Source organism: Erinaceus europaeus, chromosome 7 (assembly GCF_950295315.1).
Source record: "Erinaceus europaeus chromosome 7, mEriEur2.1, whole genome shotgun sequence".
Lineage (NCBI taxonomy): Eukaryota > Metazoa > Chordata > Mammalia > Eulipotyphla > Erinaceidae > Erinaceus > Erinaceus europaeus.
In genome coordinates this window covers 107,789,159-108,064,733 of record NC_080168.1, presented here as the reverse complement: position 1 = coordinate 108,064,733, position 275,575 = coordinate 107,789,159, and the positions used below count along the sequence as shown (strand labels likewise).

The 275,575-nt window shown below is 46.0% G+C and overlaps 11 protein-coding genes, 3 long non-coding RNA genes, 2 other non-coding genes and 1 pseudogene across 29 annotated transcripts in view; 13 read left to right on the top strand and 4 right to left on the bottom strand.

The window, feature by feature from the left end:
- Positions 1-13,961, top strand: part of IKZF4 (IKAROS family zinc finger 4) — a 19,816-nt gene extending 5,855 nt beyond the window's left edge. The window contains exons 5-8 of the mRNA XM_060193525.1: positions 1,798-1,965; positions 8,049-8,198; positions 8,547-8,678; positions 10,155-13,961. Of these exons, the coding sequence (XP_060049508.1) occupies positions 1,798-1,965; positions 8,049-8,198; positions 8,547-8,678; positions 10,155-10,915 (1,211 nt within the window). The 3' untranslated portion in view covers positions 10,916-13,961. The remainder of the gene's footprint in view (positions 1-1,797; positions 1,966-8,048; positions 8,199-8,546; positions 8,679-10,154) is intronic.
- A 16,314-nt stretch (positions 13,962-30,275) lies between these two features.
- RPS26 (ribosomal protein S26) lies at positions 30,276-31,870 on the top strand. Its single transcript, XM_007533347.3, has 4 exons — positions 30,276-30,383; positions 30,610-30,787; positions 31,211-31,341; positions 31,777-31,870. Exons 1-4 carry the CDS (start codon positions 30,381-30,383, stop codon positions 31,810-31,812), a joined length of 348 nt encoding a protein of 115 aa, XP_007533409.1. The 5' UTR covers positions 30,276-30,380; the 3' UTR covers positions 31,813-31,870.
- Positions 31,871-64,256: 32,386 nt separating this feature from the next.
- On the top strand, positions 64,257-99,603 carry ERBB3 (erb-b2 receptor tyrosine kinase 3). Of its 3 annotated transcripts, none has more exons than XM_060195172.1 (28): positions 64,257-64,692; positions 69,240-69,391; positions 72,194-72,380; positions 73,866-73,991; positions 75,110-75,175; positions 75,336-75,454; positions 75,568-75,709; positions 79,186-79,299; positions 79,379-79,499; positions 83,539-83,612; positions 83,780-83,870; positions 84,267-84,472; positions 84,643-84,775; positions 84,978-85,068; positions 85,265-85,419; positions 86,121-86,174; positions 87,252-87,393; positions 89,207-89,326; positions 89,452-89,550; positions 89,961-90,146; positions 90,333-90,488; positions 92,304-92,379; positions 93,228-93,374; positions 93,838-93,935; positions 94,394-94,582; positions 94,741-94,812; positions 95,142-95,443; positions 97,986-99,603. In XM_060195172.1, the coding sequence occupies exons 1-28, from the start codon at positions 64,611-64,613 to the stop codon at positions 98,506-98,508; spliced, it is 4,023 nt and encodes a 1,340-aa protein (XP_060051155.1). In that variant the 5' UTR covers positions 64,257-64,610; the 3' UTR covers positions 98,509-99,603. The 3 variants fall into 3 exon arrangements, with proteins under 3 accessions (XP_060051155.1, XP_060051156.1, XP_060051157.1); XM_060195173.1 differs by lacking the exon at positions 64,257-64,692 and adding an exon at positions 65,904-66,406; XM_060195174.1 differs by lacking the exon at positions 64,257-64,692 and adding an exon at positions 67,941-68,679.
- A 1,939-nt stretch (positions 99,604-101,542) lies between these two features.
- PA2G4 (proliferation-associated 2G4) lies at positions 101,543-114,567 on the top strand. The gene is made up of 13 exons (XM_007533345.3): positions 101,543-101,935; positions 104,356-104,484; positions 104,891-104,996; positions 105,091-105,160; positions 105,539-105,631; positions 110,471-110,534; positions 110,771-110,849; positions 111,042-111,120; positions 111,196-111,329; positions 111,775-111,869; positions 111,971-112,098; positions 113,189-113,242; positions 113,462-114,567. The coding sequence occupies exons 1-13, from the start codon at positions 101,848-101,850 to the stop codon at positions 113,525-113,527; spliced, it is 1,185 nt and encodes a 394-aa protein (XP_007533407.1). The 5' UTR covers positions 101,543-101,847; the 3' UTR covers positions 113,528-114,567.
- LOC132539491 (uncharacterized) lies at positions 102,089-104,307 on the top strand. The gene is made up of 2 exons (XR_009550814.1): positions 102,089-103,498; positions 103,776-104,307. It is a non-coding gene; the product is annotated as an uncharacterized LOC132539491 (long non-coding RNA).
- Positions 114,568-124,842: 10,275 nt separating the features above from the next.
- LOC107523076 (uncharacterized) lies at positions 124,843-125,718 on the top strand. Its single transcript, XR_001601725.2, has 3 exons — positions 124,843-125,002; positions 125,348-125,370; positions 125,557-125,718. It is a non-coding gene; the product is annotated as an uncharacterized LOC107523076 (long non-coding RNA).
- A 599-nt stretch (positions 125,719-126,317) lies between these two features.
- Positions 126,318-135,915, top strand: ZC3H10 (zinc finger CCCH-type containing 10). 2 transcript variants are annotated; one of them, XM_016192689.2, is made up of 3 exons: positions 126,318-126,406; positions 127,174-127,237; positions 129,068-135,915. In XM_016192689.2, the coding sequence occupies exon 3, from the start codon at positions 129,123-129,125 to the stop codon at positions 130,434-130,436; it is 1,314 nt and encodes a 437-aa protein (XP_016048175.1). In that variant the 5' UTR covers positions 126,318-126,406; positions 127,174-127,237; positions 129,068-129,122; the 3' UTR covers positions 130,437-135,915. The 2 variants fall into 2 exon arrangements, with proteins under 2 accessions (XP_016048175.1, XP_007533406.1); XM_007533344.3 differs by having other exon boundaries at positions 126,340-126,406; positions 129,071-135,915.
- Positions 135,916-143,481: 7,566 nt separating this feature from the next.
- Positions 143,482-172,533, top strand: ESYT1 (extended synaptotagmin 1). Its single transcript, XM_060195165.1, has 31 exons — positions 143,482-143,990; positions 145,511-145,552; positions 145,938-146,072; positions 146,878-146,951; positions 147,077-147,149; positions 147,282-147,371; positions 147,708-147,763; positions 148,512-148,635; positions 148,723-148,899; positions 149,021-149,103; positions 149,413-149,461; positions 149,595-149,681; positions 149,789-149,881; positions 150,293-150,364; positions 151,805-151,891; positions 154,490-154,639; positions 159,148-159,303; positions 159,425-159,601; positions 159,793-159,875; positions 159,977-160,025; positions 161,206-161,295; positions 161,431-161,526; positions 161,779-161,850; positions 161,946-162,032; positions 168,741-168,881; positions 168,989-169,143; positions 169,231-169,329; positions 169,438-169,569; positions 169,647-169,752; positions 170,993-171,042; positions 171,232-172,533. Exons 1-31 carry the CDS (start codon positions 143,601-143,603, stop codon positions 171,269-171,271), a joined length of 3,315 nt encoding a protein of 1,104 aa, XP_060051148.1. The 5' UTR covers positions 143,482-143,600; the 3' UTR covers positions 171,272-172,533.
- Positions 172,534-180,568: 8,035 nt separating this feature from the next.
- On the top strand, positions 180,569-186,807 carry MYL6B (myosin light chain 6B). The gene is made up of 7 exons (XM_060195162.1): positions 180,569-180,587; positions 181,832-182,060; positions 182,755-182,782; positions 183,011-183,154; positions 183,690-183,863; positions 186,328-186,405; positions 186,537-186,807. The coding sequence occupies exons 2-7, from the start codon at positions 181,878-181,880 to the stop codon at positions 186,563-186,565; spliced, it is 636 nt and encodes a 211-aa protein (XP_060051145.1). The 5' UTR covers positions 180,569-180,587; positions 181,832-181,877; the 3' UTR covers positions 186,566-186,807.
- A 240-nt stretch (positions 186,808-187,047) lies between these two features.
- Positions 187,048-190,225, top strand: MYL6 (myosin light chain 6). 3 transcript variants are annotated; one of them, XM_060195164.1, is made up of 7 exons: positions 187,287-187,310; positions 187,441-187,468; positions 188,285-188,428; positions 188,637-188,810; positions 188,915-188,992; positions 189,298-189,341; positions 190,032-190,225. In XM_060195164.1, the coding sequence occupies exons 1-6, from the start codon at positions 187,302-187,304 to the stop codon at positions 189,324-189,326; spliced, it is 462 nt and encodes a 153-aa protein (XP_060051147.1). In that variant the 5' UTR covers positions 187,287-187,301; the 3' UTR covers positions 189,327-189,341; positions 190,032-190,225. The 3 variants fall into 3 exon arrangements, with proteins under 3 accessions (XP_007533404.1, XP_060051147.1, XP_060051146.1); XM_007533342.3 differs by lacking the exons at positions 187,287-187,310; positions 189,298-189,341 and adding an exon at positions 187,048-187,175; XM_060195163.1 differs by lacking the exon at positions 189,298-189,341.
- Positions 190,226-191,085: 860 nt separating this feature from the next.
- SMARCC2 (SWI/SNF related, matrix associated, actin dependent regulator of chromatin subfamily c member 2) lies at positions 191,086-234,361 on the bottom strand. 8 transcript variants are annotated; one of them, XM_060195158.1, is made up of 30 exons: positions 234,161-234,361; positions 231,843-231,962; positions 231,353-231,438; positions 229,761-229,842; positions 229,567-229,659; positions 226,213-226,282; positions 225,931-226,000; positions 219,148-219,223; positions 218,851-218,982; positions 218,654-218,769; positions 215,701-215,825; positions 212,743-212,802; positions 212,602-212,639; positions 212,211-212,341; positions 211,825-211,896; positions 206,636-206,749; positions 206,014-206,167; positions 205,281-205,373; positions 204,942-205,061; positions 204,778-204,840; positions 204,165-204,423; positions 203,762-203,923; positions 201,412-201,476; positions 201,063-201,198; positions 200,815-200,981; positions 199,499-199,633; positions 194,004-194,385; positions 193,543-193,626; positions 193,204-193,269; positions 191,086-192,406 (listed from the first exon to the last, which is right to left on the bottom strand). In XM_060195158.1, exons 1-30 carry the CDS (start codon positions 234,269-234,271, stop codon positions 192,330-192,332), a joined length of 3,459 nt encoding a protein of 1,152 aa, XP_060051141.1. In that variant the 5' UTR covers positions 234,272-234,361; the 3' UTR covers positions 191,086-192,329. The 8 variants fall into 8 exon arrangements, with proteins under 8 accessions (XP_060051141.1, XP_060051142.1, XP_060051137.1 ...); XM_060195159.1 differs by having other exon boundaries at positions 204,942-205,058; XM_060195154.1 differs by having other exon boundaries at positions 193,204-193,626.
- LOC132539679 (small nucleolar RNA SNORA5) lies at positions 229,937-230,069 on the bottom strand. The gene has a single exon (XR_009551008.1). It is a non-coding gene; the product is annotated as a small nucleolar RNA SNORA5 (small nucleolar RNA).
- Positions 233,246-242,189, top strand: LOC132539490 (uncharacterized). Its single transcript, XR_009550813.1, has 3 exons — positions 233,246-233,508; positions 238,889-238,998; positions 242,069-242,189. It is a non-coding gene; the product is annotated as an uncharacterized LOC132539490 (long non-coding RNA).
- TRNAS-CGA (transfer RNA serine (anticodon CGA)) lies at positions 235,041-235,122 on the top strand. The gene has a single exon. It is a non-coding gene; the product is annotated as a tRNA-Ser (tRNA).
- A 7,338-nt stretch (positions 242,190-249,527) lies between the features above and the next one.
- RNF41 (ring finger protein 41) lies at positions 249,528-273,235 on the bottom strand. Of its 2 annotated transcripts, XM_060195152.1 has the most exons (6): positions 273,020-273,235; positions 264,008-264,120; positions 256,622-256,893; positions 252,202-252,337; positions 251,577-251,680; positions 249,528-250,862 (listed from the first exon to the last, which is right to left on the bottom strand). In XM_060195152.1, the coding sequence occupies exons 2-6, from the start codon at positions 264,095-264,097 to the stop codon at positions 250,511-250,513; spliced, it is 954 nt and encodes a 317-aa protein (XP_060051135.1). In that variant the 5' UTR covers positions 264,098-264,120; positions 273,020-273,235; the 3' UTR covers positions 249,528-250,510. The 2 variants fall into 2 exon arrangements, with proteins under 2 accessions (XP_060051135.1, XP_060051136.1); XM_060195153.1 differs by lacking the exon at positions 264,008-264,120.
- Positions 269,523-269,870, top strand: LOC132539308 (cytochrome c oxidase subunit 7B, mitochondrial-like; annotated as a pseudogene).
- Positions 273,236-273,332: 97 nt separating the features above from the next.
- LOC132539351 (serine/threonine-protein phosphatase 6 regulatory ankyrin repeat subunit C-like) overlaps positions 273,333-275,575 on the bottom strand; it is a 9,835-nt gene continuing 7,592 nt past the window's right edge. The window contains exon 10 of the mRNA XM_060193524.1: positions 273,333-273,352. Within this exon, the coding sequence (XP_060049507.1) occupies positions 273,333-273,352 (20 nt within the window). The remainder of the gene's footprint in view (positions 273,353-275,575) is intronic.

Genomic DNA, 275,575 nt, shown 5'->3' with positions numbered 1-275,575 from the left:
CCCTGGTGCCAGGTACCTCCCATGTGGCACTGAGCTATCCTTTTTTTTGAATTTTTATTTATTTATTTTTTTTGTTGCCCTTGTTTTTTATTGTTGTAGTTATTATTATTGTTGTTATTGATGTCATCATTGTTGGATAAGACAGAGAGAAATGGAGAGACGAGGGGAAGACAGAGAGGGAGAGAGAAAGGTAGAGACACCTGCAGACCTGCCTCACCACTTGTGAAGCGACTCCCCTGCAGGTGGGCTCAAACTGAGATTCTTGAGCTGGTCCTTGCGCTTTGTGCCACATGCACTTAACCCGCTAAGCTACAGCCCCACTCCCCCCGCCCTTTTTTTTTTTTTTTTTTTTAATCAGTGTACTGCTTAGCTCTGGCTTATGGTGGTGCAGGAAAGTGAACCTGGGACCTGGGAGCCTCAGACATGAGAGTCTCTTTGCATAACTATTATGCTATTTACCCCTCTCCCCTTTTTTTTAATTAGATACAATAAAAAGAAATTGACAGTTGATCAGAAATTGAGAGTGCTCCGGTAAAAACAACAACAACAACAAAACACCTGATCTTATAGTGGTCCGGGAAGTGGCATAGTAAATAAAGCATTGGACTCTCAAACATGAAGTCCTGAGTTCAGTCCCCAGCAGTACATGTGCTAGAGTGATGTCTGGTTCTTCTCTCTCTTCTTATCTTTCTCATTAAGAAATAAAAATTTTAAAAGACAGAGAAATTGGGGGGGAGAGGGAGATAGGTAGAAAGAGATACCTGCAGGCCTGCTTCACTATTCCTGAAGCTTCCCCCCTGTAGGTGGGAAGTGGGTTAGGTAGGTGGGAGAAGCCTCAAACCCACCTCATTGAGCACTATAAAGTGTGCACTCAACCCAGTGCACCACTGCCTAGCCTCCACTTTTTTTTTTTTTCCTCCAGGGTTATCACGGCTGGGTGCTGGCACTATGAATTCACTGATCCTTGTGGCTGTTTTTTCCATTTTATTCATTAGGACAGAGAGAAGTTGAGAGAGGAGGGGAAGATAGGGTGAGAGAAAGATAGATACCTGGAGGCCGGCTTCACTGCTCTGAAGTGACTTCCCTGCAGGAGGGGAGCCAGGGCTTGAACTGGGATCCTCACACAGGTCCTTGCGCTTTGTACTATGGAAGCTTAACCCAGTAAGCCACTGCCTGGCCCCTACCCCCATCTTTTTTAACCAGAGAACTGATCAGTTCTGGTTTATGGTGGTGGTGGTTGGGGGGGAGGGGGGATTGAACCTGGGATTTCGGAGCCTCATGCATGAGAATCTCTTTGCATAACCATTATGCTATCTATTCCTGCCTACTTTTTAAAACAAATTATTTATCTATGAATTAATTAGAGATAAAGATAGCACCAGTTGGCACATGTGTTGCCAGGGATTAAATTTAGAACCTCATGCTTGAGGGTCCAAAACTTTATCCACTGTACCACTTCCTGGCCACCCTAGTAAACTGTTCTTCCACCTCTGAAGGTGTCTTTATTTTATTTTAGTAATTTGTTTATTTATTTGTTGAGTGAGTGAGTGAAAGAGAACCAGAGCATGACCTTGGCACACACAGTGCTGGGGATCAAGCCTACAAGTTCATTACTGTCATCACTGCACCACCTCCCGGGTTGCCTGAGAATCTTATAAGCCAGGGTTATGTGTATAACACAGCCCTGCTTCTCAGAAATGTGTTCTGAGCACCTTACCATGGGTGGGCCAGAGGGGAGAGGACTACTTTCATCCTTCAAGGTTCATCATGCCCAGTCTGCTGTCTCTTCTCTCACAGGTGAAAGGCCATTCCACTGTAACCAGTGTGGCGCCTCCTTCACCCAGAAGGGGAACCTGCTTCGCCACATCAAGCTGCATTCAGGGGAGAAGCCCTTCAAATGTCCCTTCTGCAACTATGCCTGTCGAAGGCGGGACGCACTCACAGGCCACCTCCGCACACACTCAGGTCAGTGGCCTGGCTGGTGGGAGAGGAGGGGGCAGAGCCTCAGTGCACCAGTACATGGAGCTCAATGATGTTTCTCATATTTGGAGAGTCATAGTATCTGTCGTTGAGGAGGGCAAAGAATTCACAGAATGGGTAGAACCCAATTTCCTTAACCCCTTCTTGGGGGACAGGGCCCCAGGGGGAATTTGAGGGACTCTCAGATGGGGCACACCAAGGATGTGGCGACACCTGCCACACCCCAGAGCAAAGGGAGCATGGGTGACGTTCTTGACTTTTAACAGTCATCCACCTTGACTTTGACTTTGTTTTAAAGTTCATTCTGATGCCAGAACCATCTGTGCCCCATCACCCACACCTTCCCCCAACTTCTGAGCACCAAAGGAACCCCACCCCTCCCATCTGCCTCAGGCCCCACACCTATCACCATCTTAACCTGCCCCCCAAGCCCCCAAAACCATTCTTCTGCCCTCTCCTTTACTTCCTGCTGGTTCCTGTAAATACCCTGGGGCCTCCCAAACTAGAAAAAAGGGAAAGAAAGGAAAGAAAGAACATGTCATTTATGTCCCTCATCCCAAAAGGCTGTCACTTTTCCAGAGACAAGAGCCAGTCCAGTGTGCTTGAAGGCCAGTGTTTGGAGCAGTTCCAGGGAACTAAACTAACCAGATTTTCTAGCCCAGCCAAGACGGTTGAAATCAATGGCTATCGAAATCAGCTGGACAAATAGCATTTCTGAAACATTTTCTAAGTTTAAAGTTTTGGTGTAGACTTGGGAAGAGGCCAGGAGCTGAGCTGGCAGGAAGGAGGGAGCTTGAGATTGGGAAGAGACAGGAAGAAGGGTAGAGGGGAAAATAATTAGCAGGATCTGTCCTTGGAAATTTTCCTTGCTGCTTTTCTCTCCTCCTAAACCTTCCTGAGCCAGGATTTAAAGGGACAGAGCAATCCCCTCACTACCCTCTACTTTTTTTCTAGCCACCCGCCTTCATCCAGGTTCTTTCACCTTGGAGTTGGGCCCTCTTTCTTTAAGTTTATGAAGAAAGATTGTTGTTGATTCATCTTTTATGATCTTTTATGAAGCATTTACTGTGCACAGTTGATTATTGATAGCTAGCAAACTGAAGCTTAGGAGGTGGGGGCCAGGGGGTGAACAAAGCAGGATAACCAGTCACAGAACTATGATACTGTCTCACTGGAACCACATCAAGCTGCAGTGCCAGAAATCTACTCCTTTTCCTCAGAAAAGGGGCAGCTCCTCCTGTTGGTTCAGAAAAAGTGTAGTCTAGCTCCTAAAGAAAAATTTTGTTCTTGATTTTAACTTTATTTATTTAATGGATAGACACAAAGAGAAATCGAAGGGCCAGGTGGTGGCTCACTTGGTTGAACACACTTATTACCATGTGCAAGGACCCAAGTTCAAGCCTCCTGTCATCCTGTCCCCCCCCCCCATTGTAGGGGAAACTTCATGAGTGGTGAAGCAGTGCTGCAGGTGTCTCTCTTTCTCTATCTCCCCCTTTCCATCTCAGTTTCTCTCCGTCTCTACCCAATAAATAAAGGAAAAATAAATAAATAAATAAATAAATAAATAAATAAATAAATAAATAAAACATTTCTTAAGAGTAAAAAACAGTGAGAGAAATTGATATGGAAGGAGGGATAGAGAGGGAGAGATATTTGCAGGACTATTTTATGGCTTGTGAAGCTTCCCCCTGCAGGTGGGGATTGGGGGTTTGAATCTGGGTCCTTGCACGTGTGCCCAGCTGGGTGTGCCACCTACCGGGCCCCAACTCCTAAAATTGTTAGTAGCAACAGCAGGTTCAGCTGAGTGGATTTCAGGTGTTGTTCCGTAAATTGTTAAGGATGGAAGCAGGCATAGATGTACTGCTGGGCCCCCATCTTTGTAAGATGCTTTCTATTCTAACCCACACTAGAAAGATAAAGGGGTTCCCCTACCGGATGTTAAAGTGCTTCTTCCAGAGTTCTGGGTGGGTGACATTTACTTCATCCCCCCAAAGACTAGTTTTATAGAGCAAGAGTAAAATGGCGATACACCGATCAATGTCGAGGTTAGACATGTGGTGGAGGGAGGTCCTCACTGCTCAGTAATAGCAAGATACATAAAATTAAGCATACAGTACTTTATTCTTCTTTTTCTTTTTTTTTTATTCTTTTTTTTTTATTCTTCTTTTTCTTCCTTTCTCTCTTCCTCTTTTTCTTTCTTCCTTCCTTCCTTTCTTTCTTTCTTTCTTTCTTCTTTGCCTCCAGGGTTATTGCTGGGGCTTGCTGCCAGCAGATAGGACAGAGAGGAGTTGAGAGAGAAGGGGAGGAAGGGAAGTTATAAAGAGAGAGAGAGGGAGTCGGGCTGTAGCTCAGCGGGTTAAGCACAGTGGCGCAAAGCGCAAGGACCAGCATAAGGATCCCGGTTGGAGCCTGCCAGCTCCCCACCTGCAGGGGAGTCGCTTCACAGGCAGTGAAGCAGGTCTGCAGGTGTCTGTCTTTCTCTCCCCCTTTATCTCCTCTTCCTCTCTCCATTTCTCTCTGTCCTACCCAACAACAACAACAATAACAGTAACTACAACAATAAAACAACAAGGGGAACAAAAGGGAATAAATAAATATTTTAAAAATTTTTTTAAAAAGAGAGAGAAAGACACCTGAGGACTTGTTACCACTTGTTAGGCGTCCCCCCTGCAGGTGGGGATCCAGGGACTTGAACACGGGTCCTTGTACCTAGTACTATGTGAGTGTAATTGGGTGCATTGCCACCTAGCCCCCACTTGGCCTTCATTTTCTCCACGTGTCCTCTTGAATATACCATCTCTCAAATGTCATCTACAAAAGAAGTGGCAATCTGACTTTTCCCAACTATTTTTCTTCAGTACAAACAAAATCTTCATGACCTGCTTATTTATTTATTTATTTATTTATTTATTTATTTTATTTAAATGAGAAAGATAGGAGGAGAGAGACAAAAAGCCAGACATCACTCTGGTGGTGCTGCTGAGTATTGAACTCAGAACCCCATGCTTGAGAGTCTAATGCTTTAACCACTGAGCCACCTCCAGGACCACCCTGTTCTTCTTCTTCTTCTTTTTAAAGATTTTATTTAATTATTGATGAGAAAGATAGAAGGAGAGAGAAAGAACCAGACATCACTCTGGTACATGTGCTGCCAGGGATTCAATTTGGGTCCTCCTGCTTGAGAGTCCAATGCTTTACCTACTACACCATCTCCTGGACCACCACCCTGTCCTTTTCTTTTTTTTTTTTTTTTTAGATATTTATTTATTTTCTCTTTTGTTGCCATTGTTGTTATTGAACGTCGTTGTTGTTGGATAGGACAGAGAAAAACGGAGAGAAGAGGAGAAGACAGAGAGGGGGCGAGAAGGATAGACACCTGCAGACCTGCTTCACCGCCTGTGAAGCGACTCCCCTGCAGGTGGGGAGCCAGGGGCTAGAACCAGGATCCATATGCTGGTGCTTGCGCTTTGCACCACGTGTGTTTAACCCGCTGCGCTACCGCCTGACCCCCCCTTTTTTTTAACACAATTACTTGAAAATTGATTTAATGTAATTTTTTAATATTTATTTTTATTTATTCCTTTTTGTTGCCCTTTTTTTTATTGTTGTAGTTATTAATGTTGTTGTTGTTGGATAGGACAGAGAGAAATGGAGAGAGGAAGGGAAGACAGAGAGAGGGAGAGAAAGACAGACACCTGCAGACCTGCTTCACCACTTGTGAAGCGACTTCCCTATAGGTGGAGAGCCGGGGGCTCGAACCAGGATCCTTACACTGGTCCTTGTGCTTTGTGCCACCTGCGCTTAACCTGGTGCACTACTGCCAGACTCCTCATTTCTCAGTTTACATAACAGTCTAGCCCCCCAACTAGGCCCTCCACCATCATGTTCCAGGACCTGAATGCTCCCCCCCACACACACCCCAGAGTCCTTTACTTTGGTGCACTACACCAAATTCAGATCAAGTTTTGCTCTGTATAACTTGTTCTTTATTAAAAAAGAAAAAAAAAGGCATGGGAGTGGACGGTGGTACACCCGGTTAAGCACACATAGTATTAAGTACACAAGGACCCATGCAAGGATCTGGGTTCAAGACCCTGGCTTCCCACTATTGGGAGATGCTTCACAAGCGGTGAAGCAGGTCTATAGGTGTCTATCTTTCTCTCTCCCTATCTCCCCCTCCTCTCTCAACTTCTCTCTGTCCTTTCCAATAAAATGGAAACAATATCCACCAGGAGCAGTGGATTTGTGTGCTGGCACATAGCCTTAGTGATAAGCCTGCAGGCAAAAGAAAAACAATATTTAAAAAGAGGAGGCCAGGGGCAAGTGGTGGTACATTCGGTTGATCACATGTTACCATGCACAAGGACCCAGGTTCAAGTCCCTACTCTCCATTATAGGGGAAGAAGCCACTTTCCAAGTGATGAAGCAGAGTTGCCGGTGTCTCTCTTTCTCTCTCCCTCTCCATCTCATTTTCTCCCTGTCTCTGTTCAGAGCACTGCTCAGCTCTGGCTTATGGTGGTGTGGGGGATTGAACCTGGGGCTTTAGAGCTTCAGGCATGAGAGTCTCTTTCTATAACCATTATTTTATCTACCCCTGCCCAATAAATGTATATTTTAAAAGTTGGTATCCTTTTTTTAAAAGAAAATTTATCCATTCATTTCTGTTGTATAGAGACAGAGAAATTGAGAGGGAGGGAAGGAGGAGCCAAGGGAGACTGACACCCGCAGCCCTGCTTCGCCTCTTGTGAAGCTTCCCCTTGCAGGTGAGGGCCAGGGGCTTGAACCTGGGGCCTAGTGCATTGCAATATGCTGCTGTCCTGCGTGTGCCACCACTCAGCCCCAAAGTTGGTGTTCTCTTGCTTTACTTATTATATTCTTTATTTTCCTACTTTTTTTTTTCTTTGTCTCTTCTCATAATTTCCTTTTTAAAAATTAAATTATTATTATCTTTATTTATTGGAGAGAGATAGCCAGATATCAAGAGGGAAGGAGGAATTAGAGAGAGAGAGAGAGAGACCTGCATACCTGCTTCACCACTCCTGAAGTTTTCCCCATGCAGGTGGGCTCATAATTTCCTTATCAGTGATGTTTTTCTGGGGTTCTAGCTCTCTCTCTCTCTCTCTTTTATTGCCACAGGAGTTATCATTGAGGTTCAGTGCTGGCACTATATTTCTACTACTCCTGGTGGCCAATTTTTTCCTTTTTTTTTTTTCCTTTCTATTTTATTTGATAGAACAGAAAGAAATTGAGAAGGGAAGGGGTGAGAGAGAGAGAGACCTACAGACCTGCTTCACTATTCCACTGCAGGTGGGAAGCAGAGGCTTGAGCCCGGGTCTTTGCACATCATAACATGTGTGCTTAACCAGGTTTTTGACTAATCAGACCTCTCTGGGACTCTCTTGGTATCACAGAATAGAGGGACAAAAAGAAAAAGAAACAGTAAAACCTGGCTAGGTGTGAAGGCAAAAATATAAGAAAAGGTTCATGAAAGCTGCCCTTCTCCACATTAGCAGATCTAAGGGTTCTCTCTCTCTCTCTCTCTCTCTCTCTTTATGCCAGCCCACCGTTTCCCCCAAACCAAAATAGATAGCTCATAAGAAAAAAAAATCCCCTTGTCTGATAAACAGCACTTACACAGTCTGCCACATGGAAAGGTTAAACCACAGGCTAGGCCCCAGACTCTGCGATCCTGGGGTGGGGCCAGCATGTCTATGCTAGGAATAATCCCCCCACCAGGAGTCCTGGGGTCCTTTCTCCATCTGAGCAACAGTTTGGACATCTCAAAGGCTACCAGTAATCTAAAGCTACAAGCCCTGGGTCCCTTCTCCCTTCCCATAGTTGAGCTTCTTCTCTCTTCTCCAAGACTTGGCCATTTGCTTGTGCCTGCAGCTGAAGGCTTGGGGGGGGGGGGGGGGTGGAGGGAAGGTGGTTGGGGAGACAAGCAGAAGAATCCAACTGAGCAGTCTCCCTCTCTCCTCATGCCAGTGTACAGCTGGCCCCTAGATGGGTGTGTTGAGCCAGGCACAGGGAGAAGAAATTCTGATGCCCTTTCTCTCCTCTCTCCAAAGTCTCCTCGCCCACAGTGGGAAAACCCTACAAATGTAACTACTGCGGCCGAAGCTACAAACAGCAGAGCACCCTGGAGGAGCACAAGGAACGGTGCCACAACTACCTGCAGAGTCTCAGCACTGAAGCCCAAACTCTGGCCGGTCAGCCAGGTGCGGCTCTAGGCAGGATTCTGGGGGAGGCTGAGGGCAGGCCCAAAGAAAGTGCAAAGCTAGAGTGATTCGAGCATCTCCCCTTGGTTGGTGCTGCAGGGAGACTCAGAGACGCAGAGGTAGGAGAGAGAGTATAATGGAAGAGAGAGAAGACAAGGAAGTGTAGAATCAGAGGTCAAATGTATAGTTTCCTCCAAACAATCTGAGGTGTTGTTGGGATCAGTTCTAGATGAGGCAAAGCAAACAGAGCCCAATTTCCCAACCATCAGTGGGACCTCCCTTAGCTACTGGCCTGCTGTTTTTCTCTAGTCAAAGGCTGCTACTACCTGTCCCCACCTCCCCCACTAGGTGATGAAATTCGTGACCTGGAGATGGTGCCAGACTCCATGCTGCACTCATCCTCCGAGCGGCCAACGTTCATTGATCGTCTGGCCAACAGCCTCACCAAACGCAAGCGTTCCACCCCCCAGAAGTTCGTGGGTAAGAGTTCAGTTGCAGAGGAGACATGAGCTTTAAGCCACTGCTCTTCTAAATCTGTTGGGTCTGGCAGTTTGGCTGAGGGAAAGAAAGCAATCTGTGGTCTCTGGTGCTCAAAATCTATCTGCAGGGCAGAAGGAGAGTCAGAAGGTAGGATGGGCCATGAGAGGATAGCAAGTCAGTGTAGAGGACTCTTGTGGAAATTGAGAGGAGAGGGTCAGGAACTTAAGCTCTTCCAGATTGTTTTGTTTTCAAGATTTACTAGTGAAGTAGACAGAGTATCACTGGCACACATGATGCTAGGGACCCCAGGGCCTCGTGCTTTTAAATTCACAGCTCTAGTCACTGCACCACCCCTCAGGCCACAACTATCCTAGGTTTGTGTTTGTTTTTGTTTTTATCAGAGCACTGCTCAGCTCTGGTTTATGGTGAAACTTTTAATGCCACAAGCATAAAAGTCTTTTTTTTTTTAAAGATTTTATTTATTAGAAAGATAGGAGAGAGAGAAAGAACCAGACATCACTCTGATACATGTGCTGCCGGGGATTGAACTCAGGATCTCATGCTTGAGAGTTCAATGCTTTATCCACTGTGCCACCCCCCAGACCACAGCGTAAAAGTCTTTTTGCATAACCATTATGCTATCTCCCCAGCCTAACTCCCAGCTTTTAAGAATAGTATCTAGGTGGTCCAGGAGGTGGTGCAGTGGATGAAGTGTTAGGTCCTCAAGCATGAGGTCCTGAGTTCCATCCTGAGTAGCACATGTACCAGAGTGATGTCTGGTTCTTTCTCTCCTCCTATCTTTCTCATTAATAAATAAAATCTCTAAGAAAAAGAAAAAAGAATAGTATTTAGGGGCTAAGAGAGGGACACTTAAGTCAGAGGGAGGAAACAAATGAGTAACAGATGAATCAATGAATGTGAGTTCTTTCCCCACTTGGCCCTAGTCACTAGCTAAGTAAGGACTCTAGGCTTTCCAGAGAGTACTGAATTTTTTAAAAATATTTATTTATTCTCTTTTGTTGCCCTTGTTGTAGTTATTGTTGTTGGTGGTGGTGCCGTCGTTGTTGGATAGGACAGAGAGACATGGAAAGAGGAGGGGAAGACAGAGAGGAAGAGAGAAATATAGATACCTGCAAACCTGCTTCACCGCCTGTGAATCAACTCCCCTGCAGGTGTGGAGCTGGGCGCTCGAACCCGGATCCTTATGGGCCGGTCCTTGTGCTTTGCGCCACGTGCACTTAACACGGTGCACTACCACCTGACTCCCAGAGAGTACTGAAATTTTAAAGACCAGGAGGCCAGGACGGAGAACTTCTTTAAGATTACATCGAGAGTCAGAGTCAGGAAGTGGACCAACCTAACCTCAGGAAAAGTAAATGAGGGATAGTAGATTAAAAAAAAAAAAGAGGAAGCCGTAGCCCTGGGGAACTCAGGAATTCTCCAGACCCAGCCCTGCTGAGATCCTCCTCTCCACAGGTGAGAAGCAGATGCGCTTCAGCCTCTCAGACCTCCCCTACGATGTGAACTCGGGCGGTTATGAGAAGGATGTGGAGTTGGTGGCACACCATGGTCTGGAGCCTAGCTTTGGGGGTTCTCTGGCCTTTGTGGGGGCAGAGCATCTGCGTCCCCTCCGCCTCCCACCTACCAACTGCATTTCAGAACTCACACCCGTCATCAGCTCTGTCTACACACAGATGCAGCCCCTCCCCAGCAGACTAGAGCTCTCAGGATCCCGAGAAGCAGGTGAGGGGCCTGAGGACCTGGCTGACGGAGGTCCCCTTCTCTACCGAGCCCGGGGTCCCCTGACTGACCCCGGGGCCTCTCCCAGCAATGGCTGCCAGGACTCCACAGACACAGAGAGCAACCACGAAGACCGGGTTGGTGGGGTGGTCTCCCTCCCTCAGGGTCCCCCACCCCAGCCTCCTCCCACCATTGTGGTAGGGCGACCCAGTCCCGCCTACGCCAAAGAGGACCCCAAGCCACAGGAGGGGTTGCTGCGGGGCACCCCAGGGCCTTCCAAGGAAGTGCTTCGGGTGGTGGGTGAGAGTGGAGAGCCCGTAAAGGCCTTCAAGTGTGAGCACTGCCGTATCCTCTTCCTGGACCATGTCATGTTCACCATCCACATGGGTTGCCATGGCTTCAGAGACCCTTTTGAGTGCAACATCTGTGGCTACCACAGCCAAGACCGGTACGAATTCTCTTCCCACATAGTCCGGGGGGAGCACAAAGTGGGCTAGTGACCTCCTGTCCTCCCCTCAGTCTGACACTCCACTGCCCTCCCACAGGAACCATGCTCTGTCCCCACCCCATCCCCAGTTGTACTTTGTAGCCCCACTGCTGGCTGGCTACCTGACTGCACACTTGACCCTGACCCTCCTCGGCTCTTTTCCTCCTCTGCCTGACTGATCTACACATTGTGATGAAACAGGTCTCTTTGCTTACGTTTTTCCCTTTGTCCCAGCATACTGAGTTACTTATTAATATGATGAGTTGCTTTTTTTTTTAATCAGTCACTTGCCCTCCCACCCTTCTGCCCACAGTCCCCTTCACGTAAGGCCTCATTCTTCTCTCTGTGATTCTGCTTTCTTCAGCAGCTCCAGGGGCGAGAGGCTTCTCTTAATACTAAGAGACCTTGAGCTTCTTGCTTTAAGTTCTACCTGATCTGACTCTTCCGTTCTCAATGCTAACAGTTCCCTCTGGCCCATCCCAAGCTCTGTGGCATTATATCTCCTCTCTGGGACCCTTCAACCTGGTACTGCATACCTCTTGTGCCCTCTCACTTTAGGCAGCTTGCACTACTCTTGACTGAATGAAGAATTTCCTCATTTAGAAGTAGGAGGGGCTGAAGAAATTCTCCCCAGGAACCATTGGACAGAGGGCCTTCTTGCTGGCTCACTGGTAATCTGAGCCCTCCACCCCCAAAGTCCACACTCGGGATCTCCCTCTAGGTATGATCTCTCCCTTTCCTCAAATGTTCCCGACACTACTCTCCTCTTCGATTTGCCAGTCCACTCAGTGGTGGTCTTCTCTCCTTGGACTGCCCCATTTTTATATCCTCAGGGGCCATCTCTAGGTCTGAAACCCTCTGTCTTGGACACATTGGGAGCCATCGGTGCCTAACTGGAAACCAGGGCATGGGAAGGAGGTGGGTCTGGATTCTTCTCTTTCTCTTCCACCGCTCAAACTTCTAGTAACTCTTCACCCTAGTGACCTTCCTAGCTTCTCGGGGGCTCCGGCGGTCCCCATCCTGTAAGATACTAACTAGTGGGCTGCTGCCTGAATGACTAGGGGTATTTTGACCCCTCAGTCATGCTGCCTTCTTCTTACCCCCTCAGCAGGATCCAGCCTCTCATCCCTAGGCTCCTGGGCCCTGTTCTTAGCAGTAGTGGGGAGGAAAGGGTCTCCTTTTCTCTCTTCTCATTCTTAATAGAACCAAAAATTATCCCAGGATGTGCAAGGGTATGTGCCCCTCACCCCTGATCCACTCTTGTTCTAGCAAGAGTGATATGGGATGCAACTGAACTAGGGGGTCACCCTTTACTCATTCCTTCTACACTCAGCTCCCAGACACAGGGCAGCAGGGGGCATGCTCCTCCTGGCTCCTAGAGACCCCCCTGGCTACTTGGGGCCCCTAGGTTTCCATCCATTCGCAAGAAGGGGGCAGGAGGAGCCTCAGCTCCACTGCAGGTGGAGGGCTCGGTCTACACCAGTCCCCTGACTGAGGCCACAGCGATCCCATCCTCTGCTTCCTTGAGATTCAAACCAAAGGCTGTTTTTCTATATTTAAAGGAATAAACAAAAAGAAAGTAAAAACCAAACACAACACCTCACAAGTTATAACACTTGGTCCTTTTCTCTCTCTCTCTATCCCTCTTTCTTTCTATATATCTTTTCCTTATTGACTCTTTTGCCTCCTACTTTTCTCACTCCCTATCAGGGATAATTGGGGGGGGGATGATAACGGGTTGGCTAAGGACAGACCATGGGTTTAGGGCTCTTAGGAGCTCTTCAGAGAGTCTTACCTTACTCTTACGGGAAGGGAGGAGACCACAGAACAAGCAAACACGCTTCTTCCTCCTGGTTCTCCCCCACTACTTGGTCTCCTCAAGAGAACCAGATTGTCAAGGAGTGGCGCTGGGAGTTGATTGTTCCTCCTTGACAATGTAGCATAATAAGCAGATGCTATCAGGGTTAGAGAATGGGGGAGTCAGCTGAGAGGAGAATAATCTCCAGAGAAGAAGTGCAGCTTCTCAACAGAGGGGAACTGGCTGCTTATTTCAGGATGCCAGTCCACCTGAGATTAACATCAGAGCTTCTCCTTAACTGTTCTGGTTACTGAGCCCCTTCCTGTTAGCCCACCTCCTTCCACCTTTTCTGTGTCTGCTCTGTCTTTAGTGACACCTCATAAGGACTAGTTCCTTCTGGGTATCTGGGGTGCCCCTCCCACCCTACTCCCCAGTCAGCTTTGGCACCTGTAACCTAAAACATGAAAGACTGTGCTCTGAGGCTGAACTCTGAGCCCGTGATAGCAGAGACTGGAAGGCAAGACCAGGTGCTAAGGAGGGAGAGAAGTGCTCTCCTTCTCTCTCCAGACCATCACTGCACTTTAACCAGGGTCTTAGGTACAAAATCCTACTTTCCAGAGCCTTCTAGCTCTGGGACCTCAAACATCCTCATGCTCTCTCCCAGCTCCTTTTGCATTAAAAAAATAAAATAAAATAAAAATACCTGAAACCCACAAGGAGAAAAGAGGTGTTTTCCTTTTATACTGATATTCAGAATCCACACCATACAGAGAAATTTCTAAATAGACACTTTTCCAGATCTTTTTTCTTTTTTTCATGTCATTGTCCAGGCTGCAGAAAGGATTTTATAATACTTCTGGCAGCTTCTTTCCTTGTGTACATAATATATATATAGTATATATATTTTTAATCAGAAGTTATGAAGAACAAAAAAGAAAAAAAAAACACAGAAGCAAGTGCAATACCACCTCTATTCTCTCTTCCGCTCCCAGGGTTTCATTTGTAGCCTATGCTTGGTGTCTCCTTGGAACTTACCCTTTCAGCCCTCATCCTCTGGTATCCTGCCCCCCTCCCCCCTTTTTAAAAAATTTTTTCTCCTCTCAAGGGGCGTTAAGCTAGCTTTTGAGACTTATTGCAAAACATTTTGTATATGTAATATATTGTAAGTAAATATTTGTGTAATGGAGATAAACTACTGTAAGTTTTGTACTGTACTGGCTGAAGGTCTGTTATAAATAAACATGAGTAATTTAACACCCCTGGTTGTTTTTGCTGACTTCCTTTATCTTGTTTTTCTGCTGGGGGGAGGTGGGGAGGGGTGGAGAGAGAGTTCTTAGCATTATATTGTATTGACTACTGAACATTTTGAAAGAAAAACAAGAATGTTGCTACAGAAGAATTTTCAACCTAGATTGTGGAGACATTCTACCATGATCGCTTCCACCGAGCTAGAAAGAAGGGGTAGCAACATAGCTCAGCACTTGATGCAGCAGAGTTCTTAAATTCTTCTTCTCCTTTTTTAAGATTTTTTAAAAAACCCACTAGGGTTATTGCTGGGGTTTGGGGCTGGCACCACAAATCCACCACCACTCCTGGGGCGACACTGCTTCACTTGTGAAGCTTCCCCCTGTAGGTGGGAACTGGAGGTTCAAACCAGGGTCCTTGGGTATGGTAACAAGTGTGCCACCAACCAGCTCCAGTAAATAAATCCTTAGAGGGCCTGGTGCAACTGGTAAAGCACCCATTACCATAAGCAAGGACCTAGGTTTGAAACCCTAGCCTCACCTGCAGGGGGATATTTCCTGGGTGGTGAAGTAGGTCTGCAGGTATCTTTCTATCTCCTTCACCCCCACCCTTTTTTTTTTTTTTTTTGCCTCCAGGGTTATGGCTGGGGCACCGTGCCTGCACTAGGAATCCACTGCTCCTGAGCCATTTTTTAAAAAAATATTGTATTTATTAATTTATTAGATAGATAGAGAAAGAAATTGAGAGGGAAAGGGGAGATAGAGACAGGGAGAAACAGAAAGACACCTGCAATCAGCTGGGGCCCTATTTGGGGAGTCCTGAGATTCCCAGACAGACATGATGGGCCTAGACCTCAAATAATTCCCTCTCTCCATTGTTACCAGTCATCTCTATCAGGAACAACAAAACAGACCCCTTTGTGGGCCCCCACTACCCTCAACTTGGTTCAACAACGGTAGAGAATGTTCCATCTTTCGAAGGGAGGCTGGGCAGCATACTCTATGCTACACCTGCGGAAGATGGGTTGATATTGGGGCAGCTTAGAATGTTCCTACTCATGACCACAGACTGTGAGCTCAAATCTACAGGGATGCAGAGATCACATAGGCTCCTAAGCTGAATATGGGCCCCAGATCACATCAAATCGATGAGGTTTACAGTCAACAATATTTATACCCCTTTCCCATATTTGGGAGCTGCTTTCTTCCCTGATCCAGCTTTCTGGTCCTTTTTCCAGCCATGACATCATCTCCCCAGACAATAACTTGGATCCACCTGCATATCAGATTTCAGGCTCAGAAAAAAAAAAAAAAAACCTAATATAGCCACAGGCCCTTTGGAATATAACTAAAATATGCCTGTTAGCTATCTACAGAACGGAGACCCCCCACCCCCACTCTTCATCTGCACTATTCCAGCCTTTAGGTTCACGATTAGTCAACAACTTGTTTGGCTTTATATGTTAACTCTCTTTTCAGCCACCAGGTTCCAGATGCTAGCATGTTGCCAACCAGACTTCCCTGGACAGACAACCCCACCAATGTGTCCTAGAGCTCCTCTTCCCCAGAGCCCTGCCCCACTAGGGAAAGAGAGAGGCAGGCTGGGAGTATGAATCGACTTGTCAACGCCCATGTTCAGCGGGGAAGCAATTACAGAAGCCAGACCTTCCACCTTCTGCACCCCACAATGACCTTGGGTCCATACTCCCAGAGGGATAAAGAATAGGAAAGCTATCAGGGGAGGGGATGGGATACGGAGTTCTGGTGGTGAGAATTGTTTGGAGTTGTACTGCCTCTTATCCTATGGTTTTGTCAGTGTTTCCTTTTTTTTTTTTTTAATTAAACATTTCTTTTTTTAATATATTTTTTAATTTTTACTTTATTTTTGAGAGAGATGAAGAGAGAGAGAAACACACAGAGAGAGAAACACCAGAGCACTGCTCAGCTCTGGCTTCTGGTGGAGCGGGGGATTGAACCTGGGACTTGGGAGCCTCAGGCATGAGAGTCTGTTTACATAACCATTATGCTGTCTCCCCCACCCAGTGTTTCCTTTTTATAAATAAATTTAAATAAATAAATAAATAAAGAAAGAAAGAAAGAAGGAAAGAAAGAAAGAAAGAAAGAAAGAAAGAAAGAAAGAAAGAAAGAAAGAAAGAGAAAGACACCTGCAACCCTGCTTCACCACTCGTGAAGCTTTTTCCCCCTGCAGGTGAGGAGCTGGGGACTGGAACCTGGATCCTTGCACAGGCCCTTGCACTTCGTACTATGTACCTTTTTTTTTTTCCTTTTGTTGCCCTTGTTTTTATTGTTGTTGTAGTTATTATTGTTGTTGTTATTGATGTCGTCATTGTTAGATAGGACAGAGAGAAATGGAGAGAGGAGGGGAAGACAGAGAGGGGGAGAGAAAGACAGACACCTGCAGACCTGCTTCACCGCCTGTGAAGCGACTCCCCTGCAGGTGGGGAGCCAGGGGCTCGAACCAGGATCCTTAAGCCAGTCCCTGCACTTTGCGTCACATGCACTTAACCTGCTGCGCTACCACCCGACTCCCGTTCTATGTACTCTTAACCAGGTGTGCAACTGCCTGCCCCCCCCAGGTTTCTCTCTTTATCTCTCCTTATTTATTTTCTTTCTTTTTTAAAATAATTTTTTTAAAAAAATATTTATTCCCTTTTGTTGCCTTTGTTGTTTTATTGTTGTAGTTATAATTGTTGTTGATGTCATCGTTGTTGGATAGGACAGAGAGAAATGGAGAGAGGAGGGGAAGACAGAGAGGGCAAGTGAAAGATAGACACCTGCAGACGTGCTTCACAGCCTGTGAAGTGACCCCCCTGCAGGTGGGGAGCCAGGGGCTTGAACCAGGATCCTTATGCCGGTCCTTGCACTTTACACCACCTGCACTTAACCCGCTGCCCTACCACCCAACTCCCATTTTCTTCCTTTTTATTTACTTAGTATAGGATAGAGACAGAGAGAAATTGAGAGGGGCAAGGAGAAAGAGAGGGAGAGACACACACCTACAGCCCTGCTTCACAATTGCAAAGGTTTCCCCCTGCAGGTGGGGATCAGGGGTTTGAACCTGCATCCTTGCATACTGTGATGTGTGCAGTTTATCTGGTGCACCACCTCCTGCCCCCCTCTAACAACTCCACTGTTCATCTGAAGTGCAGATTCATTACACACTTGTTGAGGAGCTACTATGTGCAAACACTATATGGCGAGGGAAATACAAATAACAATAAAATGAACGATTATAATAAAAGGATCTATTACTTTTGGAGCATTTCATAAATGCCAAGCAATGTGCCAAATGTTCACTGAATTATAAAGACAATCTATAAATGAATGATCATTATTACTAGTAAGAAATAAAATCCCAAGAGAGAATAAACAACTTTCCAAGTGTCATCAGTCAATAAGTGTCAGAATCTGGATCTAAACTGAGGGGTGTGTGATTCCAAAGTCTGTGCCCCACCCTTCACACCAGAAAGTGTGACCAGTGGAACTCCCTGGCTATTAAAATTCCAAAGAAAAGTTGTCCGGGAGGTGGCACAGTGGATAAAGCATCGGACTCTCAAGCATGAGGTCCTGAGTTCAATCCCCAGCAGCACATGTACCAGGGTGATGCCTGGTTCTTTCTCTCTCTCTCCTCCTATGTGTCTCATAAATAAATTAAATAAATAAATAAATCCAAAGAAAAACAGCCAGGAGGCGGTGCAGTGGATAAGTGCTGAACTGATGCATGAGGTCTTGAGTTCAGTCACTGGCATCAAATGAGCCTGAATGATGCTCTGGTTTTCCCTTTATCTTAAATAAATAATTCTTGGAGGGAAATCCCAAAGGGGCTAGGAGATAGTTTACCCAATACAGTGACTGCATAAGTTACCATGTACCAGAATTCAAGAGTCAAAGAGCCTCACTGGAGCATTATGCAAAGGAAAAGTTCTGTTTTGTTCTTTAAAGACAAAAGAAAAATGGGGGCAAGGGCGGGGGTAGAGAGAGGAAAGCCACAGGAGCAAAGGTTCCTACAGTATAGTGGCAAACAGGCTGAAATCTGGCTCACGCACATGGCAAAGCAGCATGCTTTGCCAAGTGCGTTATTTTGCCCATCTGCAAAAGGGAAGCTTTAAGAGCAGTGGAGCAGTAGTACTGTGGCTACCAGAGCACTGCTCAGCTCTGGCTTATGGTGCTATGGAGGATTGAACCTGGGACCTTGCAGCCTCAAGCATGAAAACTTGTTTGTATAACCATTAAGTGATCTCCCCCACCCTCACCCACTTTCTAAAAATAATAAAAATCAAAAAAAGTCTGAGAGGTGCTGCAGTGGATAAAGCATTGGACTCTCAAGAAGCATAAGGTCCTGAGTGTTAATGCCAGAATAATGGTTCTCTCTCTCTCTTAAAAGTTTTCTTATTTTTAAATTTTTTTTTTTTTTGCCTCTAGGGTTATTGCTGGGGCTCAGTGCCTGCACTTTTAATCCACCACTCCTGGAGGCCATTTTTCCCCCTTTTGTTGCCCTTGTTGTTGTAGCCTTGTTGTGGTTATTATTGTTGTTGATGTCGTTCGTTGTTGGATAGGACAGAGAGAAATGGAGAGAGGAGGGGAAGACAGAGAGGGGGAGAGAAAGATAGACACCTGCAGACCTGCTTCACCACCTGTGAAGCGACTCCCCTGCAGGTGGGGAGCCGGGGGCTCGAACCGGGATTCTTTTGACAGTCCTTACGCTTTGCAGCACATGCACTTAACCCGATGTGCCACCGCCCAACCCCCAAAAGTTTTTTTTTGTGAGTCAGGTGGTAGCGTGGAGGGTTAGGGACCGGTGTAAGGATCACGATTCAAGCCCCTGGCTCCCCACCTGCAGGGGAGTCGCTTCACAGGTGGTGAAGCAGGTCTGCAGGTGTCTGTCTTTCTCTCCCCCCTCTGTGTTCCCCCCCTCCATTTCTCTCTGTCCTATCCAACACAACGATATCAATAATAACTACAACAATAAAACCAGGGCAACAAAAGGGAATAAATAATAAATAAATAAATAAATAAATAATCAAATAAGTTGTGTTTTTTTTTTAATTTCTGAGAGGAGAGATAGGGAGGTGGGGAGGAAAGGCTTTTAGAGATATATGAAAAAACATAAGAAAATGTGTTTCAGCAACTGCAGAAATGACTGGACTGCCAGAGGCTGGGCTCACATGTCTAAGATTCCTGATTCAATCCATAGGCCCACCTGTATCAGACTGTGCTCTGGCTTCTTTTATTTAGTTACTTTTCTATTAACTTCTTTATTCATTATTTCATTTTATTTTGTTGGGGGGGTAAAGGTTTACAGTACAGTGGATGATACATACGTGTCACCCTTCACCTCCCTGTGATAGGTGTCTAGGCACTTCCTGCTCTGATATGTATGTGTATGTGTATATGTATACGTATATACATGTGTGTATATTATTTTTTTGCCTCCAAGGTTATTGCTGGGGCTCAGTGCCTGCACCATGAATCCACCGCTCCTGGAGGCCACTCCCCCCCCTTTGTTGCCCTTGTTGTTATAGCCTTGTTGTGGTTATTATTGTTGTTTATGTCATTCATGGTTGGATATAACAGAGAGAAATGGAGAGAGGAGGGGAAGACAGAGAGGGCAAGTGAAAGATAGACACCTGCAGATCTGCTTCACCACCTGTGAAGTGACCCCCTGCAGGTAGGGAGGCAGGGGCTTGAACCGGGATCCTTACTCCAGTCCTTGCACTTTGTGAGTAAAAGATATATAGAAAGAGACCAGAGCACTGCTCAGCTCTAGCTGATAGTGGTGCTGGAGACAGAACCTAGGATCTCTGGTGCCTCAGGCATGAAAGTCTTTTTGCAGTGGTCTGGGAGGTGGTGCAGTGGATAAAGCATTGGACTCTCAAGCAGGAGGTCCTGAGTTAACACATACCAGAGTGATGTTTGCCTGTCTGTCTGTCTCTCTCTCTCTCCCTAACACTATTAGTAAATAAAATAATATATATATATTTTTTAAATTTATTTCTTTATTGGGGAATTAATGTTTTACATTCAACAGTATATACAATAGTTTGTACATGCATAACATTCCCCAGTTTCCCATTTAACAATACAACCCCCACTATGTCATTTATCGTCCTTCATGGACCTGTATTCTCCCCACCCACCCACCCCAGAGTCTTTTACTTGGGAGCAATATGCCAATTCCATTTCAGGTTCTACTTGTGTTTTCTTTTCTAATCTTGTTTTTCAACTTCGGCCTGAGAGTGAGATCATCCCATATTCATCCTTCTGTTTCTGACTTATTTCACTCAACATGATTTTTTCAAGGTCCATCCAAGAACGGCTGAAAACGGTGAAGTCACCATTTTTTACAGCTGAGTAGTATTCCATTGTGTATATATACCACAACTTGCTCAGCTACTCATCTGTTGTTGGACACCTGGGTTGCTTCCAGGTTTTGGCTATTACAAATTGTGCTGCCAAGAACATATGTGTACACAGATCTTTTTGGATGGATGTGTTGAGTTCCTTAGGATATATCCCCAGGAGGGGAATTGCAGGGTCATAGGGTAGGTCCATTTCTAGCCTTCGGAGGGTTGTTTACTCTTTCGAAGAACCAACATTTACTTTCATTGATCTTTTGTATGGTTTTCCTATTCTTAATGTTATTTATTTCTGCCCTAACTTTAGAGATTTCTGTCCTTCTGGTTGCTTGAGGGTTCATTTGTTGTTCTTCTTCTAGGTCTTTAAGATGTGCAATCAGGCTGTTTATTTGTGCCTTTTCTTGTTTCCTAATGTGTGCTTGTATAGCTATGAACTTCCCTCTTAGGAATGCTTTAGCTGTGTCCCAAATATTTTGATAGCTTGTGTCTTCATTTTCATTGAAGTCTCAAAACATTTTGATTTCTTCCTTGATTTCCTCTTTGACCCAGAGGTTGTTAAGAAGTGTACTGTTGAGCTTCCACATTTTGGGACTTTTACTAATCTTTTGTTGATTGTTAAGTGTTAGTTTAATTCCACTGTGGTCTGAGAAGATGCTTGGGATGATTTCAGTGCTCTTGAATTGGCTGATGCTGTCTTTGTGGCCTAACATATGGTCTATCCTTGAGAATGACCCATGTGGATTTGAGTAAAATGTGTATTCCAGTTTCTTGGGATGAATGACTCTGAAAATGTCCAATAGTTCTAGTTTATCTATCTCTTCATTTAGCTCCCTTATGTCTTTACTGAGTTTCTTCCTGGATGATCTGTCAAGTTGAGATAGTGGGGTGTTGAAGTCCCCTACTATGATTGTGTTACTGTTAATATATTGCTATAGCTCTTTCAGTAGAAGTTTGATGTATTTAGATGGCTTCTCATTGAGTGCATAGATGTTAATAATTGTTAAGTCCTCTTGATTGACTGATCCTCTGAGCATTAAGTAGTGTCCATTCCTATCTTTTTTAATCTTATCTATTTTAAAGTCTATCATGTCAGATATGAGAATAACTGCTCCTGCCCTTTTTTGTGGGCGATTGGCTTGTATAATAGTTTTCCATCCTTTCACTTTTAAGTCTGTGTTTGTCTTGTTGAGTTAGGTGGGTTTCCTGTAGACAGCATATTGTTGGGTTGTGTTTTCTGATCCATCTTCCTACTCTGTGTCTTTTAATAGGTGAATTCAGGCCATTGACATTTATTGATATCAAAGATTGAAGATATTTTAATGCCATTCTTGTAGAGTTTTAGAGTGTTTTGATATATGTCCTATTTGTGGTGGTCTGGTTGTTTATAGGAGACCTTTCAGAACTTTTTTCAGGGCAGGCTTGGTGATGGTTGCTTCCTTCAACTGTTGCTTGTCTGAGAAGGTTTTGATGCTTCCATCTAGTCTGAATGACAGTCTAGCAGGATATAGTATTCTTGGCTGAAAGCCTTTCTCATTGAGCACTCAATAGATATCTTGCCATTCTCTTCTGGCCTGTAGTGTTTGTATGGAGAAGTCTGCTGCTAATCTTATGGGTTTTCCTTTGTAGGTGACTCTTTGTTTTTTCTCTTGCAGCCTTCAGGATCCTTTCTTTATCCTTATTCCTTTCCATTCTAAGTATGACATGTCTTGGTGTCTTTAGGTCTGGGTTAATTCTGTTTGGGACCCTCTGGGCTTCTTGAATTTTTATATCTTTGATGTTGTCTAGACTAGAGAAGTTTTCAGCTACTATGGCCTGGAAAATGCTTTCTTCCTCTGGTATGCCAATAATGCGTATATTGTTTCTTTTTGAAGTCATCCCATAGGACTCTGTTGTTGTTTTCAGCATCTCTTAATCTCTTTTTGAGATCTCTTACTTCTTTTATAGTTGTCTCTAATTCATCCTCAATCTTGCTAATTCTGTCTTCAGCCTCATAGATTCTATTCTCTCTGCCCTCTACTGTTTTCTGGAGTTCATCTATTTTGTTGCCCTGCTCTGATACTGTTTTAGCTTGTTCAGCTAGTTGCCTTCTTAGCTCAGCAATTTCAGCTTTCAGCTCTCTAATAACCATGAGATAATTAGTATTTTCTTCCATATTCTCATTTGTTGTTCCTGCATTTCTGATTACAATTTTTTCAAATTCTTTACTCACTCCTGTTATTATTTCCTTAGCTAATGTTTGGATGTTGAACTCGTTATTTTGTGCTTCACCCTCTGGAGGACTTTTAGCTAGACTCTTGTCCTGGTTTGATTCTCCAATATTTTTTCTTGTTGTTTTAACCATTTTATATATTATGTTATGAGTTCCCTTTATCAGTACTTTTCAAATTATTGATCACTATTGCCTGGATTGACTTGTGTCTAAGTAAGTTAATTAAATGGTTCACAGTGGTGGAAGTTAACAGTTATTTCAATCCCTGAGTTGGAGCTCAGTGGTTTAAAAGCCTTTCTTTTTTTTTTTTTTCCTTCCCTGTAGGGTATGGGAGCCTGAGGGCTTTTAAACTATCAATAGGCTTCTTAGCTTAATCACTGACTCCTGACCAAGAGATAAAGTAGGGTTTGGCAGAGATAATCCTGTGGTTATGCAAAGAGACTTTCACAGCCCCTCAGCTATGCCACCGATGTATAGGTCTTCTGAGTTTCCTGGTTAGATCTCTGTCCCCTGGTGTCCCTTCCTGTCGCTGCTCCAGATTCTGATGGTAGTAGCAATGAAGACTCAGAGTTGCACTTGGTAAGTCTCTGGGGAGTCCTCTCCTCCCTTAAGCTGTCCCCTTGATGGTGGAGCAGACTGGAGGTGGTGTCTCAACTGATAAACTGCTGAACTGTTAGCAGTCACTTAATCTCTCCTTAGGCCCCTTTTTCCTCTCTGTCTCCAGCCACACGTGTTTGTACTCATGGGTGATTACTGGGTTTCTGTGGTCATTCTAGTCCTGTCTTGTTTCGGTCCAGTTGGTCTCCTTTGGTATTCCTAGTTGATCCGGGAGAGGAGAGGAGAGGAGAGGAGAGGAGAGGAGAGGAGAGGAGAGGAGAGGAGAGGAGAGAAAGCGATCTGGTGCTCGTAGCTCCGCCTCCGGAAGTCGAATCCAATATATATATATATTTTAAAAAGCAGAAGGGGTTGGGCGCTAGCAAAGCAGATTAAGCGCACGTGGCACAAAGCATAAGGACCTGCATAAGGATACCAGTTTCAGCTGCAGGCTCCCCACCTACAAGGGAGTCGCTTCACAAGTGGTGAAGTAGGTCTGCAGGTATCTATCTTTCTCTTCCCCTTTCTGTCTCCCCTCCTCTCTCCATTTCTCTGTCCTATCCTTGTAACAACAACAGCAATGACAACAAAAATAATAGCGACAGGGAGTCGGGCTGTAGCACAGCAGGTTAAGCGCAGGTGGCATAAAGCACAAGGACCGGCATAAGGATCCCGGTTCGAACCCCGGCTCTCCACCTGCAGGGGAGTCGCTTCACAGGCAGTGAAGCAGGTCTGCAGGTGTCTATCTTTCTCTCCTCCTCTCTGTCTTCCCCTCCTCTCTCCATTTCTCTCTGTCTTATCCAACAACAATAATAACTACAACAATAAAACAAGGGCAACAAAAGGGAATAAATAAATAAAATAAATATAAAAAAATAATAATAATAGCGACAACAACAAGGGTAACAACAAGGGCAACAAAATGGGAAAATGGCCTCCAGGAGCAGTGGATTTGTAGTGCAGATATCGAGCCCCAGCAATAACCCTGGAGGCAAAAAAAAAAAAAAGACAGACGAGAACCTCGTGATGTATGAATTATTATGTGGACTGGGAAGTGTTATGCATGTACAAACTATTGTGTTTTGCTGTCAACTGTAAACCATTAATCCCCCAATAAAGAAATTAAGGGGGGAAAACCTCTTTGCATAACCATTATGCTCTCTCCTCAGTTCTCTGGCTTTTTTCTTTTCTGTGTCTCACATGACACTCTGGTATATAATCAAGAAAGAAAGGGAGGACCAGGTGGGGGTGCATCTGGTTGAACACACATGTTACAGTGCAAAAGAAAGAAAGGGAAAGAAAGGGAAAGAAGGGGATGGGGGTTGGGCGATAGTGCGGCAGGTTAAGTGCACATGGCTTGAAGCTCAAGTACCGGAGTAAGGATCCTAGTTCAAGCCCCACCTGCAGGAGAATAGCTTCATAAGCAGTGAAGCAGGTCCACAGGTGTCTGTCTTTCTCTCCCCCTCTGTCTTCCCCTCCTCTCTCCATTTCTCTTTATCCTATCCAACAATGACAACATCAATAACAACAACAATAATAACTACTACAACAATAAAACAAGAGCCATGTGGTCTGGAAGGTGGCGCAGTGGATAAAGCATTGGGCTCTCAAGCATGAGGTCCTGAGTTCAGTCCCCAGCAGCACATGTATCAGAGTGGTGTTTGGCTCTTCTCTCTCATCCTATGTTTCTCATTAATACATAAAATATTTTTTAAAAAACTTAAAAAGACAAGGGCAACAAAGGGGTAAAACAAACAAACAAAAAAAGGCTATCTAAAAAGAAAGAAAGAAAGAAAGGGGATGTGTTTCAGAGACATAGGGAGGTGGTTCAATAGCAAAAACCCTTGGTCCCATCACTAGCACCACATGAAAAGGTTGAATGGTGCTCTAGTCTCTCAATTAAGAAATATTAAATATGGGGGCTGGGCAGTAGTGCACCAGGTTAAGCGCACATGGCTGGCGTGAAGTACAAGGATCCCTGTTCGAGCCCCCGGCTCCCCACCTGCAGGGAGGTCACTTCACAGGTGGTGAAGCAAGTCTGCAGGTGTCTATCTTTCTTTCCTCCTCTGTCGATTTCTCTCTGTCCTATCCAACAATGACAGCAATAACAACAACAATAAACAACAAGGGCAACAAAAGGGAAAAAATAGCCTCCATGATCAGTGGATTCATAGTGCAGGCACTGAGCCCCAGCAATAACCCTGGAGGCAGAAAAAAAAAAGATATAAATCAGAACAAATTGTTTTATAATCAGGAACTTGAAGGTAAGAATATAGCAGATGAAGCTTGGGGTCTCCATTTAGGAAAAAGCTAGTAAGTCTATTTTAGATATATTCCAAATGGCCCATGACTTTACTAATAATTGTCTGAGCCCAACAGCTAACACTCAGACAGGCTAAAGGTATTGTCTGGGGAGATGGTGTCAGAGTTGGAAATTGGACTAGACAGCTGGATCATGGAAAAGAGTAGCTCCCAAATATGGGGAAAGCATATAAATATTGTTAACTGTAAGCCCCATCGATCTGATCTGGGACCCATATTCCGCACAGGAGCCTGTGTGACCTCTGCATCCCTGTAGGTCTGAGCTCGCATTCTGTGGTCATAGCTAGGAACATGCTAGGGTGCTCATTGCAGAGTATGTTGACCCAACCTCCCTTCAAAGAGTGGGGAAGTCTCTACCAGTGTTAACCCACATTGAGGGCAAGGTCCTATAAAGGCCCACAAGAGGGTCCACTATGTTGTTCCTGATAGAGATGACCAGTGATAGTGGAGAGAGAAATCTGTTTGAGGTCTGGGCACATATTTCAACTGTGTATCATAATCAAAACTGTTTTAGTCACTGATGCAAATGTACCTCAGTGCATTTTTTTTGTTTGTTTTAAAAATACATTTTATTTACTTACTGTATATAGGGAAAATTGAGAGGGAAGGGGGAGATAAGAGAGAGAGTTACCTACAGCACTGCCTTACCCCTCATGAAACTTCTTCCCTGCAGGTAGGGATCCAGGGCTTGAACACTGGTCCTTGCACATTGTAACAGTTGTGCTCAACCAGGAGCGCCACTGCCTGGCCCTGATTTGACAGCAGCTGTATGTAAGAGAAAAATCTGAAGAGAAAATCTGAAGAGAAAATCTTGTCATAAGCAAAATTCTGTATTCCCCACAGGATTCATATAGCAAGTACTGAGGGTGGAAGAAAGTCTCATGAGATGGGAGAAATGCGATGACTCAGGTCCTTACATTTCATGTTCTACAGTTTACTTGTATTTTTTTTTTTTGCCTCCAGGGTTATTGCTGGGGCTCGACAAATCCACTGCTCCTGGAGGCCACCTTTTCCCTTTTGTTGCCCTTGTTGACCTCAGTGCATTTGATAGGAGGAAAGAGCATAGCATGGAGGAAGAGCCAGAACACTTAGTGTTACACAAGCTTGAACAATTAAAACCTCTCTGTATCTCATTTTTCTTTTCTTTTTCTTTTTTCTTTCTTTCTTTTTTTTGCCTCCAGGGCTATTGTTGGGGCCCTGTGCCTGCACTATGAATCCACTGCTCCTGGAGGCCATTTTTCCCATTTTGTTGCCCTTGTTGTTTATCATCATTGTTCTTATTGTTGTTATTCTTATTGTTGTTGTTGTTGCTATCATTATTGTTAGATAGGACAGAGAGAAATTAAGAGAGGAGGGGAAGACATAGAGGGGGAGAGAAAGAGAGACACCAGCAGACCTGCTTCATGGCCTGTGAAGCTACCTCCCTGCAGGTGGGGAGCCATGCAGGTGGGGAGCTCAAACTGGGATCCTTATGCCGGTCCTTGTGCTTCGCACCATGGGCACTTAATCCGCTGTGCCACCGCCCAGCCCCTCTCATGTTTCCAACACAAGAATAACTGTCACCTATATCTTATAGGCTTGTTGAGCATTAAATGTATTAATATTTATTAATTTTCTTTCTTTTTTTTAAACTGTCACCAAGGTTATCTATCACTGGGGCTCCTGCTCCTGCTGGCCATTTTTCCATTTATTTATTTATTTATTTATTTACCAGAACACTGTTCAGTTCTGGCTTATGGTGGTGCGGGGGATTGAACCTGGAATGCTGGAGTCTCAGGCATGAGAGTCTGTTTGCATAACCATTATGCTATCTACTCTCCGCTCTTTTAATTTTTATTAGCTAAAAGAAAGAAATTTAGAGAGGATGGGTACATAGAGGGAGAGAAAGATAAGACACACAGCCGTGTGTAGATAGCATAATGGTTAAGCAAAGAGACTCATGCCTGAGGCTCCAACATCCCAGGATCAAGGCCCCACCATCAGCCAGTGACTGACAGAGCACTGGTTTAAAAAAAAAAAAAAAGAGCGCGCGGAGTCGGGAGGTAGCGCAGCATATTAAGCGCATGTGGCGCAAAGTGCAAGGACCGGCAGAAGGATCCCGGTTCAAGCCCCCGGTTCCCCACCTGCAGGGGCGTCGCTTCACAGGCGGTGAAGCAGGTCTGCAGGTGTCTGTCTTTCTCTCCCCTCTCTCTCTGTCTTCCCCTCCTCTCTCCATTTCTCTGTGTCCAACAACTGCAATGGCAACAATAACAACAAGGGCAATAAAATAGGAAAAATGGCCACCAGGAGCAGTGAATTCATACACAGCGCAGGCACTGAGCCCCAGTAATAACCCTTTAGGCAAAAAAAAAAAAAAAAAAGAAGAAGAAGAAAAGAAAGAGGGCCTGGGTGTGGCATACCTGGTTGAGCACGCATGTTACAGTGCACAAGGACCCAGGTTCGAGCCTGAAGTTCCCAACTGCAGGGGGAAAGCTTCACGAGTGGTGAAGCAGGGCTGCAGGTGTCTGTCTCTATCTCCCCCTACCCTCTCCATTTCTGGCTGTCTCAATCCAATAAATTAAGATCATTAAAAGAAAAAAAAGGTAAACACCTCCAGACCTGCTTCACCACTTGTAAAGTGGACCCTCTGCAGGTAGGGAGCTCAGGAAAGCCAGGTCCTTGCACTTTGTAATACGAATGTTTGGTGGTCCGGGAGGTGGCGCAGTGGATAAGGCTTTGGACTCTCAAGCATGAAGTCCCAAGTTCAATCCCCAGCAGCACATGTACCAGAGTGATGTCTGATTCCTTCTATTTCTCCTATCATTTCTCACGAATAAGTAAATAAAATCTTTAAAATATATATGTATGTTTAACCAAGTGTGCCACTGCCTGACACCCATATATTAATATTTATAAAACATTTCAACGGGGCAGGGAAAACAGCATAATGGTTATGCAGAAAGCCTCTCCAGCCTGAGACTCCAAAGTCCCAGGTCCAGTCTTGCACACCAGCAAAGCCCAAGCTGAGCAGTGCTCTAGAAATACTAATAAACAAACAAAAACTACTGTATCTGGCATTGTGATAAGAGGACCCAGGGGTAAAAGCTGAATGAACATGTAGGGAAATAGCTCAGCTGGTAAAGAACAGGACTTGCATGTTTGCAGTTCCTAGAGTTCCCACTTTGCATATACCATAGTGGTGTTCTCTCTCAACTGTATCTCACATAAGGTAAATAAATGATGAATGAGAATTTGCCCTGAGACCGGAAAAACAAGGTCAGTAGAAAGAGCCTCAGACTTGCATGCTTTAAGTTCCCAGTTTCAACCCCAGCACTTGCAAGCACCAGAGAGGTGCTCTGATTTGTATCTCCATCTTATATGAAACCCTCTCTCTCTCTCTCTCCTTTGTAATAAGCAGCAACCAGGAAGTGGCACAGTGGATAAAGTATTGTAAACTCTAAAGCGTGAGATCCTGAGTTCCAGCATCTGATGTCCTAGGATGATGTTCTGGTTCTCTCTCATAAACAAACAAAACTTAATTACTAGTAAATAAATATATATTGCACAAGGACTGGAGTAAGGATCCCGGTTTGAGCCCCGGGCTCCCCACCTGCAGAAGAATCACAAGCAGTCAAGCAGGTCTGCAGGTGTCTTTCTCTCCCTCTCTCCCTTTCTCTCCATCCTATCCAACTACAATGACATCAATAACAACAATAATAACTACAATAATAAGACAACAAAGGCCACAAAAGGGAAATAAATATTTAAAAATTTTAAATAAAAAATTACAACAATAAAAAAACAAGGGCAACAAAAGGGAAAATAAATAAATATAAAAAAATTAAAAATAAAAAGACAGCGGATCAGAAGGTGGTGACCTGGATGAAAATTCTCAAGCCTGAGGTCCTGAGTTTTATAGCCCTGACAGCACATGTACCAGAGTAGTTGCTGGTTCGCTTTCTCTCCTATCTCTTTCAATAAGAAGTAACTAAAATCTTAAAAGAATTAAAAAAATAAAAATAAAAAAAAAGAGGAGAAAGAGGCCCTGCTAAGATTTCCTCTATACTGTAAGATTTCCTCTATACTGGAAATAGGAATTAACGAAACGTTTTGTTTCCACTTTAAGTCTTTGACGTCTCAATCTTTTTTTCCCCTGTGGTTGCCCTTGTTGTTTATTATTGTTGTTATTGGTGTCGTTGTTGTTGGATAGGACAGAGAGAAATGGAGAAAGGAGGGGATGACAGAGGAGGAGAGAAAGATAGACACCTGCAGACCTGCTTCACCGCCTGTGAAGCGACTCCCCTGCAGGTGGGGAGCCGGGGGCTCGAACCGGGATCCTTACGACGGTCCTTGTGCTTTGCGCCACGTGCGCTTAACCACCCGACTGGCGCTGCGACACCGCCCAATCCTAGACTTCTCAATCTTGCACCAAGCATCCGAGGTCAGAGAAATGAGCCTAGGGCGTCCTCCCGCATCATACCGCCCCTTCTGGTTTAACCGCTTGAGACCAGGAGCACGTAGTCTTGTAGACTTCACACTACAACTCCCACCATGCATCAGTTCCCTTCTGGCCTCCTATAGGCTGGAAACGTGAGGTCTTGCGCCGGACAATTTCCGCGCCTAGCTTCGCAAAAAACGAATAATTAAAACGCCCAAAATTACTTCCGGGTTAGGCGTCGCAATGCTTGATGGGAAATAGCAACTTTATGTCCTTCCGCTAACAAATTAAATAGTCCCACGTCACCTGATATCACGGATACATAAACTCGAGAAACACTTTCTCACTCTAGATTGCAGCGGAAACGTTGCGTATTAAAGGCAATTAGTGTAAAACAGGTGACCATTCTTGGCATTTATCTCCTAGGGGGTTCTTCCGGTTGCGCGTAGGGATCCCGGGCTATATAAGGGAACCGGGACGGAACTACTTCCTCTCTCTGGTCCTCACTTCCAAGATGGTGAGTTTGTCGCGTGCTTTGTGTGTGTGTTGAGGGGATCCAGGTGGCATCTGTAGGTGTAGATCCTATAAGTATGGGGGTCTGAGTGTCCATACGTGCGTAACGGGTGGCGTGTGTGTTTGGGGCTCGGACGGGCGGCGGGCGAGAGTGATCGTCGGCTCAGCCGCCGGGGTCGGAGGCCGGCTGCGTCGCGCCCCTGCCCTGACAGAGTTTTCATCCCGTGCAGACCAAGAAAAGAAGGAACAACGGCCGTGCCAAGAAGGGCCGCGGCCACGTGCAGCCTATTCGCTGCACCAACTGCGCCCGATGCGTGCCCAAGGACAAGGCCATTAAGAAGTTTGTCATTCGAAACATAGTGGAAGCCGCCGCCGTCAGGGATATCTCCGAAGCGAGTGTCTTCGACGGTGAGTGACCGACCGGCCTGTCTTCCCCTAAATTGTTGTAGCTGCGCGTGGCGGCATCTCGATGTGGAGACGCTAGACGCCAGAAAGCTCTCTCCTCTCATGAGTACTGTTCAGCTCTGGTCGGCGGTGGTGCGGGGCATCGAACTTGGGATTTGGGAGCCTCGGGGTTACGCTGTCCTTCCCACTCCCGTAGGGGCGTTACTGCACTCGGGAGAGATGGCAGCTAAGCGCGCCCCTGTGCCGGGGGTGAGCCTGGGCCCTCAGCATGCAAGGCCCTCAGCGTGACCACTTTGCTGTCTCCTCCATCCTGGCGGGTTTTTTTTTTTTTCCCAACAAAGGCTTGTTTCGTGGGAAGGCCTCGGTTTTGACTTATTCAAAAGTCGTTTGACTTGCATGCTTCTTGTTTCTTTTCCTATTCCTTAGCTTATGTGCTTCCCAAACTGTATGTGAAGTTGCATTACTGTGTGAGTTGCGCCATTCACAGCAAGGTGGTGAGGAACCGCTCCCGGGAAGCCAGGAAGGACCGCACACCCCCGCCCCGGTTTAGACCCGCAGTGAGTATCGACTGCTTTAGTGGTTTGATGGTTTACAAGGCGGCAATTATAAGGGGAACCGGTCGCAGCAAACCCACCCCCACACTTTTGTCCCGTCCCTGTTGCTTCCCCCCATGCATTTAAGGTGTCCCAGGAAATGTGAGATTATCGTGTGATGGTGAGATCAACAGTGTGAGGATATCTGGGTGGCACGAAAAAAAACCCACCCCGTTGTTTTTAAGTTTCCTGGAGTGATTTCTCACGTTCTGAAATTAAATACACAGAGTCAAAGAGACTCCTCATCGCACAAGTGTTGTAGGGTGGTGCTGTTTTTTTTTTCCCATTTTAACATAGGGCCTGTTTGTGGACTAGGCACGGTGTTAGTAGTACTTAACCACGGTGCTTGAGGAGGGAGTTCTTCATAGTTTTTATTTACTCTTGTCCCTTTGTTTCCAGGGTGCTGCTCCGCGACCTCCACCAAAGCCTATGTAAGAATTGTGACCTGAAGGAAAACAGTGTTGAAAAAATAAAATGGAGATTACACTGTAAATACTTTGTGAGGTGTATTTGTTGCTACAAGGGTGCTCTTGTTATTTGAACAATAGCATTGCTCTTCTCTGGTTTATAGCAGTGTTGGAAATTACCTGAGGCTGGAGGTTGGGCGGTGGCACTGGGTTCCGGAGCAAGGGCCAGCGGTTTGAGCCACGCAGTGCCCCACGTGCAGGGAGCTGCTTCACGGGTGGTGGAGCAGGTCTGTGTCTGTCTTTCTCCCTTTTCTATCTTTCAATTTCTCTCTGTCCTACCTGTGTCCACAGGAGCACTGGATTATAGTGCAGGCACCAAGTGGGGGGGGAGGACGACTGCCTGAGGCATTAAATCTTTGCATAACTATTGTGCTATTATCTACCCTGCCTTTCTAACAACTCTGGTGTGAAGTTTCTTCATAGCCTTGAATCTGACTTGGTTTTATTCAGTTTGCACTAGCTACATGGGATGAGTGGATTAACACATTGGAATGGCAGCTTGTGTCCAGCGAGAGCTCTAAATTGGGGATAGCGTGAGTGAAGCCTGAGCAGTTTTGCTGTGGCCTGCAGCAATTTCATGTTGTTTATGTATAAAGCCTTGAAAATTAGGGGATAAGTAGTGTACGTGGTTGAGGGAACCTTGCAATGTGCAAGGACCTGGACTAAAGGGGGGGAAGCTTTGTGAGGTTGTTTTTTTTGTTTGTTTCCAGGGTTATTGCTGGGGCTCAGTGCCTGCACCACGAATCTACTGCTCCTGGAGACCTTTTGTTGCCCTTGTTTTATCATTATTGTGTTTATTGTTGTTGTTGCCATCCTTGGCTAGGACAGAAATCAAGAGGGGAGAAATAGACATCTACAGGTGGGGAACCAGGGGCTCAAACTGGGGTCTCTGTGCTTTGCGCCACGTGCACTTAACCTGCTGCTCTACTGCCCAACCCTCTTGATTTCTAAGAAAGGGGTGCCAGAAGCCTGGCAGGTGACACATGAGGTCCTGAGATTGATCCCTAGCTTCACATAAAAATAGTGCACTGCTCAGCCAGCTGTGCCTTATGGTGGTGCAAAAGATTGAACCCAGGACCACAGGTATTTTTGTATACCCATTATACTGTCTCCCTGCCCTTGAGAAAAATGGGGCGAAGGGCTAACCTGTATATTCTGTCCGCTTTGTCATGCGTATTCAAGCCCAGCTGCCACCACATTGGAAGCTTCATTGCTGTGTCAACATCTAAGTCAAAATCAAAGTCATGTAAAATGTACGGGGCAGGGTAGATAGCAATGTTCATGCAAAGACTCATGCCTGAGGCTCCAAGGTTTTAGGTTTAACCCTGTCCCACTGTAAACCAGAGCTGAGCAGTGCTCTGATAAAGAAAATGCCACCTCTAAAATCACATCAGATATGGGAAAGATGTATAAATATTATTGACTCCATTTCTCTGTGTTCTATCCAACAAAATCAGCAATGGCGATAATAACCACAGAGGCTACAACAAAAGGGGAAAAAATGGCCTCCAGGAGCAGTGGGTTGATTCATGGTGTAGTCACCAAGCCCAGCAATAACCCTGGAGGGAAGAAAAAAGATACATGGGCTAAGCACGAGGCGTGAAGTGCAAGGACAGGCTCAAGGATGCTGGTTTGAGCCACCCTAGCTCCTCACCTGCAGGGAGGTCACTTCACAGGCAGTGAAGCAGGTCTGCAGGAGTCGATCTTTCCCTCCTCAATTTCTGTGTCTATCCAATAACGATCAACAACTAGGGCAAATGAAGGAAAAAAATAGCCTCCAGGAGCAGTGGATTCCAAGCTCCAGCAGTAACCCTGGAGACAAAAATAATCAGATAAGCAAGGACAGAAGGTTAATGAAAATTTATGTATGGTGGTGGCTCTGGCTTAGATATGTAAGACCCTGTCTATGTTCAGTCTCCCAGCTTCGCGGTAAATGGAACACTATTCTGGTCTTCAGTCTGACCCAGGTGATGGTGCAATGTTGGATTCTTTTTTTTTTCTTTATTGGGGAATTAATGTTTTACATTCAACAGTAAATACAATAGTTTATACATGCATAACATTCCCCAGTTTCCCACATAACAATACAACCCCCACTAGCAATGTTGTATTCTGAAGCCTCAGGTTCCAAGTTCTCCCTGTCTCAGAGTCAAGATGCAGATGGGGAAGATAGTATATAATTATGCAAAAAGACTCATGCTAAAGGCTTCAAGGTCTCAGGTTCAATCACCCATACCACCATAAGCCAGAGCTGAACAGTGCTCTAGGTAAGATCCTTTTTTTTTAATATTCACTTTTTTTCCCTTGTTTTATTATTATTGGTGTTGTTATTGATGTCGGATAGGACAGAGAGGGAGAGAGCAGGGGAAGATGGGGAGAGAAAGATAAACACCTGCAGACCTGCTTCACCACTTAGGAAGTGACTCCCCTGCAGGTGGGGAGCCAGGGTCTAGAACCCTGATCCATACCCGGTTCCTTGCCCTTTACCTGCTGTGCTACAGCCCGGTAAGACATATTTTTAAAAAGTTGATCTCTTGTCTGGGAGGTGACACAGTGATAAAGCTTTGGACTCTTTAAGCGTGAGGTCCTGAGTTCAATCCCCGGCAGCACATGTGCCAGAGTGATGCTGTCCTATCTTCTCAATAAATCTTTTTTTACAAAAAAAGTCGATCTCTGTGTAGAGTATATGATCACACCCTGTGTTGGCACTCTAGCACCACATCAGAATCCTGAGCTCTTCAAGGGATCTTTTTGGATAGTGAATTGGTACTTTGGTATCTCCCTTTTCTACACAGAACAGATATGGAGAGGGCACAGTACCAATTTATTGCTTGTAAAACTTCACCACATGATGCTTCCAAGTGGTGGTCAGGAGCTCACACTTGGATCCTTGTGTGTGTTATACCAGGTGAGCCATCTTCTGCACCTCCCCTGTTTATTAAAACTGCAATTACAAATTAATAACGCCTTGAAAAACACCCCACTTGGGGTGTGGGGGATGAGGAGAACCAGGGCATCTGTTGTGTGATGCTCTGGGCACGGTGTTTGAGTCTTAACACTTGAGGTGGGGAGAGCCCAATGGGATATATAAAAAGACTGGGAATCCAGCGGCACTGCAGTGGGTTAAGCGCACATGGCGTGAAGCACAAGTACCAACTTGAGGATCCCGGTTCGAGCCCCTGCTCCCCACTTGCAGGGGAGTTGCTTCACAGGTGGTGAAGTGAGTCTGCAGGTGTCTTTTTTTTTAGTAATTTATTTCTTTATTGGGGAATTAATGTTTTACATTCAACAGTAAATACAATAGTTTGTACATGCATAACATTCCCCAGATTCCCATTTAACAATACAACCCCCACTATGTCATTCATCATCTTTCATGGACCTGTATTCTCCCCACCCACCCACCCCAGAGTCTTTTACTTTGGTGCAATACTCCAATTCCATTTCAGGTTCGACTTGTGTTTTCTGATCTTGTTTTTCAACTTCTGCCCGAGAGTGAGATCATCCCATATTCATCCTTCTGTTTCTGACTTATTTCACTCAACATGATTTTTTCAAGGTCCATCCAAGATCGGCTGAAAACAGTGAAGTCACCATTTTTTACACCTGAGTAGCATTCCATTGTGTATATATACCACAACTTGCTCAGCCACTCATCTGTTGTTGGACACCTGGGTTGCTTCCCGGTTTTGGCTATTACAAATTGTGCTGCCAAGAACATATGTGTACACAGATCTTTTTGGATGGATGTGTTGGGTTCCTTAGGATATATCCACAGGAGGGGAATGGCAGGGTCATAGGGTAGGTCCATTTCTAGCCTTCTGAGAGTTCTCCAGACTGTTCTCCACAGAGGTTGGATCAATTGACATTCCCACCAGCAGTGCAGGAGGGTTCCTTTGACCCCACACCCTCTCCAGCATTTGCTGCTGTTACCTTTTCTGATGTATGACATTCTCACAGGAGTGAAGTGGTATCTCATTGTTGTCTTGATTTGCATTTCTCTGACAATCAGAGACTTGGAGCATTTTTTCATGTGTTCCTCAGCCTTTTGGATCTCTTCTGTGGTGAATATTCTGTCCAAGTCCTCCCCCCATTTTTGGATGGGGTTATTTGTTGTCTTGTTGTTGAGTCTGGCAAGCTCTTTATATATGTTGGTTATTAAACTCTTATCTGATGTATGGCATGCAAAGATCTTCTCCCATTCTGTGAGGGGTCTCTTGGTTTGGGTAGTGGTTTCTTTGCTGTGAAGAAGCTTTTTAATTTGATGTAGTCCCATAGGTTTATACTTGCCTTAGTCTTCCTTGTAATTGGATTCATTTCATTGAAAATGTCTTTAAAATTTATGCGGAAAAAAGTTCTCCCAATATTTTCCTCTAAGTATTTGATAGTTTCTGGTCTAACATCCAAGTCCTTGATCCACTTGGAATTTACTTTTGTATTTGGTGAAATACAGTGATTCAGTTTCATTCTTCTTTTTTTTTTTTCACCAAGAGTAGAAGAACCTTTCTTTTTTTTTAATTTTTTTTATTTAAGAAAGGATTAATTAACAAAACCATAGGGTAGGAGGGGTACAACTCCACACAATTCCCACCGCCCAATCTCCCTATCTCACCCCCTCCCCAGTAGCTTTCCCACTCTCTATCCCTCTGGGAGCATGGACCCAGGGTCATTGAGGGTTGGAGAAGGTAGAAGGTCTGGCTTCTGTAATTGCTTCCCCACTGAACATGGACGTTGACTGGTCGGTCCATACTCCCAGTCTGCCTCTCTCTTTCCCTAGTAGGGTGGGTCTCTGGGGAAGCGGAGCTCCAGGACACATTGGTGGGGTCTTCAATCCAGGGAAGCCTGGCTAGCATCCTGATGGCATCTGGAACCTGGTAACTGAAAAGAGAGTTAACATACAAAGCCAAACAAATTGTTGAGCAATCATGGACCCAAAGCTTGGAATAGTGGAGAGGAAGTGTTAGGGAGGGTACTCACTGCAAACTCTAGTATACTTCTGCTTTCTTACTTTGGTGCCATACTCCAAACTCAGTCAATTTCTGCTTTGCGTTTCTACTTCTTTTTTTTTTTTTTTTTTTACATGCATAACATTCCTCAGATTCCCATTTAACAATACAACCCCCACTATTTAATTCATCATTTTTCATGGACCTGTATTCTCCCCACCCACCCATCCACCCCCGAGTCTTTTACTTTGGTGTAATATTCCAATTCCATTTCAGGTTCGACTTGTGTTTTCTTTTCTAATCTTGTTTTTCAACTTCTGCCTGAGAGTGAGATCATCCCATATTCATCCTTCTGTTTCTGACTTATTTCACTCAACATGATTTTTTCAAGGTCCATCCAAGATCGGCTGAAAACAGTGAAGTCACCATTTTTTACACCTGAGTAGCATTCCATTGTGTATATATACCACAACTTGCTAAGCCACTCATCTGTTGTTGGACACCTGGGTTGCTTCCCGGTTTTGGCTATTACAAATTGTGCTGCCAAGAACATATGTCTACACAGATCTTTTTGGATGGATGTGTGGGTTCCTTAGGATATATCCCCAGGAGGGGAATTGCAGGGTCATAGGGTAGGTCCATTTCTAGCCTTCTGAGAGTTCTCCAGGCTGTTCTCCACAGAGGTTGGATCAATTGACATTCCCACCAGCAGTGCAGGAGGGTTCCTTTGACCCCACACCCTCTCCAGCATTTGCTGCTGTTACCTTTTCTGATGTGTGACATTCTCACAGGAGTGAAGTGATATCTCATTGTTGTCTTGATTTGCATTTCTCTGACAATCAGAGACTTGGAGCATTTTTTCATGTGTTTCTCGGCCTTTTGGATCTCTTCTGTGGTGAATATTCTGTCCAAGTCCTCCCCCCATTTTTGGATGGGGTTATTTGTTGTCTTGTTGTTGAGTCTGGCAAGCTCTTTATATATGTTGGTTATTAAACTCTTATCTGATGTATGGCATGTAAAGATCTTCTCCCATTCTGTGAGGGGTCTCTTGATTTGGGTAGTGGTTTCTTTTGCTGTGAAGAAGCTTTTTAATTTGATGTAGTCCCATAGGTTTATACTTGCCTTAGTCTTCCTTGTAATTGGATTCGTTTCATTGAAAATGTCTTTAAAATTTATGCGGAAAAAAGTTCTGCCAATATTTTCCTCTAAGTATCTGATAGTTTCTGGTCTAACATCCAAGTCCTTGATCCACTTGGAATTTACTTTTGTATTTGGTGAAATACAGTGATTCAGTTTCATTCTTCTGCATATTTCAACCTATTGTTTCCAACACCATTTGTTGAAGAGACTCTGCTTTCCCCATGTAATAGTCTGGGCCCCTTTGTCAAAGATTAGATGTCCGTACGTGTGGGGCCTCATTTCTGGGCTCTCAATTCTATTCCACTGGTCAGTGTGTCTGTTCATGTTCCAGTACCAAGCAGTTTTGATGACAATGGCCCTATAATACAGTTTGAGATCTGGCAGTGTGATGCCTCCGGTTCTGTTCTTTTTTCTCAAGATTGTTTTGGCAATTCTAGGTCTTTTCTGATAAACATTTGTAGCATTTGTTCTATTCTCCTAAAAAATGTGCTTGGGATCTTGATGGGGATAGCATTAAATTTGTAGATGACTCTGGGTAATATATTCATTTTGATGATGTTAATTCTTCCAACCCATGAACATGGAATATCTTTCCACTTCTTTGTGTCTTTTTCAATTTCTTTGAGTAGTGACTCATAATTTTCAGTATACAAGTCTTTCACTTCTTTGGTTAGGTTTACTCCTAGATATTTTATTGTTTTTGTTGCTATAGTAAAAGGAACTGATTTCTGGATTTCAATTTCTTCTAACTTAGTGTTTGCATAGAGGAATGCCACTGACTTTTGAATGTTAATTTTATAGCCTGACACATTACTGTATTGCCTGATGATTTCCAAAAGCTTCTTGCTGGATTCCTTAGGTTTTTCCATGTATACTATCATGTCATCTGCAAATAAGGAGAGTTTGACTTCTTCTCTTCCAATCTGTATGCCTTTAATTCCTTGCTCCTGCCTGATTGCTATGGCAAGAACTTCCAACACTATGTTGAATAGTAATGGTGATAGTGGGCAGCCCTGTCTAGTACCTGATCTGAGGGGAAATGCTTCCAGTTTTTCACCATTGAGTATGATGTTGGCTGTAGGTCTGCTATCTATAGACTCCACTATCTTCAGGAATTTTCCATCTATTCCCATTTTTTGTAGTGTTTTGATCATAAAGGGATGTTGTATTTTGTCAAAGGCTTTCTCTGCATCTATTGATATGACCATGTGGTTTTTGGTCTTGCTTTTGTTGATGTGGTGGATCACATTGATTGATTTATGTATATTAAACCAACCTGGCATGCCTGGGATAAACCCCACTTGGTCATGATGAACAATCTTTTTGATATACTGCTGTATCCGGTTGGCTAGAATTTTGTTCAATATTTTCACATCTATGTTCATCAGAGATATTGGTCTGTAGTTTTCTTTTTTGGTTGTGTCCCTGTCTGCTTTGGGTATCAGGTTGATGTTGACTTCATAGAAGCTGGCAGGGAGTATTCCAGTGTCTTCAATCTTCTGGAAGACTTTTAAAAGTAGAGGTATTAGTTCTTCTTTGAAGGTTTTGTAGAATTCATTTGTAAAACCATCTGGTCCAGGACTTTTATTTTTGGGGAGATTTTTGATAACTGTTTCAATTTCATTAGCTGTGATGGGCCTGTTCATGTTATCCACTTCCTCTTTACTTAGTTTTGGAAGTTGGTAGGTATCTAGGAAATCATCCATTTCTTCCAGGTTCTCTAGCTTGGTGGCATATAGTTGTTCATAGAAGCCTCGCATGATATGTTGAATTTCTGCAATGTCTGTTGTGATATCTCCTCTTTCATTTACTATCCGATTTATTTGGGTCTTCTCCCTTTTTTGTTTTGTGAGTCTGGCTAAAGGTTTGTCGATTTTGTTTACTCTTTCGAAGAACCAACATTTACTTTCATTGATCTTTTGTATGGTTTTCCTATTCTTAATGTTATTTATTTCTGCCCTAACTTTAGAGATTTCTGTCCTTCTGGTTGCTTGAGGGTTCCTTTGTTGTTCTTCTTCTAGGTCTTTAAGATGTGCAATCAGGCTGTTTATTTGTGCCTTTTCTTGTTTCCTAATATGTGCTTGTATAGCTATGAACTTCCCTCTTAGGAATGCTTTAGCTGTGTCCCAAATATTTTGATAGCTTGTGTCTTCATTTTCATTGAAGTCTCAAAACATTTTGATTTCTTCCTTGATTTCCTCTTTGACCCAGAGGTTGTTAAGAAGTGTACTGTTGAGCTTCCACATTTTGGGACTTTTACTAATCTTTTGTTGATTGTTAAGTGTTAGTTTAATTCCACTGTGGTCTGAGAAGATGCTTGGGATGATTTCAGTGCTCTTGAATTGGCTGATGCTGTCTTTGTGGCCTAACATATGGTCTATCCTTGAGAATGACCCATGTGGATTTGAGTAAAATGTGTATTCCAGTTTCTTGGGATGAATGACTCTGAAAATGTCCAATAGTTCTAGTTTATCTATCTCTTCATTTAGCTCCCTTATGTCTTTACTGAGTTTCTTCCTGGATGATCTGTCAAGTTGAGATAGTGGGGTGTTGAAGTCCCCTACTATGATTGTGTTACTGTTAATATATTGCTATAGCTCTTTCAGTAGAAGTTTGATGTATTTAGATGGCTTCTCATTGGGTGCATAGATATTAATAATTGTTAAGTCCTCTTGATTGACTGATCCTCTGAGCATTAAGTAGTGTCCATTCCTATCTTTTTTAATCTTATCTATTTTAAAGTCTATCATGTCAGATATGAGAATAGCTGTTCCAGCCCTTTTTTGTGGGCCATTGGCTTGTATGATAGTTTTCCATCTTTTCACTTTAAGTCTGTGTTTGTCTTGTTGAGTTAGGTGAGTTTCCTGTAGACAACATATTGTTTTTTTGTTTGTTTGTTTTGTTTTCTTTTTTTTCTTTTTTTATTTAAGAAAGGATTAATTAACAAAACCATAGGGTAGGAGGGGTACAACTCCACACAATTCCCACCGACCAATCTCCATATCCCACCCCCTCCCCTGATAGCCTTCCTATTCTCTATCCCTCTGGGAGCATGGACCCAGGGTCATTGAGGGTTGCAGAAGGTGGAAGGTCTGGCTTCTGTAATTGCTTCCCTGCTGAACATGGGCGTTGACTGGTCGGTCCATACTCCCAGTCTGCCTCTCTCTTTCCCTAGTAGGGTGGGGCTCTGGGGAAGCTGAGCTCCAGGACACATTGGTGGGGTCTTCAATCCAGGGAAGTCTGGCCGGCATCCTGATGGCATCTGGAACCTGGTGACTGAAAAGAGAGTTAACATACAAAGCCAAACAAATTGTTGAGCAATCCTGGACCCAAAGCTTGGAAAAGTGGAGAGGAAGTATTAGGGAGGTACTCACTGCAAACTCTAGTGTACTTCTGCTTTCTTACTTTGGTGCCATACTCCAAACTCAGTCAATTTCTGCTTTGCGTTTCTACTTCTTTTTTTTTTTTTACATGCATAACATTCCCCAGATTCCCATTTAACAATACAACCCCCACTATTTAATTCATCATTTTTCATGGACCTGTATTCTCCCCACCCCAGAGTCTTTTACTTTGGTGTAATACTCCAATTCCATTTCAGGTTCGACTTGTGAGACAACATATTGTTGGGTTGTGTTTTCTGATCCATCTTCCTACTCTGTGTCTTTTAATAGGTGAATTCAGGCCATTGACATTTATTGATAACAAAGATTGAAGATAATTTAACGCCATTCTTGTAGAGTTTTAGTGTTTCGATATATGTCCTATTTGTAGTGGTCTGGTTGTTTATAGGAGACCTTTCAGAACTTTTTTCAGGGCAGGCTTGGGGATGGTTGCTTCCTTCAACTGTTGCTTGTCTGAGAAGGTTTTGATGCTTCCATCTAGTCTGAATGACAGTCTAGCAGGATATAGTATTCTTGGCTGAAAGCCTTTCTCATTGAGCACTCAATAGATATCTTGCCATTCTCTTCTGGCCTGTAGAGTTTGTATAGAGAAGTGTGCTGCTAATCTTTTTTTTTTTTTTTTTTTTTACACCTGCAGTCCTGTTTCACCGCTTGTGAAGCGATTCCCCTGCAGGTGGGGAGCCGGGGGCTCGAACCAGGATCCTTACACTGGTCCTTGTGCTTAGCACCACCTGCGCTTAACCCGCTGTGCTACCGCCCGACTCCCCAATGTGCTGCTAATCTTATGGGTTTTCCTTTGTAGGTGACTCTTTGTTTTTCTCTTGCAGCCTTGAGGATCCTTTCTTTATCCTTATTCCTTTCCATTCTAAGTATGACATGTCTTGGTGTCTTTAGGTCTGGGTTAATTCTGTTTGGGACCCTCTGGGCTTCTTGAATCTTTATGTCTTTGGTGTTGTCTAGACTAGAGAAATTTTTAGCTATTATGGCCTGGAGAATGCTTTCTTCCTCTCCTTCTCTTTCTTCCTCTGGTAAGCCAATAATGTGTATATTGTTTCTTTTGAAGTCATCCCATAGGACTCTGTTGTTGTTTTCAGCATCTCTTTATCTCTTTTTGAGATCTCTTACTTCTTTTTTAGTTGTCTCTAATTCATCCTCAATCTTGCTAATTCTGTCTTCAGCCTCATAGATTCTATTCTCTCTGCCCTCTACTGTTTTCTGGAGTTCATCTATTTTGTTGCCTTGCTCTGATACTGTTTTAGCTTGTTCAGCTAGTTGCCTTCTTAGCTCAGCGATTTCAGCTTTCAGCTCTCTAATAACCATGAGATAATTAGTATTTTCTTCCATATTCTCATTTGTTGTTCCTGCATTTCTGATTACAATTTTTTCAAATTCTTTACTCACTCCTGTTATTATTTCCTTAGCTAATGTTTGGATGTTGAACTCGTTATTTTGTGCTTCACCCTCTGGAGGACTTTTAGCTGGACTCTTGTCCTGGTTTGATTCTCCAATATTTTTTCTTGTTGTTTTAACCATTTTATATATTATATTATGAGTTCCCTTTATCAGTACTCTTCAAATTATTGATCACTATTGCCTGGATTGACTTGTGTCTAAGTAAGTTAATTAAAGGGTTCACAGTGGTGGAAGTTAACAGTTTTTTCAATCCCTGAGTTGGAGCTCAGCCTCTTTTTTTTCCTTCCCTGTAGGCTATGGGAGCCTGAGGGCTTTTAAACTGTCAATAGGCTTCTTAGCTTAATCACTGACTCCTGACCAAGAGATAAAGCAGGGTGTGGCAGAGATAATCCAGTGGTTATGCAAAGAGACTTTCACAGCCCCTCAGCTATGCCACCGAGGTATAGGTCTTCTCCTGAGTTTCCTGGTTAGATCTCTGTCCCCTGGTGTCCCTCCCTGTTGCTGCTCCAGATTCTGAGGGTAGTAGCAATGGAGACTCAGAGCTGCACTTGGTGAGTCTCTGGGAAGTCCTTTCCTCCCTTCAGCTGTCCCCTTGTTGGTCGAGCAGGCTGGAGGTGGTGTCTCCACTGATAAACTGTTGAACTGTTAGCAGTCACTTAATCTCTCTTTAGGCCCTTCTCTCCTCTCTGTCACCAGCCACGCGTGTTTGTACTCACGGGTGATTTACTGGGTTCCTGTGGTCATTCTAGTCCTGTCGTTTCGGTCCGGGTGGTCTCCTTTGGTATTCCTAGTTGATCCGGGAGAGGAGAGGAGAGGAAGCGATCTCTGCAGGTGTCTATCTTTATCTCCCCCTCTCTCCATTTCTCTGTCCTACCCAATAATGACATCAGTAGCAACAACAATAATTACAACAGTAGTCCAGGAGATAAAGCAGATAAAGCGCTTGACTCCAGTGTCCTGAGTTCAATCCCCCGCAGCATATGTACCAGAGTGATATCTGGCTCTTTCCTTTCTCATCAATAAATAAATAATCTTTAAAAAACAACTGTAAAACAACAAAGGCAACAGAATAAATATTAAAAAAAAAAGATGGGCGGAGGGTAGATAGCATAATGGTTATGCAAACAGACTCTCATGCCTGAGGCTCCAAAGTCCCAGGTTCAATCCCCTGCTCCACCATAAGCCAGAGCTGAACAGTGCTCTGGTTTAAAAAAAAAAAAAAAAGTTTTTTTAAAAAAAGGAGTGGGGGGGCTCGGGCAGTGGCGCAGTGGGTTGGGCGCATGTGGCGCAAAGCGCAAGGACCACCGTAAGAATCCCGGTTTGATCCCCCAGCTCCCCACCTGCGGGGGAGTCGCTTCACAGGCGGTGAAGCAGGTCTGCAGGTGTCTGTCTTCCTCTCCCCCTCTGTCTTCCCCTCCTCTCTCCTTTTCTGTCTGTCCTATCCAACAACGACATCAACAACAACAAAACAAGGGCTACAAAATGGAATAAATAAATATTTTAAAACATGTTTAAGAAAATAAGGAATGGGGGCTGCGGTGCCCTTCTGGCAGGGCCCAAGTTCCCCGAGGGTCCTGGCTCCCTCGTGTGTGTCGGGGCGCGGCTGGAGCGCTCTCTGCATGTTCCCGGAGGGTTCTGGCCGCAGCACTTGGGCCTTGCTGATGGGGTTACCCAGCTTTCTCCCGTTTGCCGATGTCCTAGATGTTGTACCTTGCAGGAAAGATCAAGACCCTCCTCCAAGCAACCCTGGGCATCTGCCTAGGGACGAGGAACAAACTCAAGTCTTCAGAGCAGCTTTGGAAACAAAGCAGTCCTGCTTTTGAGAGAATGCCTTTTTAGGATAAAGAATTCTCAAAGATAAGGCCAGGCGGTAGCGCAGCAGGTTAAGCGCACATGGCACAAAGCGCAAGGACAGTTGCAAGGATCCCGGTTCAAGCCCCTGGCTCCCCACCTGCAGGGGAGTCGCTTCACAGGCGGTGAAGCAGGTCTGCAGGTGTCTATCTTTCTCTCCCTCTCTCTGTCTTCCCCTCCTCTCTCCATTTCTACCTGTCCTAGCCAACAACAATGACAGCAATAACAATAATAATAAAAACAACGTTTAAGCAACAAGGGCAACAAAAGGGAAAAAATAGCCTCCAGGAGCAGTGGATTCATAGTGCAGGCACCAAACCCAGCGATAACCCTGGAATAAAAAAAAAAAAAGTCTCAAAGATGCACTAGATTTTTTGCTAGGATCCAGTGAAGACTCTTAAGGATTGAGAAAGGGCCAAGGGTGTATGGGGAAAAAGCAAATACTTGGCAAGGGGTAGATAGCATAATGGTTATGCAAAGAGACTCTTATGCCTGGGGCTCCAAAATCCCAGTTTCAGTCCCCATGGACCACCATAAACTAGAGCTGAGCAGTGCTCTGGTTAAAAAAGAAAAACGGTTAAAAAAAAAAAAGGAGTGGAAGTAGGTGATGGCACGCGTGCTGAGTGTTGCACTGCACAAAGACCTGGGTTCAAGTTCTTCACCCTGTATACAGGGGGAAAACTTCATGAGTTGTGAAGCTTTACTACAGTTGTCTCTGTCTCTCTCCTCCTTTTTTATTCCACAAGACAGAGAGATATAGGAGGGGAGGCGTAGATAGGGAAAGAGAAAGACACCTGCAGACCTGTTTCACTGCTCATGAAGCATGCTTCCTGCAGGTGGGGAGCTGGGACTTGAACCAGATCATTGCGCAGGTCCTTCCCCTTAATACTTTGTGGGCTTAACCAGGTGCACCACTGCCCTGCTCCTCTAAATTCCACAGAACCCAGGGCAGTGGGTAGGGTAGCTTTCCCACTTGCTTCTCCATGGTTTATAGATAACTCATACCTTCGGCTTGCTGCCTTGCTCCTTTCAGACTCCTAGGGTCTATGCCCCCTCTAATCTCATGAGACTGTCATCCTGTTCACCTCTCAGTCAAACCTTTGGCTTTGATTCACTGAAAAAAAAAAAATTGCCTCTGAGGTTATTGCTGGGGCTCAGCGCCTGCACTATGAATCCACTACTCCTGGAGGCTATTTTTTTCCCTATTTGTTGCCCTTGTTGTTTATCATTGTCATTGTTGGATAGGACAGAGAGAAATCGAGAGAAAAGGGGAAGACAGAGAGGGGGAGAAAAAGACAGACACCTGAAGACCTGCTTCACCGCTTGTGAAGTGAGCCCCTGCACTTGGGGAGCCAGGATCCTTTATGCTGCTCCTTGCACTTTGTGCCATGTGCGCTTAACCTGCTGTCATATGGCCCAATACCCCCCACCTTTTTTTTTTTTTTTTTTTGCCAGAGTCCTGATCAGCTCTGGCCTATGGTGGTACAGTTGATTGAGCCTGAAAACATCTTTATGGTCCTTGTACTGCTCATTTTCTTTTCTTTAAAAAATACTGTATTGGGGGGCTGGGGGTGCACTCCATTAAGCACACATATCACCATGTATAAGAATCCAGGTTCGAGTCCCTGCTCCCCATCTGTAGGGAGGACACTTCATAAGAGGTATAGCAGGTCTGCAGGTGTCTTTCTCTAGCTACCCTTCTCTCAATTATATTATTTATTTATAAATCAGATAAAAAGAAATTGAGGGGAGCCGGGCGTTAGAGCAGCAAGTTAAGTGCACATGACGCAAAGCACAAGGACTGGCTTAAGGATCCAGTTCAAGCCCCTGGCTCCCCACCTGCAGGGGAGTCAAATTACAAGCAGTGAAGCAGGTCTGCAGGTGTCTATGTTTCTCTCCCCTTCTCTGTATTCCCTCCTCTCTCCACTTCTCTCTGTCCTAACTAACAATGACAACAACAATAATAACTACATATGGGTCCCTATTCGGGGAGTCCTGAGATTCCTAAACAAACAGGATGGACCTAGACCTCAAATAATTTCCTCTGTCCATTGTTACCAGTCATCTCTATCAGGAACAACAAAACAGACCCCTTTGTGGGCCCCCCCATAGGAACTTGCCCTCAACTTGGATCAACAACGGTAGAGAATGTTCCATCTTTTTTGTTTGTTTGTTTGTTTGTTTTTGTTCTTTTTTTTTTGTTGTTCCATCTTTTGAAGGGAGGCTGGGCAACATACTCTATGCTACACCTGAGGAAGATGGGTTGATATTGGGGCAGCTTGGAATGTTCCTACTCATGACCACAGAATGTGAGCTCAGATCTACAGGGATGCAGAGGTCACATAGGCTCCTAAGGTGAATATGGGCCCCAGATCACATCAAATCGATGGGGTTTACAGTCAACAATATTTATACCCCTTTCCCATATTTGGGAGCTGCTTTCTTCCCTGATCTAGCTTTCTGGTCCTTTTTCCAGCCATGACATCATCTCCCCAGACAATAATTGAATCCACCTGAATATCAGATTTCAGGCTCAGGGAAAAAAACCAAAATACAGGAGTTGGCGATTGAACAGTGGGTTAAGCAGAGGTGGTGCAAAACTCAAGAACCGGCGTAAGGATCCCAGTTCGAGCCCCCGGCTCCCCACCTGCAGGGGAGTCGCTTCACAAGTGGTGAAGCAAATCTGCAGGTATCTGTCTTTCTCTCCCCTTCTGTCTTCCCCTCCTCTCTCCATTTCTCTCTGTCCTATCCAACAACTACAATATCAATAATAACTATAGCAATAAAAAACAAGGGCAACAAAAGGGAATAAATAAATATTAAAAAAAAAAAAACTAGTAGTATAGCCACAGGCCCTTTGGAATATAACTAAAATATGCCTGCTAGCTATCTACAAAGTGGAGGAACCCCCCCAACTCTTCATCTGCACTATTCCAGCCTTTAGGTCCATGATTGTTAAACAATTTACTTGGCTTTGTATGTTAACTCTCTTTTCAGCCACCAGGTTCCAGATGCTAGCATGATGCCAACCAGACTTCCCTGGACAGACAACCCCACCAATGTGTCCTGGAGCTCCTCTTCCCCAGAGCCCTTCCCCACTAGAGAAAGAGAGAGGCAGTCTGGGAGTATGTATTGAACTGTCAACACCCATGTTCAGTGGGGAAGCAATTACAGAAGCCAGATCTTCCACCTTCTGCATCCCACAATGACCTTGGGTCCATACTCCCAGAGGGAGAAAGAATAGGACAGCTGCAAGTCGGGCGGTAGTGCAGCAGGTTAAGTGCAGGTGGCACAAAACGCAAGGACCAGCTTAAAGATCCTGGTTTGAGCCCCCAGCTCCCCACCTGCAGGGGAGTCGCTTCACAGGCAGGGAAGCAGGTCTGCAGGTGTCTACCTTTCTCTCCCCCTCTCTGTCTTCCCCTCCTCTCTCAATTTCTCTCTGTCTTATCCAACAACGACGACATCTATAACAACAGCAATAATAACAAAAAAACAAGGGCAACAGAAGGGAAAATAAATAAATGTAAATTTGTTTTTTAAAAAATAGGAAAGCTATCAGGGGAGGTGATGGGATACCGAGAGCTGGTGGTGTGAATGGTGTGGAATTGTACCCCTCTTATCCTATGGTTTTGTCAATGTTTCCTTTATATAAATTAATAATAATAATAATAACTACAACAATAAAACAACAAGGGCAACAAAAGGGAATAAATAAATAAATAAACATTAAAAAAACTTTCTGGGACTAGGTTGTGGTACACCTGGCTACATGCAAACATTACAGTGTGCAAGGACCCAGGATCAAGCCTTTAGTCCCCACCTGCAGGGTGAAAGCTTCACAAGTGGTAAAGCAGTGTTGCAGGTGTCTCTTTTTTTCTCTCCCTCTCCATCTCCCCGTTCCCTGTTGATTCATGACTTTCGCTATCCAATAAATAAAGATAATTAAAAAATAATTATTTTGTGGTGGAGGTATAGCATAATGGTTATGCAAAGAGACTTTCATGCCTGAGGCCTTTTAAAAAATATTTTTAAATATTTTAAAAATCTTAAAAAAAAAAAAAGCTTGGAGGTTAGCTAGCATAATGGTTATGAAAAAAAACTCATACCTGAGGCTCCAACATCCCAAGTTCAACCTCCCACACCACCACCAGCCATAGCTGAGCAGTGCTTTGGTGAAAGTAAATAAATAAATAAATAATGGTCTCAGAGGTGGCACAGTGGGTAAAAGCATTGGACTCCAAGTATAAGGTCCTGAGTTCGATCCCTGGCAGCACACATACCAGAGTGATGTCTGGCTCTTTTCCGCTCTCTCTTATCTTTTTAATGAATAAATAAAATAATAAAAATAAGTAAATAGCGTGAAGCACAAGGACCAGCATAAGGATCCTGGTTCCAGCCCTCAGCTCCCCACCTGCAGGAGAGTAGCTTCACAAGCAGTAAAGCAGGTTTGCAGCTTTCTCTTCCCTTCTCTGTCTTCCTTTCCTCTCTGGATTTCTCTCTTTGTCCTATCCAACAACAACAAAATGTAAAAAAATGGCCACCAGGAGCAGTGGATTCGTATTGACCCTGGAGCCAAAAAATTTAAAAATAAATAAAACGGGGCTGGACAGTATTGCAGCAGGTTAAGCGCACATGGTGCCAAGCTCAAGGACTGGCTAAGGACCCTGGTTTGAGACCCCAGTTCCCCACCTGCAGGGGGGTGAAGCAGGTCTGCAGGTGTCTGTCTTTCTCTCCCTCTTCTATCTTCCCCTCCTCTCTCCATTTCTCTCTGTCCTATCCAACAACAATGCCAGCAATAACAACAATAATAATAACAATGATAAACAACAAGGGCAACAAAAGGAAAAAAAATAACCTCCAGGAGCAGTGGATTTGTAGTGCAGGTACCGAGCCCCAGCAATAACCCTGAGGCAAAAATAAATAAACAAATAAAATAAAAGCCCCTTTATTTAGGCCTCCATTTTATAGTTGCTTTAATAGTCATATAGAAGCCTGGGAAGTGGTGCAGTGGGTTAAGTACTAGACTCTCAAGTATGATGTCCTGAGTTTGAAGATTGACCCATAACAACTCATGTGTCAGTGATGCTTGGATCCTCTCTAAAAAAAAAGCAGGGAGTCGGGCTGTAGCGCAGCAGGTTAAGCGCAGGTGGCGCAAAGCACAAGGACCGGCATAAGGATCCCGGTTCGAACCCCGGCTCCCCACCTGCAGGGGAGTCGCTTCACAGGCGGTGAAGCAGATCTGCAGGTGTCTACCTTTCTCTCCTCCTCTCTGTCTTCCCCTCCTCTCTCCATTTCTCTCTGTCCTATCCAACAACGACAACAACAATAATAACTACAACAATAAAAAAAAAAGGGCAACAAAAGGGAATAAATAAAATAAATATAAAAAAAGTATATATAACTATAGAAAAAACACATCAACAAAATGCCATATATAGGCCTTGAAAGGGGTGCCGTGTTTATAGTATTGGACTATAATAAAAAAGCATGAGGTCAATCCCTGGCATTGTGTGTGCCAGAGTGGTGCTCTGGTTCTCTCTCATGTTGATAAATAAAGCTGGTGCAAGAGAGACAACATATTGGTTATGTAAAATTATTTTCATGTCTGGGGCTCCAAAGTCCTAGATTCAAACCACCAACCACCTTAAGCCATAACTGAGCAGTGCTTGGGTCTCTCTGTGTAGCTCTTTCATATAGACAAAACATATTAAATATAAATCTAGGGCCAGGTGGTGGTGCACCTAGTTGAGCACACGTTACAGTGCACAAGGACCCCAGTTTGAGGCCCCAGTCCCCACCTGCATGTCCTTGTGCATTGTAACATGTGTGCTCAACCAGATGCACCACCACGCGGCCCCTAAACAGAAATTGTTAAATATATATATTTATTTATTTATTATCAGATAGCGACAGAGAGAAATTGAGAGGGAGGGGGAGATAGAGAGGGAGAGAGACAGACATCTGCAGCTCTGCTTCACCACTCGTGAAGCTTCCCCCTCCAGGTGGGGGCCAGGAGCTTGAATCTAAGTCCTTGCTCACTGTAATGTGAGCACTTAACCAGATGCACCACCGCCTGGCCCCAAGAAATTTTTAAAAAGAAAGAAAAATAAGGGGAGTCAGGCGGTAGCATAGCGGGTTAAGCACACGTGATGCCAAGCACAAGGACCGACATAAGCCCCCCAGCTCCCCACCTGCAGGGGAGTAATTTCACAGGCAGTGAAGCAGGTCTGCAGGTCTTCCCCTTCTCTCTCCATTTCTCTCTATCCTATCTGATGACATCAATAACAACAATAATAACTACAACAACAATAAAAAAGGGCAACAAAAGGAAATAAATAAATTTAAAAAAAAGAAAAACAGACATAGATTTGATTTGATTTTAAAGATTTTGTTTAACAGATGAGTGGCTGAGCAAGTTGTATATATACACAATGGAATACTACTCAGCTGTAAAAAATGGTGACTTCACTGTTTTCAGCTGATCTTGGATGGACCTTGAAAAAATCATGTTGAGTGAAATAAGTCAGAAACAGAAGGATGAATATGGGATGATCTCACTCTCAGGCAGAAGTTGAAAAACAAGATCAGAAAAGAAAACACAAGTAGAATCTGAAATGGAATTGGCGTATTACACCAAAGTAAAAGACTCTGGGGTGGGAATGGGTGGGTGGGGAGAACACAGGTCCATGAAGGATGATAAATGACATAGTGGGGGTTGTATTGTTAAATGGGAAACTAGGGAATGTTATGCATGTACAAACTATTGTATTTACTGTTGAATGTAAAACATTAATTCCCCAATAAAGAAATAAATTTAAAAAAATTTTTTTAAAGATTTTGTTTATTGGGCAGGGATAGATAGCATAATGGTTATACAAAGAGACTTTTGTGTCTGAGGCTCCAAAGTTACAGGTTCAATCTCCCACAGCACGATAAGCCACAGCTGAGCAGTCCTCTGGTCAAATAAATAGACTTAAAAAAAAATTGTGGTCCAGGAGGTGACGCAGCATTGGCCTCTTAAGCATGAGGTCTTGAGATCAATCCCCGGCAGCACATGTGCCAGAGTGATGTCTGGTTCTTTCTCTCTCTCCTATCTTTCTCATTAATAATTTTTTAAAATGTTCTTCTTATTTTATTTATTTATTATTTATTTATTAATGAGAGAGATAGGAAAAAAAAACAGACATCACTCTGTTGTGTGTGCTGCTGGGGATTGAATTCAGGACCTCATGCTTAAGAGTCCAATATTTTATCCACTGATCCACCTCCCAGACCATCAAACATAGATTTTAGATGGATTTATTAAAGATTAAAGTCTAGGGAGTCGGGTGGTAGCATAGCGGGTCAAGCACACATGGTGCAAAGCACAAGGACCATAAAGATCCCAAATCAAGCCCCCCGGTCCCCACCTGCAGGGGGGTCACTTCACAGGCGGTGAAGCAGGTCTGCAGGTGTCTATCTTTCTCTCCCCCTCTGTCTTCCCCTCCTCTCTTCATTTCTCTCTGTCTTATCCAACAACGACATCAATAACAGCAATAATAACTACAACAAGAAAACAGTAAGGGCAACAAAAAAGAATAAATAAGTAAATATTTAAAAAAATTTTAATTAAACATTATGAAACAGCAGAAAACTCGAGCCACAGGGGGACCTGAACTAGAGAACAACAACAAAAAAAAATTGGTCCCAAGATTGGATCATGGTATAAAGATAATCATACATTGTGTATATGTGAGGGGGAAAATTTAGTCAATATTTTCAGGAATTCTAGCAAATAGAGTTTTTTAAGTCAAACAACATTCCTCCTATCCTGGTATTACCTGTATGTTGAGGCAACCAAGCAAGATCATAAAAATGTCTTTTCTCTCTACCCTATTAACCTACTCTGAGAGAACTAGGGAATAGGCATAATAAACCTGAGGGGTCAGAACTCATGAAACACTTGCTCTTTTGGTATGCTTGATGGTTGAAGAATCCATCTCAAATCACTGTCCTCTGTTCCTTTACAGAATTAGAAAGCTTCGGCTGTAGCCTGCCGCTTCACGGAACCAGGCCAGATGAGTTCTGACTTTTGGTTTATGTACACATCTAAGAAAGATGGTAGTGTGATCTGGGAAGTGGCACAGTAGATAAAGGGTTGGATTCTCAAGCATGGGGTCTTGAGTTCAATCCCCAGCAGCACATATACCAGAGTGATGTCTGGTCCTTTCTCTCTCCTCTTATCCCTCTCATTAATAAATAAATAAATAAATAAATATGTTTAAAAGAAAGATAGTGCTTTCAATTTGATTTCTTTTTTTCTTAACTTTTTAAAAAAAGAATTTATTTCTTTATTCATGAGAAAGATGGGAGGAGAGAAAGAACCAGACATCACTCTGCTGGGTGGGATCAAACTCAGGATCTCATGCTTGAGAACCCAATGTGCCACCTCCTGGACCACACAATTTGATTTCTTCCACAAGTTGTAGTCCCTATAAGAATTCCATGGGATTGTGGTCTGGGAGGTGGCACAGTGGCTAAGGCACTAGACTCTTAAGCATGAGGTCCTGAGTTCGATCCCTGGCAGCACATGTACCAGAGTGATGGCTGGTTCTTTCTCTTCTCCTATCTTTCTCATAAATAAATAAATAAATAAACAAACAAACAAATAAATCCATGGGGCGGTCTGGGAGGTGGTGCAGTGATAAAGCTTTGGATTCTCAAGCATGAGTACAATCCCCAGCAGAACATGTGCCAGAGTGATGTCTGGTTATTTCTCTCTCCTCCTATCTTTCTCATAAATAAATAAAATCTTAAAAAAAAAAAAAAAAGAATTCCATGGGTAGTTGGCTCTGTGGCAAAATGAATAGTGCACTGGACTTCTAGTGACAAAAAGAATTCCATGGGAGTCGGGCGGAAGCACAGGGGTTAAGCACAAAGTGGAAGGCCCGCCATAAGGATCCCGGTTGGAGCCCCCGGCTCCCCACCTGCAGGGGAATCGCTTCACAAGCTTCACAAGCGGTGAAGCAGGTCTGCAGGTGTCTTTCTTTTTTTTTTTAATTTTTGTAAGTTTTTAAAATATTTATTTATTCCCTTTTGTTGCCTTTGTTTTATTGTAGTTATTATTGTTGTTATTGATTTCGTCGTTGTTGTTGGATAGGACAGACAGAAATGGAGAGAGGAGGGGAAGACGGGGAGAGAAAGATAGACAACTGCAGATCTGCTTCACCACTTGTGAAGAGCTCCCCTGCATGTGGAGAACCAGGGGCTTGAACCGGGATCCTTAAGCCGGTCCTTGCGCTTTGTGCCACGTGCTCTTAACCCGCTGCGCTACCACCTGACTCCTTTTAATTGATTGATTGATTAATTATTATTAATTATTATTTATTTTAATTAATTAATTATTAAATATTTTTATTTATTTTCCCTTTTGTTGCCCCTGTTGTTTTATTGCTGTAGTTATTGTTATTGGTGTCGTTATTGTTGTCATCGTTGTTGGATAGGACAGAGAGAAATGGAGAGAGGAGGGGAAAACAGAAAGGGGAAGAGAAAGATAGACACCAGAAGACCTGTTTCACCGCCTGTGAAGGGACTCCCCTGTAGGTGGGGAGCCAGCGCCGTGAACCAGGATCCTTATGCCGGTCCTTGCGCTTTGCACCATGTGCGCTTAACCCGCTGTGCTACCACCCGGCTCCCAAGATTTTATTTATTTATGAGAAAGAGGGGGAGAGAGAAAGAACCAGACATCACTCTGGCACATGTGCTGCCGGGGATCGCACTTGGGACTTCATGCTTGAGAGTCCAAAGCCCTATCATTGCGCCACCTCCTGGACCGCAGGTTTCTATCTTTCTCTCCCTGTCTCTGTCTTCCCCTCCTCTCTCCATTTCTCTTTGTTCTATCCAACAACGACGACAATAATAACTACAACAATAAAACAAGGGCAATAAATGGAATAAATAAATATTAAAAATAGAATAAATAAGAATTCCATGGGTGGAGGTTGGGGAGACAGCACAGTGGTCAAGCTAAGAGCCTTTTTTTTAAAAAGAATTTATTTATTCACGAGAAAAATAGGAAAAGAGAAAGAACCAGCCATCACTGTGGTACATGTGCTGCTGGGGATCGAACTCAGGACCTCATGCTTGAGAGTCTATGCTTTAGCCACTGTGTCACCTCCCCGACCACAAAGAGCCTTTCATGCTTGAGGTTCAATCCTCAGCACTACCAGAGCTGAGCAGTGCTCTGGTAATACATAAATTAAATTAAATTGGGAGTCGGGCAGTAGCGCAGTGAGTTAAGCGCAGGTGGCGCAAAGTGCAAGGACTGGCGCAAGGACCCGGGTTTGAGCTCCCGGCTCCCCACCTGCAGGGGAGTCACTTCACAGGCGGTGAAGCAGGTGTGCAGGTGTCTATCTTTCTCTCCCCCCTCTGTCTTCCCCTCCTCTCTCCATTTCTCTCTGTCCTATCCAACAACAATGGCAATAACTACAACAGCAATAAAACAACAAGGGCGACAAAAGGGAATAAATAAATATATATTTTAATTAAATTAAATTCCACCGGTGGTAGACTGGTGGTTGGTGGCTGGGTTTCTGTTTCTCTCTCCATTCCTCTCACATGCCCCTCCCATAGCAGGGATGGGAGGCAGCTGACCTGGTACAGTGGGTGCATTATCTGTGTGAGTCCCTGCTCAAGTTCTGGCACCACATGGGAGCACCATAGATGGTACCAGGAAAACTCAATGGATGGTGGAGTGATGCTGCGGTGTCTATCTTTTCTTATATCCTTTCTCTTTTTGAAATAAAGAATGAAAAACTCAACCCAGTGGGGTAACTGAGCAGTAATAAGACCTGCATGATGTCATAGCTCTCTTGGCATTTGAATAAGGCTCTTGGTTCACTCCCCCCAAGACTCCTGCATCCCAGTCCCCAGGTGTCCTTTAGTCATTATATTTATTTTATTTTATTTTTTAAAGACTTTTTTTTTGCCTCCAGGGTTATTGCTGGGCTCAGTGCCTGCACCATGAATCCACTGCTCCTGGAGGCCATTTCCCCCCCCCCTTTTGTTGCCCTTGTTGTAGTCTTGTTGTGGTTATTATTGTTGTTGTTGTTCGTTGTTGGATAGGACAGAGAAATGGAGAGAGGAGGGGAAGACAGAGAGGGGGAGAGAAAGATAGACACCTGCAGACCTGCTTTACTGCCTGTGAAGCGACTCCCCTACAGGTGGGGAGCCGGGGGCTCCACCTGGGATCCTTCTGCTGGGTCCTTGTGCTTTGTGCCACGTGCGCTTAACCCACTGCGCTACTGCACGACCCCCTATTATATTTACTTATCTATTTGTTTATTTATTATTGGACAGAGACAGAGAGAAATTGAGAAGGGAGGGGAAGATAGAGAGGGAAAGAAACAGAGAGACACCTGCAGCCCTGCTCAACACTTGTGAAGCTTTCCCCCTACAAGTGCAGAACAGGGGCTTGAATCAAGTCACACTGTAATGGGTGCAGTTAATCAGATGCAGCACCGCCTGGCCCCCAGAAGGTGTCCTTTAAGCAGTAATCTCTGGGGGCCAGGCAGTGGCACACCCAGTTAAGTGCACACAGTACTATGCACAAGGACCTGGGTTTGAGTGCCTGCTTCCCACCTGCAGTGGGGATGCTTCACAATTGGTGAAGCACGTCTTCAGGTGTCTGTCTTTCTCTCTCCTTCTCAATCTCCCCCTACTCTCTCAGTTCTTCTGTCCTATCAAATAAAATGGGGACAAAAATGGCACCAGCATTGAGCTTATCAATAGTCCTGGACGCAAACAAAAAATAATAAGCTCCTGGGTGAGGAGACTACAGATCCAAGAAGGATGACAGAGGACCTAGTGGGGGTTGTATTGTTAGATGGAAAACTGGGGAATGTTATGCATGTACAAACTATTGTATTTACTGTCAAATGTAAAACATTAATCCCCCAATAAAGAAATAAAAAATAATAATAAGCTCCTGTTTATTATTATTTATTATTATTATTCCTGTCCAGAAGTTGGCACAGTGGATAAAAATACTAAACACTAAAGCATGTGGTAATGAGTTTGATTTCCAGCAGCACATGTTCCAGGGTGATGTTCTGGCTTGTTTTCTCTCTTCCCTCTCATTAATAAAGGAATAGGGAGTCGGGCAGTAGCGCAGCAGGTTAAATGCATGTAGCGCAAAGCACAGGACCGGCTCACGGATCCCGGTTCTATACCCTGGCTCCCCATCTGCAGAGGAGTCACTTCACAGGCGGTGAAACAGATCTGCAAGTGTCTATATTATTATTATTATTATTATTATTATTACATATTTGTTTATTTTTTGCCCTTTTGTTGCCCTTATTGGTTTTCATTGTTTCTGTAAGTGTCTGTCTTACTCTCCCCTCTCTGTCTTCCCCTCCTCTCTCCATTTCTCTGTCCTATCTAACAATGACGACATTAATAATAACAATAATATGTCTATCTCTTTCTCTCTCTGTCTAATTTTTTAAATTATCTTTATCTTTATTTATTTATTGGATAGCCAGAAATTGAGAAGGGGGAGGTAGAGAGGACACCTGCAGCCTTGCTTCACCACTCTCGAAGCTTTCCTCCTGCAGGTGGGGACAGGGGTTGAAACCCAGGTCCTTGTGTCTTACAATGTGCACTCAACCAGGTACACCACCACCCATCCCCTCTCTTTCCCTATCTATGTCCTCATCCCTTCTCAGTTTATCTGTCTCTATCCAATAAAATAATAATAATAATAATAATAATAATAACTATAACAATAAAAAACAACAAGAGCAACAAAAGGGAAAATAAATAAAAATTTTTAAGAAGTCAATAAATTAAAATATTTTTAAAAACCCAATAGGCTCCTGCAATTAACATATTTTAATAGTTTTAAAATACTGTGTTTGCATATTTATTATTATTGTTATTAATATTATTATTATTGCCTCCAGGGCTATTGCTGGGGCTCGGGGTCGGCACCACAATCCACCGTTCCTGGACACTATTTTTTCCCCTTTTGTGGTTATTATTATTGTTGTTATTATTGATGTCATTGTTGTTGGATAGTACAGAGAGAAATGGAGAGAGGAGGGGAAGACAGAGAGGGGAGAGAAAGATAGACACCTGCAGACCTGCTTCACTGCTTATGAAGCAAACCCCTGCAGGTGGGGAACCGGGGGCTCGAACCGGGATCCTTACGCTGGTCCTTGCACTTCATGCCTTGTGTGCTTAACCCGCTGAGCTACCACCCAACCACCTATCTTTTTTTTTTTTTATAAGATTTTGTTTATTTATTCATGAGAAATGATAGGTGAGAAAGAACCAGACATCACTCTGGTACATGTGTTGCTGGAGACTGAACTCGGACCTCATGCTTGAGAATCCAAAGCCTCTGCGCCACCTCCTGAACCACACTTATTTATTATTTATGAAGGACAGAGATAGAGAGACCAGAACACTGATCATCTCTGTTTTTTTTTTAACATATTTTTATTTATTTTTCCTCCAGGAGCAGTAGATTCATAGTGCAGGCACTGAGCCCCAGGAATTACCCTGGAGGCAAAAATAAAATAAAATAATAAAGTCCTTTGCATAACCATTATGCTGTCTCCTTAGCCCAATAAATGTTTTTGCCTTTTTTTTTTTCCTCTAGCATTATTGCTGGAGCTCGGTGACTACACTACAAATCCACTGCTCCTGGAGGCTATTTTTTTTCCCTTTTGTTGCCCTTGATGTTTATTGCTGTTATTGTTGTTGTTGTTGTTACTGTTGTTGGATAGGACAGAAAGAAATGGAGAGAGATGGGGAAGGCAGAGGGGGAGAGAAAGGTAGACGCTTGCAAACCTGCTTCACCACTTGTGAAGTAACCCCCCACCAGTGGGGAGCCACTGGCTCGAATCAGGATCCTAAGCTGGTCCTTGCTTATCCTGCTGAACTACCACCCAGTCCCCTTAAATGTTTTTTAATATATATTTAATTTACTTACTTTAATGAGAGACAGAGAAAAAGATACAGAGCAGAGTAGGGGACAGAGAAAAACACCAGAGCAATGCTCAGCTCTGATTTATGGTAGTGCTGGGGATTCAACTTGGGACCTCCAAGCCTCAGGGAGGAGATTCATTATCACCCCAATCCCAAATATTTTTAATAAATATATTGTTTTAATTTTTTAATTTCTTTATTGGGGAATTAATGTTTTACATTCAACAGTAAATACAATAGTTTGTACATGCATAACATTCCCTAGTTTCCTATTTAACAATACAACCCCCACTATGTCATTCATCATCCTTCATGGACCTGTGTTCTCCCCACCCACCCACTCCCACCCCAGAATCTTTTACTTTGGTGCGATATGCCAATTACATTTCAGGTTCTACTTGCGTTTTCATTTCTGATCTTGTTTTTCAACTTCTGCCTGAGAGTGAGATCATCCCATATTCATCCTTCTGTTTCTGACTTATTTCACATAACATGAATTTTTCAACGTCCATCCAAGATCGGCTGAAAATGATGAAGTCACCATTTTTTTACAGCTGAGTAGTATTCCATTGTGTATATATACCACAACTTGCTCAGCCACTCATCTGTTGTTGGACACCTGGGTTGCTTCCAGGTTTTGGCTATTACAAATTGTGCTGCCAAGAACATATGTGTACACAGATCTTTTTGGATGGATGTTGGGTTCTTTAGGATATATCCCCAGGAGAGGAATTGCAGGGTCATAGGGTAGGTCCATTTCTAGCCTTCGGAGAGTTCTCCAGACTGTTCTCCACAGAGGTTGGACCAATTTACATTCCCACCAGCAGTGTAGGAGGGTTCCTTTGACCCCACACCCTCTCCAGCATTTGCTGCTGTTACCTTTTCTGATGTATGACATTCTCACAGGAGTGAAGTAGTATCTCATTGTTATCTTGATTTGCATTTCTCTGACAATCAGAGACTTGGAGCATTTTTTCATGTGTTTCTCGGCCTTTTGGATCTCTTCTGTGGTGAATATTCTGTCCAAGTCCTCCCCCCATTTTTGGATGGGGTTATTTGTTGTCTTGTTGTTGAGTCTGGCAAGCTCTTTATATATGTTGGTTATTAAACTCTTATCTGATGTATGGCATGCAAAGATCTTCTCCCATTCTGTGAGGGGTCTCTTGGTTTGGGTAGTGGTTTCTTTTGCTGTGAAGAAGCTTTTTAATTTGATGTAGTCCCATAGGTTTATGCTTGCCTTAGTCTTCTTTGTAATTGGATTCGTTTCATTGAAAATGTCTTTAAAATTTATGCAGAAAAGAGTTCTGCCAATATTTTCCTCTAAATATCTGATAATTTCTGGTCTAACATCCAAGTCCTTGATCCACTTGGAATTTATTTTTGTATTTGGTGAAATACAGTGATTCAGTTTCATTCTTCTGCATGTTTCAACCCATTGTTTCCAACACCATTTGTTGAAGAGACTCTGCTTTCCCCATTTAATAGTCTGGGCACCTTTGTCAAAGATTAGATGTCCATAGATGTGGGGCCTCATTTCTGGGCTCTCAATTCTATTCCACTGGTCAATGTGTCTATTCATGTTCCAGTACCAAGCAGTTTTGATGACAATGGACCTATAATACAGTTTGAAATCTGGGAGTGTGATGCCTCCAGTTCTGTTCTTTTTTCTCAAGATTGTTTTGGCAATTCTAGGTCTTTTCTGGTTCCAGATAAACATTTGTAGCATTTGTTCTATTCTCCTAAAAAATGTACTTGGGATCTTGATGGGGATAGCATTAAATTTCTAGATGGCTCTGGGTAATATATTCATTTTGATAATGTTAATTCTTCCAACCCATGAACATGGAATATCTTTCCACTTCTTTGTGTCTTTTTCAATTTCGTTGAGTAGTGACTCATAATTTTCAGTATACAAGTCTTTCACTTCTTTGGTTAGATTTACTCCTAGATATTTTATTGTTTTTGTTGCTATAGTAAAAGGAATTGATTTCTGGATTTCAATTTAATAATAAATATTTTTTGATGATTTTTAAATTTTAATTTATTTATAAAAAGGAAACACTGATGTGGTCTGGGAGGTGCCGCAGTGGATAAAGCATTGGATTCTCAAACATGAGGTCCAGAGTTCAATCCCCGGTAGCACATGTACCAGAGTGATGTCTGGTTCTTTCTCTCTCTCCTTCAATCTTTATGAATAAATAAATAAAATTTTTTTAATTATTAAAAAAAAGGAAACACTGACAAAACCATAGGATAAGAGCGGTACAACTCCCCACAATTCCTACCACCAGAACCCTGTATCCCATCCCCTCCCTTGATAGCTTTCCTGTTCTTTATCCCTCTGGGAGTATGGACCCAAGGTCATTGTGGGATGCAGAAGGTGGAAGGTCTGGCTTCTGTAATTGCTTCCCCACTGAACATGGGCGTTGACAGGTCGATCCATACTCCCAGCCTGTCTCTCTCTTTCCCTAGTGGGGAAGGGCTCTGGGGAAGAGGAGCTCCAGGACACATTGGTGGGGTTGTCTGTCCAAGGAAGTTTGGTTGGCATCATGCTAGCATCTGGAACCTGGTGGCTGAAAAGAGAGTTAACATATAAAGCCAAACAAGTTGTTGACTAATAAATATTTTTTAAGTTTTTTTTTTCTTTTACCAGAGCACTGATCAGCTTTACCTTATGGTGGTGCCAGGGTTGAACTTGGAACTTCCATGTCTAAGTGAAAAGTTAATAAAAAATTTTTTTTTTTTTTTTGAAAACATATATTCAATGAAACTGGCGTATCACACCAAAGTAAAAGACTCTGGGGTGGGTGGGGAGAATACAGGTCCAAGAAGGATGACAGAGAACCTAGTGGGTATTGTATTGTTATATGGGAAACTGGGGAATGTTATGCATGTACAAACTATTGTATTTCTTGTTGAATGTAAAACATTAATTCCTCAATAAAGAAATTAAAAAAAAGAAAACATATATTCAAGAGGCTGGTGAAACAACTCACTTGGGAAGGCACCTGCTTTTCCAAGCATGCTAACAATTTTCAGGTCTTGATATACCACATGGGTATAATATCATTATTTTAAAGATTTTATCTATTTATTAATGAGAATGATAAGAGAGAGAAAGAACCAGACATCACTCTGGTACATGTGCTGCTGGGGATTGAACTCAGGACCTCGTGCTTGAGAGTCCAATGCTTTATCCACTGTTCCACTTCCTAGACCACACCACATGGGAATACTACAGTAATGGAGGAAGTTTCAGTGTTGTGGTTTCCCTCTCCCCTTCTCTCTACCTGAGGGAGTCAGCCAAAGCAGCGACGCCCCAGAGATAAGGGAGGAAAGGTCCTAGCTCAGTTTATCTAATGGGAATTTGATTTAGTTGATGAAACCCCAGTTTCAGCATGAAAGACCTCTAGTCAAAAGCCTGAGCCAAACACGTGATTCTTTCATCTACCATCATCAAGTGGAAGACCTCCTGCGAGTCACACATATCTAGTTCATTAAAATGGAGAGTGATGTCACCTAATATACGTAATTGGTGAGTTAAGTATAACATTATCAGTTTGAGGAAATGCTAGCAAATGAAGTCATGCTTGTTTGTATAAGTTAATGGTTTTGTAGTAGTTACTAAGTACTATTATGACAGTTATACAAGTGATCAAGGTCAAAGTCCAAGGGCAAAGGTGAGCCTTCAGCAGCACAGAATAGGCCCTCAAGATTGCATATCAATACAGAGCAAACTGAATGCATCTCTAAAACTTAGTATTATTTATAAATATGTACTAGAGAGGAGGAGAACGAGAAAGAACCAGATCATCACTCTGGTACATGTGCTGTAGGGAGTGAACTCAGGGCCTCATGCTTGAGAGTCCAATACTTTATCCACTGTGCCACCTCCTGAAATACTATAATGCATTTTAGCCTGTAGTTTGTTTTTACCAGAGTACTGCAATGCTAAGCTCTGGTTATGGTGCTGCTAAGAACTGAACCTGGGACCTTTGGTGCCTCAAGCTTGAAAGACTTTTTGCATAACCATTATTTAGTCCATAGTCTAGTTTTAAGTTTAGAGTGAGAGAAGAAAAAAAAAAAAAGGAAAAAGAAAAAAAGAAAAAGAAAAAAAAGTTTAGAGTGAAAGGTAAAGTAATAATAACAGAGAGAGGGAAAAAATGGAGGTAGTGTAGTGATTTATAGTGATCATAAAAAAGACTTTCATGGGAGCCGGGTGGTAGCAGCGGGTTAAGCGCACGTGGTGCAAAGTACAAAGACCGGTGGAAGGAACCCGGTTCGAGCCCGGGGCTCCCTACCTGCAGGGGAGTCGCTTCACAGACAGTGAAGCAGTTCTGCAGGTGTCTACCTTTCTTTCCCTCGCTCTGTCTTCCCTCATTTCTCCATTTCTCTCTGTCCTATCCAACAAGTTATAACTACAATAAAAAACAAAAGGGAATAAATAAATAAATATTTTAAAAATCTTTTTTAAAAAGACTTTCATATCTGAGACTGGGAAGTTTCAGGTTCAATCCCAAAGTAGCACTATAAACAGACAGATTACAAAAAAAAAAAAAAAAGCCACATGCTTCCCAGTGCTGTGGGAGGCTGGCTCATGCACACGGTAAAGCAACACACTATCCAAGTGAGCAAACTTTTTTTTTTTTCCAGAGCACTGCACAGCTCTGGTTTATGGTGTTGCTGGAGATTGAGCCTAGGACGCTTGATGCCTCAGGTATGGGAGTCTTTCTGCATAACCATTATGCTGTCTTCCCAGCCCATGAGCAAATATATATATATTTTATCTTTCGTCTGAGGCCTGAATCTTTGGGGAGAGAAATTTCTGCTCTCAGGGTGAGAGCCAGGATGTTCCTTGGGTGGTGGGGTGGCGGTGAGTTTCACTGAGACCGGTTGGACACCAGGGGGCGCCCATCTCTGTCCCGGGGTGGGCAGGGTTGGAGGTGCGCCCGGCCGCCTCTGCACGGATCCTAGAGCTGGGGCCAGGGGTCCGGGCCATTCCTGAGCACCCCCTTCTCCTTCCCAGCACGAGCAGGGGCTTGAGGGCCCCCTCGGGACGTCTGAATGTCCGTGGTGGCGACCGACAGCCCTTCTGCGTCCCTGCAGGGCGGCGGGAAGGCGGCCGCCCCGACGGCGCGGTCGGACTCGGGACAGAAGTGCAGGCAGCTGTTCTCCCAGGCGGCCGTGGGGGGCAGCAGAGGGGACAGCGACAGGTGCGGGAGCCCCTCCCGGGGGTGGAAATGAAAAGGCGGGATTCGGGGTCTGTTCCCAGGCTGGAAGCCACCCCCGCCCCCCAACCAAATCCCCGGGAGAGGCCGGGCCGGCGCCGGGTCTGGAGGAGGAAGCGGCCAGAGACAGTGCAATTTCACGCGGCCTCTGGGGCTCGGGTTCCCGGGCAGGAGAGATGAGTTATGGGATTTTGAGACGTTTCCGGGGAAACTGAGGCGGCCTGAGTGTGAGGCAAGAAACCTCCCCCCTGAAAAAATACACACAGGGAAAGAAAAAAAAAAGTTTCCATCCAGAGAGAAAAATATCCCCCCTCCTCAAGTGACCCAACCGGCTAGGGGAGTTGAATGATTTGGATAATGGGCGAGGCCAACTTTGAGGGGGCCGGGCTTGCGCGCACTCTCCCCACCCTCTTTACCTTTCCCTTCTGGAGGCATTTGGGGGGTGGTTGGGATCTTGTTTTGTCCCTTTAGTTTAGCTCCTGAAGAAAAGTGAGGGTGACACCCGGCGGCGCTCTGCTGGGCCCCGAGGCGTGGGGCGCGGGGAGCTGGGGGCGCGCTCGGGGCTCCGGCCGGAGGGCGCGCGGCCGTGACTCACCCCCTCCCCCTGCGCTCGCTCCTGCGCTCGCTAGCAGACTTCACCCCTCCCTGCCATCCCGCCCCGGACTCTGGCTCGGGCTCCAGTTGCAGTTTGCAAACTCCCCTGCCGCCGCCTCACCCATTCGCTGGCGGCTCAGGTGGCTCCGCTTCGATGTCCTAGTCCAGGGGCCCCCAGGGCCGGGTTCGGCTGGGCGCCTCTCACCTCCCGCTGCAGTCATGAAGGCTTGCGGGGCTCTGCAGGTGCTGGCCTTCTTTCTCAGCTTGGCCCGGGGCTCCGAGGTGGGCAACTCGCAGGCAGGTAAGTGCTGCGGGACCACCGACTGACTCCAAACCCGGGATCCTGAGCCAGGTGCGCAGATGCCCGGGCGGGCTGGGGCAGACGCGCCGCGCAGTGAGACTGGAAGTGCTGGCTGGCTCCCCTCATTCACTGGGGGTACCTGGGCGAAGGTGGTAAGGCGCGGGTACTTGGGCGAGGCTGAACGGCATTCCGGGACCAGCAGGTCGCCTTTCTAATCTCCAACTTACCTCCCTGCATAGGGCTGATACAATTCACACTATGGGAGTTATTGCGTGTGGGGGAACTGGGACCCCCCCCCCATTCTGTACTCATGAGGAGATGATTGGATGTGGAGTACTTGGTATAATGGGGGACCTCAATTTGCCACAACCCCCCCCGCCCCCCTGCCTCCACCTTCACCCCGGGTTTCAACAACCTCCAGTTTCGTTGTTTTGTCGACAGGGCGGAGCTAGGGATGGGTTGGAGGGGGTTGTTGTTTTCTAGTTTTGGAAAAACAGAAGTGGCACCTCCTCTTCCGTGAGTGGGCCTGCCCTGGGGAGGGTTGCGATTAACTAGAGTGCCAAGTCCAGGTGACATCAGGGTGAGGCCACGCAAGAGGCCTCAAAATATCACTTCAAAATAACGAAACTAGCTGGTCTCCTACTTGACCTCCTTTTTAATAGCGCAATCATTCGGATCAATATTTAATGTAATGAGCATCTACTATGTGTAAGACCTTGGGCCAGGAGTTGTAGGGTCGACTGACTTCGTTGTTTTTGTCTTTTCTTTTCCCTAACCTAGAGCCAACAGGGCAGCTTTCCCTCCTTCTGAGCTTCCTGTCCTGGGGAGGCACTCCTAGACACAGCTACCCCCTCAGCCCCATTCTGTTTATTGTCTGACTCTGTCTCTGGGAATCTAGTCAAAAATCAGGTTGTTCTTAGTTCTTCCTACTTCCATTGCCATCCAGACCACCTCTTTGGGGCGTATCTTTCAGCATAGAGACACCTGAGGGGTGCTGGTGTTGCTGGCATGGGAAGAATCCTGCTGATCTCTTCCCCATCTCTGCTCGGGGTTTGGCACAGCCAGGGCCCCTTCTCTAGGGTGGGAGTGGGAGAAACACCTGTGCTTCCCCCACAGTTGCTGGGCCTAAATTTAGACCCTGGGATCTTGAGATCTGAACACTCCCAGCTGGTGAAGGGCGGGGGGGGGGGGGGGGGGGGGGTCCGGAGTTTGAGTAACCAAGAAAAGCAACTGTATAACTCCCAGCCAGACCCCTGGGATCTTCAGCCAGGAACCCAGGAGTCCTGATCCTGGCCACCTTCCCTGGGAGAGATAGGAGGCAGGCTTGCTTGGTCTCTACCCTTTATCTGGATCCCCAGCCTCTGGGCATCCGGCCCTGGCTCTGTCTCATTCCTTCTATAGCTCCTTTGTCCTGGCTGTGGTGGGGGTGGGGGATGTTGGAGAGGAGGGCTGGAGATTCTTGCTCTGACCCACCCCGGGGCTGGCTACCAAAGGAGAGCTTGTGACACTGCCCCTCCCTGTGCCCCTCAGCCCAGGGCAGAGCTGGGATTTTTATAATTCCCTTCCCCCACCAGCCTCTCCAAGTTGTCTAGTTCTTGCTCAGTGGTGTACCTTCATATTCTTTTCCCGCCCATGCCCTTTGCTCCCTGTTTGTATAGGTAGTGTGGACTTTACCCTTGAGGTGGCAAGCGACTGGAACTTCTAACAACAAACAGTATGCACAAGCACCTATGGGCAGGTGGGATGGATGGGGCTACCTGGAATACTTTCGAATGACAAAACCCAAGGACAGAACCATTGTAGAGTCAGGGGCTGTGTGCACGTCCGTCTCTATGGACATGTGTCTGTCTCAGGAGTACATGGATGTGTATGAGAGTGCTCACACACGAACACAAACACACATCACTTCCCGGTGCAGAAGTCTTGGCTCCTCCCTTATCTGGGAAGAAGGATTGGCACCTTGACTTGAGAGGGGGTGTCCTGCCAGGAAGGGGGTTAGGGTGGGGCTGTTTAAGAAATGACTAACCTTAGTTTCTTTTCAGTCCAAGGACCCTGGAGCTCTCAGGCTTCTTCTCTTCTCCCCTCTACTGGGCCTAGCCCACCCCTTCTCTTAGAGGGGAGTGATAGGGACTGGAGTCCTCAGAGGCCAAGTAATCAGACTAGGGGTGTGTATAGGAGAAGTTGGAGCCTCACCAGTCTCCCTAACTCCATTCCCATTCCCACCTCCCACTAAGCTACCGCCTCAGGGAAGGGTGGTAGGAACAGGTGGTATTTACTGCGAGTGTGCGCGCACATGCACACGATCACACACACACACACACACACACAAAATCTTTTACTGAGAGGGAAGAGAAGGGTAGGAACTTCAGGGACCAGGGTTTTTCATTTTCCATAGCTCATGTCCTCCATGCTTACACGGTAAAGTGAACTCCCAACAGTAGCATGCTTCATGTACTCCCAAGTTGAGGCTTTTCCAAATGCAGATGAGAAATGTCATGTTGAGGGGCCAAGCAGTGACACACTGAGGACAGTGTGCAAGGACCCAGGTTCAAGCCCCTGGTACCCAGCTAAAGGGAGGAAGCTTCACAAGTGGTGGAGCAGGGCTGCAGGTGTCTTTCTGTCTCTCTCCCTATGTCCCCTCCCCTCTCAATCTCTCTCTGTCTCTATGCAATAATAAATAAACGAATGCAACATCATGGTAAAAGATTTTTTAAAAAATATTCACAGGCAGGCGTAGGTAGTATAATGGTTATGCAAACAGACTGTTATGCCTGAGGCTCCAAAGTCCCAGGTTCAATCCCCTGCACCACCAAAAGCCAGAGCTGAACAGTGCTCTGGTTAAAAAAAAAAAAAAAAAAAATCACTAATGAAAGAGAAAGGAACTCTGGCACATGTGATGCTGGGGTTAGAACCCAAGATCTTGTGCTTGAGAGTCCAGTGCTTTATCCACTATATCACCTCCGAGGCCACAGGAAAGTTTTTTTTTTAATATTTTATTTTATTTTTAATTTTTTTTTAAATTTATTTATTGCGTGGTCCCGGAGGTGGTACAGTGAGTGAACAAAGCATCGGACTCTCAAGCATGAGGTCCTCAGTTCAGTCCCCGGCAGCACATGTACCAGAGTGATGTCTGGCTCTTTCTCTCTTCTTCTATGTTTCTCATAAATAAATAAATAAATAAATAAATACTTTAAAAAATTGTTTATTGAATAGACATAGCCAGAAATTGAGGAGATGCTAGAGAAGGAGAGAGACAGAGAGACAGCTGCAGCACTGCTTCACCATTCATGAAGCTTTCCCTCTGCAGGTGGGCACAGGGGACTCAAACCTGGGTGCTTGTGCACTGTAACATCTACGCTCAACCAGGTATGCCACCATTTGGCCCCCCATTTTAAAAATATTTTATTTATTAATGAGAAAGATAGGAGAGTGAGAAAGAACCAGACATCACTCTGGCATATGTGCTGCCTGGGATTGAACTCAGGACCTCAGGCTTGAGAGTCCAGTGCTTTATCCACTGTGCCACCTCCCAGACCACCACAGGAAAAAATTATATTTTATTTTACTTTATTTTTACCAGAGCAGTGCTCTGCTTTGGCTAATGGTGGTTCAGGGGATTGAACCTGGGACCTCTGAGCCTCAAACACGAGCGTCTTTTAGCATAACCATTATGCTATCTTCCCCAACCCTAGGAAGGTTCTTTAATGAATCTCTTTAGATGGTGATATTGAGTGGAAGGTTTAAAATAGGGGATCCCACTACTGCTGCCTTCCAGACCTCTCTGTTTGCTGAAAAGTATTCTAGTCCTGGAAAACATGATGCTGAGGGGGTTGGAGTAGATTGGGACAGGGGAGTGAAAAGGAAAGTCAGATTTTGGGATGTCTATCAGTTCTTTATCTTCCAGCTTTTAAAGACAAAGCTCGCATTGAACCCCCAACTCCAGGGCTTTCCCTTCTAGAGGTCACTCGTTGGAGCCAGAGATTTGGGGTGTGTGTGCTGAGGATAGGGTGACTGGGGACAGGGTGGGACACCCCTCTTATCCTTGATAGAATTGCCTCTTTGTGGGCCAGACTGTGGCCCCAGGCACTGCCCCTACCCTCTGCCCCCATCCCACCGGCAGTAGACACAATAGAGGCTGTGTAGTAGCCCCAAAGAGATATTTATTCCAGGACCTGGGGAGAGGCAGGATGGGGGAGAGGAGTTAGGCCCTGGTGGGGTTGTGGTTCCTTTTTAAATTCTTTCTGGGGGGGGGGGGAAGCCCTACATGCTCCTTAGTTAACCCCTTAATGCCCAAATAGCACCCAAAAGAGGCAGAGTGGTGACCCTGGTAAGAAGGAAACCTTTCTGCCTTCTTGTTTGGAGGGGTAGTGAGGGAATTCTGAGAGGACAGTACCAGATAGGCCTGCATGTCTCTCTCCAGGGAATGGGAGGGAGACAGCTAGCTGCCTTCTGATTGGGTGGATGTTACTGGAAGAGCGCAACCAAGCGGTGGTCTTGGGAACAGAGGACAGGGTTGTCTGACCCTAGCCACTCCTCTCTTCACACAGTGTGTCCTGGCACTCTGAATGGGCTGAGTGTGACAGGGGATGCGGAAAATCAGTACCAAACGCTGTACAAGCTCTACCAGAAGTGTGAGGTGGTGATGGGGAACCTGGAGATTGTGCTCACGGGACACACTGCTGACCTCTCCTTCCTGCAGGTATGAGTGCCCAGCCCCCTTCTTCACCTGGCCCCTTCATTGTCCCTCAGAAGATTCTTTCCCTTCCTCCCATTCCTCAGGGCTGCCTTTGCTGGAGTTGAGACTAAGACTTCGTAATTCCTAAAAGCCAAACCTGTGTGTTTATGGGGACAATGACTAAAATCCAGGACCCGTGGCCTGGCCTGGTTCCTGTAGCCCTGGAGGGGGGAGGACAGTTGTGGGAGTGTGTGACTGGACTTTGTTCTGCACCAGGGACTAATATAGAGGGAACACCTGAGGACCAAGAGGTGCCTGGGAAGAGGAGGGACTAAGCCACACTACTCAGCTCTGGCATATGATGGTGCCAGAGGGTCAGGCCTGAGACCTGTCACATGCAGGTCTTGTTTGCTACTGCTGCATATCTCCCCAACCCTAGTTTGTTGTTGTTGTTTTGTTTTTTTCTCTCCTTCGTCTGCTCTTCTTCTTCCTCCTCCTCCTCCTTCTTTTCCTTTTTCTGTTGCTGAAGCTCTTTTTTAAAAAAAATATTTATTTATTTTCCCTTTTGTTGCCCGTGTTTTATTGTTGTAGTTATTATTGTTGTTATTATTGATGTTGTTGTTGTTGGATAGGACAGAGAGAAATGGAGAGAGGAGGGGAAGACAGAGGGGGAGAGAAAGATAGACACCTGCAGACCTGTTTCACCGTTTGTGAAGTGACTCCCCTGTAGGTGGGGAGCCCGGGGCTTGAACCGGGATCCTTACGCCCGTCCTTGCGCTTTGCACCACATGTGCTTAACCTGCTGTGCTACCGCCAGACTCCCGCTGAAGCTCTTTGAACCTGGGCAGTTCCACTGCTCCTGGCAGAATTTTTTTCTTTATTTCTGTATCAGATATATATGTGTGTGTGTGTGTGTGTGTGTGTGTGTGTGTGTGTGTGTGTGTGTGTGTGTGTGTGTGTGTGTGTAGAAAGAGAGGAACAGAAAGAAGAAATACTACAACACTGCTTGTAAAATTTTCCCTGTGTGTGGTGCCCCCGTATGGTTCTGGGGGTTTGAGCCACAGTCACTGTACATGGTAAAGCATCTGCTTTGCCAGGTGAGATAGCTCATGGTCCTCTAGATTTATTTATTTATTTATTTATTTAGAGACAGCCAGAAGTTGAGAGGGAAGGGGGTGATAGAGAAGGAGAGCGACAAGAGAGACACCTGTAGCCCTGCTTCACCACTTGTGAAGCTACTCCCCTGCAAGTAGGGGCCCGGGGCTTGAACCAAGGTCCTTGAGCATTGTAACATGTGCACTCAACCAGGTGCACCACCACCTGGCCCCAGTCCTCTAGATTTTATAAGATATTTATTATGGGGCCAGGGGGTCAAAGCACTGCTCCACTACCCATGGAGTTCCATACTTGTTTTTAGTGTTTTGTTTATTTATTTATTGGATAGAGAGGGAGAGAGACATCTACAGACCTGCTTCAGCATTTGTGAGGCATCTCCCCTATAGGTGGGGAATGGGGACTTGAACCTGAGCCCTTGCATACTGTAATGTGTGTACTCAAATGGGTACACCACTACCTAAACTCCACCACTTTTTTAAAGATAGATACAGAGAGAGATAGAGAGACAGACTACAGCATTGAAGTTTCTTCAATGTGGTGGGGGCCAGGCTCAAACTTGGAGGATGCACATAGCAAAGAAGTATATTATCCTTTTTTTTTTTTTATTGTCTCTGTTGCTCTTATGTTGTGCTGGGTATTAAACTCAAGGTCTCATGCACATAAAGCACACATTCTTTTTTTTGTTTGTTTATTTTAAAATATTTGTTTATGTATTTATTCCCTTTTGTTGCCCTTGTTTTATTGTTGTAGTTACTATTGTTGTCGTTGTTGGATAGGACAGAGAGAAATGGAGAGAGGAGGGGAAGACAGAGAAGGGGAGAGAAAGACACCTGCAGACCTGCTTCACCACTTGTGAAGTGACTCCCCTGCAGGTGGGGAGCCGGGGGCTCAAACAGGGATCCTTATGCTGGTCCTTGCGCTTTGCGCCATGTGCGCTTAACACGCTATGCTACCACCTAACTCCTTAAAGCACACATTCTACACTGAGCCACCTTCCCAGTCAGGACCTAGAAATATCTTGCTTTTGGAAGTTGGGTCTGCAAGTGTCTATCTTTCTCTCCCCCTCTCTGTCTTCCCCTCTTCTCTTCATTTCTCTCTGTCCTATCCAACAACGACGACAGCAATAATAACTACAACAATTAAAAAAAAAAATACCTTGCTTGTTTCTGCTGCCTATGTTCAAGTGCAGAAGGAACACAGTATTATTCTTTTTGTATAAATAAATAAATATTTATTTATTTATTTATTTTTGTTGCCCTTGTTTTATTGTTGTAATTATTATTGATGTCATTGTTGTTGGATAGGACAGAGAGAAATGGAGAGACGAGGGGAAGACAGAGAGGGGGAGAGAAAGATAGACACCTGCAGACCTGCTTCACCGCTTGTGAAGATGTCATTGTTGTTGGATAGGACAGAGAGAAATGGAGAGACCAGGGGAAGACAGAGAGGGGGAGAGAAAGATAGACACCTGCAGACCTGCTTCACCTGCTTGCGACTCCCCTACAGGTGGGGAGCGAGGGCTTGAACCGGGATCCTTATTCCGGTCCTTGCGCTTTAGGAACACAGTATTAGACAGCACTGTAACACTGTCCAAATAGGAATTAGAAAGACTTAGAGGGATATGGGATTCTGTTGACCCCAGGGAGGAAGAAGGGATTTTGACTTTTTTCTGTGCTGTTCTCTTCACTGACATAATCTGCTCCATTACAGTGGATCCGAGAAGTAACAGGTTATGTCCTTGTGGCCATGAATGAGTTCTCTACACTGCCACTGCCCAACCTCCGAGTGGTGCGGGGGACCCAGGTCTACGATGGGAAGTTTGCCATCTTTGTCATGTTGAACTACAACACCAACTCCAGCCATGCCCTGCGCCAACTCCGCTTCACTCAACTCACTGGTCAGTTGCTGATGGTTCCTTCTGCTCTTGCAGCTTTGGTCAAGGCATCTCCTTGACGGTGACTCAAAGCTACTCCTTCTAAGTGGCTTTCTTTATTTCTGCCTCCTTTCTCATTCTTTCTTTTTCAATAGAGTGCTGCTTAGGTCTTGCTGTGCTGGGGATTGAATCTTTGCTTTTTTTTTTTTTTTTTTTTTTGCCTCCAGGGTTATCACTGGGACTCTGTGCCTGCTCTACAGATCCACTACTCCTGGAGATTATTTTTTTCCTTTTTGTTGCCTTGTTGTTTATCGTTGCTGTTATTATTATTGTTGTCATTGTTGTTCATGCTTTTGTTGTTGTTTGGTTTTTTAAATTTTTTTAAAAGACTTTATTTATTTATTAATGAGAAAGATAGAAGGAGAGAGAAAGAACCAGACATCACTGGCACATGTGTTGCCGGGGATCGAGCTCAGGACCTCATGCTTGAGAGTCCAAAGCTTTATTACTGCACCACCTCCTGGACCACTTTTTAAAATTTTTTTAAAAATATTTTATTTATTTGTTTACTAGATAGAAATTTAGAGGGAAGGGGAGGTAGAGAGAGACACTTGCAACACTGCTTCACCATTCATGAAGCTTTCCTCCTGCAGGTGGGGACCAGGGGCTTGAACCTGGGTCCTTGCCTGCTATAATGTGTCTAGTTAACCAGGTGTACCACTGCGTAGTCCCCTTTGCTTCCTTTTTTTTTTTTTAAGAAAATGTTTATTTACTTATTAATGAACAAGAGAGGAAGAGAACTAGAACATCACTCTGGCACATATGATGCTGGGGATTTAACTCAGGACCTCATGAATAAGTCTCCAATGCTTTATTCACTGTACCACCTCCTGGGTCACTCCAAATGCCTTCTCAAGCTGCCCACTGTCTGTCCACTGTGATCTAAAGGTGTGTGACTCCTGAGCTAGTGGAGGGCCTTAGGAGGGAGTGGGGAGCCTCTGTCCGGGAGAAGAGTCCTTATGTCCTAGTGAGGCTGGAGTTGGAACTGATCTTTCTCCCATTCCTCCAATATCAAAGTTCATGGTACCTGGGTGCCCCTCTTTCCTTGGAAATGGGTATCCCACCTTCTACCTCACCACAGTCTCCCAAACGCTGGAGGGAAATAGAGTCTAAATACATTTCCCTCACGCAGTGGGTTTGAAAACACAGAAGTAGAGCCAGGAATGGGGGAAGGTGTTGAGTCATGGATCCTCCTTTCCCTTCCCTTCCCCCACTGGTTAAACCAGATCTAGACAGGTGTCTGAGGAAGCACACGTTTCTTTTCACCTGGCTCCTCCTCTGTCTTACAAGGCAAATCTTCTCTGCAGTTTGGATTTAACTGAATTTCTCTGCTGTTTTTCCTGCTTCTGAGCCTTGATTCTCCTGGACTTGGGGGTGGGGGTTGAGAGTGAGAGCAGAGAAGGCCTGCAACAGCCCTTAACCCTGTTGTTTATCTTCTCTATCATTCAGAAATTCTGTCAGGAGGTGTTTATATTGAGAAGAATGACAAGCTGTGTCACATGGACACGATTGACTGGAGAGACATCGTGAGAGACCCAGATGCCGAGATTGTAGTGAAAGAGAATGGAAAGAACTGTGAGTGGCCTTGGTCAAGTTTGCACCCTTCCTAAAACAAAGTGACTCTTTTCCCACCATCACCCTGATTTGAACCTACCACTTCAGGCCTAGCCCCAAGAGACCTGTTGGGAGGGAGGGATCAAGCCAGTTCCCCTAACGTTCACACTATAGAGCAATGTGTCATTTGTGTCAGAAAAAAGGTGGAAGGGAATGGGTAGTGGTTCACTCAGTATAGTGCATGAGGACTTGGGTTCAAGCTCCTGGTCCCCACCTTCAGGGAGAAAGCTTCACGAACGGTGCAGCAGTGCTGCAAATGTTCTCCTTCTAGGTATCTCTCATCTTCTATAATTAATAATAATAATAATAATAATAATAGGGGTTGGGCAGTGGCACACCTGGTAAACTGCACACATTATGATGTGGAAGGATCCAGGTTCAAGCCTTCAGCTCTCAACTGCAGAGGGGCAAACTTCACAACTGATGAAGCAGTGCTGCAGGTATCTATCTATCCATCTATCTCCCCTCTATGTCTCCTCTTTCCTCTCAATTTCTTTCTATATCTATACAAAATAAATAAATAAAACTATTAAATTTAAAAGATAATTAAGGCTGATAGGAATGGTGGACTCATGCACCATACATGCACTGAGCCACAACAATAACTCTAGTGGCAAAGGGAAAAGAAGGAAAGAAAAAGAAAAAGTGGAGAAGTGAGATCTTTGAGTTTCAAATCCACTTCTCCTTCCACAACAGTGTATGCCCTTCTTTAGAGCCTGCCTACCCCTGCCTGCCTGTAATCAGCTCCTTGTCCACTCACGCAATACTCCTATTAGGTTCAGTTTACCAAGGCGGAACCAGGCTCCTGTGTTGGGACTACAGGGAAGAAGCTTGGCACCTGCCCCAGCCCCTCCCCTTCAGCTGCCTGTGTGCCTGTGGGTGGTGTGGAGGCGCGGTCCCGCCCCTTGTTGACAGGTTCAGTTGAGCCCAGCCCTGTTCTGCAAGGGCAAGGAGACACACTGCCTTGGCTCTTCATTTCCTAGGACCGGGCTTCCTGGATGCTGACATCATACCCTGTTGACTCAAGCAAGCCTTTCTTAGCTCTGATGGCCTCTTGTGTGGCTTTCTTTCCCATTTAGGTCCCATCTGTCACGAGGTCTGCAAGGGACGATGCTGGGGCCCTGGACCGGAGGACTGCCAGACATGTGGGTTTATATTCCTCTAAAACTTTCAAATCCGTGCACTGTCACTTCACCGACTTGCTCCGGCCTAAGCCAACATTGGGGGTGGGAGGAAGCTAGAGGGCAAGAGGGTGGGCACTGGCCTCCTAAGAGCCTGACTATTGTCCTTTCTCTCCTTCCATAGTAACCAAGACCATCTGTGCCCCTCAGTGTAATGGTCACTGCTTTGGACCCAGCCCCAACCAGTGTTGTCATGATGAGTGTGCAGGGGGCTGCTCAGGCCCTCAGAACACAGACTGCTTTGTAAGTGCTGTTACCGTCTGATAGCTTCTGAAATGGGGATGTAGGCATCTGAAATGCAGGGGAGGTAGGGATATACGTGTAATGTGAGTTTTTGGACTCTCCTGTGTCCCTAGGCCTGCCGACTCTTCAATGACAGCGGTGCCTGTGTACGCCAGTGTCCACAGCCTCTTGTCTACAACAAGCTGACATTCCAGCTGGAACCCAACCCCCACACCAAATATCAGTATGGAGGAGTGTGTGTAGCCAGTTGTCCCCGTAAGTGTCTGAAGAGAAAGGACAATGGTAACAGGACCAAGATTTTAGATAAATTCTTTTTTTTTTTTTAATATTTTATTTATTTTTTATATTTATTTTATTTATTTATTCCCTTTTGTTGCCCTTGTTGTTTTATTGTTGTAGTTATTATTATTGTTGTTGTTTTTGTTGTTGTTGGATAGGACAGAGAGAAATGGAGAGAGGGAGGGGAAGACAGAGAGGAGGAGAGAAAGATAGACACCTGCAGACCTGCTTCACCGCCTGTGAAGTGATTCCCCTGCAGGTGGGGAGCCGGGGTTCGAACTGGGATCTTTATGCTGGTCCTTGTGCTTTGCTTTAGATAAATTCTTAAGAGGCACTGGGCTGAAAGGCAGCTCCCCCTTATCACATGTGACATCCATGGGAGCACTATGGGCGGTACTAGGGAGAGCGTCATGGATAGAACAGTGTGCTGTGGTATCTCTCTTCTCTCTCAGACTCTCCAAAAAACAAACAAAACACAACATTGGTCAATGCAGTGGTATTTCACTTGCATGAGGCCTTGACACTACTTTTTTTTTTTTTTTAATTATCTTCATTGATTGGATAGAAACAGTCAGAACTCAGAGAGTAGGGGTAGATAGAGAGGAAGACACAGAGAGACACCTGCTACACTGCTTCATCATTTGCAAAGCTTTCCCCTTGCAGGTGGGGACCAGGGCCTTGAACCCTAGTCTTTATGCTTGGTAACATGTGCAGTCAACCATGTGTGCCACCACCCACCCCCAACTCTACATTTTTTTTTCCAACACTACATTTTTTAAAAAATCAACAAAATTTCAGAAGATAGAAGGGATTAAATTGTTTGGTGGAGGGAGTCTGGCGGTAGCGCAGCAGGTTAAGTGCAGGTGGCGCAAAGCCGACTGGCCTCAGGATCCCAGTTCGAGCCCCCGGTTCCCCACCTACAGGGGAGTCGCTTCACAAGCGGTGAAGCAGGTCTGCAGGTGTCTCTCTTTCTCTCCCCCTCTCTGTCTTCCCCTCCCCTCTCGATTTTTCTCTGTCCTATCTAACGACATAAATAACAACAACAGTAATAACTACTACAACAATAAAAAACAAGGGAAACAAAAGGGAAAAATAAATAAATATATATTTTTTAAATATATTTATTTTCCCTTTTGGTGCCCCTGTTTTTTATTGTTGTAGTTATTATTATTGTCATTGTTATTGATGTTGTTGTTGTTGGATAGGACAGAGAGAGGAGTGGGAGACAGGGGGAGAGAAAGATAGGCACATGTAGACCTGTTTCACCGCCTGTGAAGCGACTCCCCTGCAGGTGGGGAGCCGGGGGCTCTAACCGGATCCTTAAGCCGGTCCTTGCACTTTGCGCCACCTGAGCTTAACCCGCTGTGCTACCACCTGACTCCCTATTTATTTATTTTCACTTTTGTTGCCCTTGTTGTTTTATTGTTCAGCTCTGGTTTATGGTAATGCTGGGGATTGAATCTGGAACCTCAGCCTCAGGTGTGAAAGTCTTTTTGCAATCTCCCCTGCTCTAGATATAAGTTTATTTTTAAAAAGCCAGTGAGGGAATATATATGCATCATTCTGGCATAGGTCATAGCAGCATATATGTAGCATATAGCATGTGTACCATATAGCATCATTCTGGCATAGGTCATAGCAGCATATATGTAGCATATAGCATGTGTACCATATAGCATCATTCTGGCATAGGTCATAGCAGCATATATGTAGCATATAGCATGTGTACCATATAGCATCATTCTGGCATAGGTCATAGCAGCATATATGTAGCATATAGCATGTGTACCATATAGCATCATTCTGGCATAGGTCATAGCAGCATATATGTAGCATATAGCATGTGTACCATATAGCATCATTCTGGCATAGGTCATAGCAGCATATATGTAGCATATAGCATGTGTACCATATAGCATCATTCTGGCATAGGTCATAGCAGCATATATGTAGCATATAGCTTGTGTACCATATAGCATCATTCTGGCATAGGTCATAGCAGCATATATGTAGCATACAGCATGTGTACCATATAGCATCATTCTGGCATAGGTCATAGCAGCATATATGTAGCATATAGCATGTGTACCATATAGCATCATTCTGGCATAGGTGGTAAGGATTGAAGTCAGGACCTCACACTTTTAAGTCCAGTGCTTTAACCACTCTACCACCTCTCATGCCATGTCTTCTTTTCCTCTTTCTTTCTTTCTTTCTTTTTTTCTTTCTTTCTTTCTTTCTTCTCCTAAACATTTATTTATTAGTGAGGAGAAGGGAGGGGTGGGAAGGGGAAGGGAGAAGGGAGAGTAGAAAGAGAGAACCAGGGTATGACTTTGGCAGAGCCACAAGCAACGACATAAAGATCTCATATGTAATGTCAAGAATCAAACTTGGCAACTCCTGCTTGACAGTCTGACTTTTTTTTTTTCCAAATATACTTATTTATTACCAGATAGCGACAGAGAAAATTGAGAGAGTAGGGGGAGGTAGAGAAGGAGAGAGACAGAGAGACACCTGCAGCCCTGCTTCACCACACATAAAGATTTCCCTCTGCAGGTGGGGACCAGGGGCTTGAACCTGTGTCCTCACACACTGTAATGTGTGCGCTTAACCAGGTCCGCCAAGCACCTGACCCCTGGCAGTTTGATTCTTTTTTTTAAATATATTTTATTTATTTATTTGTTTTCCTTTTTGTTGCCCTTGTTATTTTTTTATCGTTGTGTGGTTATTATTATTGTTGTTATTGATGTCATTGTTACCAGATAGGACAGAGAGAAATGGAGAGAGGAGGGGAAGACAGAGGTGGAGAGAAAGATAGAAACTTGCAGACCTGCTTCACCTACAGGGGGGGAGCCGGGGGCTCGAACTAGGATCCTTGCACTTTGCACTATATTGTGCTTAACCCACTGCACTACCACCGGACCCCCTACAATTTAACTCTTTTTTAAAGTATTTTTTTATTATTTATTCCCTTTTGTTACCCTTGTTGTTTTATTATTGTAGTTTTGATTGATGTCGTTGTTGTTGGATAGGACAGAGAGAAATGGAGAGAGGAGGGGAAGACAGAGAGGAGGAGAGAAAGATAGACACCTGCAGACCTGCTTCACCGCCTGTGAAGCGACTCCCCTGCAGGTGGGGAGCCAGGGGCTCTAACCGACTGGGATCCTTATGCGAGTCCTTGCCCTTTGCGCCACCTGCGCTTAACCCAGTGCGCTACCGCCCAACTCCCAGTTTAACTCTTTACCCACTTTGCCACCACCATCCCCGTGCCCCTGGCTGCCATTTTCATTTTTGATTTGACAGAAGAGAAACAGAGAGATATGACAACACCACTCCCTACCTGGAGCAGCTCCCCCTGCTCCCTCTCCCCCATGCTGTACATATGGTTTGTATGTGGTGCTGAAGTGTCTGTCACAACCCTGCATCTTTAATGGGGTTCTCTTCTCTCCCAGATAACTTTGTGGTGGATCAAACATCTTGTGTCAGAGCTTGTCCTCCTGATAAAATGGAAGTAGATAAAAATGGACTCAAAATATGTGAACCTTGTGGGGGACTGTGCCCCAAGGGTGAGTAAGAAATGTAAAGAACTGGTTAAGAGACAGTCTGAAGATACCCCCCTCACCAAGCCTCTTTTTGCATTTGCAGCCTGTGAGGGGACAGGCTCTGGGAGCCGCTTCCAGACTGTGGACTCCAGCAACATTGATGGATTTGTGAACTGCACTAAGATCCTGGGAAACCTAGACTTTCTCATCACTGGCCTCAATGGGTTAGAGATTCTGCTTTCCCTCCCTGAACTCCCAGTCTAGTCATGCCCTTGTAGTTGATTACATTGGCTTAATCCTTCACATGTAGAGCTACTTTTGAATCAAATCATGCTATCACAAAGGTTACAAAGGGCAGGATTGGGCAGGGTAGATAGCATAATGGTTATGGAAAGATACTCTCATGCCTGAGGCTCCAAAGTCCCAGGTTCAGTCTCCTGCACCACCATCAGCCAAAACTGATCAGTGTTAAAAGAAAGAAAAAGGACAGGATTGTGCTTGACTCACATTCCCCCAGGGACTGAACCCCCTCCTAAGACATCGTTAAGTAACCCTGTACAATCCAGCTAAACAGCAAGGGATAAGGATATTATATCTTTTTAAATATTCTGAGTTCTTCTTTTTCTTAATTAATTAATTTATTTATTAATTAATGAGAAAGATAGAAGCAGAGAGAGAATCAGACATTACTATGGTACATGTGCTGCTGGGAATTGAACTCAGGACCTCATGCTTGAGAGTCCAATGCTTTATCCACTGTGCCATCTCCTGATCCACTAAAAGTTCTTTAAAATTAGATGAAAAAAATTTTTTTTTTTTTTGTCTCCAGGGTTATTGCTGGGTTTTGGTGCCTACAGTACAAATTCATTGCTCCTGGTGGCCATTTTTTTCCTTTTTATTTTCTTTTTTTAATAAGACAGAGAAATTGAGAGAGATGGGGAAGATAGGGAAGGGAAGAGGAAGATAGACACCTGCAGACATGCTTCACCACTCTCATCCCCACTGCAGGTGGGCAACAGAGGCTTAAACGTGGATCCTTGTGTGTGTTCTTGGTGCTTGGTACTATGTGCGCTTAACTGGGTGTGCCACCGCCCGGCCCCTATATTAGAGTAAAACTGGACCAGCTATTTTCTGTTTCTGTTCCTTGGATTCAGTGCTTTGCCGCTTGCAGGTATCTCTCTACCTCAGTATCCCCCTTTGACTGTATCCCCTCTGAGTTTTCTCTGTCTATAAATAAATAAATACATACTAGGTAGAAAGGAAGAAAACAAACTAGTGCTCTGCCTTGGAGCTTATCATTAAAGAAAAATAATAATAGTCCAGGAGGTTGGGTGGTAGCACAATGGGTTAAGCACACATGGCGCAAAGCGCAAGGACCGATGGAAGGATCCCGGTTCGAGCCTCAGCTCTCCACCTGCAGGGGGGTCGATTCACAGGTGGTCAAGCAGGTCTGCAGGTGTCTTTCTTATCTTTCTCTCCTCCTCTCTGTTTTCCCTTCCCTTTCCCTCTCCATTTCTCTCTGTCCTGTGCAACAACAACAATAACCACAACAGCGTTAACAAGGGCAACAAAAGGGAAAAAAATAGCCTCCAGGAGCAGTGGATTTGTGGTGCAGGCACCGAGCCCCAGCAATTACCCTGGAGGCAAAAAAAAAATCCTTTATTTTATTATTTTATTGCCACTAGTGTTATTGCTGGGGCTCAGTAGCTGCACAATTGAACCATTCATTTTTCTCTTTTATATTTTTAATTTTTTTAAAATTAAAAAAAAATTTTATTTATTTATTCCCCTTTTGTTGCCCTTGTTGTTTTATTGTTGTAGTTATTATCGATGTCATTGTTGTTGGATAGGGCAGAGAGAAATGGAGAGAGGAGGGGAAGACAGGGAAGAGGAGAGAAAGATAGACACCTGCAGACCTGCTTCACCGCCTGTGAAGCGACTCCCCTGCAGGTGGGGAGCCAGGGGCTCAAACCTGGATCCTTTTGCCAGTCCTTGAGTTTGGCACCACCTGCGCTTAACCCGCTGCGCTACCGCCCGACTCCCCTCTTTTATTTTTTTAAAACCCTTTTTTTAGTTATTATTGGATAGAGACAGAAAAATCAGGGGCCAGGCAGTGGCACAGCTGGTTAGCACATGTACACATTACAGTGTTCAAGGACCCAGGTTCAAATCCCTGGTCCCCACCCATATGGGGAAAGCTTCACAAGTGGTAAAGCAGGGCTGCAGATGTCTTTCTGTCTCTCCCTTTCTATCTCCCCCTCCCCTCTCAATTTCTCTCTGTCTCTATTCAGTAATTAAAATAAATAAATAATCATTAAAAATTAAACAAGAGGGGCTTGGGCAGTAGCGCAGCTGGTTAAGCGCACGTGGCATGAAGCGCAAGGAACAGGCTCAAGGATCCCGGTTCGAGTCCCCGGCTCCCTACCTGCAGGGGAGTCGCTTCACAGGCGGTGAAGCATGTGTCTGTCTTTCTCTCCCTCTCTCTGTCTTCCCCTCCTCACTCCATTTCTCTCTGCCCTATCTAACAATGATGACATCAATAATAACTACAACAACAATAAAAAAACAAAACGGAAAGTAAATATTAAAAATAAATAAACAAGAGGGAGTCAGGCAGTAGCACAGCGGGATAAGCGTAGGTAGTGCAGGTGGCACAAAGCGCGAGGACTGGCATAAGGATCCCGGTTTGAGCCTCTGGCTCCCCACCTGCAGGGGAGTCGCTTCACAAATGGTGAAGCAGGTCTGCAGGTGTCTATCTTTCTCTCCACCCTCATCTCTCCATTTCTCTCTGTCTTATCCAACAATGATGACAACAATAAAAACAACAAGGGCAACAAAAGGGAATAAATAGATAAATGAATAAAAATTTAAAAAATAAACATGAATAAAAAAAGAAAAATTGAGAGAGGGGGAGATAAAGAGGGAAAGAGACAAGAGAGCTGGCAGTCGTGTTTCACTAATGTGAAGGTTTCCCCCTTCAGGTAGGAACCTGGAGCTTGAACCCAGGTCCTTGTGCGCTGTAATGTGTGTGCTCAACCGGATGGTCCACTGCCTGGCCCCTCTCAGTCTTCTTCTCTTTCTCCTTCTCCTTCTTCTTTTAAGGATTTTATTTATTTATTAATGAGAAAGATAGGAAGAGAGAGAGAGAGAAAGAACCAGCTATCACTCTGGTACATATGCTGCCGGGCATTGAACTTGGAACCTCATGCTTGAGAGTCCAATGCTTTATCCATTGCACCAACTCCCAGGCCACTCTCATTTGCCTCCTCCTCTTCCCCTCTTTCTTCTTCCTTCTTCTTCCTTCTTCTCCTTTTTTTTTTTTTTTTTACCAGAGCACTAATCAGCTCTGCCTTATAGTGGTGCAGGGGATTGAACATGGGACTTTGGAGCCTCAGGCATGAGATTCTCTTTGCATAATCGTTATGCTATCTACCCCCTCCTTTTTTTTTTAATTGCTATTTTATTTCTTTCTTTATAAGAGACTAGAACACCTGCTCATGTTATATTTCTTCTAACCCAGCCATTTCTGTAAAGAATCCTGATCCTGGGACCAGGCATTGGTGCACCTGGTTAAGCACACACATTACAGCGTGCAAGGTCCCAGGTTCAAGTCCCTGGTCTCCACCTGCAGGGGGAAAGCTTCATGAGTGGTGAAGCAGGGTTGTAGTTGTGTCTCTCCCTCTCTATTTCCCCCTCTTCTCTCAATTTCTCTGTCTCTATCAAATAAATAAATAAATAAAAATAATTACAAAAAAAAAAAAAGAATCCTGATCCTTTCAGTGATGAATGGTATTTGGAAACTTGTGTTCTTTTTTTTTTTTCCCCTCCCCCATCCCCCATCCCAAATTCCCCACCCACAGCCCCGCCTTGCTTCTGATGATGGCTGCATTGTGCCTCCTGAGGGCCAGGGTAGGCCCTTATACTCGCTGGGGATTAGCTATTTGGGTTTAACTGATAATAAAAAAAAATATTATTATCTTTATGTATTTATTGGGTAGAGACAGCCGGAAGTCTAGAGGTCAGGGGGAAATAGTGAAGGAGAGAGATAGAGAGACACCTGCAGCACTGCTTCACCACTTGCAAAGCTTTCCCCCTGCAGGTGGGGACCGGGGGCTCCAACCTGGGGGAAACTTGAGTTCTAAGACCAGATTTGTTTACTGATGCTGGCTTACATCTGCCCTTTTGACTTTAAAAAAAATTTATTTATTTTCCCTTTTGTTGCCCTTGTTGTTTAACCTTTTGGCTTTTTATCGCTTTCTCCAGAGACCCCTGGCACAAGATCCCTGCTCTGGACCCTGAGAAGCTCAATGTCTTCAGGACGGTTCGGGAGATCACAGGTGAGTGACAGGAGATACACCCTTTGTGAGCAGAAGAAGTAGACCACTTACATAAATTTAGGTGCTTGAGAAAATCCTGTCTCAAGCAACAGGGGAAGGAAGCAGGAGTACTCGAGAAAGAGGCAGAGGGGACTGTTTCTGCTTATGTGCCCCCTTCACCCACTTAGGTTACCTGAACATCCAGTCCTGGCCTCCTCACATGCATAACTTTAGCGTCTTTTCCAACCTGACAACCATTGGGGGCAGAAGCCTATACAAGTAAGTAAAGGGTGTGGGTTGATGGCATCTCCAGGCACTATCCCGTCAAGTAGGACCAAGGGATAGAGGGTTTGATGGGAAGAAGCAACAAAAGGGGGAGTCTCTCTCTCTCTTTTTAAATTCTTTTTATTTCATATATAGAAGCTAATGGCAGGGAGTTTGAAGGGAGAGTGAGACACCACAGCACTGCTCCACCATCTGTAGAGCTTCACCCAGTGCTGTGGTGCCACTAACTTTGCACCTGGTCAAAGGCACAAACTCTACCAGGCAACTGACCTCCTGGCCCCATGTGGAGGCCTTCCTAATAGAGAGCAGGTTTGTGACTATAAGTGAGTCCACTGCACAGTCAATTTTCCATCTACATTCTTCCTTCTTTTCCTATCCCACTTTTCCCAGCCGGGGTTTCTCGTTGCTGATTATGAAAAACTTGAATGTGACGTCTTTGGGCCTCCGATCTTTGAAAGAAATTAGTGCTGGGCGCGTCTACATAAGTGCCAATCGGCAGCTTTGCTATCATCATTCTCTGAACTGGACCAGGTTGCTTCGGGGGCCTGCACAGGAGAGATTGGACATTAAGCATAATCGGCCTCGAAGAGACTGTGGTGAGGAATGAGGACTTCTGGGTAGTGAGGAGAGAGGAGGGGGGGAATAAGAAGAGAATCCAGAGCCAAGGAGAGGCCAGTGTTAGACTGGAAACAGTAACGAGGAAAAATTCAGAAGAGAGCTTGTGAGGAGCCCTCAGATAGCTCCTAAACCACCTCTTCCTTTGCAGTGGCCGAGGGCAAAGTGTGTGATCCACTGTGCTCCTCTGGGGGATGCTGGGGCCCAGGCCCGTGTCAGTGCCTCTCCTGTCGAAACTACAGCAGAGGAGGTGTCTGTGTGACCCACTGCAACTTCCTAGATGGGTATGCAGTGGGGTGAGGGAGTCAAGCTAGGGTGGGGGGAGTTTGGGACCCTGGGATGGAGCTGTTCAGGTGGCAACTGACAGCCCTTAGACACCATTCTGCATGTGCCTTGATGGGACTGAGATAGGAAACCTGGTTATTGGGGAATCAGGGCATAAAAGTCAGGATTTGGGAGTGACCTCCCTTTACTCAACTACTGCAGGGAGCCTCGTGAGTTTGCTCATGAAGCTGAATGCTTCTCCTGCCACCCGGAATGCCAACCCATGGAAGGCACTGCCACATGCAACGGCTCGGTACAGTAGCAGCAAGAGAGGGCGCAGCAGCACTGGAGGGTCTCGGGAGTGATTTGGCCAAGCCTCAAGGCCAACTTGGGGAGGCCAGATAATGCCAGGGTTTGTGGCTGGAGGACCCTGGTTGGTCCTCAGCAGGAGATATGAAGCTGACCTTAGGATCTTATTCTTACTGAACGTCTGTCTGTCTTCCACCCAGGGCTCTGATGCTTGTGTGCAGTGTGCTCACTTTCGTGATGGACCCCACTGTGTGAACAGCTGCCCCTTTGGAGTCCTTGGAGCTAAGGGCCCCATCTACAAGTACCCAGATCTTCAGAATGAATGCCGCCCCTGTCATGAGAACTGCACCCAGGGGTCAGTGACGGGATGTTAAGAATGGGAACCTGGAGAGTCGGGCGGTAGCGCAGCAGGTTAAGCGCACGTGGCGCGAAGCACAAGGACCGGAGTAGGGATCTGGGTTTGAGCCCCCGGCTCCCCACCTGCAGGGGAGTCGCTTCATGGGCAGTGAAGCAGGTCTGCGGGTGTCTGTCTTTCTCTCCCCTTCTCTGAAAAGGAATGTGGACCTGATGAAGGGTAGGAGCACAAAACTAGGGAGAATGGACAGGGTGAAAGGAACCAAAGGAGAAAAGGAACTATGATTTATGAATTTTTCCCAGCAGACTGGGAGGTGGTGCAGTGGTTGGAGCTTTGAATTCTCAAGCATAAGGTTCTGAATTTGATCTCTGGCTAGAATGACTCTCTCCCCTCATCCTCTTAACTTTATGTCAATAAGTAAATCTTTTTTTTAAAAAAAAAAAGGCACGGGGGGAGCGCAGGTGAGATAATATTACGGTTATGCAAAGAGAAGCTCGTGCTTGAGGTTTCAAAGTCTCAAGTTCAATCCTTGCACCACCATAAGTCAGAGCTGGACAGTGCTCTGGTAAGGGGAAAAAAAAGTGACATTTGGGACTGGGAATATAGCTCAACGGCAATGCAGATGTGCTTTGCATGTATGAGGACCCACGTTCTATCCCCAGCAACACAAGCAGATTAACCAGATGGCTTTATTCTCTTAGGTGTACAGGACCAGGACTACAAGACTGTTTGGGCCAAACACAGGAACTGATCAGGTATGAAGTGTTAGAGATTTAGGAAGCCTGGTATGGTTGGAGAGAAACCGTGAAGATGGTGGTTACCTGCTGGGGATGTTCAGAGTTGGATCACCACAGACTGTTCATTCCAGCCTTCTAGATGCAGTTCATTATAAGGACACAAGAATCCAGATTCTGGTCTCCTCCTAAGATTAACTTGTCTTAGGGGGTCCAGATTTAGGTCAACCCCCTCAGAGCATGGGCTACATGCACTCGTGATAATTAATTAGCCACTTCTTATTTTTTCTTTCTTTCTTTAAATTTCTTTTTATTATTTTACTATTTTTTAAAGATTTTATTTATTTATTAATGAGAAAGTAGGAGGAGAGAGGGAGAGAATCAGCCATCACTCTGGCACATGTGCTGCCGGGGATTGAACTCAGGACCTCATGCTTTAGAGTCTAACGCTTTACCCACTGCACCACCTCCCAGACCACTATTTGACTATTTTTTTAATAAAGATTTTATTTGTTTATGAGAGAGAGAGGGAGAAAGAGAGAACCAGATGAATCAGACATCACTCTGGTACATGTGCTACGAGGGATTGAGCTCGAGACCTCATGCTTGAGAGTCCAATGCTTTATCCACTGTGCTACCTCCCAGACTGCAATTTTACTATTATTTTAAAATTTGTAATCAATGTAGGTTACAAGTTTGTAAGATTACAGTGTACAGTTCCACACCATACCCACAACTACAATTCTGTATCCCTACCCTCCCACCTCCCAAAAATAACCACCATAGTTCTCACAAGTCTTATAGTTTGCTTGCTTGTATATATTTTTTTCCAAGTTCATGTGTATCATCAGTTTTCTAGAGTCCACATATGAGTGAAACCATCTGATAGTTATCTTTCATCTCTTTATTTCACTAAGCATCATCACCTCCAGTTCCATCCATTTTGTCATCATTTTATGGTTGCAGAGTAGTTTTCCATGGAATATATATCCCTGAATGGTATCTTCTTGTCCCAGCTCTGCACAAGTTTAGTAGGAGTGTAGCTGACACTAAAGGAAGCATAGACCCAAGATAATGCTGAGCTTCTCTGTCCCACAGCAAAACCTATCTGGCAATGGCTTTAACAGTCGTAGCAGGGTTGGCAGTTGTTTTCTTGATCCTGGGTGGAACTTTTCTCTATTTGCGCGGGCGTCGGATTCAGAACAAGAGGGCTATGAGGCGCTACTTGGAACGGGGTGAGGTGAGTGCCTTGTGATTGATTTAGCTTTTGTTTCTGCTTTTGCACCAGAGCACTACTAAGCTCTGGCTCATGGTGGTACTGGGGATTGAGCCTAAGCCCTTTGGTGCATCAGGCATGAAAGTCTTTTTCCATAACCACTATGCTATCTCCCTAGCCTTTACTTATTCTTGAAAGAGGTACCATATATTAGCACTCTGAAAATGCCCTCTTTCCCTGAGATTCAGTCCTTTTCTACAGAAGTAGAATGGTCCAGTAAGAAGAATTCTGGCTTACCCAATAGAGTACATTTTTTTGAAAAGTTTTTTTTTTAGATATTTATTTACTTATTTTCTTTTTGTTGCCCTTGTTGTTTTTATTGTTGTTGTAGTTATTATTGTTGATGTCTTCGTTGTTGGATAGGACAGAGAGAAATGGAGAGAGGAGGGAAAGACAGAGAGGGGGAGAGAAAGATAGACACCTGCAACCTGCTTCACCGCCTGTGAAGTGACTCCTCTGCAGGTGGGGAGCCGGGGGCTTGAACTGGGATCCTTATGATGGTCCTTGCACTTTGTGCCACGTGCACTTAACTCACTGCGCTACCGCCTGACTCCCTTAGAGAAGTTTTTTATTATTATTTATTTATTTGATAGAGACAGCCACTGCTTAACCACGTGTGAAGCTTTCCCCCTGCAGGTGGGAGCCTGAGGCTTGAACCTGTGTCCTTGCGGATTGTAACGTGTGCACTCAACCAGATGTGCCACCACCCGGTCCCGAATACATGTCATCATACATGAAAACATGGGTTTGAGCTTTAAGAGGCTGTTTGGGAGCACCTGCTGAGGGAAGCTTTACGAGCTGTAGAGTGATGCTTCAGTCCAGTCTCTCCTCTCAAAGTATTTCGAGAGACATGTGAACTGGATAAAAATACGCACAAATGGGATGAGGGGTAGCTAGCATAATGGTTATGCTGAGACTCAAGCCTGAGGCTCTAAAGCCCCAGGTTCAATCCCCTGCACCTCCATAAACCAAAGCTGCTTAGTGCTCTGATGAAAGTAAAAAAAAAAAAAAAAAGATGAAGGGCTGGGAGGTGGCTTACACACATTACCATGCAGACTGAGCTGGGTCCAAGTCCTGGTCCCCACTTGCTTTACTAGCAGTGAAGTAATGCCTTAGGTATATGCTTACCTCTACTTCCCTTTCAATTTCTGTCTCTATCCAAAGAAACCTCAACTCTTCTTGTTGTTTTCCTTCATCAAAAAGAACACCAGGGAGTCGGGCGGTAGCACAGCGGGTTAAGCGCACGTGGCTCAAAGCTCAAGGACAGCGTAAGGATCCCGGTTTGAGCCTCCGACTCCCCACCTGCAGGGGTGTCGCTTCACAAGCGGTGAAGCAGGTCTGCAGGTGTCTGTCTTTCTCTCCCCCACCCCCCGTCTTCCCCTCCTCTCTCCATTTCTCTCTGTCCTATCCAACAATAACAACAATAAAACAATAAGGGCAACAAAAGGGAATGAATAAATATTTAAAAAAAAAAAAAGAACACCAAACTTCCTTGATTCTTTACTGAAAAGTACAGTTTCCTCCAGCCTCAGGTTTTTTTTTTTCTTTCTTTCTTTCTTTTTCACCAGAAACCTGTTCAATTCTCGTTTATAGTGATATGGAGGATTGAACCTAGGGCCTCAGAGGTTTTTTTTTTTTTTTTCCCCAATATGCCCACAAAGCTTTCCAGTGCTGCCACCATTTTAGGTTCTGCTGGTCTTGGCATCCGTTCTGAGGCTCTAGAAGTGGGACATGGGAATGGGCTTCCCTCAGTACCTTCTCTTCATCTCTCCTTTAGAGCATAGAGCCTCTGGATCCCAGTGAGAAGGCTAACAAGGTCTTGGCCAGGATCTTCAAAGAGACAGAATTGAGGAAGCTTAAAGTGCTTGGCTCCGGTGTCTTTGGAACAGTGCACAAAGTGAGTAACCTATAGGAACTCTAGGACATGGGGAAAAAGATCCTGGGCCCAGGGGAGAAAGATTAAAGGAAAAGCCTAGTCTCTGCATTATGACCTTAGACTGATTCCTGCCCTACATTTCCCAGGGAGTGTGGATCCCTGAGGGTGAGTCCATCAAGATCCCAGTCTGCATCAAAGTGATCGAGGACAAGAGTGGGCGGCAGAGTTTTCAAGCTGTAACAGACGTAAGTAAAGGATGAGTATTGTGTATGCTATGAGGTGTGGTCAGTACTAGAGAGGATTACATATATGTATGAGTGGTTCTTTTTTTTATTTTATTTATTGATTCATGAGAAATGATAGGAGAGAGAGAAAGAACCAGATATCACTCTGGTACATGTGCTGCTGGGGATTGAACTCAGGACTTCATGCTTGAGAGTCCAATGCCTTATCCACTACACCACCTCCTGGACCACAATGAGTGGTTCTTTCTATAAACCATCAATCCCCTCAATAAAGAAGAAAAAAAAGAAAGAGTGATTCTTTGTTAGCAGAACTGTATTAGCCATGTTGATTCACTTGAAGGTGGGGGAGCTCTGGTCTGGATAGATGTGAATCTGTTTGTTCTCTGGGTAACCTCTTTTATATCTCTTAGCATATGCTGGCCATTGGCAGCCTAGACCACGCCCACATTGTACGGCTGCTGGGGTTATGCCCAGGGTCGTCTCTACAGCTTGTCACTCAGTACTTGCCTCTGGGTTCCCTGCTGGACCATGTGAGGCAGCAGCGGGAGGCACTGGGACCACAACTGCTACTCAACTGGGGAGTACAAATTGCCAAGGTGAGAGGAGTATGGAGGACTTCTGGGATAGGACTGTCTGGTGGCGGGGGTGGGGGGTGGGGGGAGAAGGTTTCCTTCTGTGAGGAGGCAGAGACTGGCTTTCTAAAGGATGCCTTTAGGACTTAGGTAATTCTGGATCTCAAGGAAGACTTTCTCTAACCTTGACAATATGTTCTTCCTCCATAGGGGATGTACTACCTTGAAGAGCACGGGATGGTCCACAGGAACCTGGCTGCCCGAAATGTGCTACTCAAGTCCCCTAGTCAGGTCCAGGTGGCAGATTTTGGGGTGGCTGATCTGCTGCCCCCTGATGATAAGCAGCTACTCCACAGTGAGGCCAAGGTGAATGACATAGTGGGCTGGGTAAGGAGGTCAGGGTGTCTGGTGTATGGGGTAGAGGTCTGTCTGAGGTCTTCTTTAGATGCAAACAAGTGCTGCCTGGTAAGGTCAAGGGAGAGAAACCCAGAGCTACAAAGAAAGAAAATTCAGAGAGGGTGCAGGGGGAGATAGCATAATGGTTATGCAAAGAGTCTTTCATGCCTGAGACTCAAAGTGCAAGGACCAGAGTAAGAATTCTAGTTCGAGCCCCTAGCTCCCCATCTGCAGAGGGATCGCTTCACACACAGTGAAGCAGGTCTGCAGGTGTCTACCTCTCTCTCCCCCTCTCTCTGTCTTCCCATCTTCTCTCAATTTCTCTCTGTCCTATCCAACAACAACATTAAACCACAAGAGCAACAAAAGGGAAAAAATAACCTCTAGGACCAGTGGATTTGTAGTGCAGGCACCGAGCCCCAGCAATAACCCTGGAGGCAAAAAAAAAAAAAAGGGAGGGGGGGGGGTAGAAGGGGGTTAAGTGCACGTGGCACAAAGTCCAAGGACTGGAGTAAGGATCCTGGATTGAGCCCCAGACGGGGAGTCAATTCACAGATGGTGAAGCAGGCCATAGGTGTCTATCTTTCTCTCCCCATCTTCCCCTCCTCTCTCATTTCTCTCTGTCTTATCCAACAACCACAACATCAACAACAATAACTACAACAATAAAAATAAAAATAAACCCAAGGGCAACAAAAAGGGAATAAATAAATAAAGATATTTTTTTCCCTCCAGGGTTATTTCTGGGCTCGGTGCCTGCACCATGAATCCACCGCTCCTGGAGGCCATTTTTCCCCCTTTTTGTTGCCCTTGTTGTTGTAGCCTCATTGTGGTTATTATTATTGCCATTGTTGATGTTGTTCATTGTTGGATAGGACAGAGAGAAATGGAGAGAGGAGGGGAAGACAGAGGGGGGAGAGAAAGATAGACACCTGCAGACCTGCTTCACCGCCTGTGAAGCGACTCCCCTGCAGGTGGGGAGCCGGGGGCTCGAACCAGGATCCTTACACCGGTCCCTGCGCTTTGCGCCACATGCGCTTAACCCACTGTGCCACCGCCTGTCCCCCATAAATGAAGATTTTTTAAAAAGAAAGGAAAAAATGGGTAGAGGAGAGGGCCAGGTGGCCAGGTGGTACTGCACCGGTTGAGTGCACCCTTTATCATGGATGAGGACCTAGGTTTGAGCCAAAGCTCCCCACCTGCAGGAGAGATGCAGGTGTCTTATCTTTTTCCCTCTGCCCCCTCCCCTCTCAATTTCTCTTCTGTTTTATCAAGTAGAAAAATAGAAGGAAGGGGGCTGGCCAGCGGATTAAGTGCACATGGCACAAAGCTCAAAGACCAGCATAGGATCCGGTTCCAGCCTCTAGCTCCCCACCTGCATGGGGGTCGCTTCACAAACGGTGAAGCAGGTCTGCAGGTGTTTATCTTTCTCTCCTCCTCTCTGTCTTCCCCTCCTCTCTCATTTCTCTCTGTCCTATCCAACAACAACGACATCAATGGCAACAATAACAACAACAAGGGCAACAAAATGGGAAAAAGGCCTCCAAGAGCTGTGGATCTTTAGTACAGGCACCGAGCCCCAGTGATAACTCTGGAGGCAAAAATATATATATAAAAAGAAAAAAAAATGGCCGCTGGAAGTGGTGGATTCATGGTATAGGCACCGAGCCTCATTGATAACCCTGATGGCAAAGAAAACTAGGAAAAGGAAAGGGGGGAAAAATGGCAGGTAGCTTGGAATTTCGGAAATGTAATTTTTAAAAACTTTTATCTTTATTCTCTTAGACTCCGATTAAATGGATGGCCCTTGAAAGTATCCACTTTGGGAAATACACACACCAGAGTGACGTCTGGAGTTACGGTTAGTCCATCAGAATGTCCTTCCTTCACTACTGGCCCAAATACACACTTACCTTTATGAAAGTGATATATTTATTTAATATGAGATAAAGAGTTTCACATGAGAGAGAGAGAGAAAAACCAAATGGCTATTTTGTACCATGTAGTACCAGTGATTAAATCTAGTGTCTCAGTAACAAACCATAAGGCCTATGCTGTACCCACTGAGCTCGCTCCTGCTCCTCCCCACTTTTTTTTCATTTTTTTTTTCATTTCTGTGGCTTCACAGTTCTGAGCTGAGTAGTTTGAATTGAGAAGAAGACCAGAGCACCATCCTGCCATTGCATGTCATCCCTGAGATCATCCAACCCAGGACCTCACCCATGCAAGGCAACGCATTATCAGATGAGCTATTTTGCCAGCCTTCTCCCCCCCTTTTTTTCTCTCAGTTTTTTTTTAAAAAATTATTTATTTCTTATTCCATAGAGACAGAAATTGAGAGTGTGAGGGTGAGTAGAGGAGAGAGAGAGAGACACCTGCAGCCCTGCTCCACCACTTGTGAAGCTCTCCCCCTGCAGGCGGGACCAGGGGCTTGCACCTGGGTCCTTGCACACTGTAACGTGCGCACTTAACCAGGTGCGCCACCGTCTGGCCCCCGTTTTCTCTCAGTTTAAATTGAGAGAGAGACTGCCATTTCAAATAGTCCCTGAAATCAAACCAGGGACCTCATGATACAGGACCTGTACTCTATTACTGAGCCATTTCCCTGACCCATTCAGTTCTTTGTGTCAGATCCAGTTCTGACTTCCCTTTAGCTTCATTCCCACATCTGCTGTTTCATCATCACCTAGTCATGTCTTCCTGTACCAGGTGTGACAGTTTGGGAGTTGATGACCTTTGGAGCAGAGCCATATGCGGGGCTTCGATTGGCTGAAGTACCAGATCTGTTGGAGAAGGGGGAGAGGTTGGCTCAGCCCCAGATTTGTACCATTGATGTCTACATGGTCATGGTCAAATGTGAGTTAGCTGACAGTTTCAATCATTTCCTGACTTCCCTTCCTTGTCTACTCTTCTTTCTCTTTGTTTTTTTGACTGAGGTGATTTTCACATTTGTTATGGTAGCAGAGGTGAGGGGTTCCATGGGAAGGGACCTATTCCCTATGAACAGAGGTGCTCTGTTTCTCCAGCTATTCCAAAATGCTGTTCTGGGGCTGGCTAGATCTGTCTCCCTTGTTCCTGTCATCTAAGGGCACTGGGTAGATGATCAAGTGACCTTGAACATAGGACATACTTTGTATAGGGGCTGGGCATGTGCATAATTATAGTTTGGTACAAATGGATACAGATGTGACCAGCACCAGCTCCTTCCTTGACCTAAGCATTCTGAAAGAAAGTGGCAAGTCTTGCAACATCCTGGTCTTGGCAGCAGCAGCAGCTTCCATTCTTTTTAGGACTCTTGCTTCCTGTATCTTACTTCCAGGTTGGATGATTGATGAGAACATTCGCCCAACTTTTAAAGAATTAGCCAATGAGTTCACCAGGATGGCCCGAGATCCCCCACGGTATCTGGTCATAAAGGTGAGTAGGGACTAAGAGGTGTTAAGGACATTTAGAGTTAAGGTGGTGGTGGGGGGGACAGGCTGTGGTACATTTGGTTGAGTGCATATGTTGCAATGCACAAGGACCCAGGTTCAAACATCTGGCCTCCACATGCAGGGGGAAAGCTTCACAAGTGATGAAGCAGTGCCGCAGGTGTCTCCTCTGTTTCTCCCTCTATGTCTGCCTTTCTCTCTGGATTGATTTTTTTTTTTAAACCAGTGCACTGATCATTTCTGGATTATGGTGGTTAGGGAGGGGAATTGAACCTAGGACCAGGGAGCCTCAGGCATGAGAGTCTCTTTGCATAACTGATATGCTATTTATTTACCCATGCCCCCTCTGGATGTCTCTCTGTCTGTAGCCAATAAATAAATAAGAGGAAAAGGGACTTGGCTGGAACCAGAATCTAATTTAACAACCATCATCTGCTTTTATAGAGAGAGAGTGGGCCTGGAATCTCCCCTGGAGCAGAGCCCCCTGCCCTGACTGACAAGGAACTGGAAGAAGTAGAGTTGGAGCCAGAGCTAGACTTAGATCTGGACTTGGAGACAGAGGGAGACGACGTAGTGACCACACTGGGCTCTGCACTCAGCCTGCCGGTTGGAACACTTAGTCGGTCACGTGGGGTAAGGCACATTCCTGCTACCTAAGACTTGCTAAGGCTACACGCTGAGCCCTCTGCATCCCTCTGTCCCCCTGGACCCCAATGGTGCTTAGATATACTACTTAAAGGCGCCCAAAGTGAGCAGATATTTCTCATAACCTAAAACTTTTCTCTTCCTAGAACCAGAATCATTTAAGTCCATCATCTGGATATATGCCTATGAATCAGGGTAATATTGGGGAGAGTTGTCAGGTAAGATCTACTTTTTTTTTTTTACCAGAGCATTGCTCAGCTCCGGCTTTTGGTGGTACGGGGGATTGAACCTGGGACTTTGGAGCCTCAGGCACGAGAGTATCTTTGCATAACCATTATGCTATCCATCCCCGCCCTAAGATCTACTTTTTTAAATTTTTATTAATGAGAAAGATAAGAGAAAGAACCAGACATCATTTAAAAATTTTTTAAATTTATTTATTCATGAGAAATGATCCAGACTTCACCCAGCATTCTGCTAAACATATATCTGTTCTTTTCTCATCTCTGTGTAAATCTCCATGTTTTTTTTTTTTTTTCCTCCTTAGGAGTCTATAGCTTGTGGGGGTGGTAGTGAACGGTGTCCCCGTCCAGCCTCTCTGCATCCAGTGCCACGGGGACGTCTGACATCAGAGTCCTCAGAAGGCCATGTGACAGGCTCTGAGGTTGAGCTCCAAGAGAAGATGTCAATGTGTAGAAGCCGGAGCCGGAGCCCACGGCCACGTGGTGACAGTGCCTACCATTCCCAGCGCCACAGCCTGCTTACACCTGTCACCCCACACTCCCCACCAGGATTAGAGGAAGAAGATGTCAATGGTTACGTCATGCCAGATGCACACCTTAAAGGTGCCTGACTTTTCCTAGGGCTTTATTATTATTATTATTATTATATTTATTTATTTATTTATTTATTGGACAGAAACAGCCAGAAATTGATAGGGAAGGGAGATATAGGGAGAGAGACAGAGAGACACCTGACACACTGCTTCACCACTCGCAAAGCTTTCTCCCTGCAGGTTGGAGTCAGGGACTTGAACCTGGGTCCTTGCATGTTGTAACATATGCATTCAACCAAGTGCACCACTACCCAGACCCTCCTAGGGCTCTTCTTCTTTAATCCTCTTTTTTTTTGCCCTCAGGATTATCGCTGGGGATCAGTGCCTGCACTAGAATCCACTGCTCCTGTGGCCACCTTTTTTTTTTTTTTTTTTGGATAGGACAGAGAGAAATTGAGAGGGCAGGGAGTCGGGCTGTAGCGCAGCGGGTTAAGCGCAGGTGGCGCAAAGCACAAGGATCGGCATAAGGATTCCGGTTCGAACCCCGGCTCCCCACCTGCAGGGGAGTCGCTTCACAGGCGGTGAAGCAGGTCTGCAGGTGTCTGTCTTTCTCTCCTCCTGTCTGTCTTCCCCTCCTCTCTCCATTTTTCTGTCCTATCCCACAATGACAACAACAATAATAACTACAACAATAAAACAACAAGGGCAACAAAAAGGGAATAAATAAATTAAATAAATATTTTAAAAAAAGAAATTGAGAGGGCAGGGGAAGATAGAGAGGAAGAGAGAAAAATAGACATCTGCAAACCTGCTTCACCGCTTGTGAAGTGACCCCCCCACACACACACACACACACAGCAGGGGAGCTAGGGGTTTGAACTGGGAACCTTGCACTTCATACTATGTGTGCTTAATTCGGTGTGCCACCATCTGACCCTCTGTAATCCTTTTTTTTTCTCTCCAGTCTCTCTCTCTTTTTTTTTTATATTTATTTTTTTCCCTTTTGTTGCCCTTGTTTTATTGTTGTAGTTATTATTGTTGTTGTTGTTGTTGGATAGAACAGAGAGAAATGGAGAGAGGGAGGGGAAGACAGAGAGGAGGAGAGAAAGACAGACACCTGCAGACCTGCTTCACCGCCTGTGAAGTGACTCCCCTGCAGGTGGGGAGCCCGGGTTCGAACCGGAATCCTTATGCCGGTCCTTGTGCTTTGCGCCACCTGCGCTTAGCCCGCTGTACTACAGCCCGACTCCCTCCAGTCTCTCTTTTTTTTCTTCTTACCAGAGCACTGCTTATGGTGATGCTGGAGATTGAACCTGAGACCTCTCCAGTCTCTCTTTTTTTTTTTGGCCTCCAGGGTTATTGCTGGGGCTCGGTGCCTGCACCACAAATCCACTGCTCCTGGAGGCTATTTTTCCCATTTTGTTGCCCTTATTGTTGTCGTTATTGTTATTGTTGCCATTGATGTTGTTGTTGGATAGGACAGTGAGAAATTGAGAGAGGAGAGGAGACAGAGAGGAGAGAAAGACAGACACCTGCAGACCTGCTTCACCGCCTGTGAAGCGACTCCCCTGCAGGTGGGGAGCCGGGGGTTCAAACCGGGATCCTTCCGCTGGTCCTTGCGCTTCATGTGTGCTTAAGCTGCTTAGCTACCACCCATGCCCCTCCAGTCTCTTTTTAATAGTTTGTCTTCTGATTATATCCATATCTTTATTTTATTTATTTATTTATTTTTTTTACCAGAGCACTGCTCAGCTCTGGCTTATGGTGGTGTGGGGGATTGAACCTGGGATTTAGGAGCCTCAGGCATGAGAGTCTGTTTGCATGACCATTATGCTTTCTACCCCTGCCCCCTATTTTTTTAATTCTTCACAAATGCTTTTTTTAATTTTTATTTTTGTTTATTTATTTTAAATTTTAAAAATATTTAGTCTCCCTTTTGTTGACCTTGTTGTTTTATTGTTGTAGTTATTATTGTTGTTATTGATGTCATCGTTTTTGGATAGGACAGAAGGAAATGGAGAGAGGAGGGTAAGACAGAGAGGGGGAAAGAAAGATAGACACCTGAAGACCTGCTTCACCGCCTGTGAAGAGACTCCCCTGCAAGTGGGGAGCCGGGGGCTGGAACCGGGATCCCTGTGCTGGTCCCTGCACTTCGCACCACCTGCGCTCAACCTGCTGCGCTACCGTCTGACCCCCATCCCCCCATTTAAAAAAATTTTTATTTATAAAAAGGGAACACTGACAAAAACCATAGGATAAGAGGGATACAACTCCACACAATTCCCACCACCAGAACTCCGTATCCCATCCCCTCCCTTGATAGCTTTCTTATTCTTTATCCCTCTGGGAGTGTGGATCCAGAGTCATTATGGGGTGCAGAAGGTGGAAGGTCTGGCTTCTGTAATTGCTTCCTTAATTTTTATTTTTTTATGACAGAAGATAGAACCAGAGCATCACTCTGGCATATGTAGTACTAGGGTTCTAACTCAGGACCAACACTTAATCCACTGCACCATATCCCGGGTTGCTTTTCCTATCATGGTTTATTACTTTTCCCCACTCCCTGTGGCATGAAGTTCTCCATGTATCTAGCCTCTCTTCTCAACTCCTAGGTACCCCCTATTCCCGGGAAGGTACTCTTTCTTCAGTGGGTCTGAGCTCTGTCCTGGGCACCGAAGAAGAGGAGGAAGAGGAAGAGTATGAATACATGAACCGCAGGAGAAGGCGGAGTCCACCTCGTCACCCTCGGCCAAGTTCCCTTGAGGAGCTGGGTTATGAGTACATGGATGTGGGGTCAGACCTCAGCGCTTCCCTGGGCAGCACACAGAGTTGCCCTCTCCACCCTGTGCCCATCACTCCCACTGCTGGCACAACTCCAGACGAAGACTATGAATATATGAATCGGCGGCGAGGTGGAGGAGCTCCTGGGGGGGATTATGCAGCCATGGGAGCCTGCCCAGCAACTGAACAAGGATATGAAGAGATGAGAGCTTTCCAGGGGCCTGGACACCATGCCCCCCAGGTCCCTTACACCCGCCTCAAAACTCTACGAAGTTTAGAAGCCACAGATTCTGCCTTTGATAATCCTGATTACTGGCACAGTAGGCTTTTCCCGAAGGCTAATGCCCAGAGAACATAACTCCTGCTCCCTGAGGCATTCAGGGAACGTGTGATGGCAGCTATTGCCTCTAGAGGGTACTCTTCTCCTCACAAGTCTCAGCCCTACTCCCCAGCCCTAGACAATTCCATTCAACCTTTGGAGGCTTTTAAACACTAACACGGAATTCTGGTATGTAGCCAGTTGTGCACTTTCTTCTCTTTCCCCACCTCCTTCAGAGAAAAGGAGGTGTCATGTCTTTCCCCCCCCCCCCATTTTGTATGCTTTCCCAATCCTACTCCTCAGCTTCCTCAGGGGAACTCCCTGGAGATATGAAGGATTACCTTCCCATGTCTCTTTCTCTCAGGCTCTGACTTGTTGAGACTAGGCTTTAAAGTACACCTTTCTTAAGGAAGAGGAAAAAGTGGAAACCTGGCAAGGGAGAGTAAAATGATGCCTTAACCCCCTGGAAATTTTGACTTAAACTCTTGCAAAGTGAAGAGGTTAGGAGTAGATATTACTGATTACTATTAATGGAGGGCTTACCATGTGCCAGGCATTGTGCTGAATTTTACCTACCTCTCACTTAATCCTTACAAAAATTCTGTGCGCTAGATGTTATCTTATTTTACAAATAAGGAATCTGAGCCTTAAAGAGATTAAGTAAATTAAGTGATAGGTCCAGGATTTTAAAATATTCCAATATATGTGCTCTTACTGTAAGGTATCAAGGAAAACTAGTAAGTCAGAGTTCTTGTAAGGGGGCATAGTCTTTTTATTTTTGCACTGAATCAAGTCTAAACCCAGCAAACACAGCCTCCTACACCCAGCTTCTCACCTCAGGAAGTGGGAGGAGACGGGTGGTCAGAAGGAAAAGTAACTGGACATTTTGGGTGTAAACCGTGATTTACAGGATCTGTACATGAACTACACTTCTTACCAAGGGACAGATCGACAAAGGGTCTCAACACTCACTTTTAGGAACGCTTCTCACCTAACACTGGGAAGCTTCCAGTCATAATAGACGTTAGACCCAACCACAAACTTCTGTCCTCTTGGATAGGAAATTGGTGTTACTTGTTATCACTGATTTTTTTTTGTCTTGTTTTTATACGTCTGAATAAAAATGCCAAAGTCTTTCAGCTTCCTGTCTGTCAAACGAAGAAAATCTTTAGTGTTTAAGATCACCCCTTTCCTCTGCTCCTACCAGGGGACAGTCACCAAGAGCAAGCAGCTTTTGTAGGCCTGAGGCTTCCAGTCCTATCAGAGGTGTGCTCTGGATTCTGTCTCATGTGAAACTCTACCTTATATGAAGTAGTTGTGTGTGTGAGATTTTTATTATTTGTTTTGGAGACATTGAGGAGGGAGCTCGAGAGGGATACCTGCAGTAGTGTTTCACCACTAGTGAAGCTTGTCCCCTGCAGGTGGGGGGGGGGGAGTGTCTTGAAGCTGGATCCTTGCAAACACTACCATCTGGCTTTTTTAATAGGAGAGGTACAGAGAGAAAGACACCAGAACACTGCTCAGCTCTGGCCAAGAAACCTAGGCAAGAAAATCTTTTTCATAATCATTATGCTATCTCCCCAGTGCAAAGTATTTTTTTAAATTTATTATCTTTATTTTTTAAAAAAAGATTTTATTTACTTATTTCTGAGAAAGATAGGAGAGAGAAAGAACCAGATATCACTCTGGCACATGTGCTGCCGGCGATCAAACTCACCTCATGCTTGAGTCCAAAGCTTTATCACTGCGCCACCTCCCGGACCACTATTGTCTTTACTTATTGGATAGAGACAGCCAGAAACTGAGAGGGAGAGAGACAGTGACACACCTGTCACACTGCTTCACCACTCGAAAAGCTTTTCCCCTGCAGGTGGGGTCTAGAGGCTTGAACCCGGGGCCTTGGGCATTGCAAAGTGTACACCCAACCAGGTCCACCACTACCCAGTCCCACCCAAAGTAATTTGAACTATAATTTGGTTTTTTTGTTCTACCTTTTTAAATTGTCTTTATTTATTTGATGGAGATAGCCAGAAATCAAGGGGGAGGGGGAGATAGGGAGAAAGACACCTACAACACTGTTTCACCACTTGCAGAGTTTCCCCTGAAGGCGGGTGACCAGGGGCTCGAACCTGGGTCCTTGCACAGAAACAGATGCTGTGCACCACCACCCGGGCCCTTATTTAATGAGAGACACCCCAGAACCCTGCTTAGCTCTGGTTTATGCTGGTGGTGAGGAATTGAACTTGGGACTCTAGAGCCTGAGGCCTAGCTCCCCTCCCCCAAAACGTTCTTCTTCATGCTGGGCTCGGTGCCTGCACTACCAATCCACTGCTCCTGGAGGCTATTTTTCCCATTTTGTTGTGCTTGTTGTTACTGTTGTCAGAGCTGTAGTTGTTGGATAGGACAGAGAGAAATGGAAAGAGGAGGGGAAGACAGAGAAGGGGAAGAGAAAGACACCTGCAGACCTGCTTCACCAGGTGGGGAGGCGGGGGCTCGAACCGGGATCCTTACGCCGGTCCTTGCGCTTTGCGCCATGTGCGCTTGACCCGCTGCGCTACCGGCCGACTCTTTTTTTTTTTAGAGGTGGAATACTGAAACTCCAAAATGTTTCAGAACTCTCGATCTTGACAGTCTCTCAAAGCCTACTTGTGGCACGGCAGTGCCATCTGCAGCGGGAGTCAGGCTTCCAGGTTCGGAGGCAGCAAATGGGCTAAGCCTCGGGAGCCAGGCTGCTTGCACACACGGCCTCCGCGCCCCGCGCGCCCCGCTCTCGGCGGCCCAGGACCTGCCGGGCCGGTCCCGCCGGCTGCTCCCAGGATCCCGGGAAAGGCGCGCCCAGTCTCCGCGCCCTCGCCGCACCTTGACTCCTCGCTCCACCCGACCGCGTCCAGACCCACTTGCCCGCCATCGCTCCGCCTCTCCTCCCTCAGCCCGCCCCATCGATTCTCGCTCTACGCTCGGGGTGAATGTGCTCGTTCCCGGAGAGACCACGCTTCTCCAGTTGCCAACGGCTCCGCCTTCCCGCCTGAGCCTGACCCTTCCCAGAGTGCCCGGCGATTCCGGCGTGCGAGGCCCTTAGAGGGCAAGGCCCCAGGGCCTGGCTTAGGGAAGGTGAAAGGGCGGCTGGGAATTGTAGTTTAAGCGTCCTCGGGGGCGGCTAGGGACCGACCATCACAAGGACTCGTTATCCCAGTGTGCCTTGCGCCTCAGCCCGCGCGCTCGCACCTTCTCGGTCTCGCCCGCCCGCCCGCTCCTTTGCTAGCTCTCGCTCTCCTCGCGGATCGGAGAGGCTCTGGCCACAGCTTGCGGCTGGGAAGGGAGACAGAGGCGGCGGCTCACGGGGAACGAGGTTGCAGTGGGGGTACTGCTGGTGGGAAGATGTCGGGCGAGGACGAGCAGCAGGAGCAAACTATCGCCGAGGACCTGGTCGTGACCAAGTATAAGATGGGGGGCGACATCGCCAACCGTGAGTGCGGTCTCAGGGGTCCGGGGGTCGAGGCGGAGAGGGGGGGCGCGGCTGGGGCCCCCGGGGCGGCAGCGGCCGTGGGGTCACGCGCGGTGAGCGGCTGAGGGCCCAGCGCGGGTCCGCCGGGGGCGGCGTGCTGGGCAGCCCGGGCGGCGGGGACCTGGCGGGCCAGGCCTGGACTGGCCGGTGGCGGCGGCGACGGAAGAGCGCCGGGCGGGTCCCCCCGGCAGACGCCGACCCCAGGCCCGCGGTCAGGAGGCACCGGGCATTTCCTGCCCCTTACTTGGCGACCCGAGTCTCTGCCTGCTCTGCAGCGGCGGGGCCACCCCGGAAAGAAAGCTCCCAGCTGTTGGCCATGGGAGCGCCCCCTCCCCCGTCTTGTCGCGGCTCCCGGAGCCCGGAGCCCGGGCGGCACGTGTTGCTCGGTCCCCGGGGCGGGTCGCGGTTTCCCTTCTCGGCGACAGCCCCTGACACCAGCTTCTCCACCACGTGCTCGGCGGGCGTCTCGCAGCGCCTTTCCTGCGGGAGGGGGGGCGGCTTGAATCCTCGGCCCAGCCCGGGGGACCGTTGGAGGGCACCCCCGGAGCTCCTTGCAACTTGGAGGCGTGATCGGCCCTCCGTGAGGTCACCTATGGCCATCACCCCTCCCGCCCGTGCACGGAGCCTCAGCCTGGACTCGGCGTGGGGCCCGGGCGGTGCCGGGAGTGTCGTGCGGTCCTCTGCTCGGCTGAGCAAAGTCTTGAAACGGGGCTGCTGATTTGGGTCTTTGAAGCAGGACTGTGCTTCGATGCTCACAGCAGCTGCCCGCCACTCGAGGCGGGCGTCTCGTTTTTTCTCTCCGTGAGAGTTCACCTTTCCGTTTTAAAACCACGTTGGGATAGAAAATGCTGGCCGCCCGAGTTTTGAAACGGTTTTGACAGTGAGGATAGTTGGGGAAGATCTATCTGTGCGGGATGCTCTTTGTACCTGTGCGTCGAAACTGGGGTTTTTCGAACTTTTCAGAGAATCTCCAACATTTTAGATGTCAGAAACCAAACTTGAAGTTGGGATGGGCTGGGCGGGCCATGGAGAGAGCTTCCAGTCAGCAGAACAATGCATTTATTATTTATCCCCCCCCCCCCCCAGCTCTGGGCACTTCTACTATTGGATATTAGTGGTTTGAATCAGAGTTTTTAAAATTTCTCTTACATTTTATAATTTGTGGTCTTGGATATCATTTTGAAACCTTAAGATCTTCTGAAAGGCAGGAGGGTAGGTAGCATAATGGTTATGCAAAGAAACTCTGCTGGGGCTCCAAAGTCCCAGGTTCAATTCCTCTGCACCACCACAAGCCAGACCTAAGCAATGTTGTTTTTTTCTTTTTCAATTTTTATTATTTACCAAATAGATACAGCCAGAAATTGAGAGGAAAGAGGGGAGACAGAGAGACAACTGTAGCACTGCTTCGCCACTTGTAAACTTTTCCCCTTGCAGGTGGGGACCAGGGGCTCAAACCTGGTTCCTTGTGCTGTATACCATGTGCGCTCAACCAGATGAGCCACCACCCAGCCCCGAGCAATGCTTGTAAAAAAAAGAAATGTAAAAGTAGTAAGCCCTGGGAGTCGGGCGGTAGTGCAGCGGGTTAAACGCAGGTGGCACAAAGCACAAGGACCGGCGTAACGATCCCAGTTCGAGCCCCCGGCTCCCCATCTGCAGAGAAGTCTCTCCACAGGCGGTGAAGCAGGTTTGCAGGTGTCTTTCTCTCCCCCTGTCTTCCCCTCCTCTTTCCATTTATCTCTGTCCTATCCAACAACGACATCAAATAACAACTACAATAATGAAACATCAAGGGCAACAAAAGGGAATAAATAAATAAAATAAATTTTAAAAAAGTAGTAAGCGCTGAGCCTGCTAAAGCTCAGGAACCTTATTGAGTTACTTGGTTGTTTATGAGAACCTGTCTGCCGCATAAGTTGAGGTTACTAACACTTAATTGAAGTGTCTGAGAAGGGAAGAAGGTAACATTTAACAATGCATCAGTTTAGAGTCAGCACTTCTGTGTACCTTCCTGTTATCCCAGACGCCCACAAATTTCTTGTAGTTTGCTTGTATTGTATGTAGGCTATTTTGACAAAAGTCCCCTTGAAGTTAATGTCTTTGTCCTGCTATACCACAAGTTTCATGTTTGGAAAATCAGTTGCCTAGGAAGACAGGCTCTGTATACCTGGTGGTCATATATGAGAGAGGACTGTTGACATCTTTTACTTTAGGCAGAGAATGTAGAAATTTGGAGATCAGAGGTGGGTACATTCCAAGAGGCAACACTTGTTGCCTCATTGAGCATTAAGGTATTAATTCGGAACTACTAAGTTTGGTATTTAGAAATTCCTTGGCTGGGTACTTTGCCATGTGCAGAGCTGACAATGAATTTCTGTCCCCAGGAGTACTTCGGTCTTTGGTAGAAGCATCGAATTCAGGTGTGTCAGTACTGAGCCTGTGTGAGAAAGGTGATGCCATGATTATGGAAGAGACAGGGAAAATTTTCAAGAAAGAGAAGGAAATGAAAAAAGGTAAAGTGTGTGTGTGTGTGTGTGTGTGTGTGTGTAATCCTACTAATTTCTCAATTGTGACTCATTCAGACACAGATACACCTCCTACCAAAGCTGTTTGAAATATTTGGGAATTTGGAATGACGAATGGGATATGAGCACTTCTTTCTCTCTCTCTTCTTCTTTTTTTTTTTTTTAATGTATTTATGAGAGGGAAAACCAGAGCATCACGGTGGCATATGCAGTGCTAGGGATCGAACTCTGGACCTCATGCTTGCTCTACCTGTATTTCCCGTAGGCCACCAGAACTGTTTTCTATCCAGTCTAAACTGCTTAAATTAGGCAAGGCCCTGAAGAAAAACTTTCTTTGGTGGGCAACAGGGTTTAAGAGAGAGTAATAAAATAAGACTAATGATTCTCTTTTCAGGTATTGCCTTTCCCACCAGCATATCCGTTAATAACTGTGTATGTCACTTCTCCCCTTTGAAGAGTGACCAGGACTATATTCTCAAGGAAGGTGACTTGGTAAAAATGTAAGTTTATGTTGACACCTGGGAGCACTTGTCTTTTTCATGAGTGTTTACAGATTGTCAGTTCCTAAGGCTGTACTCTACTCTTGGGTTTCAGTGACCTAGGTGTCCATGTGGATGGCTTCATCGCTAATGTGGCCCATACCTTTGTGGTTAACGTGGCTCAGGTAGGTGGCCTACTCTGTTCAATCTGTCGGGAACAAGTAGAGGAAGGTGCACAGCTATTAGATCTTTTTTTTTTTTTTTTGATAGAGACAGCTAGGGAATGGGAAAATAAGAGGAAGAGAGAGACTTGCAGACATGCTACACCAATCGTGAAGCTTAAACCTGGGTCCTTACACATTGTAACATGTGTGCTCAACCAGGTACACCACCACCTGGCCCCTTAAATTGTTCCTTTGTGGCCAGGCAGTGGCGCACCAGTTAAGTGCACATAGTGTGCTGTGTGTGAGGGCTGGGGATTCAAGCCCCCCACTCTCCCTGTAGTGGGAATGCTTCTTGGCGACAATCTCTAAAGAAAGTGGCTTTTTATTCCTTATCTGCAGGGGACCCAAGTAACAGGGCGGAAAGCAGATGTCATAAAGGCAGCTCACCTTTGTGCTGAAGCTGCTCTACGTCTGGTCAAACCTGGGAACCAGGTAAGCTGTTTAGTGTGACTTCATAACTTGATAAAAATACATTAGACATCACGGGGGGGGGACAGGTGGTGGTGCGCCTGGTTAAGTACATATGTTACTGTGCAAAAGGATCCAAGTTCAATCCCCTAGTCCCTACCTGCAGAGGGAAAGCTTCACAAGTGGTGAAGCAGGGCTGCAAATGTCTAAAACACCATGTGGAGATAGATGGCATGAGGTTCTGAGTTTTGTTCCCCAGCATTGCATATTCCAATGGTTCTTAATTAAAAGGAAAAAAAAAAAAGATAGGTAGATAGATTGATTCTGCTGGAGCTTATAGAGATCTATGTTAATAGATCTAGTTTTAAAGATTTGTTAAGCTTATAAATAAAACCACTCTAGCATATGCAGTGCTGGGGATCAAACCCAGGACAGACCACATGCAAGGAACATGACTCCACCCACTAAGCCACCTCCCCAGTGCCCCCCCCCCCAGTTGCTCAATCTTTTTTTATCAGAGCACTACTCAGCAACATAAAAAGAATAGGACAGTAAAACAATAGTATCAGTGAATTAATGGCAAAGAAGCCAGAACTAGTGTGATATGCAAGACTATTAGAAACCCTAACAGGTCAACACATTTTCAGACGTGAATAACTTAAAATGTTGTCTTTTGGGGGCTGTGTGGTGGCTCACCTAGTTGAGCACATGTATTATAATGCTCAAGGACTGGGCAGGGGTAGATAGCATTATGGTTATGCAAAGAGACTCTCATACCTCAGGCTCTAAAGTCACAGGTTCAATCCCCTGCACCACCATAAGCCAGAGGGGGACAGTGCTCTGGTTAAATTAAATAAATAAGTAAATAAATAAAACCATGCTCAAGGACTGAGGTTCAAGCCCCCGGTCCCTACCTGCAGGGGGGAGAGAGTGGTGAAACGGAGTCGGGCTGTAGCGCAGCGGGTTAAGCGCAGGTGGCGCAAAGCACAAGGACCGGCATAAGGATCTCGGTTCGAACCCCGGCTCCCCACCTGCAGGGGAGTCGCTTCACAGGCGGTGAAGCAGGTCTGCAGGTGTCTGTCTTTCTCTCCTCCTCTCTGTCTTCCCCTCCTCTCTCCATTTCTCTGTCCTATCCAACAATGACGACAACCACAATAATAGCTACAACAATTTAAAAAGGGGGGGAGGCAACAAAAGGGAATAAATAAATAAAATAAATATTTTAAAAAAAAAAGAGTGGTGAAACAAGGCCACAGGTGTCTCTCTCCGTCTCTATCACCCTCCCTCTTGATTTCTGGCTATCCAATAAATATAATAATAAATAAAAGACTGTTTTTTAAACATTGTCTTTTTCTCCTCTGGTGCTCTGTTATTCACGCTTAATCAATTGATGCTTTGTCGCTCCATGTTATTTAAACTTGTATGCTAGCACTGGAGAGGGGTCCCTTGGTAGTCCAGGTTCAAGCCCCACTACCACACTGGAAATGCTGTTGTACTGGGAAAGCTCTGCTGTTAGTGTCGTCTCACTCTGCCTGAATGAAAAGGCGACCCAGAGTGGTAAAATCATGCACAAATGGGGCCCCAGTTCTGCTTCAGCTCTTCGTTATTTCACTGTGTTTGGCATATAGTAAAAGCTTCTGCTAGCTACTATTTCCTACTTATGTTTATATTATTACTACTGTTAATATTAACTGAAAGGTGGTAACATGTAGCAACTTAACATAGCTGTAACATAAGTGACTGGGGAATAGTCGGACTGGTAGAGCGTTAGACTTTATCTACTTACTGCCTAAGGTTCCCAGCTTGATCCCTGGTTTCTCGCTCCTCTCTGACTCATATGAAACACACACATTTCACTCTTTTTCTCATATGTTCTAAATAAAACCTTTCTGGAGGCCAGATAGTGGTGCACCTAGTTGAGCGCACATTTTAGAATATGCAAAAGCCTGCTTCAAACCCGTGGCTCCCTCCTGGAAGGGGAAGCTTCGTAAGTGGTGAAGCAGTACTGTAGGTGTCTCTCCTTCTTTTCTCAATTTCTATCAAAAGTAAGTTTTGGGAAATAAAAAGAAAACTTCCAAGTTTTGGGCTGGGAAGACAGCATAATGGTTATGCAAAAAGACTTTCCGGCCTGAGGCTCTCAGGTCCCAGGATCAATCCCCAGCACCACCATGAGCCAGAACTGGGTAGCGCTCTGGCGTTCCCCCCTCCCCCCCATTAAAATAAAGTACACTCACTGGGGCCAGGTGGTGGCATATCTGTTTGAGCACACTTGTTACAAAGCACAGGGACCCAGGTTCAAGCCCCTGGTCCCCACCTGCAAGGGGAAAGCTTTGCGAGTGGTGAAGCAGGGCTACAGATGTCTTTTTTTTAATGTTCCCACCACTGATTTTTTTTTTTTTTTTTGGTCTTTACCATATTTATTGGATAGTGACAGCCAGAAATTGAGAGGGTGGGGGGAGATAGGGAGAGACACCTGCAGCTCTGCTTTAACACTTACAAAGCTTTCCCCCCTGCAGGTAGGGACTAGGGGCTCAAACCTGGGTCCTTGCACATTGTAATGTGCGCTTAACCAGGTGTGCCACCACCTGGCCTCTCTATCACTCCCTTTCCTCTCAATTTCTGGATCTCCCTCTCCTTCTTCTAGCGTTTGCCCTTCTTCCGTAGCCAGTCAACAGCATCAGGTTGAGCCTGATGTAAAGTTTCGAGACCTCCTTTGAATCTGGAGAGGTGGCAGTCGTTGACTATGTGGGTCATAGTCTGTCTGTAGCCGCAGGGGCAGTTCGGGTCGTCTCGCTCCCCAGTGATGGAACATAGCGGCGCACTGGCCATGCATGGCCTGTTCGATAGCGATTGAGGAGGACCCAATCATAACGTGCTAGGTCAAAGCCGGGTTGACGCTTGCAGGGGTCTGTGATGAGGTGTTTGTTCTTGACCTCAGCTGACTGCCAACTCTGTTTCCAAGAGTCTGGAACAGATAAGTTCAGTGTAGGCGTAGGGGACCAGATTGGGTGATGAGACGTCAAGCCGTTGGACAGGGTGGGCGAAGATATCCGCGTATATTGGCAGGTCCGGTCGAGCGTAGACGTGGGAAATGAACTTAGATGATGCCGCATCCCGACGAATGTCTCCCTCTCCAATAAACCAATAAAGATAAAGATATATATATATATATTTTTTTTTTTTTTTTTTTTTTTTAAGATAAAGTGCAAACTTTACCAAGTGAGAATCTGAGTTCAGGCCTTCAGAACCACGTAGAAGCACCATGCATGACACCAAGTGGAAGACCCATGAGTAGTGTGGAGGTGCCATGGTGTCACCTTCTTCTCTCTTGTCTAAAGTGATTATCTGTATTGTGTAGAAACTATATATAGCTTAGGTGAGGTTTGAATCATGTTTGAAAGAGGTATTGGGAGAAACTAAGAATTTGCTGTTCTCTCTTTTTTTCTTAATTACCAAAGCACTCTTATGGTGGTATGGTGGATTAAACCAGGTACTTTGAAGCTTCAGGCATGAGAGTCTTTGCATTACCATTATGCTATCCACCCCTACCCAAGTTTTCTGTTCTCTACCAACAGGTTAGAATGGCAGGTATAATGGAATAAATACTGGATTTATTAACTCCAGATCTATACCAGGTTCTTTTCAATTAATATATGTATTAAGATTAGGTAAATCAAACCAGAGCTTTAGTTTCCTTACTAACCTTGACCTAGTCACCATTCAGAGCTGACAGTTACATGAAAGTGGTTTGCAAAATGATGTGCATACACAAGGCATTTCTAGGTCATAGGGCTATGAGATGAAAACTTGTTAAATCATTACACTTGCTGAAGATTATTAGAATTCTGTTTTTTTTCTTTTTTTTTTTAATTTAATTTTTATTTTTTACCAAAGCACTACTTAGCTCTGGCTTCTGATGGTGCAGAGGATTGAATCTGGGACTTCGGAGACTCAGGCATGACAGTCTGCATAATCACTATACTATCTACCCCAACCCCGTTTTTCTGTGTGTGTGCTGAGAATCAAACGCAAGACTTCATGCATATAAAGTGTATTCTCTCTTTTTTTTTTTTAATTTTTTTAAAAAAAATTTATTTATAAAAAGGAAACATTGACAAAAACCATAGGATAAGAGGGGTACAACTCCAGACAATTCCCACCACCAGAACTCTGTCTTTTTTTTTTTTTTTTTAATGTTTTATTTATGTGTTCTGGGATATGGCACAGTGGATAAAGCACTAGATTCTCAACCATGAGGTCATGAGTTCAATCCCCAGCAACACGTGTACCAGAATGATATCTGGTTCTTTTTCTCATGAATAAATAAATAAATTCTTTTAAAAGAATATTTATTTATTTGTGATAGAGACAAATTGAGAGGGGGCCTGGCAGTGGTGTACTGAGTTAAGCACACAGTACCAAGTGCAAGAACCCGAGAAAGGGTCCTGGTTCCCCACCTGCAGGGGAGGGGTCGATTGACAAGGAGTGAACCAGGTGTCTGTCTTTCTCCCCGTCTTCCTGTTTTCCCTTCCTCTCTCAATTTCTCTGTCCAGTAAAATACAGAAAAAAACATCCACCAAGAGCAGTAGATTTGTAGTGTAAGACAGACAGACAGAAATTGAGAGGGGTGGGGAAGAAGTAGAGAGACACCTTCAGCACTGCTTCACTACTTGTGAAGCTCTCCTCCTATAGGTGGGGACCAGGGGCTTGAACCTGGATCTTTGTGCACTGTAATGTTTGTGCTTAACCAGTTGTGCCACTGTCCAAGCATATTCTCCCTTCTGATCTATACCCCCATCCTGATAGAGGACTTAATAGCCCATTATCTATTTATTCATTCTTTTCTATTATTATTATTTCTAGAACACGCAGGTGACAGAAGCGTGGAACAAAGTTGCCCACTCATTTAATTGTACACCAATAGAAGGTAAGACCTCAAAACAAGGTTGAGGGTCTCCGCACAATGGCATGGCAGAATTACATTTTTCCTCTTTTGGAATCTGTTCCAGTTTTGGTAAAGTCTAAGCAAAAACCTTAATGCTCTGGCTTTCCATAGCCAGACACTTCTTATATTTCCTGACCCATCAAACCCATTAGTTGAGTAGATGTAGGAACATTTTGGGATAGCAGATTTCTGGTAACCAGAATTTGGCCTACCTATAGGTATGCTGTCACACCAGTTGAAACAGCATGTCATCGATGGAGAGAAAACCATTATCCAGAATCCCACAGATCAGCAGAAGTAGGTGCCAGTTTCCCCTTTCACCATCTACCGTACCAGACTACTCGTGTACTTTGGGGGCTGAGGGTCCTGGGGATTAAACCCTCCTACTTACAAAGCCTGTGCTCTCCTACTGAGCTAGATCCAAGCAAACTCATCAGCTTTTTATTCCATACTGTCAGCCTAATCTTGTCTTATCTTTATATTCCAAAGGAAGGACCATGAAAAGGCTGAATTCGAGGTACATGAAGTATATGCAGTGGATGTTCTTGTGAGCTCAGGAGAGGGCAAGGTGAGGAGAGTTTAACAGGCCTGAGGGTGTGTTCCAGTAATTCCAGGCCAAATGTGACCTAATTTAATCTCTTAGGCTAAGGATGCAGGACAGAGAACAACTATTTACAAACGAGATCCTTCTAAACAATATGGCCTGAAAATGAAAACTTCACGTGCCTTCTTCAGTGAGGTGGAAAGGCGTTTTGATGCCATGCCGTTTACTTTAAGGTATTACTGCACTAAGCAAAGACAGGACTCAGAACCCATCTGACTCATAGACCATGCACTCAGGAGTGCTCTTCCCTCCCTCGTCCCTCCTACCAAGCAAGACCTGTAGATCCAGCCTGTTTGCATGCATTTGCCTCCCTGCCCATATTCCTGTAATTGAAGGTGTAAAGCAAAAGGTTAATCCTAAATATGATTTCAGTTTGAGGGTAGGAACTGCTTAAAAATTTGAGGAGGGGGATACAGCATAATGGGTATGGAGAAGACTTTCATGCCTGAGGCTCTAAGGTCCTAGGTTCAATCTCCAACACCACCGTAAAGTGAGATATGAGTTATTTTATCTTTTTGGTTTAAAGGGTAATAAAAAATATATTGAAAAATAAGAACCCAAGTAAAATGGTAAGTTTCTAGGACCTAAGGAATACCTGGGTTTGTTTTCCCTACCCAGAGCATTTGAAGATGAGAAGAAGGCTCGGATGGGTGTGGTGGAGTGCGCAAAACATGAATTGCTGCAACCATTTAATGTTCTCTATGAGAAGGAGGGTGAGTTTCTTTGGAGCTCCTAAGTGTGTGTGTGTGTTTGTTTTTGTTTTTTTTTTCCCTACAAATGAGTGTGACAAAGGAATACTTGCTTTTCCCCATAGGTGAATTTGTTGCCCAGTTTAAATTTACAGTTTTGCTGATGCCCAATGGTCCCATGCGGATAACCAGCGGTCCTTTCGAGCCTGAGCTTTACAAGTCTGAGTTGGAGGTCCAGGATGCTGAGCTGAAGGTTGGTTTGGGATGGCCAAAGAGGAACACATGACACCTGTCCTGGGAATGAGGGCTAAAAGTCACTTTGCTTTAGGCTCGGGGAATAGAATAGTGGTTTTGGGGATGGGGCGGTGGCGTGCCTGGTTAAGTGAACACATTACAATGCACAAGGACCTGGGTTCAAGCCCCTGGTCCCCACCTGCAGAGGGAAAGCTTCATGAATGGTGAAGCAGGCAGCAGATAATCTGTCTCTCTCCTCTATCACCCCCTTCCTTCTTGATTTCTGGCTGTCTCTCCAATAAGATAACTTTAAAAAATATATAAAAAGAATAGTGGCTATGTAAAAATAATTTTAATGCCTGAGGCACTTGAGGTTCAACATTTAGCGCCACTCTTAAGTCAGCTTTAAAAAAATATAAATAAGTAACCCTAATAGAACACAAATTCCAGAAGTCACAGTGGGTTAAGCACAGGTGGCACAAAGCGCAAGGACCAGTGAAAGGATTCTGATTCATGCCCCTGGCTCCCCACCTGCAAGGGAGTTGCTTTACAAGCGTGAAGCTGGTCAGCAGGTGTCTTTCTCTCCCCCTCCCTGTCTTCCCCATCTCTCTCCATTTCTCTCTGTCTGGTCTAACGATGACGACATCAATTACAACAATGAAAAACAACAAGGGCAACAAAAGGGAAAATAAAAAAAGAAAACAAATTTCTTAGTATTTTTATCTATGTGGGCAGAGGGAAGATAGCATAATGGTTATGCAAAGTGATTCATGCCTGAGGCTCCAAAGCCCCAGGTTCAATCCCCTGCACCACCATAAGCCAGAGCTAAACAGTGCTCTGGTAAAAAAAAAAATCATCTATGTATCGGATAGGGACAGAAATCCAGAAGGGAGGAGGAGATAGACTTGGAAAGAGAAAGGGAGATGCCTGCAACAGCACTTGACTGTGAGTGAAGCTTTCCCCTGCAGGTGGAAACCAAGGGTTTGAACCTGTATCATTACATGTTGTAACATGGCTGCTCTAAGTGTGCCACCACCTTGCCTCAAGAAAACTTTTAAATGTCACTTTGTAACGTATTCCTCAAACCACCCCCCCACCCAATTTTCCAGGCCCTCCTCCAGAGTTCTGCAAGTCGGAAAACTCAGAAAAAGAAAAAAAAGAAGGTTTGTTATGATCAGTGATCATCCCTTTGGTGAGATGAAGCTGATGCCCTCTCTCCAGTTTTCTGGGTTGTGGTATAGTACAGAAATATATATATCCTTCTTCCTTTCTCAGATCCCTAGACCTAGAGAATTAGGATGCTTTTATCCTTGGTCCTCCAGGCATAATACCTACAACTTATAGACTGATGTTTCTCTTTTTTCTTTTCTTTCTTCATATAGGCCTCCAAAACTGCAGAGAATGCCACCAGTGGGGAAACATTAGAAGATAATGAAGCTGGGGACTGAGGTGGGTCCCATCTCCCCAGTCTGCCGTTCCTGCCTCATCCCCTACCCACCACACCCCAAGCTCTGTGAAATGCAGTTTGTCTTCACCCAGGACAGCCAGCAGAGTGGGGTGTCCCTGGCCCCCAGCCCAGTACCCCAACCCAGCCCCCTTCCAACAACAACCAGCTCCAACTGACTCTGGTCTTGGGAGGCCATGCTTCCCAGCCACCGAAGACTACTTTAAATAGAAAAAGAAAAATTGAATAATAAAATCAGGAGTCAAAACTCATCGTCTTCAAGCCCCTCTTTCTAGCCTTTTTCTACTATTCTCTGCTTGGGCAAGGTCTCTGACCCTACAACAGAACAGGGAGGAAGCAGAAGTAGCCGCCACCACCAATAACTCAGCTGAAAAAAAAAAGTTTTATACCACTCCAATATCAGCATTTTGCCATCTGTCGGGGCTTGTTCCTCTCCTTCCCATTCTCCTCAATCTAGAGAGGAGCTGTTCTTCAGATTGTTTTTATTCACGTGCAGAATTCCTTTTCCCATCCAGGCTATCTAGTCAGGTACCTCCCATTTTTAGGAGCTGAAGCCTGCATTTACCAAGGGATTCTCATCTGTCAAATGGATCCTCATTTGTACATCTTTCTAGTCATTTTTGTTCTTCGAGACTTTTTTTTTTATTATTCCACAAAGCTGTAAAGAAGTAATCCATCTCTACCATATCCGTTTCTTTGGAGTCATTAGGATCTTCCTTTGCTCCATCTTTAAAACCTGAGCTGGAAGCTCAACTGTGGTTTTGTTCCCTGTTTGAAATATTTTGACTTCCCTCCCTTGAAAGAAAGACCAGGAACAGGAAGAACAGACTGACTGAAAGAGACAACTCCTGGCTTTCTGAAGCTGTGGACTTGGATTGAATGAATTGCTAGGGATTTGGGGGGAAAGGTGATGAATTTCAGTACCTCTGGCATGCTGTCCCAGGGAACTAGGGCTCCCACTAACTTAAGAGGTTTTTAAACACTGAAAATATGGCGTTAAAATAAATTTGGATTTGGTCATAACCATGTGCCTTTGTCTGCTGCTCTTATCTGATAGAGATGGGGGAGTTCTTTATTTTTTTACTTTGACCAGAGCACTACTCAGCTCGGGCTTACAGCGGTGCAGGGGGTTGAACCTGGGACTTCAGTGCTATCTCCTGCTTCATGTTCTACCTTTCTAAAACAAGGGGTAGAGGTCAAAAGCCTAGCTCCAGCATCACATGGAAGGCACCCTGGTGGCCTGATGGGGTAGCTCCATGGATAGTGAGGTGGTGCCAGGGTGTCTTCTCACTAAAATAAGCACTGTGTATGTGTAGAAAGTGACTTTCAAGCATGAGGTATCCAAAAATGTGATTGATAAAAGTGTGTGGTGATGATTGCTTTGGCATGTGTGCAACCCAGGTTTGAGCTTGGTGCCCACCATACTGGGGAAAACTCCCGAACTGGTTTTATTTTCCTCTTTCTGAAAAAGTCATTGTATAAGGGGAGACAATTGTATGCAAAAAGATGCTCATGCCGGAGACTGAAGTCCCAGGTTTAATTCCCACTTTCCCTCACCATAAGCCAGAGCTGAGCAGTACTCTGGTCCATTAAAATAAAGTAACAAAATGTTGGTTTTGTTTTTTTGTAACCAGAGCTCTGGTCTGTAGTGGCACATAGGATTTTCTTTTTTTTTTACCAGAGCACTGCTCAGCTCTGGGTTATGGTGGAGTAGGGAATTGAACCCGGTACCTACAAGCCTCAGGCATGAGAGTCTTTGCATCACTATTATGCTATGTGCCCCTGCCCTATGTGCAGTATTGAATTTGGGACTTGTGGAGCCCCAGGCAAGAGAATCTGCATAACCATGCTATCTACCCTCCCTTTTTCCCTCCAGGGTTATCACTGGCACTTAGTGCTTGTGCTATGAATCCATTGCTCCTGGTGGCCATTTTTTTTACCAGAGTACTGCTCAGCTCTGGCTTATGGTGGTAGTGCAGGGGATTGAACCCTGGGACTTTAGAGCCTCAGGCATGAGAGTCTTTGCATAACCATAATGCTATCTACCCCTGCCCACTATGTGCTTTTTTAAACTTATTTTATTGGCTATAGACAGCCAAAAATCTAGAGAGAGGGGGAAACACCTGGAGCATTGCTTCACCACTTGCAAAGCTTTCCCCCTGCAGGGAGGGACTGGGGGTTTGAACCTTGGCCCTTGCGCATTGTAATGTGTGTTCAACCAGGTGTGCCATCACCCAGTCCCTGTACTATGTGCTTTTAACTACTGCCTGGCCCCCCTTAAGATAGAAATGCTACATTTGGAGGCCAGGCAGTGGCGTACCTGGTTAAGCGCTCACGTTATAGTGCACATGGATCTGGGATCAAGTTCCTGGTCCCTCCCTGCAGTGGGAAAGCTTATATCAACTAAAAAGTGCCAGGTAGTAGCTCACCAGGTTAAGTGCAAATAGTGCAAAGCACAAGGTCTGGCACAAGGTTCCAGATTCAAGCCCCCCACCCCCACCCACACTCTCTACCTGGAGGCTTGCAAGCAGTGAAGTAGGTCTGCAGGTGTCTGTCTTTCCCCATCTGTAATAAGTATTTTTATACTTATCTATTCCCTTTTGTTATCCTTGTTGTTCTATTGTTGTTACTGATGCTTAACCTACTGCGCTACTGCCCGACTCCCTCCCCCTCCCTTAATTTCTATCCTAGCCAACAACAGCAGCAGCAATAGTGGGAAAATGATGGCCTCCAGGAGCAGTGGACTCACAGTGCAGGCACTGAGCCCCAGCAGTAACCCTGGAGAAAGAAAAAATCGTATATTCCCTGTGTCAAGACAAGTAAATTAGGGTTGGGGTTGATGAGATAACCCAGCACGAAAGTCACATTCAATATGGTCAATGAACCCCTGTGCTCAGTCTCTAAGAACCACTTTGGAGCAGTAGGCTCAGTACCAAAGGGGACTTAATGGTGTACTGGACCAGCGTGGTAGCATATGTGAGGTCCTAGGTTAATCCCTCAGTCCCACGAAAGATAAATATTCTGGGCCCCATGTGGTGGTGTCCCATTTGAGTGTCAAAGTTCTTGGTCCTTACCTGTAGGGGGTAAGCATCTAGAGCAGGTGAGCAGTGCAGTGGAAATGTTTATTCCTTTCTCCCCTTCCCCTCTCAGTTTTTCTCCTATCCAAAAAAAGAAATTGAAAGAGGAGGGGAAGGTGGTGTGAGGAGGTGGCACAGCTGATAAAGCACTGGACTCTCAAGCATGAGGTCCCCAGAGTTCAGTCCCCAGCAGCACATGTGCCAGAGTGATGCCTGGTTCTCTTTCTCATTGATAAATCTTTTTTTTAAAAAAGAGAGAGAGGAGGGGGAGACAGAGGGGAAGAGAAAGATAAGACACTTGTAGACCCGCTTCACTTGTAAAGCGACCCCCCACCCTACAGGTGGGGTGCCAGGGGCTCGAACTGGTATCCTTAAGCTGGTCCTTGTGCTTCCATGCTATATGCACTTAACCCTCTGTGCTACCGTCCAGCCCCCAAAAGATACTCTTTTTTTTTTTTTTTTTTTTCCTCCTCCAGGGTTATTGCTGGGCTGGGTGCCTGCACCATGAATCCACCGCTCCTGGAGGCCATTTTTTTTTCCCCTTTTTGTTGCCCTTGTTGTTGTAGCCTCGTTGTGGTTATTATTATTGCCCTTGTTGACGCAATCCGTTGTTGGATAGGACAGAGAGAAATGGAGAGAGGAGGGGAAGACAGAGAGGAGGAGAGAAAGCTAGACACCTGCAGACCTGCTTCACCGCCTGTGAAGCGACTCCCCTGCAGGTGGGGAGCTGGGGACTTGAACCGGGATCCTTACGCCGGTTCCTGCACTTTGCGTCACATGCGCTTAACGCACTGCGCCACCGCCTGACCCCCAAGATACTCTTTTTTTTACTTTATTCCCCCCCTTTTTTTTTTAAAGATTTTATTTATTTATTAATGAGGAAGATAGGGGGAGAGAGAAAGAACCAGACATCACTCTGGTACATGTGCTGCTGGGGATCAAACTCAGGACCTCATGCTTGAGAGTCCAAAGCTTTATCACTGTGCCGCCTCCCGGAACACTTATTTTCCCTTTTGTTGCCCTTGGTTTTCATTGTTGTTATTGATGTCTTCGTTGTTGGATATGACAGACAGAAGTGGAGAGAGGAGAGGAAGACAGAGAGAGGGAGAGAAAGATGGATACTTGCAGACCTGCTTCAGCACCTGTGAAGCGACTCCCCTGCAGGTGGGGAGCCGGGGGCTTGAACCGGGATCCTTACCCAGTACTTGCACTTTGCGCCTCATGCGCTTAACCTGCTGCACTACCGCCCGACTCCCAAAAGATAAATATTCTATGCAAGTTTATGATACTTATTTTTAAATATCTTATTATATTTACTAAATAGAGACAGAAATTGAAAGGTAGAGGAAATATGGAGAGAGACAGAAATATCTGCAGCACTGCTTAACCACTTGTGAAGCTTTTCCCCTGCAGGTAAGGACCAGGGGCTTGGCCCTGGGTCCTTGTGTGTTTAACTGGGTGCGCCACTTTAACTAGGTGCACCACACCTCACCCCACATTTTTTTTTTTCCTCCCATTGAAATATTTTGTTTGCGGGAGTCGGGCTGTAGCGCAGCGGGTTAAGCGCAGGTGGCACAAAGCACAAGGACCGGCATAAGGATCCCGGTTCAAACCCCGGCTCCCCACCTGCAGGGGAGTCGCTTCACAGGCGGTGAAGCAGGTCTGCAGGTGTCTATCTTTCTCTCCCCTTCTCTGTCTTCTCCTCCTCTCTCCATTTCTCTCTGTCCTATCCAACAACGACAACAACAATAATAACTACAACAATAAAACAACAAGGGCAACAAAAGGGAATAAATAAATATAAAAAAATTAATAAAAATATATTTATAAAAAATTTAAAAAAAGAAATATTTTGTTTGCACTGATACATTACATCCGTAGAAAAAAAGAATCCCAGGAGCCAGGTGGTGGCGCACCTGGTTAAGTGTACACATTATGATGCACAAAGACACAAGTTCAAGCCCCCGCTCCCCACCTGCAGGGGGAAAGTTTCACGAGTGGTGAAGCAGGGCTGCAGGTGTCTCTGTTTCTCCGTTCCCCTCCTCTCAATTTCTCTATCCAATAATAACTAAATAAAAATATTTAGGGAGTCGGGCGGTGGCGCAGCGGGTTAAGCGCAGGTGGCGCAAAGCACAAAGACCGGCATAAGAACCCCGGTTCGAGCCCCGGCTCCCACCTGCAGGGGAGTCGCTTCACAGGCAGTGAAGCAGGTCTGCAGGTGTCTATCTTTCTCTCCCCCTCTCTGTCTTCCCCTCGTCTCTCCATTTCTCTCTGTCCTATCCAACAACAATGACGACATCAATAACAACTATAATAACAATAAAAAAAGGGAAACTAAATAAATAAAATATTTAAATATATATATATATATTTAAAAAGAATTCCAGGGGACCAGAGACCATGTGCACCAGGTTGAGCGCACATGTTACAATGCACAAAGACCTAGTTCGAGACTCTGGTGCCCACCTTCAGGGGGGAAGCTTTGTGAGTGGTGAAGCTGTGCTACAGGTGTCTCTATCACTCCCTTCCCTCTCAATTTCTGGCTGTCTCTAATAAATAAGTAAATACATGTTTTAAAAAATTTTTTTTACCAGAGCACTGTTCAGCTCTGGCTTGTGGTGTGGGGGGTTGAACCTGGGATTCTGGAGCCTCAGGCATAAGATAAAGATAATTTTTTAAAAAATATTTTATTTATTAATGAGAAAGATAGGAGGAGAGAAGGAACCAGACATCACTCTGGTACAAGATAAAGATAATTTTTTAAAATTAAAAAAAAAAGTGGTCCAGGAGGTGGTGCAGTGGTAAAGCTTTGGACTCTCAAGCATGAGGTTCCGAGTTCGATCCCAGGCAGCACATGTGCCAGAGTGAGGTCTGGTTCTTTCTCTCTCCTCCTACCTTTCTCATAAATCTTTAAAAAATAAAATTAAAAAAAAATCCCAGGATTCTCTCCTGTGTGTTTTCATCTTGCTTTTTCATGGTCCATGATCTCAGCTGAGGTTATCAGTGCAATGAAACCAAACTGACAGGATAAATAGGAACTGCCCTTATTTTATTTTAGCTTCCTAGGTATCACTGGTACTCGGTGCCTGCGCTCTGAATCCCCTGCTCCTGGTGGCCATCTTTTTTCCAGTATTGTTGCTATTATTGGTGGTGTTGCTACTGGATAGGACAGAGGAAAATTGAAAGAGATGGGGCAGACAGAGTGGAAGAGAAAAAGAGACGCATGAAGATTTGCTTCACTGCTGCTGAAGCTTCCACCCCTGCAGGTGGGAGGCAGGGGATGGAGTCTGCGACCTTGACTTGCGTATTGTAATATGTGTGCTCAACTGGGGGCACCACCACCTGACCCCATGAATGATTTCAGATTGACCAGTGTGGGACCAGTGGTGGTGTGCCTGGTTAAGCTCACAGTATATAGTATAAAGAATCCAGGTTCAAGCCCCTAGTCCCCAACTGCAGGGGAAAAGCTTCACAGGTGGGAAAGCTAATTCCCTCTCTATTTCCTCCTCCCCTCTCAATTTCTGTCTCTATATATTTTTTAACCAGAAAACTGTTCAGCTCTGGCATATGGCGGTGTGAGGGACTGAACCGGGGACTTTGGAGCCTCATCAATTTCTGTCTCTCTCTGTCCAATAATAAATAATCAAATTTGCCAGTGTAACCAAGTAAACTGAACCATGACTGGGCACGGCAGATAGCATAATGGTTATGCAAAGAGACTCATGCCTGAGGCTCCAATTCTTCTTCTAGCGTTTGCCCTTCTTCCGTAGCCAGTCAACAGCGTCAGGTTGATCTGTGGAGAACAGTCTGGAGAACTCTCAGAAGGCTAGAAATGGACTTACCCTATGACCCTGCAATTCCCCTCCTGGGGATATATCCTAAGGAACCCAACACATCCATCCAAAAAGATCTGTGTACACATATGTTCTTGGCAGCACAATTTGTAATAGCCAAAACCCGGAAGCAACCCAGGTGTCCAACAACAGATGAGTGGCTGAGCAAGTTGTGGTCTATATACACAATGGAATACTACTCAGCTGTAAAAAATGGTGACTTCACCGTTTTCAGCCGATCTTGGATGGACCTTGAAAAAATCATGTTGAGTGAAATAAGTCAGAAACAGAAGGATGAATATGGGATGATTTCACTCTCAGGCCGAAGTTGAAAAACAAGATTAGAAAAGAAAACACAAGTCGAACCTGAAATGGAATTGGAGTATTACACCAAAGTAAAAGACTCTGGGGTGGGTGGGTGGGGAGAATACAGGTCCATGAAAGATGATGAATGACATAGTGGGGGTTGTATTGTTAAATGGGAATCTGGGGAATGTTATGCATGTACAAACTATTGTATTTACTGTTGAATGTAAAACATTAATTCCCCAATAAAGAAGAAAAAAATTACAAAAAAAACAGCGTCAGGTTGAGCCTGATGTAAAATTTCGAGGCCTCCTTTGAATCTGGAGAGGTGGCAGTCGTTGACTATGTGGGTCATTGTCTGTAGCTGCAGGGGCAGTTCGGGTCGTCTCTGACTCCCCAGCGATGGAACATAGCGGCGCACCGGCCATGGCCTGTTCGATAGCGATTGAGGAGGGCCCAATCATAACGTGCTAGGTCAAAGCCGGGTTGACGCTTGCAGGGGTCTGTGATGAGGTGTTCCCAGGTTCAATCCCCCACAATCAGAGCTAAGCAGTGCTCTGGTAAAAAAAAAGCAGTCATCACTGGCACCTGTACTATTGGAGATCAAACATTTGAATTCCTGTTTAACAGTCCCAACACCTTATCCATTACACCACCTCCCAGACCACAATATAATTTTCTTTTTATTTATTTATTTATTTTCCCTTTTGTTGCCATTGGGTTTTTTTATTGTTGTTGTAGTTATTATTGTTGTTATTGATGTCTTCGTTGTTGGACAGAAATGGAGAGAGGAGGGGAAGACAGAAAGGGGAGACAGAGAGGGGAGAGAGAGACACCTGCAGACCTGCTTCACGGCCTGTAAAGTGACTCTCCTGCAGGAGGGGAGCTGGGGCTTGAACCGGGATCCTTGTGCTTCGCCCCATGTGAGCTTAACCCACTGTGCTACCACTGGACTCAGCAAAAACATTCTAAATGCCTTGGTCATGACTGAGCCTCTGAGATCCTTTTTTTTTTCTTTAATAGTTTACAGTCAACAGTAAAATACAGTATTTTGTACAAGTATAACATTTCTCATTTCCTACATAACAATTCAACCCCCTCTAGGTCGTCCTGTGCCATCATGTCATAGGACCTGAACCTTCCCCCTCCACTCCACAGTCTTTTACTTTGGTGCAACCAAACCCAGTCCAAGTTCTGCTTTGTGTTTTCTTATTTTTCAACTTTTTTTTCATTAGTGATTTAATAATGATCAACAAGATTGTGGAAGAGGGGGTAGAGTTCCCAAATTTAGCATCCTGCACCAACACAGACTATAGAGTTGAGCAGTATTCCGTTTTTTTTCTCTGTTAAATAGAACAGCATAATGGTTATGCAAATAACTGCCATATCTGACATTCTAAGGTTCCAGGTTCAATCCCCAGCAGCACCATAAGAGAAGTCCTCTGGTCTCTCTCATTAAACAAATTTAAAAATTCTAAAATAATAAAAAAATAAAAGGGGCCAGATGGTGCCACACTAGGTTGAGTATACACATCACCATGTGAAAGGATCTGGGTTCTAGCCCCAGTTCCCCACCTGCAGGTGGTAAGCTTCTTGAACAGTGAAGCAGATCTAAACATGCCTTTCTTCCCATTCCCCTTTCAATCTCTCTCTCTTCCCCCACCCCTCCCCCTCCCTCTCCCTTTTCCAAAGCACTACTCAGCTCTGGTTCATGGCAGTATGAGGAACTAAATGAACCTGAGACTTTGGAGCTTTAGGCATGAAAGTCTCTTTGTATAACCATTATGCTCTCTACCCCTGCCCCTCTCTCAATTTCTCTTTGTCCTATCAAATAAAATTGGAGGGGGGAGCAGGAGCAGCCAGAAGAGGTGTGTCTATACTGAGGAACCCCAGCCATACTTCTTGTAGCAGTAAATAAAATAGCCTCAAAAATATGCCTCAAAACAAAGAGCTCTGGGGAAGGAAGGGAAGGGAACTGGGGACCTGGCTTATAGTGGATTTATGTGTCAATGGCTGCATTGTAAAGCATTAACCTCAATAAAAAGATAATAGAGTCCAGGAGGTAGTGCAAACATAAAGTATTAGAATTTTTTAAATATTTATTTATTCCCTTTTGTTGCCCTTGTAGTTGTTGTTGTTGTTGTTGGATATGACAGGAGGGGAAGACGGGGGGAGGGGGGGAGACACCTGCAGACCTGCTTCACCGCTTATGAAGCAGCTCCCCTGCAGGTGCGGAGCTGGGGACCCGATCCAGGATCCTTATGCTTTGTGCCACCTGCGCTTAACCCTTTGCACTACGGCCCAACTCCCAAGTATTAGAATCTTAAGTGGTCCGAGAGGTAGTGCAATGGATAAAGCATTGGACTCTCAAGCATGAGGTCTTGAGTTCGATCCCCGGCAGCACATGTACCAGAGTGATGTCTGGTCCTTTCTCTCTCTCCTATCTTTCTCATCAATAAATAAATAAAATCTTTAAAAAAAAAAAAGAAGAATCTTAAACATGAAGTCTTGAGTTTGATCCTCAGACTGATGTCTGGTTCTCTTTCCTTCTGTCTTATTAATAAATAAAAATCTGGGTGGGGGAGTCGGGCGGTAGCACAGCAGGTTAAGCGCGGGGGACACAAAGCGCAAGGACCAGCTTAAGGATCCCGGTTCGAGCCCCCGGCTCCCCACCTGCAGGGAGAGTCGCTTCACAAGCCGTCAAGCAGGTCTGCAGGTGTCTAGCTTTCTCTCCCCCTGTCTTCCCCTCCTCTCTCCATTTCTCTCTGTCCTATCCAACAACGACATCAATAATAACTACAACAACAAAACAACAAGGGCAACAAAAGGAATAAATAAAAATAAATAAATATATATTTAAAAAAAAAAGAAAAAGAAAGTACTCTGGTAAGAAAAAAAAAGTTTAAAAAACGGGTGGGGGTAGACAGCATAATAGTTATGCAAGCCAAAGTCTCAGGTTCAATCCCACACACCACCATAAGCCAGAGCTATGCTCTGGTTAAAAAAAAAAGGGGGGGGGGGCAGGGGTAGATAGCATAATGGTTATGCAAACAGCTCTCATGCCTGAGGCTCTTAAATCCCAGTTTCAATCCCCGGCACCACCATAAGCCAGAGCTAAGCAGTGCTCTGGTAAAAAAAAATAATAAAATAAAAAAATAAGAGTTAAAAAAAAAAGGAAAATAAAAGTGTTCCGGGAGGTGGCGCAGTGATAAAGCTTTGGACTCTCAAGCATGAGGTCCCGAGTTAGATCCCTGGCAGCACATGTGCCAGAATGATGTCTGGTTCTTTCTCTCTCCTCCTGTCTGTCTCAAGATAAACAAAATCTGGGAGGTAGCGCTGTGGGTTAAGCACAGGTGGCGCAGAGCGCAAGGACCAGCGGAAGGATCCTGCCGGGTTTGATTCCCCGGGCTCCCCACCTGCAGGGGAGTCGCTTCACAGGCGGTGAAGCAGGTCTGCAGGTGTCTGTCTTTCTCTCCCCCTCTGTCTTCCCCTCCTCTCTCCATTTCTCTCTGTTCTATCCAACAACGATGACAACAATAAAAACTACAACAAGGGCAACAAAAGGGAAAATAAATAATATATAAAAAGAAAATTAAAAAATAAAATAGGTATATATCGTTGGAATAGAGCTCGTGTGACACTCCAACAAAGCCCCCACGGAAATGGAAAAAAGGCAAACCTGTAAATTGTGTTTTAGTACTGTACCGCCCGCCCTTATGCACAAGAAAATGGAGGGCTGCGCTAGAAAACTACAATTCCCATGAAGCACTGAGAGCGGAGACGGAAGTCGCTACCTTGTCTAATCTGCGCATCTCGGTCTCACGTGGGAAATGTGTGCTTGTGCTGGAATAATGCGTTACCTTCATAATAAAACGGGGAAAGATCTGACCTCAACTTCAGAATGACTTTTCCACCTCAAGAAAGATCCTGTCCTGCTTCAGCCACTTATCTGCTCGTGGAAAGCCAGCTGTTACACGCCTCCGGTTACCCCGCCCCTGAGGGAAGAGGGCGGGAGAGGAAGTGACGACACCCAGCTCGCCATTAAATAACCAGTGGCAGGCCTTTACCGCTCTCTCGGCCTTAGCGCCATCTTCTAGGTGAGTTGGAGTCCTGGGCTTGCTTGGGTTCCGTATGGAATCCACTTACATCGGACTTGCCATCGGATTTGCCATCGTTATTGCCAACTAACTGCATCTTTTCTCTTTTTTTACTCATAGAACCCTTTCCACGATGAGAGCCAAGGTAAGTGTTTTCCTCCCAGTGAACTGAAGCTGTAGTGGCTGGTAACAGGGAAATCTAAGCAGGGGGAAGTCCGCCATGGTTGTCTAATCGCTGGGCGCCAAGAGCTAGAGGGAAGGTTAGGTGATGGGAGAATGCGGGAGAAAAGTGCACGCAGCAGCTGGAATGTACACCTGGCACGGGGTGGGGGGGCGAATTGTCGATTATTTATTGGCGACAGTTGGCCACATGCTTAGCTAAAAAAAAAACCCGTTTGCTCTTCAAAATATTTTAACACCTTTACCTAAGATCTTTGCAAAAATTACTGATCTTTTCGTTTTATTCTGTCTGGCTGTGGTCGTCTACTAGTGGAGGAAGAAGCGAATGCGCAGGTATGTTGAAACTCCTTGTCCGGGTGGGGAGGTTATGGAACGGGCTTAGGCAAAAACTTGGAATAGCTTGGACATTATCGGGGCCACGTACAGAGCTGTGATGCTTCGTCGTTTCACTATTGTATGCGTGTTTAAGATGGGAAATGGGGGGGGGGCGAAAGGCGTAAACTTGTGTTGTTTTCTCAGGCTGAAGCGCAAAAGAAGAAAGATGAGGCAGAGGTCCAAGTAGACTTGTGCACCCATGGAAGCCACGAGAGCAGAAATAAGGGATGCCGGAGGCCAGAGGCGCTGGTACAAATTGGACTTCTGTGCTGCAGCCTAGAACTTGTTTTCAGCGGATCTAGAAACTCATCACTGTTTGATCCTACGCGACCATCTTGAGTGACCTTCATTGCTCATACCAAGACACAGTCCCTTTTGCTCCTTTGCCTTACACTTGTCATTCTGGACTAGTTCTGCTCTCCTTTTGGCTGAATGTAACCCGTGTACAATAAATAACCTCTTCTGCTATCTTAGCTGAAGGGAGAGAAAAAAAAAACCTGTTTCGTCTTTGTGTTACATGGTCTTACCCAAAGAAGAAAATGATAAATGAGTGTGGTGTTCGCCGTCCTTATTCCCTTTAGAATGTCAATACTACGCACATGGGAAGTGGTGGGAGTGTGGGTCTTGCCAGTAATAGGAAGCTACTCGAGCTTCTCGGGATGAAATGATTAAGTTCACTTGGCATCCAGAAAAGGATATAATGTCACGGGATTTCGCTTACGAGAAGCTTACTGGCCCCCTGGGGAAACAGGCATAATAACTCATTTGGCCTTTTATTAAGCTGGTGGATGCGGTTACCATGGTGACGCGCAGAGGCTACTGGGAACTTCCTGCTTCTGCTCGGGCAAGTAATTTGCCCATCATAGATTATGGTTCCGGGTCTGGGAGCTAGAGCGCCGCTGCTTCCGCAGGAAGCGGAAGGGGGACGGGGGAGGCGGCTCTTTGTCGGAGCTAGCGGACCGGCAGGCGGCAGCAGCAACTACGGCGGCGGCAGGTGAGGGAGGCGGGAGACTTAGGTGGAGGCCGCGCCCGGAGGGGAGGAGTCGGGCCGGCCCAGCGACTGGGCTCGGCAGGACAACTCAAGGCCCCCAAGCCCTAGCTGGCTCTCGCTCCTGCCCCAGGGCCGAGCCCCTTCTCTGCCTGACCCCGCTTCACTAGCCAACGCCAGTTCAGTGACGTCACAGCCCTGCCCATCCCCTCCGCCTGATGTCACCCACAGTCCCTCTCCGCCTCGCGTGCTCTCTCTCAGTGTCCCATTGGTCCGGTCCTTGGTTGAGCTTGGCGGCACCGCACAGAACCTGCCAAGCTACGAGACTTGCTGCGGGGAAACTCCTCGGACTTTTTTTTCTCCTGCGGAAGTCTCGGGTGTTGAGAAGCGTCATAATCACCGCCCCCGAGTCCGACCTACCAGCCCACTGTACTGTCTGCCAGTCGCTACCCTTTGCCCTGCTCGGCCTTTCCACCTCCAGCCTTCCTTAGGCAGGACTCACTCCACGTGAGGCAGGCGCCCCGCACCCTTTGTTCACTCAGAAATGCCTTTTTTCAGCCCGTCATCCTAACCTCTCCAGATTAGTTCTGACCCTTACTCTTCTTTCTTGCGAATCCTTCCCTGGACAGCAAAGGTTCAGTTGGAATCCTAAGGGAATAATGAAGTGACTGAACTCTCGCCGTTTGTTTTGTCAGACATCTTGTAACAACCACCCCAGAGTCCTCCATTCTTACCCCTTCTCCCACCCAAGTCTCTATTTTCTTCCTGTTCAGAACCCAGCAGTGATGTGGAGGTGGAGACCCACAGGAGCCCCGGACTTCACCTGAGCTACCTCAGGTATCGAACTATCCTGGGGAAGATGGGTGGGGAGGCATAGCAGATTATTTGTGTGCTGCCCCTGGGCTGGTTCTCCCTCCCATATCAGATTATTTGTATCTGGTGGGACTTAAACAATATGGACCAGCTTTGAAGAGATGACATTTATTTTTCACCAGGCCATTTTCCTTTTTAGTTTAAGTGTGTATATTCTCTTTCGCCGCTCTTTCTTATGGGAATAGCCCTCTTTGGAAAAAGAGCATGACCAGAAAAAAGGGGGGGAGGGTTTTTGGCACACGTGGTTGAGCACACAAGAACCCAGGTTCAAGCCCCCAGTCCCCACCTGTACTGGGAAAGCTTTGCAAGTGGTGAAGTACATGTGCTGCAGGGGTCTTTCCCTGTCATCCCCTTCCCTCTCAATTTCTAGCTATTTCTATCCAATGAATAAATAAAGATAATACCAAAAAAAATAGAGAAAGGATGATTCTTCTTTTACAGTTTTTTGTTTTTTAAGATTTTATTTACTTATGAGAAAGACAGGAAGAGAGAGAAAGAAACAGACATCACTCTGGCACATGTGCTGCTGGGGATCTAACTCGGGACCTCATGCTTGAGGGTCCAAAGCTTTATCACTGCGCCACCTCCTGGAACACTTTTTTTTTTTTTTTTTTTTAATTCTGGCCTCAGATTTGATCTGTTCAGTCTAAGAGATATGAAAAAGAAGTCAAAGCAGTGGAGGGGGGACAGGGGAAGATCTGGCCAAAGTATACTCCAGGGGAAATAGTTTGAGCTTTTTCCTATTTAAACAGTAGAGGGAGTCTGAACATTGCTTAAGAAAGGCTTAAGCAGTTAGACACGTGGTAGCAGATTCCCGTCTTGCTGGGGGTGGGGAGAGACATGGGATAGATCCAGAGCAGTGGACTGACATTCCAGAGCTCTTTTGGGAAAGAGAAGACTTAAAAAGCTTTTATAGGGGAGTCTGGTGGTAGCACAGAAGGTTAAGCGCAGGACCTGCATAAGGATCCCAGTTCGAGCCCCTGGCTCCCCATATGCAGGGGAGTCACTTCACAAGCAGTGAAGCAGGTCTGCAGGTGTCTTTATCTTTCTCTCCCCCTCTCTGTCTTCCTCTCCTCTCTCCATTTCTCTCTGTCCTTATCAATGACTACATCAGTAACAACAACAATAATAACTACAACAACAATAAAAAGACAAGGGCAACAAAAGGGAAAATAAATAAATAAAATTAAAAAAAAAGAAGTTGAGTGTTCTTGAACTGGGAGAGATTACTAAGAAATGGCAGATGTAGGGGAGTTCCTAGAGACCTGGTCTTCATAGAACTCTCACCCAAAATCCAGGAAGATGAATTAAGGGAAGCTTCCCATGCCCTCAGCCCTAGCAGCTCACTAGTTCATCTGTTACCAGTCTCCTAGTCTACTGAGACATGGCCAGCAGTTTTAATTTCACTGCCACAACTTTAATAAGGTTAGTTCAAAAGGGGAAATAAAATCCCAACACTGTTTTCTCCCTGCCTGCCTCACACCCCTCCCCCCCCCCATTTCTTGGCCTATTGTCACTAGTAAGATGATTTGACTGTCCCAGCTCCCTCCCTCCCTCCTCCTTTAGCCAGGCAAGTGTAAATCATTCTGACCCAGACCAGGTGCACAAGGGCCTGGGCGGAACTTCTGACAAGCCAGCCAGTCCAAAGTGAATTCTCATCCCTTAGATTCTCCATTTCCAAAACCCTTTCCCTTCTGGCCTGCCAGCTACTAAACTGTCTATTCTGTAGTCAGTCGCGAAGAGTGTAGCCTCTCTGGGGGATTCCTGTTTGATGTAGTTCTCTTCTTTCCTTAGCAGTCACCAAGGGTGGCAGCAAAAAGAAGAAAGCCCCGATTTGGGGGAGACCAGGATGCCTGACCGGGACAGCTATGCCAATGGCACTGGGAGCAGCGGTGGAGGCCCTGGAGGCAGTAGCGGCGAGGAGGCCACTAGTGGGGCAGGGGCAGGCAGTGGCGGAGCCAGCTCAGATGCCATCTGTAGAGATTTCCTGAGGAATGTGTGCAAGCGAGGCAAGCGGTGCCGCTTTCGTCATCCAGACATGAGTGAAGTGTCCAACTTGGGAGTGAGCAAAAATGAATTCATCTTCTGCCATGACTTCCAGAACAAGGAGTGTAGCCGCCCAAACTGCCGATTCATCCATGGCTCCAAGGAGGATGAGGACGGCTATAAGAAGACAGGCGAGCTCCCTCCTCGATTGAGGCAGAAAGTTGCAGCTGGCCTGGGCCTTTCACCAGCTGACCTACCAAACGGCAAAGAGGAAGTCCCTATCTGCCGTGACTTTCTTAAGGGTGACTGCCAGAGAGGAGCCAAGTGCAAGTTCCGTCATTTGCAACGGGATTTTGAATTTGATGCTCGTGGTGGAGGTGGTGGTACTGGTGGTGGGGGCTCAACAGGCCCAGTCCCCCCCGGACGACGGCATGATCTCTATGATATCTATGACCTTCCAGACAGGGGCTTTGAGGACCATGAGCCAGGCCCCAAGCGCCGGCGAGGTGGGTGTTGTCCCCCTGACGGCCCCCATTTTGAGTCATATGACTATAGCCTGGCTCCACCCCGGGGAGTGGAGTGTAGACTGCTAGAAGAGGAGAATGCCATGCTCAGGAAGCGAGTAGAGGAGCTGAAGAAGCAGGTCAGCAATCTGCTGGCCACTAATGAGGTATTGCTGGAGCAAAACGCCCAGTTCCGCAATCAGGCCAAGGTCATGACCCTGAGCTCCACTGCACCAGCAACCGAGCAGACTCTGGCCCCCACTGTGGGCACCGTTGCCACTTTTAACCATGGCATTGCCCAGACTCACACTACTCTCAGCAGCCAGGCTTTACAGCCTCGTCCAGTGTCCCAGCAAGAACTGGTGGCTCCCGCTGGAGCTCCAGCTGCACCCCCAACAAATGCTGCACCTCCTGCTGCTCCGCCACCCCCACCCCCACACTTGAACCCAGAGATCACACCACTGTCAGCTGCTCTGGCTCAGACAATTGCCCAGGGGATGGCACCCCCACCTGTCTCTATGGCTCCTGTTGCTGTGTCCGTGGCTCCTGTGGCTCCTGTGGCTGTGTCAATGGCCCAACCCTTGGCAGGAATCACAATGAGTCACACCACCACTCCTATGGTGACTTACCCCATCGCTTCCCAGAGCATGCGCATCACAGCCATGCCACACTGATGGGGCTTATGGACACTCCCCTGGTATAGTCTCCCCAGGGCTGGGGTCGAGGAATCCTCACCCACTTGCCTAGCTCTCCCAGGCCCTGTTTGAAGGGCTCACTCAAGAACTCGGACAAGAGACTACAAGGAGTTTGCTTCTGAGGAGTTGAGCGGGTGTGTTTTCTCTCACCTCCCTTTAATGAAGGTCCTCTTGTCCATCTTCCTTCAAGCCTCAGAGAGGGGGCTTGCATAGGAGTGCAGACTGAAGCCAGCTGAGAGAAAGGATTGACTGAGGTGCTTTGTGTTCCCTGATGGGAAGTTAGAGACATCTCTGGTCTTGTCTCTCTTCCATACAGCAGGTTCTAGTACTGGCTTTGGAAGAAAAAAAGATCACCTTCCCACAGGAAAAGTGAGCACAGATTGAGAAATAGGTGACCAGAAGAGAAGGCCTGATAGGAACTTTCAGACAATGTGGAGCCTAGTTGAGTTGGACAGTACAGAAACTGCTCCTGGGCCTCTGAGAAGGCAGGGACCTTAGTGCTCCAGCCCCAAACACTAGAGGAACATTCGTTACCTTGACTTGGCCTGAAAAATCCATAGGGCAGGACCCACCTCTTTCCAAAGAAATTAAAAAAAAAAAAAACAATTATTTTTAAGTAATGGAGGTAATGAAAAGTTGCTTAGCTGTTTTGTGTGGAAGATGGGAGCAGTCAGCAGAACTCAGGCCAAAATGGAATAAAGACCCGCCCTCAGATAGGCTGGGTAATGGCGGACAGAGACCAGTGAGAAAGAAGACCAAGAAAAAGAGCAAATGGGGCTTTGGGGAAGGCACTTCATGGGGGAAATGAATTGGAGCCACCTAGTCTGGTTTAAAAATAGTCCCATCTGTTTCTGGTTCCCATCTGCATGTACTATTCTCAGGTTGCCTTAGTAACCAGGGCTCCTAGGGTCATTTAGGGGGGCAGGTATTAAAGAGTGTGTATGTGCTGGGAAGAGGGAATGGGATATGTATTGACAAATCCCTTTTTCAAACAGTGAGCAGGTGGTAATTGCTCTTTTGAGTGCTGATGACAGTGTCCCTCCTACCCCAGCCCTTCCTCAGTTACCAGTGCCTTAAGCCTTGAAGGCTTGGGAGGTGCTGGGAAAAGGAAAGTTCTTCTGGGGACACCAGCCTCAGAGTTCATGCCTTTCTTCCCTCTGACTACATGTAGGATGCAGTTTTAAATCCGAATGAGGGTCACTTTGGCCAGGAACCCCAATAGCCCAGCTTCAGTTACTTCTCAGCTCATAACTAATAAAGGGGAAACACCTCCGTGTCTAGTCTAATGGTACAGTGGATTTGGGGATAGAGAGTGATCCTGGGTTGTGCTCTCCCTGTCATATCTCCTGCTACCTCTTAACTCTCTTGTCTGGTTGATCACTCAGGTTACATCTAGGGTTGGAGATGGTGGGCTACATCAAGGCTGCTCATTAAAAAAAAAAAAAAAAAAAAAAAAGCTAAAAAGGGCCTAAAGAATAAAAGTGGGCAAATACTGAAATACTGTTTGTGGATTTTAGAAACCACACATTGAAAAGCCTACTGTTGATTTTTCTGGCACAATTCTGGGTTATTAAAAAGATATGGTTTTGAGCATATAGAGATAAATGTGGTCATAGATGCCAACATGAATTCAACCCAGCCAAATCCTAATTTATTTTATTTTTGCCAAGTATCTCTATAAAGAGGTAGATTTGGGAAACTGTAGACATTGTATGTCCTTCATTAAACATACTCCATCTAAAGACTACCAGGAATACACCTGTAGTTAAACTTAAATTGTGTTTAATGTTTATTGGAATGATGGGGGAACTGTGGTGTGTTTCAGCAGGAGGGGATTAGAAATACCTTATAGGGTTTGGACTTTGTTAACTGAGTTGATTGTTTTTTAAAGTGGAGCTTTGCTGTAATTTGAGTGCTACCAGGGAAATAGGGATCTCTTATCTAGAAAAAGGGTAAAATAGAATGAAGCTGAAGCTGCTTGCTGTATTGGTAATTGGAACAGCAGTCACTCATTAGCTGGGAGAAGGGAGAAGGGAATATTTGCTATTCTGTGGTGGTTTGCATTCTGACCCATAAGGTTTTTTTTTTTTTTAATTTCTTTATTGGGGAATTAATGTTTTACATTCAACAGTAAATACAATAGTTTGTACATGCATAATATTCCCCAGTTTCCCATATAACAATACAACCCCCACTAGGTCCTCTGAATCCTTCTTGGACCTGTATTCTCCCCACCCACCTACCCCAGAGTCTTTTACTTTGTTGCGATACCGATACCCTAGATACACTATATGCCAATTCCATTTCAGGTTCTACTTGTGGTTTTTTTTTTTTTTTTTTTCTGATCTTGTTTTTCAACTTCTGCCTGAGAGTGAGATCATCCCATATTCATCCTTCCGTTTCTGACTTGTTTCACTTAACATGAATTTTTCAAGGTCCATCCAAGATCGGCTGAAAACAGTGAAGTCACCATTTTTTACAGCTGGGTAGTATGTATTCCGTTGTGTATATAGACCACAACTTGCTCAGCCACTCATCTGTTGTTGGACACCTGGTTTGCTTCCAGGTTTTGGCTATTACAAATTGTGCTGCCAAGAACATGTGTGTACACATATCTTTTTGGATGGATGTGTTGGGTTCCTTAGGATATATCTCAAGGAGAGGAATTGCAGGATCATAGGTAGGTCCATTTCTACCATAAGGGTTTTTTTTTTTTTCTTTTTTCTTTCCAGAGTTCTGACTTGTGGTGGTACCAAAGAAGGGACCTGGGGTTTTAAACATTTAAAGTTTCTCTGCATAGCTATTATTTTATCTTCCAAGTCCCATAATAGTGATTGAGTGACTTTGCCTGATGTTGGTGTTTTGTGAGAGTGTCCAATAAGAGAATGTAATTTTCTTTTTTTATATATATTTTTAAAATATTTATTAATTTTCCCCTTTTGTTGCCCTTGTTGTTTTTCATTGTTGTTGTAGTTACTATTGTTGTTAAGCGTGCGCTTAACCCGCTGCACTACCACCCGACTCCCAAGAATGTAATTTTCTAGCTGTGAGTCCCAGATCAGCCCACAGGACTCTGAAGCCTAGTTGTGTCAGACCAGTGACCAGATGTCAGGAACTGCTTTCAACTTTCTCACCTGCTAAGTCATTGCAGGTTAGAGAATCATCATGGGTCAGTTAGTAACTGGTAAAATCAAAAGTGAAAATTTGTGTGTAGAAATGCTTTATTTTTTTCAGTAGAAAAATAGGTGGGCAGGCAGTAGCACACCAGGTGGGTTACCATGCAAGGACCCAGGTTCAAGCTCCCTCTCCCCATCTGCAGGGGGGAAGCTTCACAATGAAGTAGCTCTAAAGGTGTCTCTATTTCTCCCTCCCTTCTCAATTTCTCTGTCCTATCAATTTATAATTATGTTACAGGAAAATTATAATACAGGAAAAAAATTAAAATTGGCAGCCAGGAGCGGTGGCTTCCAAGTGCTGTCACCAAGCCCCAGCAATAATCCTGGTGGCAAGAGAAAAAAAAAAAGTGTTATGAATAGTAACACAAAGAAGTACTAAGGATCAACTTGGATTGATACTCTTTCCTTAAAAAACTTGTCTGGGGAACAGATGAAAAGATCTACATTGTAGTAATTCACATGATTGTAACACGGGACTTTTTTTTTTTCTTTTTTGCCCTGGCAGGACTTTTTTTTTTTTCTTTTTTGCCCCTGGCAGCCTTTTTTTTTTCATTTTATTGGATAGGACAGAGAGAAACTGAGATGTGCTCCACTGTGTACTTGACAAAGCAGCTGCACTATCCAGATGAGCTACTTTGCTGGCCCTAAATGTAGTTTTTATTTTATTTTTTTTTGCCTCCAGGGTTGTCGCTGGGGCTCAGTGCCCATACCATGAATCCACTGCTCCTGGAGGCCATTTTTCCCCCCTTTTGTTGCCCTCCTTATTGTAGCCTTGTTGTGGTTATTGTTGTTGATGTTCGTTGTTGGATAGGACAGAGAGAAATGGAGAGAGGAGGAGAAGACAGAGAGAGGGAGAGAAAGACAGATACCTGCAGACCTGCTTCACCGCCTGGCCTGTGAAGTGACTCCCCTACAGGTGGGGAGCCGGGGGCTCGAAACGGGATCCCTAAGCTGGTCCTTGCTCTTTGCAGCACCTGTGCTTAACCCGCTGCCCTACGGCCGGACCCTCTAATTTTTTTTTTTTTTAAAGCACCATTGAGGAGGGTTAGTGGCGCATTTGGTTGAATGCACATGTTACAACGCACAAAGACCGAGGTTCAAGCCCCTGGTCTCCACCTGCAGGGAGAAAGCTTTGCAAGTAGTAAAGCGGGCTGTAGGTGTCTCTGTCTCCCTCCCTCTCTATTTTCCCCTTCCCTCTTGATTTCTGGCTGTCTCTATCCAATAAATAAGTAAAGATAAATTTTTGGGGGTCGGGGTTCAGCGCACATGGTGAGAAACTCAAGAATTGAGGACCAGTGTAAGGATCCCGGTTCGAGCCCCTGGCTCCCTATCTGCAGGGGGGGGGCGCTTCACAAGCAGTGTAGCAGGTTAAAAAAAGAGTAACGGGGGAGTCCAGCGGTAGTGCAGCGGGTTAAGCACACGTGGCGCAAAGCGCAAGGACTGGTGTAAAGATCTGGGTTCGAACCCTAGTCTCCCCACCTGCAGTGAAGCAGGTCTACAGTTGTCTCTCTTCTCTCTCCTTCTGTCTTCCCCTCCTCTCTCCATTTCTCTCTGTCCTAACAACTACGACATCAATAACAACAACAATAATAACTACTACAACAATAAAAGGACAACAAAAGGGAAAAAAAAGAGTAATGGAAGTCGGGCGGTGGCACAGCAGGTTAAGCGTACATGGCGCAAAGCGCAAGGACCGGCTCAAGGATCCCGGTTCGAGCATCGGCTCCCCACCTGTAGGGGGGGGTCGCTTCACAAGCGGTGAAGCCGGTCTGCAGGTGTCTTTTTCTCCCCCTCTGTTTTACCCCTCCTCTCTCCATTTCTCTGTCTTATCCAACAACGACGTCATCAATAGCAACAACAATAACTAAACAATAAAAAACAAGGGCAACAAAAGGGAATAAGTATTAAAAAAAAAGAGTAACATTGACATGGTACACCTGGTTGAGGGCACACATTACAGTGTACAAGGACCCAGATTTAAGCCCCTAGTTCTCACCTGTAATGGGGAAGCTTAACAGTTGGTCAAACAGTGCTGTAGACATCTCCATCTGTTTTCCCCCTTCCTATTCAATTTCTGTCTCTACCCAAAGTTAAAAATATATAACCATTGGCAAATCAATGGAATAGCTGAAAAACTAACGAGCAATCTAGGAGGTTGTACAGTGAATAAAGCATTGAACTGTCAAGATGAGGACTTGAGTTTGATCCCTAGCAGCACATGTACCAGAGTGATGCTGTGGTTCACTGTCTCTCTCTCATTAATAAATCTTCTAAAAAATTAAGTGGTCTGGGAGGTGGCTCAGTGATAAAGCTTTGGACTCTCAAGCAGGAGGTCCTGAGTTCGATCCCTGGCAGCATATGTGCTAGAGTGATGTGTGGCTCTTTCTCCTATCTTTCTCATTAATAAAATCTTTTTAAAAAATTAAAAATAAATATTAGGGCAGAGGGTAGATAGCATAATGGTTATGCAAATAGACTCTCATGCTTGAGGCTCCAAAGTTCCAGGTTCAGTCCCCCACACCACCATAAGCCAGAGCTGAACAGTGCTCTGGTTAAAAAATTTTTTTAAATTAAAAATAAATATTAAAAAGTGGCAAGAGGGGGGTCGAGCGGTAGTGCAGTGGGTTAAGCACACGTGGTGCAAAGCGCAAGGACCGGCATAAGGATCCCAGATTCGAGCCCCGGGCACTCCAACTGCAAGGGAGTCGCTCCACAGGCGGTGAAGCAGGTCTGCAGGTGTCTGTCTTTCTCTCCCCCTCTCTGTCTTTCCCTCCTCTCTCCATCTCTCTCTGTCCTATCCAACAACCAACAACATTAACAACAGTAATAACCACAACAAGACTACAACAACAAGGGCAACAAAAGGGGGGAAAAAGCCTCTAGGAGCAGTGGATTCATGGTGCAGGCACTGAGCCCCAGCAATAACTCTGGAGGCAAAAAACAACAAAAACTGATGAGTAGAATGACGGGCTATTTAATGTTTTTAGATATTTGAAAGACTAATAAAGGGGAAAATCTTGCTTCATAGAACAGAGTTCTAGAATAATATCTAACGCTAGGTAAAAGCCAAGGGACTGTGCTATGGACTTTAATGCACTAGCTCATTGACAGGTGGGTACTATTATCACACATGTTTTATAAGGCGAAATGCTGAAAGTAATCAGCCCAAGAGTCCACCACTAGTAAGAAATGGAGCCAGGAATCTATTCAGACGAGAGTTTTTTTTTGTTGTTTGTTTTTGCGTGTGTGTCTCAAGGGTTATTGCCAGGGCTGGGTGCCTGCACCACGAATCCGAATCCACTGCTCCTGGAGACCATTTTTCCCTTTTGTTACCGTGGTTGTTTTATCATTGTTGTGGTTATTATTATCGGTGTCATTGATGTTGTTGTATAGGATAGAGAAATGGAGAGAGAAGGGGAAGACAGGGGGGAAAGAAAGAGACACCTGTAGACCTGCTTCAGTGTCTGTGAAGGGACTCCCCTGCAGGTGGGGAGCTGGGGGCTCGAACCGGGATCCCTCCGCTGACCCCTGCACTTTGCGCCATGCCGCGTGTGCTTAACCCACTGCTACCGCCTGAACCCCTCAGACGAGAGTTCTAATAGGGATGTGTGTGTGCTGCTTTTCCATGTGTGTGTCCCAGGCTTAATCCTAGCCCCCACCACATTGAAGGAAGCTTTGTTGATATGATCTTTTTCACTCTCTGCCTTTCTTGTCTCTATTTAAAGAAAAGTTGTAAAGAAAGAGTCCTCTAACAATAGGACCACTATTTTACAGTAACATTCAAAGCATCATAATGTAGACATTTTTTTCAAATCTTGAAGTTGGAAAAATCTCCAAACCCTTGGAGAATGGGAATGGGCTGGAACCAGATTACCACTTGTAGTCCTCAGCCTCTCCATAGAGACAGATTTTTTAAAATTTCTTTATTGGGGGAATTAATGTTTTACATTAGACAGTAAATATAATAGTTTGTACATGCATAAATAACATTTCTCAGTTTTCCACATAACAATACAACCCCCACTAGGTCCTCTGCCATCCTTTTTGGACCTGTACTCCCCCCTCCAGTCTTTTACTTTGGTGCAATACACCAATTTCCTTGGAGACAAGTTACATTACATATAAATGCAAATCCAGAAAGTCTCATGTACACTTCCTTTAACAAATGGCCATCGTTTTGTAAAGCTTTATGCTTTATAACCACCAGGTGGCACCTGGTGCCGAGATCTGAGCAGTAGGATTGTCAGTGGAAGGAGAGCCACCCTGTTTACTTGTTCCTGTGCCTGCATTGCAGCTGCTGATCCTGTGGGTGCTGCTGATCCTGTGGGTCCTGTACCCCAGCATGAGACCTTCCTGAGGATGAGCTGTTGCCCTCTGTTTACCATCTTCAGCAGGAGCGTGTAGGGACCTAGATGAGATGAAATTTATAACCCTTCATCTCTTTCTTATGGAAAGAAACCTCCATAAGTCACCCTCTGTTACTCAGCCTAGGAGGTACCCTCTCCCAATTCCAGTGTGTGACAAATGTCAGTTGATAGATTTCCCTTTAAGGGGGTTTAGCCATGTGTCTGCTGTAGTTCTGCTTCATCAGCTGGCAGGCAGACCACTCAACCTCCTACAAACTCCTTAAGCTCCTTCTTTACCTGCTCCCTTTTAAACATATGGAGGATACAAGAAAGAGAAAAGTGTTCCCTATATAATTCGTCTAAGCAAAACTGAAAACACTGTAAGCTCCAGAGAAATAGGAAAAAAGCAAGTGAGAAAATTTTAGAAGAGGAAGATTGGGTAGAGGAAGCCCAGCCTGATGCAGAAGTAGATAAAATGTATCAGTTGTACATCTAGTCTCTGCCCAACAGTCAGCCCTACTTCTTCTCTGTATCAAACAGAATAACACAACAAACCCTAAATATACTCATTAAAAGGTAGCCATTGGGGGCCTGGGTGCTGGTCCACCCAGTTAAGCACACACATTACTATGCACAAAGACCTGGGTTCAAGCCCCTGCTCCCCAACTGCAGGGGGGTGCTTCATGGTCTGCAGGTGTCTGTCCCGCTCCCTCTCTGGTCTATAAAATAGAATAGAAAGAAAAAGAAAAGGAGAGGCCAGGTGGTGGCACACCTGGTTGAGTGCATACATTACAGTGCACAATGTCCCAAGTTCAAGCCCCCAGTTCCCACTGCAGGGGGGGAAGCCTCACAAATGGTAAAGCAGTGCTGCTGATGTCTCTCCCACAATTCTCAATTTCTGTCAATCCCTACCCAAAATAAATAATATAGTTTAAAAAACATAATTTTAAAAAAGGAAACAATGACTGCTGGGAACAATGTTTGTAGTACAGGCATTATACTGTAACACCCTAGTGGGGAAAAAATTATGACTAGCTTACTTTTGGATGATCCAATTTATCAAATTTTCTTACTGATAGGACAGAAAGGGAGAGGAAGGGGAGAAAGACACCTGTATCACTGCTTCACCACTTGTGAAGCTTTACCTCTGAAGGTGGGGGCTGGGGGAACCTGAACTTGGGTCCTTGTACATGGTAACGCATGTGCACTCAGCCAGGTGAGCCACCACCTAGCCCCCGTAGATTGATTCTCTAAGTCTCAGAACAACGCTACACTCCATTTCTCAGTCCAGTTACTAGTAATAATCATTTTCCAGTGTATCCTGCTTATTTCCCTTGCTTAATCTATACAGTATAATACAGAAATGCATTAATTCTACACCTGACTATGTTCCAAACTTTTTTTTTTTTTTTTTTAAATCAGAGCATTGCTCAGCTCTGGCTTGTGGTGGTGCTGGCGATTGAACCTGGGACCTTTAGTGCTTCAGGCATGAGTCTTTGCATAACCAATACACTATCTCCCCAGTCTCAAATCTTCTTTAATTTTTAAAAAATATGTATGTGGGGGTTGGGCGGTGGCGCAGTGGGTTAAGCGTACGTGGCGCAAGCGCAAGGACCTGCGTAAGGATCCGGGTTCGAGCCCCCGGCTCCCCACCTGAAGGGGAGTCGCTTCACAGGCGGTGAAGCAGGTCTGCAGGTGTCTATCTTTCTCTCCCCCTCTCTGTCTTTCCCTCCTTTCTCCATTTCTCTCTGTCCTATCCAACAATGAACAACATCAACAATGGTATTAATAATAACTACAACGAGGCTACGGCATCAAGGGCAACAAAAGGGGGAAAAAATGGCCTCCAGGTGGATTCATGGTGCAGGCACCGAGCCCAGCAATAACCATGGAGGGGAAAAAAAAAATATATATATATATATATATATATATATATATATATATATGTATTTTTTATTTATTAAAAAAAAGGAGACATTAACAAAACCGTAGGATAGGAAGGGTACAGCTCCACACAATTCACACCACCAGATCGCTATATCCCATCCCCTCCCCTGATAGCTTTCCCATTCTTTATCCCTCTGGGAGTATGGACCCAAGGTCATTGTGGGTTGCAGAAGGTGGAAGGTCTGGTTATTTAATTAAAGGTTCTTTAATTTAAAAATATATATATTTATTTATTCTCTTTTGTTGCCCTTGTTTATTATTTTATTTATTTTTTGTTATTTTTATTTATTTATTAAATTTTTTATTTATAACAAGGAAACATTGACAAAACCATAGGATAAGAAGGGTACAAGTTAGCACAATTCCCACCACCAGACCTCCATATCCCATCCCTTCCCCTGATAGCTTTCCTATTTTTTATGCCTCTGAGAGTATGGACCCAAGATCATTGTGGGATGCAGAAGGTTGAAGGTCTGGCTTCTGTAATTGCTTCTCCAATGAACATGGGTGTTGACAGGTTGATCCATACTCCTAACCTGTCTCTCTCTTTCCCTAGTGGGGAAGGGCTCTGGGGAAGCGGAGCTCCAAGGCACATTAGTGGGGTTGTCTGTCCTGAGAAGTCTGGTTGCATCCTGCTAGCATCTGGAACCTGGTGGCTGAAAAGAGAGTTAACATACAAAGCCAAACAAATTGTTTAACAATCATGGACCTAAAGGCTGGAATAGTATAGATGAAGTGTTGGGCGGGGGGGGAGTCCTTCCATTTTGTCGATAGTTAGTAGGCATATTTTAGTTATATTTCAAAAGGCCTGTAGCTATACTAGTTTTTTTTTTTTTTTTTCTTGCCGGAGCCTGAAATCTGATATGCAGGTGGATCCAAGTTATTGTCTGGGGAGATGATGTCATGGCTGGGAAAAGGACCAGAAAGCTGGATCAGGGAAGAGAGTAGCTCCCTAATATGGGAAAGGTGTATAAATATTGTTGACTGCCTTGTTTTTTATTGTTGTAGTTATTATTGTTGTCATCGTTGTTGGATAGGACAGAGAGAAATGGAGAGAGGAGGGAAAGACAGAGAGGGAGAGAGAAAGATAGACACCTGCAGACCTACTTCACCACTTGTGAAGCGACTTCCCTGCAAGTGGGGAGCCCGGGGGCTAGAACTGGGATCCTTAAGCCAGTCCTTGTGTTTTGCACCACTATGCTTAAGCCACTGCACTACCGCCCGACTCCCCTCTTCTTTAGTTTTTAATACATTTAAAAGATTTTTGTTTTATTTGAATGAGAGGGACCAGAGTACTGCTCAGCTCTGGTTTATGGTGGTGCAGGGATTGAACCTAGACTTTGGAGCCTCAAACATGAATTTCTTCTTGCCTTAAGTTTTATTTATTTATTTAAACATTTTTAACTTTATTTGATAGGACAGAGAAATTGAGGGATGAGATAGAGGAAGAGAGAGACACCTGTAACCCTGCATCACTGCTGGTGAGGCCTCCCCCCTGCTCATTGTAATGTGTGAGCTCAATCAGGTGTGTTACCCCCTGCTCTATTTATTTTTTAGACAGAATAGCAGAGAGGCTGGGAGAGTGAAAGAGACTGAAGCACTGAAGCTTCATTTAATGCAGGCTGGGCTTGAATCTGGACCGTGCACACTACAAAGCAGTACACTATCTAAATGAGCTATTTCCCAGGGCCTTTTGTTTAAGTTATTAATTTATTTAAAAAGTTTTTTGCATAACTGTTATGCTATCTTTTTTTTTTTTTTTTTTTGCCTCCAGGGTTGCTGGGGCTCAGTGCCTGCACTACAAATCAACTGCTCCTGGAGACCATTTTTCCCATTTTGTTGCCCTTGCTGTCATTGTTATTGCTGTTGTTGGATATTACAAAGAGAAATCAAGAGAGGAGGGAAAGACAGAGAGGGGGAGAGAAAGAGAGACACCTGCAGAACAGCTTCACCACTTGTGAAGCGACCCCCCTACAGGTGAAGAGTGGGGTCTTGAACTGGGACCCTTTCACCTGTCCTTGTGCTTCACGCCATGTGCGCTACTGCCCGGCCCCCACTGTTATGCTCTTTCCTGGCTCCAAACCCTTCTTACTCAGGCAAATGAGAAGCAAAGTAGGCTCATTACTCTTGGTCTCTCATTTTAGTGTCTCCTAACAGTTCCTCAAGGTCAAGAAATTCCCCTCCCTGTTTGGAGCCAGTGCCACTCTGAAGCTTCTTTCCACCTTTTCCTGCCTTTTCTATGATAGGGAAGACTGATTTCTGAAAAATAAAACCTCCCTTTTTTTATTTTATTATTTTTTTAAGAAAGGATTAATTAACAAAACCATAGGGTAGGAGGGGTACAACTCCACACAATTCCCACCGCCCAATCTCCATATCCAACCCCCTCCCCAGTAGCTTTCCCATTCTCTATCCCTCTGGGAGCATGGACCCAGGGTCATTGTGAAAACCTCCCTTTCTATTAACTTTTTTTTTTCCTTCGAGAAAGCTAAGAGTCCATTTTGTAACTCAGATTCTCCAGGATGTGAGGGCAATCTTGTCTGTGACATGTCACCCCACTGATTGCCAGGGTTGATTTGGCTCATCTGGCTGGCTAGACAGGTGTCCCCTTCCTCCCTCACCGCTCCATGTCTGTCCCTCCGGAAGCTGCACACTGGGTTGAGGAGGATGACCTTTCCGGAATAGAGACTGATCAAGAGCATATGAGCAGCTGCGCTCCCCTGCTAGAACCTCCGAACAAACTCTCAGATTCTCCAGTTTTCGCTACCTTTACACTACTGGGCAATCTACTTTTGTAAGGACAGCTGGGGGTGGGCAGGCAGTCGTGCACCCGGTTGAGCACAAACATTGTAGTGTGCAAGGATCTAAGTTCAAGTCTCTGGTCTCCATCTGTAGTGGGGAAGCTTCAGAAATGGCGAGGCACTGCTGCAGGTGTCTCCCTCTTCCCTTTAAATTTGTGTCTCTAAAAAAAAACAACAACAGCGAGGGAAACGTTGTGAGCTGGAGGGGGGTCAGGCAGTGGCGCACCTGTTTGAGTGCACATGTTATGATGCTCAAGGCCCTGCATTCAAACTCTGGTCTCCACCGGCAGGGGGAAAGCTTTGCGAGTGGTGACGCACTGCTGTAGGTGTCTCTCAGTCTCTTCTAGGAATCCCAGATCAAACCCTGCCAAACTGTCCAAACGAATATAAGGAAACCCTGACCTTCCACAACCCCTCCACTTCGCCATCCTTCCCTTTGAAGAAATTGGAGGAGCCGCTCTACGTGACGTCATGCCATAGGCACTCTCATCCCACGTGGGGGCGCTCCTGGTCCCGCCTTCTCTTTGAATGGTCCACCACGCCTCCTCTTTGTGGCCAATCCAGTGCCACTATGAAGCTTCTTTCCGCCTTTTCCCGCCATCCTGGACCGCCCATCTTGGCACTCTGGTCAAATCAGAGAGGTCCTGTAGCTGCTGGGGATACGCCCTTGGAGCGAGGGGCGGAGTTTAGATCTTTTGATTCCACCTTGATCTGTGCAGCGCCGACCAACCCGAACCTTAAGAGACAGGGGGCGTGGCTTGAAGTGCCCGCCCCCCATCTTGGGGCTTACGGTTTGCAGGGGGGCGCTGGTCTCAGGACTAGGCTGCCACCAGCGGGGCTTTGGGTGGGGCAGCTCCTATCAGAGGTGGCACCATGGAGCTTGCTCACGGAGATGGCACCGGTCCCAACCCTGTTGCCCAGCCTTCTGCTCCCTGCGAGCCCCCTGATGTGTCCCCCACTGCTCACATAAAGCCGGACCTGAGTTCTGGGGACCAACCTGCCGGCCCAGGAGCAGCGGGTGAGGCTCTGACGGTGCTGACCTCGTTCGGGCGGAGGTTGCTGGTCTTGGTGCCCGTGTACCTGGCAGGGGCAATGGGACTTAGTGTGGGCTTCGTGCTTTTCGGCCTCGCCCTCTACCTGGGCTGGCGCCGGGTTCGAGACGAGAAAGAACGGAGCCTTCGAGCGGCAAGGCGGCTGCTGGACGACGAGGAGCGACTCACGGCGAAAACACTTTATATGAGCCAGCGCGAGTTGCCTGCCTGGGTGAGCGCCCACCCTCACTTCTCCATGCAGCAAACCCACCCCCCACCCCATCCCCCCCCCCCCCCCCCCGTTAGCTCTTCAGCTCTAGGGCTCGCCCTTTCTAGCCCGAAAACCAGCTTCCCACGTTGGGACACTGGGCCGCAGACTTTCCTCTCTCACCCCCCTGGCCGCCTGCCTGCTGGGATGCGTCCCTCTAGGGACCTGCTGTCCACTCTCCCCTCTGCCCCGCCTCTCTGCACCCCGGATCCTTGCCGAGAATCGGGCTGCTTCCTGCACAGTCGCGGCTCTCCCTCCCTCCCTCCCTCCCAACCAAGTCTCTTCAGAGTCCCTCTGGCTCCTAGTGCCTCTGGCGCCCAGGCTGCTCTCGAGCATCCCGGCTTCGGGTGCAGCTCAGAGGGTTCCCTCGCCTCTCTTGTCCTTTTCAAGACTTTACAATAAACTATTTACAATAAACTATTGTAAAGTTCCCCCTTTTCCTGCTTGTATCCGCGGGTAACTGCTGGGCCCCGCCCCGGGAGCTCTGCCCAGCTGAGCGCCCGCACCTGGACCTCCTAGGCCCTCGTCTTCCAGCCTCAGGCTGCGGGGCCGCGGCGCGGCGGGGAGGGGAGCGGAGCGCGAATGCTGCAGTGCCCGCCGCCCACACTGCACCCGCCCAGGCCGGCCACACCCTTTCCGGACAGTCGCAGCGGTGTGGTGGGGCCCGGGACCCTGCTTTCTGCGCATCTTCTCTTGTGGCGAGTGACCCGGATGCCTCCTTTTAGGCCTTGGGAGGCAAAGCCCGTTACCTGGCACCTCCCTTCCTGCTCCTCCCAATAGAAGTGTCAGTCTAGAGGGAGCAAGGCAGGAGAGATGAATCAAAGTTGACATTAGGCAGGAGCAGCTTTCTTTCCTAGGCCCTCCTGGCCAGGGACTAGGTGGGAGGGGAATGGTGCTCCACGGCTTGTAGCCCAGGAAGTAGTTATCTCTGTTTCTTCTACTTGTCAAGGAAACATATCTTGCTGGAGTGGATACTTTTCCTCCCTAGCTTCCCCAAAGCGCATATGACCTCAACATAAAAGGAGTCCCACTGATAAAAAAGAAAAAACATTGCTAGAATCTAAGTAGCTCTTCTGGTCCTTCCCTGGTCCGTAAACTGTTTCCCTCTGCCTTCTTGGTGTAGAAGGCTCAGCCTGAGAGGAGAGAAGACTGGAAAAAGGAACCAGGACTTCTCCAATTCCAAGAGAAAGAATGTGCCTCTCTCTTCCCTCCTCCTCTCTGCCCCTGCAGTTGTCATTGTTTCAGATCCCTAAACTCTCCACAAAGCAACTTTGTGTGGCTTGTACCCTGTCAGCTTCCCTTGTCAGAGAGACCTCAGTGCCCCCCCCCCCCAATCCTGTGGAGCAATGACACTGAGGGTGTGAAGCAGCTGTATCACACTTGGGTTTCCCCTCCTCTGTGGTTATCACGCCCACAAGGTGACAGGAAAATAGGAAAATGCTGTGGAGGCTGTGCTGACCACTCTCTCCCTCCTCCACCTGCAGGTCAGCTTCCCAGATGTGGAGAAGGCTGAGTGGCTGAACAAGGTGAGTGTTGATTATCTTGCTATTCCAGCCCTGCCCCCCCCCCCTTGAATCCAGGTCTGGTCCAGGCCGCCTTTTCATTAAGATAGAGACAAAGACAGGGAGAGACCCTACAGGACTGAAGTTCCCTCCAGTGAGATAGCAGCTCCCGTGTGCAGGGTCCCAAACATGGGCTGCATGAGTGGGCAAGGCATGTGCCCTAACCAGTGAGACATCTGGTTTGCCATTTATTTTTATTTCTTATGGTGGCGGCATTATGTTTGTTTTTGTTAGACTCTACCACGCTTCAGTTTAGGCTTCCACATGCACCTTGTGGGGAGGATGCCAAAGGAGCTTGCCTGTAACAGAAAGATTGGGCTATCTTCTGACTGATGGCCTTTCCTTCCAGATTGTGGCTCAGGTCTGGCCCTTCCTGGGCCAATATATGGAGAAGCTTTTGGCTGAAACAGTGGCCCCAGCTGTTCGAGGATCTAATCCACATCTGCAAACATTTACATTCACACGAGTGGAACTGGGTGAAAAGGTGTGTGTATGTGTAAGAGAAAATAATGGAATGGAGAAGATGGGACAGGGAAGGTGGGTGACCAGACATATCCTATCCTCTTTCAAGAATTGATCTATTGGAGGGGGCCACGTGGTGATGCACCTGGTTGAGCACATGTTAATAGTATGCAAGGACCAGGGTTTAAACCCCTGGTCCCCACCTGCAAGGGGGAAGCTTCATGAGTGGTAAAGCAGGGCTGCAGGTGTCTCTCAGTCTCTCTCCCTCTCTCCCTCCCACTTCTTTATTTCTGGCTGTCTCTATCCAATAAATATAGAAAAATAAAATAGGGGAGTCAGGTGGTAGCTCAGTAGGTTAAGCACACGTGGCGCGAAGCACAAGGACCGGCATAAGGATCCTGGTTGGAGCCCCTGGCTCCCTACCTGCAGAGAAGTCGCTTCACAGGCGGTGAAGCAGGTCTGCGGGTGTCTATCTTTCTCCCCTCCACCCCCACCCCACCTTCCCCTCCTCTCTCCATTTCTCTCTGTCCTATCCAACAGCAACATCAATAACAGCAACAATAACTACAACAACAATAAAAAAGGGCAACAAAAGGGAAAATAAATTAATTAGTTAGAAAAAGATAAATAAAATAAAATAATTGATCTATTGGGAAAGCAAAATAACTCACTTGGATAGTGTGCTGATTTGCCATGTGCACAGCCCACCCAGGTTCTAGGCCAGCCCCAACCACATTGAAGGAAGCTTATGTGCTTGTGGTCTCTTTCACTCTCTCTGCCTTCTCTGTCTCTATCTAAAAAGAAAAAGAACTTCTTTCTCTCTCCAGCCTTTGCGCATCTTAGGAGTCAAGGTTCACACGGGTCAGAGCAAAGAACAGATCCTGCTGGACTTGAACATCAGGTAACTTCTTTTCTGACTTCCCCTTCCACAAGATGCCGGTCATTGACTACTTTGTTTCTCCTGCCTCCCCTTCAGCTTAGTACTGACCTTCTTTCTTCCTTGTTCTCGTCTTCACCAACTCTTAGCTATGTAGGTGATGTACAGATTGATGTGGAAGTGAAGAAATATTTCTGCAAAGCAGGACTCAAGGGCATGCAGGTAGGAAAGATGTCGGGGTCACCATAACAGAGGACCTTTGCCCTGAGTTCATTGAATAAGAAGAAGCGGAAGGTTGGAGAGAATCAGGACTGGGGTTCTAAGGGAAAGCTGTCATCTTCTCTTTTTGCCCAGCTACATGGTGTCTTACGGGTCATTCTGGAGCCACTCATTGGGAACCTTCCTATCGTGGGGGCTGTGTCAATGTTTTTTATCAGACGTCCGGTAAGGAAAAACATCGAGAGTGTGGGGAAGAAGGAGATACAGAATATTAGAGTGAGAGAGTGGCTAGCTATGAGGGGTGGGGGATCAAATAATAATAAAAAGATTTAATTATTCATTAGTGAGAAAGAGAAGAACTAGAGCATTATTCTGGCACATGCGCTGTCAGGGATCAAACTTGCCTGAAAAGCCAGTGAGTCCAACACTTTATCTCCTGCACCACTTCCCTGGATACACGGGGAAGGAACTGACGAAGGGCAAAAGGGTCTGGCAGCTGTTGGGTGGGTCTGACCATGCCGCTGTCTGATCTGTCCTGACCCACCTGCTCTTGCCTTTCAGACGCTAGATATCAACTGGACAGGCATGACCAACCTGCTGGATATCCCAGGACTCAGGTATCAAGGACTTATTGAGCATTTGTTAAATATTCCAGCCCTAGTTTCAGAATTTAAGAGATATAAACCATAAGAGAGGCAGCTGGCACCCTCTAGGAATCTTTATGTTAGTTAGAAGACAAAGCTCCCTCATGTTTATCCCCAAATATCCCTGATCTAGATAAATATGGTAGGTCATGTTGTAAGTTTGTTTCTGTGGGGAAAGCATGCATTTGCCTTTCTATTTCTTTCTATTAAGAAAAAAATGGCTGCCAGGAGCAGTGAAACCATGCAGGCACTAAGCCCCAGTGGTAACCCTGGCAGCAAAAACCAAACAAAAACAAAATAGCTGAGAAATAGCTTACTTAGTGTGCTGCTATGCTCTGTGTATGACTCAGGTTCAAGTCTGACACCCCCCCCCCCCGCTTCAGTGCTGTGGTCTCTTTTACTTTCTCTTTGTCTCTCTCTGCGTGTCTCCATCAGAGAGAGAAGGGGGGGATTTTCTCTAGCTTGAGGTCTCTCCTGGCTGTGGGAAACATAGTTGGGATGAGGTGATACAACATTGCAACATAGTTGGGAAAGGGGGTTATACTCACTTTTTCATTTCCTTCTCTTTCTTTTTTCCCCCAGAGCACTGCTCAGCTCTGGCTTATGGTGGTGTGAGGAATTGAACCTGGGACCAGGGAGCCTCAGGCATTAAGAGTCTGTTTGCATGACCATTATGCTATCTACCCCACCCCATACTCACCTTTTCTTCTTCCCTGTTCAGCTCCCTCTCGGACACCATGATCATGGACTCCATTGCTGCCTTCCTGGTGCTGCCCAATCGGTTATTGGTACCCCTTGTGCCTGACCTTCAAGATGTTGCCCAGTTGCGCTCCCCTCTTCCCAGGGTACAGCTATCCACTAGAGATGGGTACCCATCCACTGCTCAGTAAGTGCTGGGTCCTTAAGTCCCTCTCTGATCCCCTCCAACTCAGGGCATTATTCGGATCCACCTGTTGGCTGCTCAAGGGCTCAGTTCCAAGGACAAATATGTGAAGGGCCTGATTGAAGGCAAGTCTGACCCCTACGCACTTGTGCGAGTGGGAACCCAGACATTCTGCAGCCGCGTCATTGATGAGGAACTCAACCCTCAGTGGAAAGAGACTTATGAGGTGGGCCATCTAAGGAGCAGCTGTGCGACATGGGGCAGCCCGGGGGGGTTAAGCAAATTCACTGACCAAATGCTTCTCAGAGCTGCAGGCTAAGAGTCCTTTCCCCCTTTGGATCCTCCAGGTGATGGTACACGAGGTTCCAGGGCAGGAGATAGAGGTCGAGGTGTTTGACAAGGATCCAGATAAAGATGACTTTCTGGGCAGGTGAGATTCTGCCTGTAGTAAGATTCTAGAGCCCCAGTATATCAAGGTCCTTGAGGTAGTTACAGTTTACCTGGGAATCTTGTATCCTTTTCCTTCCCAACCTCCTTACTTCTGCTCCCACCACATAAGTATGTATACATGCTTGTATGTACACATATATATAAGTATGTCCTGAGCGTAAGGAGACGGGGGGATGAGATCTGCCAGTTATCTCTGGGTGGTGAGCAGAGGATCAGTGACACCCTACAAATTAAAATACTGTACCTCTCTTTCATTTCCTTCTCACTTTCACTCCCGCCCCTTCTTCAGAATGAAGCTGGATGTAGGGAAAGTATTAAAGGCTGGAGTACTGGATGATGTAAGTTGAAAGAGGAGGGGAGGAGAAGGGTGGTCTCACCCCCTGGGAAGAAAATAGTTGCAACCTTGAGAGGTAAGAGGCTGGGTGGGTATCTGCTCTCCTCTGCACTTCTGTCTACTCTCCATCCTTCCAGTGGTTCCCTCTACAAGGCGGTCGAGGTCAAGTTCACTTAAGACTAGAATGGCTGTCTCTTTTGCCAAATGCAGAAAAACTGGAGCAGGTAATGAATATAGGAGATAGGAAGCTGGCAGGGGAGGAACTGGTACCTGGAAATGTAGAGGACTGGGAGGGACAGAGGTCTAACTACAACTGCCTCCCGCTCCCCAGGTTCTCCAGTGGAATCGAGGAGTCTCCTCCCGACCGGAACCCCCATCAGCTGCCATCTTAGTCGTCTATCTGGATCGGGCCCAGGATCTTCCTGTGAGTGAGGCTTCTGAGGACCCGTGGACAGGCGGTCCCCAACACAGCATTCCTTTTCTCGCCCTTGACCCTGCCTACTTTGCTTCAAAAGCAACAACATGTCACATAAGGGTTTCAAGAAAAGGACCAGACTGACTCGAGATAGCACAGTAGATAAAGCATTAGCTTCTCAACTATGAGGTTCTGAGTTCAATCCCCAACATCACATGTTCCAGAGTGATGCTCTGGGTCTCTCTTTACCTCCTCTCTTTTCCTCATTAATAAAAAAATATTAAAAAGGAGAAAAAAGAAAGGAAGGAAGGAAGAAAAAGACTATAGAGACCTCAGAAAAAAATTCAGATGAGAACCTACTTTTTTTTTTTCACTGAAACAAAATCCCAAATGATGCCTTCTGAATTCCGACTCCTGTAGCTAAAGAAGGGAAACAAGGAGCCCAACCCTATGGTGCAGTTATCAATTCAGGATGTGACCCAGGAGAGTAAGGTGAGCACAGACCCTGATCGTGGGCAGTGTGGTGTGAGGGAGGGCAGGGAGAGAAGAATGCTCTCAGGGTGGTGTCCCCTTCAGAATGCTTGTCAGATGGCGTGGATAGCTCAGCTGGGTTTGCCAACCTGATTCCTAACAATGTATAAAAAGCTACTCTGGGGGCTGGGCAGGGGCACACTGGGTTAAGTGCACATAGTAGGAAGCGTAAGGACCCACACAAGGATTCTGGTTCGAGCCCCCAGCTCCACACCTGCAGGGGGTTCATTTCACAAGTGGTGAAGCAGGTCTGCAGGTGACTCTTTTCTCTCTCTCCTTCCCTCTCTATCTTTCCCTTCCCTCTCAATTTCTCTCTGTCTCTATCCATTAATAAATAAATGAAATTATTACTACTGTGGTCTGGGAAATGGCGCAGTGGGTAAAGCATTGGACTCTCAAGCATGAGGTCCCAAATTTAATCCCTAGCAGCATATGTACCAGACTGATGTCTGATTCTTTCTCTCTCTTCTCCTATCTTTCTCATTAATAAATAAAATCTTAAAAAATTATTACTACTACTACTAATAAATTATAAAGATTCATCTGAATCTAAAATAAAAACAGTATTATGGGGGGTCATGTGGTGGTGCACATGATACAGCATACATGCTACCTTGTGCAAGACCCAGGTTCAAGGCCCCAGTCCCCAGCTGCAGGGGGGAAGCTTCATGCTCTCAAAGCAGTATTGCAGGTGTCTATCTTTCTCTCTCTTTCTCTGTCTCCAGGGTTATTGCTGGGACTTGGTGCCCTGCAGGTGTCTTTCTTTCTCTCCCTATTCCCCCTTCTCACCCTGTTTCTATAAATAAGAGAAAGACAGAGAAAGGAAGGAAGCAAGGGAGGGAGATAGAAAGAAAAAAAAGAAAGGAAGAAAGATAGAAAGAAAGAGGAAAGGAAGGAAGGAAGAAAAACAATGGTCTCCAGGAGCATTCATTATGTAGTCATAGAGCCCCAGCAATAGCCCTGGAAATGTAAAATGCATCTATGTAAACAGAGATAGTTTAGGCCAGGGAAATAGCACAGCAGTTTATGCAGTAGACTTTACGCCTGCGGCCCTCAGGTTCCAAGTTCAATCCCTTGGACAATTAGAAACTACAGCTGAGGGGTGAAGAGTAGGTAGCATAATGGTTATGCAAACAGACTTTTATGCCTGAGGCTCCAGAGTCCCAGGTTCAATCCTCCCCATCACCATAAGCCAGAACTAAATAGTGCTCTGGCTAAAAAAAAAAAAAAAAAAGTATGAAAAAATGATAAAATGGAACTGACGTGTGCCTTGGTTAAAAGAAAAGGGAAGGGAGGAAGGGGAAGGAGTAACTCCTCCTTGTAATATAGGCGTTTTCTGGAGAAACGGGTGGTGCTAAGGTAGGTGCAGTCACTCCCATTCTGTGTTCTGTACCCCTCCAGGCAGTTTACAACACCAACAGCCCGGTGTGGGAAGAAGCCTTCCGATTCTTCCTGCAAGACCCTCGAAGCCAGGAAATCGATGTGCAGGTGAGGTAATCATCATTGCAGTCCCTCTGAAAAACCTGTCTTCAGAGACTCACACCTGTTCACCTTTCCACTTTGATCTCTACTTTTAGTCTATCTCGAAGCTCCTCCCTCTTCCACTCTCCCTTTACCACTTCCCCCATAGAACTATTTTTTTTTATTTCTTTATAGGGGAGTTACTGTTTTACATTCAACAGTAAATACAATAGTTTGTACATGCATAACATTCCCCAGTTTCCCATTTAACAATACAACCCCCACTATGTCATTTATCATCCTTCATGGACCTGTATTCTCCCCACCCACCCACTCCCACCCCAGTCTTTTACTTCGGTGCGATATGCCAATTACATTTCAGGTTCTACTTGTGAGAACTATTTTTTAAAAAAATTTATTTATTCCCTTTTGTTGCCCTTGTTTTTTTATTATTATTGTTGTAGTTATTATTGTTGTTGTCATCGTTGTTGGATAGGACAGAGAGAAATGGAGAGAGGAGGGGAAGACAGAGAGGAGGAGAGAAAGATAGATACCTGCAGACCTGCTTCACCACCTGTGATGCGACTCCCCTGCAGGTGGGGAGCCGGGGTTGGAACCGGGATCCTTATGCTTTGCGCCAGTTGTGCTTAACCCGCTGCGCTACCGCCCGACTCCTGTGAGAACTATTTTTTATAATTGAGAATCATACACTAAAGAGCTATACCGTGGGGAGTCGGGCGGTAGTGCAGCGAGTTAAGCGCACATGGCGCAAAGCGCAAGGGCTGGTGTAAGGATCCCAGTTCGAGCCCCTGGCTCCCTACCTACAGAAGGTTGCTTCGCAAGCAGTGAAGCAGGTCTGCAGGTGTCTTTCTCTCCCCGTCTCTGTCTTCCCCTCCTCTCCATTTCTCTCTGTCCTATCCAACAACAACAGCTATGACAATAACAACTACAACAAGCACAACAACAAGGGCAACAAAATGGGAAAAATAGCCTCCAGGAGCAGTGGATTCGTAGTGCAGGCACCGAGCTCCAGCAATAACCCTGGAGGCAAAGAAAAAAGAAAAAAAAAAAGAACTATACCCTGGGCAGGGGTAGACAGCATAATGGTTATGCAAAGACCCTCTCATTCCTGAGGCTCCAGAGTCCCAGGTTTAATCCCCTACACCACCATAAGCCAGAGATGAACAGTGCTCTGGTAAAACAAACAAACAAACAAAAAAACATACACACACAAAAAAAAACTATATACCCTTATTATATTATAATCTTGGAAATCACTATTAATAAATTAATAATAAAAATAATTTTAAAAATCATATATTGGGGGGTCTAGGCAGTGGCTCACCCAGTTAAGCACACATAGTACTAAGCTAAAGTACTTACACAAGGATCTGGGATGGAACCCCTGGCTCCCACCTGCAGGAGGGAGGATACTTCAGAAGTGGTAGAGCAGGTCTGCAGGTGTCTCTCTGTCCCCCTCTGTCTTTCCCTCCTCTCTCTATTTCTCTCTGTCCTATCCAACAACAACGGCATCAATAATAACTATAACAAGGGCAACAAAAGGGAATAAATAAATACATATTTTTTAAAATGTTTTAAAAAATTATAGGCTTAAGGGCAGGGGTAGATAGCATAATGGTTGTACAGACTTTCATGCCTGAGGCTCCAAAGGCCCAGATTCAATCCCCTGCACAACCAGCATAAGCCAGCGCTGAGCAGTGCCCTGGTAAAAAAATAATAAAAATTAAAAATTAAATAAAATTATAGGCTAAAATGAATACTTACCTGATATAAATCACATCTCCATACAATTATTTTTGTGTGTATGGCATCTGGCTTTCAGCAAGCAAAATTTCACCACTCCTGGACTAATTTTTCAATCATCTAATTTCATTTTTTTTCTTTTTTAATTTTATTCCCTTTTGTTGCCCTAGTTGTTTTATTATTGTAGTTATTATTGTCGTTGTTATTGATGTCATCATTGTTGTATAGGACAGAGAGAAATGGAGAGAGGAGGGGGAGACACAGGGGGAGAGAAAGATACCTGCAGACCTACTTCACCGCCTGTGAGGGGAACCCCCTGCAGGTGGGGAGCTGGGGGCGGGTTAGGCGCACGTGGCACAAATCTCAAGGACTGGTGTAAGGATCCCGGTTTGAGCTCCCGGCTCCCCACCTTCAGGGGAGTCGTTTCACTGGCAGTGAAGTAGGTCTGCAGGTGTCTATCTTTCTCTCCCCTTTTCTGTCTTCCCCTCCTCTCTCCATTTCTCTCTGTCCTATCCAACAACAACAGCATCAATGACAACAATAATAACGTGGTCCAGCAAGTGGCACAGTGGATAAAGGGTTGGACTCTCAAGCATGGGGTCCTGAGTTCAATCCCTGGCAGCACATGTACCAGAGTGATGTCTGGTCCTTTCTCTCTCCTCCTATCCCTCTCATAAATAAATAATAATAATAACAACAACAACAAAAACAAAAACAAGGGCAACAAAAAAGAAATAAATATATATATATTAAAAAAAGAAACAATGATCAAAAGGCCAGTGACTGGAGCCATGTTGTACTTTCCCTAGTATGCCTCCCTCTCTCTAATCTCATCACTGTGTCCCCTCCTCCTATGTGCAGGTGAAAGATGACTCCAGGGCCCTGACTTTAGGGGCACTGACCTTGCCTCTGGCTCGTCTGCTGACGGCCCCTGAACTTACCCTGGACCAGTGGTTCCAGCTCAACAGCTCTGGCTCAAACTCCAGGCTCTACATGAAACTGGTTATGAGGGTATGGACGTGGAGGAAATGCTGAGGGTGGGGAAGGGCCTTGTGGAATCCTTGTTACTAAGAGTAAAGAAGGGACAGAGTTTCCACCTTAACAGCCCTCCGACAGCAGCTCCCTGCTCTGCGTGGCCTGACAGGAGTTCCAGGCTGGTGGTGTCTCTTAGAACACTGATGCAGCCACCACATTTACTGTTGCCAGTGGCACCATGGCTGGAGTGGCTGGTTTAGAAGCCAGTTTGAGGATAGTGGTTGGCAGTGTGACCACTGGTTATGCCAGGAACTCATCTCGCAAGCAGCAACCCGTCTCTGCCTTTTTGAGCTCTACCTTGTCTGAGGGTCCCCGGGCCTTTCTATATGACAGTTGCCTTCTTCATCCTCTTCATCATCTGATGATCTATGGAGGTCATCCTGCCATTTCAACTCCAGAGCACACCCAATGCCTAAGTGCACTGAAATTTATCATGAAATATAACATTAAAGAAAAGAGCAATAGGGAGCTGGGCGGTAGCACACATGGTGCAAAGTGCAAGGGCCGGTTTAAGGATCCCGTTCAAGCCCCCAGCTCCCCACCTGCAGGGAAGTCGCTTCACAAGTGGTGAAGCAGGTCTGCAGGTGTCTGTCTTTCTCTCCCCTCTCTGTCTCCCCTCCTCTTTCCATTTCTCTCTGTCCTATCTAACAACAACGACATCAGTAACAACAACAATAATAACTACAACAATCATAAAAAAACAAGGGCAACAAAAGGGAAAATTGTGGTCCAGGAGGTGGCGTAGTGGTAAAGCTTTAGACTCTCAAGCATGAGGTCCCAAGTTTGATCCCCGGCAGCACATGTGCCAGAGTGATGTCTGGTTCTTTCTCTCTCCCTCTATCTTTCTCATAAATAAATAAAATATTTTTTTTAAAAAAAGGGAAAATAAGTAAATACAAATTTTAAAAAATGTTGTTTTTTTTTATTTTATTTTATTTATTTTTTTTAATGTTATTTTTTTTAATTTTTTTTATTTTTTTTATTTAAGAAAGGATTAATTAACAAAACCATAGGGTAGGAGGGGTACAACTCCACACAATTCCCACCGCCCAATCTCCATATCCCACCCCCTCCCCCAATAGCTTTCCCATTCTCTAGCCCTCTGGGAGCATGGACCCAGGGTCATTGAGGGTTGCAGAAGGTAGAAGGTCTGGCTTCTGTAATTGCTTCCTTGCTGAACATGGGCGTTGACTGGTCGGTCCATACTCCCAGTCTGCCTCTCTCTTTCCCTAGTAGGATGGGTCTCTGGGGAAGCTGAGCTCCAGGACACATTGGTGGTGTCTTCAATCCAGGGAAGTCTGGCCGGCATCCTGATGATACCTGGAACCTGGTGACTGAAAAGAGAGTTAACATACAAAGCCAAACAAATTGTTGAGCAATCATGGACCCAAAGCTTGGAAAAGTGGAGAGGAAGTATTAGGGAGGTACTCACTGCAAACTCTAGTATACTTCTGCTTTCTTACTTTGGTGCCATATTCCAAACTCAGTCAATTTCTGCTTTGCGTTTCTACTTCTTTTTTTTTTTTTTTTACATGCATAACATTCCCCAGATTCCCATTTAGCAATAAAACCCCCACTATTTCATTCATCATTTTTCATGGACCTGTATTCTCCCCACCCACCCACCCACCCCAGAGTCTTTTACTTTGGTGTAATACTCCAATTCCATTTCAGGTTCGACTTGTGTTTTCTTTTCTAATCTTGTTTTTCAACTTCGGCCTGAGAGTGAGATCATCCCATATTCATCCTTCTGTTTTTGACTTATTTCACTCAACATGATTTTTTCAAGGTCCATCCAAGATCGGCTGAAAACGGTGAAGTCACCATTTTTTACAGCTGAGTAGTATTCCATTGTGTATATATACCACAACTTGCTCTGAATGACTCTGAAAATGTCCAATAGTTCTAGGTTATCTATCTCTTCATTTAGCTCCCTTATGTCTTTACTGATTTTCTTCCTGGATGATCTGTCAAGTTGAGATAGTGGGGTGTTGAAGTCCCCTACTATGATTGTGTTACTGTTAATATATTGCTGTAGCTCTTTCAGTAGAAGTTGGATGTATTTAGATGGCTTCTCATTGGGTGCATAGATATTAATAATTGTTAAGTCCTCTTGATTGACTGATCCTCTGAGCAGTAAGTAGTGTCCATTCCTATCTTTTTTAATCTTATCTATTTTAAAGTCTATCATGTCAGATATGAGAATAGCTGTTTCTGCCCTTTTTTGTGGGCCATTGGCTTGAATGATAGTTTTCCATCCTTTCACTTTAAGTCTGTGTTTGTCTTGTTGCGTTAGGTGAGTTTCCTGTAGACAACATATTGTTGGGTTGTGTTTTCTGATCCATCTTCCTACTCTGTGTCTTTTAATAGGTGAATTCAGGCCATTCACATTTATTGATATCAAAGATTGAAGATATTTTAACGCCATTCTTGTAGAGTTTTAGAGTGTTTTGATATATGTTCTATTTGTGGTGGTCTGGTTGTTTATAGGAAACCTTTCAGAACTTCTTTCAAGGCAGGCTTGGTGATGGTTGCTTCCTTCAACTGTTGCTTGTCTGAGAAGGTTTTGATGCTTCCATCTAGTCTGAATGACAGTCTAGCAGGATATAGTATTCTTGGCTGAAAGCCTTTCTCATTGAGCACTCGATAGATATCTTGCCATTCTCTTCTGGCCTGTAGTGTTTGTATGGGGAAGTCTGCTGCTAATCTTATGGGTTTTCCTTTGTAGGTGACTCTTTGTTTTTCTCTTGCAGCCTTGAGGATCCTTTCTTTATCCTTATTCCTTTCCAATCTAAGTATGACATGTCTTGGTGTCTTTAGGTCTGGGTTAATTCTGTTTGGGACCCTCTGGGCTTCTTGAATCTTTATGTCTTTGGTGTTGTCTAGACTAGAGAAATTTTCAGCTATTATGGCCTGGAGAACGCTTTCTTCCTCCCCTTCTCTTTCTTCCTCTGGTAAGCCAATAATGCGTATATTGTTTCTTTTGAAGTCATCCCATAGGACTCTGTTGTTGTTTTCAGCATCTCTTAATCTCTTTTTGAGATCTCTTACTTCTTCTTTAGTTGTCTCTAATTCATCCTCAATCTTGCTGATTCTGTCTTCAGCCTCATTGATTCTATTCTCTCTGCCCTCTACTGCTTTCTGGAGTTCATCTATTTTGTTGCCCTGCTCTGATACTGTTTTAGCTTGTTCAGCTAGTTGCCTTCTTAGCTCAGCAATTTCAGCTTTCAGCTCTCTAATAACCATGAGATAATTAGAATTTTCTTCCATATTCTCATTTGTTGTTCCTGCAGTTCTGATTACAATTTTTTCAAATTCTTTACTCACTCCTGTTATTATTTCCTTAGCTAATGTTTGGATGTTGAACTCGTTGTTTTGTGCTTTGCCCTCTGGAGGACTTTTAGCTGGACTCTTGTCCTGGTTCGAGTCTCCATTATTTTTTCTTGTTGTTTTAACCATTTTATATAAGTTAAGAGGTTTTTCAATCCCTGAGTTGGAGTTCAGTGGTGTAAAAGCCTTTTTTTTTTTTCCCCTGTAGGCTATGGTAGCCTGAGGGCTTTTAAACTATCAATAGGCTTCTTGGCTTAATGAATGACTCCTGACCAAGAGATAAAGCAGGGTGTGGCAGAGATAATTCAGTGGTTATGCAAAGAGACTTTCACAGCCCTTCAGCTATGCCACCGAGGTATAGGTCTTCTCCTGAGTTTCCCGGTTAGATCTCTGTCCCCTGGTGTCCCTCCCTGTTGCTGCTCCAGATTCTGAGGGTAGTAGCAATGGAGACTCAGAGTTGTACTTGGTGAGTCTCTGGGGAGTCCTTTCCTCCCTTCAGCTGTCCCCTTGTTGGTGGAGCAGACTGGAGGTGGTGTCTCCACTGACAAACTATCGAACTGTTAGCAGTCACTTAATCTCTCCTTAGGCCCCTCTCTCCTCTCTGTCACCAGCCACGCGTGTTTGTACTCACGGGTGATTTACTGGGTTCCTGTGGTCATTCTAGTCCTGTCTTGTTTCGGTCCGGGTGGTCTCCTTTGGTATTCCTAGTTGATCCGGGAGAGGAGAGGAGAGGAGAGAAAGCGATCTGCTGCTCGTAGCTCCGCCTCCGGAAGTCTCTGTTTTTTATTTTATTTTTGAGAGAGATGCAGAGAGAGACACAGAGAGAAACTCCAGAGCACTGCCCAGCTCTGGCTTATTGGTGGTTTGGGGGATTGAACCTGGGACTTTGGAACCTCAGGCATGAGAGTCTCTTTGCATACCCATTATGCTATTTACCCCCACAAAAGTCATAACAAATGTTTGTTGATTTAACTGGGGGAAGAAATGGAATCTGAGGAGGGTGAGTGTGCATGGAACCCTCTAGAGAGTTGCCCAGTGGAGCCAGGAAGTTGGCTTTCTCATCAGAGCCTCTGCTCTGCCTCCTCGCCCCGCACACATACTTGTTTGCGGGTACTTAGCTGTCCTTGCACTTGACAGTCATACTACCCTTCCAGATCTTGTACCTGGATACATCAGAGGTGCGTTTCCCCACCGTGCCTGGTACTGTGGATGCCTGGGACCAGGACAGTGAGAGCCCCCAGATGGGCAGCAGTGTGGACGCTCCCCCACGGCCCTGTCATACCACTCCTGAAAGTCACTTTGGGACCGAGGTGAGTCTCTAGCTGCAAAGTGCTAGCAGCCTTGTCAGTATGCAAAGCCTACTTCAGGCCAGTTCTGACAGGTTTCTTCCTCCCAAACTGACACCTGGTACCCCATTTGTCCTCCTCGTAGAATGTGCTTCGAATCCACATATTGGAGGCCCAGGACCTGATTGCCAAAGATCGTTTCTTAGGGGGACTGGTGAAGGGCAAATCAGACCCCTATGTCAAACTAAAGCTGGCAGGACGAACCTTCCGGAGCCGTGTTGTTCGGGAAGATCTCAATCCCCGCTGGAATGAGGTTTTTGAGGTCAGAATTGGAGCTCCCCCACCCCCCAAAGTCCTTAGCTACAATGGTAAAACAAAGGGAACAGCAAACTTCCGGGCTTCTGTTGACTGCATGTGGGAAACGGTAGTGATCTTTATTAAAAAAAAAGAAAAAGAAAAGAAAAGAAAGAAAGGAGTGAATCCCCTTTTGCCTGTACCCTTTTCTCCCACTAGGTGATTGTCACATCAATCCCAGGCCAAGCACTAGAGGTTGAAGTTTTTGACAAGGACCTGGATAAGGATGACTTTTTGGGCAGGTGAGAGGAGTGCAGACAGGCTGGGTCTGTAGGCCATGGGAGTTGAAACAAAGAATTGCTCAGACTATTTATCTCTTAACCTTAATCTTTCTCTTCTGCAGGTGTAAAGTGAGTCTTACCACCGTCCTAAACAGTGGCTTCCTTGATGAGGTGAGCATGGAATTTAAAGCAACAATCTCTCCTAATGTTTTTAAAAATTTTAATTGGGGGGTTACTGTTTTCAGTACAGTTGATCCTACATAGGTACAGCCCCTCATCTCCCCGTGATAGGTGTCTTGGTGTCAGGGGGACACTTGGTCTCCCATTATACATCAGGACCCAGATGTCCCTTTGTCTCATCCCTTCCCCTCCTTCCTTTTGCTTTGGTGCAATACACCTGACCACATCCAAGTCCCACCTTATGTTTTCCCTTACTGTTCTTTTTTTTTTTTTTTTTTTTTTTAAGATTTTGTTTATTTATTAATGAGAAAACTAGGAGGAGAGAGAGGAAGAACTAGATATCACTCTGGCCCATGTGCTGTCGGGGGTTGAACTTGGGGCCTCATGCTTGAGAGTCCAGTGCTTTATCCATTATGCCACCTCCTGGACCACTCTTATTGTTCTTTTTTAAGTTCCACCTATGAGTGAGATCATTTAGTAATAGTCCTTTTCTTTCTGGCTTATCTCATTCAACATGATCCCTTTGGGTTCTAACCAAGATATTACAAAGGAGATGACTTTTTTGTTTTTTTATTTTCCTGCCTCCAGGGTTATCGCTGGGGCTGGGCGCCTGCACTGCAAATCCACTGCTCCTGGAGGCCACTTTCTCCATTTTGTTGCCCTTGTTGTTATTGTTGCCATTACTGCTGGTGTTGTTGGACAGGACAGAGAGAAATGGAGAGAGGAGGGGGAGACAGAGAGGGGAGAGAAAGACAGACACCTGCAGACCTGCTTCACCGCCTGTGAAGCGACTCCCCTGCAGGTGGGGAACCGGACCTCATTGTTTTTTTGTTTTTTAATTTCTTTATTGGGGAATTAATGTTTAACACTCAACAGTAAATACAATAGTTTGTACATGCATAACATTCCCCAGTTTCCCATATAACAATACAGCCCCCACTAGGTCCTCTGTCATCCTTCTTGGACCTGTATTCTCCCCGCCCGTCCACCCCCACCCCAGAGTCTTTTACTTTGGTGCAATGACCTCATTGTTTTTAACAGTGACATTCATCCCAATCTTTTTATTTATTTAAAAAAAATTTTTTTATCCCTCCTAACCTTGACCCAAGTCCCATTCTCAGAGTCCCTCTGTCCCCACACCCTCAAGTTTTAACTCTGCCTATTTCCACAGTGGCTGACCCTGGAGGACGTCCCCTCTGGCCTCCTGCACTTACGTCTGGAATGTCTGACTCCCCGGCCCACTGCTGCTGAGCTAGAGGAGGTAAAGGAGCAGGGGGGACACTGGAGGGAGGGAGGCACCCAGATGGGTCAGAAGAAGCACTTTATCAGATCTCAAGGTATATGCCAGGCCCCAGGGTGTCAGTCACTTTACTCAAGCCCCAGTGTCTTCCCTCAGGTGCTGCAAGTGAACAGTCTGATCCAGACTCAGAAGAGTGCCGAGCTGGCAGCAGCCCTGCTGTCCATCTATCTGGAGAGGGCTGAGGACCTGCCGGTGAGATCTGCTTCCCAAGGCCCCTAGCTTTTCTCCATCTTCCTCAGGTTTGGAAGCACCTGGTATGTTTGGAACAGGAAATTCTAGATTCCTGTCTTCCCCATGGTGATGCTGGGGTGGGAAGATTTATCTGTCCCATGTCAGGGGGTTATCAATGATGGGGGGACATGGGTACCCTTTGGGAGTATATCTTCTTCTGACTAGGTCCAAACTTAACACAACCTTTAGCGTTTACTATATTTATTTTTCTAGCTCCGAAAAGGCACCAAAGCCCCCAACTCTTACGCTACTCTCACTGTGGGAGACACATCTCATAAAACTAAGGTATTGAGAATGGCTAGGAATGGGAGGGAAAGAATGAGAAGGGAAAAGAGGAGCAAGTGTATCAACTACTAATCATAACTCCTCATCTCCACCAGACTGTTCCCCAAACTTCAGCTCCTATATGGGATGAGAGTGCTTCCTTTCTCATCAGGAAACCACACACAGAGAGCTTGGAGTTACAGGTACTGGGAATTCATTCTAAAAACATTTTATAGATTCCTGTTACGGGTCAGGAATTGAACCAAGCACAAGATGCTTAGAGATTAAAAAAAACAAACAGGGGAGTCGGGTGATAGTGCAGCAGGTTAAGCACAGGTGGCGCAAAGCACAAGGACTAGCGTAGGGATCCCAGCTGGTTCTAGCTCCTGGCTCCCCACCTGCAGGGGAGTCGCTTCACAGGCAGTGAAGCAGGTCTGCAGGTGTTTGTCTTTCTCTCCTTCTCTCTGTCTTCCCCTCCTCTCTCCACGTCTCTCTGTCCTATCCAGCAACGACAACACCTTTACATAACCATTATGCTATCTACCCCCACCCATCATGACTTTTCTGACAACCATATATATATATTGTGTGTGTGAATAGAGACAGAAATTGAGAGGGGCAAGGGGAGATAAAGAGGGAAGGAGGGGGGAGTCGGGCGGTAGCACAGCGGGTTAACCCCACGTGGCGCCAAGTGCAAGGACCAGCATAAGGATCCCCACCTGCAGGGGAGTCACTTCACAGGCGGTGAAGCAGGTCTGCAGGTGTCTGCCTTTCTCTCCCTCTCTCTGTCTTCCCCATCTCTTTCCATTTCTCTCTGTCCTATCCAACAACAATGACAGCAATAAAAACAATAATAATAACTACAACAACGATAAAACAACCAGGGCAACAAAAGGGGAAAAAATAGCCTCCAGGAGCAGTGGATTCATGGTGCAGGCACTGAGTCCCAGCAATAACCCTGTAGACAAAAAAAAAAAAAAAAGAGGGAGGGAGGGAGGGGGAGAAAGAGAGAGACCTGGCAGTACAGTTTCACCACTTGTGAAACTTCCCCCCTTGCAGAGGGGTTGAGGGTTTGAACCATGGTCCTTGTTCACTGTAATGTGTGTGCTCAACCAGGTGCACCACTGCCTGATCCCCCTGAAATGAATTTTAAAATTAAACTTTAAAATAATTTAAAAACTCAGACTACCCAACAGATAGTTGAATTAAAAACCACCGTGGGGGGCAGCAAGATAGCTCACCTGGGACAGTGACTGCTCTACGTGTGTGTGACTGGTGGAAGCTGTAGTGCTGAGATGTCTCCCCACTCTCACCCCCTTTGTCTCTCACTTTATGTCTGGAAAAAAAAAGTTAAGGGGCAGGGGTAAATAGCATAATGGTTATACAAACAGACTCTTGTGCCTGAGGCCCCAAAGTCCCAGGTTCAATCCCCTTCATCACCATTAACCTGAGCTGAGCAGTGCTCTGGTAAAAATAAAAGGGGGAGTCAGGTGGTGACACACCTGGTTGAGTGCACATTTTACAGTGTACAAGGACCTGAGTTTTTTATTTTAGTTATTTTATTTTTGAAAGACAGGAAGACACACAGGGAAATACCAGAGCACTGCTCAGGTCTAGCTTATGGTGGTGCAGGGGACTGAACCTGGGACTTTGGAGCCTCAGGCATGTGGGTCTCTTTGCATAACCATTATGCCCCAAGGACCTGGGTTTGAGTCCCCAGTTCCCACCTGCAAGGGGAAAGCTTCACAAAGGGTGAAGCAGTGCTGCCGGTGTCTCTGTCTCTCTCTCCCCCTCTCTCTCACTCCCTTCCCTCTTGATTTCTGGCTGTCTCTATCCAATAAATAAAGATAATAATAATAATAAAGTTGTCCCGGAGCAGTGAAGCCTCAGCAGATAACAAAAGCAAACACACTATGGGGAGAGAATGAAGAGAATTCTAGCCCAAACTAGGTGGAAAGGCAGAAAGGCATCCTCAGATAAGTGTAAATAAACTCCAACAAGAAGAGAAGAGGAGAAAAATGCTTCAGGTGGAGAAAAGAACAGAAGAGAAAGAAGGCAAGTCTCAGATTTGAGAGGCAGGGAAGAGCAAGATTATAGGGGCTCTTAAATATTATGCTAAGAATGTGGACTTTATCCTCAGGGCGTAGAGAAAAGGTTAAAGGCATGAGAGGGTGACACACCTGGATTGCATTTTAGGGAGATCATGCTGATAGCAAGGTAAAGAGTGGCTGGTGAAGGATAGCACTGTGGGTGGCTAGATCACTAAGAGACTGTCAGAGTGACTGAAGCAAGAAAGGCCAAAGAGGGGCCAGGCAGTGGCATACTCAGATGAGAGACTGTGTGCAAGGATCCGGTTCAAACTCTCAATCCCCACCTGCAGGGGGAAGCTTCACAAGCTGTGAAACAAGTTCTTCATATGTGTGTCTCTCTCCCAATCTCCCCTACTCTCTTAATTTCTCTCTGTCCTAGCAAATAAAAGGGGAAAGTGACCATCAGTTATAGAGCTCCAGTGATCACCCTGGTGGCAATAATAAAAAGTAAAAAAGGAAGGAAGGAATGGAGGAAGGAAGGGAGGGAAGAAGGAAAGGGCTGGGCAGTAATGTACAACGCACAAGGTTTGAGCCCTCACCTCCCCACTTGCAGGGGGTTTGCTTCACAAGCAGTGAAGCAGGTGTCTCTCTGCCTCTCTAATCTCCCTCTCCTCTTTCAATTTCCCTCTGTCCTATCCAATAAAATAGGGGGGGAAATGGCTGCCCAAAAGGCAGATCCTTGGCCCTTTGTGCTCTCTTTGGCCCTCTCCCTCTGGTTGGTTTGGGGGTCATAGTAAACAACAGGTAGCAGCTGGAGGTATGTGAATGAGAGGTCTCAGGGAGTGTGTGAGGGTGAAAAGACAAGAAAGGATGTACGTGCTGGGCATCCCAACAATTAAAAGAAGAGCCCTTCTGGGAGTCCAGCGGTAACTCAGCAGGCTAAGTGCACGAGGCACAAAGCGCAAGGACCAGCTAAGGAGCCCAGTTTGAGCCCTCGGCTCCCCACCTGTAGGGGAGTCGCTTCACAGGCAGTGAACAGGTCAGCAGGTGTCTTTCTCTCCTCTCTGTCTTCACTTCCTTTCTATTTCTCTCTGTCCTATCCAACAATGACAACAAGAATAACAACTATGTGGTCCAGGAGGTGGCGCAGTGGCTAAGGCACTAGACTCAGGCATGAGGTCCCAAGTTGGATCCCCGGCAGCACATGTACCAACCAGAGTGATGGCTGGTTCTTTCTCTCCTCCTATCTTTCTCATGAATAAATAAATTCTTAAAAACAAAAAAGTGCAAAAAAAAAAAAAAGAATAATAACTACAATAACATTAAAAAAACAAGGGCAACAAAAGAGAAAATAAATAAATATAATAAATTTTTTTTTTTAAAAAAAGAGCCCTTTTAAGGGCCTAAAGTAGAAGCAGAGACGTGGAAAAGTTACCAGGAAAGAACTGGTACTGAAGCCAAAAGAAATATTTTAGTATTTAGATCACATTCCTTTTTATTTTATTTTTTTCCCCTTCCCCTACCAGAATTATTGCTGGGGCCTGGTGCCAACACTACAAATCCACTGCTCCCAGCATCCAATTTTTTCTTCTATTTTATGTGATAGGACAGAGAGAAATTAAGAGGGGAGGGAGATAAGAGGGCAAGAAAAATACCTATAACACTAGTTTCACCCTTGTGAAGCATTCCCCGCCCCCCGCCCCCTGGAGAGTGAGGGCTCAAACCCACATTCTTGCACATGGTAACGTGTGTGCTCCACCAGGTGCACCGCCGCCTGGCCCACAGGCACATTGCTTACAAGCTTCATATCCTGAGTCTGATTCCCCTTATCATTTGTTGAAGCAGTATGCTGATTGATCCCTCCCTCCTTCCCTCTCTCTCTCTCTCATATTAAGTAAACTTTTTTTTTTTAATTGGGCATCCTAAGAGATGGTATAGTGGATAAGACAGGGCACTGGGACTCTCTAGTATGAAGTCCTGAGTTTGATCCCTGGCATTGCATGTGCCAGAGTGATGCTCTGGTTAATTCTTCCTTTTTTATTTAAAAAATATTTCTTTTTGGGAGTCGGCGGTAGTGCAGCGGGTTAAGCACAGGTGGCACAAAGCACAAGGACCGGCATAAGGATCCCGGTTTGAGCCCCTGGCTCCCCACCTGCAGGGGAGTCGCTTCACAGGCGGTGAAGCAAGTCTGCAGGTGTCTGTCTTTCTCTCCCCCTCTCTGTCTTCCCCTCCTCTCTCCATTTCTCTCTGTCCTATCCAACAACAACAGCATCAAAAAACAAAACAAAACAGTAATAACTACAATAAAACAACAAGGGCAACAAAAGGGAATAAATAAATATTAAAAAATATATATTTCTTTTTAAAAAATATATTTCGGGGGTCGGGCGGTGGCGCAGTGGGTTAAGCGCATGTGGCGCTAAGCGCAAGGACCGGCGTAAGGATCCCGGTTCGAGCCCCCGGCTCCCCACCTGCAGGGGAGTCGCTTCACAAGCGGTGAAGCAGGTCTGCAGGTGTCTATCTTTCTCTTCCCCTCTGTGTCTTCCCCTTCTCTCTCCATTTCTCTCTGTTCTATCCAACAATGAACAGCATCAATAATGGCAATAATAATAACCACAAGGAGTCTACAACAACAAGGGGAAAAAAAAATGGCCTCCAGGAGCGGTGGATTCATGGTGCAGGCACCGAGCCCAACAATAACCCTGGAGGGGAAAAAAATTAAAAAAAAAAAAAAAATATATATATATATATATATATATATATATATATATATATATATATATATATTTCATGGGAGTCGGGTGGTAGCAAAGCAGGTTAAGCACATGTGGTGCAAAGCTCAAGGACTGGTGTAAGGATCCCGGTTCAAGCCCCCAGCTCCCCACCTGCAGGGGAGTCACTTTACAGGTCGTGAGGCAGGTCTGCAGGTGTCTGTCTTTCTCTCCCCATCTCTGTCTTTCCTTCCTCTCTCCATTTCTCTATCCTATCCAAAAATGATGAAATCAATAACAACAACAGTAATAACTACAACAATAAAACAAGGGCAACAAAAGGGAATAAATATATATATATATATATATATATATATATTATAACCAGAGCACTGTTCAGCTCTGGCTTATGGTGGTGTGGGGGATTGAACCTGGGACTTTGGAGCCTCAGGCATGAGAGTCTGTTTGTATAACCATTATGCTGTCTACCCTCCGCCCTAAAAAATATATTTAAAGTGGTCCAGGAGGTGGCACAGTGATAAAGCTTTGGACTTTCAAGCAGGAGGTTCTGAGTTCAATCCCCGGCAGCACATGTGCCAGAGTGATGTCTGATTCTTTCTCTCTCCTCCTATCTTTCTCATTAATAAATAAATAAAATATTTAAATATATGTATTTAAATATATATATATATATATATATATATTATTTTATTTTAGTGGGAAAGAGAGACAGAGACATCTTGAGAGAGAAGGAGACAGAGAGAGACCAGAACACTGATCAGCTCTGGCTTATTATGGCAGTACTGGGGACTGAACCTGGGACCTTAGCCTAAGGCATAAAAGTCTTTTGCATAACAATTATGCTGTCTCCCCATCCCACCCCCCTTTAAAAATGTTTATTATTATTCTTTGCCTCCAGGATCTCACTGGGGCTCCCTGTTGACACTACAAATCTACTACTACTGGCAAACATTTTTCCCCATTTTATTGGATGAGACAGAGAGAAATTGAGATAGGAGGGGAGATAGGGAGAGAGCAAGATAGATACCTGTAGACCATGCTTTTGCTGTTTGTGAAGCTTCCCTCCTGAAGGTAGAGATCTGGGGGCTCAAACCCAGATCTTTGCGTGGATCCTTAAGCTTCGTACTATGTGCAGTGTGCCACTGCTTGACCCTCAATTTATTCTTTTTTCTTTTTTTTTTTTTTTGCCTCCAGGGTTATTGCTGGGGCTCGGTGCCTGCACTACAAATCCACTATTCATGGAGGCCATTTTTCCCATTTTTCTGCCCTTGTTGTTACTGTTGGATAGGAAATAGAGAAATGGAGAAAGGAGCGGAAGACAGAATGGTAGAGAAAAATAGACACCTGCAGACCCGCTTCACCTCTTGTAAAGTGGCAATAACCCTCCACCCCCAAAAGGTGGGGAGGGAGGACTCGAACTGGGATCCTTGCACTTAACCCACTGCACTACTGCCCGGCTCCCCAATTTATTTTTTAAAAATATTTATTTATTTTCCCTTTTGTTGCCCTTGTTGTTTTTTTATTGTTTTAGTTATTGTTATTATTGTTATTGATGTTGTTTTTGTTAGATAGGACAGAGAAATGGAGAGAGGAGGGGAAGACAGGGAGGGAGAGAGAAAGACAGACACCTGCAGACCTGCTTCACTGCCTGTGAAGCGACTCCCCTGCAGGTGGGGAGCCAGGGGCTCATTCCTTAAGCCGTCCTTGCGCTTGGCGTCATGTGCACTTAACCCACTGTGCTACAGCCTAATTCCCAAATCTTTTCTTTCTTTTTTTTTTTTTTTTAAGTCTAAAAAGCAGGAGGGCCAGAGGGAGCCCACAGGGTAGACATTATGTCCCACATTAGGAAGTGCCAAATTCAGACCCCCCCACACTGCATATGCCAGAGTGGTGCCCTGGCGCATTCTCTCTGTGTCTCTTTCATCAAAGAAAGAAAGCAAACTTGGGTCAGTAAGATAGCTCATCTTGGAGGGTGCCTGTTTTGCCATGTATTTGTGACCCAGATTCAAGACCACACTACATTATGCAGGAATACTCTAGCACTGGGGGGAAGTATCAGTGCTATGGTATTTTATCTATCTATCTATCTATCTGATCCAATAATTTCTGGATAAATTTGCCTTTTGATTACAATGTCATTGCTCTGCAGGTTCGAGGTGAGGGGACTGGCACACTAGGCTCACTATCCCTGCCTCTCTCAGAGCTCCTAGAGGCTGACCAGCTCTGCCTGGACCGCTGGTTCACACTCCACAATGGTCAAGGGCAGGTGCTACTGAGAGCACAGCTGGGGGTGAGTGCCAGGAGGTGGTGGGCAGGAGGGAGGGAGGGCGTGAACAGAGGGCCACATCCTAGGAGCAAGGGGACTCTGCACGGCTCACAGCTGTCTTGCCCACCTAGATCCTGGTGTCCCAGCACTCGGGAGTGGAAGCACATAGCCACACTTATAGCCACAGCTCCTCCCCTCTGAGTGAAGAACCAGAGGCCTGGGGGGGCCTCCCTCATATCACCTCCTCAGCCCCGGAGCTCCGACAACGCCTAACACATGGTGACAGGTACAGGGCTGAGACAGAATGATGGGATGCAGTCAGGGGTAGCAAGGGTGAGCTACGGGTCTGCTAGGCACTGCCTTCTCCCCACAGCCCCCCTGAGGCTGCGGCAGGGCCTCTGGGCCAGGTGAAGCTGACTGTTTGGTACTACAGCGAAGAGCGAAAGCTGGTCAGCATTGTCCACAGTTGCCGGTGAGACCCCATCTGTCCCGACCCCTAGCTTCCTCTCTCTCTCTCCTCTCCTCTCTCTCTCTCTCTCCCTCTCCCTTTGGTTTCCTTGTTACCTCCATCCTGTTACAGGGCTCTTCGACAAAATGGACGCGATCCCCCTGATCCCTACGTGTCACTGTTGCTACTACCGGACAAGAACCGGGCCACCAAGAGGAAGACCTCGCAGAAGAAGAGGACCCTAACTCCTGAATTCAACGAACGGTCAGTCAGTGGACATTCAGCTGGAAAGCCAGCAGGCTGGGGAGAAGCCCTGCCTCTGAGACTCAGTCCATCTGCAGGTTCGAGTGGGAACTGCCCCTGGAGGAGGCCCTCCGGCGAAAGCTGGATGTGTCTGTGAAGTCTAGTTCCTCCTTCATGTCAAGAGAGCGTGAGCTGCTGGGGAAGGTGAGTCAGTAGAATGGGCTTGGAAGAGATCAGAGAGAATTTGCTAGCATCACACCCCAGGTGACCTGGTCACTTCTACACTTAATTGGGACCAGACGTGTGTAATCTAGTGGCTGTGTACTACTGCATAGCTTCACATGTTCTCTCTTTTTCCCTCTTTATCTCTGACTTTTTCCCTCTTTATTTCCCCATTTCCTCTCAGTTTCTCTCTCTCTCTGTTCTTTCAAGGAAAAAAGGAAGACAGCCACTGGGAGTGGTGGATTTGTCATGCAGGCAATAACCCTGGTGGCAATAAAAAAATAATAAGGGTGGGGGTAGATAGCATAATGGTTATACAAAGAGTCTCTCATGCCTGAGGCTCCAAAGTCCCTGGCTCAGTCCCCCCGCATACCACCTACCACCATAAAGTCATAGCTCTGGTGTAGAAAAAAAGAAAGAATTATGAGGGCCGGGTGGTGGCACACCTGGTTAAGTGCACATTGTATATGTGGAAGAACCTGGGTTCAAGCCCCCTCTTCCCACTTGCAACAGGGACACTTCACAAGCTGTGAAGCAGGTCTGCAAGGTGTCTTATCTGTCTCTGCCTCTCTATCTGGCTCTCCCCTCTCAATTTCTCTCTGTTTTATCAAATGAACAGAAAAACAAAGGATGAGCCAGGTGGTGGTGGCGCACCTGGTTGACTCCCAAACTTTATCAAGTGAACCACCTCCTGGGCCACAGTAAGGAATGTGTCAGCTAGCCGCCTATCTAATTCTTATTGCCACCAGGGTTATTGCTGGGGCTCTGTGCCAGCAATTTGTAAAATCCACTACACCCAGCAGCCATTTTTTCTTCTCTTCTATTTCATTTGATAAGACAGAGATAAATTGAGAGGGGGAAGGGGAATTGAGGGGAGGGGAGAGGAAGATAGACATCTGCAGACCTGCTTCACCGCTTGCAAACATTTGCCCCTCCAGATGAGGAGTGGGAGCTCAAACTCCGGTCCTGGCACACGGCAATGTGTGTGCTCATCTGGGTGCACCACTGCCTGGCCCCCACAATTTTTAGAAATATTAATTTTGGGGCAGGGATAGATAGCATAATGGTTATGCAAAGAGACTATCATGCCTGAGGCTCCAACGTCCCAGGTTCAATCTCCCGCACCACCATATAAGCCAGAGCTGCTTAGTGCTCTGGTAAAATAATAATAATAATAATAAAATAAAACAATACTAATTTCCCCTATGATCCTCCAACACAGGTGCAACTGGACCTAGCTGAGAAAGACCTTTCCCAGGGTGCGGCCGAGTGGTAAGTGTCTAATGGGCTGGGGATGAACCTGGGTGTTTAAGCAGAAGAGATTCCAATCACGGGAAGGGAAAAAAGATGTGATTGAAGCTGAAAACTATTGATTCTCTGAAGTATACAAAATCCATGGGCCATGTCTCCTTTATAAGAGGACAAAGCATCATCTCTATCCCTCTCCCCCTGTTCTCACAGGCATGACCTCATGGATGACAAGGACAAGGGCAGCTCCTAAGACCCAGGATCACCAGACGAATTGCTGGCTTATTGCCTTCCTCATGCTGCATCATCGCCTCTGTGATGAGCCAAAAGCTGGGCCAGGGGAGACTCTGTACTCCTAGGTCCTCTTACCTCCCAGGTCCTACTAGGGCCTTTGCCTGACCAAAGAGGAGGACCTTCTGTCGCCCTCAACTGCATGGCCTTTATCCTCCTGGGCGGGATCAGGGCTGGCTATTTCCTGCTCTGCCTGCACACTGTTGTCCTTCCCTTCCAAGTCCTCAGGGCCTTCAGTACCCGTGCCTGGCCACTGGTAGCACTAGTAGTGGCCTTAGCTTATGCCAAATGCTTTTAGAAATATAAAAGGTTGTCTGTTTGTTAGGCATCACCGGGTCCTCACACATGCACGATCTCACTGCTCTGGGCCAACATTTTCATTCAAATAGAGAGAGAGGGTTCGAGAGAGAGATACCACAGCACCCAAGTTTCCCTCAAGGCCATACCATTCTCCCTCCTTCTGTTCCCTGCACTCAGACTGGCTATATGCACAGTAAGGAGGTGCCCTAAACAATGAGCTATGCTCCAGACCTACTTTTCTTCTGTTTGCCATCAGGCTTATTGCTAGGTTCGTACCTGCAGACTCTACCACTCCCAGTAGTCTCTCTCTCTCTCTCTCTCTCTCTCTGTCTTCAAACTTTCTAGATAGAGGGTGAGAGAGGGAGAGAGGAGAGACACCACAGCACCAATCTACCACTTGTGAAACTTTTCCCCTGCAGGTGCCCCCATGTGGTGGCCCAGGACTCAAAACCAGGTCCTTGTACATGGTAACATGTATGTTCTACTGGCCGAGCCATCTGCCAGATCACTCCCTCTGCTCTTTTCATTTGATTTGAATGGCCAGCTTCTCTACTGAGAATAGTCGGGAGGGAAAGTAAGAAGATAAAGTGGCCACCCAAGCTGTGAGTCTCTTGTATTGCATGTAGCAAATATGCAGCCACCCCTGTTCATTTCTGTCCCCGTTTCCTCAAGCCTGTCCTAAAAAGTACACCTGCTGTGGTGACCGGGGGCCATCTTTTGATTCATTCTGGAAATTGGAAACCAAGCCTTCAAGTAACAGACCAGTCTTGGGAAGTCTAGCTGGTGCCCTGCAGAGGTTTAAAAGAATTTGGAAAAGGTGGGCCAATTTTTTAGGCTGTTGACTGACTGATTTGAATAGAATCTTAATTTTGCACCAACTCTGCCAATTCACTGTATCTTACATTAAATACTATACTAAACCCAGCTGTGTCTCTTTACCTTAAGGAGAGGGAATCTAGCCTACTCATTATTCAATTCATTAATCATGTCAGTTTAATTAGTGCTTGGGGGGCTGGGCAGTGGTGCACCTGGTTAATTGCAAATATTACCAAGTGTAAGGACCTGGGTTCCAGCCCCACTCCCTACCTGCAGGGGGTCCACTTTATGAGCAGTGAAGCAGGTCTGCAGTTGTCTTTCCCCTGTCCTCTCTCAGTTTCAGTATCTAATAAGAATTAGGAAAAAAAGGGAGTCGGGCGGTAGCGCAGTGGGTTAAGTGCACGTGGCGCAAAGCACAAGGACCAGCATAAGGATCCCGGTTTGAGCCCCCAGCTTCCCACCTGCAGGGGAGTCGCTTCACAGACAGTGAAGCAGGTCTGCAGGTGTCTATCTTTCTCCCCCCCCATCTGTCTTCCCCTCCTCTCCATTTCTCTCTGTCCTATCCAACAACAATGATATCAATAATAACTACAACAATAAAAAACAAGGGCAACAAAAGGAAATAAATATTTTTTAAAAAGAATTAGAAAAAAGACAAAAAAATGACTGCTGGGAGCAGTGGATTCATAGTGTTAGCACGGAGCCCCAGCAATAACCCCGGTGGCAGCAGTAGTAGTAGTAGTAGTGATAATTACTGATTGGAATCTGCTGTCATTGCACCCATCAAGGATATTGGTTCTCAGCAGGGGTAGATAGCATAAGGGTTATGCAAAGAGAATCTCATGCCTCAATCCTCCTACACCACCACAAACCAGAGTTGAGCAGTGCTCTGGTAGAAAGAAAGGAAGAAGAAAAAAAGAATATTGGTTCTATTGAGGATGGTCAAGGAATCTGTGAATTGGATGCTGTTGGTTCTCTGGTGAGAATCATTCTTGGTCACTTCTAGCGTTTGCCCTTCTTCCATAGCCAGTCAACAGCGTCAGGTTGAGCCTGATGTAAAGTTTCGAGACCTCCTTTGAATCTGGAGAGGTGGCAGTCGTTGACTATGTGGGTCATAGTCTGTCTGGAGCCGCAGGGGCAGTTCGGGTCGTCTCTGGCTCCCCAGCGATGGAACATAGCGGCGCACCGGCCATGGCCTGTTCCATAGCGATTGAGGAGGGCCCAATCATAACGTGCTAGGTCAAAGCCGGGTTGACGCTCGCAGGGGTCTGTGATGAGGTGTTTGTTCTTTACCTCAGCTGACTGCCAATTCTGTTTCCAAGAGTCTGGAACAGAGAAGTTCAGTGTAGGCATAGGGGACCAGATTGGGTGACGAGACGTCAAGCATTGGACAGGGTGGGTGAAGATATCCGCGTATATTGGCAGGTCCGGTCGAGCGTAGACATGGGAAATGAACTTAGATGATGCCGCATCCCGACGAATATCTGGCGGGGCGATGTTGCTAAGAACTGGCAGCCATGGAACCGGGGTGGAACGGATGGTTCCAGAAATGATCCTCATGGAGGAATATAATTTGGAATCGACCAAGTGGACATGGGGGCTACGGAACCATACTGGGGCACAGTATTCTGCAGTGGAATAGCATAATGCCAGAGAGGATGATCGTAGTGTGGAAGCGCTCGCGCCCCATGAGGAGCTGGCCAGTCTTGCAATGATGTGATTCCTCGCACCCACCTTTGCTGCAGTTTTTATGAGATGTTTGTGAAATGACACTAAGAAAATGTGTTGGGAGTCGGGCGGTAGCACAGTGGATTAAGCACAGGCGGCGCAAAGTGCAAGGACCAGAGTAAGGATCCCAGTTTGAGCCCCCAGCTCCCCACCTGCAGGGGAGTCGCTTTACAAGTGGTGAAGCAGGTCTGCAGGTGTCTTTCTCTCCCCCTCTCTGTCTTCCCCTCCTCTCTCCACTTCTCTCTGTCCTTTCCAACAATGACATCAACAATAACTACAACAATAAAATAACAAGGGGCAACAAAAGGGAATAAATATTTTTAAAATACTAAAAGAAAAAGAAAATGTGTTATCCGGGGGCTGAGCAGTGGTGTACCCCGTTAAGCACACATAGTACAATGCACAAGGACCCACAAAAGGACCTGGGTTTGAGCCCCCTCCCCACCTGCAGCAGGGATGCGTCACAGCAGTGAAGCAGGCCTGCAGGTGTCTATCTTTCTCTCTTCCTATCTCCCTCCACCCCCCCCCAAAAAAAAAAGAAAAGAAAATGCTGCCAGGAGCAGTGGACTTGTAGTACTATCACCAAGCTCTGGAAGAAGGAAGAACGAAAGAAAAGAAGGAAGGAAGGAAAGGAGGGGCTGGCTGGTGGTGCACCTGGCTGAGCACACTTGTTACAATGCTCAAGGATCCAGGTTTGAGCCCCTGTCCCCACCTGCAGTGGGAAAGCTTTGCAAGTGGTGAAGCAAGGCTGCAGGTGTCTCTGTCTCTCCCTCTATCAGCCTGTCCCACTTGATTTCTGGCTGTCTCTATTAAATAAAGATAATTAAAAAATTTTTAATTCTTAAAAAAATTTAAAAAGGGGCAGGGGTAGATAGCATAATGGTTATGCAAAGTGCCAGGTTCAATCCCCTGCACCACCATGAACCAGTGCTGAGCAGTGCTCTGGTAAAAAAAAGAAAATCATGTTAGGGCTGGGTGGTTACATACTGCTTTCAGTGTAGTGCGAAGCGCAAGGACTGGCACAAGGATCCCAGTTGGAGCCCCCGGCTCCCCACCTGTAGGAGGATTGCTTTGAAAGGTGAAGCATTCCTGCTGCAGCTGGGGAGTGGGTCTGAAACTCAAGCCCTCGTGTGGGTCCTTACACAAGGTACTGGGTGAGCCACTCCCTGGCCCCCATAGAGCACACTCTTTACCATGTATGAAGATCTGGGTTTGGGGTGGGGGTAGATTGCATAATGGTTATGTTAATCAACTCTCATGCCGGAGGCTGGCTCCAAAGTCTCAAGTCAATCCCCTACACCACCATAAACCACAGCTGAATAGTGCTCTGCTTAAAAAACAAAAAGATTGGGAGTCAGGCGGTAGAGCAGCGGATTAAGCACACGTGGATTAAGCAAAGTGCAAGGACCGGTGTGAGGATCCCGGTTCGAGCCCCTGGCTCCCCACCTGTAGGGGAGTCGCTTAACAAGCGGTGAAGCAGGTCTGCAGGTGTCCATCTTTCTCTCCCTGTCTATCTTCCCCTCCTTTCTCCATTTCTCTCTGTTCTAACAACGATGACATCAATAACAACAATAATAATAACTACAACAATAAAACAAGGGCCACAAAAAGGAAAATAAATAAATATAAATTTTTTTTAAAAAGATAGGAGTGGTGTAAGAATCACGGTTTGAGCCCCTGGCTCCCCACCTGCAGGAGAGTTGCTTCACAGGTGGTGAAGCAGGTCTGCAGGTGTCTTTCTCTCCCCCTCTGTCTTCCCCTCCTCTCTCCATTTCTCTCTGTCCTATCCAACAACAACGACATTAATAACCACAACAATGTTAAACAACAAGGGCCACGAAAAGGAAAATAAATAAATAAATAAATAAACCTTAAAAAAATTTAAAAAAAAGATCTGGGCATGGAATCCTAGCCACATGGGAGCACCATGTAAAGGGGAAGTCTTGGGGGCGATGGCCAGGTGGTGGCGCACCTGGTTGAGTGCACCTTATAATGTGCAAGGACCCAGGTTAGAGCCCCCATTCCCCACCTACAGGGGGAAAGCTTTGCAAGTTGTGAAGCAGTGTTGCAGATATCTGTCTCTCCTCTGTATCTCCACCTTCCCTCTAGATTTCTGGCTGTCTCTAACCAGTAAACAAAGAATACCGGGCCCGGGTGGTGGCGCACATGTTGCGGTGCGCAAGGACGTGGGTTTGAGCCCCTGGTCCGCACCTGCAGGGGGAAAGCTTTGCGAGTGGTGAAGCAGGGTTGCAGGTGTTTTCTATCTCCTTCCCTGACTCCCCCTTCCTCTTGATTTCTGACTGTCTCTATCCAATAAATAAAGATTAAAAAAAATAATAATACAGCAATAATACAGGTAGCACAGCGGGTTAAGCGCACGTGAGGCGAAGCGCAAGGAAGGATCCAGGTTCGAACCTCCCGCTCCCCACCTGCAGGGGAGTCCCTTCACAGGCGGTGAAGCAGGTCTGCAGGTGTCTATCCCCCCCCCCCCCCGTCTTCCCCTCCTCTCTCCATTTCTGTCCTATCTAACAACGACGGCATCAACAACAATAACTATAACAATAAAAAACAAGGGCAACAAAAAGGGAAAACTAAATATTAAAAAAAATTTTTTAAAGATAATACAAAAAAGTTTTTTAAATAATGGGGAAGTCTTTTTTTTTTTTTTTTTCCAGCAGCAACTTGTCAATTTTCTTTCCAGTCATGGCCTAGAATCCAGGTAAGATATGCTGAGCATGGCATTAGGTGGGTGGGTGGTACTGAAATATAATAATAAACTGTCCCAGGTTGGCCTGTAGGGGCTATCCAGTTTTGAGCACTGACATACCATCTTAAGATACCACAGCACGGGGGGAACCTTGGTGCTGTGATCTCTCTCTCTCTCTCCGAGGCTCAGTGTCTGCACAAGTTACCTACTGCTCCTGGCAGCCATTTCTTTTGTTGTTGACAGAGAAATTAAAAGGGAAGAGGGAGATAAGGAAAGAGAGACACCTGCAGCACTGCTTCACCCTGCATGAACTTCTCCCCACCCCCTAGAGGTCCTTGCACATGGCAGCATGTGGTCTACTGGTTACAGCACCACAGGCGCCTCTCTCTGTGTCTCTTATCTGCTAAGTTAGCTTAGAGGGCTTGAGTCCCCACAGTAACATCAAAGACAATGAAGGCTAGTCCTCCTTTTGTATTTGCCAAATCTGTATTTGCCAAAGGCAGTTATATTTTCTCTTCCATTAATGCTCAATAAGACAAACAGAAGTGTTAAGAAGTCAGCTAATGTCCTAATTCTGCCTTGTGGGCTATAGAGGAAGAGAAAAAATCAGATAAACCACCACCTTGAAATAAACTCTGCAGAAGTGATGAAAGACACACAAAAGCATCTGTTAATGTAACTTCCCCAGTCTTTTTTTTAAAATTTTTTTAATATTTATTTTCCTTTTTGTTGCCCTTATTTTTTTTATTGTTGTTGCAGTTATTATTTTTGTTGTTATTGATGTTGTTGTTGTTAGATAGGACAGAGAGAAATGGAGAGAGGAGGGGAAGACAGAGAGGGGGAGAGAAAGATAGACACCTGCAGACCTGCTTCACCGCCTGTGAAGGGACTCCCCTGCAGGTGGGGAGCCAGGGCCTCGAACTGGGATCCTTATGCCGGTCCTTGCGCTTCGTGCCATGTGCACTTAACCCACTGCGCTACCACCTGACTCCCACTTCCCCAGTCTTGTAACCAGATACATTCTTTCTTGTTCTCTTTTTTTAAAATTTTTTACTATTATATTTACTTATTGGATAGAGAAGGTCAGAAATCGAGAGGGAAAGGGGAGGTATAGGGGAAGAGAGACAGGGAGACACCTGCAGGGCTGCTTCACTACTTGCAAAGCTTTCCCCTTGCAGGTAGGGACCAGGGGCTCAAACCTGGTTCCTTGCAGACACATAGTAACATGTACGTTCAACCAAGTGTGCCACCACCCAGCCCCATTTTATTGTTCATGTCCAGTGATCCTTAAAAATACCAGCTATATAGGGCAAGCAAAATAGCTCACTTGGACAGTGTGTTGTTTTGCCATGCACAGGATCCAGGTTCAAATCCAGTCTTGACCACAATTGGTGCTACAATCTCTTTCGCTCTACCACTATCTAAATGAAGAAAACAAAAACAATAGCCTAGAGGTGGCACCTTGGTACAGCTTTGGACTTGGAAGCATGAGTTCCCAGGTTTGATCCCTGGAACAGCATATGCCAGAGTGCTGCTCTGGCCTCCCTCTGTCCTTGCCCCTCTGTAAAGAGTGGGGGTCGGGGAAACTGCAACCTGGGAGGTGGCATAGAGACTAGCACCTTGCACGTAGCAGCATGGGGTTCAGAGTTTGATCCCTTGAATCACATGTGCCAGAGCTCAATCCCCTGAAACACCATGAGCCAAAGCTGAGAAGTGCTCTGGTAAATTAATAAAAATTAAAACTAAAAAAAAAAAAAAATTGCGGGCTGGGGAGAAAGCATAATGATTATGCAAAAAGACTTTCCTGCAGTGGTCCAGGAGGTGGCGCAGTGATAAAGCTTTGGGCTCTCAAGCATGAAGTCCTGGGTTCGATCCCCCGCAGCACATGTGCCAGAGTGACGTCTGGTTCTTTCTCTCTCCTCCCATCTTTCTCATTAATAAATAAATAAAATCTTTAAAAAAAAAACAAAAAACTTTCCTGCTAAGGCACCAAAAGTCCCAGGTTCAATCCACAGTACCACCATAAGCTGGAGGTTAGTAGTGTTCTGAAAAAAAAGTTTAGAAATATATTATTTATTTCATGAGAGATACAGAGAAAAGATAAATGAAGAGAGATGACAGGACCACCCAGCTCTGGCTTATAGTGGTGCTGGGGACTGAACATGGGATTTCAGAGCCTCAGGCATTAAAGTCCTTTGCAAAACCACTATGCTTTCTCCCCAGCCCCCTTCCCATTTTTTTTTTTTCCTCCAGGGTTATTGCTGGGCTCGGTGCCTGCACCATGAATCCACTGCTCCTGGAGGCCATTTTTTCCCCCCTTTGTTGCCCTTGTTGTTGTAGCCTCGTTGTGGTCATGTTGGATAGGACAGAGAGAAATGGAGAGAAGGAAAGACAAAGAGGGGGAGAGAAAGACAGACACCTGCAGACCTGCTTCACCGCCTGTGAAGCGACTCCCCTGCAGGTGGGGAACTAGGGCTCCAACCCGGATCCTTATGCCGGTCCCTGCGCTTTGCGCCACGTGCGCTTAACCTGCTGCGCCACCGCCCGACCCTGCCCCCTTCCCATTTTTATTATTTTTTTAATTTATGGGGAGTCGGACTACATCAATAACAACAATAATTATTACAACAATAAAACAAGGACAACAAAAGGGAATATTATTATTTTTTTTATCAAATGGAAACACCGACAAAACCATAGGATAAGAAGGGTACAATTCCCACCACCAGAACTCTGTGTCCCACCCCCTCCCCCGATAGCTTTCCCATTCTCTATCCCTCTGGGAGCATGGACCCAGGTCATTGTGGGTTGCAGAAGGTGGAAGGTCTGGCTTCTGTAATTGCTTCCCCGCTGAACATGGGCGTTGGCAGGCGCATCCATACCCCCAGCCTTTCCTTTTTTTTTTTTTTTTTTCTACCAGAGCACTGCTCAGCTCTGGCTTCTGGCGGTGTGGAGGACTGAACCTGCGAGTTGAGAGCCTCAGGCATGAAAGTCTCTTTGTGGGAGTCGGGCGGTAGCGCAGCGGGTTAAGCCACATGGCGCAAAGCACAAGGACCGGCATAAGGATCCCGGTTCGAGCCCACGGCTCCCCACCTGCAGGGGAGTCGCTTCACAGGCGGTGAAGCAGGTCTGCAGGTGTCTTTCTCTCTCCCTCTCTGTCTTCCCCTCCTCTCTCCATTTCTCTCTGTCCTATCCAACAAGGACGACATCAACAACAATAACCACAACAATAAAACAACAAGGACAACAAAAAGGAAAAAAAAAAAAAAAAAGAGTCCACCGCTCCGGACCGACGAGAGCCCGATTGGGAAGCTTCCCCCGCAGGCGCTCGAACTCGCGTTCTGCCAGCGCGACGCGTGCGCGGCTGTGTGGGGAGCGGCCGAGAGCACAGCGCTTCACTCCCGGGCGCGTGCGGGCGCCTCCGCGGCCAAAGCAGGCAGACGTCCTGAGGGAGCCCCCGCGGCCCCGGGGGACCGGGCGGGGACTGTAAATGGCTCAGGACTTGCAGTTCCGGGACCAGAATCGTGCTCAAAGCGTCTGAGTCAGCTCCGGCCGGAAGCCGCGGCGCCCCCATCAGCCTCCCCACTTCCCCGCAAGAAGGCGGAGCTTCCCCCAGAGTCCGTCAGGACTACAACTCCCGGCATGCTCCGAGGCCGCGAGAATTAACCCTTCAGGCCCCTGGGCTGCCGAGTGCCCCGCCTCCGCCTCTTACCTGGACCCCCGCAGGGTGAGTGTGGGGAACTGTAGAGAGAGGGAGTGACGCTCTTTTATTTTTATTTTTAATTTTAAAAAATATTTATTCCCTTTTGCTGCCCTTGTTTCATTGTTGTAGTTATTATTGTTGTTACTGATGTCGTTGCTTTCTTTGTTTTAATGCTGGTATGTATGTGATGTGTGCGTGTGTGTCTGGTTTTCCTAAAATGAGAAAATTTGCAATGATGATAAACGCTTTTCATTCTTTACTATTATTGTTTTGCTGGTTGGAGACCCAGACTCGGCTCTCTGAGTCAGGATTTTACTCTGCCCTTGCCTGGGGCAAGAGTCCTCACGGACCTCTCCCATCCTTGCATTAGCGATTTTAGAATTTAGGCTTTTGCCCCCCCAGAGCCCACCGCTCTGCCGCCACGGAGGCCCAACAGGTTCAGCAGACCCCCTACCTTTGTCTGACTGGAAGGACCACTGGCTTGTAGGAAAGGGTTTCTGCTTTGGTATTGTGGATGGTGGGTATAAAATACACCCGATCTTGCCCCACCCCCAACCCTAAGCTAACACCAGGCACAGGAGACAATGGAGGTGGGGCAGCACACACCTCTACCACTGTCCTTTCTCTTTGTTGTGCAGTGTCCCAGTTCTGGGCTAGGAAGAAGAGGGGCAGGGACTATAAATATTGGGGATTATTAGGCTGTGGGATTAACTATTGCTGCTCCTCATTCACAGTCAGAGGAGGCAGTAGAGGGACTGTTTGGTTCTTTGTGTGTCTACTTGTTTGTTTCTTCACCTTGCATTGCTCCCAGACCCCATTTTAACTATCCCAGTTCACAAGAATCCCTCGCTGCCTCAGTCTTCAAGAGTTGAAAGCTTCTAGAAAAAAAGGGACTTCTCTTGAGTTAGAGAGTTGAGGACTAGAATGCTTGAGACCTCTTCTTTGCCCCACTGATATCTCATTGTCCCTGACAAGCATTCTGTCCTCATCCAGGAGATGAACTCCCCCATTGCTGGCCAGTCTCAGTTTTCTTCCCTCTGGCCCCAAAGGGGCTATTGTTTGGACCTGGCCTTCTGCTTGGGGTGGGCAGAAGGGAGAAGACCTTGGGACAGAAGCTGCTGGACCACAGGAGGCTAGAGGAGTGAGGGCGGACCTGCCTATTGCTCCTCTATCTCACCCTCCCCGCTGCCAGCTGGCTCCCTTCCCTTCCCTGTCCCTGTCCCTGCCCCCGCCCCTTGACATCCCAGACTCCCTGGCTATTTAAACAGAGATGGGTGCCCCCTTCGGCACACTGTCCTTTGGCCACCGGACATCATGCCTCCCAAGAAGGATGTTCCCGTGAAGAAGCCAGCACCAGCAGGCCTCTCCATCTCCAAAACTGCTGTCAAGCCAGCAGCAGGGGCCCCTCCAGTCAAGACGAAGGCTGAGGCCATGCCAGCTGGCCTTCGGGCTTCTGAGAAACCCCACGAGCCCCCCATCGATCTCTCCAAAGTAGTGGTGAGTCTCCAGAGAGTGAGGAAAGAAGTTCAAGGGGGTAGTACAAAATGGTTACAACTCAGGGGGTTGGGGGCGTATAGAAGGTAGGGAATCAGTGAGTACTTGTAATGATAATAGCAGATTTTCTTCTCCATTTGGAAGCATCTAGGTTTGTGACTCTGCTATTGTCTTTACTCTTTGCTCCCGCCACACATGTGAGTTTGTGTAGACATACATTCTCACTGCCCCCCTCCTGGAGGCAGGGACTGTGAGATGGGGAACATCTGGGATCTGGGGACAGTTTGAAGGTGAAGGCAGGGAGCTGCCGCCTGAGCCTGCATGACTACTCAGCTCTGAAGCCCAGGAGAGAAGGCTAAAGAGGACAGGCTTGTTAGACAATCACAGCTGGGGGCAGGGGTAAATTTAGCCTTTGTTCAGCCTCCAGTTATGTGAGGGATGCAGAGCTCAGGGCAGTAGAGGGAAGGGAACAGGTGGCATGGGATTAACCCTGTTCCCAGGAAACCTCCCCCCTATAATTCCTGCTCTTGGGATTCTCCCAAGGTCCAGAACTGAGACTGGGACTGAGGTGGCTGTGCTCCCAGGCTGGTCCCTTTGGGCCCCTCCCCAGAAGTTGCTGCCAGTTGGTTGGGAGGAGGAGTAGGGAGGGGTTGAATGAGCTTTGTCATCCCTCTTCACCTGCTTTTTTCTTCCACAGATCGAGTTTAACAAGGACCAACTGGAGGGTAAGAAGAAGCTGGTCCCCTGAGTGCACTAAGCAGTCCCATGCCCCTGGTCAGAGCCTCTTTCTGTTCCCTTAACTCCAGTCCCAACCTCAAAACCATCCACACTATCTCCTTTTAGTTCCCTTTTCTGCTCAGCTCCAACACACTATTTCTGAGCCTCCTTTCTGTTGGGGCGGTGGGGGAGGTGGAATGGGACCTCTGGTCAACATTGATCCCTTTTTATTTCAGAGTTCAAGGAGGCCTTTGAGCTGTTTGATCGAGTAGGAGATGGCAAGATCCTGTACAGCCAATGTGGAGATGTGATGAGGGCCTTGGGCCAGAACCCCACTAACGCGGAGGTGCTAAAGGTCCTGGGGAACCCCAGAAATGACGGTGAGGGAATCCGTGGAACAATGCAGGATTTTCAGTTAGGTGGTGGAACTGAGGAACATTGCTATGGTGACAGAGGATGTTAGGCAGGTCTCAGGACTTCAAAAACTGTTAAACATGGGTGGAAAAACCTCCTAGTAGGGGCCTAGGTGGTGGTGTACATACTGTGAAGCGCAAGGATATACGCGCAAGGATCCAGGTTCAGCTTCAGGCTCCCCACCTGAAGGGGAGTCCCTTCACAATTGAAGCAGGTCTGCAGGTATCTATCTTTCTCTCTCTCTCTCTATCTCCCCCTCCTCTCAATTTCTCTCTGTCCTATCCAAAATAATAATAAATGACCACCAGGATCAGTGGATTTGTAGTGCAGGCACCCAGCCCCAGTGATAACCCTGGAGGCAACAACAACAAAAAAAAAAAAAAGAGAGAGAGAAGAAAAGCCTCTTAATGTTGAATCAAGATATAAACCTTCTTGAGTGTGATGGGAACTGGGCCCTGGGTGATACCACAGTCAACTTGCTTTTACCTCTCTTACCTCCAGAACTAAAGTCCCGGCGTGTGGATTTTGAGACTTTCCTGCCCATGCTTCAGACAGTGGCTAAGAACCGTGACCAAGGCACATATGAGGACTACTTGGAGGGACTCCGGGTGTTTGACAAAGAGGGGAATGGCAAAGTCATGGGAGCAGAGCTCAGACATGTCCTTACCACCCTGGGTGAGGCAGGGACCAAAGCTCGGGGATGTGTGTGGGGGGGATGTGGAGAGGAGGGGGTGGACCAAGGATGCTGGCCAAGTAGGCAGAGCCAGGGAGGGATTATTGCCCTGTAAGTCATGGGCAGGAGACTGAGAAGGTCAGAGCTATGGCAGCAGAACCTTCCTCCTGCAGAGGCTGAGGAGAGGGGACATGCAGATTCTCAAGCATAGAGGAGAGCAATAGGAGAGCTGAGTTTGTTTTAGAGAGAGGCTTCCGTTCTATGATCTGGGGTGACTTTTTTATATATATATTTATGTATTTATTTTCCATTTTGTTGCCCTTAAAATTTTTTTTCAATCTTTATATTTTGGATAGAGACAGCCAGAAATTGAGAGGAAGGGGGAGATAAGGAGACAGACACCTGCAGCCCTGCTTCACCACTTGTGAAGCTTTCCCCCTGCAGGTGGGAACTGGGGGCTTGAACCTGGGTCCTTGTGCACTGTAACATGTACGCTCTACCAGGTGTGCCACCACCCAGCCCCTGTCCTTTTTTTTTTTATTATTGTTGTTATTACTGATGTAAGTTGTTGTTGGATAGGATAGAGAGAAATGGAGAGAGGAGGGGAAGACAGAGAAGGGGAGAGAAAGACAGACACCTGCAGACCTGCTTCACTGCCTGTGAAGCGACTCCCCTGCAGGTGGGGAGCCGGGGGCTTGAACTGGGATCCTTATGCCGGTCCTTGTTACTTTGCGCCATGTGTGCTTAAGCCACTGCGCTGCTGCCCGACTCCCGACTTTTTTTTTAATTAACTTACTTTAATAAAAAAGACAAAGGGAGAGGCATACAGAGAGAGAGAGAAGGAAGAAATCAGAGCCCCACTAACCTCAGATGATGCAGAGGACTGAACCTGGAATCTCCGGACCTCAGACATGCAAGTCTAGTGTGATCCTGGCTGTGCTCTCTCTGTGTTCTATGACTATTTATTTATTTTAAAGATTTTGTTTATTTATTAGTGAGAAAGATAGGAGGTGAGAGAGAAAGAACCAGACATCACTCTGGTACATGTGCTGCCGGGGATTGAACTCAAGACCTCATGCTTGAGAGTCCAACGCTCTATCAACTTTATCCTCCTGGACCACTATTTATTTATTTTCACTTTATTTCATGTGATAGGTATTTTGAGAGAGAGAGAGAGATGAATGAAGGGCAGAATAACACTATGGCACATGTGGAGATCAAACTCAGGACTTCATGCTTGTATGGTAAACACTTTATCCACTATGCCATCACTTATGCCTTCACTTTTATTTATTTATTTAACTTATTTATTATTATTGTTTTTGTTATTTTTTAATCAAGACTCTGGCTTATGGTGGTACTGGAGGATTAAACCTAATACCTCAGTGTCTCAGGCATGACAGTCTTTTGCATAACCATTATGTTACCTCTCTGGCTCTTGTTTTCTTACACTAGTTTTCCTAATATAAAAGAGAAATTTGCATAAGACAGACAAACCACATGGGCTTCGAACAAGAAAACCCAAGTGTGTAATTCTGCTGCTCTACCAGATTAACATCTCAGCTGCTGTTTTTTTTTTTTAAAAGATTTATTTAATTTTTAAAAGAACTTTTTTTTTTTTTTTTTTTAACCAGAGCACTGTACAGCTCTGGCTTATGATGGTGCAAGGGATTGAACTTGGGACTTTTGGAGCCTCAGGCATGAAAGTCTGTTTGCATAACCATTATGCTATCTACCTTCCACCCAAGACTTATTTTTTTAAAGATATATTTATTAATGAGGGGAGAACCACAGTGTCACTCTGGCACTAGGGATGGAACTCAGGACCTCATGCTTGAAGGTTCAGTGCTCTAACCACTGTGCAATCTCCCAGGCTGTGATTTCTTTCTTTTAAAAAATTTTAAATATCTTTATTTATTGGGTAGAGACAGCCAGAAATCGAGAGGGAAGGGGGAGAGAGTGAGAGAGAGAGAGACAAGAGAGACACCCGAAGCTTTCCCACAGCAGTTGGGGGTTGAGGGCTTGAACCTGGGTCCTTGTGCATTGGAACATGTGCACTCAATCAGGTGCACCACTACCCGCCCCCCTGGTTTATTTCTTAACGGGGTCAGGGAGTGAACTAAACAACCAGGGCTTCACTTTGGCACATGTGATGTCAGGTTTGGAGCTCAGGACCCCATGACTGCAAGTTCAGTACTCCACCTGCTGGTGTGAGTCTTAAGTGTTCTGGAATTCGTTTTCCTTGGATATTAAAACTTTTCACCTGCAGAAATGTAAAGCAAGATGTAGAATGACAGATGCTACTACAATTACAAGCAGAGGATTCATTGTGTGTGAATGTGTTTTGTAACATTTGCTGTGCGTAAGCCTCCTGGGTGGGAGAAGAGGAGCTACTCTACAGAAGATCTTGGCCTGGGTTGGTGTGGGTGAGCGGCCTGGCACTAAAACACTGTGTCTGGGGGTCAGGAGAGAAGATGACTGAGGAGGAGGTGGAGAGTGTTCTGGCAGGGCACGAGGACAGCAATGGCTGCATCAACTATGAAGGTGAGGGGCCAGCCAAGTAGAAGGGACATGGGAGCCGGGGAGTAAGAGGTTCATATATGCGAGTGGATGCCCTCAGGCCTGGATTGTCTAGATTCTGCTTCAGAAACCCCTTTCCCCTCCTTTCTCTGCAGCTTTCCTGAAGCACATCCTAAGCGTCTGAGCTGTACAGGTGGGGCTCGCTCTCTCTGCCTCGAGAGGCAAGTCTCTTTCCCTTCCCTTAGTCGGGGTGGAAAAGCAGGGCAGTGCGGGGCAGGTGCCAGGGCTTGGCAACTTTCATCTTTTTCCACAGATGCCGCGGGGCAGGACACACTGATCCCTGCAACCCGCCCCCGCCCCCAGCGGAAGCACGTTCCTGCCACTAGGAGGCCGCCTATTGTTTCAAAATAAAGAGAAGCTTCCTCACTTGGCCTCCGACTGTTGCTTTCTTTAGAGGTGGGGTGGAAGGGCTGGGGGTCGGGAAGAAAGGTTGTCATTTCCCCGATGCGGTGTCCGCTGTCCTCGGACCGTCTTCCAGCTGCCCGGGGGCGCAGATTCCCCGCGCCACCTTCGGCCGTCGGGGCGCCCCAGGGGGGCTCCTGGGGAGGGAGGCCGGGCCGCGGGCCACGCCCACCTCATTACTAATGTAGCAACTCACCGGCCGGAACTCAGAGCTGCGTTCCCATTGGCTGCGATGGCGGAGGGTGATGTCACCGGGCGGCCTAAGACTGGGGCTGGGCCCGGAACCGGAGCCATTACTGCAGAAGGTCCCGCAGAGCTGAATCGTCGACATGGTGGGGCCCGGACCTGGGAGGATGAACGGGAAGTGGGGCAAGAGACGTGAAGCTGGGGGCTAGGGGCCGAGACGGCAGCGAGTGGGGGATGCAGGGGAGCGAAGGGCGACTGAGGGCCTGCCCGGAATGCTGGAGGTGGGCTTGGTAAATCGGTCCTGTCCTGCTGGGCAGCAAGGCCACTGCGCCGAGCAGTTGGGGGAACTGGGGTAGAAAGCTTAGGGGGGTTGAAGTTCAAATGCTGACCGCTCCCCTCTTCTCTGAGCAGTGTGACTTCACCGAAGACCAGACCGCGGGTATGTAATCGCTGCCCCTGTAGAGGTCACCCTTAGCAAGAAAGACACCCCCTCGAGCACCCAACCCAGCCTGCCAGCTTTAAGCACCCCAGGGAAATACCTTCTGGATTCCCTCCTGGATTTTCCATTTTCTTTTCACTCTTTCTTCCTCCCTTTCCACTCTAGATCTGAGCCCCAAGCGCTAGGTGAGTTTTAGGTGGTGTGTGTATGTGAAGCAACTTGGCCACCTAATGCCTGCTGCGTGTGGTGTTTGGAAGCGTGTGTTGAGTTGTCTGCACTGACCCTCTGTGTATCAGCTATTTCTGCCTCTTCTCCTATGCTGTGATAACTTTTCCCTCCCCTCAGCTTGGAATTGTCCAGATTGTAAAATTTAGTGACTTGATATTTTGTGAAAATGGGGACGGCGGGGCAAGGGGGTTCCTGAGGACACTTCTGTGTAGCTGTACTCTCTGAAAGCTTTTTCTGGACATGAGGGCGGAAAGTGGCAGGCTGGGATGACCTGGGTCCCAGGCTCCTGTTCCCACTTCCTTATAAGGACAGGATCCAGACTAGGCGGCTGCGAATTCCTGCCTTGAGTAGCATACCGAGGTCTGGCAGGCGGCCACAGCTGAAGGGGTGTGTGTAAATGGATGTCTATCTCTGGGACACCTGAGTGGGAGAAAGGGACACTGGATCTGTTAGTGGGCTTGGGTGTATAGTGATACAGATATCCAATTTCCTCAACATTATCAAAGTTGAATGGGCAGCTGGGCTCTGCTGTACAGGGGTCGGGTTAATCTCTGCTTGCCCAGTGCTGATGTGTATCTGAATCCTCAGAGTTCAAGGAGGCCTTCCAGCTGTTTGACCGGACAGGGGATGGCAAGATCCTGTACAGCCAGTGTGGGGACGTGATGAGGGCCTTGGGCCAGAACCCCACCAACGCCGAAGTTCTCAAGGTCCTGGGGAACCCCAAAAGTGATGGTGAGGGCCTTAAGAACAACTCCTCAGTGTGTGAATGGGCCTACAGTTCTGAACGTTTCCTTCATCTTCATAGGCCCTGAACTTAAGCAGGTCTAGTCTCAAGTAGCAGGTCCCATGAACGTGGCATGCTGGTGGGAAATGCCTGCCCAGCTGTGATCCCTCGCACACCTGAGAGCATTGTGATATCCCTCCGCCTCCTTTCTTGCAGAGATGAACGTGAAGGTCCTGGACTTTGAGCACTTCCTGCCCATGCTGCAGACTGTGGCTAAGAACAAGGACCAGGGTACCTACGAGGACTATGTTGAAGGCCTCCGGGTGTTTGACAAGGAGGGGAATGGCACCGTCATGGGAGCTGAGATCCGGCACGTTCTTGTCACACTGGGTGAGGACCTGCTCTTGCTCCTAGAGCCAAGGTTGTCACCCCATCTACCTCACTTGTTACCCAGCTGTCTGGGTAACAGTTACCCATTTCCTGTCTCTCTGCAGGTGAGAAGATGACAGAGGAAGAAGTAGAGATGCTGGTGGCAGGGCACGAAGACAGCAATGGTTGTATCAACTATGAAGGTGAGAGATGAACTGGGACGCTTGTGGAGAAAGCAGCCACAGGGGCGGGGCGGGGCGGGGCGGGGCGGAGATAGCAGTTGGGGCTTTCCCTGGACTTGGGCTCCACAGTGTCAGGAGTCATGGGGCAGGGCCCAACCATGCCCAGGAGTGGGAGGTCAGAGCATGATGAAATGAAGGGAATAATGTGTGTGTGTTGGGGGGGGTGGTGGGAAGTAAAAAGAAATGTGTCTCTCCCACACCGTCTGACCCCTCTCACCCCATGTCTGTGTCTTGTCTTCACCATTAATGTCTCTTCCTTCCTGCAGCGTTTGTGAGGCATATCCTGTCGGGGTGACGGGCCGTGGGGCGGGTACGGCTCCTCCCAGCTTCCCCTTCTTTAGTTGACCTCTTGTGTTTTTCTTCTTTAGCCCCTACCCCTTCCTACTACCATCTGACTTCCTGCCAGCATGTTACTGCATGGAGCTGATTGGGGAGGGAGGGGGTTCCTCAAAGAGGAAGACAGCTTGGGGGGTATGGTACCTCTGCTCCTAAAATGGCCTCTTTTGAGGTCTGGCTTCTAGGGCCTTGGGTGCTGGTGTCTGGAGATTTTCACCAGCCTGTCTGTCTTGCTTTAGGTTAATCCTTGGCCCTGGAGCACAGCTGGGTGGCATAGAAAGGGGTGGGTGGGTGGGTTGCCTGCTCTGTTGTGCTGCTATAACTGAATCTTCCCCCCTTTCCTTCTGCTGGGCAGCTTGGAGGTACCTTAACCCAAAACTCCGTCTTCTGCTAGTGGCTGACAGTAGCTGTAGGCGTAGCTGAGAACTGTTCTGCCTCTGCTGTGTTCCTGCTGCTCAGGGCGGGGGACTAACGGCTGGTGGGAGGGGAGCTAGGGGCAGAGGGAATGGCTCAGACTCAAGGTGGCATCTCTGTACACTGGCCCCTGAAGTTGGTTGCTATGGGCACTGTCCTTATGCTACCTTTGTGGTGTTGTGCCTTCCTGGCCCCTGGTGAACCCCTCCCTGTGCCTGTCTCCCAGCTCACCCCCGTCTCTTTCCCACAGAGCTCGTTCGTATGGTGCTGAATGGCTGAGGACACCCCCACTGCCCCAGAGCCCCCGGCCTCCTCCATGAGACTATGTAGGTAGCTCCAAAGGCTTCCTAAGGTTCTCTTGTCACAGCAGCTCCCAGGCTTGTCTCTCTTGGATGATATTTGCCGTCAGCACTCACCAAATAAATTTGCTTTTTTGTGTCCCAAGTTTGGCTTTGCTTTCCTTCCTTAGCAGCGTGAAGGGAAAATAAGGTGAGACTGCTGGGTTAATGAAGAGAGGCTTGTAGGAGCCTTTTCCTCACTGCAGAAACTCTGGCTTTGTTCAGTGATGTTACACAGAGTGTCTGTGTCCACCAGTTCCCCCACCCCAACCCCCAGGAGATCAGGGGAACCAGGAATACCATAGGACAAGAGTTTGCTATCTTTGTTCCATCTCAAAGCAGGAGGAGTCTTCCGCTGAGTGCTTATAGAGCCAAAGCCAGGTTGCTTAGCACTGCTTCAACCTGCCTGTCACCTCAGCAGGCCTAAGGACCAATAGCAATAGGAAGGGGATATGCCTGCCTTTGTCCCGCCTAATAAGGGAAGGAATGAGGCCACTACTACTGAAAGGACAAATAGACCAAATCTGGTGGTAGCGCAGCAGGTTAAGTGCACATGGTGTGAAGCACAAGGACTGGCTTAAGGATCCCTGTTCGAACCCCCGGTTCCCCACCTGCAGGGGAGTCGCTTCACAAGTGGTGAAGCAGGTCTACAGGTATCTTTCTCTCCCCCTCTGTCTTCCCCTCCTCTCCATTTCTCTGCCCTATCCAACAATGATGACATCAATAACTACAACAATAAAACAACAAACGGGAATAAATAAATATGAAAAAATTAAAATAGACCAGATCTCCAGGCTGTGAGGGTGTCTTTCCAAGTCTGAACCACCTATTTTTAGGGCTCCTGAGATAGTGCACAGCCCCGACGGCTGTAGCGCCTTCAGCCTGATGAGAGTCCCAGCTGAATACCCCAGCCCATGCCCTGATGCCTGACCGCTGCAGGCAAGAACACAGAAGGCATCCACAAGGTGGAACTGAAAGCAAATTAATTTATAAAAAAAAAAAAAAAAAAAGGAGTAAGAAAATTTACAGAAAACTTTGAACAGCAGAAAGGTGCCAAGACGCAGAGGAGACACACGGGATGTAAGGAACAAAGGGCCTGGTGAGGAGGCCATGGTGGAGAGCTGGGAGCACAGCTGCCTTCACTTCAAGGATGAAGAGGCCAGAGAGCTGGTGCAGGAGGCACTGGGACCCAGGGAGCAGAGCCAAGCTGGGGTAGAAGCAGCACTACCCTCAGAGGGGCACCTTCTCCGGCCCCCAACCCCCATATCCTCACCCTGGGAGCCCCTGGCTACCAGTCAAGGTTCTGATGGCCTTGAGAGAGGCAAGAGGTTGGAGGGTGAGCCACTGAGTCCTAAGAAGGAGGTGCTTAAGTGCTTTTTGGAAATTGCAGGTTTTTCAAACTCCCCATCCTCTTTTGGCTCCTTGGAGCCTACTGGCAGTCCAGGTGAGGGAGTGGGGAGAGTAGTCCAAGGTCCTCTCCTTTCACCTATTACAGACCCCTGCCCCCCAGATACACATACAGCGACAACTACACAGGTGACTTTAAAAACACGAAACTGACATTGAGGGAAAAGGGTCATTGGTTGAGCTGGGCCTAAAAGAGTGACACTGAGGAAGCAGCAGGAGAGATTAACAGGAATCAATGGGTGGGTGGCTGGCTAAGGGGGTTCAGAGTTGATGCAGTCACTAAAAGGGACTGGAGGAGACAGTTTCTGCGCCCTATTCTATCCACAGAGCTCTCCCCAGAACCTTAATCCCCCCTTTCCTAAAACTGTCACCTCCCTCCTCCAAATAATATAAAAGTCAGATTTTTTTAGTGGGCAGGGGGAGCTCCAATGTGGCTTTTTTAATACCTCTACTTCCTTTTAAAGGGCTGATTTTTTTTTCCCCCTCTATAAGAAAATGCAGTAGTTTTGAGGGGGAATACCCTTAGAAGTGGTTAAGTAGGACCTTATATGAACACCTCTCCCCAGCCCTTTCTCTGAGGGCAGTATCTTCTCTTCAGACATTGGAAATCTATCAAACAGAAGTCCTCAAATAATCCGATATAAAAACGCTGGCCTCTGCCATCACGGTGGGGGCTTTGGAAGGGCAGGAGGAGCTTTCCTTACAGTGATGAACTCTCCAGATTGGGGGAGGGTCCCCATGGTGGGGGGAGGGCTGTTCCTGGAACCTTGATTTCCGTGAGGGAGAGACATCTGGCCGGCTCCTCATTGGGGAGGTGGCACAGGAGTGACTGTACTTGGGCTTGGGGCTGTGGGGTCTGGAGGCAGGGGGGTGCCTGGGTCTGTGAAGAGAAGGCAAAGGAATCAGCGTGAGGTAACAGGAGAGGGGTCCAGACTCAGGCCACCACAGACGGGAATGGCATGCAGTGGGTGGGTAGGTGAATGTGGTACCCACAACCTGTCTTCCTCCCCTAAACCCTCTCCTATGTCACAAGGCAGGGGAGGCAGGATGAAACACCCCTATCATCCTCTTGCGCCTCTGGGACTCGAGGGTATCTGAAGGTGGTGAGAACAAGCAAAGGGGATGCCAGTCATGCAAACAGGTAACTATTTTCCAAGTGTACAACTGAGATGCTCTGTGCCACGGGACTCCTCCTTGACCCACCAGTGAGAGACCCGAGGTGGCAGCTTCAGGCTGGGCATGGTGGAGGACAGCCAGAGGCCTTCCTCCTACATTCTGATTTTTTAAAAAATATTTTATTTATTCCCTTTTGTTGCCCTTATTGCTTTATTGTTGTTGATGTTGTCGTTGTTGGATAGGACAGAGAGAAATGGAGAGAGGAGGGGAAGACAGAGGGAGCGAAAGATAGACACCTGCAGACCTGCTTCACCACCTGTGAAGTAACTTCCCTGCAGGTGGAGAGCCGGGGGCTCGAACCGGGATTAGGCTGGTCCTTGAGCTTTGCACCACGTGCGCTTAACCCACTGCACTACCGCCCGACTCCCCTACATTCTAATTTTATCTGAGTGTTCAAAAAGGATTTTGGAAGCTCAAGTTCCTGACCCCCTCCCACCTGCCATCCACCCCATCATGTGGACCCCTTGCCCTCACCCTTCTTCCCTCCAGGACCCTTCTCACCTGGCAGTGGGCTGGCACTGGGCAGGAGGTTGCCCTGAACAGCTGCCACAATGGCAGGGCTCTGGGCTGCGGCGGATCCGAGCCCCGGCCCGAGAGGCAAGGAAGATGGCATGGTGGTGGTCGCCGGCAGGTTAGGATGTAGAGGGTTCGCCATGGACACAGGCAGGTTAGGTGGGGGGAGAGTGCCCGGGGCGAACGGGAGATGGTGGTGATGCCCATGCAGGTTAGGAGGGGGGAGGTTAATACTGATGGAGTCAGCTAGACTACCAAATGGGATGATGGATGGAGCAGGAGGAGGAGGAGGCGGCATGCCAAAAGGCAAACCCAAAGGAGCATTACCCGCCACGCCTGGGTGCCCGCTGCCTGGCACTGGCCCTGGCATCATTGAGGGAGGAGTTTGTTGGTTGGGGAACGGTGAGGGGCCTAGGGATAGAGGAGAGATCAAGAAGGTTATTCATCTGATGTCTGGTTCTTTCTCCCTCCTATCTTTCTCATGAATAAAAAAAAAAAATTTTTTTTTAATTTAAAAAATAAAAGCTCACTCATCAAGTCACTGACACTAAGGACAATCTAGTCTTCCCCTTTCCTGACACCAGAATAGGTATTGTTGGAACAAAATTTCAAATATGTGGGTTTGGTGTAGGGATGTAACAGAGGTGGGCCCCAGCTGTAGGAGACATGTAGTAGACATGTAGTAGGCTGATCCCTATTTCCAGTCATATCCCAACTCCCCACCAAGGGAAACTGGGACATTTACTAGGATTCTCAAGCCAGCAAGAGCTCCCAAACCCATCACTTACCATGGGGTCCAGGGGGGGGTACCCCTGGTGGGATTGCCCCAGGCTGGGGACCTCCAGCTGGTTGCTGCTGTGGTGGCCCTGCAGTTGCACCTGTCTGTCCAATCTGTTCAGAGGGGCCCAAGTTGCCAGGAGGGACCCCACTTCCAGCAGGGGCAGGGGCCACAGAGGCTGGAGCCATCGCCAAGCCGTGGACGGTGGGTGGCCCAGTAGCCCCCGCAGGTGGGATGGGCTGAGAGCCTGGGGGCAGGACTGGTGGCGGCTGCTGCTGCTGCTGGTGCATCTGCTGGAAGTGCTGCTGCCGGGCTCTCATCTCTGCGTACTTCAGCTGCTCCATGTGGAAGGCCTGTCTGTCGGCCAGCAGTTGCTGTCTCTGGTACTCCAGCTGCCAGTGCCAAGTGAGTACTGTTACTCAGGTTCAGAAGATCCAAAAGGCCCTGCTGCTTGCTTTTTCCTTGGGACAAGTCTGGCCTCTCATTTGGGTGATTCCACACATCAAATCTGAATCCTGAGCTAGGCTGTCTTCTGTCTCTGCTTCTCTCTTTCTTTCTTTTTTTTTTAACTTTTTTTAAAATTATCTTTATTTACTTATTGGATAGAGACAGCCAGAAATCGAGAAGGAAGGGGTGATAGGGAGGAGAGAGACAGAGAGACACCTGCATCCCTGCTTCACCACTCGCGAAGCTTTCCCTCTGCAGGTGGGGACAGGGGCTCGAACCCAGGTCCTTGAGCGCTGTAACATGTGCTCTTAGCCAGGTGCACCACTGCCCAGCCCCCCTCTCTTTCTTTTTTAAAAAGAATATCTGGGGGGAGTCGGGCTGTAGCGCAGCGGGTTAAGCACAGGTGGCGCAAAGCACAAGGACCGGCATAAGGATCCTGGTTCGAACCCCGGCTCCCCACCTGCAGGGGAGTCGCTTCACAGGCGGTGAAGCAGGTCTGCAGGTGTCTGTCTTTCTCTCCTCCTCTCTGTCTTCCCCTCCTCTCTCCATTTCTCTCTGTCCTATCCAACAACGACAACAACAATAAAAACTACAACAATAAAAAAAAAAAAAAAAACAAAAACAAGGGCAACAAAAGGGAATAAATAAATAAATTAAAAAAAAAAAAAGATATGTTTGTTTGTTTTTTTCCTTTCTAGACCAGAACACTATCAGTTCTGGCTTATGATGGTGCTGGGGATTGAACCTGGGACCTCGGAGCCTCAGGCTTGAAAGGCTTTTGCTGAAAGGCTTCTGCATAACCATTATGCTGTCTCCCCAACCTTCTTTTAATCTTTATTTATTTATTGGGTAGACACAGCCAGAAATTGAGAGGGAAAGTGGTTACTGAGAGAGAGACAAGAGAGACCACTCGTGAAGCTTTCCCCCTGCAGGTGGGGACTGGGGACTCGAATCTGGCTCCTTGAGCACTGTAGTGTGTGCACTCAACCAGGTGCACCACCACCCGGCCCCCGCTTCTCTCTCTCCATAAATTCCCACAAGCATGTTTTCTGGCTGCCCACATAGGTTCTGGCCACTAGTGATGCTAGTCTGGTAGTGGCCCTTATTCATTTCACTTCCAAAGCTTTGAATCTGGCATTACTTTGATGTGGATAACCTTGCCAGTTTCTGTTAATTTCTTTTTCACTACAAAATTAGCTAAAATCTCATCTGTTTTTGGTTATTACTGGTGCTTCACTGCTCCAGGTTAACTTTTCAGACAGAAAGAGACGGAGCAACAAGGGCAACAAAAAGGAATACATAAATGCTAAAAAACAGAGAGAAACAGAGGCACAGACATCACAGCTTCCTCCAATGCCATAAGGGCCAGGGGCTTGTACCTGGGTCACGTGCATGGCAAAAGCCTTCATTCTTAGGAAGGCATTCAGATCAACACTCTAGCTTCCAAACTTTGACTTTTTTTTTTTTTTAAATACCAAAACAATTTTTTGGGTTAGTGAAACAAATTCCCTGGTAGGCTGCCTGCCTAGTCAGATGCAGAGTCCAGGTTCAAGCCTCTGGTGCCACATGGGACTAAAGCACTGACGGGGGGGGGGGGGGGGGGGGGGCATGGCTTTGGTGCTGCGATGTCCCGCCCTCTCTTGTTTATCTCTCTCTTTTTATTTTTTTGCCACCAGGGTTATCACTGGGGCTTGGTGCCTGCACTATGAATCCACTGCTCCTGGAGGCTATTTTTTCAATTCTGTTGTCATTGTTGCTGTTTTTGTTGTTGGATAGAACAGAAAGAAATCGAGAGAGGAAGAGAGACAGACACCTGTAGACCTGCTTCATCGCTTGTGAGGCAACCTCCTAGCAGGTGGGGAGCCAGGGGCTTGAACTGGGATCCTTACACCCTGGTCCTTGCGCTTCATGCCATGTGCGCTTAAGCCGCTGCACTATCACCTGGCAACCCCCCTTTTATTTTTTAATTACTATCTTTATTTGCTGGATAGAGAGAGCCAGAAATTGAGGTAAGAGGGAGATAAAAGAGGAAGAGAGAAAGAAAGACACCTGCAGCTCTGCTTCACCACTTGCAAAGCTTTCCCCCTACGGGTGGGTACCAGGGGACTGATCCCGGGTCCTTGAGCACTGTAACATGTGTGCTCGACCAGGTGCACCCCACCCCCTCTTTGTTTATCTCTATCTTAAAAAGTTAGCCCAGGCAGTGAAAGTTCTTTATTTATTATAATTATTTAATTTTTATTGTGCAAGAAAAGTTTTTTTTTTAATTATTTTTTTTATTTTAACAGAGCACTGCTCAGCTCTTACGGTGGCGTGGGGGAATTGAACCTGAGACTTTGGAGCCTCAGGCACAAGAATCTCTTTGCATAACCATTATACTATCTACCCCCACCATGAAAGTTCTTTAAATATATACTTTTTATAAAATTGTATTTATTTATTAACACACACGAGAGAATATTACTATAATAACACTCTGGCAAGTGCAATGACAGGGGGTCAATCTGAGGACCTCACACTTTGAAGTCTACAGCTCTGGCCACTGCACCATCCCCTGGACTTCAGAGCAGTCAGATTTTTTGGCATGCCCCCCAACTTTTTTGTTTATTATTTTTGTCACCAGGGTCATCACTGGGGCTCAGTTGCTGCACTACGAATCCACTGCTCCTGGAGACCATTTTTTCCCCCATTTTTGTTGCCCTTGTTGTTATTATTGTTATTGCTGCTGTTGGACAAGACAGAGAGAAATCAAGAGAGAAAGGGAAGACAGAGAAGGGGAGAGAAAGATAGACACTTGCAAACCTGCTTCATCACTTGTGAAGTGACCCCCCTGCAGGTGGGGAGCCGGAGGCTTGAAACAGGATCCTTACACCAATCCTTGTGCTTCATGCCGTGTACACTTAATCCAGTGCACTACCACCTGGCCCCCTAATTTTTTAAAATATTTATTTATTCCCTTTTGTTGCCCTTGTTTTATTGTTGTAGTTATTATTGTTGTTGTTATTGATGTCGTCATTGTTAGGTCAGAGAGAAATGGAGAGAGGAGGGGAAGATAGAGAGGGGGAGAGAAAGACACCTGCAGACCTGCTTCACCGCTTGTGAAGTGACTCCCCTGCAGGTGGGGAGGCGGGAGCTCAAACCAGGATCCTTAAGCTGGTCCTTGAGCTTTGTGCCATGTGCCCTTAACCCGCTGCGCTACCGCCTGACTCCTGACTTTTTTTTTTACCCAAAGCACTGCTCAGCTCTGGCTTATGGCGGTGTGGGGGATTAAACTTGGGCCTTGAAAGCTTCAGGTATGAAAGTTTCTTTGCATAACCATTATGCTATACCCCACCCGCCCCCTAATTAAAAAAATATATATTAATTAACTTATTTATTACTCATAGAGACAGAGAGAAATTGAGAGGGGAAGGGAGAGAGACAGAGATACCTGCAGCCCTGCTTCAGCACTCATGAAGCTTTCCCCCTGCAGGTGGGGTCCAGGGGCTTGAACCTGGGTTCTTGTGCACTGTAATATGAGCACTTTATGCCACCACCTGGCTCCTTAAATTTCTTATTATCTTTATTTATTTATTGCATAGAGACAGCCAGATATTAAGAGGGAAGGCGGAGATAGAGAGAGACAGAGAGACGCCTGCAGCACTGCTTCACCACTTGCAAAGCCTTCCCTCTGCAGGTGGGGACGGGGGGCTCAAACCCAGGACCTTGTGTCCTGTAACATGTGCTCAGCCAGGTAAGCTAACACCTGGTCCCATTTATTACTTTCTTATTGAGCTTTATTCTTTGTTCTATTATCTTTCAAGATATACATGACTGATTTTTAAAAAATATTCATTAGAAAGAAAGGGGGCTAGGGAGATAACAGTGGTTATACAAAAATGTCTTTCATGGGTGGGGGTATAGCGTAATGGTTATGCAAAGAAACTTTCATGCCTGAGGCTCTCAAGTCCCAGGTTCAATCCCCCACACTGCCATAAGCCAGAGCTGAGCAGTGCACTGGTAAAAAAAAAAAAGGGGGGGGGGCATTGGGTGGTAGCACAGTGGGTTAAGCGCACAAGGTGCAGTGTGCAAAGACCGGAGTAAGGATCTCGGTTCTAGGAGTTGCTTCACAGGTGGTGCAGCAGGTCTGCAGGTGTCTGTCTTTCTCTCCCCCTCTCTGTCCTATCTAACAATGACGACAAAACAATGACAATAATAACTAGTAATAACTATGACAACAATGAAAAACAACAAGTGCAACAAAAGGGAAAATAAAATAAAAATATAAAAAAACAAAAACCTAGGCCCTTTCACATCCAAGTCCTGTGTGCTATGGCTGCACTCTGGCACTGAAATCTCCTAGTTTTAATTTGTCAGATTCACTGAACACAAACCATTTCTGACATCTCCATATTGTACACTCCCTCCCAATAGTGTACATTTAATGTCCCAACTTAAACTGTAAGTTTTCTCGGGCAGGGTCCCTTTCTTCTCCTCCTTCCTTCCTTTCCTCCGGTTCATGGTGGTACTGGTGATTGAACCTAGGACCTCTGGGGTCTCAGACATCAGTCTGTTGGGTAAAGCACACTGCTACAGTCCTGGCCCTGTTTCTTTTTATAGCTTCTGAAAGACAAAATGGCTCACTCAATGCTTTGTCCGTCCCACCCCCTTTCCAAACTCAGTTCCTGGATGTGAAGTCTCTGCCTTCTAATCAACCCTTAAACAAGTGTTTACTGAGTCTACTATGGCTCAAGTACTGTTCAAGGGCTTGGTGTCACAAAATAGAAAACAAAAACAACACACAGACCTACTAGGATCTCTGCACCATGGAGCCAGCAGCCTGTGGGAGCTTGGTTTCTAGGTTTGACCTGTGGGCCACATATCCAGCTGCCAGGGGTCTGGCTCCTCCTACCCAGGTCTGGGCTACCCAGCTCTGCTCTGAAGCCTTGACAATCCCAGCTTTCTGCATGCTGTGTCAGCCTTCATTCTAAATGAGGTGCTGCTCAGCGTTAAGGTGGGGTCCCCAGGTGCTCACACACACATACAACACACACTCTCTTTCTCTTTACTCATACTCACTGCTTCCCGCTCCCGGTCCATAATTGTCTCCAGCTCCTCAAAGTGCCGGAGTTTGATCTCCAATTTTTTCATCTGGGTCTCCACCAATAGGGCCACTAGAGATTTGATCTTCCTCTCCTCAACGGCAGCCAAGTGCTAAGGAAGGCAGGGTGGAACAGAATGTCAGCAGGAGTACATAACATTTGTAGGGAGGTAGGACTAAGGCCGGCAGGTTTTAGGAGAGAATGTGCTGTGATTACAGCACATAGCACACATAGGCTTGACTTTTTTTCCCCTCCCGGTTATAGCTGGGGCTCAGTGCCTGCACTACAAATCCACTGCTCCTGGAGGCCATTTTTTCCCTTTTGTTGCCCTTGTTGTTTATTGGTGGTGGTGTTACTATTATTGTTGTCGCTGTTGTTGGATAGGACAGAGAAATTGAGAGAGGAGGAGAGAAAGATAGACACACCTGCAGACCTGCTTCACCGCCTGTGAAGCGAACACCCTGCAGGTGGAGAGCCGGGGGCTCAAACCGGGATCCCCACGCCAGTCCTTGTGTTCTGCGCCACATGCGCTTAACCCACTGCTACTGCCCGCCACCCCCCCTTTTTTAAATAAATCATAGGGAATGAACCTAGGGACTTGTATTTAAGCAGTAGCAACTTAGCAGCCTAACCCAGGTTAACCTTTTTCATTGATTTTTTTCTTCATTTCAGAGGGAAAAAAAGGGAGAGGGCCTCCTAATCACCACAGCACTGCTTCAAAATCGATGGGGAGTTTCCTCTAGTGTTGTGGTGCTACCTTGTGGTGCTGGGTCTCAGATGTAAGATCTCACACACTGTAAAGCACACATGCTACGGGGTGAACTGTCTTCCAGAACATGGAGGAGTTGGAGGCATAGCCCACCAACCAGGTAGGGTGTCTGCCTTGCCTCAGGTGTGGCCCAGGTTTGAGCCCTGGCACCACATAGGAGTACCATCGCTCCAAGGGCAGACCTTGTGCTGTGGTGTATTCCCATTTTATTCCTCTCTGTGAAAGAGAGAGAGAAGCAGATACACTGGGGAGTGATGAAAGTGTATGTCACAAGGCCCCAGTATCAATACAAAAACAAAAAGGACATGAAAGAGAAAAAGAAAAAGTGACGAAGAGTAAGACAAAGCCAAAAAATCAGAAGGTGAAAAGTGGCTTAGAATTAATGGCTTAACTGTCCCTCTCAGGATCAAGATATAAAGGAAACGGGCCACCGTCACCTAAAAGATGAACAAGGAAGCATTTCTCTCAGGGCACAGGCGGCTGGGGTGTGGTCTCCTCCCGGGGGCCCGGGGTTCAGCCCCTACCTTGGCTTTCACAGCAGCAGCAGCCAGGGCAGCAGCGGCGGCGGTGGACAGGTTGCCCTCCCCAATGTCCCGCTCCACCTTTGTCTTCCTTTCGCCCTCTGACTCCACCACTTCTTTCAGTACTTCTTCCTGTCCTTCCTTTGGCTCTTTTTCTTTTTCAGGATCAACTAGGCCCAGAAAAGGGTTGTATTAACTCAGTGGCCTCATTTCCCTTTTCTGGGCCCCAGGCACTGTGCTGGGAAGCTCACCTGTTGCATCCCCATCATTCTTCTCTGACTCCTTCTCACTGTCACCTTCTTTTCCTTTCTCTTCGTCCTTCTTGGGAGCCTCACTAGTTTTCTCCTTGGCTTCTTCCTCCACAGCCCCACCTCCTTCTCTGGGTTCCTGGAGTGCCCAGTGATAGAAAGCAGTGACCATCAAGGTAGCTGGGTCCGAAAGCGTGAACTGAATTCTCGCTTCTTTGGAGGGGACCTGGCTAGAGACGACCCACCTGCACCAGGCCCTGTCTGCCCGAGTTCCAATACGCCAGGCCCCGCTTCCACCCCATCATGCCATGCTGCCTCTTCACCTGCCAAGCCCAGGTCAACTCCTGCATACCTTGGGCTCCTTCTTCTCCTCAGTGGCCTGACCCTCCGTCCTCGCCTCCTCGGTTCCACTCTCCTCTGGGGCCATGAGAAGAGAAAATGGGAAATATCTGATACAAAGGCTCTCCCTATAGTTTTTAAAATTTTAATATATATTTATTTATTCTCTTTTGTTGCCCTTGTTTTATTGTTGTAGTTATTATTGTTGTCGTTGTTGTTGGATAGGACAGAGAGAAATGGAGAGAGGAGGGGAAGACGGGGGGAGAAAAAGACAGACACCTGCAGACCTGCTTCACCACCTGTGAAGCGACTCCCCTGCAGGTAGGTTTTTGTGATTTTTAATATTTATTTATTTATTTTCCCTTTTGTTGCCCTTGTTGTATTGTTATAAGTTATTGTTGTTATTGATGTCATCATTGTTGGATAGGACAGAGAAAATTGGAAAGAGGAGAGGAAGACAGAGGGGGAGAGAAAGATAGACACCTGCAGACCTGTTTCACTGCTTGTGAAGCGACTCCCCTGCAGGTGGGGAGCTGGGAGCTTGAACAGGGATCCTTATGCCGGTCCTTGCACTTTGCGCCACGTGCGCTTAACCCGCTGCGCTACCGCCCGACTCCCACCCCCCTTTTTTTTAAAAGATATTATTTATGAGAAAGATAGGAGGAGAGAGAAAGAACCAGACGTCACTCTGGCACATGTGCTGTCAGGGATCGAACTCAGGACCTCATGCTTTAGAGTCCAAAGCTTTACCACTGCACCACCTCCCGGACCATGTTTTTGTTTGTTTGTTTGTTTGTTTTGTTTTTTAACCAGAGTACTTTTCAGCTCTGGCATATGGTGGTGTCGGGGACTGAACCTGGGACTTTGGGCATGAGAGTCTCTTTGCATAACTATTATGCTATCTCTGTTGTCCCTGTAACTTTTCTAATTGTCCATTCCAGCCAAACTATTAGAGAGAGAACCAATGGGGAATCATAGTTCCTGCTCCTTTTTAAAATCTATTTAGTTTAGATAAAGAAAGGCAGACAGAATGAGTAAGACAGACTCCACAGTACTAAGAGCTAGGCAGTAACACACCTGAGTAGCACAAGGACCTGGGTTCAAGCTCCAGGTTCTCACCTGCAGTGGGGAAGCCTCACAAGTGGTGAAACAGGTCTGCAGGTGTCTCTCTCTCTCTCTCTTCTCCTTCTGTTGCCCTTGTTGTGTATCATTGTTGTGGTTATCATTGTTGTTATTGTTGTCATTGTTGGACAAGACAAAGAGAAATGGAGAGAGGAGGGGAAGACAAGGGGGAGAGAAAGATAGACACCTGCAGACCTGCTGCACCGCTTGTGAAGCGACCCCCTTGCAGGTGGAGACCCGGGGGCTCGAACCGCGATCCCTACACTGGTCCTTGTGCTTTGCACCATGTGCACTTAACCCACTGTGCTACTGCCTGCCCCCCGGGTGTCTCTCTGTCTCAGAGTCCACAGGCAGAGCCACTACTCCAGCCTGACCTTGTGGGTGTCTCTCTTTCTATCTCTCCCTCCCTCTCTCAATTTCTCTCTGTCCTATCCAATAAGTTAATAAAAATTTAAGACAGACAGGTACACATGCGTGCGCACGCGCGTGCACACACACACACACACAAACATAAACACTAGCAAAGCTTCCTTCAGTGCCATGGGGGTTAGGCTTGAAATTAGGTTGGACACGTGGCAAAGCAGTACACTATCCAAGTGAGCTATTTTGTCAGTCTGTCCTCCTATCAGACTATTTTCTTTTTTTTTAATATTTATTTATTCCCTTTTGTTGCCCTTGTTTTTATTGTTATAGTTATTGTTGTTGTTGGATAGGACAGAGAGAAATGGAAAGAGGAGGGGAGACAGAGAGGAGCAGAGAATGACAGACACCTGCAGAACTGCTTCACCGCTTGTGGAGTGACTCTCCTGAAGGTGGAGAGCCGGAGGCTCGAACTGGGATCCTTATGCCAGTCCTTGTGCTTTGTGCCATGTGCACTTAACCCGCTGTGCTACCATCCGACTCCCAGACTGTCTATTTTTAAGGATATAAATCAACAGACCAAAGTACTTCTCAGCTCTGGCTTATGGTGGTGCTAAGGATTGAACCTGAGACCTCAGAGTCCTTTGCATAACCATTATGCTGTATTCTCAGCCTCGTTTATTCATGCATCCTCATGCATGCAAGTAGGTGTTCTAACAGGCTGAGCTATCTCCCCCCACCCCTGGGGCTCAAGTTCCTAAGGTAAAGTGCTAGGAAAAATAAAGATACAACAGTTTCTTCATGTTGTGTTCTGAGGTCTCCCCAAAGCTGGGAAATCCGGTGACTGAAAGGGAGAGGTTCTGGGCTTTGTCAGGCCTTACCAATGCGCTCAGGCTCATCAGAGGTGGTCCCAGCAATGCCACTGCTTTCCAGACCGAAAGCTGGGTCTGCCTTGCCTGTCACTTTGGCTGCTTCTTCCACTTTCCGGACATGGGCCTCCACCAAGGCTGTGGGCACCTCTTCCTTCATTTTGGAGAACTCTTCTGCAAGACCCAGAGAGGATGAGGCTGGGAGCAGGGGCAAGCAGGACCTTCTGGCTGCCCTTGTGAAAGGTTCCTCACAAACCCTTCTCTTCATCTGGACCAGCACAGAGCTAGGCAGGTGTCTGAGCTGGTGCCAGTAGCAGACAAGGCAAGACAGGCAGCCACACTTGAGAGGGATTCAGGTTCTGAGGAACCAGCTCTTCAAATGCAAACCGTGAAGGCCAGGACCCCACCACATTACCTAGGGCCGATTTTGCAGCAGCAGAGGCAACTCGGGGATCGACGACGGAGGCCAGAAAGGCAACAGTGCTCATAACAGGGTTGCCTGACTGACTGAAAGGTATGGGCTGGTAGGCCAGGGGGCCCAGGGAGGCCTCCGAGTCCTCCAGGTATGGGTCTTCAATGGGAAGACGAAGAAAATGCAAGATGCACTCGTCCTGTGTGCGGCTTCCCACGTGCTCTGACACTTTATTCCAGTCATCTTTGTACATTTCCAGTGCCTAGGACAGTGGTAGAGACACAGCTTGGCTCACTGAACCCCTTCTCTTGAAGGTCAATACCCCCCCACCCCCGCCCAGGCTACTAATGGTAGTGGGCTTCAAAGCTTTCTGCACAGCGGCATATGGGTGCTCTGCTGGGTCCAAGGGAATCTGAGTAGTACTAGGGAAGGGAACAGGGTTACTGAAATGGCCCCAACCCCTGTTTGGAGCTGTTCCCCAGGGCAGATGTAACAGTCAGCAGGACAGAGAGAGATTAGGGCAAGACCTTGCTACTATCTCACACACACATACACACGCACGCACATGATGGCCACTTCTGGTCTCACAGAACTTGCTTTTCCTTGCCCCAGTTACCTCCAAAAGTAGCAGAGTCTCCTGTTCTGTCCACTCTCGAGTGGCACTGGCCGCAGCTTTGCTCTGCAGGGGAGACAGGCAGGTCAGAGAGAAGAGCCTGTGGCATCCAAGCCGTGAGGAAGGTGCTCCCTCCTCTTCTCAGCACCCCCCTCCTGGCCTTGTACCTTGGAGGGGACGTTCTTCTTGGTGTACATGTCAGTGCGCAACCCGAAGTTCTGCATATCTGTTGGTTTCTCCTTGCCTTTGTCAGGGAAGTTGAGCATTTGCTGGGAAGCAGAGGTCTGCTATGTGTGGAGGGGAAAGTGAGAAGTGAGTCTGAGTGGCTGTGGGGAGCCAGAGGCAGACAGACAGAGAGAAAAAAAGACAGAAGGAGCTTTCTTCCCAAAGCCAGGGATACCCCTGGGTGGGACTTTCTCCCTTACTGCTGTTGCTCTTCTTCCCAGGCAGGGGTCCCCCAATAAAGGGGCAGATAAGAAGCCCAGCAGGGTCTGTACCCCACCTACCAGCTCTGGCTTGCCCTTGGCCGTCTCTGGCACCAGGTCATCCAGCTCTTTGCCCTTTCGCCCAGCCTTGGTATCAGCATCAACCTGGCGGCCCTGGGGGACAGAGCTTGGCGTCATGGAGGCTGGGCAGGAAATGACCAGGCCACGGCCCTGGAGGCCTCATGCCACTGTTCCACAGTTCCTTAGTGATTAATTAGACCTTTAGTTGGCATGATTAACCGTTTGTATTCATATATCCCTTTACAGGTTATCTTAGAGCTGGACTAAGTCAGGTTCTAATTCTAGCTTTGGTTTTCTATGACCTTGGGCAAGCCAACTTATGAAATTAATTTTTGCAATGTATGAAATGGAAGTGGAATAAAAAAAATGGAAGTGATAATAATTATGAGGTAAAAAAATGAAAAAAATGTTGGAAACATGACAAGGTTAAAAAAATCTCATGCGATTTCAGTTCAAGCACTTTTCTCTTTTTGCTTCACGGCCTACGTTAGCCTGTCTGCTCCTTGAGGACAAGGAGCATCTCTGCCTCAGCAATCCTCACAGTCTTAGGTGCAGAAGCTGAGAGAGGGCGCTAGACACACGGGCTGACTCCTATGACCTCTGCATCCCATGGAAAAGGAAGAAGTCTGAAAACACCCCTGAACCATGACCCTGAAAAATCAGAAACAGAAAAGTCCAAAGAAGCCCATCATCACCCAGTCCCACCCTGTCCCCATATCGCCTCTCACCCTACCTGTGGGGTCTTGGGTTGCAGGGGCACCAGCCCTGATGGTGTATCCGCCAACACATGGAAGTGAGAGGTGGGTGGAGGCCCCATGGGGGTTGGTCGACTCTCAGCATCCACCTGGTAGTTAATAAGTCCCCACTGCTCTAGAAAAGCATGGACCCTGTGGGGAGAGAGACAAAGACAGGGTCACATGGGATAGTCAGAAAGGAGAGAAAAAGAGTATGTGTGTATGTGCAAAAGTCCCCTCTCTCCCAGCACTCTCCTCTGCCTGTTCCATTCGTAGAGAAAACTACCTCCTCCCACCATTGGCTGCAGTGGTAAACCAGTCTACATATCCACCTTGCACCAATCCCTGTGGCCACCCACATATACTAAGCCTCTCATTTTGAACAGCTACTAAATGGGAACCTGAGTCCGTCCACTTTAGATGTACTTTTTCTCCCTTATTCTGACTGCCACCCTTCTTCCTGCAAGTCATTCGTGTTCCACACTTGTTATCTCTCTCTCTAGGGATGCTTTGTCCTGTGTTCTGCCTCCAATATTACATGTTGGCATCTGTTACTTTTGCCAAGAGATGTTCCTGGGCAGCAGCCTCACACCCCCTTGTCTCCTTAGCCATAAAACTCACCTCATGATAGCACAGACATCACCCGCCAGGTTCCTGCGACAGGCAGTGGAAGTGAGATACTCTTGGGGGTTTAGCCGGTAAGTGTCAATCATGAAGTTTCGATAGGCCAGGTAGCTTAGGAGAGAAAGAGAAACAAGAGAGGAAGAAAAATAAATGTCTATTAATGGCTTGAAAGGTAAGAAAAACAAGAGTGGCCCAGGATGTAGCACTGGCATGATGTTCTGAGTTTGAATACAGAAATGCATGTGCCAGACAAGCTCAGGTTCTCTTTCTCACTCTCATAAATAAATCTTGAGGCGTGGTCTGGGAGGTAGTACAGTGGATAAAGCATTGGATTCTCAAGCATAAGGTCCCAAGTTCAATCCCTGGAAGCACATGTACCAGAGTGATATCTGGTTCTTTCTTTCTCCTCCTATCTTTCTCATGAATAAATAAAATCTTAGTAAAAATAAATAAATAAATTTTGCAGAAGGGGGGAGAGGGAGGGAAGAACAGAAAAAAGAATAGAAAAGCTAATGACTTCTACATGATAAAGATTTTAAAAGAGTGGCTTCATTTGACTCAATCAGTTCTGTGGGTCTACTAGACACAAGGAATGCAAGCATTTGTTTTCCATGATGGGTTTTTAGTTAAATGAAATGATCTTCTTAGTTGTACTTAGGGAAGTTTCATTCATTAGTCAGGTGATGAAAAACTGATCAGACAAACAGCAGCCAAAGGAATTTACTGGGGCCAGGTGGTGGTGCACTTGGCTAAACACACATACACAGATTGCACAAGGACCCTGGTTCAAGCCCCTGGTCCCCACCTGCAGGGAAAAAGCTTCACAAGTGGTGAAGCAGAGCTGCAGGTGTCTCTGTCTCTCCCCCTCTATACCTCCCCCTCCCCTCTCAATTTCTCTGTCTCTATTCCATAATAAATGAATAAAATTGAAAAAAAATTGGGTTGGGCAGTGGCACACCAGGTTAAGCACACATAGTATGAAGCACAAGGACCCAAAAAGGATCCTGATTCGAGCCCCCAGCTCCCCGCCTGCAATGGGGCACTTCAAAAATGGTGAAGCAGATCTGCAGGTGTCTGTCTCTCTAGCTTCCATTCCTTTTAATTTCTCTCTGTGCTAGCCAATAAAAGAAAAAAAATTTACTATTACAAGAAATATTAAAGGCACTATATAATAAAAGGAAAATATTGAATGTTCTCTTTAATAAGGTACAAGTACATAAACAAAACAGGAGAACAAGCAAAATGAAATGAGGATGAGCCTTTAGTCTTGAACTGAGGACACCAAGGTTAGCTGAAGGTGAGGGGGTGGATTTCAGGGTAAAGAGAGACCCAGTGGACTGGAATGATGAAGGAATTGGCAGGGGACAGGTGTAGCAACAAAATATGAAGAGCTGGGGCCAGATGGTGGAGCACCTGGTTGAGCACACACATTATAATAGGCAAGGACCCAGGTTCAAGCCCCTGGTCCCCACCTGAAAAATGGGGGGTGGGGTGGGGGAGTGGGGGGCAGAGTTTCACAAGTGATGAAACAGTGCTGCATGTGTCTTTCTCCCTCTTAATCTCCCCTTACCTCAAATTATTACTCTATACAAAATAAATGAATAAACAACGATTTTGTTAAAAAGTTGTTTTTTTTGAAGAGCTAATACATTGTACTTCTGAAACACAGTTTTATAAAACCAAGATTACCTCAGAAAACAAATAAGGTAAGGTTGGGGGACAGCATAATGGTTATACAAAATGACTTTCAGGCTTGAGGCCCCAAAGGTCCCAGGGGAGATAGCATAAAGGTTATGCAAGGAAACTCTCATGCCTGTGGCTCTCAGGTCCGAGGTTCAATCCCTTGTACCACCATAAGCATGAGCAGTACTCTGGCAAAAAAACAAGCAAACAAAAAAACTAGGCTGGGCAGTGGCACATCCAGTTAAGCACACATATCATCATTTGCAAGGACCCAGGTTCGAGACCCTGCTCTACACCTGCAGGGGAAATGCTTCATGACTGGCGAAGCAGGTCTGCAGATTTATCTTTCTTTCCCCTTCCCTTTCAATTTCTTTCTGTCCTGTCAAATTAAAATAGAAAATTTAGTGGTCTAGGAGGTGGTGCAGTGGATAAAGCATTGAATACTCAAGCATGAGGCCCTGAGTTCAATCCTGGGCAGCACATGTACTACAGTAATGTCTAATTCTCTCTCTCTCTCTCCTCCTATCTTTCTCATGAATAAATAAATTCTTTAAAAAAAAAGGGGGCGGGGGAAGGCCACTGGAAGTGGTGTAGGCTTGTAGCCCCAGTGATAACCCTGGTGGCATTAAAAAAAACCATAAAAATAGAAAGGGGGGTCGGGGTCTAGTGCAGTGGGTTAAGTGCAGGTGGTGCAAAGTGCAGGGACCGTCTTTAAGAATCCCGGTTTGAGCCCCTGGCTCCCCACCTGCAGGGGAGTCACTTCACAGGCAGTGAAGCAGGTCTACAAGTGTCTTTCTCCCCCCTTTCTGTCTTCCCTTCCTCTCTCCATTTCTCTCTGTCCTATCCAACAATGATGACATCAAGAACTACAACAATAAAACAACAAGGGCAACAAAAGGGAATAAATAAAATAAATATTTTTTTAAAAATAATAATTTAAGAAACATATGTAGTCAACCACACAAAAGAACCCAGTTCAAGCTCCCAGTCCCCACCAGAGGTGGGGAAGCTTCTCCAGCAATGGAGTAATGCTGCAAGTGTCTGTCTTTCTCTTCTCTCTCTTCCCTTCTCTTTTCCTGCCTCTATCAGAATAAAAGAAAGAAAATAGAAAACAGTCAAAGCTATTATACATGCTAAGAATTTCTGCCTCATGCAAATGTCAGTCAGAGCCATCAGTAATTAAATGTCAGTCAGAGCCATCAGTAATCAAATGTCAGTCAGAGCCATCAGTAATCAAATGTCAGTCAGAGCCATCAGTAATCAAATGTCAGTCAGAGCCATCAGTAATCAAATGTCAGTCAGAGCCATCAGTAATCAAGGATGCAAAGCACCTGTATCCTGTTAAAGGCCCTGGAGGCACAGGTGCAGGCACTTTTTTAAAAAAACTTCTTTTCCTTTTTTAATATTTATTTCCTTTTGTTTCCCTTGCTGTTTTATTATTGTAGTTATTATTGTTGTTTTTTACATCAGTGTTGTTGGATAGGACAGAGAAATGGAGAGAGGAGAGGAAGACAGAGACAGGGAGAGAAAGATAGACACCTGCAGACCTGTTTCACAACTTGTAAAGCGACTCCCCTGCAGGTGGGGAGCCGGGGGCTCGAATCCGTATCCTTACACAGGTCCTTGAGCTTTGTGCCACCTGCGCTTAATCTGCTGCGCTATTGCCCGACGCCCTCAACTTCACATTTATTTATTTTCCCTTTTTGTTGCCCTTGTTGTTTTTTACTGTTGCAGTTATTGTCGTTGTTATTGATGTTGTCATTGCTAGATAGGACAAAGAGAAATGGAGAGAGGAGGGGAAGACAGAGACAGGGAGAGAAAGATAGACACCTGCAGACCTGGTTCACCGCTTGTGAAGAGACCCCTCTTGCAGGTGGGGAGCCGGGGGCTTAAACCGGGATCCTTATGGTGGTCCTTGCACTGCCACCTGCGCTTAACCCGCCTGACTCCCTACTTTTTTTTTTTTTAAGATTTTATTTATTCATGAGAAACAGGAGGAGAGAGAGAAGGAACCAGACATCACTCTGGTACATGTGCTGCTGGGGACTGAACTCGGGACCTAATGCCTGAGTGCTTTATCCACTGTGCCACCTCTCGGACCACCAGGCACTTGTTTTATATGCTACTGCCATCTCAGTGCTGAAGTGGGGTTGCCTGAAGGCAGAGGTCATATCTTTATTTTAAAATTTATTTTTATTTATTTTAGGCAAAGACAAGAGGCAGAGGATGCGAAAGAAACCAAAGCACCGAAGCTTGCTTCAATATGGTATGGTACAGGCTTGAACCTGGATGCCACAAATAGCAAAGCAGCCTACTATCTAAATGAATTATTTCACTGTCCCTGTTTTTAATTTTTCCTGCCTGGGTTACTCCTGAGACTTGGAACCTGCATAATAATTCCACCACTCCTGGCAGTTATTAAAAATTTTTTTCTTTTTAAAGTTTTTTTTTTAAATATTTATTTTTTATTATTTACTCCCTTTTGTTGCCCTTGTTTATTGTTGTAGTTATTATTATTGGTGTCATTGTTGAATAGGACAGAGAGAAATGGAGAGAGGAGGGGAAGACAGAGGGGGAGAGAAAGATAGACACCTGCAGACCTGCTTCACCGCCTGTGAAGCGACTCCCCTGCAGGTGGGGAGCTGGGGACTCGAACCGGGATTCTTTGCGTCATGTGCGCTTAACCCTCTGCACTACTGCCCAGCTCCCTCTAAAGTTTTTTATTTTTGCCTCCAGGGTTATTCTTGGGGCTCAGTGCCTGCACCATGAATCCACTGCTCCTGGAGGCTATTCCCCCCTCCTTTTGTTGTAGCCTTGTTGTGATTATTATTGTTGTTGTTGATGATGATGTTCGTTGTTCGATAGGAGAGGGAGAAATTGAGAGAGGAGGAAAAAACAGAAGGGGAGAGAGAAAGACACCTGCAGACCTGCTTCACCGCCTGTGAAGCGACTCCCCTGCAGGTGGGGAGCCAGGGGCTCGAACCGGAATCCTCATGCTGGTCCTTGTGCTTTGCACCACGTGCACTTAACCTGATGTGCTACTGCCCAACCCCCAAGTTTTTGGGTTTTTTTTAATGTTTATTTCTTGGATAGAGACCGTCAGAAATTGAAAAGAAAGGAAGAGACAGAGAAGAAGGAAGAAAGAGACCTCTGTAATACTGCTTCATGACTCACAAAGCCTTCCCCTTGCAGGTGGGGACTGGGGTCTCGAACTTGGGTCCTATGCATTTTAACTTGTGTATTCAACCAGGTGTACTACCATCTGGCCCCAACTTTTTTTTTTGACAGGGGGCCTGGTAGTAGTGTACCTAGTTAAGCACACACATTACCATGTACAAGAACTACCTCTAGGGCCTGAGGTAGGACTATATCTTTTGTTAGTCCAGCAATGTCTCCTCCATGGGAGCTCAAGAAATGTTTATTAAACTTATAATTACTGAATATGAAAGGGTGAATGGAAAATGGAGGGAGGAGAAAGGAACCGTAAGAACAGACATCCTTACATTTCTGGAGTCTTGGATTTGTTCTTGCCGTTAAAGAACTCTGGGAGGGCCCTCCTCTCGATGGCATGGACACTGCAAGAGAAGCCAGAGTGCATTCAGAAGGTGCCGATGGAGAGACGGGAGCCTCAAAGAGAGAAGGAAAAAATCTAGGTGGGGCAGGCAAACAGTTGAAAGCTGCAGGAAGGAATTAAGATACTTAGAAGGATTTGATCTGATGAGAAGCTAGAACAAGGGCAAGGGAGACAGCATACTGGTTATGCAAATAGACTCTCATTCCTGAGGCTCTGAAGTCCCAGGTTCAATCCTGGGACACGACCATAAACCAGAACTGAGCAGAGCTCTAGTGTTTTAAAAATGAAAAGAAGAAGATGATAGAGCAACAATACCTATTATAGTCAAACCAGGCAGCATAGCTAGGAATGATGATGTGGTGGGTCTGTTCAGTCACGTTGTCCTCATGCAGGTCGGGATTCTTGGTCTGCTCTCCTTTGTTCCCAGTACTGTTCTCATCCTCATCCTGTAAGTATGGAGGCTGCTGGACTCTCACCATTTTCCCCCTTTTCCCACACCCCAGGAACGTGGACATAAAGGATGGGCATGGGAATAAAGTTATGAGCCCCACAAATCTAAAAGTGTCAAGAGTTTTTGAGCAAGTACTGAAATTAATCAGGGTTGACAAAAACTCTGGGTACTGGAAAGTTGTGGGTGGAAGGGACTTCATAATCACAAATCAGAATCACAGAGAGAGAGGGAAGGGCCTCTCTAAACTGGCTCCACCTTGCCCGTAGTCTCCATGCTTTCATCCTCCTGTTCATCTGAAAGAGAAACAGTAAGATAGAAAGCTGGGGTCTTCTGAGGAAAGATGACTGCAAGTCTCCCTCCCTGGTTCTGTTTATGCCTTGAGGATTCCTATCTTACCCAGGTCAGTCATGGTGCCACCTTTGACTGGGGCTGATTCTGAGTCCTTCTTAGTGTTGACTGTTAGGAAAGAAGAGTTGTTTTATCAAACAAGTTCTACCTAAATCAGCCCTCGACTCCTCACCACTATCACAGTTTTAGAGATTACACTTCACCCAAAAAATGTTCTCCATCTTCCCACAAAATGAGCAAATTTCTCTCATCACAGAAGCTTTCAACTTTTTCTGCACTTCCAAGCAAAAATTCATTGAACTCTTTTCATATAAAGGAGCAACTTCTTCTCCACGTACATTCATATCTTATTTTTTATTTATTTACAAATTATTATTATTATTTATTAGATAGACTATCAGAAATTGAGAGGGAAGGAGATACAGAGGAAGAGAGCCAGAGAGACACCTGCAGCAGTGACTCGCCGCTCACAAAGTTTTCTCCCTGCAGGTGGGGACCCGGGGCTTGAGCATGTGTGCTCAACCAGGTGCTCCACTACCTGGCCCCAGGCTCATTTTTTAATTTAATTTTATTTATTGATGCATGAGAAATGATAGGAGAGAGAAAAAGAACCAGACATCACTCTGGTACATGTACTGCCGGGGACCTATCCACTGCACCACCCAAGTCTCATTATTTTTTTCCATCTCATTGTTTAATAAGATCTATTAATGAGACGAAGACGAAGAGACATACAGAGTGAACCAAAGCATCACTCCAGTATATGGAGTGAACTGAAATCAGGGTCCTTTGCTTACAAGTTTGTTCTTCTAGTGGGTGGACCACCTCTTGAGGGCCAGCAAACCATTCTGGTCTGATAGGCCCTTATCTCCACCTGCACCTGTGAGATATTTTATTTATTTATTGGATAGAGAAAGCCAGAAATGGAGAGGCAAGGGTGGTAGAGAGGGAGAGAGACAGAGAAACACCTGCAGCCCTGCTCCACACTTGCAAAGCTTTCCCCCTACAAGTGAGGACTAGGGACTCAAACTTGGGACTTTGCATACAGTAAGTGTATGCTCAACCAGGTGAGTCAATTTATTTATTTCTTGGGGGGGGGGTCATCACCAGGGCATTACTCTCTGTCCTATCCAAGAACAATGACATAAACAACAATTATAACCACAACAAAGATAAAACAATAAGGACTAAAAAAGGGGAAAAAATTAGCCTCGAGGAGCAGTGGATTCGTGGTACAGGCACCGAGCCCTGGAGGCAAACAAACAAACAAACAAACTTTTTTTTTGAAAACAGAGGGAGTTGTAGTGTTATGTGGAAAACTGAGAAATGTTATGCATATATAAACTATTGCATTTACTGTCAAGTATAAAACATTAATCCCCTAATAAAGGAAAAAAAAAAGGAATTTCTTCAACTGAATTTATACATGTAGATCCAGGAGAAAATACTGGAGGGTATTATCTTTGACTAATGGAGTTGGAACCAGAACTCTCTGTAACTCTACTCCTGATATATATAGTCCTGGATACTCAGGTTAAATCTAAGAAATATATTGTAATCAGTACTATGTGGCATTGGTCTGCAAAGTGGCACTCTCATATAAAACACAGAAAAGGGGCCAGGCAGTGGCACACCTGGTTAAGTGCACACACTACAGTGAGCAAGGTCCCAGGTTCAAGCCCCCAGTCTCCACCTGCAGGGGGAAGCAGGGCTGCAAATGTCTCCTGTTTCTTTCCCTTTCTATCTCCCCCTTCCCTGTCAATTTCTCTGTCTCAAAATAAATAAAATAAAAAATACAGGGGAGTTGGGCAGTAGCACAGCGGGTTAAGCGCATGTGGCGCAAAGCGCAAGAACCAGAGTAAGGATCTGGTTCCAGCACAGGGGAGTTCGAGCACAGGGGAGTTCAAGCACAGGGGAATCGGGCAGTAGCACAGCGGGTTAAGTGCATGTGGCGCAAAGTGCAAGGACCAGAGTAAGGATCCCGGTTCGAGCCCCCAGCTCCTCACCTGCAGGGGAGTCGCATCACAGGCGGTGAGGCAGGTCTGCAGGTGTCTTTCTCTCCCCCTCTCTGTCTTCCCCTCCTCTCTCCATTTCTCTCTGTCCTATCTAACAACAATAACTACAATAATAAAAAACAAGGGCAACAAAAGGGAAAAATAAATAAATATAAAAATATATAAAATAAAAAACACAGAAAAGGTCCACTAGAATACAGGGAGAGGGGCTGGGTGGTGGTGCACCTGGATGAGCGCACATATTACAATGTGCTAGAGCCCAGGTTCAAGCCCCCAGTCCCCACCTACAGAGGGAAAGCTTTGTGAGTGCTGAAGCAATGCTGCAGGTGTCTTTCTGTGTCTCTCTCTCTCACTCTCTCTGTATCTCCCTACCCTTCAATTTCTGGCTGTCTCTATCCAATAAATAAAGATTTAAAAAGAAAGAAAACTACAGAGAAAGATTACCAGAATTTCTCTTCACATTTATTTTTTTAATATTTTTTCTTTTTCTTTCTTTATTCCCTTTTGTTGCCCTTGTTGTTTTATTATTGTAGTTATTATTGTTGTTGTCGTTTTTGGATAGGACAGAGAGAAATGGAGAGAGGAGAGGAAGACAGAGAGGGGGAGAGAAAGATAGACACCTGCAGACCTGCTTCACCGCCTGTGAATAGACTCCCCCTGCAGGTGGGGAGCCAGGGGCTCAAACCGGGATCCTTATGCAGGTCCTTGCGCTTTGCGCCACCTGCACTTAACCTGCTGCGCTACCGCCCAACTCCCTTATTTTTTAAATTTATCCTTAACACTTATCTGTCTTTTAATTCATGGGGGTGAATAATCAGAAAGAGTTTGGATATACAAATTTTAATGTTTTGGGAGTCGGGCAGTAGCGTAGCAGTTAAGCGCAGGTGGCGCAAAGCACAAGGACTGGCGTTAAGGATCCCGGAAATTTGACACAGCAAACGGAAAAAATAGGGACTGCAGCTTAGTCTTAGCAGTTTGGCCTGGTCCATACCTGTTTTGGGCAATGTCACCTCCTCTACATTGGGGACGGGTGAGGGCTCATCCATGTCCTTTGTCAGGTCTTCTTGCTCCTCTTCTCTGTGGCCACGCTTGGACTTGGTGTAAGGTGTTGCAGGACTGGGAAGGAGAGTAAAAGAGAACCCAGTCATGCTTGGACAAAAAGTCCCTCGAAGTTGAAGTTCCAGGGAAGGGAAGAAGAGAATGCCAAAAGTGGAGATGAATTTAAAATAGGGACTAACAGGGTGTCAGGCGGTAGCACAGCAGGGTAAGCACAGGTGGTGCAAAGCCCAAGGACCAGCATAAGAATCCCAGTTTGAGCCCCCGGCTCCAGCCTCCATTTCTCTCTGTCCTATCCAACAACGATGACAACAATAATAATAACTACAACAATTTTAAAAAGGGCAACAAAAGATAATAAATATTTTTTTAAAATAGGCAATAACAAAGGCTTTTCCATGAAGATTAATCTCTTTGTTTCTGTTTATTTGTCTGATGGGGGAGGGTATAGATAGCATAATGGTACCTGAGGGTCCAAAGTCCCAGGTTCAATCCCCCGAGCCACACTATAAACCAGAGATGAGCAGTGCTCTAGTAAAAAGGATAAAAAATAAACTTAAAAGCATTTCTTTGATCAAATCACTGTTCAACTTTGGTTTATGGTGGTGCGGGGATTGAAGCTGGGGCTTTGGAGCCTCAGGCATGAGAGTCTCTGCATCACCATTCTGCTATTACCCCCTCTCTGATTACTCTTTGTGTTTACTGGGGGCAGGGAACAGAATAACCTGGTCACTAACAAGGACTTGCTTCATCCTCCCTCTCAGGACACCTGTGAGAGTACAACTTATCCAGGTCAGAGAAATGTAAATGGAGTGGTCCGGGAGGTGGTGCAGTCATAAAGCTTTGAACTCTCAAGCATGAGGTCCTGAGTTCAATCCCCGGCAGTACATGTGCCAGAGTGATGTCTGGTTCTTTCTCTCTCCTCCTATCTTTCTCATTAATAAATAAATAAAAAATGTTTTAAAAAAATGTAAATGGAAAGGCACATTATGGCTGACATATCCTTTCTTTTTTTTATTTATTTGCCATCAGAGTTATTGATGGGGCTCAGTTTCTGCATACAACTCCATTTTTCTTGGTGGTCCTTTTCTTTCCTTTATGATAGAGACAAAGAAAAGTAGGGAGAGAAAGTGGGAGGGGAAAAAAAAAAACTTACAGGCATGGTAGTAGCATAATGGTTATGCAAAGAGACTCTCATCCTTGAGGCTCCTAAGTCACAGGTTCAATCCCTGCACCATCATAAGCCAGAGCTGATCAGTGCAATGGCTTAAAAAGAAAGAAAAAGGGAGTCGGGCTGTAGTGCACCGGGTTAAACGCAGGTGGCGCAAAGCGCAAGGACCGGTGTAAGGATCCTGGTTTGAGCCCTGGCTCCCCACCTGCAGTGGAGTCTCTTCACAAGCGGTGAAGCAGGTCTGCAGGTGTCTATCTTTCTCTCCCTCTCTGTCTTCCCCCATCTCTCTCTATTTCTCTCTGTCCTATCCAACAACGACAACAATAATAATAACTACAACAATAAAAAAACAACAAGGGCAACAGAAGGGAATAAATAAAAATTAAAAAAAAAAAAAAAAGAAAGAAAAAAACTCACAGCATTCCTCCACTGCTCATGAAGTTTCCTTTCGTAGGTGAGGACCAGTGGCATGAAACCGAGTTTTTGTGCATGGTAACATGTGTGCTCTACCAGGTATGCAATGGCCCAGCCTTTTCTTCCTTTTCTTTTTAAATATATTAAATATTTATTTATTTATTTTATTCCCTTCTGTTGCCCTTGTCTTATTGTTGTAGTTATTATTATTGTTGTTGCTGTCGTTGGATAGGATAGAGAGAAATGGAGAGAGGAGGGGAAGACAGAGAGGGGGAGAGAAAGATAGACACCTGCAGACCTGTTTCACCACTTGTGAAGTGACTCCCCTGCAGGTGGGGAGCAGGGGGCTGGAACCGGGATCCTTACGCAGGTCCCTGCACTTTGCATCACGTGCGCTTAACCCGCTGTGCTACCGCACAATCCCCTCTTTCTATCTTTTTTAATGTGATGTCAAGGAATGAACTCAGGTGTGTATATGTGATATTACTAGGTGGCCTCTGGGTTCAATATTTTCATTTTTTATTTAGAAAAAAAGGGAGGTGGGAGCTGGGCAGTAGCACAGCGGGTTAAGCACACATGGCACAAAGTTCAAGGACCGCATAAAGATCCTGGTTTAAGCCCCTGGCTCTCCACCTGCCGGGGTCGCTTCACAAGCGGTGAAGCTGGTCTGCAGGTGTCAACCTTTCTCTTCTCTCTCGATTTCTCTCTGCCCTTTCCAACAACAGCAGCTATGACAACAGTAATAATTACTACAACTAGCACACCAACAAGGGCAACAAAATGGGAAAAATGGCCTCCAGGAGCAGTGAGCGATCTCCTAGTCCCTGGCATACTCTTTATTTTTTTAAACTTTTAAATTATTCCCACAAGTGGTCCAGAAGGTGGCACAGTGGATAAAGCATTGGATTCTCAACCATGAGGTCCTGAGTTCAGTCCCTGGCAGCACATGTGCCAGAGTGGTGTCTGGTTCTTTCTCTCTCTGCCTATCTTTTTCATGAATAAATAAACAAATTCTTTAAAAAAAAAAATTATTCCAACAAGGGATAATTATCACTGGGGATCAACACTGACACTACAAATCCACTGTTCCCAATGGCCAATTTTTTCCTTTCTATTTTATTTGATAGGACAGAAATTGAGAGGAGGAGGAGGAGATAGAGATGGAGAAAGAGACATCTACAGACAGACTTGCTTAATAGCTTTTGAACGGCCCTCTGCAGTTGGGAAGTGAGGGCCGGAACCCAGGTCCCTGTACATAGAGTAACGTGTGCTTGGATATTCCACTACCTGCCCCCAAGCATACCCTTTCTTAGCATTTTTCTTTTTAGCTTCTGGGGTTGGTGAAGGTGAGGGAGAACGCTTTCTCTTCTTGTAGTTCCCCCCCTTCTTGTCCCGTCGATCTGAATCTGGGCTGTTCACCTGCAGGTTGGAGAATTGGGATAAATGTCAATAGAAAATTCACCATGGAGACTTGTTCAGGGTGATAAGAGGAATTTTCACCTCATCAGTCAATGTCTTGGCTGAGATCTTTTTTCGGCGGGAGACAGGATTTTTATCATCATTGACTTCATAGTCCTCCTCGTTCATCCATTCGTTGAAGGTGTCTGTGTCCAGGATCCACTTTGCATGGACCTAAAGTACAAAGGAAGAGTGTCCTGGAGCCACAGCTCTGTCTGCGAAGCCCTCGCAGAATAACCCTCACGGCACAGGGAGCACTGTGTCGCCTATAAAAGGTGATCTGGTCCTGGCACTCTTCTAGCGGTGAGGCTGACGTGGGGAAATGGACACGCCGCTCACCTTCCTTGGTTTCTCAGGAGTCGGAGCATCTTCTACAGCTGCCTCAATTTCACTGGCTGGGATCCACGTGTCGTAACTGTCACAGGGAACAGAGCATGAATACCGGCGTCACTGCTCATGAAGTATGCCTCACCCCAGGTCCTTGTACATGGTAATATGTGTACTCAACCAGATGGGCCATCACACATCCCCTGGAGTTCTCATTAATAAGTAAACAAATATTTAAAATAAACAGTGTGAGGTGGGTGGGGAAGGGTTCAGGTCCTGGAACATGATGGCAGAGGACCTAGTGGGGGTTGTATTGTTATGTGGAAAACTGGCAAATGTTATGCATGTACAAATTATTGTATTTACTGTTGAATATAAAACATTAATCCCCCAATCAAGAAAAATAAATTAATTAAATAAATAAGTGTGGGAGAACTAGCATGATGGTCATACAAAAAGACTCTAATGCCTGAGGCTCCAAGATTACAGGTTCAACCCCCACACCACTATAAGCCAGAGCTGAGCAGTGGTCTGGTAGAAAAGAAAAATATAAAATAAATAAATAAACCTTAAAAACGATGTCTGGCAAAATAGCTCACTTGGACTGTGTGCTGCTCTGCCATATGAGTGAGCCAGGCTGGACTCAGCCCCACCTGCACTGAAGGGAGCTTTGGTCTCTTTTATTTTCTCTGCCTCTCCGTCCCTGTCTCTATCTGAAAAACTCACCCTGTAGTGGTGAAGCACCAGTGATAATAAATATATATATATATATCAGGAGTTGGGCAATAACACAGCGGGTTAAGCACACGTGGTGCAAAGTGCAAGGACCAGCATAAGGATCCCGGTTCGAGCCCCCAGCTCCCCGCCTGTAGGGGAGTCTCTTCACAGGCGGTGAAGCAGGTCTCCAGGTGTCTATCTCTGTCTTCCCCTCCTCTCTCGATTTCTATCCTATCCAACAACAACATCAATAACAATAATAACTACAACAATAAAACAAGGGCAACAAAAGGGAATATGAAAAAATTTAAAAATATATCTATATATATATTTCAAGAGAGGGGCCTAGCAGAGGTGCACTTGGTAGAGCGCACATGTTACCATGTTCAAGGCCCCAGGCTCAGGCCCTGGTCTTCTGCATGGGAGAAGTTTCACCAGCGGTGAGGCAGTGCTGTGGGTGTCTTTCTTTCTCTCTCCCTGTCTATCTAACCTTTCCCTCTCATTTTGTCTCTGTCTCTATCCAAAAACATTTTTAAAAAGAGAAATGGGTGGGCATAAATAGCATAATAGTTATGCTAAGAGTCTCTCATGCCTGAGGATCCGAAGTCACTGGTTCAGTCCCCTGCACCACCATAAGCTAGAGCTGAATAGTGCTCTGGTAAAAAAAAGAAAAACAAGAAAGAATACAGAAAGAGTGGAATACTTAGACCTCTCTTCTATGAATAACTAAAACAAACAACTTTATTTTAATTTCAAATATATGAGAACTAAAGAGAGGGAAAGACACCACTGTACTGCTCCAACTTTTATGGAACTTCCTCTGAGAACCATGACACCAGCTCAAATCTGGTGCTTTGTGCATAAGGTATATGCCATGCTAGGTGAGCTATCTCCTAACCTAAAATAATCTTTAAAAAACTAACCGGGGGGGGGGGGGGTGTCAGGCGGTAGCACAGCGGGTTAAGCACACATGGTGCAAAGCGCAAGGGCCGGTGTAACGATCCTGGTTCAAGCTTCCGGCTCCCCACCTGTAGGGGAGTTGCTTCACAGGTGGTGGGACAGGTCTGTAGGAATCTATCTTTTTCTCCCCCCCTGTCTTCCCTTCCTCTCTGTCCTATCCAACAACGACGACATCAATAACAACAATTACAAAAATAAATAAATAAACAGGTATGGGGGTGGGTAGTGGTGCACCTGGTTGAGCGCACATGTTACAGTGCCAAAGGACCCAGATTCAAGCCCCCAGTCCCCATCTGCAGGGGGAAAGCTTTGTGACTGGTGAAGCAGAGCTGCAGGTGTCTCTCTGTCTCTCTCCCTCTCTATCACCCTCTTCCCTCTCGATTTCTGGCTGTTTCTATCTAATAAATAAATAAAGATTTTTTTTAAATTAGGGAATAAGGGAGTCAGGCGGTAGCGCAGCGAGCTAAGTGCACATGGCGCAAAGCACAAGGACCGGCATAAGGAGCCCGGTTCAAGACCCTGGCTCCCCACCTGCAGGGGAGTCTCTTCACAGGCGGTGAAGCAGGTCTGCAGGTGTCTGTCTTTCTCTCCCCCTCTCTGTCTTCCCCTTCCTCTCTCCATTTCTCTGTCCTATCCAACAATGACAACAACAATTACATCAATAACAATAATAATAACTACAACAATAAAACAACAAGGGCAACAAAAGGAAATAAATAAATATAAAAATATATTTTTAAAAAATTAGGGAATAATCCTGGAAATGACACAGTGGATAAAATGCTGGACTCTCAAGCATGAGGTTCCAAGTTTAATCCTTGGCAGCACATATAACTGAGTGATGTTCTAGTTCTTTCTCTCTCTCTGTCATTAATAAATAAATAAAATCTGGGGGTTGGGTGGTAGTGTGCCAGGTAAGCGCACATATTTCTAAGCGCAGGAACCTGGGTTTGAGCCCTCACTCCCGACCTGCAGGGGGAGACCTCATGATGAGTGAAGCAGGTATGCAGGTGTCTTTCCCACCTCTACTCGCCTCTCCTCTCAGAACTTCTCTGTCATGTCTAATAAAACAATTAGAAAGAAAAGGAGGCGGTCGGGCAGGAGCACAGTGGGCTGAGTGCACATGGCACAACAAAGTACAACAACCGGCATAAGGGTCGCTCTCAGTTCAAGCCCCCGACTCCCCACCTACAGGTGAAGCTGATCTTGTGTCTATCTTTCTCTCTCCCCCATTTTCCCTTCTCTCCATTTCTCTATGTCCTATCCAGCAACAACAGCATCAATAACAACATAATAACAACCACAACAACGACAAAACAAGGGGGGAAAGGGGGAAAATAATAGCCTCCAGGAATAGTGGGTTCATGGTGCAGGCACTGAGCCCCAGCAATAACCCTGGAGGCAAAAAATAGATTAAGGGAGTTGGGCGGTAGTGCAGCGGGTTAAGCACCGGTGGCGCGAAGCGCAATGACCTGCATCAGGATCCTGGTTCAAGGCCCCGGCTCCCCACCTGCAGGGGAGTCGCTTCACAGGCGGTGAAGCAGGTCTGCAGGTGTCTGTCTTTCTCTCCCTTTCTGTCTTCCCTTCCTCTCTCCATTTCTCTCTGTCCTATCCAACAACAGCGACATCAACAACAACAACAAAAAAAACAAGGGCAACAAAAGGGAAAATAAATAAAAATTTAAAAAGTAATTAATTAATTTAAAAGGGGGGGGAGTTGGGTGGTAGCGCAGTGGGTTAAGTGCACGTGGCACGAAGTGCAAGGACCAGCCTAAGGATCCTGGTTCGAGCCCCCAGCTCCCCATCTGCAGGGGAGTCACTTCACAGGCGGTGAAGCAGGTCTGCAGGTGTCTGTCTTTCTCTCCCCCTCTCTGTCTTCCCTCCTCTCTCCATTTCTCTCTGTCCTATCCAACAACAAAAACATCAATAACAACAACAATAACTATAACAACAATAAAAAACAAACGGGAAAGTAAATAAATATAAAAATATATTGAAAAAAAGAAAGAAAAGAAAAAAGTGATACCAGGAGCCGTGAATTCATAGTGCCAGCACTGAATCCCTGTGATAACCCTGGTGGAAATAAAAATAAAAAATAATAGGGCAGAGGTAGATAGCATAATAGTTATACAAAGAGACTCTCATGCCTGAGACTCCAAAGACCCAGGTTCAATCCCCTACACCACCATAAACCAGAGCTGAGCAGTGCTTTGGTAAGTAAATAAATACTAAATAAAATCTGTTTAAAAATTAGAAAGAGGTGGGCAGGGATAGACAGCATAATGGTTATGCAAACAGACTGTCATGCCTGAGGCTTCGAAGTCCCAGGTTCAATCCCCTGTACCACCGCAAACCAGAGCTAATCAGTGCTCTGGTAAAAAAAAAAAAAAATAGAAAGGGGTATAACCTAGTGGTTATGCAAAAGATTTTCAGGCTCAGTTGAGGCTCTGAGGTCGCAGGTTCAATTTCAGTACCATTATAACCCAGATCTGTGCAGTACAATACTGGCATAAAAAAAAAAAAAAAAAAATCACGGTTCGAGCCCCCGGCTCCCCACCTGCAGGGGAGTCGCTTCACAGGCGGTGAAGCAGGTCTGCAGGTGTCTGTCTTTCTCTCCCCCTCTCTGTCTTCCCCTCCTCTCTCCATTTCTCTCTGTCCTATCCAATGACAACAGCAACAACAACAATAATTACAAAGGCAACAAAAGGAAATAAATAAAAAATAATAAACTTAAAAAAAAAAAATCAGAGAGACCTAGTGGGTGTGTGACAGGCACAACAGATGAAGCACTGGTCTCTCAAGCATGAGATCTGGAGTTCAGTCCCCAACACTGCATGTGCCAGAATGCCACAGTGATGCTCTAGTTCTCTACCTCCCCTTCATTAATAGATAGCGCATTAAAAAAATCAGAGAATGGGCAGGGGTAGAGAGCATAATGGTTATGCAAAGAGACTCTCATGCCAGAGGCTCCAAAGTCCCAGGTTCAATCCCTAGCACCACCACAAGCCAGAGCTGAGCAGTGCTCTGGTCTTTCTCTGCCTCTCTCTCAAAAATAAAATAAATAAAGTGATTTAAAAAAAAAAAATAGGGAATGACCACAACATAATGTACTCATGACACTCACTATATATTTTGCTTCTATATAATTGAAATGATACTAGATGTTATTATTATTTTCTTTTTAAAGGTATTTTATTATTTTTTTTTAATTTACACTAGGTTTATTGCTGGACTCCATGCTGGGACTTGGTGCCAGCACTACAAATCCACTGTTCCTGGCAGCCATTTTCTTCTTCTATTTTATTTGATAGACACAGAAAAATTAAGAAGGAAATGGGAGATAGAAACTTCACCCCTGGGGGTCGGGCGGTGGTGCTGTGGATTAAGCGCATGTGGCGCAAAGCGCAGGGACCGGCGTGAGGATCCCGGTTCGAGCCCCCGGCTCCCCACCTGCAGGGGAGTCGCTTCACAGGCAGTGAAGCAGGTCTGCAGGTGTCTAGCTTTCTCTCCCCTTCTCTGTCTTCCCCTCCTCTCTCCATTTCTCTCTGTCCTAGCCAACAACGAATTGCGTCAACAAGGGCAATAATAATAACCACAACGAGGCTACAACAAGGGCAACAAAAGGGGGAAAAAAAAATGGCCTCCAGGAGCGGTGGATTCATGGTGCAGGCACCCAGCCCAGCAATAACCCTGGAGGAAAAAAAAGAAAAAAAAGAAACTTCAACCCTGGGAGTCGGGCTGTAGCGCAGCGGGTTAAGCGCAGGTGGCGCAAAGCACAAGGACCGGCATAAGGATCCCGGTTCGAACCCCGGCTCCCCACCTGCAGGGGAGTCGCTTCACAGGCGGTGAAGCAGGTCTGCAGGTGTCTGTCTTTCTCTCCTCCTCTCTGTCTTCCCCTCCTCTCTCCATTTCTCTCTGTCCTAACCAACAACGACGACAACAACAATAATAACTACAACAATAAAACAACAAGGGCAACAAAAGGGAATAAATAAAATAAATATTAAAAAAAAGAAAGAAAGAAAAAAAGAAACTTCACCCCTGCAGGCAGGGAGGGTTGAACATGGGGCCCTGCACATGGTGTAGTGCGCCCCCTTTATTATTGTCTTTTTACCAGAGCAATACTCAGCTCTGGCTTATGGGGATTAAACCTGGGACCTTGGAGCCTCATGCATGAAAGTCTGCATAACCACTATGTTATTTCCTTGACAAACCTCTTTTTTTTTTTTTTTTTAACCAGAGCACTGTTCAGCTCTGGCTTATGGTGGTACGGGGGGATTGAACCTGGGACTTCAAAGCCTCAGGCGTTAGTCTGTTTGCATAACTATTATGCTATCTACCCTCCGCCCCAAAACTCAAATTTTTTTTATAGTGACTGAAAGACAAGATTATATCAGAGCCAACTGTAATTAAAAAAAAAAAAATTTTAATTTTTTTAATTTATTTGTTATTGGAGAGAGACAGAGAAATTGAGAGAGAAGGGGGAGATAGAGAAGAGGAGAGATAGATAGACACCTGCAGACCTGCTTCACCACCTGTGAAGTGACTCTCCTGCAGGTGGGGAGCCGGGGGCTTGAACCCAGATCCTAACCAGTCCTTGTGCTGTGTGTCATGTGCACTTAACCCACTGAGCTACCGCCCAACTCCCTGTAATTCTTTTTTAAAGATTTTTTTCCCCTTTTGTTGCCCTTGTTTTTCGTCGTCATTATTATTACTGCTGTCATTGTTGTTGAATAGGGCAGAGAGAAACTGAGAGAAGAAGGGAAGATAGAGAGGGGGAGGGAAAGACACCCGAAGACCTGCTTCACCACCTGTGAAGCAAACCCCCTGCAGGTGGGGAGCTGAGGGCTCAAACCAGGATCCTTATGTTGGTCCTTGAGCACCATGTGTGCTTAACCCACTACACCACCGCCCAGCTCCCTGTAATTCTTTTAGCCTAAGAATAATACTGTAAGTTCAAACCTCCCCTAATTTAGAGGACTCACCCAAATAGGTAGGATGGGCATAAATGAGGTGACCTAAAAATAACTCTAAAATAGTATGTTCTTGCTTTGCTAGATCTTCTCAGATTTTAGTTTCCTGTGGTACTTTAATCTGGCCCCAGCACCCCATCCTCACCTGTCAGGATAGTAGCCCCAGTGCAGAAGAACCTGCTTATCCCTCTTCATTACTGGTCGCACCCATTCCTCTGGGGACAGACAGAACAGGGAGATATAAGCGGAAGGAGCATACGAAAAGTAACTGTGCAAAAACAATTCTGGGTAGTTGGAAATAGGAACACACTGTGGTATGATCTAGGGTAGTAAGGAGAGAGGAATCTAGACACTACATAAGGTATGAATATATTTCCACCTCCCAGTCCAAGCTATCTACTGCAGTGGCCAAGAAATCAGGTCTCACCTTCTTCCAGGTTCCCTGGGACAGGATACACAACATGGGAAGCATTGCTCTTATCCTCAGTGACTGTTCCCTGGATGGCACAGGAGAAGCAGGTAAATATGGACCCTACTGAATTACTAGTGGGTGTAAATAGACCAAACTAAAATTTAACTGCACTTCTGCCTTCCCATTCATTTCTCACAATGTTATTCAAGTATGCTTTTTCTTTTTCTTTTTTTTTGAAAGTTTTATTTTATTTATTTTTACCAGAGCACTGCTCAGCTTCTGGTGGTGTGTGGGACGGACTGAACCTGGCACTTTGGAGCCTCAGGCATGAAAGTCCGTTTGCATAACCATTATGTTATCTACCTCCACCTTTTTTTTTTAATTATTTATTTTATTTATTCCCTTTTGTTGCCCTTGTTTTCTTGTTGTAGTTATTGTTGCCATCCTTCTTGGATAGGACAGAGAGAAATGGAGAGGGGAGGGGAAGACAGAGAGGGGCAGAGAAAGACAGACACCTGCAGACCTACTTCACTGCCTGTGAAGCGACTCCCCTGCAGGTGGGGAGCCGGGGGCTGGAACCCGGATCCTTACACCCGGTCCTTCGCTTTGCGCCACCTGCGCTTATCCCGTTGCGCTACCACCCGACTCCCCACCTTTTTTTTTTAATGTTTATTTATTCCCTTTTGTTGCCTTTGTTGTTTTATTGCTGTAGTTATTGTTGTTATTGTTATTTATGTCATCGTTGTTGGATATCACAGAGAGAAATGGAGAGGAGGGGAAGACAGAGGGGGAGAGAAAGACAGACACCTGCAGACCTGCTTCACCACTTTTGAAGTGACTCCCCTGCAGGTGGGGAGCCGGGGTTCAAACCGGGATCCTATGCTGGTCCCTGTGCTTTGCGCCACCTCCCACCCTTTTTTTTTTTCTTTTTTTTTCTTTACAGTTTTTATTATCTTTATTTATTGGATAGAGACAGCCAGAAATCAAGAGGGAAGGTGGTGAGAGAGAGAGAGAGAGACCTGCAGCTCTGCTTCACCACTCAGAAAGCTTTCCCCCTGCAGGTGGGGGCCAGGGGTTCAAACCCGGGTCCTTGAGTGTTGTAACATGTGCGCTCAACCAGGTGTGCCTCCACCCACTCTTTTTATTTAACTAAATTAATCAATTTTTTTTTTGTCTTCAGAGTTATTGCTGGGGTTCGGTGCATGCACTATGAATCCACTGTTCCTGGAGGGCATTTTCCCCATTTTTGTTACCCTTGTTATTATTATTGTCATTGTTTTTACTGTTGTTGTTGGATAGGACAGAAAGAAATGGAGAGAGGAGGGGAAGACAGACGGGGAGAGAAAGACAGACATCTGCAGACCTGCTTTACTGCCTGTGAAGCGACCCCCCTGCAGGTGGGAAGCTGGGGGCTTAAACTGGGATCCTCACACTGGTCCTTGTACTTCGTGCCATGTGCGCTTAACCTGATGCACTATCACAAAGCCCCCCAAGTTTGCCCTTTCTTTCTTTCTTTCTTTCTTTCTTTCTTTCTTTCTTTCTTTCTTTCTTCCCTTTTGTTGCCCTTGTTGTTTTGTTTTATTAAGTTTGCTTTTTCTAAGCACACGCTAGCTAAGTGGTTGTGGGAAATAGCTGGGATTGTGCTAATAGGGAATTAAGTCAAAGAATTAAAAATAGCTACAGACAATACTTTGAATAGATAAGCTATAAATGGGAAAAGTCAATTGTATGTGCTTATTAATAGCAACTGCTTATAATTTTAGAGTTCTAAGGAGCAAGATTTTCATATTTATTTACTTATTTATTTATTGTCTCCTGGGTTATTGCTGGGACTCGGTGCCTGCACTACAAATCCACTAGGAGCAAGATTTTCATTTATCCAATATCTGGCAATTTTTAGCTGATTGGAAGTTGATTTAGTGCCCTCCACCCCTAGCATACATACACCCAAGCCATGTCAGTTTCTAGAAATAGAGATCCAAACCTGCTGAAACTGGGAAACTAGGGATCTGACACACAGGTTGAGTACACACATTATCTTGCACAAGTGCTTGATTTCAAGCCTCCAGTTCCCACTGCTCAATTCTGGCTTATGGTGGTGTGGGGAATTGAACTCGAGACTTTGGAGCCCCAGTCCTGAGAGTCTCTTTGTATAACTATTATGCTATCTACTCCTGCCCTTTTTCTACCTCCTTTATCCTCTGAATTTCTTTCTGTTCTATTAAATAATAAAAAAATAGTAATAATAAAAAGGCTAGCAAATGAAAAAAACAGAAAGAACTGCTCAAATTTGTGGTCCGGGAGGTGGCACAGTGAGTAAAGCACTGAACTCTCAAGCATGAGGTCCCGAGTTCAATCCCTGGCAGCATATGTACCAGAGTGATGTCTGCTTCTTCCTCTCCTCCTATCTTTCTCATTAATAAATAAGCAAAGTCTTTAAAAAAAAAAAAAAAAACTTCTCAAATTTTCAGTGTTTGTGGGAGTAGATAGCAGCATAATAGTTATACAAAGAGACTCGTGACTGAGGCTCCAAAGCCCCAGGTTCCACCCCCCCACACCATGAGCCAGAGCTGAGCAGTGCTTCGGTGAAAAAAAAAATTCAATGCCAGTTTATTTACAGGTGGAGAGCCACTTTCACAGTAGTTCTTTAATTTTCATCATCATTTTTTTATTATCACCAAGATTATCTCTGGGACTTGGTACCTACACAATAAATTCACTACTTTCAGTAACCATTTTCTTCCTTTTTTTTTTTTAATTCTGCTCCCCCCCTTTTATTGCCCTTGTTGTTTTATTGTTGTTGTAGTTATTATTGCTGATGTCGTCTTTGTTGGAAAGGACAGAGAGAAATGGAGAGAGGAGCGGAAGGCAGAGAGGGGGAAGAGAAAGATAAGACACCTGCAGACCTGCTTCACCGCCTGTGAAGCGAACCCCATGCAGGTAGGGAGTCGGGGGCTCGAACCAGGATCCTTACGTCCAAGGGGCTCGAACTGGGATCCTTATGCTGGTCCTTGCACTTCATGCCATGTGTGCTTAACCATGTGCGCTTCGTGCCATGTGTGCTTAACCGCCCAATCCCCCCCTTTTTTTCCCTTTTCTTTCTTTCTTATTTGATAGGACAGAGAGAAATTGAGAAAGGAGGGAGAGGTAGGGTGAGAGAGAGAGAGAGAGAGAGACACCTGCATCACTGCTTCACTATTTATAAAGCTTGCTCCCCACAGATGGGGACAGGAGCTTAAAGCCAAGTCTTTGCACATGGTAATGTGTGCACTCAACCAGGTACACCACCACCCAGCATCCTAGGCTGCTTCTTATAAAGTATCAGGAGAGTCATAGGTTTTCTAAAACCTCTCCTGACCACACACTCACCTGGTGTCTCTTGATAATGTCCTTTAATTTCCCGAGCAGTTTGGGCTCAATGTCTGGGCAGAGAAAAATGTTAGGTCTAGAAAGGCAGTTGTTCTGTAAGGAGAAGAAAGAAATGGGATGAGATTACGGGGAAGGAGTATTTCCGATTCTCAGTTAGGCAAAGGAGAGGGATGGGGAAAGTTCCTGATTCTTACCTGCACCAGGGACTTCTCAATGGTCATGAACATTTCCACATTGCGGTCCATGCGTGATGGGTTCTGGAAATCGTAACGCCGCCTTGCAAAAAAGCAATAAACTAGTAAGTGGCATCGCTCATGTCTCGGGATGAGGGTAGATTTGTTTGTTTGTTTGTTTGGTTCTGCTTTTTGCATAGTATCTGAAACCAAATTTATCCCTGAGGCCCAGGAGAGGGGTCAGGCCCATGAGCCACAGTATTACTGTGGCAGCCTTTTGGGCCAGTGCCTGCCGTAAGCTGGACAAGCCCTGAACTTGACACAGCTGCTATGTGGCTTTTTTCTTTAACTGGAGTACTATTTAGCTCTAGCTGGTGCTGGTACTGGGAACTGAACCTGGGACCTCAGAGCATCTGGTCTGAAAATCTTTTGTATAATCATCATGCCATTTCTCATCAATATGTGTCTTTTTATCATGAGAAAATAGGAGGTAATCTTGCTCACAGTTGTTGCCAAAAACTTCTGGGAGTGTGTTCACTGATCTCAACTCCACATTTTTCCCCTTTGCCAGGGTTATTGCTGGGGCTTGGTGTCTGCAGCATGAATCCACTGTTCCTGGAGGCTATTTTTTTCCCTTTTGTTGCCTTTGTTGGTTTATTAATGTTGTGGTTATTATTTTGTTATTGATGCCATCATTGTTGGATAGAACAGAGAGACATGGAAAGAGGAGGGGAAGACAACGAAGGGAAGAGAAAGACACCTGCAGACCTGCTTCACTGCCTGTGAAGCGACCCCCTGCATGTGGGGAGCTGGGAATCCTTACACTGGTCCTTGAGCTTTGTGCCACCTGCACTTATCCCACTGCACTACTGCCCAACTTCCTCAATTCCACATTTTTATACTTAGTCCCAAAAGGACAAAGAAAAACTTGAGATACCAATCTAAAGAACCCTCTTTCCTTTATAATCATGCATTGCTACACACACATATTCTCTCTCTATTTTGGCTCTGACTCATAGCCATTTTCCTGATTTAGCAAGTCTGGTCTACTAACCTCGGAAAGTAAGAAAATTGCAATAAAAAAAGAAAACTGCAAGAATGTCTACCTATGTTCTCCTACCTTATAATGGTTTATTCCCTCTACAAAAAATGTTAAGAAACATAGAAACAGGGAGTCGGGCGGAAGCACAGCGGGTTAAGTGACATGGCTCAAAGTGCAAGGACTGGCCTAAGGATCCCAGTTTGAACCCCCGGCTCCCCACCTGCAGGGGAGTCGGAGAAGCAGGTCTGCAGGTGTCTGTCTTTCTCTCCCCCTCTTTTGTCTTCCACTCCTCTCTCCATTTCTCTCTGTCCTATCCAACAACGACAACATCAATAACAACAGCAACAACAAAAACAAGGGCAACAAAAGGGAAAATAAATAAATGTAATTAAAAAAAAAAAAGAAACAGAGAAAAATGATCTCTGTGGTCTGGCAGGTGGCACAGTGGATAAAACATTGGATTCTCAAGCATGAGGTCCTGAATTCAATCCCCTACATGTACCTGGTTCTTTTTTCTTCTTTCTCATTAGTAAATAAGTAAAATCTAAAAGAGAGAGAGAAATGATCTTACCATCCCTGGTCACTCTTGAATTTGTAGGCAGCTGCAAGTATGTGGCACAGGGAGCCTCCTGCTTTGAAATCTAGGAAACATTTGATCTACAAGATTGAGATAGGACAGAAATATGTGACAAATGCTAAATTTTATTACTTTAGCAATCCTATCACAAAACCCTATGCTGAACTGATATCTATCTCAGAATTAAGAGTTCTTGAACCCCTGTTACATTGTGTCACATGGACCAGTTGAATGTAAGAGAAACTGATATTTGTGAAGCCCCTTTCTGTGCTAAGCACTTTCCTAGGTTACCTCATTAAGCAATACAGAAACCCTACAAGGCAGATGTTTATTCATACACAGTATTACCAGCACAAGACTGAGATAGGTCTGGTGGAAAATTCCCAAATCTTAAAAACCATGAAACATATAAAACTCCAAAATAAAATCCCTCCAGTTAGGAGGTTTCACCCACCCCCACCCCACCCCTTGCACTTGCACTCACCGGCAGTTTAGTGAGTGGTGCATTGCTGACATGTTTGCCAAAAACTTCTTCCTGAAATTGAAGCAACTGTACAACCAGGCTAGACAAGGATTTGTTGGTGGGTGGTTCGGCTTGTATATACTATGGGAAAAGAGAAAAGGAAAGACAAATAAGACTCCCATGGGGGGGAATAAATGTCTCTTGCTCATTTCCCAGGCGCCCTGGAAACATATGGGGCGGTGAAAATAGAGTTTTCTTCTCTCCACACTAGTCTCCATAATGAAAATGGCAGAAGGTAGGCCCTAGACCCCTTCATCAGGAATCTGGAATTCTGCTACCACCAATGCAGGCTGCCCATGTTGGAAGTTGGAGATTACCTACTCTTCCTGAAATTGAAGTTGCAGGACCCTGACCACTAGCCAACAGCACTGAGGTGTGTGAGGGTCTGAGGGTTAACTGAGTTCGGGAAACAACACCAGAGGCTCTGAGCAAGACAACATATATTCCTTTGTGAAAGGCCAAGAATCCTTCCTTCTTTAATGTAGCCTGATATCCAGAAAGGTGCTAGGAAGTAGGATTGGGCAAACCGACTGATAGTAAGCTTGTATGTCCTACTTATTTTTTTTTTAAATATTTTATTTATTCCCTTTTGTTGCCCTTGTTGTTTTATTGTTGTAGTTATTATTGTTGTTAATGATGTTGTTGTTGTTGGATAGGACAGAGAGAAATGGAGAGAGATGGGGAAGACAGAGAGGGGAGAGAAAGTTAGACACCTGCAGACCTGCTTCACCGCTGTTGAAGCGACCCCCCTGCAGGTGGGGAGCCGGGGGCTCCAACTGGGATCCTTATACTGGTCCTTGCGCTTTGCGCCACCTGCGCTTAACCTGCTGCGCTACCGCCTGACTCCCTGTATGTCCTACTTCTACAGGCAAGACTGGGCATAAATGTCCGCAGGCCCTCCAAAATGAGAAGGATCAGTCAGTTACTCAGCTCCTACCTCTTCTGATGGGGAAAAGCAAGAAATGGGTGTTTTCTGTGTAAACCTGCAATTAAACATTTCCACACTAAGCTACCTAGCATCCCAGCCTGCTGTTCCAATTTAAATGTGAGCCAGAAGAATAACTTTCTCTTTACCTTTTGACCTCATTTTCCTCAACCCTAATCACAGAGAAGCCAGTTCCTCTCAGTGGGAGGTGTAAAGAGATCACAAGAGGAAAAGGTAAATGACAAAGAGCTGAGTTGGGAAACAGAATCAGGTCACAGGCTGTCAATCCCCCTTGGGCCAGTGACTAAGCCCCTAGACTGATCTTTCTTCCCAAAGGTCAGAGGTAAAAGCCTGGGAACCAAGGCCTCACACTGAGGTACCACAAGTCACAGACCCAGCAGCTGTTTGTCAAGATTCTGACAATGATATTAAGCAGGAGCAGGGGGTAGTCTCCCAAATCGCCCATCGCACTTCTGACAGGCTACAGAGCTGGACAGGAGGAACCTGGAAGTTGAAGGAAAGGAAAGGCAGAGAGAGAGGCCCCTGACTGGGGCTAGTGAGAAGGGTGGGCGAGACAGATCCTCTCCAGAGGCGGGGGGGGGGGGGGGGACCAAAAAAAACAAAAACACATGTATAGATGGCCTCTTCAAGCAGGCTTGAAGACAAAGACAACACCAGGAAGAGGTTTGGCAGAAAAGACAGGTGAGGCTTCTGGCACCCTTTGTTCACTACCTTAGTCTCTCCAGTCCTGGGGTGGGGGTGAGGGGCTGGAGACAGTGCGTGTGCCCTGGCACTGAACCCCACGGCCACGGGCAGGGCAGGGCAGGGCAGGGCAAGGCGAGGTTTCATTGTGAAACTACAGGACGGTTTAAGAAGGGGCCGCTCGCTGCTCGGCAAGCCCTGGCTCCCAAAGAGGATCGGTAGCCCTTTGGGTGGAGGTGGGGAGCAGAGCGGTAAAGACAGGTGACCCGGGGGTGGGGGCTGGGGGGCGCCGGCTGCCGAGCGGCCCCTGCGGGGCCTGTTCCCGTGGCCCGCGGGTCTCTCCCGGCGAACAAACACAAAGCACCGGGAGGCCTCAGCCCTGCGGGCACCAGGCTCCGCGGGGCGCGCTGCGGGGGTGGGGGGCAGCCGGCCCCTTTCCTCTCTCCTGTCTCCCGGGAAAGCCCCGAAGACCCGGGCCCTGGGGCGGGAGGGCTGCGGGGCGCCGGAGAAAACAGGGGCAGAGGGCGCGGCGGGGAGGCGGCGCGGGGGGCGCGGGGCGCGCAGGCTGCGCCCAGGCCGCGGGGAGGGGCCGCGGGGGTGGGAGGCTCCGGGCGCCGGGCCGCGTCCTTTGTCCCGCCCCCGGCCCGCGCACCTTCTTGTAGTTCTTGCCGAGCCACAGCCGCACGTTGTCGAACTGGGTCACGGTGTCCGCGGCCTCGTAGTACTTCACGTTGGGGCCGCCGTCCTTCTTCCGCACCGCCATCTTCTCGGGCTCGGGCCCCGCCGCCGCCGCCCGCCCCGCTCAGCGCAGCTCCCGCCTCCTCCGCCTCCTCCTCCGCCCGCCTCCCGCCGCCTCCCGCCCGGCGGCCGCCTCCTCCCGCCGCCTGGCTCGGCCCCGGCCCCGCGCAGCGCCCCCTGCCGGTCGGCCTCAGCGACAGCCGCGCACCCGGCGGCGGAGGCAGGAGCCTCGGAGGGGCGGCTGCTTCCTGGAGGGGGCGCCCATCTCCCTGCTCCGGACGCGAAACGAGTTTTCTTTTTTGCCTCTTAGCCGGGCGGGTGCGGCGCCGCTGTAGCCTCCCTCCATCTGCCGTGACCAGCCCCGGGCTGCGGGGGCAGCACCTCGCTCGCCCCCAGCTCCGGAGCTCCCCACCCCACTGCTTCAAAAGTGCCCCCGCCTCAACTCCTGACCGCCCACCGCCCACCGCCCACCGCCCTCAGTGCGTCCCGGGGTCTCCCGGCTGCACTTCCCCCCCACCCCGACCCCCAGCTGCTCCCGTCCGGCCACTTTCACTGCAGCCATCGCCTCGGCAGTAGCTTTGTGTTCCAGGAGCCCCGCGACTCCGCAGGGCAGGAGCCCCGGGCGCGAGCCGCACTGGCCCCCGCACTTGCTCGGAGTGGAGAAGCGCGGTGGCGAGCGGCCGCGGGGCTCAGGGTGTCTGTGCGCGGCGGGTCTGGCTCCCCGCAGCCGCACGCGCGCCCTGGTCACGGCGCGAGCCCCTTCTGTAAGCGCGCGGCGGAGGGCGGTTTTGGAAGTCACGGTGGCCGAGTGGTTAAGGCGTTGGACTCGAAATCCAATGGGGTTTCCCCGCACAGGTTCGAATCCTGTTCGTGACGGCCGTTTTTTTCTTTTCTTTTTTTTTCTTTTCTTTCTGCTCTCCTTCGGGACGTATAAAAGGAACCCTGGGTCTCTGTAATGTCTTTTCCTTTCTAATTCGGAAATAGAAGTCGAAAGGTCTCAACCCCAGGATTTAGAAGAAGAGCGATCAGAGGAAGCTTCATTGTGCAGCTTTCACGGGCTTATAGTCAGGCTGGCGAAGGAGAGCTTCAGTATACATTGTTTCATTATTTGGGGAGGGAGATAGCAAAGGATTTTTGAGAATTTGGGAATCTGAATTTCCGTTTTGTAATAAATAGCTAGAATTGGATTTTTCAGGAAAAGATCACTTCTGGATTTCATGACCAGAAATTCTGTGGGTATTATTTACAACGAAGACCCAGAAAGCAGGGCGTTCTCTGCTTTGAATTTTCTTAAGGAAGTGAACCTCAGGTGTAGCTGAGCTAGCAGAGAACAGCCTGATGATTGAAACAGCAGCAGGAAGATCAAGCAGGGGCTACAGTGTGGGAACACAAATGCAGCCCCAGATCCTTTTTATTTTTCAACTTTTCACTTTTTTCTTTTTAAAGTTAAGTGTACATGCCAGATACTTTTTTGTATCTTTTTTGATACTTTTTTTATTTCTCCATGTTTTAACCAAGCAAGAGAATTGATTCTGTTTTTCTGTAACCACTAAGCCTTCTATACACAACTCTATACACAACTTCACTCAGATCGCTTCCTATCATCAATTTCTGATTGTGGGGAATATCTACAATACTTGTTGAGGTTCTTTCTGTATTTCATTTTCATATCTCTATGTCTGTCTGTCTGTCTCTCTCTCTCTCTCCCAGGGCTTCCTTGCCCCAGGCCAACCTTTTCAAATAGAGAGACAAAACTAGAGAGAGATAATCTAGAGAAAGACAACACAACACTGAAGTTTCCCTCATTGTGATAGGAGCCAGGATCAAATCCAGATGTGCACATGGCAAACAAAGCTGGAGAACTATCAAGGTGAGGTTTTTACCAGAGCCCTGCTCAGCTCTGTATTATGGTGATATGGGGGATTGAATTTGGGACTTTGAAGCCTCAAGGCTTGAAAGTCTCTTTAGATAACCATTACGCTAATCTCCCCCAACCTAGGTGAGTTATCTTGTTCACACTCATCTCTTAAAAAAAAAAAAAATTAATGGGGGGGAGTCGGGCGGTAGAGCAGCGGGCTAAGCACACGTGGCACAAAGCACAAGGATCTGCAGAAGGATCCTGGTTTGAGCCCCCAGCTCCCCATCTGCAGGGGAGTCACTTCACAGGCAGTGAAGCGGGTCTGCAGGTGTCTTTTTCTCTCCCCCTCTCTGTCTTCCCTTCCTCTCTCCATTTCTCTGTCCTATCCAACAACGAAGACAGACAACAATAATAATTACAACAATAAAGCAACAAGGGCAACAAAAGGGAATAAATAAATAAATAAAACTTAAAAAAAAAGTTAAAAACAACAACAACAAAATGGGGCGGTGGTAACGTAGCGGGTTATGCGCACATGGCGTGAAGCCCAAGGACCTGAGTAAGGATTTTTAGTGAGAGACCCAGACCACCACTCTGGCACATGTGATAATGGACATCAAACTTGGAAGCTTATGCTTTGGGAGTCGAACACTTTATCCACTACGCCATCTCCTGGGCCACTTGGCACTCATCATCCCCACCCCACCCCCCGAGATTTATTTTCTTTCTTTTTTTAATATTTATTTACTCCCTTTTGTTGCCCTTGTTGTTTTATTGTTGTACTTATTATTGATATCGTTAATGTATAGGACAGAGAGATGGAGAGAGGAGGGGAAAACAGAGGAGGGAGAGAAAGACACCTTCAGACCTGCTTCACTGCTTGTGAAGCATTTCCCCTGCAGGTGGGGACCGGGGGCTCCAACCGGATCATTCTGCCGGTCCTCCTGCACTTAACCCGCAGCGCTACCACCCGACTCCCCTGAGATTTATTTTCATGAGAGGATAAGAAATATTGTAGGCAATGGGAGTTGCCTTTTTCTCCCCTCTCTGTCTTTGCCTCCTCTCTCCATTTCTCTCTGTCCTATACAACAACAAGGACATCAATAATAACTACAACAATAAAACAATAATGGCAACAAAAGGGAATGAATAAAATTTTTTAAATACCTATAAAAGTTTTTGTAAACAGTGGCATCAGTATGGTTGAGTGGTATAAGGCACTGCGTTCAAGAAATATTGTAGTGGTCTGGGAGGTGGCGCAGTGGCTAAGGCACTAGACTCTCAAGCATGAAGTCCTAGTTCAATCCACGGCAGCACATGTACCAGAGTGATAGCTGGTTCTTTCTCTCTCTCCTATCTTTCTCATTAATAAATAAAATCTAAAAAAAAAAAAAGAAAAGAAAGAAAGAGGGGCCAGGTGGTGGCAGCACCTGGTTGAGCGCACATGATACAACGTGCAAGGACCAGGGTTCCAGCCTCCAGTCCCCACCTGCAGGGGGAAAGCTTTGCAAATGGTGAAGCAGTGCTGCAGGTGTTTCTCTGTCTCTCTCCCTCTCTAGCTCCCCCTTCCCTCTCAATTTCTGGCTGTCTTTATCCAATAAATAAAGATAATTTTTAAAAAATTAAAAAATATATATTGTAGACAGACAAACCAGACGACCCACAGGGACAAAAGCCCTAATCTCAGCTCTGACATATACAGTGCAGGGAAGTCCTGTACTCTAGTTCCTTTTCAATCTTAATTTATTTTTTAATTAATTTATTTTTGGACAGAGACAGAGAAATTGAGATGGGGAGATAGGGAGAGAGATACCTGCAGCCCTGCTTCACCACGTGTGAAACTTTACCCCTGCAGGTGGGGACCGGGGACTCAAACCTACGTACTTGCAATGTGTGTGCTCAGCTAGGTGCGCCACAGCCTGGCCGCATTTATTTCTTATTAATTTATTTATTGGACAGATATTGAGAGGGAAGAAGGAGATAGAGAGGGAGAGAGATAAAGAGACACCTGCAGCCCTGCTTCACTGCTTGTGAAGCTTTCCCCCCTGCAGTGGGGACTAGGGTTTGAGTCCAGGCGTTTGCGCACTGGGATGTCTGTGTTCAACCAGGTATGCCTCCACCCAGCCCTAGTTTTAAATTTTTTTTTAAATATTTATTTTATTTATTCCCTTTTGTTGCCCTTGTTGTTTTTTATTGTTGTAGTTATTATTGTTGTTGTCGTTGTTGGATAGGACAGAGAGAAATGAAGAGAGGAGGGGAAGACAGAGAGGGGGAGAGAAAGATAGACACCTGCAGACCTGCTTCACCACCTGTGAAGCGACTCCCCTGAAGGTGGGGAGCCGGGGTTCGAACCGGGATCCTTATGCCGGTCCTTGTGCTTTGCGCCACCTGCGCTTAACCTGCTGCGCTACAGCCCGACTCCCTAGTTTTAAATTTTTTAAAAAAATATTTATCTATTTATTTATTTTCCCTCGTTTTCTATTGTTGTTGTAGTTATTATTGTTGTTATTGATGTCATCATTAGATAGGACAGAGAGAAATGGAGAGAGAGGGAGGGAAAGATAGACACCTGCAGACCTGCTTTACCACCTGTGACTCTCCTGCAGGTGGGGACCCGGGGGCTAGAACTGGGATCCTTATGCAGGTCCTTGCGCTTTGCACCACCTGTGCTTATCCTGCTGAGCTACCGCCCGACTCCCCTAGCCCCCATTTTTAAAACTATTTATTAACACAATAGAAGAGGGAGGGTAATAAGGCATCATATATATACTTTTTTTTCCCCAGCCCAAGATGCTCAGGATCCAGCTTAGGACCTTATGCCCAAGAGTTCAATTCCTTAGTCACCAAACCCCTTCCAAGGGCTGCCTGATCCTATTTTGTGCTTGCTGTCAGAAGTAAATATCTGGAGAATGGTTGGGGAAGTGGTACAGTGGTAAACTTTAAGATTTCTATGAAGAGGGCTGGGGAAATGCCATAATGACTATGCAAAAGACTTTTATGTCTGAGTTTCTAAGGTCCCAGGTTCAATCCTTAGTACCATCCATGAGCCAGAGTTGAGCAGTTCTCTATTTAAAAAAAAAAAAAAAAAAACTATATGAAATAAAATCCTGAGTTTGGTTTTCATCATCACACATGCTGTTCTCTTTGGTAAATATATGGAGGGTCTAGGCCAAAATTGACCAGCAGAGGGCAACCGACAACTATGCAGGAAGGAAAGAAGGCTCCACTGGTTACAAAATGGAGGATCTCCGTGAGCAAGCTGGTAGAGACTTGTAGGTGATGTCTCCCTCTCAAATGCTTCAGTTGTGATTTTCAGGGGGGAGAAGCCAAAGGTCTGGGTCTTGAAACTTCCTGCAGAACAGATCATTTCAAAATACTTACTTGCCTAAGTTTGCAGCACCCCTCTCCTTTTTTTCTTGTTTTGTTAATCTGATGGCTCACCAGACACAAAGTCTGTGGTCCTGGCAGATCTCTCCCCTTTGTTTTCTTTTAATTTCAGTTAGAGACAGAGAAGAGAGAGAACACTGCTCTACTGTTCATGAACCTTCCCCTCAGAACCCTGGTTTTTGTATAAATGACACAAAGTTTACATCCCACTTGGTAATTTACCTCCCCGCCCATCTTCCACAGACAGATACCCTTCCAAATAACACTTTCAAATCCCACTATTCCTGTAAGCCATCCCTCCCTCCCCTTCTTTTTAAATTAAATTTTTTTTATTATCATCTTTATTTATTGGATAAAGATAGCCAGAAATCGAGAGGGTGGGGAAAACAGAGAGGGAGAATGTCAGAGAGAAACCTGTAGCCCTGCTTCACTACTTTCAAAGCTTTTCCTTTGCAGGTGGGACCAGGGGCTCGAACCAGGGTCCTTGCACATTGTAATATGTGAGCTCAACCAGGTGCGCCACTACGCAGCTCCACTTTTTAAAATTTTTAATACTTAACTTGATAGGACAGAAAGAAATTGAAGGGAAGGGAGACAGACAGAGACACCTACATCACTGCTTCACTCTTCATGAAGCATTCCCCCTGGCTGCTGGAGACTAGGGGATTAAAACTGGATCTTTGTGCCTGATACTGTGTGCCTGTGTGTGCTCAACCAGGTACAACACTGCTGGGTTATTAAGCCACTAGGTTTTGTGGTTTTTTTTTTTTTTTTTTTTTAGTCTTTGACTAGTAATTTTTTTTAAATTTTTTTTTTTAAGAAAGAATTAATTAACAAAACCATAGGGTAGGAGGAGTACAACTCCACACAATTCCCACCGCCCAATCTCCATATCCCACCCCTCCCCCGATAGCTTTCCCATTCTCCATCCCTCTGGGAGCATGGACCCAGGGTCCTTGTGGGTTGCAGAAGGTAGAAGGTCTGGCTTCTGTAATTGCTTCCCCGCTGAACATAGGCGTTGACTGGTCGGTCCATACTCCCAGTCTGCCTCTCTCTTTCCCTAGTAGGGTGGGTCTCTGACTAGTAATTTTTTAATATTCATTTATTCCCTTTTTGTTGCCCTTGTTTTATTGTTGTAGTTAGTTTGCTGTTGGGATAAGACAGAGAGAAATGGAGAGAGGAGGGGAAGACAGAGAGGGAGAAAGACACTTGCAGACCTGCTTCACCGCTTGTGAAGCAACCTCGCTGTAGGTAGGTAGCCAGTGGCTCCAACCAGGATCCTTGCGCTGGTCCTTGCACTTAGTGCCACATGTGTTTAACCTCCTGTGCTACTGCCTGACTCACTAAGCCACTAGGCTTTTAACTTTTTTTTATTGTCTTTATTAGATAGAGACAGCCAGAAACTGAGAGGGGAGAGGAGAGAGAGGAAGAGAGACAGAGACACCAGCAGCACTGCTTCACTACTCATGAAGCTTTCCCCCGCAGGTGGGGACCAGGGACTCAAACCAGGGTCCTTGCGCATTGTCCATTATGTATCTCTCTCTCCCTGAACCACTAATTTTTTTTTTTTTTTTTTTTTTTTTTTAAATTTTTTTTTTTTAATATTTATTTTATTTATTTATTCCCTTTTGTTGCCCTTGTTGTTTTATTGTTGTAGTTATTATTGTTGTTGTTGTTGGATAGGACAGAGAGAAATGGAGAGAGGGAGGGGATGACAGAGAGGAGGAGAGAAAGATAGACACCTGCAGACCTGCTTCACCGCCTGTGAAGCGACTCCCCTGCAGGTGGGGAGCCGGGGTTCGAACCGGGATCCTTATGCCGGTCCTTGTGCTTTGCGCCACCTGCGCTTAGCCCGCTGCACTACAGCCTGACTCCCTGAACCACTAATTTTAAATGAGTTTCTAAGACATTGTATTATTTATTTTGCCTCAAGGATTATTGTTGGGGCTCCATGTGAGCACTATAAATCCACTGCTCTTGTGGCCATTTTTCCATTTTTATTGGATAGGGCAGAGAAACTGAGAGAGGTGGTGGAGAGGGGGAGAGGAAGAAAGGCACCTGTAGACCTGCTTCACTGCTTGTGAAGCAACCCCCCTGCAAGTGGGGAGTTGGGTTCTTGAACAGGGATCCTTGCATGGGTCCTTGTGCTTCGCACTATGTGCACTTAACCCCGTGGGCTACTGCCAGCTCCCTCTTACTTTTTTGCCTCCAGGGTCATTGCTGGGGTTCAATGCCTGCACCATGAATCCACTGCTCCTGGAGGCCATTTTTTCCCCCTTTTGTTGCCCTTGTTGTAACCTCCTTGTGGTCATTATTGCTGCTGTTGATGTTCATTGTTGGATAGGACAGAGAGAAACCGAGAGAGGAGGGGAAGGCAGAGAGGAGGAAAGATAGACACCTGCAGACCTGCTTCACTCACACGTATCCATAAACTAGGGCAAAATATATACCTGAAAGCAGAAGTATACTAGAGTTTCCAGTGAGTACCCCCCCAACACTTCATCTGCACTACTCCAGCCTTTACATCCATAATTGTTCAACAATTTGTTTGGATTTGTATGTTAACCCTCTTTTCAGCCACCAGGTTCCAGATGCCGACATGATTCGGACCAGACTTTCCTGGACAGACGACCCCACCAATGTGTCCTGGAGCTCCATTTCCCTAGAACCCCACCCTACTAGGGAAAGAGAGAGGCAGACTGGACTATGGATCAGCCAGTCAACACCCATGTTCAGTGGGGAAGCAATTACAGAAGCCAGACCTTCCACCTTCTGCAACCCACAATGATCTTGGGTCCATGCTCCCAGAGGGATAGAGAATGGGAAAGCTATCAGGGGAGGGGATGGGATATAGAGATCTGGTGGTGGGAATTGTATGGAGTTGTACCCCTCCTATCCTACGGTTTTGTTAGTCTTTTTAAAATAAATTTAAAAAAATAAATGATTCCCACCACAAAAAAATGAAAAGGCGGGGGTCGGGCAGTGGCGCAGTGGGTTAAGCGCATGTGGCGCAAAGCGCAGGGACCGGCGTAAGGATCCCGGTTTGAGCCCCCGGCTCCCCACCTGCAGGGGAGTCGCTTCACAAGCGGTGAACCAGGTCTGCAGGTGTCTATCTTTCTCTCCCCTTCTCTGTCTTCCCCTCCTCTCTCCATTTCTCTCTGTCCTATCCAACAACAATTGCGTCAACAAGGGCAATAATAATAACCACAACGAAGCTACAAGGGCAACAAAAGGGGGAAAAATGGCCTCCAGGAGCGGTGGATTCATGGTGCAGGCACCGAGCCCAGCAATAACCCTAGAGGAGGGGAAAAAAAAAAAAAAAAGGCAAGCAAAACTCTTTTTTAGAATCATACTCTCAGCTATATATGTATTTCTTTTTATATATCTTTAATTTATTTTAGAGACAGCTACAACAGAGCAGTGCTCAGCTCTGGCTTATGGTGGTGCTGAGGACTGAACCTGGGACTGACCTCAGGGCCTCAGAGATTATGAGAATTTTGCATAATCATTATGTTGTTTCCCCTGCCCATTGAGAGAGCTTTTCAGAGAAAAAACAGCACCACTCCATTAAGTGCCAGGATCAAGTTCGGAGCCTCGGGCATGCAAGTCCTGGGCTCTACCAATTAAGCTATTTCCCCAGCTGTATTTTTTTTATAAATATTTATTTTCCCTTTTTTTGTTTGTTTTTAATTGTTGTTGAATAGGACAGAGAGAAATGGAGAGAGGAGGGGAAGACAGGGAGGGGGAGAGAAAGACACCTGCAGACCTGCTTCACTGCCTGTGAAGTGACTCTTCTGTAGGTGGGGAGTCGGGGCTTGAACCGGGATCCTTGAGCCGGTCCTTCCACTTTGCACCATGTGCGTTTAACCCACTGCACTACTGCCTGACCCTCCATTTTTTAATTAATGAGGTAGGAAAACCAGAGCATCTCTGGCACACGCACTGCTAGGAATTGAACTTGATCTCATGCTTGAGAGTTCAGTGCTTTTTCCACTGAGTTACCTGCCAGACTGTCCCAGCTGCACTCACAAATTATCTAATTTGTTAATACTGTTGAATCAACTCTCAAAAGACTTTCATGCCTGAGGTGCTAAAGGTCTTAGGTTCAATCCCCAGCTCCACTATAATTCAGAGTTCAGCTGTGCTCTGACCTCTAAAAGCGTGTGCATCATTTATCAAATACTACATGCTACTTTAATTCATGCCTGTTACAGTGGCCTCTTAGGTAGCACAACGGCATTATTTAAATATTTTTTATTTATTGGACAGAGACAGAAATTGAGAGGGAAGGAGGTGAGAATGAAAGAGACAGAGACACCTGCAGTCCTACTTCACTACTCATGAAAGCTTTCCCCTGCAGGTGGGGACCAGGGGCTTGAACCCAGTCTTTGTACACTGTAATGTGTGTGCTTAACCAAGTGCACCAACACCTGGCCTCCTATTTAAATCTCTAAATACAGCTTTCATGTCATTCCCCTAGCTTGGAGCTCCCAGTTTCCTGTAAGATAATATATGTATTCCCATCATCACTACACCCTGTCTCATCACTTCATCTTATACCAGAGAACTCACTGCTCAGATCTACCCGCGGATTGCACCTATTTCCACACCTCAAGCATGAAACTCTGTTGTGTAAACTGCTGTACTATCTCTTTGACCCCTATGATCCGCTTTCCCCCCCAATACAAAAACAGAATGATGGAGGTGAGAGAGGGAGAGAGACACCCCTGCAGCACTGTCATCATTTGTGGTTTCACCCACCACAGGTGGGGACCAACTTGAACCTAGGTCTTTGAGCATGGTAGCATGTGCATTCTCCTAGGTGGGCCACTGCCCAGCCCCTCCACTGTTAATTAAAAAAAAAAAAAAAAGCAAACTTTCATTTATTTAGGATAGAGACAGAGGGAAAGAGGAGACGGGGAAAGACACCTGCAGCACTGCTTCACTGCTCACGAAGCTTCTTATGCAGGTGAGGACTGGGGGCTTGAGTCCATGGTAACATGAACTTCACTAGATGTGCCACCACCCTCCTCCCTCAATTAAGTGGGACCAGGAACTTGAACCCAGGTAGCACACACACTTAACCAGACACACCACCTGGCCCATAGTAAATTCTTAATTTTCTGCCTCTAGGGTTATCACTGGGGCTCAGTGCCGGCACTATGAGTCCACTGCTCCTGGCAGCCATTTCTTCCATCTTATTGGACAGGACAGAGAGAAACTGAGAGAGGAAGGGAGATACCTGCAGACTTGCTTCACCACTTGTGAAGCATTACCCCTGCAGGTGGAGAGTGGGGACTTGAACATGGATCCTCGAGGGGGTCCTTGCTCTTAGTACTATGTGCAGTGTACCACTGCACAGCCCCCTTTAATACTTATCTCAGCAGTGACTTCCAAAGTAGCTCCAGAGCATTACTTGCATGCCACAGGTTCAATCCTTGGCATCATATATGCCAATGTAGTACTCTGGTTTGTCTGTTACAGATGAAGTCTCTCTCTCGTACATATTAAGTATTTCAGTGCCAGGGATTGAAGCTAGAGCCTCAGACATGCAAAACATGCACAAGACCACCACTGAGCCACCTCTCTAGCCCCCCCTTTTTTTTGCCATTAGTGCTTTGCAGGACTTCAGACCTGGAGATTCCATCACTACTCAAGCAGGCTTTGCCTTTTTCCTCTGAGTTACAGAAACAGACAGGAAGAGACAGAAGAGACAGCAAAGCAGTGTTTGTCAAGTTTCTTCAGTGTGGTGCTCAGAAGCTCAAACCTGAGTCCTCAAGCATTATAAAAATGTGTGCTGGGAAACCTGGAAGGACCCAGGTGTCCAACAACAGATGAGTGGCTGAGCAAGTTGTGGTCTATATATAAATAGAATACTACTCAGCTGTAAAAAATGGTGACTTCACCGTTTTCAGTCAATCTTGGATGGACCTTGAAAAATTCATGTTAAGTGAAATAAGTCAGAAACAGAAGGATGAATATGGGATGGCCTCACTCTCAGGCAGAAGTTGAAAAACAAGATCAGAAAAGAAAACACAAGTAGAACCTGAACTGGAATTGGCGTATTACACCAAAGTAAAAGACTCTGTGGGGAGAATAGAGCTCCAAGAAGGATGACAGAGCACCTAGTTGGGGATGTTTTGTTATATGGAAAACTGGGAAATGTTATGCATGTACAAACTATTGTATTTATTGTCAGATGTAAAACATTAATTCCCCAATAAAGAAATAAAAAAAAAAATGTGTGCTGGGGGGAGTCTGATGGTAGTGCAGTGGGTTAAGTGCACGTTGGCGTGAAGCACCAAGGACCAGCATAAGGATCCTGGTTTGAGCCCCCGCTCCCCACCTGCAAGGGAGTCGCTTCACAAGTGGTGAAGCAGGTCTGTAGGTGTCTCTCTCTCCCTATCTTCCCCTCCTCTCTCCATTTCTCTGTCCTATCCAATGATGACGACATCAATAACAACAATAATAACTACAATAATAACAGGGCAACAAAAGGGAGAAAAATGTGTGCTGGGGCCCAGACAGTAGCACAGCGGGTTAAGTACACATGGCATGAAGTGCACATGGCGTGAATCGCACAGACTGGCACAAGTATCCGGGTTTAAGCCCCCAGCTTCCCACCGCCAGGGGTGTCACTTCACAAGTGAAGCCAGTATGCAGGTGTCTATCTTTCTCTCCCCCATCTGTCTTCCCCCTCTTCTCTTGATTCTTCTCTGTCCTATCAAACAGCAGCAGCAGCAACAGCAACAAAAACGAGGGGAAAAAATAACCTCTAGGAGCAGTGGGTTTGTAATGCAGGCACCTAACACCAACAATAACCCTGGAGGCAAAAATAAAAGTGTGCTGTACAGGGGCAGACAGCATAATGGTTATGCAAAGGACTCTCAGGCCTGAGGCTCCAAAGTCCAGGGTTCAGTCCCCCCCAACCCCCCTTACACCCCCCCACACCCCCCCACACCCACCCCCCACACCCGCAGCCAGACTGAGCAGTGAGTGCTCTGGTAGGGGAAAAAAAAAAGTGCTGTGCCAGGTGAGGTATCTCCCAGGTCAGTATTTTATGACACACCAAAGCACTGCTTCAGCATCTATCAAAGTTAAGTGATGTTTTCATTTTGGCATCAAGGACGGAAGCCAGGGCCTCACAAGTGTAAGGCATGAGTGCTACTGCTAAGCCGCCTCCTTAGCCATTGGCAGCCTCTTACTGCCGTCTCACATTTTCTTCTGTCTCTTAATAGCCAACTATATGCCACTACATTTTTTTTTTTTTATCAGCTCACTACTGAGCCCTGTGTTTTGGTGAAGTTAGGGTAGGATTTGAACCTGGGGCATCAGAGCATAAATCCTGAGTCTTTTGCATAACCATTATACTATCTCCCTAGCTCTTCAACTATACTGTTTTTTTTTAATGACTTATTCCCTTTTGTTGCTCTTGTTTCTTTTTACTGTTGTAGTTACTATTGTTGTTGTTGTTGGATAGGACAGAGAGAAATGGAGAGAGGAGGGGAAGACAGAGAAGGGGAAAGACAGACACCTGCAGACCTGCTTTACCGCTTGTGAAGCGAATCCCCTGCAGGTGGGGAGCTGGGGGCCTTAACCGGGATCCTTCTGCCAGTCCTTGCACTAGCTATACTGTTTTTTTATTTAAAGATTGGTTTTCATGCCTGAGGTTTTGAAATCTCAGCTTTAGTTAGTTGCTGGCACCACTATAAGCCAGAGCTGAGCAGTGCTCTGGTTTAAAAATAGTATGTAGTGGTCCGGGAGGTGACACAGTGGATAAAGCATTGGACTCTCAAGCATGAGGTCCTGAGTTCAATCCCTAGCAGCACATGTACCAGAGTGATTTCTGGTTCTCTCTCTCTCTCCTCCTATCTTTCTTATAAATAAATAAAATGACCTGGTTAAGTACAATAGCACTGTGTGCAAGGACCCTTGTTCAAGCTCTGTCTCCCTACCTGTTATGGGAATCCTGCACAAGTGGTGAAGCACATCTCCAGGTGCCTTTCTCTCCCTCATCCTTCAAATTCTATCAAATGAAATGGGAATAAAATGGAAAAAGGACTGCCAGGAACTATGGCTTCATAGTGTCTGCACTGAGTCCCAGGACAGAGGGAGGGAGAACCAGAACATCATTCCAGCACATACATCACCAGGGGTCAAACTTGGGACCTCATGCTTTAGAGTTCAAGGCTTTATCTGCTTAAGTCATCTCCCACTCCCAGCCCACCATCTACATTCTTAGATTTTTTTAAATATTTATTCCCTTTTGTTGCTCTTGTTTTATTGTTGGATTTATTGTTGTTGTCGCTATTGATGTCGTTGTTGGATAGGACAGAGAGAAATGGAGAGAGGAGGGGAAGACAGAGGGGGAGAGAGAGACACCTGCTTTCCGTGCCTGTGAAGCGACTCCCCTGCAGGTGGAAAGGCGAGGGCTCAAACCGGGATCCTTATGCAGGTCTTTGCACCACCTGCGCTTAACCCACTGTGCTACTGCCCGACTCTCTAGATTTTTATTTTATTTTTGTCATTGCAGGGGTTTCAATGCTCTAAGAAGACTTTTGTGCTATCTCCCCAGCCCACTGAGAAGTCTATTTCAGATAGACAACTGAATCCTATATGGGACAACTTATTGTGATCCCTTTGGAGTGTTTAACTTTGTTGATCTATGCTTTCACTTAAATGTTTCTTGTTCTCCTTTAAAAAAAAAAAAAAGAGTACAGAGGGAGGGTAGCATAGAAACCACAGTATGATTACTCCAGTCAGTTTGATCTCCAGCATCACATAAGCTACAGCTACGCTCAGGTCTCTCATGAAGTAAATAAACCTTTAAAAAATAAATAAGGGTTTAGCCACAGTTGAGTTCCATATTCTCTTCAATACGTTTACTTCCTTGGTTAGGAGACAGTGGGGGATGGAGGCTGGCTACCTGGCCTGTGAGAGAATCCAATTCCTGAAAGCAGAGGGGATTCTAGAAGGTAGAACAGTGTATATGTGCCTTCTGCAGAATCTCCCCAAACTCCAGAGGACATATAAGATACAGGATTTGGGTCAAAGATAAAGAAGGCATGTGAGGCTGACAGACATCTCCTAGGACAGAGGGTTAGTTCTCACACAAGGGGAGGTCACAAAGCAAGGAAGAAAAGGGAATTAAGGCCAGAGGAGAAGCCTTCATAAGAAGAGTAATAGTGAATTAAGAATTTAGTTGAGTAAAAGGTTTATTATTAGTGCAGTCAACACCGTGGAACAGCACATAGGACAACCAGCAACCTGCAGAGTCACGAGTGCGAAGGGTAGGGAAGCCTCAACTGTGCTTCCTGGCTCCCTTTGAGGGCGACAACAGGATATAGGCCTTGGTAAAGAAAGGCAGGGGCAGAGGGGAGCAGAAGAAATGCAGTAATCAGACTGGATATAGCAGCGTCTTAAAATTCCTGAGCACAATGTCCTAGGGATCAAAGGTATGACTGTCCCTTAGTCCCCTCAAGCTGTTATTCTCTATCCTAATCCCAATGGAGTTATGACCCAACTACCAGACAATCTGGCCTGGAATGAAACTCTCAAGCTAGAAGCTATTATATGATGACCTCGCTTCAACCTCATCCTCACCTGTGTATTCAAATAACCACACCCACCATCCCAGCCCTTCTTAGTCTCATTTACACTAGCCATCAAGGAATCAGGTAGTCTGAAAGGGAGTTGGGCCCCTTAGGAGGTGTTATGTGAGCAGAGTGCACTGTACTGGAGAGTAGTTCTACCCTATTTTGCCTGGTGAGGCTTTGAGGCCAAGGTTTTATGATGAGACCCTGGAAAGGAGCTAAGTTCTCTGGTGCTGGCCCATCACTGGAACAGAGGAAGCTCTTCTTCTCAGATGCAGTTATGCAAGGCTGGGGCAGACATCGGAAATTCAGCTAAGGATCCCTTGGCCCTTCCTAATATTAAAGCCAGAGGTTGTGCTGAAAAGGAAAAAATACAAAACAGAATCCATCCCTGTCCCACCCTGTCCATGTCCCCACAGTAGGAACAGCAAAAAGAAAAGTCTTTTTAAGTTTTTTTTTTCTCTTTCATTTCTTAAAAATAAAAAAGTGAAAATAAGTTAAATTGCCAACAATATGGCCGGGCTGGAAAAGTAGAACAGCCGTATCCAGGCCACTCTACACAAAAAAATAAAAAACAAAATCATGTGGGAGGGAAGGAAGGATATAACAAACAACAATGACCAAAGGCAATGATCAAAAATAACCAGCTACAATCTCAGGGCTGGGAGGGGAGGGGTCTATGGAATTATTCTGGCCCATGCTATGAGAGGCAGTGCCTACCCAATTTTAGCCAAAGCCAGCTCTACTTCTTGCAGAGCATGTCAATCCCGACAAGACTAGCCCGCTGCCTTCACCATCATTCCCGAATTGTGAGTAAAGGGTAGAAAAGAGCTCATCTAGAATTTCAGCATCCCAACCTGCATACCTGCAGGTCCAATGGGAACCTGCATCTGTGAGGTGAGCTACATAGGGTATTGCTTGGCACAGAAGTCCAGTCTCCCCCTAAGGGTCTTCAGTGAGGGCCAATTACTGGCTTCCCTATTTATTTCTAGCATTTTGGCTCCACCCTCACAATTTCTTTAGGATGTCAGCTGCCCTTAAGAGACAACAGAGCTGCCTGATCTGACTCCCTGGTTTTGGAGGAGGAAACAGAGATTCCTCATTCAACCCTAATCCTCCATAGAAAATGAGTATGTTTGTGCTTTCTGAAAACAGGGACTGGGCAGGGAAACACGGAACAGTGTGGGGTGGGTCTCTCCCAACCAGGTTGCAAATTTAGACATCCCAGGAAGAAATTCGGCAAAAAGGGAAGGAATCTAGGATTCCCACCTGAAAGGCCCAGGGCCCTTCAATGCCAGAAGAATAGGGCGCTATGTAGCCTCAGTGTAAGCCACAATATTAAGGATAATGGGGAGGACCTGGCCCAGCTGCTGGAGTGATAGGATTTTCTGATTTCCACCTCTTCCTGATAGCCCACTGAGATTTCTTATATCTCTTCCACGCCATGTGCAAAGATCATGACAAGCCCCGGTTCCTGCACCATGTCATCACCCATGTGCTGGTTCTCACAGGCCATCACAACCACAGCCTGCTTGCCAGGGATGCGTTTGGCCACGTAGTTCTCATAGTAGCGCCGGTTCATCTGTCTTGTCTCTAGTGTGGCCAACCCCTGGGGCCAGCTCCGCTCATGGGCATTTTCGATCAGCTCGTTGACAATTGAGGCAGGACAGCCACTCTCCACCAAGGAGCGCTTGATTACAGCCTGGAGCACGGCATCTGGGGTTGAGATCATTCCTCCCCAACGGGTCACTCTTGCTGGCTGTAGGGAGTTCACCCACCTGTGAGGAGGGGGTGGAGATGGTCAATTCAGCTCATCCCCTTCTCTACAGTAGCTTTTCTTTATCTTAATGGAATTAAAAAAAATTATTTATTCTCTTTTGTTGCCCTTGTTTTATTGTTGTAGTTATTATTATTATTGATGTCGTCATTGGATAGGACAGAGAGAAATGGAGAGAGGAGGGGAAGACAGAGAGGGGGAGAGAAAGACAGACACCTGCAGACCTGCTTCACCACTTGTCAAGTGACCCCCCTGCAGGTGGGGAGCGGGGGCTTGAAATGGAATCCTTACGCCCGTCCTTCCGCTTTGCATCATGTGTGCTTAACCTGCTGCACTACCGCCCACCCTTCCCTCTTTTTTAAGTGCATTTTTATACCCTTCCTTGATTAGTAATTCTCTCTCCTTTACTGAAAATTACTTCGACAGGTTCAATAAATTCCATTTGTTCTTGGCCCTGCTATCACTTCACATCCCTTAGTGAAGGACTTTGTAAATGATGGGCACTGATTATTTGAAGCCTGGGTGAACTTCCTCTCTCACCCACGCAAATGAATGTGGGCTCCTGTATTGGGGCTGAAGATTATCCTCTCTACCAAAGCATCTAAAAAGCAGTGGCTCAACCCAGCCTTCCTATTATTCCCTCTGCCACAACCTCTCTTCAGGACTCAGTGGCAGCACATAAAGTGAGGGTTTCCATGTCTTGAATGACACCCACTCTAGGATCTCGTTGTATTCAATTGTCTCCTCCAGGTTCTGAAGGTTGGGGTTGACACTGCGGATTGCACGCATGTAAGCCTTTAGCAGCTGGATATCTCGCTTCTGTAGAAGAAAAAGAGAAACTGGAACAGGACAAGGCAGACAGCAAAGGATAAAAGATTATCTAAGAATGAGGGTGACGAGAGCTCTGTGGAGCCAGTCTATGCATCATGAAAACAGGGATGTGACTGTCCAGTGTCAGCAGCACACCTTCACGCAGTCATTTGCTAAACGTTAGGAGAGGGGCCAGGAGGTGGCGCACCTGGTTAAGCGCACGCATTACAGTGCACAAGGACCCAGGTTCAAGCCCCTAGTCCCCACCTGCAGGGGGAAAGCTTCATGAGTGGTAAGCAGGACTGCAGGTGTCTCTCTCTCCCTCTCCTCTCAATTTCTCTCTGTCTCTATCCAATAATAAAGAAATAAATTTTTAAAAAATGAAAAAAAAATTTTTAATTAAAAAAAAAAAACATTAGGAGAATGGCACTGATGGGATGAAGGACTGTGAAAAGCACAACAATCTTACTCCCTGTCAAGCCAAAGGCACTTGCATGGGGACAAGCTCTCCATGACATTTTGGGCCCTACCTGCTCCGCCAGTTGGTGCTTGTGTTCAGCTGAGGTCTTCTCCAGCTCTGCAATCCGCGTCTGCTGCTGCTGGACCACTGAGCGCAGGTGTTTAATGCAGTTGTGGGTTGGCAGTTCATCTTTGGGCATCTCCAGGCTGCCATCCAAGGTGGGAAAAGAACAGAATAGGAGTGATCAATGGGACATGTGGACAAAAGCAGAAAACTGCTGAGGGTTTTTTTTTTTTTTTCCTACTCCAAGTTTCTTATCTTTTTAAAGATTTAAAAAAATATATTATTTACAGGGCAGGAGTAGATAGCATAATGGTTATTCAAACAGACTCAAGCCTAAGGCTCCAAAGTCCCAGGTTCAGTCCCCTGCACCACCATAAACCAGAGCTGATCAGTGCTCTGGTATAAAAAATATATATATATTTACTTATTATTAGACAGAGAAATTGGGGGGGCAGAGGAAGAGACAGAATGGTACCTGCAGCACTGCTTCACCACTTGTGACGCTTTATCCCTGTAGGTGGGGACCAGGGGCGTGAGCCTGCATCCTTGTGCACTGTAATGTGTATGCTACCACCTGCCCCCTAAAGATTTACCTTTTTAAAAAATATTTATTGATTTATTCCATTTTATTGCCCTTATTTTATTGTTGTAGTTATTATTGTTGTTGTTATTGATGTCATCGTTAGATAGGACAGAGAGAAATGGAGAGAGGAGGGGAAGATAGAGAAAGGGAGAGAAAGACACCTACAGACCTGCTTCACCGCCTGTGAAGCGACTCCCCTGCAGGTGGGGAGCCGGGGGCTCGAACTGGGATCCTTAAGCCGGTCCTTGCGCTTTGCACCGTGTGCTTAACCCACTGAGCTATAATCAAACTCCCCCCTAAAGATTTATCTTCCATCTCCACCTGCAGGCATCTTTTTTTCTCCCCTTCCTTCTAGATATGTGTCTAATTAAAAAATTAATTAATTAAATACCTGCACCATATGCTTTTTTCAAAAATATATATAGTTAAAATTTTTTTTATATTTTATTTTTCCCTTTTGTTGCCCTTGTTTTTTATTGTTGTAGTTATTGTTGTTACTGATGACATTTGTTGTTGGATAGGACAGAGAAAAATGGAGAGAGGAGGAAAAGACAGAGAGGGGGAGAGAAAGATAGACACCTGCAGACCTGCTTCACCACTTGTGAAGCGACTCCCCTGCGGGTGGGGAGCCAGGGGCTCGGACCGGGATCCTTAACACCGGTCATTGTGCTTTCTGCCATGTCCACTTAACCTGCTGTGCTATCGTCCGACTCTCTCAAAAATATTTTAATTAATTTATTAGATAGAGACAGCTAGAAATCAAGAGGGAAGGGAATGATAGAGAAGGAGAGAGACAGAGATACCTGCAGCACTGCTTTACCACTTGCAAAGCATCCCCCTGCAGATGAGGAATGGGGGCTCGAACCCAAGTCCTTGCACATTGTAACATGTGAGTTCAACCAGGTACACCACCACCCGGCCCCACACTGTATTTCAAGATTTTTTTTTACCTTCAGGATTGTTGCTGTGGCTTGGTGCCTGCACTAGGAATACACTGCTCCTGGCAGCCATTTTTTGTTGTTGTTGCTGGGTGGGATTGAGAGAAATTGAGAGAGACGGGGAAGATAGAGAGCAAAAGAAAGACAGAAGATACCTTCAGATCTGCTTCACTGCTTGCCTGCTTGTGAAGTGACCCTCCTGCCAGTGGGGAGCCGGGGGCTCAAAGTGGAATCCTTGTGCTCGTCCCTGCACTTTGCACTATGTGCACTTAAGCCAGTGCACCACTGCCTAGTCCCTCTCAAAAGCATCTTATCATTTAAAAATGATAAATAAGGGAGTCGGGTGGTTGCGCAGTGGGTTAAGCACAGGTGGCGCAAAGCGCAAGGACTGGCATGAGGGTCCCGGTTTGAGCCAACAGCTTCCCACCTGCAGGGGAGTCGCTTCACAGGCGGTGAAGCAGGTCTGCAGGTATCTGTCTTTCTCTTCCCCTCTTTGTCTTCCCCTTCCTCTCTCCATTTCTCTCTGTCCTGTCCAACAACGACGACATCAACAACAATAATAACTACAAGGGCAACAAAAAGGAAATAAATAAATAAAAGGGAACTGTATGGAATTACACCCTTGTTATCTTAAATCTTGCTAATTATTATAAAGTCACTAGCAAAGATAAAAAAAAGCATTATAAATTAAAATAAATAAAATGTTTATCTTTCACTTACTCACACAAGGAGAGAGAGAGAGAGAACTAAATTAGCACTGTGGCATACATGATGCCTGGGGTTGAATGTGGGACCGCATACCGTGAAGTCTGATGCTCTACCCATTGAATAACTCCCAGGACATTCCTACCATATATTTTCATTTTCATCATAACCACTCTACTTTTACCACTCTAGGCCAATTTTTTCACACAGAAAGAGAAAGACACAGGTTTGAGCCCCCAGTCCCCACCTGCAGGGGGAAAGCTTTGCAAGTGATGAAGCAGTGCTGCAGGTGTCTCTCTGTTGCTCTGCCTATTACCCCTTCCTTCCCGATTTCTGGCTGTCTCTATCCAATACGTAAATAAAGATAATTAAACGATAAAAGAAAGATATACCACAACCCCATCACCGAAGCTCCTCTCAGTGTTGTAGGGGTAAGGGGGTTGAGCTTCGGTCATGCACATGGCAAAACATGCACATTCTCAGGGAAGCTGTCTCACCAAACCTCCTACCTGAAATTTCTTTTTTTTTTTTTTAATTTTTTAAATATTTATTTTTTCTTTTGTTGCCCTTGTTTTTTTTATTTATTTATTGTTGTTGTAGTTATTATTTTTGTTGTTATTGATGTCGTCGCTGCTGGATAGGACAGAGAGAAATGGAGAGATGAGGGGAAGACAGAGGGGGGGAGAGAAAGACAGACACCTGCAGACCTGCTTCACTGCCTGTGAAGTGACTCCCTTGCAGGTGGGGAGCCAGGGGCTCGAACCAGGATCCTTATGCCAGTCTTTGCGCTTTGCGCCACCTGCACTACCGCCCGACTCCCCTACCTGAAATTTCTAACATTCTTTCCTCTACTTCCCTCCCACCTTGCTCTCTCATTTAATTAATTAACAACAACAGCAATAACAACAACAATAATAACTACAACAATAAAACAATAAAGGCAACAAAAGTGAATAAATATTTTTTAAATATCTAAAAAAAAAAAAAGAAGAAGAAGAAATGGGGGCTGGGCGGTAGCGTAGCAAGTTAAGCACACATGGCACAAAGCGCAAGAACAGGATCCAGGTTGGGGCCTGCAGCTCCCCATTTGTGATACCAGGGATTGAACTTAGGACCTCATGCTTGAGAGTTCAATGCTCTACCCATTGTCCATCTCCTGGACCACCATTCACTGACTTCTAACATTTAGATTTTCCTTTGGTATGTTTGTTGTGTGAAGTTGGAGGCCTCACTCCTGTGAGATTTCATCTGTCTGGACTGCTTTTTCATTCAGAGAGACATCACAGCACAACACTGCCACTGTGGTGCTCTGGCTTGAATCAAGGCCAGCTGCATGACAAGGTACACACCCTACCTGATGACCTACCTTTCTGGTTATTTCCTTCCTGTTTAACTCTTTTCGTTCCTTCCACATAGGTCCCCCTTCAACCCTTTGCTATCTACTCTCTCTGGGATGGGGTTCTTTAGCTCTCCAACATAAGGATTTTTACTTTTTTATTTTTCATTATATCTATTTATTTATTAGATAGAAACAGCCAGAAATTGAGAGGAAAGGCAGATAGAGAGGGAGAGAAGCGGAGAGACACCTGCAGTGCTGCTTCACCTCTTGTGAAGCTCTCCCCTCCAAGTGGGGACCGGTAGCTTGAAGCTGGGTCCTTGCACATTGTAACATGTGCACTCAGCCAGGTGCACCACCACCCAGATCCCCAACGTAGCTTTTATTTACCACACGCCTCTCCTTTCTGCCTGTGTATGTATCCCTCTGAGAAGCCTCAGATGCACAGCCCTATCAGTCTTGAATCAAATTTCATGCCCCGAAGGAAGGAAGGAAAAAACAAAACAGGCACAAGAAAACACAAGAAGATTGGAAATAAGAACCACCGATCTGACAAACAAAAGCAATACTGAGCTGGAAGGGAAGATTAAAGTAAATCAGTCTTTAGAATTACCACAACGGTCGCTCAATCACTGCTTCCCTTTTATCAAAGTGAGAGAAAACAGATCAGAGTTGGAAGAACAGCACAGAAGTGACTTCTCCAGGCAGGGAGGGAGATCAAGAGCACACCTGCACCTTGCCTACACACACGAGGCTGAAGAGCTGGAAGATGAGCTTCAGCTGATGAGTGTGGGGGATCCAGACACAGATATATAAGCGGGAAGGCCCCTATCTGAGTGGGGCAGAAGAATGGAAGGAATCTCACCCGCAGCCCTGTTCACAGGTCACAGGCCGTTTTGGGTTGTGCTCACAGTCGCTGAGGTGAGACATGAGGTTGTCAAGCCGAACAACAGCACTGCAGCCAAACACAGCGTTGTCGCAGGCAATCTGCAGCTTTGACAACATGTTCCGCATGATCCGAGGTACTGGGCGCAGGTGGGCAACCGTCACAACGCTACGGTCCACTGGACATGTCTGCTGCTGAGAGAACCACTGGGTGATGCAGGCATTGCAGAAAGCATGCTCACAATGAGGGGCCTAGAAGGAAAGGTAGGGCAGAAGGAGCAGAAGAGAATTAGCCAGAGCTAAGAGCCTAGATTTTACTCCACAAAGCCAATCAAGTCTTGAGCAGCTTCAAGGACCAGAGGAGCACGGGGTCAAGGCAAAGTACAGATGTGCTACAGGCAAGGCACCAACCAGGACCAACAGGTTTGATGTTTCCTGTGCTTGAAATTACAAATGGATTATGAGATAAGACAAATAAGTAAAAGGTTATATAACAATATGAGTTATAAATAATGTCTCAGGACAATAGAAGATGACACGAGGTAGTCAATTATTGCATATACAATAATTGCCAAAGAATTCCAGAGGAGGGTGAGACCTTTCGATGCTGGGTCAATCAGGGCAGATACTTATGAAGACAATCTGATACAGATTTTGAGTGAGTGGAGAGCAGGAAGACAGATTTAATGAAACAACTTGAATACATGGAAACAAAACAAAATGAGATTCCTGATGAGAAGTTAAGGCTCCTCTCTGTGTGGCCCCAAGTTTATTCTTATGTGTACTGACCCAGGTAAGCCCTAAAGCCCAGTGGTGACATTCACCCTCCAAAACAGGGCCACTTTTTCCACAGAATCAAGTTCTTTTCACCTCCAGAAATTTTCTATTTCAGTATAACTTTCCTGACAACTAAGGTAACTACTAAAGTCATCCCTCAACATAAAAGGATTCCAGGGCCTGTGAAGACACTCTTATTTGATATCTATTATGAGACAAACAGCAGATACCTAGTGGATGTTGACATATGAAATCATTGGAGTATCTACTTCATCCCAAATAGTTTAGTAAGTACTTAAGATGTCGAAGTGGAGCATAGCCTTGGAGGTAGTACAGTAGATAAGAAATTGGAACTTTCAAGCGTGAGGTCCTGAGTTTGATCCCCAGCATTACATATCTGTCTGGTTCTCTCTCCCCTCAACTCTCTCTCGCAGGGATAGAGACTAGCCCTCACACCACACTGAAGGAAACTCCAGTGTTGTGGTAGCTGTTCACATTCTACCTCTATCAAAAATATGACAGATTTAAATAAATGCATAAATCTCTTAAAAATCAAATTGGACTGGGTCAACAGCAATAATGGTTGCAAAACAGCTTTCATGCCTGAGGCCCTGAGGTCCCAGGTTCAGTCCCCATTACCACCATAAGTCAGAGCTGCCAGGACTCTAGTTAAAAATAATAGAGAAATTAAAAAATAAATAATAATAGGAGCCAGGCAGTGGTGCATCTGGTAGAACACACATGTTACTATGCTCAAGCCTTCAGTTCCCACTCCAGTCCCTGCAGAGGGAAAGCTTTACAAGTGGTGAAGCAGGGCGCTTCAGGTGTCTCTCTTTCTCTCCCTTTCTCTGTCCTATCAAGTAAAAAAGAAAACAAACAAACAAGACTGTAAGGAGCAGTGGATTTGTTGTGCAGGCATTATGCCCAATGATAATCCTGGTGGTAATAATAATAATAATAAATTTAATCCAAGTGGGGAGACATTCAGGCCAGTGAGATAGCTCACAACTCAGGTTCAAGCCTACTCACCATAATACTGGAGGAAGTTTTCTCTCTTCCTATCTTTTTTTTTAATTATCTTTTTTTTATATTTATTTATTTTCCCTTTTGTTGCCCTTTTTTTTTTTTTATTGTTGTAGTTATTCTTGCTGCTGTTGTTGTCGTTGTTGGATAGGACAGAGAGAAATGGAGAGAGGAGGGGAAGACAGAGAGGAGGAAGAGAAACAGACACCTGCAGACCTGCTTCACTGCCTGTGAAGTGACTCCCCTGCAGGTGGGGAGCCGGGGGCTCGAACAGAGATCCTTACGCCGGTCCTTGTGATTTGCGCCATGTGCGCTTAACCCACTGCGCTACCCCCCGACTCCCTCTTCCTCTATCTTTGCTTCTTTTTAAATTTATATATTTTTATTTATTTATTCTTATTATTGGATAGAGACAGAGAAATTGAGAGGAGAGGGAGATAGAGAGGGAGAGAGACAGAGAGATACCTGCAGCTTTACTTCACCACTCGTGAAGCTTTCCCCCTATAGGTGGGGACCAGGGGCTTGAACACGGGTCCCTGCACATTGTAATGTGTGTGCTTAATCAGGTTTGCCACCACTTGCCCCCTACCTTTCCTCCACCCCACCCCCAATCTTCTCTTCTATCTGAAATGGTATGCTGGAGTAGAGAAGCCCATATAGGGGGAAAAAAAAGGTGAGGGGAGAGATAGCTCTCCTGGTAGAACACCTGGATCACCATGCACAACCCAGATTCAAGCCACTGGTGTATCACATGGGAGTAATACGGCAGCGGGGGAATCTTTGATGCTATATCTGTCTATCTGAAAAAGGCAGCCCACAGAATTCACATATTCACAAGGCCCAGGTGTGCCAATAAATAAGTAAGTAAGTAAAAAAATAAGGGGTGGAGGAGGCTACAGAATATCACCAAGTAGGACACATGCCTTCCCATGCATGCACGGCCCAGATTCAAACCCAGCACCACATGGCACCAACCATGGATGGTGGTGTGGTGCTATGGTATCTCGTTGGTCCACATAAAACTAAAGAGAAGGGCTAAGAGACAGCATAATGATTATGAAAAACTTTAATGCCTGAGGCTCTGAGGTCCAAGGTTCAATACCCAGCACCACTATAAGCTGGTCAACGTTCTTGCTTTTCTGTCTTTCTCTCTGTATTGCACACTCATGAAAAACTAAATATAAAGTATTTTTTAAAAATAAAAGGGATGGGCAGGGGTAGATAGCATAATGGTTATGCAAAGACACTCTCATGCCTGAGGCTCTGAGGTTCCAGGTTCAATCCCCCACACCACCATAAGCCAAAGCTGAGCAGTGCTCTGGTACAAAATAAATAAATAAAAATAAATAGGGAGTTGGATGGTAGCCCAGTGGGTTAAGTACATGTGGCACGAAGCGCAAGGACTGGCCTAAGGATCCCGGTCCGAGGCCTGGCTCCCCACCTGCAGGAGGAGTCACTTCACAGTTGGTGAAGCAGGTCTGCAGCTGCCTCTTTTTCTCTCCCCCCCCCCCCCGTCTTCCCCTCCTCTCTCCATTTCTCTCTGTCCTATCCAACAACGATGACATCAATAACAATAAAAAAGCAGATAATAAAAAATAAAAATAAAATTTAAAAAACCTGCTACAACGGGGCCAGGTGGTAGTGCACCTGGTAAGCACACGTATTACAATACGCAAGGCCCAGGTTCAAGCCCCTGGTCCCCACCTGCAGGAGGAAAGCTTTGCGAGTGATAGTGTTGCAGGCAGGTGTCTCTCTGTCTCTCTCCCTCTCTATCTCCCTCTTATCTAGCTGTCTCTATCCAATAAAGATAATAAAAAAAGTTAAAAAAAAGAGGACAACAAAAGGAAATAAATAAATATTTATAAATAAATGAAATAAAACAAAATAAAATGGGATAGGGCTGAGTGGTGGTGCTTCCAGACCAAGTGACCATGTACCAGGACCTGTGTTCAAGCTCCCGGTCCCCACCTGAAAGGGGGAAGCTTCACAAGTGGTTAAGCAGGTCTGTAGGTGTCTATCTTTCTCTTATCTTCTCTATCCTCCCTCTCCTCCCCTATCAATTTCTTTCTGTTCTATCAAATATATATATATAAAAAAGCCACTGGGAGTATTCATAGTGCTGGCACCAAGCCCCAATGATAACCCTGGTGGCAACAACAAAAATAAAATAAACAAAAAATAAAAGAGGGTTCAGATGGTGGCACAAATGGTTAAGAACACACAGTACAGTGCACAAGGGCCCAGGTTCAAGCCCCTGGTCCCCACCTGCAAGGGGGAAGCTTTACAAGTGTTGAAGCAGGGCTGCAGGTGTCTCTCTGTCTCTCTCCTTTCCTATCTCCCCTACCCTCTCAATTTCTCTCTGTCTCTATCCAATAATAAGTAAATAAAAATGAAAAAAGTTTTTTTTAATTAAATAAATAAAAGTGAGGGCAGAGGTAGATAGCATAATGTTTATGCAAAGAGACTCTCATGCCTGAGGCTCTGAAGTTCCAGATTCAATCCCTGTACCACCATAAACCAGAGCTGAGCAGTGCTCCGGTTAAAAAAATAAAATAAGTAAGTAAATAAAAATCACAGGGAAAAAGTGTGCTAGGAACACAGCAGTCATACATATGTGACACTATGGTTGGCAAAAAGATAAAAGTAAGAGCCTTAAAAAAATCAAGAGTGGGGAGTTGGGCAGTAACAAAGTAGGTTAAGCGCATGTGGCACAAAGCACAAGGACCAGCATAAGGATCAAGGTTCGAGCCCCCAGCTCTCCACCTGCAGAGGAGTCATTTCACAAGTGGTGAAGCAGGTCTGCAGGTGTCTGTCTTTCTCTCCCCCTCTGTCTTCCCCTTCTCTCTCCATTTCTCTCTGTCCTATCCAGCAACGACGACAACAATAACTACAACAATAAAACAAGGGCAACAAAAGGGAATATTAAAAAAAAAAAAATCAAGAGTGGGGAGTCAGGCAGTAGTGCAGCAGGTTAAGCACAGGTGGTGCAAAGTGCAAGGATCAGCACAAGGATCTCAGTTTGAGGCCCCAGCTCCCCACCTGCAGGGGAGTTGCTTCATAATCGGTGAAATAGGTCTGCAGGCGTCTATCTTTCTCTCCCCTTTTCTGTCCTCCCCTCCTCTCTCCATTTCTCTCTGTCCTATTCAACAACAATGACATCGATAATAACAATAATAAAACAAGGGCAACAAAAGGGAATAAATAAATAAATGTTAAAAAAAATCAAGAGTGGGGGCCAGGTGGTAGTTCACTGGGTTAGGCGCACATAATGCCAAGTGCAAGGGCTGGTGCAAGGATCCTGGTTCGAGCCCCCAGGTCCCCACTTGCCGGGGGTCCATCTTTCTTTCCCCTCTCTGTCTTCCTCTTCTCTCTCCATTTCTCTCTGTCCTATCCAACAATAATAGTAACAATGGAACAAACGATAGCCACATGGAGCCCCAGTAATACCCCTGGAGGCAAAAATATATTAATAGATAGGTAGATAGGTAGAGATCTGGGAGATGGCTCAGTGAATAAAAGCATTGAACTCTCAAACACGAGGTCTTGAGTTCAATCACAAACAGCACACGTACAAGAGTAATGTCTGGTTCTTTTTTTCTCTCTCTCTCTCTCTTATCTTTCTCATTAATAAATAAATAAAATCTTTAAAATAAATATAGTGTAGTGGATTCTGCATCCCTAGCATGGGCATTCTACTCTTAAATACATGTGTAGTAACATGGCATGAGAGCTGCCTGGCCTACTCCTTAGAAGGAAAGCCCTGGAGGTGGCAGGGGTAGTTTCTGATTTAGACAATCGCCAACTATAACTGACATCTTTCCATGTGACTCACCTCACGTGGCAGTGCTACAAAACAGCCAAGGCCCTGCCTGGGTGGAGAGGGAACTGATAAACCTCCTGACCTCCTGGCACCACCAGGCTATCTTGCTTCACACCCAGTCAATTTGCTGCTGCTTTTTTCTTCTCCTCCCTCTCCTTCTTCTTCATTTATTGGGAGTCAGGTGGTAGTGCAGCGGGTTAAGCACAAGTGGCGCAGAGCACAAAGACTGGCTTAATTAAGGGTCCCAGATCAAACCCCGGCTCCCCACCTGCAGAGGAGTCGCTTCACAGGCGGTGAAGCAGGTCTGTGGGTGTCTGTCTCTCTCTCTCCCCCTCTCTATCTTCCCCTCCTCTCTCCATTTCTCTCTGTCCTATCTCGCAACTATGACCTCAATAACAATAATAACAACAACAAAACACAGGTAACAAAAGGGAATAAATATTTTACAAAGTTTTAAAAATGTTATATATCATAGAGACAGTGAGCCATTGAGAGGGAAGGAGGAGATAAAGAGGGACAGGGACATCTGCAGCACTGCTTCACCTCTCATGAAACTTCCTCTCTGCAGGTAGGGGCCGATCTGCTTTCAATGGCAACAGGCCGCAAAGGCCTGGACAGGGGACAGCTTTGGACCAGCTGCCAGTGGAATGTGGACTGATTTTCATTTGGCTCAAACATCTATACCCTTTCAGTAACTAAAAACTGGAGAACAATGGCTGGGGAAGTGGCTCAACATGTACAGAGCACTGGGCTTTCATTCCCAAGATTCCTAGTGCTCTGGCTTTTCTGTCTCTAATGTGAAACTATCTCGTATATAATAAATAAAAGCTTACACACACACACACACACACACACACACACACACACACACACACACACTCACACACACACTCACACACACACAGAATAAAACAAATCCAAAGGATGGATAGGAACCCCTCTATCCAAGTAGGGACAAACAGGCACTTAATAGATGTTGATGTATGAATGGCAAGCAATGAATGAGGAAGAACTATGAGAAGACACTGGCTGTATCCTGGCTTGGAAAATCAGGCTGTCTCTTACTAGTCAGCAGTAACAGAAGGCTAACTGGAATTAACAGAGTGAAGGCAAGCGAGACCACAAAGGATGATGTACCATGAATACAACTGTTGAGAAGTCCTCATTTGTCCGGTTTCAGGAGCTTCCCCTGACACTTAGCCCAGGAAGATATAATGGATTCTGGCCTGGCAAAGCTGGTAGAGAAATGAGCCACCAAGGTGGCAGCTTTCACATCAAAATGCAGATTATTTTTAAAATTGTTTGCTTTTAGTACGTCCCAGGAAAACAGGTCTGCACACACAGCTCTCCACTTTCTACGTTAGGCAGTAGCCAGCAGCAGAGGCCTCCAGGGACTACCCAAAACATGAAATAATCACAGAGCAGAGACCTTAACAGGAAAGTCCCAAAGTTCAAGTATGGGCAGGTAAGTGGGATCTAGGCAGAACCCTTGGGAAAGAAAGGAAGTTTCCGAGAAACCTCAGGAGAAAGTCTGAACCACAGGAATTATATGGTACCCATTCTTGAAAGATTCTAAGAGGTTCTCTTGTTAATAGTGTAGTGCTTCTCTGGATAAACTTCTATTCTGTGTGTGCAGAAGGTGAGAAGTCAGAACACAGTGACTTCCCCATTGATCCCATAACCTAGGAATATTTTCTACCAGCTCCACTGCTAACTGTTGCCCCACCTGCCATTAGGACAACTCACCTGGACTGGCTCCTCCAAAACTCCACTGCAAATAGGACAGATAAGGTCTTCATCAACATCCCCCTGGAAACGGGTTACATCATACCCCATGTCTCATCACTGAAACCCAGATCCTGGAAAAACAGCAGAAGAAAAAAGCCCATTCAAAAGAATACTACAAATATGTACTAACTCGAACGTAGTACCAAGAGTAATCTGTCTGCCAAAAAAGTACTTCCACTACACTCTCCTGAGTTCTCTACCCAAAACACACACACAGTCTCCTGTAAGATAGTCATGAGTGGGGGGATTAACACAAGTCACTTAATTCTACTAGGAGAAGACATTACATAACCATATATTTAAAATACAAAGTGAGGGGGCCAGGCAGGAGCACAGCGTATTAAGTGCTCATGGCGCTAAGTGCAAAGACCAGTGTTAAGAATCCCTATTTGGGAGTCCGGCAGTAGTGCAGCGGGTTAAGTGCAGGTGGCACCGGGCGCAAGGACTGGAGTAAAGATCCCGGTTCGAGCTCCCAGCTTCCCACCTGCAGGGGCATCGCTTCACAAGCGGCGAAGCAGGTCTGCAGGTGTCTTTCTCTCCCCTTCTCTGTCCTTCCTTCCTCTCTCCATTTCTCTCTGTCCTGTCTGACAATGACGACATCTACAACAGTAAAACAACAAGGGCAACAAAAGGACAAAAAGGAGTAAATAAATAAAAATAAATGCTTTTTTTTTAAAAAAAAGGGGGGGTAGATAGCATAATGGTTATGCAAACAGACTCTCATGCCTGAGGCTTCATCAAGTCCTAGGTTCAATCACCCGCACCACCATAAGCCAGAGCTGAGCAGTGCTCTGAAAAAAAAAAACTCCCTATTCAAGCCCCAGGCTCCTACTGGTGTCTGTCTTTCTCTCTCCCTCTCTCTTTCCCTTCTCTCTCAATTTCTCTCTGTCCTATCCAGCAATAACAATAATAACTAGGGCAACAACAACAACAACAACAAAAAAGTCTCTAGGAGCAGTGGATTTGTAGTGTAGGCACAGAGCCAAAGTGATAACCCTAGAGGCAAAAAAAAAAAAAAAAAATACAAAGTGAGTAGCCTGGAAGGTGGCAAAGTGGATAAAGCAATGAACTCTCAAGCGTGAGCTCCTGAGTTTGATCCCCAGTGTCACATGCGTGACAGTGATGCTCTGGTTCTCCCTTCCCCCTTAAGTAAATATGTTATTAAAAAAAAAAAAATACAAAGTAGGAGGGATGGGCAGGTAGCACAAAACGATTTTCAGGCCTGAGACACCAAAGGTCCTTGGTTCAATCCCCAGTACCACCATAAGCCAGAGCAGAGCACTGTTTTGGTAAAAATAAACAAGTAAATAAATAAGGGTCGTGGGGTGGGTGGTGGTGCACCTGGTTAAATGCACAAGTTACCATGTGCAAGGATCCAAGTTCAAGCCCTCATTCCTACCTGTGGAACTACAAAGATGGTGGAGCAATGCTTTGATGTCTGTTTTGCAATCTCTCACATATATTAAAATAAAAACTGGGCCAGGGAGGTGGCTCAACAGTAGAGTGTCTGTCTCACATGAGTGAGTTCCTGAGTTCAATTTCAAGCACAACAACAGAGAGAGATGAAGGGAGGGTAAAAAAGAGAGAGAGAGAGAGAGAGATGGAGAGAGCAAGCAGCTAAGGAAGTGACTCTGGGATAGAAGACAAATTCCATGTGCCAGAATAATGCTTGCCCCCAACTTGTGTTAATAAATAAAATCTATTAAAAACAAACATTAGGGCTGAGGGGAGAACATAATAGTTATGTAAAGAGACTTTCATGATTGAAGCTCCAAGGTTCCAGGTTCAATTCCCAGCACCACTGTCAGCCAGAGCTGAGAAGTGCTCTGGTCTCTCTCCTTCTGTATCTCTCTCATTAAAATAAATACTTTTAGGGAGTCAGGCGGTAGTGAAGCAGGTTAAGTGCACTTGGCGCAAAGCGCAAGGACTGGCGTGAGGATCTCAGTTCGAGCCCCCGGATCCCCAACTACAGGAGAGTTGCTTCACAAGCGGTGAAACAGGTCTGTAGGTGTCTATCTTTCTCTCCCCCTCTCTGTCTTCCCCTTCTCTCTCCATTTCTCTCTGTCCTATCCAACAACAACGACATCAATAGTAACAACAACAATAATAACTACAATTATAAAACAACAAGGGCAACAAAAGGGAATAAAATATTTTTTTAAATCTTTAAAAAAATTTTAAACTTTAAAAAAAATTTATTTTATATTTATTTATTTATTCCCTTTTGTTGCCCTTGTTGTTTTATTGTTGTACTTATTCTTGTTGTTGTCGTTGGATAGGAACAGAGAGAAATGGAGAGGGGAGGGGAAGACAGAGAGGGGGATAGACACCTGCAGACGTGCTTCACCACCTATGAAGTGATTCCCTTGCAGGTGGGGAGCCGGGGGCTTGAACAAGGATCCTTACATGGGTTCTTGAGATTTGCACCACATGCAAATATATAAATCTTATTTAAAAAGAGAGACAGTGGTCCAGGAAATAGCGCCGTGGATAAAGCTTTGGACTCTCAAGCATGAGGTCCTGTGTTCAATCCCTGGCAGCACATGTACCAGAGTGATGTCTGGTTCTTTCTCTCTCTCCTCCTATCTTTCTCATTAATAAATAAATAGTAAAAAACAAACAAACAAACAAAAAACAGGGGTTGGGCAGTAGCGCAGGGGGTTAAACACACGTGGCACAAAGCGCAAGGTCCAGCTTAAGGATCCTGGTTCGAGCCCTAGCTCTCCACCTGCAGGGGAGTCGCTTCACAAGCGGTGAAGCAGGTCTGCAGATGTCAGTCTTTCTCTCCCCGTCTTCCCCTCCTCTCTCAATTTCTCTCTGTCCTATCCAATAACGAACGACATCGACATCAACAACAATAATAATAACCACAATAAGGGCAACAAAAGGGGGAGAAAAAGGCCTCCAGGAGCAGTGAATTCATGATACAGGCAATGAGCCCCAGCAATAACCAGAGAAATAGTATAATTCGTAGAGCAGGGGACCTGCATGCCTCGGGCTCTCAGTGGGACTGCCATCACACCATGTACTAGAATGGTGCTCTGGCTTCTGTCTCTTATACAAAATTACTTTCGGGAGCTGGGCGGTAGCCCAGCGGGTTAAGCACACGTGACACAAAGAGCAAGGACCTGAGTAAGGATCCCGGTTTGAGGCCCGGCTCCCCACCGTCAGGGGGGTCGCTTCACAAGCGGTGAAGCAGGTCAGGCGGTAGCATAGCGGGTTAAGCGTACGTGGCGCAAAGCACAAGGACCAGCATAAAGACCCCGGTTTAAACCCCCGACTCCCCAGGTTTCACAAGAGGTGAAGCAGGTCTGCAGGTGTCTTTGTCTTCCCCTCTTCTCTCCATTTCTCTTTGTCCTATCCAACAACGACAATATTTTATCCAATAAAATAATAATGTCTGGAGCACTACTACGTGCTAGACACTGTTCTAAGCATTTAATGCATATAATTCTTACAACAATGCTTTGAAGTCAGTATTATCATTATCCATACCTTATAGATGAGTAACAAGCACAAAAGTTACAAAGTTTGTCCAAGTCATATAGCTAAAAATGTGCTGAAGGGGGACACAGGTGGCTTACTATCTAGAGCGCACAAGTTACCATGTTTTGCTCTCTATGCCTCACTGCATTTTCATTTGAAACCAAGGCTTCTAATACTGTCTTGAGAAGAAAAGTCTAGGCAGGGTGGTGGTGTCACACCTGGTAGAATGCACACATTACCATACAGGACTTCTGTTCAAGCCTACAGTCCCCACTTGCCGGGGAAAGTTTCACAAGTGTTGGGAACAGTGCTGTAGCTGTCTCTTCCACCTCTGTTGCTTTTTCCTGCTAGCCCCCTATCTTTAACATTCTATTAAAAAAAAAAAAGTGGTCTGGGAGATGGCGCAGTGATAAGGCTTTGGATTCTCAAGCATGAGGTCCTGAGTTCGATCCCCGACAGCACATGTGCCAGAGTGAAGTCTGGTTCTTTCTCCTATCTTTCTCATTAATAAATAAATAATTTAAGAAAAAAAGAGAGGGGGAAGGAGGATGGGAAGGGGAGGGCTACCAGGTATGGTGGAATCATGCAAGTACTGAGCACTAGTGGCACATAAAAAAAAAAAAGTGCTGAAAACTTAACAGGATCTCAGGAAATCCCACACCTTTAAAATAAACAGCACAGAGGCGGGTCAGGTGGTAGCGCAGCGGGTTAAGTGCACATGGTACAAAGCGCAAGGACCAGCTTAAGGAGCCTCACTCCCCACCTGCAGGGGAGTTGCTTCACAGGTGGTGAAGCAGGTCTGCAGGTGTCTTTCTTTCTCTCCCTTTCTCTGTCTTCCCCTCCTCTATTTCTCTTTGTCCTATCCAACAACGAACAACATCAACATCAATAATAATAACCACAACAAGGCTACAACAAGGGCAATAATAGGGGGGAAAAAAAGGCCTCCAGGAGCGGTGGATTCATGGTGCAGGCACCAAGCCCCAGCAATAACCCTGGAGGCAAATAAATAAATAAATAAACAGCACAGAAACTGCCTCACTTGGTGCACAGACAGCCAGAGGGTGTGGAAAGTCAGTGTTTAGGAGCCTCAAGTTTCCCACTATGGAGCTGGAGTTTTCCAAACTCTGTAGATGTGTTGAACATTATTCTGTCAAACCCTCTCCTTAGGTATTTTCCCATTTTAAAAAGGTCTACAGAAAGGTGGTCTCCACCCTTCTATAACTATATCCCTTCAGGGGCGCAGCCTCAAGAATCATGGGCAAACTTAGATTTCTAATCTGACCAGGGTATTCCCTCTGAATCATCTATGAGTAACAAACATTGGTTCTATACAAGTCTGGATGAGGGCTGGGTGGTGGCACACCTGGTTGAGCACAGGTATTACAAGTCTGGAAGACAGCTTCTTTTAAAAAAAAAAAATTTATTTATTTATTAATGAGAAAGATAGGAGGAGAAAGAGAAAGAGCCAGACGTAATCACTCTGGTACATGTGCTGCTGGGGATTGAATTCAGGACCTTATGGTTGAGAGTCTAGTTCCTTAGCCACTGTACCACCTCCTGGACCACAGAAGACAGCTTCTTGCCTTGCCCCTGGGCAGACAGTCACAATGACAGGTGCGGCTCAATGGATATTTTCTTCTATTCTCCAACTTTTTTTTTTTTTTAACCAGAGCACTGCTCAGCTCTGATTTATAGTAGTAGGGGATTGAACCTGGGACTTTGGAGCCTCAGGCATGAGAGTCTATTTGCATAACTGTTATGCTATCTACCCCTGCCCATATTTCTTCTATTCTCTAAAACTAACCTCCACTCTGGAGCTATCACTACCACAGGTTATCATTCCATGGGGGAAGCCCCACCAGACCTCAGCTGTTCACTGCCCTGCAGACAGAAGCCTTAATAAAACAGAAACCATAAAGACCTCAAGAGTCACAGCCAGTGACCACAGCTACTGGAAGCAGTTTCTTGAATACTCTGCTTGGGTTGCAGCAAGGGTTCGGTTTTCACCGTTAAGATGTTTCCCTTGGCTAAAAATGCAGAGTCGTATCCGAGTTCAAAGCATCCAGCAAATAATGACAAGGAAGAGTCACCAGAAAAGGACACCTGACTTCCATGACAAATATGGGAATGCTATATTAGCTAGTGGAGCTGCTTTTTGCATTACTGTATGGGCATATACAGCAACACAAACTGGAATCGAATGGAACCTGTCTCCTGTTGGTAGAGTCACCCCAAAGGAATGGAGAGATCAGTAATCATCCCAGCAAAAATCAACTCAAAATCAATGCCAAGTGTATCCAATAAAATAAGGAAATCATTGAAATAAAATTTATTTGAAACTAAAAAAAAAAAAAAAAATGCAAGCACTCAGGCTGGCAAAATATCTCACTTGGATAGCATGCTGCTGTGCCATGTGCACAACTCAGGTTCAAGCCTGGCCCCCACCACACTGACAGAAGCTTAGATGCTATGGTCTCTTTAGCGCAGTGGGTTAAGCACACGTGGTGCAAAGTGCAAGGACTGGTGTAAGGATCCCGGTTCGAGCCCCCGGCTCCCCACCTGCAGGGGAGTCGCTTCACAGGCGGTGAAGCAGGTCTACAGGTGTCTGTCTTTCTCTCCCCCTCTCTGTCTTCCCCTCCTCTCTACATTTCTCTCTGTCCTAGCCAACAACGACGACATCAATAACAACAACAATAACTACAACAACAATTAAAAAAACAAGGGCAACAAAAGGGAAAATATATACATTAAAAGAAAAAAAAATAAAGACATTTTAAACATATAGTTTTTTTAAATGCAAGCACTCTATCAAACACCCTTCCTATGCCCTTTTCACTGTTTTCTTTGGTCTGCCTTAGAGAGTGTGTGGATCTCTCTGTGTCCACAGTGAAATCATCCATGCATAAAAGGATGCAAAAGAAAGGAGAAGGGGGAAGGATGAAAGGGAAGAAAGGAAGGGGAAGGACGGATGGGCAGGGGAGACAGCATAATGATTATATAAAGAGACTCTGATGCCTGAAGCTACAAAGTCCCAGGTTCAATCCCTTGCACTATCATAACCAGAGCAGGCTTTGGTTAAAAAAAAGGATGGGGAGTCAGGCTGTAGCACAGCGGGTTAAGCGCAGGTGGCGCAGAGCGCAAGGACCGGCGTAAGGATCCCGGTTCAAGCCCCCGGCTCTCCATCTGCAGGGGAGTCGCTTCACAGGCGGTGAAGCAGGTTTGCAGGTGTCTATCTCTCACCCTCTCTGTCTTCCCCTCCTCTCTTCATTTCTCTCTGTCCTATCCAACAACAATGACATCATCAACAACAATAATAACTACAACAATAAAAACAAGGACAACAAAAGGGAATAAATAAATATTTAAAAAAAAAAAAAAAGGATGAACAGGACAGGTGGGGGCACACCCGGTTAAGCACACATTACATTGTGCAAGGACCCAGGTTTAAGCCCCTAGTCCCCACCTACAGGGGAAAAGCTTCACAAGTGGTGAAGTAGGTATGCAGGTATCTCCTGTCTATTTCTGTCAATTTCTGTCTCTATCTGATAATAGATAAATACAATGTTTTAAAAAAAGAACAAGCAAGAAATGAAATATATCCTGGCGTGTGTGTGTGTGTGTGTGTGTGTGTGTGTGTGCGCGTGTGCGCGCCCACACATTTTATTTGTTTCTTGAGAAAGAGACACACCAGAGCAGCATTCTGGCATATGCATTGTCACAGATCTGAACTCACGCTTCTAAGTTTAGAGCTCTACTACTGCACCACCTTCCAACCAAAGACTATAAATGCTTTCAAGACACTCTACAAATTTTCTAATTCTGCTATTTTCAACATATAAAGCAAAAAAGTAAATCGGGTTAATTGTGTAATAAAAGATGCCCTGGTAGGGGCTGGACAGTGACGCACCTAGTCCACACTTACAGGGTAGAAGCTTCCTGAAAGTGAGTCGGATGGCAGAGTTAAGCGCACGTGGTTCAAAGCACAAGGACCGGCGTAAGGATCCCGGTTCGAGCCCCCGGCTCCCCACCTGCAGGGGAGTCACTTCACAGGCGGTGAAGCAGGTCTGCGGGTGTCTATTTTCATTTTTCTCTCCCCCTCTGTCTTCCCCTCCTCTCTCCATTTCTCTCTGTCCTATCCAACAATGACAACATCAATAACAACAATAACTACATCAATGAAAAACAACAAGGGCAACAAAAAGGGAATATATATACTTCCTGAGAGGTGAAATAGTGCTACAGGTCTCTCTCTCTCTCTCTCTCCCTCCCCCCCATCTCCCCTTCCCCTCTCACTTTCTCTCAATTCTAATAAAGAAATAATGCATTGGCTTTATTACTACCTAACCTTGCTTTCTTTAGACAACTCTCTTGAATCCTACCTCTCCCGTAGAGAAATCAGAAGTAAGGGAGAGATACGAAAGGAGAGAGAGAGAGAGAGAGAGAAAGGAGCCTGCAACACTGGTTCACCACTCATAAAGCTTCTCTCTACAAGTGGGAACTGAAGGCTGAAGCCTGGGCCCACGCACACCGTCATTTGTGTGCTCAACCAGGTGCACCGCCAGTCGGCCCTACCTTTCCTCTCTCTTCTTCTTTACGTGAAGAGTGAAATGCTTAGACTGAAGTCATCTCCTCCCTTATGGAACTGAGCTCTGAGGGACTCAGCTGTCACACTTCTGAGAAGAAAGGGTGAACTACAGTGTAATTTAGCTTCTCTTTAATTCCAGAATCCTGTGACCCATGCTGGAATTACCACAGATCTTAAACCTAGGCTTCTTTTTCAATTAGTTCAATTTACAAAATAATCCAGAGGACACAATATTCTTCAAGAGCTTATCTTACACCTAAAGTGAGTCTTACCAGACCTCAAAGGCCAGCAAGGATCTCCCACTTGGTTATTAATACCAAGCACCACGCTTCTATGATACCCCGTGACCATACAATAAAGATTTCATCCTTATCCTATATACACAGTTCATCTGCTAGTGGAAACATGAGAAAACAGAAAACATAATCCTTGGCCTCAAACTAAGTGTAGGCTTGAGTCAAATGAGTATAAATGACACAAAACATCCAAAGATGTGGTCTGGGAGATGGCGCAGTGATAAAGCTTTGGACTCTCAAGCAGGAGGTCCTGAGTTCGATCTCTGGCAGCACATGTACCAGAGTGATGTCTGGTTCTTTCTCTCTCCTCCTATCTTCCTCATTAATAAATATATAAAATCTTAAAAAAAAAACAAAAAAACACACATCAAAAGACAAATTTTACTAAGCAATTTATCAAGAAACCAAAGTTAACAATTAATGTAAGATCTGTAGATATATAGATAGATACATACACATACAAACAAGAACAGGCTGATGTGGAATGACTTTATGTGGAAAGGCATTTTGAAAACCAGATTTTCAAAAAGCAGAAGAAATCCAGACTGGCAAAGAAGAGAGTTAAAGTCTCCAATGGGATTCTAAATTAAGAATCTTTACCTTCCAAGTGGTGGGGGCAGGTTCCCTGTTCACAAGGCTCCAACCCCCTGATGCCTCCACTCAGCGCCACTCAGGAGACGCCCCCAGTAACCCATCTTGTTGGCTAACATCCAACTCAGTCTTCCTTCCTAGTGACAAGCTCCACCGCCAAGGGGATGAATGTGATGTCACAATCAGGAGTACTCTATTAATAGGAACAAGGAAGAAAAATGTGAGTCAGAGGAACTACCCCCACTTGGCAGTGAGACTGGACAGACTTGGAGCTGGTGGCTGGTTAGAGAGGATGTGACAACTCCACTGAGAGCTACAGGTTTCAGTGGCAGGCATCTAGGACTATCATCAAAGGAGTGAGATGACTGGCTAAGGGCATCATACTCATGGTTCAGGAGATTCAAGCATAGCTGGTCAGCAGAGAGAAAGAAACAAGAAAAAAAGCAGAGGAGAGGAGTTGAGAAAGAAAAAGGTCCTTTTATTCTGGGCACACCATATATATAACTAACATTAGTGATTCGGTGGCTACAAAATACATGAATCTGAAGCAGGGAAGTACTGCAGTGGATACTGTGCCAGACTTAGAAACATGAAATCCCAACATTGAAATCTGGCATCACATATGCCAGAGTAGTGCTCTGGTTCTCTCTTATTTTTATTTATTTTTCCTCCAGGGTTATTACTGGGGCTCAGTGCCTACATCAAGAATCCACCGCTCCTGGAGGCCATTCCCCTCCCCATTTTGTTGCTGCCCTTGTTATTATTGCCACTGATGATGATGTTGGATAGGACAGAGAGAAATGAGAGAGATGGGGAGGCGGGGAGAAAGATAAGACGCCTGCAGACATGCTTCACCACTTGTGAAGCGACTCCCCTGCAGGTAGGAGGCCTGGGGCTCAAACCAGGATCCTTGAGCCAGTCCTTGCGCTTGGCGCCACGTGTTTTTAATCTTTATTATTGGATAGAGACAGAGAAACTGAGAGGCTAGGGGTGATACAGAAACACCTGCAGCCATGCTTCACCACTTGTGCAGGTTTCCCCAGCAGATGGGGACCAGGGGCTTGAACCTGTGTCCTTGCACACTGTAATGTGTGCGCTTAGCCAGGTGCACCGCCGCCTAGCCCCTAAACAAGCGTTCAGGTGTCTTTTTCTCTCCCCTCTCAATTTCTGTTTTTATCCACTAAATAAGTTATAGAAATGAACTAATATAGGAGTTGGGCGGTAGCGCAGCGAGTTAAGCGCAGGTGGCGCAAAGCGCAAGGACCGGCTTAAGGATCCCGGTTCGAGCCCCTGGCTCCCCACCTGCAGGGGAGTCACTTCACAGGTGGTGAAGCAGGTCTGCAGGTGTCTTTCTCTCCCCCTCTCTGTCTTCCCCTCCTCTCTCCATTTCTCTGTCCTTTCCAGCAACGACGACAATAATAACTACAACAATAAAACAAGGGCAACAAAAGAGAATAAATATTTTTTTAAAAAGAGAGAATATATTTGCATAATGCAAAATCGCTTTCATGCCCGAGCCTCAAAGGTCTCAGGTTCAATCCCTGGTACCACCATAAACCTGAGTTAAGCAGTGCTCTAGTGGAGAAAATAATCTTGGGCTGGGAAGACAGCATAATGGTTATAAAAAAGACTTTCTTGGGGGTTGGGAAGTAGCGCAGGGCTTAAGCGCACGTGGCGCAAAGCACAAGGATGCGCTTAAGGATCTTGGTTGGAGCTCCGGGCTCCCCACCAGCAGGGGATTCGCTTCAGAGGCGGTGAAGCAGGTCTGCAGGTGTCCTCTTCTCCTCTCTCCATTTCTCTCTGTCCTATCTAACACGACGACATCAATAATTGCTAACACAACAATAAAAAACAAGGACAACAAGAGAAAAATAAAATATTTTTTAAAAAATTTTTAAAAAAAGAAGAGACATAGTGGGGGTTGTATTGTATTGTTAAATGGGAAACTGGGGAATGTTATGCATGTACAAAATGTTGTATTTACTGTTGAATGTAAAACATTAATTCCCCCAATAAAGAAATAAATTTAAAAAAATAAAATAAATTAAAAATAAAATAAAAATTAAAATAAAAATTAAAATTAAAAAAAAGAAGAAACCCTATAGTATTTTTTTAAAAAGCCTCCAGGAGCAGTGGATTCATGGTGCAGGCACTGAGCCCCAGGAGGGGGGGAAAAAAAGATTTTCTTGCGTGAGGCTCTGAGATTCTAGGTTCAATCCCCAAACTAAGTTGTGCTCTGATGTCTCTCTGTATCATTAAAAAACAATTTGTGGGTCGGGCGGTAACGCAGCAGGTTAAGCACACGTGGCGCATAGTGCAAGGATGTGTGTAAGCATCCGGTTTGCGTCCCAGATTCTCCACCTACAGGGGAGTCACTTCACAGGCGGTGAAGCAGGTCTGCAGGTGTCTGTCTTTTTCTCCCCCCTCTCTGTCTTCCCCCTCCTCTCTCCATTTCTCCCTGTCCTAGCCAACATGAACAACATCAACAACAATAATAACCACAACAATAAAACGACAAGGGCAACAAAAGGGGGGATAAATGGCCTCCAGTGGATTCACTGTGCA

Coding starts and splice junctions, on each gene's coding strand:
- RPS26 (XM_007533347.3), top strand. Junction 30,788..31,210: donor CGAAGCGAGTGTCTTCGACG/GTGAGTGACCGA, acceptor CCTATTCCTTAG/CTTATGTGCTTCCCAAACTG. Junction 31,342..31,776: donor CGCCCCGGTTTAGACCCGCA/GTGAGTATCGAC, acceptor CTTTGTTTCCAG/GGTGCTGCTCCGCGACCTCC.
- ERBB3 (XM_060195172.1), top strand. CDS start 64,611: ATGAAGGCTTGCGGGGCTCTGCAGGTGCTGGCCTTCTTTCTCAGCTTG. Junction 83,871..84,266: donor GGGGGCAGAAGCCTATACAA/GTAAGTAAAGGG, acceptor CACTTTTCCCAG/CCGGGGTTTCTCGTTGCTGA. Junction 89,551..89,960: donor GTTTTCAAGCTGTAACAGAC/GTAAGTAAAGGA, acceptor TATATCTCTTAG/CATATGCTGGCCATTGGCAG.
- PA2G4 (XM_007533345.3), top strand. CDS start 101,848: ATGTCGGGCGAGGACGAGCAGCAGGAGCAAACTATCGCCGAGGACCTG. Junction 111,870..111,970: donor TGTTCTCTATGAGAAGGAGG/GTGAGTTTCTTT, acceptor TTTTCCCCATAG/GTGAATTTGTTGCCCAGTTT. Junction 112,099..113,188: donor TCCAGGATGCTGAGCTGAAG/GTTGGTTTGGGA, acceptor CCAATTTTCCAG/GCCCTCCTCCAGAGTTCTGC.
- ZC3H10 (XM_016192689.2), top strand. CDS start 129,123: ATGCCTGACCGGGACAGCTATGCCAATGGCACTGGGAGCAGCGGTGGA.
- ESYT1 (XM_060195165.1), top strand. CDS start 143,601: ATGGAGCTTGCTCACGGAGATGGCACCGGTCCCAACCCTGTTGCCCAG. Junction 147,150..147,281: donor CAGGACTCAAGGGCATGCAG/GTAGGAAAGATG, acceptor CTTTTTGCCCAG/CTACATGGTGTCTTACGGGT. Junction 171,043..171,231: donor TCCCAGGGTGCGGCCGAGTG/GTAAGTGTCTAA, acceptor CTGTTCTCACAG/GCATGACCTCATGGATGACA.
- MYL6B (XM_060195162.1), top strand. CDS start 181,878: ATGCCTCCCAAGAAGGATGTTCCCGTGAAGAAGCCAGCACCAGCAGGC. Junction 183,155..183,689: donor GGGGAACCCCAGAAATGACG/GTGAGGGAATCC, acceptor TCTTACCTCCAG/AACTAAAGTCCCGGCGTGTG. Junction 186,406..186,536: donor TGGCTGCATCAACTATGAAG/GTGAGGGGCCAG, acceptor CTTTCTCTGCAG/CTTTCCTGAAGCACATCCTA.
- MYL6 (XM_060195163.1), top strand. Junction 188,429..188,636: donor GGGGAACCCCAAAAGTGATG/GTGAGGGCCTTA, acceptor CCTTTCTTGCAG/AGATGAACGTGAAGGTCCTG. Junction 188,811..188,914: donor GCACGTTCTTGTCACACTGG/GTGAGGACCTGC, acceptor GTCTCTCTGCAG/GTGAGAAGATGACAGAGGAA.
- SMARCC2 (XM_060195154.1), bottom strand. CDS start 234,271: ATGGCGGTGCGGAAGAAGGACGGCGGCCCCAACGTGAAGTACTACGAG. Junction 199,634..200,814: donor CTGCTGCTGTGAAAGCCAAG/GTAGGGGCTGAA, acceptor TGCCTTCCTTAG/CACTTGGCTGCCGTTGAGGA. Junction 194,386..199,498: donor TGGACCGGGAGCGGGAAGCA/GTGAGTATGAGT, acceptor TGGCACTGGCAG/CTGGAGTACCAGAGACAGCA.
- RNF41 (XM_060195152.1), bottom strand. CDS start 264,097: ATGGGGTATGATGTAACCCGTTTCCAGGGGGATGTTGATGAAGACCTT. Junction 252,338..256,621: donor ACCTGTGAACAGGGCTGCGG/GTGAGATTCCTT, acceptor CTTGGATGGCAG/CCTGGAGATGCCCAAAGATG. Junction 250,863..251,576: donor GAATACAACGAGATCCTAGA/GTGGGTGTCATT, acceptor CCCTCCTCACAG/GTGGGTGAACTCCCTACAGC.